This window comes from Saccopteryx leptura, chromosome 3 (genome assembly GCF_036850995.1).
Source record: "Saccopteryx leptura isolate mSacLep1 chromosome 3, mSacLep1_pri_phased_curated, whole genome shotgun sequence".
Lineage (NCBI taxonomy): Eukaryota > Metazoa > Chordata > Mammalia > Chiroptera > Emballonuridae > Saccopteryx > Saccopteryx leptura.
The window spans coordinates 275034795-275301718 of NC_089505.1; the positions used below are offsets into that span (position 1 = coordinate 275034795).

The 266924-nt window shown below is 40.5% G+C and overlaps 1 protein-coding gene and 1 long non-coding RNA gene across 6 annotated transcripts; both read right to left on the reverse strand.

Annotated features, from left to right (window-relative positions):
- Positions 1-222: 222 nt before the first annotated feature.
- Positions 223-154994, reverse strand: EML4 (EMAP like 4). Of its 5 annotated transcripts, none has more exons than XM_066378395.1 (24): positions 154706-154994; positions 100993-101175; positions 77417-77546; positions 73550-73723; positions 71462-71590; positions 70746-70771; positions 70506-70538; positions 57831-57954; positions 56491-56640; positions 53199-53268; positions 51980-52090; positions 46840-46935; positions 42072-42206; positions 41826-41961; positions 30461-30612; positions 28911-29036; positions 28693-28824; positions 27931-27998; positions 16904-16992; positions 15455-15552; positions 7108-7195; positions 6491-6589; positions 2948-3078; positions 223-2284 (listed from the first exon to the last, which is right to left on the reverse strand). In XM_066378395.1, exons 1-24 carry the CDS (start codon positions 154728-154730, stop codon positions 1811-1813), a joined length of 2979 nt encoding a protein of 992 aa, XP_066234492.1. In that variant the 5' UTR covers positions 154731-154994; the 3' UTR covers positions 223-1810. The 5 variants fall into 5 exon arrangements, with proteins under 5 accessions (XP_066234492.1, XP_066234490.1, XP_066234494.1 ...); XM_066378393.1 differs by lacking the exon at positions 154706-154994 and adding an exon at positions 110083-110203; XM_066378397.1 differs by lacking the exons at positions 73550-73723; positions 154706-154994 and adding an exon at positions 110083-110203.
- Positions 154995-201131: 46137 nt separating this feature from the next.
- LOC136400959 (uncharacterized) lies at positions 201132-228830 on the reverse strand. The gene is made up of 4 exons (XR_010750435.1): positions 228763-228830; positions 228180-228279; positions 212066-212196; positions 201132-201839 (listed from the first exon to the last, which is right to left on the reverse strand). It is a non-coding gene; the product is annotated as an uncharacterized lncRNA (long non-coding RNA).
- Positions 228831-266924: the final 38094 nt, after the last annotated feature.

The window sequence follows — 266924 nt, forward strand, 5'->3', positions numbered from 1 at the left end:
ATGCTCTCTGATAATTATGTATTAAAAAAAAGATGGGTTGCTTGGAATCCATATCTCTTCTTTTGAAGAGAGCTACTTTGAGGTGTTGTTTTTTTTTTGAACAGTTGTAAACAAAAGGAAAGAGATATACATGGACATACATCTATACACTTAGAGATACACACTGAGTATTTTCAATGTGGCATATATCTGCTTATATAGAGATACATACAAACAGAGTAAGTGTCCACACTCACCCCTTCACACACACCCACACCCTTACATACAGCATGTGAATAAAAAATGTCGTGAGTGTCCTTGGGAGTTCACTGGAGTTTGTATGTTACCAAATGATGATGAAATACCTGATTTTTATTACTCCTGAGAAGATACTAGAAGGGAATGACAGTTCTGATGCACTTTGGAATGGCACAGTCACGTAAACACTTGCATACTTAAGACTTCTGAACTCATCCAAAGTTTCTAAACATGATCTAACCAAAAAAAAAAAAAAAAACCAAAAACAAAACAATGCAGCAAGTTAAAAAATAAATCAAAACAAAGTTTTTTATAATCCAAGTATAAACATAGGAAATGCATATGTCAGTATTTTTAAAGTAGGAAACATGTACTTAAGAAAAACAGTCATCTGACAAAACAAAAAAACAAAACAAAAAACCCCACAAATATCCAATGCATAATAATACATGCATTGCCCAAGAGTACAGGATAACCACATTAGAATTACAAGGCTTATAACAACTCCACCAGAGAAAAATGACCATACGTAGCAAGTCTGTTAAGTACGTAATTTATATAAAAAAATTTTACCATGACTGTTAACACTTCTGTAAAAAAGAATTAGCATTTTGCTGAGTATCTTATCCCTCAATATAATTAATCTGTATAAAAATTACAACTAAGCCAATGAACCTCAAGCACCAATTCAATCACCTAAACTTACTGTATTTATATTTCTTCTATTACCGAGGGAAAAATTATGTTGAAGGCTAAACTAAAATTAGCCTAGCAATTATTACAGCTTAGTTTTAAAGGCGTGCGGTTTTTTTTTTTCCTTCCATTCTCTTGAATGCCAAACATTTAAAAATGTTCAAGCCAGTAAAGGAATCCTTGGAGGAATCCATTTTCTTCTGAGTATCAATGGTTTAATATACATGAAAAGCTCTGGAACAAACCACTGCTTTCTTAGTTCTAAGATAAAATAGATTTGCACACAAGAAATTAAGAAACTGTCTCCTCATTACGACTCAGAAAATGCAGCACCTATATAGTAGACTAACAAGCACACTTCGACACCTGCCGGTTGGGTAGGGAAATAGGCTATTCCGGAGGCAACGCCACTGCCTGTGGCAATACTGGAGTATTTCTTAACTAAAAATTTCCACTAGACACTTGGGGTAGGAGGATATCTCAGTAAGAGAGCTTTTTTTTTCTTGATTTCTTTTTCTACATCAGGAAATAGTAGCAGTCTGAGCCAGTAGATGAATAACAGTGTTTGATGCCTCTGGTACAAGGGGTTTGTTTTAAATCAACACAACTGCCGTTTCTGCTTCCAGTATTTACATCATACCACTTACACAGTAATTTCTGAGACACGTTTAATGTTTCCGTCTCTCCTACTATTAAGTTTGGTTAATCTCCAGCACACACCAAACTGAACCGTCAGGTTGGCTGCATTTGATTGAAGATAAGACTATTGAGGAAAACAGATCATGTGGAACCCCAAATCTTGGTCCACAATGACTTTCCATCACTTCCCAGCTTGTTATCTGAACTCGAGCTCAAGATCACAGGCACTCAAGCCCTGGTGTTAGGACAGAGGTGGCGCATCTTGCTGGTCCTCAGTAGAAGGGGCTCCACTCTGCTCCTTACTCATCTCATTGGACGGCTCTCCACAGACAGGCTCGCTGAGGTCTTCACTACCCCCTTCGCTCTGTTCCTCGCTGTGGTCTTCGCTGGGCTCCACAGTCTGTTCCAGGCTGTTTTCCAGAAGTGTGGGAGAATTGCTTATTCTACTTTCGTCTTCAGCGGTCTCATTTACGGACTGGGAAGGAGGTGGTGTGGGAGTATTAGATGGCATGACGCTTTCAATGGAAGAGGTGGGGGCTTTGGTTAGAGTAGTATCCACTACAATCTCGTTTTGAGGCAAAGACAACTTTTCCACAAGTTTCCACTGAATGATGCTCATGTCTTTTCCACCAGTTGAAATCAGGTGACTGTCATTATGAGTAAAACTGACATTGGTGACATGGCTGCTGTGGGCACTATACTTGTGACTGGGAGCCTATATGAAATAAATCAGACAGGAAAATTAAACTCATTCTTCACATGCCTGTTTACAGCAATGGAGGTAGTTAAATAAGGGGTATCAGCTTGTGAAACATAATTCAAATCAAAGCCGTAAGTCATCAAATCTGAAGAATAAGACTAGCAGTAATTTCCTTTTAATACCTATTTATATGGGAGGAACAAAACAATAATTAGACATCTATACTTCAGACTGTGTATTTAAAAAAATAAAAGTCCATTTCTTCTGGATATGAGGCAGATATACTTAGTAATTATTCTATTGGGATGGCCAGGGAAGAATTTACTAGGTTGGCAGGATTACAGGTAAAAGACAGGAAACTTTGAGTTTTATAATGCTGGTCATATGTATAACAAAATATTTCAATGTTTTTAGGAGAAACTTAAAACTGCCAAAAAGTAAATAAATGGACAATAAAACATCATCAGCTGCCTTCTGTAACTACCTCCTCCTGCTTGACCTTCCCAGGGAAGAAGACAAACAGTGCCTCCTTGGGTGCTTACAGACTGCTCTGCCCTCCCCTGTGCATCACAGTGCCATGGGTAATCAGTCACCCTGCAAATACTTGCATGCCACTGACACAAAATTAGCCCCAAACAAAAGGCCCCACAATGCTAATTTCTATTAAATTGATTTTACCTTCGCTTTGGAGCAGGGATACTGAAACAGATGGACTTTGCAAAAGTCATCAGCAACAGCTATCACCTTCCTATTGTGGGATCGCACCAAGGCATTGATATCTGTTCCATCAGATCCTTCTGGCCAGACACCTTCGATATGGGGACACAGGGTGTAGAATTAGCTTGAAAAATGTAACTGCAATGCTACATAGGTTTATTTAGTTTTAGAATCTTACTTGATTTCATTTGTGTTCATTTTCCCTTACAAATTTCTTAGTGGCTCAACATTTCATTCAAGTGAAGTTTTATCCAAAGTCTAACTAATAATAATATTATATATCAAAACAGCCTCAAGATAGAAATTTTTTTTTTTACTTTACAAGACAGAGAGAGTCAGAGAGAGGGATAGACAGGGACAGATAGGAACAGAGAGAGATGAGAAGCATCAATCATTAGTTTTTTGTTGTGCATTGCAACACCTTAGTTGTTCATTGATTACTTTCTCATATGTGCCTTGACCGTGGGGCTACAGCAGACTGAGTAACCCCTTGCTTGAGCCAGCGACCTTGGGTCCAAGCTGGTGAGCTTTTGCTCAAACCAGATGAGCCCTCGCTCCAGCTGGTGACCTCGGGTTCTCGAACCTGGGTCTTCTGCATCGCAATCCGACGCTCTATCCACTGCGCCACCGTCCAGTCAGGCAAGATAGAAAATTTAATGAACCCGAAGTACTCACTAGTAACCAGCAGGTGGTGCTAAAATAATTTTAGTTTTAAGCTTAACTCAGCTGAGCAATAAATAAGCTCTTCCTTTTGAAAGTTTCTAGTTAGAGGGGAAGTTCTCAGTTACTTGTACTGCAAGGTCTAGAAACAGAGCCAGAGCACCAGTTCTTCAACATGGACTCTACATAAGCCGTGTTAAGATTCACACACCCCTTCACCGCTCCCTTTCAGGCAGGCACTTCAAAGAAAACCTCTGAGAGAATCTAGTCTCCCTGCTATCCCATGGAAATTTCTTGTAACTATATCCAAAGATAAAACATAGCAAATTTAATTATTCTGATTATGAGGCACTGGTGGTTATGTTCAAAACAGCACAAAATTCTCTTAGACTAGATTAAAACTATGGAATATATAAGGGTTGAGATGCTGGCCTCCTGTGGTTCAGTGCTACTCTAGAGAACACTATAGAGTAAATATGCTAAAACAAATTGGGGCCCTGGCTGGTTGGTTCAACGGTAGAGCGTTGGCTTGGTGTGTGGAAGTCCCAGGTTCGATTCCCAATCAAGGCACACAGGAGAAGCAACCATCTGCTTCTCCAACCCTTCCTCCTTCTCTTTCTTTCTCTCTCTCTTCTCCCTCCTGCAGCCATGGCTCAAATGGTTCGAGCAAAGTAGACCTTGGGTGCTGGGGATGGCTCCACAGCCTTGCTTAGCTCAGTGGCCAAGGAATGGAACAGCAGCCCAGATGGGTGAGCATTACTGCAGTAGAGGGCTTGCCGGGCGGATCCTGGTCAGGGCGCATGCACAAGTCTGTCTGTTTGCCTCCCTGCCTCTCACTTAGTAAGGAAAAAAAAAAAACCTGAAACATTTCTGAACTGACATCTAATAATAAGTATTGTATATAGCTTCATTAAAATAAGTAGGTTGCCTGACCTGTGGTGGCGCAGTGGATAAAGCGTTGACCTGGAAATGCTGAGGTCGCCGGTTCAAAACCCTGGGCTTGCCTGGTCAAGGCACATATGGGAGTTGATGCTTCCAGCTCCTCCCCCCCCGTCTCTCCTCTCTCTCTCTCTCTCTCTCTCTCTCTGTCTCTCCCTCTCCTCTCTAAAATGAATAAAAAAAATTAAAAAAAAAAAAATAAAATAAAATAAGTAGGTAAGTTATCAGCTGCTTTATTTACACCGGAATAATGAAATTGTTTATGGACTAGTCAGGGTTATTTTGTTTTTAATTTCCTAGCCTAGTAGGCTTCTCCATCTCTACAGCAGCTGCTCTTAGAACAAGCACCTACAATGGATTACTTTTCTAATGTACACAGCAGAAAGAAATGCCCAGGTCTATACTTAGGCTGGAGGTTAGAGCCCAGCTTTCAGAAGACAGAGATAAACTGTTCAAGGAAAAGTACTAATATTTAGGGTATTGCTTTAGATATTGGTACTACATCCTTTTCATTATTCTATTTACTGAGTATAACATCTCTATTTAATTCTTTGCAAACAAGGGGGGTTTTTTTGTTTTGTTTTTAGGCAAGACAGAGACGAGAAACATCAACTCACAGTTGTATCACTTCAGTTGTTTATCAATTTCTTCTCCTATGTGCCTTGACCAGGGCACTCCAGCTGAGCCAGTGACCCTTTGCTCAAGCCAGCGACCTTGGGCTCAAGTTGGTGAGCCTGTGCTCAAGCTAGCAACCTTTGGGTTTTGAACCTGTGATCTCAGCATCCCAGGTTGACCAGGGTGCCACCACTGGTCAGATGGCATTATTATTTTAACTTTTCCATTTACCCTTTTTCAGAAGGATATCTACAGATTGGGAAAGGTTTAGGAAACTATCAGAGGATAGATTTCTAGAAATGTCCAAAATATCAGATTAGGAATGATCCCCAAATTTTATCTTTAAATAATGTCTATAAGTGCCTTTACATTTCAGCAAATGGTGCTGGAATTGGACAGTTGCATGTACAAGATTAACCGTAACTACTTCTGACAAGAATGTGGACAAACAGAACCCGCCTACACTGCTGTTGGGAATGTAAATGGTGCAGCCCCTTTGGGAAAGTCTGGTGGTTCCTCAAAAGGTTCAACACAGTTATCATGTGGCCCTGCGGTTCCACCTCCGGGTATATAGGCCAGAGAAATGAAAACATGCTTACACAAAAACTTACACATGCTTGTTCGGAGCAGCATTATTTATAATATGTAGCTGAGAAGTGGAAACAACTCAAGTGTCCATCAACTGATGAATGGGAAAACAAAATGTGGTGTTATCCATACAGTGGATATTATTCAGCCATAAAATGAAGTGCTGACCCATGCTACAACATGGACCTTTAAACCATGTGGTCAATGAAAGAAGCCTGTCGGAATGGATCACATTTTAATTTCATCTAAATGAACTATCAAACAGTCCAATCATTAGTCACTGCTGGAGGATTTCTATTTGGGGGATGAAAATGTTCTAAAATTAGAGATGATGGAAGCATAACTGTGAATATACTAAAACCGCTGAATTGTGCTCTTTAGGTGAATTATACGGTATATGAACAATATCTCAATAAAGCTGTTTTTAATACCTACAAATTTAAAAGTTTTAATTTTCACTTGGAGAGAAAAAATGGAAAGGCAATCTGTGCTATCATGTAAATTTCTTGTCTTTCATATTTATTGGGGACCAAAAATCAGGATTCTGCATAGTATTTATTGGTTTAATGTCCCTGAATTTGGCATTTACAGTGATAACACTAAAGTACACAAGGAGTGTATTTCATTTAGAAATTTAGGCAAGTAATTATTATACATAAAACCCCACAAACAGCATTCTCCCATCAGGTGTCACATCCTTACCAAAGACTTGAAAGCCTAGTACACAGGTGTATGTCGTCCAATTGATGTCCTTACACTCTGATCGATTCCTGATTAGTTTGCAGCCACTTGGAATGTCCCCTTTAAATTTAGAAACAGGAAGTACAATCATAGTGCTTGTGAATAAATGTATTTGAAAGTGCATCTTGATTCAAACTAGCCACGTTTACTTGTATTTATAATCCATACACTGAAAAACATTAAGACACATTTAAAAAGGAAAAGAAAGTGTTTACTTTGACAGGGTTTGTAAAATTACAAACTGTTTCCCACTGAAGTTGTTCTTTTTTCTTTAAAAAGCATAAATGCTCATTTACTACACTTATTCCTGCCTCCAAGAAAAGTTGTTAAATATAAAATCATTCAGAGCAGCATCAATCTCCCTGAGTTAATTTCTTATGACTACATGTCTACTCATTTAAATTAACTCATTACTTTCTTGGAGAAGTGAAGCACATTTGAGATTCTCATTCCTGAGACAACCCCGAGTAACTTGGCTTAGAGTCCAACATGCATGCTCCGTGTAATTCTGATTTCACACCACCTGCTCTAGGGCCCCAGCAGACACACCTCAGAGATGTGTGAGCATTCATACTTACAGTACAGTATTTCATAGTCTCCCGAGTTAGACATTATGTACTTGTTGTCTGGGGACCAGTCAAGATGTGTGATATAGCTGGAATGTCCCTAGGAAACAATAAATAGACCCAACTATTAGAAAACATTTAGTTTTGAATAATAGTTTAATAGCCAATACTATATTCTGAGTAGCCATTTATGTGGAATTCCTAATGTCTAGAGAGCAGTATCACATCCTGTAGAACTGAACAGGGCTCCTAGCAGGTCTTATGTTCTTTTCTGTTCTAACTTGCTGGGAGCCAAAGATGCAGGTATGCGAAGGTGCCAGCAATACATGAAGAGTTCAAGCAGCACTTTGGTGCTCAAGAAGTCTCACCATAGTGAAAACGTAAGTACTTGGAACTTGAGTGTACAGTTGTCCTCTCCACTTAAGATACCACAACAAGTACCTTCTATCTATCATCTATCTATCTTATCTATCTATCTATCTAATCTATCTAATCTATCTATCTATGTATATTAGAGACTTCCAAGAAAGACAGTCACTGCAACTGTACCATACCTCAGGCCGTATCTCAAATCACTGGTGTCCCTGTTAAAGTGACTTTGTTTTTGAGAATGAAGTATTGGTTCTGGGTTGTTCAGAGTACAGTTTTCCTAGGACACTTCTTGAGTATCCAATGTACACCCCAGAGGCTGAGAAATATGGCATGCATACAACGGGCAGTGGAGGTCTCCTAGGAAGACTCCTATCCCCAAAGAATATTCTAGGAGAAGAGTCACTCAACACTGGACTCCTTTAGAACAGCTGGATCCAATAGAATCACCTGACTCCTTAAAATGTTCTTTAAACAGGAAGACAGTGATCTTTCTCTGCTGTGGTTTTACTAACACTGGGGGAATTTAAAAACTCCTAAATGCTATATTTTGCTGGCTTCACGTGTAAGCAGTAAATGATTTCCAATGAACTTTCAGATAAATCATACAGGTCTTACTGGTTTTCCAAAGCCAATGGAGACTCAAACGCACTTTTTTTAATCTCCACTGTGGTAAAACATTTAATTTCTAATGTACTTTTTAAATTACTAGCTTTCTATGCATGTGGTTTTGTTTATTTATTTTTAAGACTTTATTTATTGATTTTAGAGAAAGGAGAGAGAGAGAGAGAGAGAAAGGAGGGAAGCATCAGCTCATAGTAGTTGCTTCTTGTATGTGCCTAGACTGGGCAAGCCGAGGGATTTGAACCGGGACCTCAGCATTCCAGGTCGAGGCTTTATCCACTTCACTACCACAGGTCAGGTATGGTTTTATTTTATTTTATTTTTTTTTATTTATTTATTTTTTCTTCATTTTTCTCAAGCTGGAAACGGGGAGAGACAGTCAGACAGACTCCCGCATGCGCCCGACCGGGATCCACCCGGCACGCCCACAAGGGGCGACGCTCTGCCCACCAGGGGGCGATGCTCTGCCCATCCTGGGCGTCGCCATATTGCGACCAGAGCCACTCTAGCGCCTGAGGCAGAGGCCACAGAGCCATCCCCAGCGCCCGGGCCATCTTTGCTCCAATGGAGCCTTGGAGCCTTGGCTGCGGGAGGGGAAGAGAGAGACAGAGAGGAAAGCGCGGCGGAGGGGTGGAGAAGCAAATGGGCGCTTCTCCTGTGTGCCCTGGCCGGGAATCGAACCCGGGTCCTCCGCACGCTAGGCCGACGCTCTACCGCTGAGCCAACCGGCCAGGGCCAGGTTTTATTTTTTAAGTTAGTAAATTCAAAATACCTTAGCTGTAGTTTTTAATGATATATATGAAGTATTTTAATTATTCTACCACCCCTTCAGCAGTCTGACAACATGGCCTAAACCTCTCTGGAGCTATGATCTCCCCACAGTGCTGCAAGGCAAATAGCATATTTATTCATTTAAGTGAATTTGAAAACTGGCCAGACTGGGCGGTGGCGCAGTGGATAGAGCATCAGACTGGGATACAGAAAACCCAGGTTCGAGACCCCGAGGTCGCCAGCTTAAGCAAGAGCTCATCTGGTTTGAGAAAACTGAAGCTTCCTGAAGTCACTGGAGATTAGGTGGTACACTGGGAAGGGAATCACTTGCCAGGCACACAAGACCTACCAACTTAGTAAGAAATCAGTTTTCAAAGCCACAAAGACCTATGTGGTTACTGGATATTTTCTGAATGTGGTGGAAGGATGGGGTTCATGCAAATCCTTCTCATAGTTCACAGGAATCTGATGCCTGACTCTGGCATCTGTAGACACCATTCTTCTAAGATAAGAAATATTCTGCTACATGAGGGAACGATTTAACCATATTAGTTATAGTGAAGTACATTCGTCCAAGAAGCAGTCATCCCAATGATGAAGAGCCTTTAATAGCATTACTTAGACAATCAAAAGCATTGGTATGCCTACATAATATTCACTTAACTCACATCTGTGTTGGACACAGAACATATTTAGAGGGAAAATCCATATAAAGTAGTCTCAAAATAGGAAAAGTAGCAAAGACCTTGGGGAGGTTTGATTCATACTGGAAAATGAAGTTTTTCCCCCTGGTATGGATTCCAAGAGCTAAGCAAAGAAAAGATTAAATGCAACTGCTAGGGGTCTATAATGCTACCTTTCTAGACACCACCTCAGTGTCCTTGTCCCACCCAACTCCTATGCCAGGGAAGGTACACGCAGCACTTGAGGGAAGTAGCTTCAAACATCACCCTAAGGCCAGAGACGCAGTTGGGAGCAAACCATAGTATATATACCACCTTAACAGAAACAGGAGCAGATTCTAGCTGGCACCTGCATTACTGCCATTAAGTAGCTCAATGGTGTAACTACAAGTCACAAGTGATGAAGCCCAAAAATACTACTATGGAAAAACTGGGAATATTTTAGCTATTTCTGTTAACTATAGGAGGATCACCTACGTCCGTGGATGCATCCCTGGCTGTCTATTAAGAATACCTGGAGAGTTTTTAAAATTTTAAAAGTGTCAAGGCCCAGAGTAGGTATCCGGGTGTCCTCTCACCATCTACAACAGCGCTGTCCAAGGGACCTGTCTGCAGAGATGAAAATGCTGTGTGTCTGTGTGGTCAAATGCAGTAGCAACTAGCCATTTGTAAATTCTGAGTGCTCAAAATATGGCTAGTACTCCAGGGAAGTGGACTATATTTAACTTCATAAACAAAGTTGTTACCCTGTTTCCTCGAAAATAAGACCTAGTGCAATTTTTTTCAAGCTTAGAACTATAAGGCCTCCCCTGAAAATATGACCTCGCGCATCTTTAGGGGCAAAAATTAATACATATAAGAAAGATACTGTCTTATTTTCGGGGAAACACAGTAGTAGCTGTGATGCTACATAACGCAGTTTATTCTTTCTCTACTGATTTAATAAGCAGAGATCTGTTTCTGGATTCTCCTCCCTGTTCCATTAGTCTATTTGCCTATTCCCAGTCAATTGATAGTTTTGTGGTATGTGGAAAATTCAGGTGAACTTCAGAACCTTTTTATTAAGCTTATAAATATCATGTTAAAAATCTAAGAGTGAGTGCATCAAATTTAGAGAATAATTTGCAGAGAACAAATATTTTTATCGTCTTTTCATCTATGAACATGTTATGTCTATTTTTTTAGGTCTTCATTTGTTTTTCAGCCATGTTTCAGTTAGCTTCCTGTGCTCTTCTTGCTATGTTTATTTGCAAAGCATCTACGGTTTTTGTTGTTCTTGCGAATAGGATTTTTTCCCAACTACAGTTTTGATGTGCTTTTGCCTCCTGGAGAGAAAGCTGATCTTTATAGAATGTAGATGGCGAGCTGTCTATTCAGTCCACATTCTGCCCTTTCAGTAAGTGCCCAACTAAGACACTATTTCCCGGACTCTTCTGCAAGGAGGAGTGGCAGAAGCCACAGTGGGGCTTCCAAGCAAACTTGCAGAGTTGACTTGGTAGGAGGGCCCTTTTCCCCATGCTGTTCCTCTCTTCCTGAAACTGGGATGTGATGACTGGAGTTCCAGCAGTATCTTATTGAGGATGATGAAGAAGAAAGAAAGAAGGATCCTGGGTCCCTGACAGTGTCTTTTAAATGCGAACATATCCCTCGTTTGTTTAAGTCACCAGGCACTGCAATATAGTTCCTGTTACAGTAACACTGAATCCTACTGCTGTGTTGAAATACTGCACCAGTTTTATGGATTATTTCTTGGGAGATTTCTAGGTAGATAGTTCAGTCTTTTAACCTTCTTCTCTTTTTTATATCTATTTTCAATTACCAAAATCCTGGAGAAAAGAACAATTAATTTTACCAGCACTTCTTGCCTCTCCTAACAGACTTCTTCTGTAATGCTTCTGTGGTAGTAATTACTGCCACTTTGATATACTCTATCTCCTAGGCTAAGATCTTTGAGTAGCAGTGTTAGAAAGAACACAGGAATTTGAGTCAAACAGAAAGCCATTAATTTGCACAATAAAATAATCAGGACACAGGCATGACTCCATCCACCTCTCTTCCCCTCAATTCCTCTACTGCACACAGAATAGAACCTGTAGGTCAATCAGACAAATTCTTTCAAGGAAAATACACAATTGTCCATAATTAGAAAATAATGTTGAACTTTCATAGACTTATGTTAAATTCATAGAAACACCCCTAGATCCAACCCAGGGTTCATCTAGTTATTGAGAATAATGCTACTACTAATAACCTAACATTTCTGAGTATCATCTGTCTAGTAGAGCATTAGGTTTAAGTACTTTGCATATACTATCAACTCTAAATCTCATAGTAACCTTATTTGAGGATGATACTTAGTATGTAAAAGGGTTTAGGAAGCAGAAAGAGGTAAAGTAACTTTAGAAGTCACATAAAGAACTAGTTGAGGCCCTGGATAGGTGGCTCAGTGGACAGGGTGTTGTCCCAGTGTGCCAAGGTCTCAGGTTTGATTCCCGGTCAGGGCACATACCAGAGGCGATCAGTGAGTGCACAACTAAATGGAACAATGAGTTGACGCTTCTCTGTCTGTCTCTCTTGCTCGCTCCCCCCCCTTCTCCCACCCCCAAATCAATGGGAAAAAAAAATTGGTGGAGCCAGATTTCAAACCCAGGTCCGATGGTTCTGGACCAAAGTAAACACAGCAGTTAAATCCCAAACCCACTTTTCCTTATTGCTGTTAACACTGAAGATGAGCAGAAAGCAATTTAGAAGTAGCATTTTAAGAAAAGGAATTTATAAATAATTGACCTTTTCAGTACATTTTTTTAAACAGTACAGGAAAGGCTGAGGTAAGGAAACATTGTACGGAAAGCAACAAAACTAGAATTTCACAACACTTAAAACGCACAAGACTAGGGGATCTTTGAGAAAATCAACCAGCAGTTTTTGAATTCATTTTGGCTATAAAATCCTTCTGTCATATTAACTCTTACTTGAGAAGCCGCTTATGTAAAGCGAATAAACTCAGATCCATGCCAGCCCTACCCCACGCCAGCCCCAACCCCAAATCCTAGGGCTTTGCAGGAGACAAATTAAAAAGAACTTCTGAACCCAGAGCCTTAAAAGGTTTTCTATAGCAGCAGTTACAAAATCAAATGGCTCACAGTAAATATAAACAATTGTGATGGTTCAATATTAAACCCATGAGTCCTATAAATTTAGTCAAACCCCCTTTAAAAAAAATATTTACTAAACACTAAGAAGATGTAAGTTCTCTTAGGAAGTAAAAGAAATAAAAAGAGCCCTTCTAAATTACACGGTCTCATATGAGGAACAAAAGGCCACAGCCAAGGCCGAGGAGGTTTGGAGCGTGCACCGGGGAGGCAGCGTGCAGACTGTGCTCCCAGGGCCCAGGCGGGAAGTGGAGGGCAGACAGGCCACGGGGGAGGAAGTGAAAGGCTCTCAGGGATGGACAGGACACAGGCATGACTCCATCCACCTCTCTTCCCCTCAATTCCTCAGCCGGCCCTGAGAGGTCAGGCTCATAAAGAGCAAATTGTTTCTTGGAAGATCACTGAGGTTCCGTCAAAGAGGAGGCCAGGCCCAGTCATGTACAGTAAATACCGAGTTGTTTGCTTGTAAGGTATCACTTGGCACATGACAGCAAGTCTGAGAGCAGCCTCAGCAGAAAATATGCTCGTTCACTCTTCTTAATCTAGACCCTTGAGGTAGGCATGTGTGAGCACTAGTCTGTAAGAAGCAAATACTGGGCCGGGCTCTACAGTCTCATTCTTACTGCTTTCTCAGATAATGAGATTTACACCTTTTGTGGCATCTGTGATTGTCATATTGCAATTTAATAGGCAATGTCTTAATGGCTATAATCCAGTGATATAATGGGTAGTTAGACTAAAACACAGGCAGACATACCAAGCTAGTTGATGTTCATGACAGAGAAGAAAGGCTGTTGTTGGTACACTGGGCTATTTGCAAACAAGAGGCAAATGAAGCATGTTCCTCGCCCTTCTGCACTAATTTCAAAATCATGACACTCCCCTAAAACTGGATGTCTTTGTTTTGTACTGCACCTATTTTTGCTTTGTTCCTAACAAGACAAAGACTCTCTTAGAACTAAATGCAAGGGTTTCAAAATGGTAGAGAGAAAAGGGAAGTGGCAGGATATATGAAAAGAGTTTAAACCAAAACTGCTCTCTTGCTACACTCTTCTACATATACTGAGGTTTTCCAGAGTTTCAAGGACTGAATAGACACATCAAATTTTAACTCAGTCTTGACCACTTTTAGAGACTACTCAATCATATACTTAGACTGCAAGGTAACTGTATTGAGACTGGCTTGCTCAGAACACAAATAAAAAGGATGGTGATAAATGAACTCTTGCTACAGTTGGCTTACTTTTCTTATTCATCAAATGAGGAAGTTGCAAGATAATGCTCTCTTCTACCCTTTATATGCTTAAAAAATTTATGATTCTAAATGAGAAATAACATTTTTTTTTTCTGAAGTTGGAAACGGGGAGGCAGACAGACTCTTGCATGCGCCCGACCAGGATCCACCCGGCATGCCCACCAGGGGGCGATGCTCTGCCCATCTGGGGCTTCGCTCTGTTGCATCCAGAGCCATTCTAGCACCTGAGGCAGAGGCCACAGAGCCATCCTCAGCACCCGGGCAAACTTTGCTCCAATGGAGCCTTGGCTGAGGGAGGGGAAGAGAGAGACAGAGAGGAAGGAGAAGGGGAGGGGTGGAGAAGCAGATGGGCCTCTCCTGTGTGCCCTGGCCAGGAATTGATCCCGGGACTCCTGCACGCCAGGACGACATTCTACCACTGAGCCAACCGGCCAGGGCCTGAGAAATAACATTTCTAAAAAACACCTAGGCCCTGGCTTGGTAGCTCAGTTGGTTAGATCATGGTCCCAAAACACTAAGGTTGCGAGTTCAAACCCTGGGCAGGGCATGTACAAGAATCAACCAGTGAATGCATGAATAAGTTGAACAACAAATCGATGTTTCTCTCCCAAATCAATAAATAAAAATAAACACTTGGAAGAGGGACTATACAATAAATCTCCAAATTTAGAGTTTATGCTAAGTTTTTCAAAACACTTAAAAATTTTAAATAGGGAAGGCCAAACTTCAGGAGAATTATGAAAGACATCTGGGCCAGCAGTAAATGGAAACAAGTTTCAGTGAATGGGACAGCAAGTTTTGTGTGTTTACAGAAACTACAATTGAAACGTTCTCCCCAAACCTCTGAGAGTTTAATTTTCGAATTAGCATGCAATAAAGCAGAAAAAGGCAAAGAAGTAAGAGTCATAATAGCTCCAAGGCTGGCAAGGACAGATTACAAACTGACCACATGTATGCATCTAGGTATTCACTCTTCAAAAGATACTGTGGGCCCTGGCCGGTTGGCTTAGTGGCAGAGCGTCAGCCCAGCAGGCAGATGTCTCAGGTTCAATTCCTGGTCAGAGCACATATTAGAAGTGACCATCTACTTCTCCCCCTCTCTCTCTTCTCCTCCCACAGCCAGTGGCTTGATTCCTTCATGCGGCAGCCTCAGACACTGAGGCTTGGTTGGTCCAGGCATGTCAGACTCAGGCACTAAAAATAACTCAATTGGTTGATTTGAACATCAGCCTCAGACGGGGTTGCTGGGTGGATCCTGGTTGGGGATCATGTGGGAGTCTATCTCCCCTGCTCTCACTTAAAAAACTAACAAACAACAAACAAAAAAAACTCAAAAGGAGAAAGCTTTTTAGAGTATACAGGGAAGTACAATATTCTGTCAGGTAATCTAAAGCAGCTAAGGACAGAAAACAACAGATACATCAATGTAAACATTTAACTCTCTTTTTAACAAGTAAAAATTTCTAACAGTTTTACAACTTAATTTATTTTATTTCACTACTTACAGTGCACTTTCCGTATCTGCTATATTTCCTTCCATTTTCTGAGACTACGTAGAGGTAAATAAAGTTGTCATGAGATCCCACAGCCAGGAAGGTGCCATCTAGAATGAAGGAGGGAAGAGTGTTGACTAGAGAAATACATTGACAGATTTACTGTTGCTTTATTGGACCTATACCAAATGATATTTTACAAACGTTAAATCTCATCAACTTGACTGTTATTTGGCATTTGATGAGTGAATCCTTCCATCACTAAGCATATTTGGAAAACAAATGGTCATCTAGCCCAGTACTCAGTCCCTTCTTGGAGACACTCCTTGGCTTTGGACTCGACACCCTCCACCCTCATTCTAGCCTCATCTCTTTCTAGTTAGCTATAATCCAGCCCCAGGGAAGTTAACCTGTGGGTCTAAGTCGCAGTGTTCATAGGCAAGCTGAGTGTACAATTGCTCATTTCAGCTGAGAACTTATGACAGGGGTCGGTTCTCTTGGGAAGGGACCATGTTCTCTTCGCTGTGGTCTCCTTCCTCTATTGTACTTACCACATAGCAGATGGTCAATAAAGTCCAACTGATCCTTGAATTTTAATTGCTACATTTGCAATAGTTATTTGTTACTACACTATTGAAAAAAGCCAATCCAAACAAAAACTTTTCTGTTTCAACTCCCACCAGGCTTACAGATTGAAGCAAATACTTTTTCAACTCAGAAAACAGTATTCAGTGCATCCTTTGAAACAATTCAGAAGCAATCAAAAGGATCCTTTGGACTCCACAGTGATCCAGCAACTACTGGAATATATTTTTGAATATAAAGCAAATGTAATTCTAACTCCAAGGACAAATGACAATAATCAAAACCATAATAATAAGGGGAAAAGGAAATTGGAATACTGTGGACACAACATTCCACAGTACAATTATTCAAACAAGGCTAAACAAATTTATCAAATTCCTCTGAGTTGCTGAGTATTTTATCTAATTAACAAAACTATCATTACTATGTAACCAGTAACAATGCAACTAAATTTTAAAGAACTTGAAGGGCCTGTAAAATTCATTATTCTTAATATTACTGTAATTTCTTTACTATCATATACCAAAAAAGGTTGCTAAATAGATGTAACTTTCAGCCTAGTACCTATTCAAAATTCTAAGTATGTGTAGTTCCCCCCAAAAAAGGGAGTCGACTGCACTGTTTTCTCTCCTTTCACTTGCAAATAGTTTTAATAATTTGTTATAAATTTATGTTTTCTTGATGATTTAGAATGTTGTTTGACTTTAGCAGATCTTCTCCAGTTTCCTGCAGCAGAATTGAATTTGATGTTGGGAAAATTTGATTCAATACTTAACAACTCTAGAGAGCAGAGAAAAAATAGCTTTACTGGAGGTGAAAACAGGCAGTGACAGAAAAGCTGAGAAAGCCAGCGGGGGTGGGGGTAAATCTGCCTACCTACTGAGTAGCGCATCACAGAGAGCTGCTCATTCCCGTCTGTGTGGATAGAAACTAGATCTCTGGTTTCTGCATCCAGAACAAACCACCTGTTAAGAAGTAAATACCAAAATATTTTCAGATATTTATAGCATTCACAGAAAAATAATCATTGCTGACGTTTTCTCCCTTTTTTAACTTTTAAAAATTAAGAAATTTTAATAATGCCCTTAAGTATAAGTTTCCCTCTTCTAATGAAGGATGAATTCACCTTGTAAAATGTTGCTAAATACAATATAAATATACTTATATGGGCCTAGGCATGCTCTTCATTTCTATTTAGGTATTCACTGAATGCCAAGTGTTTCTTTGCTAGGCATTGTCTAAATAGAATAAGATGACAGGATCAGTGTTCCTGAAGAGGATACTAGATGATATGGAGTTAGGGGAAAAGGAAATGAGCCAATTAAAATAAAACAATTAAGTGTCGATCTTAGTGATGGGGACTATGTACAGGATGGGGAAGAAGTAGGTTTATAGTTGTTTGTGTGGAAAACAATGCAATAATAAGTAAATAACAGAACCAATTCTGTGCTTTGTGTAATCATAACTGTTACTGTGTTTTAGGAAAATGAATGGTAGCAGACATAGAAAACCTTTAGGGAGGACAGGGTGCAGGATGTGGGCTGAGCTGAACCTGCAGGGAAAGAAGTACAGCAGTTCAGGCAGGAGTGAAAGCAGCAGAGCTATGGAGGGGAGGGAGCAGGCACAGTGGGAGGGTGGGAGGGAAAAGCAGAGGGCCATTCATTTGGTGTGATTTCAAAGGAACCAGCAGGGGGCACTCTGCCTCTCCTATACCTCCAACATCTGCACTTGGAAACTAAATCAGACAGTTTTTCATTTGATTTTTATTGGGAGAGTCAAAATGTAAAAGCCTCTTGAAAGGCAAAACAATGGCTTAAATCCAACCACATAGTAACTCTTATCTGACCTTTTTCTAAGAGCACTTGAAGGAAGAAATGGTGTTTCTGAAGAAAACAATGAGATATGGGGTGTAAAGAAAAGACTGGAAATAAGGATGGACAACTAAAGACTGGATAAATAAGAGGAGGCAGGTTACAGACAGTATGCACAGATGATTGGAGGAGTTTAGAGTAGAGCTCTGCCTGGCTCAGGCTAGGCACTAAAAAATATTTGTAAAATGAATAAATGAAGTGATAGAAAATATTCTTGCACATGACAAAACCCCAGTTTTAGCAAGAGTTACCAAGTAGTATTGTAGTGTGCAGAAGAAATGGTTGGGCTGGAGAATATGGGACACTAGAAGAATAAAATCACTATCTTAATCTCATGTAATGGATGGGACAAAAGCAGAAAGTTCTATTTTTATTATTCAAATGAGGAAAATTCCACCATTAAAATTAGCCAGTAACAGAAATCATGACAGTTCCTTTTAATTTTGAAGCTAATTATATAATACCTACAAAAGCCCATTTCTCTTACAGATTAAAAGAAATACTATTTATGAGAAGTGCTTTAAAAATGCCTCTGCTGCAATGTTTATCGATCATTTCCATTTTAAAATATATGTAAGAAACATATTTTACTGCAACTGGGCAGTACCCACATATTATAGCTTTCTTCTGAGAATGTATTTCATTAATCAGCTTTTACAGCTACCACTGCCATGCTCAGCTAAGCAAAGAAATGCCAAAGCTGATGCCACATGAACTGCCCTTTCAAAGTCAGGGCACAGAACACTCCAACTCGGGTGAAACAGATGCACCCACAGAACAATGAGATACAGCACCACTCTCTAGGTACCAGGTTTTAAGTTTTTAACAAATTTGAAAGCTTTATCATATCTTCTTAGGCATTTAAAAATTTTCAATTTTTATTTTGGAGAAGCCCCAAATTATACTGTCTGCAAACAACTTTATTCTTTTGAAAATTCTTAAAAACAAGAAACAATCCAGAATGTCTTGGTAGAAAGCTAAAACTGAGTTATCTACCAGTTAGAGATGGAAGCTACTAAAACCAACCAAACAAACCCTGCCTACTTTTTCTATTTCTTTAATTACATATCAGAGATTAATTCTTCTACTTTTGATAATAATTTTTAGTAATAATCTAACAACTTCATTATTCAAAGTGAACTTCCATATGGACCCCTAAAAATAATTTTAAGCCTCCCACTCTTTTCATGAATTATGTTCTACCTTCAGATAAGCTTTTTGGGCTCAGGACCTCTGTCCCAAATAAAGGTATGAAGAGGGCAAATCCTTAAGCAAAGGGAATTTTCTTTTATTATTATTTTGAGAGGCAGGAAGGGGGGGAGAGGAGAGAGATGAGAAGCATTAATTTGTAGTTGTGGCACTTTAGTTGTTCACTGATTGCTTCTCATATGTGTCTTGACCTTTGGGCTCAAGGCAGAGACCCTGGGACTTCGAATGTGGGTCTTCAGCAGCCCAGGTCAACAATCTATCCACTGTGCTACCACCCGTCAGGCTATGTTTATACCTTTTTAAAGATACTATATTGGTTTCTTTAGTGGAAAAAAGAATCATAAAGATTTTAGAGCTGGAAAGTATCATACTTTAAAGTCCTTAAATGAATAGATATGATGTTTTCGAGTTAAAAAATATTCATCTTAAGATAGTGTCCTCTTGTTGGCAGATTTGCAATTCCTCCCCTCCCCCCGACTCTCCTTCTTTATGAGCTTATACTTACAAGAATAGGAATGTGCCTTTTATAATTACAAAAATGAAAAGTCAAAAATGGGAAGAAAAGCCCATTTCAACTTTATATTTACAAATAAGAACACTGATCCTATGCTGTCAAAACACCTGACCAGTCATTAACCAGTTAGTGGCTGAGTGGGAAAAGAGCTCTGGCCTTGTGCTTTTCACTGTATCAATCCAGGGAAGGCTGTGATCTCAATCAAAGTGCTCTCTGTCTTTGAGATACATAACATTTAGGGATTCAGAGAAAAGAGGAAAGGAGGCAAAATAGGAGTTTATAATCTAACTGGGGAGATAATAAAATAGTACACAGTTCAAAGTAATATGAATCATAAAAGTGATAAGTATCACGAAATTTCCAGGGGGGAATAATCACTGAGGAGGTGGGTGATCTTGGATTTCATCACAAATGTGGCAAGGACAGGTGGGACGACTGTAGGTGGAGAGGACTAGATAAGTAAGTATCAAAGGGCTGGAGTGGATAAAGACGACAGCAACTTGACTATTCTGCTAGAGTGCTGAAGGCAAGATTTAGAAACTCTTCACTAGGCTTTCCAGGCCAGACTATCGAGTGTGGATTCTAGTGTTTAGGTATCAAGAAGCCTTTAGAAACGTTCTCGTCCTGAATTCAGTGTCCGGAATTTGCTCAGTCTATTCCTCCTGCTTGATAGGAGCTCCTCACTCTTCACTGCCTCTTCAAGATCCAAGAACTCCTTCAAGGCAGAACCAATCCCACCTCCTCTGTGAAGTGTTCTCTGACAACTCAGGCTCGCAGTAATTTCTCTGTTGATCTCCAAGCATTTGTACCTGTTTACTCAAGTAATACTAAACTTCTAATATAAGTTCTTTTACCTTTGAATGTAGATATATAATCTACTTGAAGTAGGGAATCATGTCTCATAGTTCTCTGTGCCACTCACGGCACCTAGATCAGTGCTTTACAAGTTGCAGGAGCTCAATAAGCATATGAAGAGTGACTTAGAACTGGAGTTGTAACAACACAGCAAAATTCAGGGAGATTCATGCTGACAGGGTTCAAAGACACTGTGTACCCTGGGAAATGAGCTCAGGAATAGCCATGGGTCAAGTTAAGTAACATCAAATTACAGAGGAAAAAAGCTATTCTTTTCTAATTAAAAGTCTTCTCTTAATTATGTCAAAGAAGAAAGGCTCGGCTAGTGCTAATATGACACTGACATCTTCCTTTTGAGCAGAAGGAACATTTCTTATGCTCAGAGCCTTTCTAGTCAACAGTATCTGGCTAGAATTTGCTAACAGTACCTTAGCTGCATTTCTGGCTTGCCAAAGTCAATCATCATCAAAATTGGTAATTTCAGTTAGATTGTTTAAGTCTCTATGGTCTAGGGTCCTGTAACTACACACCAAAAACTAATGTTCTTTTTTTTTTTTGTATTTTTCTGAAGCTGGAAACGGGGAGAGACAGTCAGACAGACACCCGCATGCGCCGACCGGGATCCACCCGGCACGCCCACTAGGGGCGAAGCTCTGCCCACCAGGGGGCGATGCTCTGCCCCTCCGGGGCATCGCTCTGTCGTGACCAGAGCCACTCTAGCGCCTGGGGCAGAGGCCAAGGAACCATCCACAGCGCCCGGGCCATCTCTGCTCCAATGGAGCCTCGGCTGCGGGAGGGGAAGAGAGAGACAGAGAGGAAGGAGAGGGGAAGGGGTGGAGAAGCAGACGGGCGCTTCTCCTGTGTGCCCTGGCCGGGAATCGAACCCGGGACCCCTGCACGCCAGGCCGACGCTCTACCACTGAGCCAACTGGCCAGGGCCCCAAAACTAATATTCTTTACCTACCCGTTTACCAGGCTCGTTTCCTCAGCTTGCTTCTTTATCAAAGCTGTCTGTCCCTGGAGACCAAAAACTTTGGAGTCTTCCCTGAAGTCACCCTCTCAGCCTGCCCCCTTCCATCCTTCCACGTTACATACAGTATGTTCTACATACCGACTCCATTCCGCGGATTCCTTTCTTTGAAACCATTTCCAACTTTAACCTTTGCTTTTCATTCTCCCTACCTTCAAGTTTACTGATTTCTCTAATCTAGGTGTCTCACCTCCATTTACCAGCCCATAAAATAACTGATAAAAAATCCTTCCTTGAATACTGTCAGTTTAGAAAAAGAACTAGGTCCAACCAAGACCATAGCAAGGTTCTGTATAAACAGCTTGCACAATTCTGTCTGAGTTGACACAGGCCTGACATCCTGATGGGATGGTGACCGTGTCTGTGGCTTCGCTGAGGTCTGGAGTTGGTAGCAAAATGAACTGCCTTTTGAGAAACTGGTTTCAAAAAACAGGAAGGGGAAGGATGATTAATTAGGGTCTTAGAAAAATCAAGCACAATGTATTTTTACCAATAATTCAGAGATTACAAACTTTTAAATTAATAATGGTTTGGGATTAATATGAAGTATAAGTTTTATGAAGAATTTTAAATCCCATCAAGAAACCCAAATTAAAAAAACTGAAAGAATGTTATATTTGAAAATTATGTGTAGTTTATTAATTAAATGGTGTATAGTCATTTGTTCAATAAATCTAATTAATATTCAGGTAACTAATGATCAATAATTACTAATATATACTAATTTTTATTCATTTGTATGCTTTACATCACTATTTAAGTTTAGGAGATATCAGCCTTATTAAAGTCCTTAGTTCGACTCCCGGCCAGGGCACACAGGAGAAGCGCCCATCTGCTTCTCCACCCCTCCCCCTCTCCTTCCTCTCTGTCTCTCTCTTCCCCTCCTGCAGCCAAGGCTCCATTGGAGCAGCATTTGCCCGGGCGCTGAGGATGGCTCTATGGCCTCTGCCTCAGGCACTAGAACGGCTCTGATTGTGGCAGAGTGACGCCCCAAGATGGGCAGAGCATCGCCCCCTGGTGGGCGTGCCAGGTGGATCCCGGTCAGGCGCATGCGGGAGTCTGTCTGCCTCCCCGTTTCCAATTTCAGAGAAATACAAAAAAAAAAAAAAAAAAAATTAAAGTCCTTAGTGCCGTATTACCTGGATACCAAAACCAGACAGACATAAAAGATAACTACAGACCAATGTCTCTATGAACATAGATGCAAAAATCTTGACCAAAACACTAAAAACTGAATACAGCAACATATAAAAAAATTATATACCATGACCAACTGTGATTTTTCTTGGGAATATAAGGTTGATTTCATATCTAAAAATCAGTTAATGCAATATTCTATATTAATAAAGGACAAAAAACATGCTATCTCAATAGACCAGAAAAAGCATTTGACAATTTATGATTAAAATTCTCAACAAACTAAGAATGGAAAGAAAATTCTCCAACATAATGAAGGGCATCCACGGGAAACCCACCACTGACATTATATTTAATAGTAAAAGACTGAATGCTTTCCCTCGTAAGACAGAACAGGAGAAGGACCAGTCTATTTGCCATTTCTATTTGATATTGTACTAGAGGACCTAGTTAGAAAAATTAGGCAAGAAAAAAAAGCATTCAGATTGGAAAGGAAGAAAACTATGTTTATTTGCAGATAACATGATCTGCAGATTACATGTAGAAAATCCCAAGGAATCCACTAAAGCAGGGGTCGCGACCCACAGGTTGAGAACCGCTGCACTAAAGAAACTACTAGAACTAAGACACGAATTCAGCCAAGTTGTAGGACAAGATTAATATACAAAAAGCAGTTGTATTTACATATCAACAATCAAAGCAAAAAATTAATTTCACTTTAAATAGCAAGAAGAGAATAAAATACTTAGGTAAAAATTTAGTAAATGTGCAAATTTTTATTACCCTAAAAGCTAAAAATATTTTTGAAAGAAACTGAAGATCTAAATAGATGGAAAAACATCTTCTGTTCATAAACTGGAAAACAATGCTAAGATGGTGCCATTCCTCCCAAATTTGATTTAGAGAACAAAACAATCACTATCAAAATGTTAGCTGACTCCTTTGTAGACATTGACAAGCTGATCTTAAAATTCCTGTGGAAATCCAAAACAACCTTAAAACAAACAAACAAATGGAGGACTCACATTTCCCGATTTCAAAACTTAATACAAAACTGCAACGATCAAGACTGTGGTAATGGCATAAGGATGAACATTTAGATCATGGACTAAAATTGAGTGTCCAGACAGAAACCCATATGTTTATGTTCAATTAATTTTTGACAAGGATGTTAGTAGTCATTCAATGGGGGGAAGAATAGTCCTTTTAACAAATATGCCGTAACAACTGGATATCCATATACAAAGGAGAAAGTTTTGGATATCTACCTCACACCATATACAAAGATTAACTCAAGATGAATCAGAGGCCTAAAAATATGAGCAACACTACAACATTTTTGAAAGAAATCAGATGAGTAAATCCTTATGACCAAAAGACAAGAGAAAGAACAGATATATTGACTAATAAAAATTTAAAACTTAGGCCAATAAGTACATGAAAAAGATATTCAACATCATTAGCCATCAGAGAAATGCAAATGAATACAATAAAAAAGTTCTTCACATCAAGTAGGATGGTTACAGTCAAAATACACACAAGAACAAGTGCTGGTAAGGATGTGGAGAAGTTGGAACCCTCATATGTTGCTGGTGGGAATGTAAAATGGTTTAGCTCTTGTGGAAAAACAGTTCAGTAGTTCCTCAAAATGTTAAACATACAGTTATCACATGATCCAACCACTCTACTCCTTGGTATGTACCCCAAAAAAGTTAAAAACACGTATCTACACAGAAACTTGAATTTTCACAGCGGCATTACTCATAGCAGTTAAAAAGTGTAAATAACTCAAATGTCCATCAACTGATGAAGCAGGTATATACACACAACAGGATATTATTTGGCTACAGAAAGAAATGAAATACTTATATATGCTGTACAACATGGACGGACCTTGAAAGCATTATATTACGTGAAAGAAGCTAGTCACAAAAGACCACGGTGTTAAATGATTCTATTTATATGAAATTTTCAGAATAGGCAAACCTATAGAAACAGAAAGTAGATCAGCTGCCTGGGCTAGGAGAAGTGGGTGGGGCTAATGAGGAGTGACTGCTAGTGGGTACCAGGTTTCTTTTGGGTTAATAAAAATGTTCTGAAATTAGCTAGTGAAGATAGATGGTTACACAACCCTGTGAACTAAACTCTCTTGAACTGTGTACTATAATGGGTGAATTTATGGTGTATGAGTTAAACTTCAATAAATCTGCTAAAAGGAATCCTTACTATGTAAGGACTATGCATTTAATTTTTTTAATCTTAACAGTTGTATTAGTACATTCTTTTAACATTGTAATTTTATTTACCACTTTGTTGTTTTATTCACTCATGTGCTTACTTCTTGATTATAAGAAGCAAAAGAGTTCTAGCCATAGACATGAGACCCTTTAAACATTTTGCCAGTCACCTTTTCTGGATCATGCACAATTAGACAAGTGATGCTTCATACTTAAAGAAAAAATTTTTTCTTTACCCTAAATGTGACTTTTTTCAGACTTAGGGTTAGCGATAATAATCTGAAACGCTAAACTGAGGAATTTTCAGTTCTGGATAGGTTAGCCAGGTATTCACAGACCCATGTAAAAAATAAAAATAAATGAGAAACTTTTCCAAGAATGAACAGAATCTAACCAAATATAAAACCAAAGATAGAAGCTATGTATAGAATGAACTCTAATATCTACCTCTCACCTTGATTCTAAGTAATCCCATCTCCAGCCAGAAAGGACTGACTGCCAGTACTTTTAATTTAGTTGTCACGTTACTCTCATAAGGTGCCTTCTACTCACAACTCCTGGTTTAATGTTGGTTTAAGTAACTTAAATTGAGTGACTTTTCATTTTAAGCTTGTTAATGAATTCACAGCTACATATACGTTAGAAAGTAATTTCAGTGAGTTTAAATCAGATCAGATTTTCCTTAAAAAATGGGGACTCTGTATGTACTGTATATACAAACACACCCCTCCATCCACCTATTCAAGTGGTGGTGTGTCTTAATGACTCAAATCCCCTTAGCCCTTACACTCATTCAGTATTTAACTCATATAACATAGTAAATGCTTTTAAAATATGTCACCCAAGCTCTGGCCGGGTGGCTCAGTGGTAGAGCATCGATTGGCATGTGGAAGTCCTGGGTTTGATTCCCAGTCAGGGCACATGGGAGAAATGACCGTCTGCTTCTCCCCACCCTTCTCCTCCCGCAGCCTTAGCTCCACTGATTCAAGCACACTGGCCCCGGGTGCTGAGGATGGCTCCTTTGAGCCTCTGCCTCAGGCTGAAAATAGCTCGGTTGAGATGGTGGGAGTGTTGCCAGGTGGATCCCAGTAGGGCCATATGCGGGAATCTGTCTCTCTATCTCCCTTCCTTTCACTTGGAAAAGAAGAAAAAGAAAAAAAAATATGTCAGCTAGTAATTTAACCTTCAAAGATAAACACTCCTTACAATATTTCTAATGCTATAAATACCGTAAGCACATCTCAAAGAGTAATGGTGAAGCAGTGAAAAGAGGCAAACTTTGGAACCATAAAAAGCCTGAGTTTAAATCCAAGCTCAATTATAAGTGAATGGAACTCTATGGGTCTTCGTTTCCTGTCTGTGAAATGGAGAAATAAATATTCCTCTGTACTCTTGTGAAGATTTAAAGTAATATATAAAAGGAATCTAGTACAAGGTCAGTTATCAGACATTGGATAAATGGTAACTCTTATAATTTCATGGAGTTTAGCATTTGTGGTATCTGTTCAGCTACTCAAAAAATAGATCTGGACCCTGGCCAGTTGGCTCTGTGGATAGACTGTTGGCCCAGCATGCAGACATCCTGGATTCGGTCCTGGGTTCAATCCCCGGTGAGGGCACACAATAAGAAGCAACCATCTGCTTCTCTTCACCTCTCTCTCTCCTTTCTCTCTCTTCTCCTATCACAGCCAGTGGCTAAATTGGTTTGAGCATCAGCCCTGGGCACTGAGAATAGCTTGGCTGATTCGAGCATTGGCCCCAGATAGCGGTTGCTGGGCAGATCCCAGTCAGGGTGCACATGGGAGTCTGTCTATCTCCCCTCCTCTCACTTAAAAAAAGAAAAGAAAAAGATCTGAAGTGAACTCTTTCCTGGGTTTTCTGAAAACTAGTTCAATTACTATAGCTAAGGTTGTTGCTCATATGCTCAAGACTAACATTTTGGGTATGATGAAAAATAATTTCCTACAAAGCAAACGTGCCATACACTTGTCTATTTAGTCAAAGTCTAAGTACTAATTGAGTTGAGTACTGACATGTAATTTGGAGACATCTGAGATAGAAAAGCCATCTATCTATACTTGTAGATATTAGCAACTACTCCCCAAGCAGCCTAATTCTAAAATGTAATTATTTCAGAACTAAATTAGCATCTCTAGTTACATATCCACATTTCAAAGTTATCTTTATAATCTGTTTTTCCAAGATTCTGAAAGACTTTGTAGCACCATATCTGAGAAGGAATTTTAATGCTTTGACTTTTGGAAAGTTATTTTGTATCCAAAGACCAAAGGGAAATACTTGCTGCAAAAAGCTCTAAATGACTAAGTTTAGTTAGAATTAAATGAGCTGGCTGACTTGAAACATTTGTGGTATAAATATTTGTATTTGTGTTCACACTAGTTTCACCTCATTAGGAATCTGCATTTCACATTTTCTACCTGTTTAACTTTTGAAAATTGATTTCATGTTTTTCCTCTGCCTCTTTAAAAAAGAAATTAAGAATTATTTGCAATGAGGGCTACTTATTAGTAGAGGCAATAAAAAGGACTAAAAAATATACGGATCATAAATATATGTTAAACAACTTTGAAAAGATACTATACAAGGTCTGCAAAGACAAGTAATAACAATTGGAGGAAATACATCTTCATTATCTGTGTAGCATTAAAAAGATGGGATGACAAAGATTATAGCACAACTTCAATGTTCAACTCCCCCCCCCCCATGGCTATTAACATTTTCTAATTAGTTACAATATTTATTTTTTAATTCTGCCACTTTGCCTAACACACACTCTAATGTGGGCTGCACAAGGACAATGACTTTCGTTTTGCACTCTGATGAAGCCTAAACATCCATAGCAGTGCCTAACAGAGAGTGGTGCTCGATAATTACTGATGACAAGGAGTATTTGTAACAGAAAAGAGTAACAAACATATTAGTGTGCCACTTAAAAGATTAATTCTCCAGATCAGATTGACATTCCTGAACAATGGTAAACATCCCACCACTTCAGATTACTCAGCTCATATTTCCCTTAAAGACCCTACCTGCCTGAGTGCGTTCCTATGGCCACCACTGTGCCACTTGGATGAAAATCTGCACAGTGTCCTGGTTCCTAGAAGAGAGACAGACAGCTGTTGGGGAGTACATAAGAAAGTCTCCCTAGATCTATGGGAACAGTGGCAAAAACATATTTGAAAACAACCTATTTCATATAAACATGAACTTCAAATGAATTTCCTTGTAGCCACATGGATATGAGAGGAAAAAGAATTTCAGAGCAGGAAGGGATATATGCTGGCAGAGTGGTGAGGGGGAAAGACAACCAGCTGTGGCTAGGCAGTGGAATAATAATGACAACAAACATTTGTACAATTCTTAGAGTCTGCAAAGAACATGTATACACCTTTTGGGCTAGAAAAGGTGGTATCTTGGTGGGACAGGGAGAAAATACAGTAAGAGACCAACTCAAAAAAAGAAAAAAAAAAGAAGACAAGAGTCTGTTAGTGAGCAGCACTTACTGAATCCAAATGCAATACCACCAGAGGCCCAAACATTTCTGTAACAATGCTCCATAAATGTTAAATTTTTATTTAATTTTTTACTACTGAAACTGATGGGAAAATTAAGCTTTTACACTGCTAATTTGCTTCTCCAGAGTTCATGTTATACTTTGTGACTGAACACTCTTCTCTTTACTAAACACTTGTTTTAACCAATTACCAGTCTTTCCCCCTTTGCTGCTCCCAAATGCTTGCTAATCTGGGGAGTTTCTGTGGGGAGATTATAATCACATTTGCTTTACTCACATCAACGAGCCTGATCCATTCCAGCCTGTGTTCCGCTGAATTCCACATGCACACCTGTCTGTCCTGAGCACAAGTCAAGAGCAAATCTTTAAAGGGATGTGTGGCAAGGCCCCAAAGCTCATCTGTATGACCCTGAAAATGAAATATATATATTGTTATAATAAACAAAGGGAATCATCATTAAAAGTATTCAGTTAATGGTTAAAATGATAGTTTACCTGGACTTCTATTTGGAAGCCATCATTAAATGTTCCCCGTAAAATAAAGTTCCGTGATGTGCCTACTAAAAATTGATCTGCCTTTCCTTCTGCTACAGCTCTGATTGTTCCATACTGATCAGGAACCTTAAAAAAAAAAAAGTCACCAAAATATATAAAACATGCATTAATTACTACCTGAAGACTGCATTTAAGCAATTATAAGATAGTAAGTAACAGAATTCCAAATCTGAAAGTAATATGGTAATCTTATGCTAATAATAATTTATTTGTTCAATTATATTTTATTACACAGAAGTAATTATATATCATTATTAACATTCTTTGCTTCAGTTCATTTTTTAATTTATATTTTATATGATTTTAAGAGTTAAGGGTTAAGAAGAGAGGAAAAAAGGAATTAAGTTCTATTGGATTATATGAAGAATGAGGTCTGATTTTGCTACTTACTAGTTATGTTATTTTAGGTAAGTCATTTAGCTTAAGACAAATTTCTTTATATGTAATATAGAGTTAATAATAATACAGACCCTTACCTACTCTTGATTGTTTTAAGGATAAAAATATAAATACAGTGCATGTGAAATTTCTCTGTAAACTAAAAAGTAATATATTGTAAAGTGTTATAACTTGTAAATAAGACTCTTGAGAGATCAATGTCATTTAATCCACTACATGGTAAACTTTCAGTGAATGTTACATTAATATAATAAGCCCAAAGAAGGACTCTTTCTGAAATAATACAATTCTTTCTTCTTTATGAAGCAGGATTCAAAGTTTACTCCTAAAAGCACAAAGAACTGAATTCTAAAAGTAACCCAAATTTATATTAGAAATGGCAAAGGGAGGATGAACGAGAGAGTATATAGATTTTGATTACAGAAAGTATGAATCTGTGAAGAAAATAGCATGAACTTAAGGCTGAGATAAAGCAATTCTTTCTTATCTCTCTTCTTGAAAATAAAACTCAACCACAGTACTATCAGGATCTTCTTTTTTAGCATTTTTGTCTGGAAAGAATGTTCTGTGTAGAAAACACTGAGTATAAGTTCAAAATTTAAGTCAAAATAGAGAGGCAATGTTAAACTCTGAGATTTGTTCCTGCATTGATAATTACGAGCTAAAATATAATTCTTAACTGTTTTACTTCCTGAGATCTCAACTCAATAGCATACTTTCACTTAGCACATAACACCTGCCAGGTTTTATGGATACACTTGAGTCCACGCACTGAAGACATATGCATAGATAATTAGCTATTATCAAGTTTTAAAATTAAACTGGTCATTTTGTATACCCTAGTTATATCTGGGTCACTAAAATAAAAAAATCTCAGAAATAAACAAGTTTATTATTTTACCCAATCTTTCTTTTTCTTCTTTCAAATTATTCTAATGATTGGTCCCTTTCTTTTCTTTTCCTATTGCAGGAATGAACTGACAAGGATGTGAACCAATTTCCCAGAAAAAATGTAAGTTATCTTAATGTGGAACAGAAGGCACTGGTTTAGAAAATTTAATATTTCATAATTTTTATGTTCCCAACCTTACCTCAATTTCTCTTTCAGGATTCAGATCATGATCCCACAGAATTATTTTTCTGTCTTTTCCACCTCCAGTTAGTAACATCCCATTTCTCATCTGACAAAGTGTGAACACACTGCCATCATGAGCTTTGATTTGTTTGCTGATCTGATAAACACCTAATATGATGAGGAAAACATAACACTAATGATGACATTTTCCATCAAACTTTAGTGGCTTCCTGGAAGAAAACTTTAGCAGAACTAAGAATGCTCCTTGACTTAAGATGGGATTATGTCCCAATTAAACCCATCGTAAACTGAAAATGCATTTAATACACCTAATCTACTAACCATCATTAGCTTAGCCTAGCCGGTTTCTACTGAAAAGTGTATCGTTTTGACCACTGTAAAGGTGAAAAACTGTCAAGTCAAAGCAAAGTAAGTTGGGGACCATTTATATAGAGTGAATAATCAATGACTCAACAATAAAAAATTTATTTTCAGCCACATGTGCAAGGCTAGTAGTGAAGCTTAATACAATCTTTTTTCATTTATATCAATATGCAGTTACTCTGAAAATATTTTTTTTATTTATTTTTTTCCTTCTTAAGTGAGAGGAGGAGAGATAGACAGACTCCTACATGCGCCCAGACCAGGATCTACTTAGCAACCCCCATCCTGAGCCGATGCTCTGTTCCATCTGGGGCCATGCTTGCAATGGAGCTATTTTTTGCACCTGAGGTGGAGGCTCCATGGAGCCATCCTCAGTGCCCGGAGCTGATGTGGCCAAACCAATTGAGCTATGGCTGTGGAAGGGGATGAGAGAGAGAGAGAGAGAGAGAGAGAGAGAGAGAGAGAGAGAGAAGGGAGGGGGTGAAGAAGCAGATGGTCACTTTTCCTGTGTGCCCTGACCTGGAATCCAACCTGGGACTTCCACATGCCAGGTCGATGCTCTACCACTGAGCCAACCAGCCAAGGCTGAAAATATTTCAAAATACATTCTTACAAAAGGATAAAGTGGTGATACTTCTATAGACAACAAAGGATACTCAGAACTTGACAAGCTCTTATACATAATCATCTTATATGGGAGTTGGAGAACTTTAACTTTTCTAATTTTAGAGCTAAGGACAGAGGTATGGAAGTAGCTTAACCTATAGCTGGTGACGAATGTGAATAGGGCTCAGATCTCTTCATTCAATGTTCCCTTTACATTTGCAAAAAAGCTTTCATTTCCTGCTGAGGTAACAGTCATAATATTTAATATTTAGCAACCACTGTTGACCTTTCTGCTCTGCCAAGGACTCTCCCTTTACTTGCAGAGATATGAGAGGGTGGGAAAGGCACTGGGACAGAAGTGGCACTGGAGGCATGGAGCAGCTTTTGACCAACAAAAGTATTTTAAAAACTGTACCAAAATGCTAGTTGAATGACAGGTCAACTTTCTTATATGCTAATAGCAATTTACAAGTACCCAGACAGGAACAAGGCAGGTACATTAAAAATATTTTAAGTCAAGTCCATGTGGAGATTAACACACATGCATACACATAATAGATAGCAAATATAATCAGATCCTCTTTCTTAAAGGCGAGGATAAGATTTTAGTACTCAAACCTTTGCCTTTGGTATTTATCATGCAGTACTCAGTACAATGTTTTACCTTAATTATATCTAAATAAATCTGGGGAAACATGCATTTTTTAAAATTGTTCATCAACTAATGAATGGCTATATAAAATGTGGCAGATCCATACCATGGAATATTATTCAACCATTAGAAGGAATGAAGTACTGATACATGCTATAAGATAGGCGAACCTTGAAAACAAGATTCAAGTGAAAGAAGCCAGTCGTCTTTTGTATGATTCCACAGATATGAAATGTCTTGTAAATCCAGAGAGCAAAAGTGGACAAATGGTTGTTAGGCTGAGGGGAGGGAGGAATGGGAAGTGACTGCTCATGGGTACAGTGTTTCTTTCTGGGGTGATAAAATGTTCTGAAGTGAAATAGTGATGCTGGTTGCACAACTCCATGAATATATTAAAAACTGCTGAACTGTATATTTTACAGGGGGAAATTTTATGGTATATAAATTATATCTCAATAAACCAGTTATTGAGATTGTTCATTTTACTTATCTTTTATTTGCGCTGACATTATGTTTTAAAAATTAACTAAAATTTATAGGGCTTTGGTATCCTAAAAAAATGCTACAGCTGACTCCACAATTACTCAGTGTGAGGGTGCTGGTTGTACAAATACTTAATAGATGGGTATGTCTGGTAGAGAAAGGAAAGGGCCTGACTGATTTGGAGTAAAGCTTGCCCTATTTAGCAGAATGAAAAAAGAACTACAACAAACTTGCTATTAAAGGTCAACTGCTTCAGTTCACATCACCGTTCATCACTTAAAAAATTACTTGAAACACTGAACAATATAATTGTGTCTAATAGGCTAGCCAGCCAATTACCTATAATGTGACCAAGAGAGAAAGGACATCTGAGACATGTGAATTTTCTGAGAGTATTGCTGGCTTTGAGTATATAAAAGGGGAATGGGTTATTTTCTCATGCATGGTTAAATTAATGAGTAGTTTTAAAGTATCATGAAAGAAACCACAAAAAGCAGAGGTGTGGAGGTTATAGATCTCCATCAGAATGTAGGAAAATGAAATGAAGTTTTTCTATTTTTAATTCCATTTTTCATACTTTTAAATATGACAAAAACCTTGTTAAATAAACACTTAAGATATTCCTAGAATGAAATGTTACAAAATAAAAAATAACACAGAAGAACAAATACTTCATCAAACCTGTGTGTCTGACATTCTAATTCAAGCCAAATGATGTTCGAAATACTGGTCAAGAACAACATTTACCCTTGACTTTAAACACCTATTGCACCTACAGGTATAATCACTGCTTCTCATCTCTCTCCCTTCCCATCTGTCTGTTCCTATCAGTCCCTCTCTCTGTCTCTTTCTTGCTAAAATAAAACAACTTTGAACTATGTTGTGATGTGGGTTTACACATTTATTTCACAGCATGCACGAAATCCTTCCCAGCCACACCTCCAGAACTTAAAACCCCTAATATAAAAGAAGAAACAAAATTCTTGGCAAGTTTGTCTATAATAGGGTCAGTCATGTAGCAGAGCCATTTCATGTGCCTGGCAGTTTATAAGATTAGATTTCTCATTTCCTGTGTTTGTATATGCAGATTTTTATTTTTATTCTAGTGTCATCCCCCCCAAATACATCCTCCCCTCCCCCGTGTTCCCCAGTACATCCCCCCTGCGGTGCCCCTTCCCTCCAGGATTTGCTTTTCTGCTCTCATCCCATCCTATTAGCCTATCATCCCCTTTCCCTCTGTCTGCTTTCCTTCTGGATCCTTTGATCCTGCCTGGGTCTCTATTCTGCTCCTCAGTTCATATTGTTCTTTGGATTCCGCAGATGAGGGAGGTCATATGATATTTTTCTTTCTCTGCCTGGCTTATTTCACTTAAGATAATAGTTTTTAGGTCCATCCATGTTGTAGCAAAAAATAATATTTTCTTCTTTTTTATGGCCCCATAGTATTCCATTGTGTATATGTACCACTGCTTTTTAATCCGTTCGTCCACTGACGGGCTCTTGGGCTGTTTCCAGATCTTGGCTATTGTAAACAATGCTGCATTAAACATGGGGGTGCATTTCTCCTTTTGATTCATTGATGTGGTGTTCTTGGGATATATTCCCAAAAGTGAGATGGCTGGGTCAAAGGCAGTTCGATTTTTAATTTTTTGAGGAATCTCCATACTGTTTTCCACAGTGGCTACACCAGTCTGCATTCCCACCAGCAGTGCAGGAGGGTTCCCTTTTCTCCACATCCTCGCCAGCACTTATTCTGTGTTGTTTTGTTGATGAGCGCCATTCTGACCGGTGTGAGGTGGTATCTCATTGTGGTTTTAACTTGCATTTCTCTAATGATTAGTGATGTTGAGCATTTTTTCATATGCCTATTGGCCATCTGTATGTCCTCTTTGGAGAAGTGTCTATTCATTTCTTTTGCCCATTTTTTGACTGGATTGTTTATCTTCCTGGTGTTGAGTTTTACAGGTTCTTTATAAATTTTGGTTATTAACCCCTTATCAGATGTATTGTCGAATATGCTCTCCCACTGTGTGGTTTGCCTTTTTATTTTGTTCATATTGTCTTTAGCTGTGCAAAGCTTTTTACTTTGATATAGTCCCATTTATATCAAAGTTTATCCTGTCCTTTATTTCCCTTGCACGTGGAGATATGTCAGCAAATATATTGCTGCAAGTGATGTTGGAGAGCTTACTGCCTATGTTTTCCTCTAAGATGCTTATGGTTTCACAACTTACATTTAAGTCTTTATCCATTTTGATTTTATTTTTGTGAATAGTGTAAGTTGGTGGTCTAGTTTCATTTTTTTGCAGGTAGCTATCCAATTTTCGCAACACCATTTGTTAAAGAGACTGTCTTTACTCCATTGTATGCTATTACCACCCTTGTCAAATATTAACTGTCCATATAGGTACGGGTTTATTTCTGGGTTCTTTGTTCTGTTCCCTTGATCTATATGCCTGTTCTTATGCCAGTACTAAGCTGTTTTGAGTACAATGGCCTTGTAGTATAACTTGACACCTGGAAGTATGATACCACCCACTTTATTCTTCTTTTTCAAGATTGTTGAGGCTACTTGTGTTCTTTTTTTGGTTCCATATGAATTTTTGGAATATTTGTTTTATATCTTTGAAGCATGTCCTTGGTACTTTAATAGAAATTGCATTGAATTTATAAATTGCTTTGGGTAATATGGACATTTTAATGGTGTTTATTCTTCCTAGCCATGAACACGGTATTCCACTTGTTTCTATTTTCCTTGATTTCTTTTATTAATGTTTTATAATTTTCCAAGTACAAGTCTTTAACCTCCTTGGTTAAATTTACTCCTAGGTATTTTTTGTTGTTGTTACAATACTGAAGTGGATTGTTTCCTTAATTTCTCTTTCAGACAGATCATTGTTAATGTATAAAAATGCCTCTGGCCTGACCTGTAGTGGCGCAGTGGATAAAGCGTCGACCTGGAAATGCTGAGGTTGCTGGTTCGAAACCCTGGGCTTGCCTGGTCAAGGCACATATGGGAGTTGATGCTTCCAGCTCCTCCCCCCTGTCTCTCTCTCTCTCCTCTCTAAAATGAATAAATAAAATAAAAATTTAAAAAAAAAATGCCTCTGATCTCTGAGTATTAATTTTATATCCTGATACCTTGCTGAATTCCTTTACGAGGTCCAGTAGATTTTTGACTGCGACTTTAGAGTTTTCTATGTACAGTATCATATCATCAGCAAATAATAATAGTTTTACTTCTTCTTTTCCAATTTGGATGCCTTTTATTTCTTCTTCTTGTCTGACTGCTGTGGCTAGGGCTTCCAGGAATATGTTGAATAAGAGTGGTGAAAGGGGCCACCCCTGCCTTGTTCCTGATCTTAAGGGGGTTGCTTTTTTTTTTTTTCCTTTCTTTTTATTTATTCATTCATTCATTCATTCATTCATTCATTCATTCATTTTAGAGATGAGAGAGAGAGACAGAGAGAGAGAGAGAGGGAGGAGAGAGAGAGAGAGAGAGAGAGAGAGAGAGAGAGAAGGGGGGGAGGAGCTGGAAGCATCAACTCCCATATGTGCCTTGACCAGACAAGCCCAGGGTTTTGAACCGGCGACCTCAGCATTTCCAGGTCAACGCTTTATCCACTGTGCCACCACAGGTCAGGCTTAAGGGGATTGCTTTTAACTTTTGCCCATTGAGTATGATGTTGGCTGTGGGTTTGTCATAGATAGCCTTTCTCATGTTGAGGTGTTTCCTGTATTCCCACTCTGCTGAGAGTTATGTCATAAATGGGTGCTGAATTTTATCAAATGCTTTTTCTGTATCTATTCAAATTATCATGTGGTTTTTCTCCTTCCTAATGTGATGAATCACATTGATTTGCAAATATTGTACAAATTCCACTTGATCATGATGCATGATTTTTTTCATGTATTGCTAGAGCCGGTTTGCTAATGTTTTGTTGAGAATTTTAGTGTCTAAATTCATCAGGGATATTGGCCTATAGTTTTCTTTCTTTGTGTTATCTTTGCCTGGCTTTGGAATCAGAATTATGCTCGCCTCATAAAAGGAGCTTGGAAGTTTTCCTTCCTCTTGAATTTTTTGAAATAGCTTGAGATGGACAGGAGTTAGTTCTTCTTTGAATGTTTGGTAGAATTCGCCTGTCAAGCCATCTGGCCCAGGGCTTTTGGTTGTTGGGAGTTTTTTGATAACTGTTTCAATATCATTTGTTGTAATCAATCTATTTAGGTTTTCTGATTCTTCCAGATTAATTTTTGGAAGATTATATGTTTCAAGAAATTTGTCCATTTCACCTAGGTTGTCTAATATTTTGGCATACAGTTCTTCATAGTATTTTCTTACACTCCTTTGTATTTCTGCTGTGTCCATTGTTACTTCTCCACCCTCGTTTCTAATTTTATTTATTTGAGTCCTTTCTCTTTTTTTCTTGGTGAGTCTGGCTAAGGGTTCATCAATCTTGTTTACTTTTTCAAAGAACCAGCTCTTGGTTTCATTGATCCTCTGTATTATTTTTTTAGTCTCTATGTCATTTATTTCCACTCTGATCTTTACTAGTTCCTTCCTTCTACTGCCTCTAGGCTCTACTTGCTGTTCTTTTTCTAGTTCTTTTAGTTGCAGGATTAAGTTGCTTGAGTTTTTTCTAGCTTCTTAAGGTATGCCTGTAATACTACAAACTTCCCTCTCAGGACTGCTTTTGCTGTGCCCCACAGATTTTGAGTTGTTGTGTGCTCATTTTCATTTGTTTCAAGGAAATTTTTTATTTCTTCCTTCATCTCATTGTTGACCCATTTGTTGTTTAATAACATGCTGTTTAGTTTCCAAGTGTTTGAGTGTGTTTCAGTTTTCCTATTGTAGTTGATTTCTAGCTTCATGCCATTGTGCTCAGTGAAGATACTTGATATGGTTTCAATCGTCTTAAATTTGTTGAGACTCGTTTTATGCCCTAATATGTGGTCTATCTTAGAGAATGTACCATGCACACTTAAGAATGTACATTCTGCTGCTTTAGGGTGAAAGGTTCTGAAGATATCTACTAAATCCAGTTGATCTAGTGTGTCCCTTAATTCTGCTGCTTCTTTGTTAATTTTCTTTCTTGAGGATCTATCCACTGATGTTAGTGGGGTATTGAAGTCCCCTACTATTATAGTATTGCTGTTTATCTCTCCCTTTATGTCCATGAAAATATGCTTTATATATTTAGGTGCTCCTATGCATAGATGTTCATAATGGTTATCTATTCCTGTTGGATTTCTCCCTTTACCATTATGTAGTGACCTTCTTTTTTTTGACAGCCACAGAGAGAGTCAGAGAGAAGGATAGATAGGGACAGACAGGAAGGGAGATGAGAATCATCAATTTTTCGTAAGGCACTTTAGTTGTTTATTGATCGCTTTCTCATATATGCCTTGACTGTGGGGCTATAGCAGACCAAGTAACCTCTTGCTCAAGCCAGTGACCTTGGGTTCAAGCTGGTGAGCTTTGCTCAAACCAGATGAGGCCGTGCTCAAGCTGGCGACCTCAGGGTCTCGAATCTGGGTCCTCCGCATCCCAGTCCGATGCTCAATCCATTGTGCCACCACCTGGTCAGGCTACAGCAGGCCCCTTAATATTTCCTATAGCATTGGTTTGGTTGTGATGAATTCCTTGAGGTGTTTTTTTTTTGTCTGGGAAGCTCTTTTTTATTTCTCCTTCAATTCTAAACGATAGTCTTGCTGGATAAAGAAGTCTTGGTTATAGGTTCTTGTTCTGCATTACTTTGAATATTTCTTGCCAATCCCTTCTGGCCTCAAGTGTTTCTGTTGAGAAGTCGGATGTCATCCTTATGGGTGTTCCTTTGTAGGTGATTGACTATTTTCTCTTACAGCTTTTAATATTCTTTCTTTATCTCTTAGCTTTGGTATTTTGATTATGATATATTTTGGTGTGGGTCTCTTTGGGTGGGTTTTTTTTGTTTGTTTTTGTTTTTTTGTTTTTTACAGAGACAGAGAGAGTCAGAGAGAAGGATAGATAGGGACAGATAGACAGGAACAGAGAGAGATGAGAAGCATCAATCACCAGCCCTTCATTACAACCAACACCTTAGTTGTTCATTGACTGCTCTCCCACATGTGCCCTGACCGTGGGGCCACGGCAGACCAAGCAACCCCCCGCTTGAGCCAGGGACCCTGGGTCCAAGCTGGCGAGCCTTGCTCAAACCAGATGAGCCCGCTCTCAAGCTGGCGACCTCGGGGTCTCAAACCTGGGTCCTCCACATCCCAGTCCGACGCTCTATCCACTGCGCCATCGCCTGGTCAGGTTTCTTTGGGTTCTTTTTTAATGGGGGGGTTCTCTCTGCTTCTTGAGCTTGTGTGACTCTTTCCTGCATCAATTTAGGGAAATTTTCATCTATAATTTCTTCAAAGAGCTTCTCTAGTCCTTGTTCTTTTTCTTCTCCTTCAGGAACCCCTATTATGCAAATATTGTTTCTCTTCATGTTGTCACAGAGCTCTCTTAGGGTTTCCTCAGACTTTTTGATCCTTTTTTCTTTTTGCTTTTCTGCTTCACTTATCTTGTCCTCTAAGACGTTGATTCAATCTTCTGCTTCATCCAGCCTGCTTTTAATTCCTTCTAGTGTAGTCTTCATTTCTGATATTGTTTGTCATTTCTGTCTGGTTCTTTTTTATGATTTCCGTGTCCTTTTTGTTGCTTACAATTTCTTTATTGAGGTGTTCATTAAGTCCATCCAGTGTAGCTTTGAGATCCTTAAGCATCCTAACAAGTATTATTTTATACTCTGCATCTGGTAATTTGATTACTTCTGATTCCATCCAGGACTTTTTCTGAGGACTTACCTTGTTGAAGCATATGCTTCTCTGCCTACCCATTATTCTCTGTATGACTTATAGGCTTCTTCCAGTTGTGATCTCCTTACCTAGTAGAGCTGCTTTGAAGTCTCTGTATATGCAGATTTTCTTTGCATAAATTTTCCAGACAAAAAGTAAAATAAAAACAACGTCTAAGAGAAAACTTGGTAAATACTGTTATATCATTTTTTTCTTGAGAATTTTCAACCCATTGCCATTCTAAACCAAATTTTGAACCTAAACCAAAAGAAAGAGGCTAAGAATGCATAGCCAATGATTGAAATCAGGATCAATGTAATAAAACTTATTACTTTTTAAAACTTCTGAACACATCTAATTAAATTCAACTACAAAACTTAGAAATTCAGGTGAATGGCTACGGAAAACACTAATGTTTGATCTCCTAATACAGCATAAAATCTTCACAATCATAACACCTCTATAATGCTATATTCAAATTACACATTTCAGTGAAAGAAGTGCCTTACTCAGTACCATCAACTGCTATACTGACACCCAAAGGTAAGATTAAAGTCATTTCCTTAATAAAATGTTAAACAAATAATTTTTAATAGTACCAAAGCCAGACATTGTGTTAGTCCTGGGAGCCTGTTAGCAAAGTCAGACATGTAAACTGGGCCTTTCCTTCTGAGCAGGGGAACAAGGATTCCCTTATTCATAAGTCACATGTGGTGATTTCCATGGTTTGATGCAGAGACTCCTGAGACACAAAGCTAAGAATACCCCCTTTATTTGCTGAGACATGAGACACTGGGGAAAACATTGGGACAGAAGTAGGTACTTGGAGCAGTGGCTTTTAACAGACCAGAGAAGCATTTTAATATTTTAAAAACTGGTCTTCCTGGTCATACCAGGTTGTGGCACTGTGGATAGTGTCAGCCTGGGACACAGAGGACCCAGGTTCAAAACCTTAAGGTCGCCGGCCTAAGCACAGGCTCATCTGACTTGAGCGTGGGCTCACCAGCTTGAGTGCAGGATGAGGTTGCTGGCTTAAGCATGAGATCATAGACACGACCCCATGGTCACTGGCTTGAAGTCTAAGGTTGCTAGCTTGAGCAAGGGGTCACTGGCTCAGCTGGAGCCCCCAGCCAAGGCACATATGAGAAAGCAATCAATGAACAACTAAGGTGCTGCATCTCTCCCTTCCTCTTTGTCCCTATCTGTCCCTCTCTGTCTCTCTCGCTAAAATAATAATTATAATAAAAACTGGTCTTCCTGAACCAATGTGATGGCTGAATGACAGCCCAGCTTTCTTATATGCTTATGAGTGTCCAGGGAGGGACAAGGTAGGTACAGAAAAAATATATTAAGCAAAGCCCATGTAGATATTAAACACACACACACAATTAGATCTTTCCTAAGGGTGAGGATAACATTTTAATAATCAAACCTCTCTCTTCCCTCCCCACCATCTTAACTTTTCAAAAAAACTACCTCACATCTGTAATCCTTGCAGACTCTTTTATGACCATCTAACTGGGATAAAGGATTCTAGGCCACAGTTCTGTTCTCTTCAATGGTGAGCTCAACCAGTCTTCAGGATTCTTGGGGATAATTCACAAAAATCTGTATCTTTAATCCCCACATGAATTTCAAAGGCTTAGTAGATATTAAAGTATTGAGAGGAATTATAAAATATTACTTTTTAAAATTATATTTCAAGTTGTCTATTACTCATTTCTGTTACTGCTTTTAATGACAGATTCACTGACATCCATCTTTCTCCTTTTGCTTGCACTGCTTCTCTACCCAGGGACCAAAGTTCCTATCTTTCACAGTCTTGTACATTCACCATGACTGAGCCGTAAATACCACTTGTGCTGTGAAGGCTTCACAGAACTCAGATCAGGATGATTTCTCTCTTAATCTTTATACTTTTAAAATTAACATCTATCTATATCATCTTTTTAATTATTTTGTATTAATCTCATAGAAGGAAAGGGTCAGTAGAATCAAATGTAGGCTATATATGCTTAATAAATAAGTAAATATTATAATTTTAAAAATCACGATCAAGCCTGACCTGTGGTGGCACAGTGGGATAAAGCGTTGACCTGGAAGTGCTGAGGTCGCCGGTTCGAAACCCTGGGCTTGCCTGGTCAAGGCACATATGGGAGTTGATGCTTCCTCCCCCCCTTCTCTCTCTCTGTCTCTCCTCTCTCTCTCTCTCTCTCTGTCTCTCCCTCTCCTCTCTAAAATGAATAAATAAATAAAAAAATTAAAAAAAAAATCACGATCATTATCATGAAGAACCTTAAAAACATCAGGTATGTTAGTGGCTCTCATGTTGTTTCAGAAGCGCTCTCTCTCTCCTGGTCTGGGTACCAAATGAAACTGCAACACTATTATGTGTAAATTAAAAAGGAATGACGTTAATGTGAGAATACTGTACCTTTAGGTCCTTTCCCAGGTGTAGGTTCTATAGTAGTTTTGCTCCATATAAGTATAATTCCACCTGAGTCCCCAGTAAGAACATCTCCATTCCCTAAAAATGCTAAACATTGCACAAATTTTGGTTTTTCATATTTCTACAAAGAAAAAAATAAAAAATTTCAGCTTCCCTTTGGTATGATGATTATGCACATTCAAAAATTTAAAGATTAAAATTTATAATGAATTATAACATTCTGATCCTTACCCCAAAAATTCCCTGTTTTCTTGTTAGTGAATTGCCACTCCAGGTCCAGAAAAAAATATGAGATTTACCACATGTTATTATGGTATTTGCATCTGTTGGATGGAACTCCACAGCCAAAACAACTTCATTTGTTGTCTGTAGAAAGAAACTTGCAGATGAATGTGTGTTCTTATCTCCATCAAGTATCAATTATAGCTACTGATAATCAAACACAGAAAAAATATTTACAATATGCCTTTTCTTCCAAGGTCTATTTTCCTGAACATTTTTCTTCTTTTGTGTGTGTGTATGTGTGTGTGTGTGTGTGTGTGTGTGAGAGAGAGAGAGAGAGAGAGAGAGAGAGAGAGAGAGAGAAGAGAAAGAGATGAGAAGAATAAACTTGTAGTTGCAGCATTGAGTTGTTCATTGATTGCTTTTCTCATGTGCTTTAACGGGATGGGGGTGGGGGGCTCCAGCTGAGCCAGTGACCCCCTGCTCAGGCTGGTGAGCCTACACTCAAGCCAGTGACCCCGGGTTTTGAACCTGGGACTGGTCAGGCCTGAACATTTTTAACAATAAATTTTTATAATAATGATTTACGTTTGATGTCCTTACATTATTACCTCATCTTTTATACTATTTATATATATTAACTCTTCACTAGGAAGACATTTATACGAATTAGTTTGTTTAAGTTCTTGAACATTTAGGGAAAAGGACAATAAAGCTATCAAATCCAAGCACAATGTCTTAAAGACACTGCCCATTTGATTAAAAATGTCCTTTTTTCCCCCTATTGTTAGTGACCACTCATTCATTTAAGAAAATATTACTGATTTAGAGATTCATCCTTAGCCTATAGACTTAAAAAGCATATAGAATAGTCACTACCGATTCATATAGAAATGAAAAAGAGTTTTTATGCCATTTCCTCAAAAAAACTTAGAAAAGGTATGAATGAAGTTTAAAAGAACTGGAGTAAAAAAGGAAGAATAGGGAAGGCAAGAAAGTCCAAAGGAATAAAAATGACAAGTAGTTTTTCCACTGCAATTACTGATCTGAGGATTTTTTATTTTATTTTTTATTTTTTTGGTATTTTTCTGAAGCTGGAAACGGGGAGAGACAGTCAGACAGACTCCCACATATGCCCGACCGGGATCCACCTGGCACGCCCACCAGGGGCGACGCTCTGCCCACCCGAGGGCGACGCTCTGCCGCGGTGACCAGAGCCACTCTAGCACCTGGGGCAGAGGCCAAGGAGCTATCCCCAGTGCCCCAGCCATCCCTGCTCCAATGGAGCCTCGGCTGCGGAAGGGGAAGAGAGAGACAGAGAGGAAGGGGGGGGGGTGGAGAAGCAAACGGGCACCTCTCCCATGTGCCCTGGCCGGGAATCGAACCTGGGTCCCCTGCACGCCAGGCCGACGCTCCACCGCTGAGCCAACCGGCCAGGGCCTGATCTGAGGATGTTTTGAAAACACTGCGTTTCAGCATGTTCAGTATATCATAATTGAATTCTCACTAAATTGATGTTTTATGGTAAAGGCACCTACTCAAACTTAACAGTGAGGTGAAATCTATAAGCCTGTGAAGTTTACTGGTAGCTGGGGTTCACCTGCAGGGTGATCATTAATGTTCCTTTTTTTAAACTTAGCCAAAAACTTCATATGTATGGAAGCTTTTGGAAACCAACATGGTAAACATGGTAATCTTATACATAACGTGAGTAAAATTTAATACCTTTTATATTCTTATACTAATAAAATGACACTTGAAAGGACTGATCTAATTAAAAATTTTTCCCCATGGCTCCAATATTTCCACAAATTTTACATTTCTACTACAATTGGTCTCTACAGCCTTGTATAGGCACAAAAATAAAACCCAAACACTGTACTCTGAACATTTTCTCTCTGTGTTGGGTTATAAAAGAAAGGAAAAGAACTGTACCTTCTGTTGTTATATAGCTTTCCACAATGTTTGATATAACATTATGTATACCTAGCAAGTCAAAGTAACTTTTACAGATAATGTTAATTAGCGATGCAAAAATTAGTCACCCGTCGTCCAGTTTTTGCCTTTCAAAAACTGACTGAACAGTGCTAAGTTTTCACTTAGATAATATCAAAACTACCTGACAGTTGAATCTTGTGCCAAACTGATTTAATCAAGGGTTATAAAATTAAATATAAATATTCCCAGTATATAAACGTCTAGTGCTAGTGAAAAGATATTCAAGATATAAATTAAAGTGATCCTAGTTATGAGTGTAGCCTTATAGAATATTTTAACTTCTTTATTGATGTCCACTATAAAGTTCACAAATCCTAAGTATATAGCTTGATAAATTTTTACAACTTGAACACATCTCTGTACAGCATCTAGAGCGAAAAACAGAACACTATTAACATCCCAGAAACGGCTCAGATCCCTTTTCTAGTCATTATCCTCTCCCCACGCTCAAATAACCACAATCCTGATTTGTAGCACCATAGATTAGCTTTGTATGTTTTATTTAAATGGAATTACACAGAATGTATTTCTTCGGTTCTGGCTTATTTTATCAATATTACATTTGTGAGATCCATTGCATGTTGGTGCATATATTGCAGTATATTTGCTCTAGTTGTTATATAGTATTCCTTTTTAGGCCAAGACCACATTATTGATTTATCTACCCACCTATCGATGGGTATTTGAATAATTTCCTTTGGGGGGGCTACTATTATTTGTGATTACTTGTCTTTTGGTCAACACATGTATATACTTCTGTTGGGTTTATACCCAGAAGTAGAACAGGATGGGTCAGAGGTTATGTATACGCATATGTTCAATTTTAGAGGGTAATGCCAAATGGTTTTCCAAAATGGCTGTACCAATTTATATGTTCAGCAGCAGCTTGTTACTTTACGCCCTCACCAACCTTCATGTGCTGTCTACTCTTACCCATTCATGGTTCCACATATATTCAGCTCATCAATATTTATAAAAGTCACACTCAGATTTTGACTATGCTGAACATATAGGTCAATATGCAGAAAAGTAACAACATCTTTTTATCAGTGTCTTGTTTTTATTGTATATTCCTTCTTTCACTTAGGTCTTCTTTAACTTCTGTCAATAAGGTTTTGAAGCTGAATTTTAAACTTACATAAATTAACAAGTTCTGTATCAACTCCCCAAATCCTTGGGACTTCAGCAAGGAATAGAGCTCAACTACAGTAAAGCAGAATAAGGTCAATACATACAGAGAAGCTAAGAGGAGAGACAGAGAATTAGTGATCCAGCTCCTGGATCAATTCATTCCTATTGCAAAATCCCCCTATGACCTTCACTGGAGGTTTTTTTTCCTCCTTAAATAGAACCAAAAAGTTCTTTTTAAGATAGCTTTACGTGTTTTGCAGTCACTTGCACTGGGAAGAGTTCTAACACAGACATTTGGGATAGAGTTTAGAGAACCTGCTGACTATGAGAAGCAAGGAACAAGGAGTCATATCTATCTTGGGCAGCTAAGTGGAATGTGTTAATCACTGGGAGGTGAAGCTGGTTGGGAGCTAAGAAAGATGATTAGAACACACTTGGCTCTGTTGGCTTTGGCTTTGACTTGTGGGATAGGATGTTCAAATAAAGATGCCTGGCAGACAACAAGAAATGTAGGTTTAAATCTATGAGAGGAATCTGGGCTGCAGATAAACGATGTGGAATGCACAGATGGTAACTAATTAAGTCTATAACTGAGTATACCAACATTTAAGGTTCTGGAAAGGAGATCAGGAATGGGCCCGTCAGAGGAAAACCACAAGACGTCATCTGTTAACCTTTACTACAAAGGATCAAACTTCATATTGCACTTTGGTATAATTTCCCTATTTTTCAATGTTAAATTACTCTGAATGATGGCTAAAAGAATAATATGTATCTTCATTTACATTTCTTTAAAGTTTAAGGTTTCCTGAAATCTCAAATTCCTTTCAAGTACAATCAAATCTATTCTATTTCTTTCAGAAGATTAACTTACACTATTTGAAAAACATAACCTCTTTTAGACCAACAAACTGAAAGCCTGAAGCTTATACAGAACAAAACTGCTGAGACAGAGAGAGTGTGCGTGCAATTGAAGAGGAATGTGATGTTATTTAAGAGTACAGCAAATATGTCATAGGCTTTTTTTAGTCATCCTGTCACTTTGAATCCCTTTGAAAGCCTGTCAGAGGGAGGCCATTTCTGACCCATGTGAACCCAGTTGCAATGCTAACTTTACATTCCTCTTTCACAAGTTATAGCCTGATCCACACAAAGGATCAACACTATTCATAGCAACTATAAAATATGCTGTAGAATTTTATGTAATAATCCAACAAACATAGTTAAGATGAAAAAGCTTACCAATACATGTTTTTCAGTTATGTCAGTCATACTCTCATGATTGAATTTTTCCTTCAGATTTTTAAAGCTTTAAAGAGTGAATAAAGTGACAAATTTTGTTTAAAAAGTGTCAGTAGCCAAGTAGAGTATTAAGTCTTAATTTTGAAATTAGACATCCATCTATTCTGGCTTTTGAGTAGTGCAATGTGTCTGGAATACCACTGTTATTGGTTAAAGATGCTTGACTATTTTATCTTAAGAATGCCAGAAATGGTGTTCTTACAACCATAACATGATGACAAGTCAACAAAGAAGAATGTAGCCAGCTGGTATGCTCCTGCAAAGTAAGGCTATACAATATACTTCCAAGGATCTGCAAAACAAATAATGAATTTTAAAAGATAATTCGAAAAACTTTTTGTCTTACCTTTATTTCTGCTCCTTTTGACTTTCTCTGCCAGTCCCACACAGTGAGCATGTGCTCATTGGAGTCATCAATAACACACAAATGAACGCCTGAATCCTAGAGAAAAGTCAATGAAAGGCATTTTAAAATTTTCTGATAAGGCTGAGTTTCTAAGAACAAATACTATATTATTAAAACTGCCAGCATTAAGATAATCCAAAATCCTTTAAATTTATGAATCCTTGAAATATTATGAATATACTACTTACTAAGGCTATATTTTCTTCAAAAATATATATAATAAAGGTTCTTTAAAAAAATATTTTCTATTTTTAATTTTTTCCCTAAATTGATTTCTACTTGCCATCTAGCCACTTGTATTATTCAGAGTTGGCAAATAATTCATTTTTTGGATGCTCTACCCCCTTCTACACTTTATACTTCCCTCCAGCCTTCTTGTATTTAAAGTATAATAAAAATCAGAGCAGAAATAAATGAAATAGAGAACAGAAAAACTATAGAAAAAATCAATAAAACAAGGAGCTGGTTCTTTGAAAAGGTCAACAAAATTGACAAACCCTTGGCAAGACTCACCAAGGAAAAAAGGCACAGGACTCAAATAAATAAAATCCAAAATGAAAGAGGAGAGATCACCACAGACATCATAGATATACAAAGAATTATTGTAGAATACTATGAAAAATTATATGCCACCAAATACAACAATCTAGAAGAAATGGATAAATTCCTAGAACAATACAACCTTCCTAGACTGAGTCATGAAGAAGCAGAAAGCCTAAACAGACCAATCAGCAGGGAGGAAATAGAAAAAACTATTAAAAACCTCCCCAAAAATAAAAGTCCAGGCCCAGATGGTTATACTAGTGAATTCTATCAAACATTCAAAGAAGACTTGGTTCCTATTCTACTCAAAGTCTTCCAAAAAATTGAAGAAGAAGCAATACTTCCGAACACATTTTATGAGGCCAACATAACCCTCATACCAAAACCTGGCAAGGATGGCACAAAGAAAGAAAACTACAGACCAATATCTCTAATGAATACAGATGCTAAAATTCTAAACAAAATACTGGCAAACCGAATACAACAACATATTAAAAAAATAATACATCATGATCAAGTGGGATTCATCCCAGAATCTCAAGGATGGTTCAACATACGCAAAACGGTTAACGTAATACACCATATCAACAAAACAAAGAACAAAAACCACATGATCTTATCAATAGATGCAGAAAAGGCTTTTGATAAAATACAACACAATTTTATGTTTAAGACTCTCAACAAAATGGGTATAGAAGGAAAATATCTCAACATGATAAAGGCCATATATGATAAACCATCAGCTAACATCATATTAAATGGCACTAAACTGAAGGCTTTCCCCCTTAAATCAGGAACAAGACAGGGTTGTCCACTCTCTCCACTCTTATTTAACGTGGTGCTAGAAGTTCTGGCCAGAGCAATCAGACAAGACAAAGAAATAAAAGGCATCCATATTGGAAAAGAAGAAGTAAAGGTATCACTTTTTGCTGATGATATGATCCTATACATCGAAAACCCGAAGGACTCCACAAAAAGATTATTAGAAACAATAAACCAATACAGTAAGGTCGCAGGATACAAAATTAACATACAGAAGTCCATAGCCTTTCTCTATGCCAACAATGAAATATTAGAAAACGAACTCAAAAAAATAATCCCCTTCACGATTGCAACAAAAAAAATAAAATACCTAGGAATAAACATAACAAAGAATGTAAAGGACCTATATAATGAAAATTACAAAGCATTGTTAAGGGAAATCGAAAAAGATACAATGAGATGGAAAAATATTCCTTGCTCTTGGATAGGAAGAATAAATATAATCAAAATGGCCATATTACCCAAAGCAATATACAAATTTAATGCAATTCCCATCAAAATTCCTATGAGATTTTTTAAAGAAATGGAACAAAAAATCATCAGATTTATATGGAACTATAAAAAACCCCGAATAGCCAAAACAATCCTAAGGAAAAAGAATGAAGCTGGGGGCATTACAATACCTGACTTTAAACTATATTATAGGGCCACAATAATCAAAACAGCATGGTATTGGCAGAAAAATAGACACTCAGACCAATGGAACAGAATAGAAAGCCCAGAAATAAAACCACATATATATGGTCAAATAATCTTTGATAAAGGGGCCAACAACACACAATGGAGAAAAGAAAGCCTCTTCAACAAATGGTGTTGGGAAAACTGGAAAGCCACATGCAAAAGAATGAAACTCGACTACAGCCTGTCCCCGTGTACTAAAATTAATTCAAAATGGATCAAAGACCTAAATATAAGACCTGAAACAATAAAGTACATAGAAGAAGACATAGGTACTAAACTCATGGACCTAGGTTTTAAAGAACATTTTATGAACTTGACTCCAATGGCAAGAGAAGTGAAGGCAAAGATAAATGAATGGGACTACATCAGAATAAAAAGTTTTTGCTCAGCAAGAGAAACTGATATAAAAATAAACAGACAGCCAACTAAATGGGAAATGATATTTTCAAACAACAGCTCAGATAAGGGCCTAATTTCCAAAATTTACAAAGAACTCATAAAACTCAACAACAAACAAACAAACAATCCAATAAAAAAATGGGAAGAAGACATGAATAGACACTTCTCCCAGGAAGAGATACAAATGGCCAACAGATATATGAAAAAATGCTCAGCTTCATTAGTTATTAGGGAAATGCAAATCAAAACTACAATGAGATACCACCTCACACCTGTTAGATTAGCTATGATCAACAAGACGGGTAATAGCAAATGTTGGAGAGGCTGTGGAGAAAAAGGAACCCTCATTCACTGTTGGTGGGACTGTAAGGTAGTACAACCATTATGGAGGAAAGTATGGTGGTTCCTCAAAAAACTGCAAATAGAACTACCTTATGACCCAGCAATCCCTCTACTGGGTATATACCCCCAAAACTCAGAAACATTGATACGTGAAGACACATGTAGCCCCATGTTCATTGCAGCACTGTTCACAGTGGCCAAGACATGGAAACAACCAAAAAGCCCTTCAATAGAAGACTGGATAAAGAAGATGTGGCACATATACACTATGGAATACTACTCAGCCATAAGAAACGATGACATCAGATCATTTACAGCAAAATGGTGGGATCTTGATAACATTATAAGGAGTGAAATAAGTAAATCAGAAAAAAACAAGAACTACATGATTCCATACATTGGTGGAACATAAAAATGAGACTAAGAGACATGGACAAGAGTGTGGTGGTTACCAGGGGTGGGGGGAGGGAGGACAGGGGGAGAGTTAGGGGGAGGGGGAGGGGCACAGAGAACTAGATAGAGGGTGGCGAAGGACAATCTGACTTTGGGCGAGGGGTATGCAACATAATTTAATGACAAAATAACCTAGACATGTTTTCTTTGAATATATGTACCCTGATTTATTAATGTCATCCCATTACCATTAATAAAAATTTATTTAAAAAAAAAAAAAAAAAAAAAAAAAGTATATATATCCCCTTGAGGTGGGCATGTAATGTATATGACCTCATAACTTTGTTCCTGTTTTGATAGTTTGATGGAACAAGCTAAAATTAATGACTATTTTAAAGTTTGCCAATTTTAGCTTTTCATGATCTACATGATTTGTATTACTATGAATAAACAAAATAAATAAAATCATAACTAAAATCTTTTCAATTTATTTTTCCAAAACAATTTTCTTTCACATAATTTAAGTCTCCTAGTTTAAGAAAAAGAACTATGGATAATATTAAAAAACTTTTTCCTACTAGTATTTGCAGCACATGTCTTAGATGTCAATGGAACAAAGAAACACTGCAGTGAAATGGGAGTAGAGGAAGGGCGAGCTCTCTTCCCTTTATCTTTCTTTTAGCCCATACTGGAATGATTACCTAATCTAGAAAAAGTCAGAGTAGGAGCCAGTCCAAGACAGGCTTAACATTATACTGTAACAGAGGTAATCAACAAGTTTCTGCTACAGAGATTTTAGGGGAAAAAAGAGGTAGTAAAAGTATTTCCTTTCTGTCTTTTTATCTCCTTTTTTAAAATGCCTTTCTCCCAATTCCTGACTCATTTGACCCTTGACATTCAGAGTCTTCAAGCTAGCCAATCCACCCAAATTTATCTTTCTGTTATAAACACGTCCTTTGCTTCTCCATGTTCCACAAAACTCCCGTAATCCAGACTAATAGCTGTTGACAGCTAGGAATTGAAGACATGATATAAATACACAAATTTATTCTAAAGTATGAAGGGGACCAATACAATCTGGAGGAATATTTATATCTGAAACGTAGGTCTCTTACATAGTCTATAATAATTACATATAATTCAAGGGTGAATAGAACATTTAAATGAGTAATATCCTATTTTATTTTCCTCTCAGAGTAAAGCCTCAAGGATTAGGTAAGACTGTAAAGCAATGAATTTTAAACTCAGGGCACAGAGGAGAAGCGCCCATCTGCTTCTCCACCCCTCCCCCTCTCCTTCCTCTCTGTCTCTCTCTTCTCCTCCCGCAGCCAAGGCTCCACTGGATCAAAGTTTGCCCAGGCGCTGAGGATGGCTCTGTGGCCTCTGCCTCAGGTGCTAGAATGGCTCTGATTGTGGCAGAGTAACGCCCCAAGATGGGCAGAGCATCGCCCCCTGCTGGGCATGCCGGGTGGATCCCGGTCGGTCACATGCGGGAGTCTGTCTGACTGCCTCCTCGTTTCCAGCTTCGGAAAAATGCAAAAAAAAAAAGAAAAAGAAAAAGAAAAGACAATTATTTGTTCATAAAAGGCCAAGCTTCATGTCTGTGAATTCTCTAAATAAAATAGAGCTCCATTGTTCATTATGCTTGTTTTAATTTTACACTATGCATGTATTCCCCTAACCATTTCCTGAACTACACCAGACTTCTCTTTCAGGACAGAACAAAATTAATTATAATTAAGTATAATATCCTGGATTCATCTAAACCAAAGTACTTAGGTTAAAATGCTGGCCACAGTTAACATCTCATGTTTCAATTCAATCATCACTCTATATGGACACACACACAAAACTGGCTTCTTTGTGCTGCTTGCTTACTCCTTTAAAAATTGTTACTTACTGCTTTTGAAAAATCCAGGCATCCTACTCCACGCTCAAAAGTCCCAAGTCCAATAATCTGCAGTGTGGATAGACTAACTGAGTCCCACACTCTGACATGGGGTTGCAGAGGCTGCAGAAACAAGGGGAAAAACACAAGATAGCAAGACTAATTGGTACATGGTAGATGCAGGTAATTACCACTACATCATAGAACTGTTTGCTGTCTTTAAAAAATTAATAGGGTTGAATAAATATCTAATAAAATATAGCTACTACATTTAGACATGCCCCCAAAGAATCTTGAGCAGGTATTTTTTTCTCATACCATGAAAATAAGGGCATAACAACAGTGATAAAAGCAGCAGCAGCAGATGATTTATTTCCCAAGTGCCAGGTACTGTGGTTCTAAGTTTATCAGAGGTATTAATTCACTTAATCTTCACATTTCTATGAGCAGGTGAGAAACTATTAACAGATAAGGAAACTGAGATACAGAGATTTAAATAACTTGCCCAAAGTTATACAGCTATTAAAAGGTGGAGTGAGGACTCAACCTAGGAAAATTTACTCTGGATACCATTCTTTTAGCATTACCTTTATTCCTGGAAAAATAACACTTTTTAAAATCAGTGTTCAATAAATTACTAAGCAAACAGTTCTTAAAACAGAATCTGGAATCTGGAACCTGCAGGGGTCTTATAAGTCATCAAGTATAACCCATCTAATTCCTTTTCATTAAAGAAACTGAAGCCAGAGAATGCCACAAGTCAGTCAGATACCACTAACCAGTCACCATTAATATTCAGTTAATTACAAATTAGAGATCTGCTATTAAGCCTATTTTTGTAATACTGACTATAGTAACTGAAAAATTTCAGTGTTATCAGTGCTACTCATGTAGAACCAAAGGGTGCATCCATTTAGGGAAATTGAAGTACCTCTGGCAAACATCAATAATTTATTCAATGTTAAAAAATAAATAACAATCTTACCAGTCCTCTCACTTTTACAAGTGACTTTTAGGGAGAAGACTTTTTTTTTAGAAAAAAATATTTAAGTAGTATGATTCTTTTCTGTTTTTTGGAATGTTCTTACAAGCTAGTATTTTTTCCCTACTTATACTAGCTATCTTAGTAGTTAAATTTTAGAAGAATAAAATGAGATATAACAAAAATGACCATCGATCCCATTCTAACAGCAATGTCACTAGGTACAGAAGGAATAAAACTGCCACTTACCCTTCCATCTTTATCCACTCCAGCTATCTGTCCAGTTGCAATCCTAATTTTGTCAGGATGTATAGCAAGGCTAAAAAGCAGCATTAACAATAATTTTAAATACAGGGAACAAGTGAAACAGCAGAAATAAACCATAGTATCAACATTTTTCAAATACTTTTTCTCATCATTAAAAAAATCTCACCGTGACCTATTTGTTTTCTTTCTTTAGCAAATTAGATAAACATCAAGTGTCAAAGGATTTTTTCTAAGTTTTTAGCTGTACTTTTTTTGTTAAACTTAACAAATTAATAAAACACTAATTTGAAGAAAATATTTATTCACAACCATGGCATAATAAATTTAACTGTTTTTTTTTCTTCTTCTTCTTCTACCTCCCCCCACCCTCGTCCCTGCTGGTAATCACCATGCTGTTGTGTCTATGATTTTTTTTTTTGCTTACTTCCTTCACCTAAACTGTTTGCATTTGTTCAAGTTACTTTCTAGTCCTGCACCTATGTTAATATACTCACATGGTTTTATTACAGGAAGATGCATAATACATTGTGATTTTAATCTATTAAAACAAGCACGTTTTCACTTTGCTCCATAATCCTTATACATATTATTAATTTGACAACTCTCCATTTCTACTTTTTTATAAAGGAACACAACGGTGAACATATTCACACGTAGTGCCTCCAACCTTTTAATTTAGCTCTTAGGCTAAACTCTTATAGGTCAAACTTGGGACAAGGATCTTTTAAGTACAAGTTGAAAACTGTGCAGCATATATACCTACATTTTTCATGATGAACATATGAGTATCAAGCAAAAATTCCATATCTAGAATCTTCCTACATCTTGCAACTAAGGGGCAAACACAACCTGACTTTTTTGTTCTTGGTATGTAGTACTCACTGCTTTCCAAAAGAAAAGTATCAATTTAAACTATCACAAGAAATAAAAATGTTTTAAAAGTTTCACTATAATTTCCCCAAATTAAGAATTGTATCTTTAAACATGCCTTGATAATACAATTGGTATAAATAATATAGTTTTAATTTCTTTGATTACTAAGGAGGCTAGAGTTTATTAATGTTTATTTAACTATTACTATTTCTTCTGAAATAGTTCATGTCCTTTATTGAGGTCAACTATATACATTAAAAGTAACTAAAAATATAACATATTCACATTTTGCCATATCTTTTAAAACACATTTTACAAAGTAAAATTTCTGGAGTTCTGGTCAAGATGGTAGAATAGGTAAACACTGTGCTCACCTCCTCCCACGACTGCATCAAAATTACAACTAAATTACAGAACAATCACCCTGAGAACTACCTTAAGACTGGCTGAATGGAACTCCTATAACTAAAATACAAAAAAGAAGCCACATTGAGACTGCTTACAGACAACTGTATTTTCTAGTCAGACATACATATACAAAGGTAAAATTTCTGGATTAGGTAACACATCTGCATGGCTCAAATATCAAAAGCTATAAAAAGACACACTGAGAAAAATCTCTTTTCAACCCTGCCCCATCTTCTAAGCTCTCATCTATAGCTCTACTATCTCTACTGCCTGAAACCCTAACCAGGTAATCGCTATAATCAGTTTCTTTGCATTAATAATTCTGGAAAATGTTTACATTTCTGGAAGCCAAGATAAATACTTCTTTTTTTATACCTGGTTAAACACTGTGCATATTTTCCTGCTCTGTAAGCTTTATACTTTGTTGTATATATACTTTTCAAAAAAATTAGGGAATATTTCAAAATAAATATGAAGCGATAAAATATCCTGTTAGGGATCTTTCCATATTAATACACAAAGAGCTTCCTCATTCTTTTGTTATAGCTGCATGGAAACCTATAGGTACTTGACAGCTTCATTAGTCTCCAACTACATGTCATTTAGGCTGTTTCTAATCTTTGTTATCACAAACAAATTGTAATAAATAATTCTGTACATGTTATTCTTCTAGTATAATAGGCAATATTTTAATCAACTATAAACATTTAACAATATTTATATAATATTCTAATAGGAATATATTATTTTTTCTGATAAAGATACAGTTGCAAGAATAATACATAAAGAAGCTTTTAAATGTTGGAAAATAATGAACTTTAGCAATAAATTTATTAAACTTAAAATGTAGCAATTGAGTAATTTTAAAACATGCCTAAACATTTAAAAGTTCTCAGATTTTTACAGTGTGACACCCTATGGGAGACTTATGATCTTTATTCAGTTATGATTTCTTTCTCCAAAAGGAAAATCCTCAAGTCCAAAAATTATCTGCATAGACTAAATCCTCAATAAATATTTAGTAACCAATAATCATTCTCAGGTATCAGTAAAAGTCTATCATGTCCCACAAATATCTGATATGATAGGCCAAAAGAAAAGGACCATAAAAAATCTGAGAGCGGAAGAGGTCCCAATCAAGATTTAAAGGTGATGTGTTTTATGGCTGCCAATATCACAGCTACCATTTTGGAAGCTTGTAAGTCCTTTTGTCCTTTTTAAAATATATTCTAGGCCCTGGCTGGTTGGCTCAGTAGTACAGCATCAGCCCAGGTCAGGGCTCCCTCTCCCTCTTCTCTCTTTCCCTCCTGCACTCATGGCTTGATTGTGTTGGAGCACATTGGCCCCAGGTGCTGAGCATGGCTCTGTGGACCCTCTGCCTTAGGCACTAAAATAGCTCAGTTGTAAGCATGGCTCAATATAGGCAGAGCATCAGCCCCAGATGGGGGTGGGGGTCCATCCCAGTAGAGGAACACGCGGAGGTTTCTCTATCTCCCCATATCTCACTTGGAAAAGAAGAAAAATAATTTAAAAACTAAATAAAATATATTCTATAGAATGCCTATAATATCCTGAAATTCTGAGCTCTTGATTAGAAATCATGTCTAATTTAAAAAAAAAACCCACAAAAGCAAAAAACACAGCCTGACCAGGCGGTGGCGCAGTAGATAGAGCCTCGTACTGGGACACAGAGAACTCAGGTTCGAAACCCTGAGGTCGCCGGCTTGAGCGTGGGCTTATCAGGCTTAAGCATAGGGTCTCTGGCTTGAGCAAGGGGTCACTTGCTCTGCTGTAGCCTACCCCCATCCCCCCCCGTCAAGGCACATATGAGAAAGCAATCAATGGACAACTAAGAAGCTGCAATAAAGAATCGATGCTTCTCATCTCTTTCCCTTCCTGTCTGTCCCTGTCTATCCCTCTCTCTCTTTGCAAACTAAATAAATAAAAATGAGAACATGAAATTAAAATGTGAACAATGTTAAATGATACCAACCATTTCACACAGTCTGTATGACCCAGGTAGTGTCGTTGAGTTCTCTCCTCATAATTAAATAGTACTACTACTGATGCTATGAAATAAACTATTTCCCCAGTAGGAAGAAGGTAAACATTAGCTCGACAGTCTTTTCCTCGATAACCATATCTTTGAAAGAAAGAGTCAAGGTTTTTAACAAACATAATTCTCAAGGTATTAAATAACTTTTTTCAAGGATATTTAAGGGAATGAGACTGGCATATTGCAAAGAGGACTATACTGGAACTCAAAAACTCATGTCTGCTAATGTCCCTGAATCTTAGTTCCTGCATTCACCAGAGAAATATATTTTGAGCTCCATATGTAAGGCACAGAGCTTTACAAACCAATTTGGGGCCTACGGCACTGGAGTTTACGTTCTGGCAAAGATGACAAAAATAAATTCCAATTATACTAGAAATTGTGGAAAGAAAAATAACGGGATGCTAGAACAATCATAAAAGGAGAACCTAATTTAAATGGAGAGAAGAAGAGGGATCAAAAGAAGGGCTAGCTGAGAAAGTGACATTTATGCCTGACCTAAATGATAAATCAGAGATAGCTAGGCACAGTTTGGCAAGCAGTGTCTGTTAAAAGTTAAAGGGAATTACATGATTGGTGACATTTCCCAAGCTAATTTCTGCCAAAAGGAGAGAATGGTTCAAGGGGTGGGGGAAGAAGACATAGGAGAATGGAGGCAAAAAGCAGAGGTCAAATCATTAGCTCCCTTCTGCTTCAATGTGACTTTCTTAGAGGCTAAGAGAGGGAGAATTAAGAGAGCACCATTTTATACGGTAATTTCTTTAAAAAGTCTGGCTGAGAGCAGAAGTTAATTCTGGAATTAAACAATCTTGTTACTTTGAACTCTTAATAATTCACATTATTTCACAGGTTACAAAATACTAGCTGACATTTTCTTATTTAATTCTCATAATAGGCCTATGAGGTAGGGGTCATTAACCTCTTTTTATAAGTGAAGAAAGTAAGGTTCACTGGGGGTAAGTGGCAGAGCCAAGACTCAAATACTAGTCTTCCAAATCCAGTTCTCCAAGCCTTTTCTACCACATCACAAACACCTGCCATCATGCTCACACAATACTGCTTGCCCCATTCAAAGACATTAATTTTGGTGATTTTAAACTGCTAACAGCAAAACATGTGAAAGAACCAGAGATGACATCTCTTTACTTTCTCAAGTATGTAGCTGTTATGCTTATTATTACATTTAACTTTCTGGCATAAAAACTGTTTTGGTAGATGTTAGGCAAACTGATTTTTCTTAAACGAATCAAATTGGCTGTCATGGTAGAAAAGGATACACCCACTCCAGTTTGAGCTTCTCAGGAGGCAGTTCTGTTCTGATGTCATCATAGTTGTCAACATCAGAAGGAATAAACATTGTAATTGGCCGACCTCTCATAAACATTTTAACATAGTCTCCTTCTGTTGAAACACAAGACAAAAATTAAATCAGATGTCTTTTCTGAATAATTACAGAATAGTGGATTATTAATTTGATACAACAAAAATAATAACAATAGCTACTACTTCAGAGTTCTAGTCTCATTATATATCTTTTTTTTTTGTATAAGATCTATTCTAAATCATTGTAGTTATAAACTATTGGTCATTTCCTTAAATGAGAGTAACTATTTCCATAACTAAAATATATCTGGATAAATTGACATGCTTCAATGAGGCCAGGATGGCTGAGGTAGAAAAATACAGAGGAAAATAATTTTGTCATGGAAGTTTCTCTAACAGTTGCAAAGAATAAAGAAATTATCAGGGTAGACAACAACCATGTCTATCTTACACTAGTCGATCAACCTACTAATGCTTAATAACTTATGAAAACATGGCCTCAAAACATACCACAAGGAGAGAAGTCAAAATCCTCCTAAATCAGGACTAAGAGCTCTCCTACACGGAGCTGTGAGCAGAGCTGGGAGTGCAAGAGTACCATTGTCTCTCACTTTACAGCCGTGCCTACAATCAGCCTTGGGTCTAAGCAATTAAATTCAGTTATAATAAATTTTAACATTTTAAAGATAGTGCTAGGAAACACTTTCTAATTAGCAGCATCGATTCTAAAACATCTTTTATTTATGTAAAACAGTTGTTTATAAGATCTGCAATAGTCTAAAACTAAAAATGTCAAAAAGACAACTCTAGAGTCAAATCATTATTTATTATACACCTTTTACAAATAGACACAATATTTCACTTAATAAACAGGTGAGATTGTTTCTTATGCCTTAAGAAAAAAAAAAAAGAAACCAAATAAATCAACCCTCACTGGCCCCAGCATTCCCATCTACATACAGATAGGTTTAATAAATGTTGACAGTGGTTGTGAAATGGTTACAAAAGAACCTAAAAGAGAAGTAGAAAATAAGGGACTGAATACAAAGCACAGGGAGTGCCTAGCATTTGCCAGCTTGTCTGGTGTATTATGAAAACAGCATTAGAAACAGACTGAAAATGTGGTCATCAACAGGAGCCCAATACAACTGGAGAACCTCTAATAATGACCTAAGCTGCTAAGGAGAGCACATCACAATTCAATAGTTTATGTAATGCGAACCATAGAAGGAGGAAAGATAAATTACTTTGCTAAATGTCTAAGTATTTTAAGTCAGATTTAAAAACTGCTTGTTATGGGTGAGAAGTTCAAGTTATTTTTATTATTATTACTCACAGTGTGCTCAGCCTCTAAGATCTAAGAACAGGCTAACACCTCCCACGCCATGATTTTAACACTACATGATGTATATCTTTACTACCTCCAAATCTAAGAGTGGGCTCTGCTTCCTGATGATTTTTAGCATAGCTGAACTTTGATAACGAAATGATTACCAGTTGCAACTATTTCCCTTCAGCAATAATGTTTATCTATATCTCTTTGTCCTTTTTAAATTTTTTTTTGCAGTTTATTTTCTTATCAATGTGAATTTATTATATAATTTTCACTCTGTTTTTAGAACATAAATTCTTAAAAGCACATATCCTGTCTTTTGGAATTTCTCCCAGAATCTTTGATCACAGGTGTATACCATAAATGCTTTCTGAATGAAAAAATAAAACATTTACTAGATGCTTCTATTACCACTTAAAAGTTGTATGTCCAACAAAGGGAATCGGATAAGGACAGTTTCAAAGAAAACAAACAAACAAAAATGCTCTCCTTTGCTAACAGAGGAAACTATTGTACTGATTTCTTAACTGTTAAGCAGAACAAGCAACTAAGTAAAAGCAAAGGAAATACCTATGTAATGCTTGTCAACTTTTCTAATACAATATAAAAATGGCAATGCATGTTAGGATAAAATGCTTTCCCTGCCTGTAAACTGGCAGTGTGTATGCTGAAAGTCAGGCATGTAACCTAAGCACTGCAAACAATTTCTGGAACTGAGAGGGAGGCAATACACGATAGTGGAAAGAACATGCATGAACTTTGGAAAAACACTAATCGAGACCCTACTAGCTGTGTGACTTTGGCATCAATTTCCTATCACATAAAATACTACTACCTGTATTATAATTGATTAAGTAAGACATCACCCTAAATTATGAGACCCTTGATGAATATTTATTCCCTAGAAATAGCTTATACTACAACATTTTAACACACCATAAGATCCCTTCATAAGTTTTAAAGTTGAGTGTCCTCAGAATAATAAGTACAGGCAAATAAGCTGGAATTCTGCTGACTCTATTATGTACACTTTAAAAAGTCACAAATTCAATACACACAGGTCCAGGCAGGAAATGAAAACTGAGAGCAGCGGGAGAATAAAGGATGATTAAGGGGGCAGTTAGGGGACTGGCATACCCCATGTGCCACCTCAGAGAGGCGGCGACTAGTCAACTCCATGGATGATGTGGGCCCAGTGTTGCTAGATCTTCTGACTTTTCAAGAGAGGTAGAAAATCTGTAATTTATTGTGAAATCTCCCAATTTAAAATGTTTACTCCTTTGCCAAAAAAGGAGAAAATACCATGTGAAAACACACCTTTGACCTGCATATAGCACACAGGTCACTAGTCTTCAACCTCTTTTCTTTTTTTTTAAGAAGATACCCTTGGCCCTGGCCAGTTGGCTCAGTGGTAGCACCTAAGCCTGGTGTGTGGATGACCTGGTTTGATTCCCAGTCAGGGCACACAGGAGAAGCGACCATCTGCTTCTCTACCCCTCTTCTCTTTTCCTCTCCTCCCCTCCTGCAGCCATGGCTTGATTGGAATGAGTTGGCCCTGGGTGCTAAGGATGGCTCCATGGCCTCCACCTCAGGTGCCAAAAAATGGCTCCAGTTTCAACAGAGCAAGAGCCCCAGATGGGCAGAACATCGCCCCCTGTGGGCTTGCTGGGTCAATCCAGGTCAGGGTGCATGCGGGAATCTGTCTGTGCCTCCCTTCCTCTCACTAAACTTAAAAAAAAAAAAAAAAAAAAAAAAAGACAGCCTTTACCTTGGGAATTAGATAAAATATATAAATGAAGAAGAGCCTCTTTCATCATCAATCATGAAGAGTCAAATTCTCACTGCAGACTTTATCCTGAGGCTGACAGGCTTCTTGATCTTATAGTCAAAGGACTTTATAGTCAGTTTGCTTATTTTACCCAATGCTTCTTTCTGCATGTCCTCACTACCATGAAAGTCAAGGGGATGGAATGGGCCATGAGACTGGTCAAAGAAGAGTGTGAAATCTGTAACATTTTCTGGTGGCCCAGAAAAAGAATGTAAGAAAAATTATTAAACTATTTCATGATAACTCTTAAACAGTATAGGGATATCAGTATTCAATAATAAAGCTGCTGCTTACTGAAATATAATTAACTTCAACATTTTATCTCCTACCCTGGCACCATGAAAATTCCTGGGACTGAGAGGGAAGTGATACAGTATAGTGGAGAGAACAGAAGCTCAGGGATAAAGACTGCCCTTCGTTTACATTTCAGCTTTACCACTTACTAGCTTATTCTCCAATAATATATTTTTAATTGAATATGATCAATGATAGCTTAATTATAAAGGAAGAGCTTCTGTGGGATATTGTTATTAAAAATACCACAAACACCATTCATTCATTTCTCTAGACACATATAATGTAGGAACTGAAAGAAATCTTAGAGCTCACTAAGTCCAATTTCCCACTTTTACAAAGAAGGGAAAACCAAGGTTCCTAAATGTCAAATGAGTTTCTAGACTGTATTCCAAAAATTTGTCTATTATTTAGAACTTGAGAAACAAATATTTTATTCTAAAACTATATTCCATATCCATACTGTTCAAAATGACAACCACTGGTTTTTGTTTTTTTATTTTATTTCTTTTCCTTTTTGTATTTTTTTGAAGCTGGAAACGGGGAGGCAGTCAGACAGACTCCCGCATGCGCCCGACTGGGATCCACCCGGCATGCCCATCAGGGGGCGATGCTCTGCCCATCCGGGGTGTTGTTCTGCTGCAACCAGAGCCATTCTAGCACCTGAGGCAGAGGCCACAGAGCCATCCTCAGCGCTATGGGCCAATTTTGCTCCAATGGAGCCTTGGCTGCAGGAGGGGAAGAGAGAAACAGAGAGGAAGGAGAGGGGGAGGGGTGGAGAAGCAGATGGGTGCTTTTCTTGTGTGCCCTGGCTGGGAATCGAACCTGGAACTCCCGCATGCCAGGCCGATGCTCTACCACTGAGCCAACCAGCCAGGGCCAGCCACTGGTTTTTGAACACTTAGAATGTAGCTAGACTAAATTGAGATCTGCTGTAAGAGTAAAATACATATCAGATTAGGAAGACTTAGTATGAAAGAAAGTAAAACCTCTCTATTCAGTAAATTTTTAAAATTAACAATGATATTCTTGATGAATGACAGACTAAATTAAATATATTAAACTTAACCTTACCTGTGTTCTTTTTACTTTTTAAAAGGTAGCTACCAGAACATTTTAAATTAGACGTTTGTTATACATTATATTTCTATTAGACAATACTGTTTAGACAAGTGATGAGGTCCTTCGGCTAGTCCACAGAAGTTCAATTATCTGACAATACAGCTTACTTATAACTCAAATAATACTAGCTTGAGCTCTATTCCAACAGTAGGAAAGGAAGAGTAAGGTCATGTTTCTGTTCTATTATCTTTGAGAAGAGTGAATGCTAGCCAAAATTTTGAAATAGCTGATGCTATCCTTTATAACCTTCTCACACACCTCCTAGCACTCTGTCTTCATTCTCCTCAGGCTTTGCTAACTTTCTACATTAGCATCTCCCATAGGCTGTCCTGTCCCCCAAAGTGTCAGTGTTCAAACTGCAAAATGATCTTCATATTCCCTAATCCAAACTTTGTGGGAGACTTATCTCAGGTGTTCTGGGAAAAGTATTGCCAAAATGATTCATACTGATATGCTTATCAAAATTTGTTAATCTTTCACAGATTATAAGAAAATGAAAGGAAAAGTTCAGGCAGAGTGGAAAAGAAAGTTACTGCTGGGCAACTGTGCTACAGGAACAGTTGCTTCACTTCCTTTTTTCACACCTTGCCCTATTTCTGGACTTAGAAACAAACAAAAACACAGCCTTTCAAAGGCAACAGCAGAGCTTCATGGGTTTGAATTATGATTCTACTTATTTGTGTAATGGGTACTGCCACCCACAGAAAACCTCCTAAATTTTGAGAATGCTTACAAATTTAAAGCATCTTTCTCCTCAAGTTTTTCACTTTCAGAATACATAAGTTTTTTTGCCATCTTTAGAACTAAAGAGCCCACCAAAACTGGAATGGAATACTACTCAGCCATAAGAAAGTTATTAAAGAGAACCTTAGTGTTGTCTAGTATAAGCCAAACTATATATATATGTGAGGAAACTGAGGTCCAAGGTCTCAGAGTCTCAGGAAAAAATTATCAGATGAACAAAGTTTCAATTTTTTTCATAATTTCTTTCGGCAAATGGAGTTTGAGCTTCTCCCCAACTTACACTCAAAATTTTAATCTTATAGGGTTCTGATTCTTTTTTTTAAAATTTTTTTAATTTTTATTTATTCATTTTAGAGGAGAGAGAGAGAGAGAGAGAGAGGGAGAGAGAAAGGGGAGAGGAGCAGGAAGCATCAACCCCCAAATGTGCCTTGACCAGGCAGGCCCAGGGTTTTGAACCGGCGATCTCAGCATTCCAGGTCGACGCTTTATCCACTGCGCCACCACAGGTCAGGCGATGGGTTCTGATTCTTTAAACTTCTATGGAACAGGTCACTTCATCCCTAATTAGGTCTCCTTCTTACGTGCTTTTTTTTTTTTTTTTCTTTTTCCCCTGAAGCTGGAAACGGGGAGAGACAGTCAGACTCCCGCATGCACTGGACCGGGATCCACCCGGCACGCCCACCAGGGGGCGACGCTCTGCCCCTCAGGAGCCTCGCTCTGTTGAGACCAGAGCCACTCTAGCACCTGGAGCAGAGGCCAAGGAGCCATCCCCAGCGCCCGGGCCATCTTTGCTCCAATGGAGCCTCGCTGCGGGAGGGGAAGAGAGAGACAGAGAGGAAGGAGAGGGGGAGGGGTGGAGAAGCAAATGGGCGCTTCTCCTGTGTGCCCTGGCCGGGAATCGAACCCAGGACTTCTGCACGCCAGGCCGACACCTTACGTGCTTTTAACTATACCACTTTGCTTCCCTTTCCTAAGTGAGGCGCCTAATGAAGCTTCTGTTCCTTAGAATCCATCTGTATTGGTTAACAAATAACAAAATCCTACGCACACACTGTCAATTCTTCCTTGCTGCTCCTTAACACAGCAAAAAATCTTGTCTTGGGGATCATGTACTTCCAGATTTTTCTGCTCATGAAATTCTTTTCTCCAGACAGCCACATATTTTCCACTCACTTTCTTCAGGTAGCTCAAATATCACTTCATCAGAAATGTCTTCCCTAACCACTCTCTATAAAACAGCAGTTCTCTACTCTTCTTAGTCTTTCCCAATATGTATTACCTCCTGACATATTATCATCTGCTTCTTATATGCAGAATATAAATACCACAAAGTTCAGACATTGTACCTGCTGAATCCCCAAGTGTCTAGGACAGGTCCTGACAAAATAAGCACTCAATAAGTATTTTTTAAATGAATGAATTTCTAAAATGTGCGTCTGATAAAGAATACAGAAACATGTTAGAACTGGAATAGCTTTTAAAATGACAAAGTTACTTAGAGTTTTCTTTCTCCAATTCTGTTAATGATTTTGTATTTTACATTTTTAGATTTGAACAACTGTTTGGCTACAACAGAAGGATTAAGACAGTTTGTATTTCAAAATAACTTGTGAAGTACTTTTCATCTGAAGCCATTTTTTAGACAGGTAGCTAATAAGAAATAGTCAATTATACCTCAATTTTCTAAGATAGAACAATAATTATTCTTCCTTTGAATACACCAGTAGCTAGAATATTACCACACTGATCTGATAGTTAAGCAAGAATGAACTAATCTTAAAGCAGTGAAACCAACTATAAGGAAGTAAGAGTGTTATTTGGTGACTGATGAGTTCTCTTGTCCTCAATTAAGCAGATTTCTCTCCAGTAGGTTCTGAGTCATTAAGGTTCTCAACATGATCAGACAATTAATTTTTTAAACAGCCCAAGTTTAAGATGCTACAAGGGAAAAATGACTAAAGATTATTCAAGCCTAAAAAAAGCATAACATGCAATAACTTGAGAGCAATCAAGTTCTGCTCTAAAATGAGGACTTGTGACACTTATTTTCCATATTTTAAAAATGTAAGATTCTTGATAACTATTATAAGGATGAGCTTATAGGCTGTACTCATTTTGCTTATTACAAACTTTGTCAGACTATTATCTATAAGGTCTACCGGAAAGTCCTGTCCATTTCTGGAATAAAACAAAATACAAATTTTTCTTACCGTCAATAAACTTTATTAAATAATATAATTGCCATTATTATTAATGATTTCTTGCCAGCGTGAAGGCAATTTGTATATCCCATTTTTGAAAAATGTTTTATCTTTTGATGCGAAAAATTGAACCAGTGCTTGTTTGATATCTTCTTCATTTTTGAATTTTTTGCCCTTCAAAAAATTTTGTAAGGACAAAAACAAGTGATAGTCGGAGGGTGCTAAGTCCAGGGAATATGGTGGATGTGACAGACATGCTTCTGTAGCATTTCTTCCTTGTTGAAATTCGTAAAAATTACAGTGGCGTAAATGAACTTTATCAGTAGCCATGGGTACACTATCACTTCACACATAAGACTAACGTGAATCAACTTTGTTTTAGTTAATTTGCTACGTCAGTATGTATACATTAAGTGATAAAAATAGAGAGGCACACATGCGCCAAATAAACATGTGCTTATGTGTCGAAACTTGTTGTGATAGAAACGGACAGGACTTTCCGGTAGACCTTATATTTTCCCCAATAGATACTTTTATGAAAGTGCTTATAAAAGTGTAGTCCCCCCCCCCCCAGTTAGCTCAAAAAACTTTCTAATCAATAACTCATCAAATGAATAGTATGTACTAGAACCTAACTGCTACATCTAACAATAAATATTCCTATAGAAAAACTTATTCACAGTTTAACTTGACATGCTAAGTCTTTCCTCTTATGATAGGAGCAGAATGCACCAGAAACAGGGAGAAGACTAATGAAAATGGTTTAGGCTTCTGGGATTTGAATGTTGATAAAAATCTAAGTCTGGCTTGACCAGGTGGTGGCATAGTGGATAGAGCATCAGACTGGGATGTGGAGGACCCAGGTTCGAGACCCCGAGGTCGCCAGCTTGAGCGTGGGCTCATCTGGTTTGAGCAAAGCTCACCAGCTTGGACCCAAGGTTGCTGGCTTGAGCAAGGGGTCACTCGGTTTGCTGAAGGCCCATGGTCAAGGCACATATGAGAAAGCAATCAATGAACAACTAAGTGCTGCAACAAAAAAACTAATAATTGATGCTTCTCATCTCACTCCATTCTGGTCTGTCTGTCCCTATCTATCCCTCTCTCTGACTCTCTCTCTGTCCCTGTTAAAAAAAAAAAAAAAAAAAAAAATCTAAGTCTGTAAAAGCCTCTTTTTAGTGGTATAGCCTGTCCTTCCACTCACACCTAGCCTTAGAGACTGCTCTGTGCATATTCTATTCCACCTCCTACTGCTTTCGTCCATATTTGCTTCCTATTGCCCTAGTGCTGATCATAACACGCAGTTTACAGCTCTTCTCCTACTCTGCTGTGGCTGAAGGACACCGGCCTTTGAGGTCAAGTCTTCCCTGCTACCCTTCACCTAAATGTACCAAATGTATATAAGCTTCTTCCTAAATCAAAGCAGATGGCTTAGAGCAAGTCACACTTATCATTGTCAAAAAAGAGCTAAAGAAATCAATAAATCATATTTTTAAAAGATTGTCTAAAAATGACAATATTTTGGATTAATACCTAAAGTATAAGTAAATGTGTTATAAAATATACTATGCAAAATGAATAACAAACTTTAAAAACATATCTGCAATTTTGGCAAATAAAGGTCATTTATTTAATGGTCATCCTTTCATCTTACTCTACACATTTGAGTGCAAGGATTTATAGCCAGACTCACATATATTAACTAAAATTAACTTTGTACTACATGCCAGGTACTATGTTTAAACACTGTATTATGTTTAATTCTCATAATAATCCTTTGAGGGTTTATTCTTGTCTCAGTTATAGATGAAAGAGAAAACTTAAGAAGATGAAGTAACCTCAAAGTCACAGCTAAGTAATGGTGCATCCAGTTACTGGACTCCAAAATATGTGTTTTAACATCTACACCAGGAGTCCCCAAACTTTTTACACAGGGGGGCCAGTTCACTGTCCCTCAGACCACTGGAGGGCCGGACTATAAAAAAAACTATGAACAAATCCCTATGCACACTGCACATATCTTATTTTAAAGTAAAAAAACAAAACGGGAACAAATACAATATTTAAAATAAAGAACAAGTAAATTTAAATCAACAAACTGACCAGTATTTCAATGGGAACTATGCTCCTCACACTGACCACCAGTGAAAGAGGTGCCCCTTCCAGAAGTGCGGCGGGGGCCGGATAAATGGCCTCAGGGGGCCACATGCGGCCCGCGGGCCATAGTTTGGGGACCCCTGATCTACACTACACTGCTCGATACACAGTAGAATAAGGCTTATAGACATCTCAAGTGTAACTGTCCAAAACCAAGCTCTTACTCTTTTCCATACTTTTACTCCTCCTTAAATGTTCCTTACCTTAGTCGATACCTCTTACCTAGTTGCTCAAGCTAGCTTTCATAGCTTCCTCTTTGTTCCTTATCTCTTCTACTACATTCTATTCCTAAATCACCTAGAATCCATCCACTTCTTTCTATAGACTCTGCCTCAATTTCAGTCAGGTCTGAATTATCTAACAGGCTGAAGCACAAGTATTCTCCCTGAAGGTACACTCTAGTGATAAGATTATACTGCAGATAGAATACAATTCATTAAAGTGGCAAAGAGTCTTGAATTCAAAAAATAAATCTAAATGCAAGCAACAATTAACATTATTAAATTCCAACCTCTAGGACAATCTTTTTGAGTTAAAATTCTTGTAACAGCCTCACCAGGTGGTGGCGCAGTGGAAAGAGCATTTGCCTAGGACACTGAGGACTCAGGTTCAAAACCCAGAGATTGCTGGCTTAAGTGTGGGCTCACCAGCTTAAGCGCATGGTCATCAGCTTGAGCATGGGTCACAGACCTGACCTCAGCGGGCTTGAGCCCAAGGTTGCTGGGTTGAGCACAAGGTTGCTGGCTTGAGCAAGGGTTCACTGGTTCAGCTGACACCCTCCCCTCCTCAGGCAAGGCACATATGCAAAGCAATCAATGAACAACTAAGATGCTGCAACTGAGTTGATGCTTCTTTGATCTGTCTGGCCCTCTCCCTCTCAAAAAAAATTTTTTTAATGACAGAATTCAAATTATTAATCTATATCCTTTTTCAACTTTCCATTCCATCCTTCTTTCCAGACGCTGGTATTAAAATCCTGCTTAGTGATGGTTCTGTAGCAAAACTCTTCCCTTTAAATACATTTATTTACCTACATACCTCAATAGTATTGAAAACTGTCACCAATTCAAACCACTCACTTATTATATACTAATCTTAAGTTTCTTTTTCCTTCCAATGAACATACCTCAACATAAGAAAGAGGCAGGTAGCTCCTTCTCATTTACCCTATATGGATTTTATAAAACAAGCTCTTTAGCAAAACATGTAATAATAACAGCACCTTTTTATAGTTACAGTGTCTTCTATTTTTTTTTTCTTTTTTTAATTTTTTTATTTATTTACTCATTTTTAGAGAGGAGAGGAGAGAGAGTAAGGGGAAGGAGCAGGAAGCATCAACTCCCATATGTGCCTTGACCAGGCAAGCCCGGGGTTATGAACCAGCGACCTCAGTGTTCCAGGTCGATGCTTTATCCACTGCACCACCACAGGTCAGGCAATGTGTCTTCTATTTTTAAAGTACTTTAATATAATTTCATCCTTCAGCAGCCATGTAACATAAGCTTTCTAATTATTATTCTCAGCTTAGAAAACTCTAAGGAATATTGTCATTTTGTCTAACCCACAGGGCCATTATCCAGAAGAGCCAGGACCAAACTCCATTCAACTGCCCTTTCAACTCTATATCTCAGTTTTAATAAATATTTTGATACATAGCAATAAGAATGGTTTTGTAAATAAAATTTCATTTTTTTCCTTAAACTATTTCAACTATTACTCAGTTTATTTTTAATTATAAAAGAGGGAGAAAGGAAGACCTATCAAAAGGAGAAGAATGCCAGCTAAAGTCAACTCCATTTAAAATTTCTATGTAAAAACAATCCAAAGGATACAAATAAGTATCTTTTCTTATTGAATTCAAAGAAAGTAAAAAATTCATAGGAATCAAGTTAAATCTCTAACAAAAATTTTAACCATATCGTATCTGGTTAATATAATAGCCAGAAAATAAAGATAATTACAACACGGAGAAATGAACTGTAGAAAGCATGCACAAAAGGACATGCTTTCATTTAGAGAGCATGCTTCAATTAAATTTGCAGGCAATCTAAGGAGAACTGATGTAAAACTGATGTACTAAACTTATCTACTTTGCAATTAAATACACATTAACAGAAAAATCTCTTTCTTTGGTCAGAACAAGCCAACAGCAGCAAGTAGCCAAAAATTAAAATTAATATTAAGAAATTTAAGAGGAAATGGATTTGCTAGACTCATATTTTCAGTCTGAGTTTCAAGAAATGAGTTATTACTTGCAATGAAGTTGGCAAGACAGAAAACTGAGTTAAAATGTATCAATCTTTTAAATGGCTTTTCTAAGTACAACTTCCACTGGTTTGTTTGGGTTTTTTTGTATTTTTCTGAAGCTAGAAACCGGGAGAGACAGTCAGACAGACTCCTGCATGCGCCCGACCAGGATACACCCGGCACGCCCACCAGGGGGCGACGCTCTGCCGCGACCAGAGCCACTCTAGCGCCTGGGGCAGAGGCCAAGGAGCCATCCCCAGCGCCCGGGCCATCTTTACTCCAATGGAGCCTCAGCTTCGGGAGGGGAAGAGAGAGACAGAGAGGAAGGAGAGGGGGAGGGGTGGAGAAGCAAATGGGCGCTTCTCCTGTGTGCCCTGGCCGGGAATCAAACCCGGGACTTCTACACGCCAGGCCGACGCTCTACCACTGAGCAAACCGGCCAGGGCCTCCATTGTTTTTTAAAAGAGGAAAACTCCCTTTAGTATTTTAATATACCTCTTTGTAATGATGTATTTTTCTACTACTGACCTGGAATCTTCAAAGCTCACAGAAATAAGATGAATTTTGAGAAAAGTAGTTGGATTAGCTAGTTTAAATTACCACATTTCCTTTGTTAAGAGGAATGTCAGGCAGTATAAATAACAAAAGCCAAATAAGAGACCCAGGGAGAAATGAGAAGGCAGCCGACTGTGTAGCTTATTCTTACCTTGGCTGTTTTTTTCACGGGTTGACATTTTTGCTGGTTGAGACAAAAATGACATATCTTACAATAGTAATTGGGCATTTTCTTAAATGACTATAATGACATACTTCTCTTTAATTACTATGAACTAATAAAGTACACTGAATGAAAATAGTCAATCTACTTATCAATTAGCAAAAATTTAACTGATATAGAAAAGCAACACAAAACAGAACTATTTTTTAAAAAGGATTTTTAATTTACCTTGGTTGATGATGACATCTTTATGCCTACAAAAGAAATTCAAAGACATTTATAATTTTATTTGGTTGACCATTATTAGAACCACCTGAAGAAATTGTATAAGCCTCAATCCTTAGGCTATAACCCATTTAAATCTCTAGAAATGAAATTCAGGTATCAGTGTTTTAAAACATTTCTCCCTGATCTCAACTACTGTTTTATAAAACAATGAATATTTCATAAGATCACCTAAACAGTGAAAACATAGAAGCAACTTATAAAAAAACACTCAAATCTTATGGGATCATGAAGATTTACTATTTGAGTTAAGGGGCATTATCAGGAAGTGGTAGCCCTTTTTTTAGAACACTTAAAAGAAAAAATACACTTATAAGAATAAAGATAAATTATAATACAGGTTTTTATTTTTTAATTGAACTTATTGGGATGACAGTGGCTAATAAAATTATATAGGTTTCAGGTGTATAATTACATCATCTGTATAGTGTACTGTGTGCTCACCTCCAGTCAAGTCTCCTTCCATCACCATTTATCCCCTTTACCCTCTTCCACCTCCCCCACCCCTTTCTCTCTGGTAGTCACCATGTTATTGTCTGTGTCTATTACATAGCTTTTTAAAAAAATGTAATTCAAACCAGGCACTTAACTATACATGCAAACGTGACAGTCACGTAATTATCAATTTTCACATATAACTGAGGAAGAATAATACTTACTTGTCTGTATTTTTTATAACTTTTGATATTAATTTTGATGTTGAAACTGCTTTTAATAATTTATTACGACTATCATCTGAATTTTCCCATGAATTATGTGACTTTTCAGCTGTTGGTGGTCGTTTTATGCTGGAAGAAACATATTAATTTTTTAGAGAAAAATTCTATAACAATGACATGTAATTGACAGTGTATACAGAACATACAAGCAGCAGTTAACATTTCCTTAAAGCTAATCCAGAAAAGGGAAGGAAGGATTAGTTGAAAGGTTTTGCCTGGATGAGTAAAGGAGTTAAGCAAGGCAATTACCAAGTCTGTTTTACAGTTTTCACTATTATTCAGAAGAGTCATTAGAACAAATATTACTTTTTAAAATTCTGTATTTTGTTATTAAAAGAAAAAACCTACTTCCTTAAGCCTCCAAGTAGCACTATTTCTCATAATTTGTGAAACTGTGTGAAATGATGAAAAAACTTACTTTTTCATAAGTCATTATAAAGTCGCTATTTTCACTTTTATGTCCTCATTATTATATATGGTACAAATGACAATTTTTAAATAAACTGTAGACTAAAAGTAAAACTCTTGTTTATATTTTTCAGAGAAAATTTTACCCATAACCAGAAAGAAACACAATTTAACACAAGAATGTTGTATTATCAACACTGATTCCATATATTCATAACTGAAATTTTTTAAATTTGTAAGTAAGTTTTGGGTTGCATTGCTAACTATCCTATAACTCATCCAGCCTTCAAGATATCTTGTAATAGTATGTCCAAAGAGCAATTTAGAATGGCAAGCACATTTCCAAGACACCTTAATAAGCTGAAAAAAAGATCTGGGACAAAGAAGATACCAAGTCAAATCAGAACCTTTAAGAGATTGATTATAAAAATAAGCCACCTTGAACCATACACACTTCAAAGGTGCATAACATTAATAAGCTACATCCAAGAAAAAGTCCACGAGGCCAGGAGAAGAATTTGCGTGAGACACACAGACAAAGCATTTTCAAAATGTTAAACATGCATCAATAAAATGAAGGATTTTTTTGTTTTCCCAAATTTCCATTAGTGATCTGAGGCAAAATATTAAACTGATCAAATATAAATGTATTATAATCTTTTAGGAATGGTGTCATCTATTTTACTAAAATCCTAGTCATTTCTGGGAATGGTTTAATATTTTCCTAAGATTTCCAAGAACAGGGGTGGGCAAAAGTAGGTTTATAGTTGTGAGTACATGAAACACAGTTTATTCTTTTATAATTTATTAATTATTGTACTATTTTCCATAAAACACCTGTAAATCTACTTTTGCCAACCCTGTATAACTATACCTAATCATACAGCTGAAATCAGCATTTCTAAAGCAGGCAAATTTCATTAAGTTGGTCTAAATTTTTTATTATAAAGCAGCTGTAGCACCAAACTTCCAGCATGCAAGTTTAAATCCCCAATTTGGGCTTACAGGCATTGTTAGAATATTTTTCCCTTCTCCCCCTCTCAAAACTTTAAAATATTAATTATTACAGACACAGAGAGAAGCTCTCAAGCAAGCCTTTAGCACAGAAAAGACCAAGTGAAACAGATTCATTTCTCTGCTCAAGCAAGAACTTATCCTCCTAAATCCCCAAACTAAAACTGAGATGCAGTCACAATGTAGAGCCATTTGTTGAGGGGTCCTTGAAAGTTGACGGTTGTAATGATGCCAAATATGGAGAGGATAATTACATATTACAATTTTCTATTGGTGGCTATAAATTTATGCTGTTGCATACAATTCAAAAATATTCTATTATTTTATTAGAAAAATATTGGTTTGGTTTTCAAGTATGTTATTTTTGCCTTTTTTCATCAAACTGTTTATAACTTAGTTTTTCACCAAGTTTCAACTGAGAAATTTTGACCTTAAATCTTCATTTCCCAATGTGCTAAAGTATAAATTATGGCAACAAAGGAAGAAAAATAAAAGCTACCAGGCTCTCTCTTGAATCCAGAGAGCCGAGCCAACTTTTTTTCATGTCATAGAATTTAGGTATCATTACAACCATTCCCTAGCTCTGAACTCAGGGACAGTTAAAACCTTTTGGTGGGAGTAGAATTCTTGCTTTCTTGAGTTTGTCTGTGTATTTGGAGAGGCTGTGAAGAGGGCTGGGGAGAAGGTGATGCTCGAATTTGTGGACTTTGATCATTAGAATGAGATTCCTCTTTTTTTTCTCTCTGTCCTTGTGGTTTTTCTTTCTTTTTTTCTGTACCACTGTAAAATAAAGTATGACATGGAACAACACAAATTTAAACAAAAAAGATATATCAAATGATGGGAAAAGTGATTATGTAAGTTAATCCTAAATCACACAGCTAATACAACTTGCACTGCTTTCATTCAATAATGAAGATGTTTCTTTGAAAATTCTGAAAGTTATTAAATCTTCGGTGAAGAATTTAAGAATAATAAGGTAATATATATCTATGATGACTGCCCCTTTGGACCAAAATAACCTCTAAGGCACTGACCATCTTGGCAGATTTGGGGGAACAATAGAAGATCTGACTTCAACTTGCCCAAATGAGAGCACTACTTATACTTTCCATTACCTTTGTAACACGCAGTGATGCCCAAAGCACACTGAACGATCATGTTTAGTAGGTTATTCTAATTCCCATTTCTTCTGCGTACTTCTGCTCCGGCCAGTTGAGTTTTAAACTTACCAAGAGTCCACTGTGTCTTTTCCAATGAATCTTTATACATGGATTGTACTTATTTTAATTGTAATTAAATACAAAGAAAATTGACAAAATATACATAGAAAAGAGAAATGTAATTTTTGTGAACATAGTTAAATGCTCTGGAAAGACTCCATAAAAATGAGTTATCTTTATTGATGTCACCCCATTAAAAATAAAATTTAAAAAAAAAAAAAAAAGAGTTACTTAAAAAAAAAAATCCTGCTGTTATATTTTGTGCAGCTGAGACAATTTATAAAATATTGAGAAAAAAAAACATAAGAGAGCCCTGGCCGGTTGGCTCAGCGGTAGAGCGTCGGCCTGGCGTGCGGGGGACCCGGGTTCGATTCCCAGCCAGGGCACATAGGAGAAGCGCCCATTTGCTTCTCCACCCCCCACCCCACCCCTCCTTCCTCTCTGTCTCTCTCTTCCCCTCCCGCAGCCAAGGCTCCATTGGAGCAAAGATGGCCCGGGCACTGGGGATGGCTCCTTGGCCTCTGCCCCAGGCGCTAGAGTGGCTCTGGTTGTGGCAGAGCATCGCCCCCTGGTGGGCGTGCCAGGTGGATCCTGGTCGGGCGCATGCAGGAGTCTGTCTGTCTCTCCCCATTTCCAGCTTCAGAAAAATACAAAAAAAAAACAAAAAACATAAGAGAAAGATTTGGTTCTAATTCATATTGTTTTGCAAGAGTTTTAAATTTCTTACTCTGTTCAAAAAATAAAACTAAAAATTATAAAAAATTTATTGGTGTAATTTATGTAAGATCACCAGCAAGGAATCTAATCAGAGACACATACTTAGAAAGAAGGAGTAGGAGGCTCATCCAAATTGACAAATAAATATATGTGCATATATTTTATGTTAAAATATTTATTTATAAATTCTTGTGATACCACACTTTGACTCTTGATTAATTAAGCACCTGCTATTCCCAATCACACAGGATAAGAATATTTATATTGTATAAACACTTTTGACAATACTACAAAGCAGAAAAAATCAAGATTTTAATTACAGAGTTGAAAAGGTAGAAAACTACCAACTGTCTACACTTCTTAATCAAAGGAGATTTTGCAATTTGACTACAGGTGCATAATATACAAGAAAATATGTTTAACATTTTAAACAAGTATACAATTTACCACATTAAAATAATTTAAAATGTTAAAATATTTTGACAATGACATTTTTTTCAATAAGGCTTTTTAAAAAAATGTTTATTTTTATTGATTTGAGAGAGAAAGGAAGGGAGAGGGACAGAGAGAGAGACAGGAACATCCATTTATTCCTGTATGCGCCCTGACCAGGGATCGAACCAGCTACCTCTGTGCTTCAGGATGGGGCTCTAACCAATCAAGCTATCTGGCCAGGGTGACAGTGACATTTCTTCATCTGATTCACTTCTGGAGACTGGCTCTTGACTATCTACTTCATGTTTAGTTTTTATATATTTTTTTAATTTAATTTTTTTTACTTCATGTTTAGTTTTTTTATAGTATGTTCTGAGATATACAATTCTCTATCTCAAATGTATACTTGAATTAGAAATTGCTTCTTTCTTGTTGTTCTTCAAACTATCCTGAATGCCAGTACAATTTAAAAGAGATTTTCCTCCTGGTTATTGAAAAGCAAAATACTACAGAACCCCTGCATCCTAAGTAACAAACTGAGTTGGTCTTAGACTACTGAGTCATTATCATACATAATACTGATCACTGCACAGAACTATATCTACGTAAGAAAATGGGCAAAAAAAAAAAAAAGAAAGAAAGAAAATGGGCAGTATCTAAACTATTACTAGATATAAGATAGTTGATTAAAAATTACATTAAAAATTTTCCAATGTTTGTTTTCTTATTTGTCCATTTCTTTTCTGAAAGTGGAACACAGATAATAAACTTTGCCATGCACTGGAGGAGATAGTCTCAAGTCTGTAACAATAATGACTTCAAAGACTGAATTCTAAAAGGGGCTTTAAAAAGGCCTAAATATCTTGTCATTTCTTCACCATGCCTGGTTAACATCCATAAATCCAAACTAATGAATAATTTAGTCACTGGCATTAGTTTATTGAGGCAACCATTTTCTATAAGTACATTTTAAATGTTACTCTAGTACTTGAGGTCCTCAATCATTCTTTGAACAAAATAGCCCAAAATTATGTAGTGGATCTCTTGTGGTCTCTCGAAGCTTTATATGAAATAATTTGCTAGGAATTACACAAAAGCAATTTTGCTGAAACAACAGGTTAAATGAATTAACTGATGAAAAGAACATACAGAATGTGAATCTGTAATCCACTGAAACTGTTACATTGCGGTATTTCCGCTGCCTTCCACACACACACACACACACACACACACACACACACACACACACACACATGCCACAGTACTGTATTTTGAACTAAGCCTTAATTTTATAGTCATAATTAAAAAATAAAAGTTATACTAGGGTTTAACTTCCCACTAATGTAGATATATATATCAAACTATTACTCCTTTAAAATAGTTATATCAGAGAATGACAAATACTGTATGATTTCACTTCTTTGTAGAATCTAAAATGCAAAACAGAACAGACTCAAAGAATGATCTGACGGTTGCTGGAAGGGAAGGAGGTGGACAGGTTGGGTGAAAAGCTAAAGATGAATAAGAGATAAAAACTTCCAGTTATAAAATACATCAGACACAGGGATATAATATACAGCATTAGGAATATAGTCATTAACATCTTGATAACTCTGTATGGTCACAGATGTTAATCTTGGTCAATACATCCTGGGGTACCTAAATATTGAATCATTATGTTATACACCTAAAACTAATATATTGTATGTCTACTATACTACTTATAGACAAACAAACAAACAAATAAATAAAAATAAGCGTGCTGTATCAAAGGTATCACATGCCATGGAAAATTCACTTTTGTAATTACATTAAACATAGTGATGCTTACCTCATTAACAACAGATGCTTGTTTAAAAGAAACAAAGCCAAACCAGGAAATTAAACTGCTTTCTTGTTTTATAACAAGCAAAAGTTGCCTCATACAACTTGATGAATGTAAACCGAGTACTGGCTGATATCTCTATATTCAAGGACACTCGTTTGAATTCTGTAAGCTCTACCTCATATTTTGTTTCGGAGACCGAATTATCACATCTAACAGTTGTACAAAGTTACCTTCACATCTCCCTCCCACCCCCCACTTACAAAGAGATACCTTTTAGCAGCAGATGAAAGAGTTTCTTTCCTGGCAATAGAGACAGAGCTGGTATGACTTGGTTTTCTATTTGCACCACTCCCATTGGTTATACAGGACATGGAAATAGCTTCTCGAATGCCTGGCTGACCTGAAGGTGGTTAAGAAAAAATTGACATCAAACTTCAAAATATTTCTCAAAGATCTGAGTTATAAAAAATTAAATCATTAGTGTTTGCAACTAGAAAGCAATTGCTCCTTCAGGTATATAGCATACAATAGTATTGTCTTGAGTTAATTTCATCAGAACATACATAAAGAAGTCATGCTAAGTTGCTAAACTATAGCTAGATCATTCTCTAAGGTTTGCTTCCCACACACAGCAGCTTTAAAGTACTGCTATAAAGCTTTAAAGCTTTGATTTTAAGTTGTGCTTCAAATTAAACCACAAATCCCCAAATGTCACAGATTTTCAGAAATAGCTCAGGTTATGCTAAAATTACATTAGAAATCATAAATGTTAAATCTTAGCATGCCATTTCATATTAATAAGTCATAAGTATACAAAGTAACCTCTGCTTTTAAATTTTATACAGTAGAAGGACTGGAATAAATAAGTTATGGGTATGTTGGTGTGGTCAGAAAAAGTCACAAGATAAAACAGCCACACATACTCAAGGGGTAAACTTTATTTGGGATAAAGATCTGGGAATAGAGCAGTTTTGAATTTTTGGACCTAGTTTTCTCACAAGAAAAGCTAACTTTTAAATTTGGCCAATCTCATGTTTGTTTCTCTTCATAAAAGCACAGAGTAGAAAATCTTTATGTATAGAACCTAAAATTTTTGGCACCCTAGAGCAGGGGTCTCAAACTCAACTCGGCATGTGGGCCGCAGAGCAAGATCACAGCCGTTCGGCGGGCCGCACTAGGTCTACAAAAGGCAACTGTTACGCAACACTTTTCTCACAGCAGTTGAAAACAAAAAAAAATCAGTACAACAAGCACAATCGTACATGCAGTTTACTCAGTGTCACAAAACGACCAGAAACTGTAGTTCGCATCACAACTGCTGTTAACTAAGCTAATATCTAGCTAGGATGCTAGAGAAATGAAAAATACAAGTAGGCCCCTAGGCTTACTTAATTTTATCCAAAATATTTTGAACTTCGTGGATTAGTCTGCGGGCCGCACAAAATTGTTCGGCGGGCCGCGAGTTTGAGACCCCTGCCCTAGAGTGTTCCTTACATGATAGTACAATACTGTGTTTTTGATATAAAGAAGCAGGTACAGGACACCTGCACCATAATCATCTAAAGCAGAGGTCTCAAACTCGTGGCCCGCCGAACAATTTTTTGCGGCCCGCAGACTAATCCATGAACTACAGTTTCTGGTCGTTTTGTGACACTGAAAAGTGTTGCGTAACAGTTGTCTTTTGTAGACCTAGTGCGGCCAGCCTAACGGCTGTGATCTTGCTCTGCGGCCCACATGCTGAGTTGAGTTTGAGACCCCTGATCTAAAGTGTTTCCTTAATATGGAGATTCCTAGACCCTACCTCAGACCAAATAACTCAGAAGAGAGGAAGTGGGAGACCTACTGTATTTATTTTTTTGAAACTTCCTAGGAAATTTTTCACATATTATAAGGTACAACCCCCCCGCCAAAAAAAACCCCCAAAACCCAAATCATGCTAATATCACTGGTCATCAGATCTAGTGATAGTCTGACAAACAGATTACTTCTTATATCACAGCTTTAAAAATATTGTGGTAAAATATTCATAATGTAAAATTTACCATTTTAACCATTTATAAAGGTCCAATTCAGTAGCACTCAGTATATCCACAATGTTATACAATCATCACCATCTTTCAGTTCCATCACCCAAACAGAAACCCAGTACTCATTAAGAAGTCACTACTCTCCATTCTCTCCTTCCTCCCTCCAGCCCTTGTCAACCATTAACCTGCATTATTTTTACAGATTTGCCTATTCCAAATATTTCATATACATGGAATCACACAGATGTACTCTTGTTTTGGCTTCTTTCACCTAACACAATATTTTCAAGATTTATCATGTGACAGTATGTATGAGTACTTTATTCCTTTTTCTGGTGAATAATATTCCATTGTATAAATAAAATATATCACATTTTGTTCATTCATCTATCATGGACATCTGCTCGTTTCTACCTTTCAGCTATTTTGACTAGTGCTACCAAAAATATCTGCATACAAGTTTTCATTTAAACATCTCTCTTCAATTCTTTTAGGTATATAACTAGAAAAATTGCTAAGTCACATGGTAATTTTATATTTAACTTATTAAGGAACCAAAAATCACAGGTGTACCATTTTACAATCCTACCAGCAACGTATGAGGCTTCCAATCTTACCATATCCTTGACAACACTTGCTATTTTCAGTTTTTACACTTTTTATAGCCTTCTCAGTGAGGATTAAGTGCTATCTTGCTGTGGTTTTGATTAGCATTTCCCTAATGAGAATCTTTTACTGGGCTTGTCAGCCATTTGTATATACTATTTGGAGAAATATCTATTGAAGTCCTTTGCCCATTTTTCAACAGAACTATCTGATGTAAATTGTCTTCTTTTATCTTAGTTGTTGTAGCTAAAGGTTTATCTATTTCTTTTTAATTCTGGTTTCATAAACTATTATTTTTCTATATTCTGCTTCATTTATCTGAAATCTTTATTATTCCTTTCCCTCTGCTAATCTTACATTTAGTTTTTCAGTTTTTGTTTTCCTATTTCCTTAAGATTAAAACTAGGTTACTAATTTGAGATCTTCTTGAACACAGGCATTTACAACTAAAATTTACAACTATTTTTCCTATATGAACTGGTCTTTGAAATATCCTTTTTTTTGTTACACACACACAGACCATTAAACACTACATAAAAACCTTAGATAGTCGGCAATCCACTTCCTCTGCTCTTTCAGTGTTTCAAACTCATCTTAAAAGAGATCAAACACACTCATCAGAATGGCTATTATTTAAAAACAACAAAAAATTTAAAAAATCACACACATAAAATATAAGAAGTGTTAGCAAGGATGTATAAAATTGGAATTCTTGTGTAGTTCTGATAGGAATTAAAAATGGTGCAAGTGCTATGAAAAACAGTATTGGCTGTTTCTCAAAAAATTAAACATGGAGTTACCATATGATCTAGCAATTCCACTTCTGAATGTATTCCACTCTTGCCTGACCAGGCGGTGGCGCAGTGGGTAGAGCATTAGACTGGGAAACAGAGGACCCAGATTTAAAGGAATTGAAAGTGGAAGTCAAACAGACATTTGTACACCTATGATCACAAGAGCATTATTCACAATAGCCAAAAGATAGAAACAACCAAAATATCCACTGAATGGATTAACCAAATATGGTGTGTGTGTGTGTGTGTGTGTGTATACACACACAGTACATTATTCTACCTAAAAAAATGAAGTTATGAAACATACTATTACATGAATAAACCTTGAAGCCATTATTCTAAGTGACATAAGCCAGACATAAAAGAGCAAATATTGTATGCTTTCAATTATACTGGGTAACTAGAGTAGTCAAATTCACACACACACACACACACACACACAAGAAAATAGAATAGTGGTGCTAGGAACTGAGGGGGAAAGGCTGGAGAAAATGTGGAGCTATTATTTAATGTATATAGTTTCTTTTCTCTTCAGTGAGAGGAGGGGAGGCAGAGACTGAATCTCGCATGGGCCCCAGCCCAGATCCACCTGGCAAGCCCCCTACCAGTTGATGGGCCGTTGCTCGGCAGTTGAGCTATTTTATCGCCTGAGGCGGAGGCCATGGAGCCATGGGGGGGAGGGGGTTTGAGAGAGGGAGGCGTGGAGAAGCAGATGGGGGCTTTTCCTGTTTGCCCTGACTGGGAATCAAACCTAGGACATTCGCCAACTGGCTAGGGCCCAGAGTTTCAATTTGGGAAGATGAAAGAGTTCTGAAGATGGATGGTGGTGATGGTTGCACAACAATATGAATGTTTTTAATGTCACTGAACTGAACACATAAAAATAGTTTAAGTGGTAAATATTGTGTTATTTACATTTTACAATAAAAAAAAACAACACATCACCAATGTTCCTAAATCCTAGTTTACTATTCAATTCTTCAAATGCTTTCAAGGAATCTACAGAACTATTGTTCATCCCCATATGATTAGATAGCAGTGCATGTCTTATATTTTTTTGATCCACCTCAGTAGGCTCTCTTGCCTGACCAGGAGGTGGCACAGTGGGTAGAGCATTAGACTGGGATACAGAGGACCTAGGTTTAAAACCCTGAGGTCGCTGGCTTGAGCATGGGTTTATCCGGCTTGAGCGCAGGCTTATCCGGCTTGAGCACAGGCTCACCAGCTTGAGCGGAGGTGGAGGTGGGGTGGGGTGCTGGATCGAGCCCAAAGATCACTGGCTTGAAGCCCAAGGTCGCTGGCTTGAGCAAGGGGCCCCTTACTTTGCTGTACCCCCCCACACACACACACACATCAAAGCACATGAGAAAGCAATCAACGAACAACTAAGGAGCCGCAATGAAGAACTGATGCTTCTTATCTTTCTCCCTTCCTATCTGTCTGTCCCTCTGTCACAAGAACAAAAGCCTCAGTAGGCTCTCTATTTACACCCTATTTACTCTGAAAAGACATCTTTTGATGTCCATTTCAAATCCTATTTAAATGGCTTCCAACTATTGAGCCAGTTATTACGTTTATTCCATATTATAGTAACAATAAAAAACAAGTGTTCATGCAATTACTTGAATATTTTATTACCTTTATTATGTAAAATAAAAAATAGAAAAATGAAAGTATTATTGTGAATGAAAAGGTAGGTCTCAAAAACATAAAATATGATTGAAAATTTTCTAGTACTACCTGTTGAAAATAACACATCTTCAGCCTAAACTGAACTCTCATTGGATTTGTTGATTGTATAGGCACTAATAAAAGAAAAAAAAAAACACCAGCAAGCCCCTGACTGGTTTGCTCCAGTGATAGAGCGTCAGTCCAGTGTGTGGATGTCCCAGGTTCGATTTCCAGCCAGGGCACACAGAAGCGCCCAGCTGCTTCTCCACCCTTCCCCCTTCCTTTCTCTCTGTCTCTCTATTCCCCTCCTGCAGCCAAGGCTCCATTGGAGCAAAGTTGGCCCAGGCGCTGAGGATGGCTCTGTGGCCTCTGTCTCAAGCACTAGAATGGCTCCGGATGCAATGGAGCAACACCCCAGATGGGCAGAGCATCTTCACCTAATGGGTATGCTGGGTGGATCCCGGTCGGGAGCATGCAGGAGTCTGTCTCTCTGCCTCCCCACTTCTCACTTCAGGGAAAAAGAAAGAAAAAATAGCAAAATTTTATAGACACACCAAAGACTGAAGTACAAAAAAGAACTTTATTACACTTTTTAATTTCTTGATCAGAATCTCCCCCTCACACATATATATGATGTAAGCCTTTCAATGATTAATTATATATGAATATTCTATAAATATTTCTAAAAATTGGAACATGACAGTGAGATAGGACATGGACCAATGATTACTTCTGAATTTCCTTGTTGTTGTTTTTTAAACGTTTACTTAACTGATTTTAGGGAGAGAATAAGGTAGAAAGAAAGAGAGACAGGAACACCGATCTGTTCCTGTATGTGTCCTGACCAGGGATTGAACCCGAAACCTCTGAGGTTTGGGATGATGCTCTAAAACCAACCAAACTTCTGGCCATGGCTCTGAATTTCTTATGTTATGTCCAATCCTCTCTTATAAACCAATACATAACTTAAGTTACTTCATGTCTATACACATAAAACTAGCAACTGTCTCCAACAGGAAAACATATTATCAAAGTATAAATGGGATAATCTCTTCAGTTTCTAAATATGCTGATTAGGGTCACAATTTGCATGAAGAATATTAACTAATTTGAAATTCAAATTTAACTAATTTGAATTTAATTAATAACCTATAGATCCTTCTATTTGCTAAACACCAACAAATTACAGGCAATGTTCAAAACATATACATAATTTTGTATAATGTACAATTCATAAATACATAATTTGTGTTTCACATGTAATAGATTTCAGTTTGAATTTTCTGCATTCTCTTTAATATCATTTTAAAAATATCATTCTTTTACCAATGCCTCAAACAACGCTTCAACTTCAACTTGGTATTTCTGAAATTACCAGCCTAAATTGACATTTCATGTTAATAACTGATATGATTGTTGTGATTTCTTACTCAGCAACTATACTATGGTGAAATTTAATTACTGAATATGAAATGTACTCTTCTGAATATTAATATATTTATAAGGCTAAATCACCCTATAACCCTTAACTGAACATGACTTAAAATACTACTATTCACACAAAATCAAAAACTGACCAACTATACTAACCTGCACAGTGGATAGAGCATCGATCTAGAATTCTGAGGACCCAGATTTGAAACCCCGAGGTCACCAGCTTGAGTCAGGATCACCAACCTGATCCCAAGGTCCGTGCCTTGAGCCCAAAGGTCGCTGGCTTGAAGCCCTAGGTCACTGGCTCAGCTTAAGCACCCCCCCACCCTGTCCCAAGGTCAAGGCAAGTATGAAACGCAATCAATAAACTACTCAAGCCTGACCTGTGGTGGCACAGTGGATAAAGTGTCGACCTGGAAACACTGAGGTCACCAGTTCGAAACCCTGGGCTTGCCTGGTCAAGGCACATATGAGAGTTGATGCTTCTTCCTCCTCCTTTCTATCTGTCTGTCTGTCTCTCTCTAAAATGAATAAAAAAATAAACTACTCAAGTGACAAAACTACTACTTGATGCTTCTCATCTCTTTCCTTGCTTTCTCTCTCTCTCTTCCTCTCTTAAAAATAAAACAAACATATAAAACTGACTAAACTTTGCATTAGTCTTCTGATCCTGTTCAAATTACCCCATCCTATAAGAACTGCTATTAAACTTATAATGAAAAAAAAAACAAAAGAGCTTATTCTGCCACTCTCAGAAGCAAATCCTTGGTTTTGACTTTTGAAAAGGTAAATATGCACCATTAGAGTGAAAGTCCCTGTGCACCCTTCTCTGAACACACATTCCCACTTTCCCTCTCCTAGAGGTCATCATTTAGTTTAGGGGCTTCTGGGATACAATAATAAAACCACCAAACACAGGAGAATAACTTTCTGAAAACTACTTAGCTACAGCAAGCAGTTACAGCCATCGAAGAGGAAAAATCTCAAGAATGGTTAGAAGCTAGGAAAGAAAGCAGAGTTGTTGAAACAAGATTTCTTCAGAGGCAGGTAGAAGAAGGTGGGCCTCAGTAGTCTTAAGGTATAAAAATGGGTTAGGACGAGAGAAGCACTGCATCACTCTACAAGGTAAACAGCATTTAATTACCCTGTCATTCAAGTTATAAACCAATTATTTCTGATTTTCTCCCTTATGCCCCCAAATTCAGAGGTTCTCCATTGTCTGTGTTTTCAGAGTTGGTCATCTTTCTGTTCTGCACTACCGTGGCTCACCTTCATCCATAACCTTTGCCTTGCTCTTCCTACCCATCTATCAAATTTATCTTTTATAAAAAAACTTTACTTACTGATTTGAGAGAGGAAGGGGAGAAAGAGAGAAAGAAACACCGATTTGTTGTTTCACTTATTTATGCATTCACTGGTTCTTTTATGTGCACTGACTGGGAATTGAACCTGTAACCTTAGCACATAGAGATGATGCTTTAATCAACTGAACTACCTGACCAGGGCAATTTATCTTTCTGAGACATAGATCTGATCATGTGTAACTCTTAAGTTAAGACTTCAATGAAAGTAAGAAAAAAAGAAACATTATTATGGTAAAACTGAGTCACTTTTTCTTCTTAAAACTCCTTCAATGTTAAAGTATCTGAATTAATATTAAAAATCTATTTTAAAAATTATATCAAACACTCTTGATAATTCCTGTGGAACTTGACTCACTCAATGCTCATTGTCTGATCCTGACTCACCTTTACACCTTTGCTGTATCTCCGTTTATCTTCTTTGATGAAGACAAGTCTTGCCTTCTTACTGCCAAGACAAACCCTAACTGTCTGATTATACCACCGTATTTTTATTCATTTACCTGTTGATTCTTGGGTTGTTTCCAGTTTTTTACTATTATAAATAAAACTACAATAAACGAAGTGTGTAAGTCTCTGTGTGGACATACGCTTCCATTCCGTGAAGGTAAATAACCTGGGTTGTATAGTAGGTGAATGTTTAACTTTAAAAACTGCCAAGTTGTTTTCCAAAGTGGCTGTACCATTTTATATTGCCACCTGCACTGTATGAGTTTCTAGTTGCTCTACATCCTTGAAAATACATCGATTAACAGATCTTTCTATTTTTAGCTATCCCGGCTAGCAAACAGTGATGATTCACTGTATATTTAGCCTGATTTCCTTAATGTCTAAAGGTGCTAAATATTTTTTCATGGGCCTGACATTTCTGTATCTTTTTTGGTGATGTATCTGTTCAAATCTTTTACCTACTTCTTAAATGAACTGTCTTCTTAATTAATGAGTTGTAAAAGTTTTTCGTATGTTCTATATAAGAGTTTTCTGGTCCTGGATGCTTGGCTCAGTTGTAGAGTGTTGGCCCCAGGTGTGGAAGTCCTGTGTTCGATTTCCAGTCAGGGCACACAGGAGAAGCTACCACCTGCTTCTCCACCCCTCCCCCTCTCCTTCCTCCCCCCCCCCCCCCCAGCAGCTATAGCTGAGCAAGTTGGCCCCAGGCACTGAGGATGGCTCCACAGCCTTGCCTCAGGAGCTGAAAGAGCTCGGTTGCCGATCAACCAAGCATTGGCCCCCAAGCAACCAATCACTGGCCCCAGATGGGCAGAGCACATGGCCTCAGATGGGGCTTATGGAGGGTGTTCCTGGTCAGGGTGCATGTGGAAGTCTGTCCCTCTGCCTCCCTGCCTTCATGCCTCTCACTTAATTTTTTTTTAAAAACACGTTTTCTGACAAATGTATGTTTTGCAAATATTTTCTCCTGTTCTGCAGCTTGCCTGATTATTTTCAAAAGTTTTAGAACAAGATTTTAAAAATCTGATAAAGTTCAATTAATTGATTATTTTCTTACTTGTGTCCTATTTAAGCTGTCTTTGCCAAACCCAAGGTCTCTAAGACTTTTCTCCTACATTTTTGTAAACAAGTTTTATAGTTTTAGCCCTTACATTGAGGTCTTTGACCCAGTTTAACTTAATTGTTGTATATACAGCATGAGATAAAGAGTCAAGGCATATTTGTTTTTAAGCATATGACCAAAATCTTGAATTCAGTTTTTCCTCCCCAATCTTTCTTATACCAACACTTCTGCATTTGCTCTTCTACTTAGAAAGTTCTTTACCTGGAAGGTTTATCCCCATTTAAAAAACTTCAACTCAATACCAGTTACTTATCTAAAGGGTCTCTCCTAGTTTACTCACTCATTATCCCCTTTACTTCCTTCACGGTCCTTATTACCATTTATAATTATTCTTAACATTATCTGGAAACCTTATTTCTTTTGTGATTCTTGTATCTATTTCTCCATGTTTAGTCCTGTACTTGGCACATACAAAGCTCTTAATATCCAAACTAAATGAGTGCATCCTCAGCACAACTGCCTCAAATTTCTTTTCTGGATTATGTTCAGCAGCTTATTATCCTGCTCTTAAGGTATTCTCTACACTATGCCAGAATGATGTTTCTAAAACATTCTGTAATGTCTTTATATTTAATGTATCATCCATTGTAATATACACCATTATCTTGAACCAGTAGAAAGAAGTATTGCCTATGAGAACTGTAAAACACAATTGTGCCTGACTGGTAGTGGCATAGCGGATAGAACATTGACCTGGAATGCTGAGGTCCTCTGTCCAAAACCCCTAGAGGTTGCTGTCTTGAGCACTGGATCATCAATATGACCCCACGGTTGCTGGCTTGGCTGCAGCAACCCGCAGTCAAGACACATATGAGGAGCGACTACAAGTTGATGCTTCTCATTTCCCTCTTTAAAAAAATTAAAAATGACGCAATCAGTTGTAAGATGCATTACAATTTCAGAGATGTTAAAGTGCAAGAAATATTGGCCTCTTAGAATTAATGGATTACTGTAAATCTACCTGTCACTCCCGAGCTTAAAATCCTTTAATGGCTCTCCAGTGCCCTCAGGATAAAAACTAAATTTCTTTGCAAGGCATAAGAAAACCTTTCACTATGGGCTCTGTCTGCCAGTCTAGGCTCATTTCTTGACACTCCCAACCTTACACCTCATGCTTCAGTTTATTCTGAATTCCTAAACTAAGCACTTTAACTCTTCTGTGGCTTTGCACCTGGATAGTCTTTCTCTCTGGCATACGCTAGTCATCCCTGCATGCCTAAATTAACATGTATTCATCATCCATCTACCCATCAAATATTTACTCAGGGCCTATTATGATCTTAGCCCTATGTTTACAAAAAAAGTGCCTGGCATCAAGGAGTTGAAAATATTACAAAAGAATCACACTAGCAATAGAAACAGTAAGTACAGTAACGATATCATGGAAATACAAAGAAAAGACATACGATTCCATAAGGAAAGACATACAATTCTGTAAGGATGATTAGGGACACAGAACTCAAGAATGGCTTTGTGGAAGAAATGCAGAACAAAGTCTTAAAGGATAAAAGTTAGCCAGGTAAAATGGAGGTAATAAGATACTAAGTTCTTATTCCAGTAGGTATAAAGTAACAGAAAGAATGTAAGACTGAAGTGGGGTGTGTATATGTGTGTAGCATGAGCAGGGGTGGGGGCAGACACAAAGCTCTTTATGTAGTGAGAATGCAGAATAACAGCGGGCAGAGTACAAATGGGAGAGGTGAGTCCAGATGGGAGGGATAAACTGAAGTTAGATGATGGAGACCTTAACTACAGATATAGATTACTAAAGGGTTTTAACCTGTAAAAAGGTCAACTTACTTTTAGAGAAAATGCTCTAGAGCAGGGGTCGGGAACCTTTTTGGCTGAGAGAGCCCTGAACGCCACATATTTTTAAATGGAACTCCGTGAGAGTCATACAATGACCCGTGTACGTTATGCATTATCCAATAAAAATTTGGTGTTGTCCCGGAGGACAGCTGTGATTGGCTCCAGCCACCCGCAACCATGAACATGAGCGGTAGGAAATGAATGGATTGTAATACATGAGAATGTTTTATATTTTTAACGTTATTATTTGTTTTATTAAAGATTTGTCTGCGAGCCAGATGCAGCCATCAAAAGAGCCGCATCTAGCTCGTGAGCCATAGGTTCCCGACCCCTGCTCTAGTCTAGAGGCTACAGGAAGAGCAGATTTCAGGGCAATGGTCTAAGTATGAGATAATGAGGACCAAGAACTAAGTAGTATGAATGGAAAAAAGGAAGTAGCTTTAAGAAATGTTTAGGGATTAAATGATAAAGTCAGGTTGGGGACATTTTACATTTATGAATTCTGAGGGACATAGAAGCAGAACATTCTAGTAAGTACATAGATAATTCTGAAGTGTTGAATACAGATAACTGTATATTGGCACCAATAAGTAGCTATTAAGACCATGAAAATAGATAAATGCTGATGTCACCTCCTGCAAGAAACCTTTAATGGCAGTCTGAATTAGGTATTTATCCTAGGTGCTCCAGAGCACCCTATATTTACCTTTTTAATAAGAATTATCATATAATGAATTTATTGATTTATCTGTTTTCTAACTTTACCTGAAGTCCTTTGGGGGCAAATACAGTGTCTTTTATTTCTTTAATCTCTAGCACCTAACTAAAGCAGTGCCCTAGTACATTGAAAAGATGGAAGAAACAGCCAACTGGCCACACAGTAAATGGTGTGGGTAATGTTAATTACCAAGCCCCTGCTATATGCTAGACATTGTCCTAAGTACTTTATAACTGTTATATCCCTAAACCTTCACCATAATCCTAAAGGGATTTACTATTATCATCCCAATTTTGCTGATAAACAAATCGAAGCCTAGAAAGATTATTAATGTGCTCAAAGTTATAGGGTAGTAGGCAGTGAAATAAAGATTTGAGTCCAGGCAGAAGAAATGGTAAATAAATGAGAAGAATAATTTTGCCTAAGAGAGAGTGACATTTTGAGCCGTGCCAGGATAACAGCAATTTTTCAGAGGGAATAGCGAAACAAATATCTAAGCAGATAATAGTAATAAAATCATCAAGGCCCCCAGATATTTATATAAATAGCAAGAAAAGACAAGAAAATTTTCACAGCTACTTTCACTCCTACAGCTTAATTTGACATAACTCTCAGCATTGGGATTCCTTAGTATTTGAATGAAAGAGTGATTGATCTCCTAAGGTACAAAGAATTAAGTAAGAGGCAGAAAACAAAAAGAAACTGAGTAAGCCCTGACCAATCAGCTCAGGTGGTTAGAGCATCATCCCAATACATCTAAGTTGCAGGCTTGATCCCCAGTCAGGGCACATAACAAGAATTAACCAATGAATGCATAAATAAGTGGAACAGTAAGTCAATGTTTCTCTTTCTCAAATCAATAAAAATAAAGAAAAATAATCAGAATGAATGCTTGTTTTTCAACTGAGAAGTCTAAAGGGTATTTTGAAATTTAGACTATTAGAAACTTAACTGGAAGAAAGGACCATAAAAATGATTATTGCAGTTAAACACACATATGCACGCACTGACGCGCACGTCATGTGTATATATATGTACCCTTCTCCTCCAGTGTTTGGGCATTATAAAAGTTGAACCAAAGCCCTCTAAAAGATTAACCTACAAGACTAGAAGCAACAGTAACCTCTAGTACACCCAAAGATACAGTAGTAATTCTATTTCTGAGCAGCAACCCAACTGAAACAAAAATTTAGGCTAAAAATCTATAAACCAGGAAGGTACCAATTTAGTTTTAATCACAGTGAAAACCACCATAATCCCAGGGTTAAAAGCCAATGATAATTTTTATATTTTATCCTACTTTATCATGACACGAATGGTTTATATTCTCTAATGACCTTTCTGATGTTAGCCTGATAGTTTGTAAATACTAACGAATTTCATCATACTCACACAGTAAAGTTATCACTGAGTTGCATACTCAGTCTCAAAATCTAAAAGTTCTTGTTATTCTCATCCATAACATCCTCTTATTCTTGCACCTATCCCAATCTCTTCCTCTAAAACAGTAATTTTTTAAGTCACAACTTCCTGTTTCAATAACTTTCTGCTTCCACATTCAACTTAACAAGTATTTATTGAATCATTCCAAGGCTAGCTATATTACTAATAAATCATCCCTGCCTTCAATAGTTTGTAATCTAGCAGGAACAAATATAATGTACCAAAGAGACATACAACAAAATTTAAAACAATTCCAATAAGAGACCCCACCCCTCAAAAAAAACATTTTCAAGGAAGTAATTTTAGGCCTCAAAGGATGGGGAATTTTTGATTAGGAGAAAGGTAAAGGTGATCCATGGAGAAAGAACTCTAGCTGATACTCAAAATCTTTGATTTATTGCAGATTTCCCTATCAATGCTCTGTAGCTCCAACAGCAGACATCTTCCAATCTCCACATTGTCAAAGCTCCCTGCTAACTTTTATTTCAATCTCTTCATTTCTGAGAATACTGAGAACTACATTATATTCCATCAAATTCTATCTTTTCCATTTGGAATTCTGTCTGTACATTTCTCCTTTACTCTTGTCTCCCAGGAAGGTGTACTTTAGTCCTGTTCATTTCTGGCCACAAAGTTTTTAAAAGTACTTTTCGAATAGAAATGACCAAGGAAGGGTTTGACTCTCATAAAAAAAATGGAATTCTGTAAATGGTAATTGCTCCCTGGTCTTGGATAATATCCGCCCATATACTTCTACACACAAAGAGCAGCTTAGAAGTCTTTGATCTGTTGTCAAAATAGTAAGACACTCACCCATCCTCTACCACAATTATGAGTAATTTTAGCCCAAGGGCCTCAACAAGGAAATTCACACCTTCCAACCTGATTAATGTATTTACTTATCAACAACATTTACTGGAAAACCCATGACAATCCCTGTCTTCTCCCAAATGTTACTTGGAGTAAGAGCCAAATGATACAGATCTGTGCTGATAGACACCATCTCAGATTCTACATAATTAGGAATTCTTCTTTTGGAGAACTAACATCCTCTAGGGTCCAATTTTGCTCCCAGGTTCGCTCATTTTTCAAGTGGCAGTTACAATGTTTGTTACTTTTGGTTTACCAGCAGTTTCTTGGTTTAAAATTACTATTCTCACCTTCAGATAAATCTGATTCGTTTGTTTTTATACCACTGTGTACTAACAGCTCATCTTCACATAATGCCACTGGGCTATATGCACAAATTATTACATTCATTTGGTCACCTCAAAAGTTCTTAATAGGTTTCTCCGACACCAGCGGTGACATAATTTGTCTTCCTAGTAGTTAAAACTTATAAAGCAGCGGTTCTCAACCTGTGGGCCGCGACCCCAGCGAGGGTCGAATGACCAAAACACAGGGGTCGCCTAAAGCCATCGGAAAATACATATTTTATTTAAAAATGTATTGTATACATATTTTATTTAAAAACGTATTGTATACATATTTTATTTAAAAATGTATTGTACACATATTTTATTTAAAAATGTATTGTATACATATTTTATTTAAAAATGTATAATAAATATGTATTTTCCGATGGCTTTAGGCGACCCCTGTGTTTTGGTCGTTCAACCCTCGCCGGGGTCGCGACCCACAGGTTGAGAACAGCTGTGCTAAAGTGTTCCCTGGGCCTTCTATTTTACTGCAAAGTACATGTAGTAAACTTTTTCTTCTTTGGGCAGGGACTCAATTACAACTGGTGCATATATTCTGAACATGTGCTGTCAAAAGGAAAGAATTCTCCGACAGAAGAGAAGGTATGTGAGAAATTGAAATGACTAGCACCTTAAAAACTATTGAGAAAGCTTTCTACCTCAGTTAAGTTTCTGGCATAAATACTAAAGAAAAAAACGAAGCTTAGCATTTATACGCCCCCCTCATCTACAGTTTTGCTTCCTAGGTTTTCAGTAACCTGTGGACAAACATGGTCCAAAACTATTAAATGGAAAATTCCAAAAATAAACAATTTGTAAGTTTTAAATTGCACACCATTCTGAGCATCTCACTTCATTTCATTACGCAGGCACCATATCATCACGTATCACCACAAGAAGGGTAAGTACAGTACAGTAAGACATTTGGGGAGAGGGAAAAAAGCCCATATTCACATAACTTTTATTACAACATACCATTATAATTGTCTTATTTTATTAGTTATTGGTGTTAATTGTGGACAAGGCCCCCACTGGGGGTGAGGACGACAGAGACACAGAGACCCGACTCTGGGGACCAGGTTCAGTGATGCAGATCCGCTTTATTCAGGAAGCAAGCTAGCTTATATATACACAGGTTCAGCCAACAGTGTGTTCCTCACAGCCAATGGCTCACAAGATCAGGAAGCTGCCTGGTTGGCGCTGAGTCACTTCCTTATAGTGGGCAAGCTCCTTCCTGGGTGTGCTTAGGAGGGTTTCAGGTGCTAGTGTTCTCACAGCATTGTATCAGCCACAGCTGCTAGAGATGTGCTCTGCGCTCTACCCACATTTCCCCCTTCTCTTTAATTAGGACCAACTGGATTTGATGAATGACAGCTTGCTACTGTTGTCTCTATGGGCAGGACAATGCCAGGGTGGGGAAAGCAGCCCAGACGTGGGGGTCCGCCCGCGTCTGGGAGTTAGCAGTTATTAACAGAGACCAGGGCCCAGGGGCCCGTCAGGGGCCACTCTCTGGTCCTGCTCCACCAAAGCTCTCATATCCCCCCAGGTAATGGGGTGCACACACTGGCCACGAGGTCTTCTGGAGACTCGCCATTTCCTGGGTTGGGGGGCTCATCGGAGGGGTCATCTTGGCACACCGGGATGTTTCATCCTGGGATCCAAATTGGCTGAGGACTGTTTTCTGGAAAGACACAATTATAACCTCTCCCTTGCATTAGAAGAGGGTGTGGTCCCCACCACTGAGCTGTGGCTGGGTCCCTCCAGTGTACCAATAGCAATGGGGTCGGTTGCTATGAAGGCCTCCCCAATGCTTGCAAGTGGGAGCCACGCCACCAGAATTAAAAGTTAAATAAGTGAAAGTGAACACAGCACTGAGGAGCACTTCTCCGGGTGAGGCCCGGGGCATTGGTTTCGTTTCTGCGCACTCAGCCGCGAGTGTGTTAAACTCAGAGGCTAAGCCACTTTCCTCCTCAGTGGAGGGGGGCAAATAGGGAGGTGGGGCTCCTCAGGGCCTTGGCGGGAATGGCTAGTAGGGTAGGAGTGAGACCGAGGGGGAAGGTTTGCCCTTCATGTACTTCCACTGAACGGACACTCTAGAGAGCTTGGGCCCAAGTATCGGGGTCCCAAAGAGGCGCGTCCCGAAGCCAAGTGTTGAAACCTGAGAGGATTTCCTAGTAGGTACAAAGATCCTTTTCACAAACTTTAACTTGCCTACTCTGCAATAGGGCGTGCAGGGCTTGAGCCTGCGGGGCTCGAGAGTAAAGGTTTCCTGTTGCAGAGGGTCACTCACCCGTCCTTTGAGTGCTGGCTGGGTCCCTGTTCGAGGCGCCAGTATGTGGACAAGGCCCACCAGGGGTGAGGACGACAGAGATGCAGAGACCTGAGTCCAGGGACCAGGTTCAGTGATAAAGATCCGCTTTATTCAGGAAGCAAGCTATCTTAATATACAGAGGTTCAGCCTACTGGGTGTTACAGAGTGTTCCTCACAGCCAATGGCTAAAAAGATCAGGGAGCTGGCTGGTTGGCGCTGAGTCACTTCCTTACAGTGGGTGAGCTCCCTCCTGGGTGTGCCTAGGAGGGTTTCAGGTGCTGGAGTGTTCTCACAGCATTGCATCAGCCACAGCTGCTAGGAATGCGCTCTGTACTCTACCCACAGTTAATTACTTACTGTGCCTAATGTAAAAATTAAACTTTATCACAGGTAGGCATGTATGTATAGGAATAAACAATATATACATATTGATTATTCCATCTGCAGTTTTAGGCATCCACTGGGGTTCTTGAAACATATTCCCCATGTATTAGGGAGGACTACTATATTGCTGGCACACTAGAGAGGATAAACTAAAAGAAAAAAACTAAAAATATTGAAATGACTAGTTAGGTATGTTTCTACTGTGATATTTACTGAATGGTAATACTACTATGAAGTGATGTACACTGCTCACAAAAATTAGGAGATATTTTATCGCTTCATATTCCTTTAGAAATATACCGTAATTTTTGTGAGCAGTATAGTTGAACGTCATTAAGCCTAAGCAAACACATTACTATCATTCAGTTTTAGCAATACCTGAAGCCTAGTCATTGTCCTCAATATCACCACCATTAGCAAAAAAACTACATAATAGTTGTCTTCATCAATAAGGAAGTTGACCTATACTTTTAATCAGATTTTGATAAAAGGTTTCCACCCTACTTTTCCATGGGGGTTGAATCTTCTAAAAAAACGTCCTCTAGAAAACATCATTCTCTGAAGAAGATGCTAACAATTATTGTCCTATCAGCAATTTATGTGAAAATGAAAACTATAACCTCTAACTTCGTAAGGACCTAAAAAAATTAAATGTCACATATAAGAAAAAAAATCTCCACATTATCAGAAACGACTTTCCTTATTAATTGAAGGGAAAATATACAAAATCCCTACAAAATAATTTCATTTTTTTTAAAAAGAATTTTATGAAAAATTCATTTATTAAAAATATTTGCTTAAAATGTTTATTCCAAGTATTCATACCATTAATATCTTAATCCTATTTAATGTCAACATTGACAGGTGATCTTTATTAGGTTCTATACAAATGCTAATAATGAAGACTCAATACTTTCTACAGCATACTATATATAAAGCTGTTTAGAACTGCCAATAATAAAGGTAATAAAACTTTAAACATGTACCTCTCTTGCTGTTTTAATATCAATATTGTAAAACATAAATGGTCAGGCAGACAAATTTCCCACTAAAGGAAAATAGAATAATTCTTAACAATAAATTATGCTCATCTCTAAAATACCATTTTCAAAAATTATTTTATAATAAGCCCCCCTCCCAATCAATCCATTTTATAGATAGCAATTCAAAGCCTGTGTCTAAGGTAACAGAGTAACTAAGAATAATCACTAGTGGACCCCATTTCAAAATATATTCAAGGTAGCACATTTTAAGAATAGAAATCAAAGTAAATTTATAAAGTAGAATCATGGACAGGAACTTAGTATCTAAATAATAAAATTATTAATAAGAAGTCCATACTATGTGGAAAAAAGTTCCAATGTAGAGGCTGCAAGTGGCTCTGCAGCTCCAGAACTTGGCAAGTCGCCACTAAAGAGCCTTTAACAAAAGTGATCCAAAACTCACTTTAGAGACAAAGGAATTACAAATAAGGATGACTAGAAAATGTTCAGAAAGGACAACTTACAAAAAGTTTGTTCCTGGGAAATAGGAACTACAGCTATTTAATTGCATTTACATTTTATGACACTGAAATAAGCAAGTGCTAAGTAACCGATGTATCATACAAACTATTATCCATCTATCAAAAATTTTTTAAAAGCAACCTTTAAATGTCCTTATAAATATCCCTTTACTTAAGTATTTTGATTAATAAAAAACCAAAGACATTTTAAATTTCTCAACACAAGATTACGATGTACTATTGTTTCAGAATAAAAATATTTAATGATTTTGATTCTATAAACTATTTATGTATGTACATATGTATATATGTATATGCATGTATTTATTAAGTGAGAGGAGGGGAGATAGACTCCTGCATGCGCCCTAACTGGGATCTACCCAGCAACCCCCATTTTGGGCTGATTTGCTTGAATAAACTGAACTATTTTTAGCACCTGAGGCTGATGCATTGGGACCAACCAAGCTATCCTCAGTGCCAGGGCCAATGCTCAAACCAATTGAGCCACTGGCTGCCAGAGAGGGGAAGAAGGCGAGAAGGGGAAGAGGGAAGGAGAAAGAAGCAGATGATTGCTTCTCTTGTGTGCCCTGACCAGGAATCAAACCTGGAACATCCATATGCCAGGCCAATGCTCTATTCACTGAGCCAATCGGCCAGAGCCACTAGACTCATATAAACTATTTAAAACCAGTTTTATAAAAAATATGATAAACAATAACCAAACATCATATAATTTTCTCTCACAATGTTTAAAATACTTCTAAAGAGTCAGAAGCTGAGGATACATATACCAATTATAGATGGGAAACTTGTTCTTTATGCCAAATTTATCTTTCCTGTAAAGTCCCATACATTAACTGATCTGCTCCTCATTCTATTCTAACTCCAGAATCCTCTTATAAAAATCAATTTATAACCAAATAAAATTTTATCTGGTGTAATCTTGGCAATACTCAAAGCTGGTTCTCAAAAAAAATTTTAAATCACAATGTAACATTAGCTTAAGTGGTTTCTACCAAGTCTTTTGCCAAACTCTCAAGTCCCTTATCCTTTTGTCATTTATCTTACTAACCGCTAACTGAAAAGATGAATTCTGCCATCTTTAAGTCCCCACACCAAGGCCCAGTGTGCTCGATGGTGAGAGGGATAAGATTGGGAATCACAAAACCAGGCAGAATGAGTGCCCATTCCCCAAAGTTTCCCACCTCAATGCTCTCAAAGTCATTCAGCATTTCTTCCATATGTCTATGGCCTTCCACTTCTACTGTAAGCATTCTACACATTAACTTCCTTCTTTTTTTTAACCACCCAGGAACTGTCTTCCTTTCTTTTTTTTTTTTTTTTTTGGTATTTTTCTGAAGCTGGAAATGGGGAGAGACAGTCAGACAGACTCCCACATGCACCCGACCGGGATCCACCCGGCACACCCACCAGGGGGCGATGCTCTGCCCACCAGGGGGTGATGCTCTGCCCCTCCGGGGCATCGCTCTGCCACAACCAGAGCCACTCTAGCGCCTGGGGCAAAGGCCAAGGAGCCATCCCCAGCGCCCGGGCCATCTTTTGCTCCAATGGAGCCTTGGAGCCTTGGCTGCGGGAGGGGAAGAGAGAGACAGAGAGGAAGGAGGGGGTGCGGGGTGGAGAAGCAAATGGGCGCTTCTCCTATGTGCCCTGGCTGGGAATCGAACCCGGGTCCCCCGCACGCCAGGCCGACGCTCTACCGCTGAGCCAACCGGCCAGAGCCTGTCTTCCTTTCTTAAAGGACATCACTATCCCCTGAAGAGAAAGTGATAAGTAGTGGAAGTTCCAGCCCTGACAACTGTGATATACAGCCAAATTCACTTAGTTTTATCTTTTCCATGCTATCTCGTGTAAAGAGGAGACTAACAGTTTCTTACTTGCTCTAAGATCCCTTCTCAAATTCTCAGGAAGCCTGCCTCATTAATTACTATTACTCCACCAATTTTACCTTCCTCTCTGCTGAGTTTTTGTCCTTAATATATCTTTATGCTCAAGTCATAACAACTTAAGAAACAAATTAGCCTGACCAGGCGGTGGCGCAGTGGACAGAGCGTTGGATTGGGACACAGAGGACCCAGGTTTGAAACCCCAAGGTCCACGCAGGCTCAACCAGCTTAAGCCCAGGGTCATTCTCACGTGTCTGTGAGAATGGAATCACAGACATGACCCCATGGTTGCTGGCTTGAGCCCAAAGGTCTGGCTTAAAGCCCAAGGTAGCTGGCTTGAGCAAGGGGTCACTCACTCTGCTGTAGCCCCCCACACCCCACGTCAAGGCACATATGAGATAGCAATCAATGAACTAAGGTGCCATAACAAAGAATTGATGCTTCTCATCTCTCTCCCTTCCTGTCTGTCCCTCTTTCTGACTCTCTGTCAAAAACAAACAAACAAATTAAACTTGGCCTTTAATTTAGCATCTTCTAGATACAATCAACTTCCCCTTTCAGGCAAAATTTTTAAGAGTGGTTATAGCTGCTGCTCTCAATTTCATTGTTCTCAAAATAGTTGTTTGATTTGCAATTCTATCACTCCAGTTAAATTGCTTTTGAAGTTTCTAATCTCAAAAATGTGAAATCCAATGATCACCTCTCAGTCTTTGTTTTCTCTGACCTCTCTGTTGCAGGTAGCAATGTGAATCACTCTGTTTGCTATGCTGAAATATTGGAGCTCCCAGCATAACAATCCTGAGCATTGTTCTCATTCTTCTCATTCTACATCCTCTTTCCAACTCCTCAACTATCATCCATAAGATGAACATTTCCAAAATTTTATTCTAACTAAGACTAACATGAGCACTAGACCTATAATTCAGCTACCTATAGGCACCTATACCATATATACCTCGAACTCAACATTCAGAAACTGAATTCATAATCTTTCTAACAAATTTGCTCCTCATATCCTGGTTAATTCCTGGCTATCATCTATCAAGCCTAGAATCTCAGAGGTATGCAAGACTGTTCCCTTAGGTTAGTAATTTGCACGGACATATTACAGTACAGAGGTAAGCCAATGAATATCCTCACACTTTTCTTACTGATGTCCCCCTACTCTACCTAGAAATCAGTAAGATATATGAAATGATACATTCAATTGTTTGACTAATGTGAAAGGATATTAAATTCTTCCTGGATGATTAGAGAAAGGGGAAAGCCTTTCACATCTGCTTCAAAATCAGAGTAGCAGGGTCTTCACAACTTTCTCTCAACCTATAGAAAACTCCATGCCTGGAAGTTAAAATTCCCTTCTATTGAGAAGTTAGCAATAAGTTTCAGAGCTCAAGTTCTTCAGGATTCTGCTAACTAATGACCACAGGTTTAAAATAAAGCTATTTATAATCATTTTAATCATGTCTGTAGTGATTTTAAGAGCACTGATTCAAAAATATGAGTGCTTGCCCGCTATGTTCAAGATACAATGTTAATTACTACGTAAAACACAAAAAGATAATTCAGTTCTGACCTCAGTGAATTTCTTATTTAGTTGGAAGATACTAAATTCATACAAATACTATGATATTTAAAAAAGACTGTAAATATAATTGGTGGTATTACACAATTCCCAATTTAAAATAACAAATAATAAACTTCCAGAACTTCTTGGGAATAAAGAAAAAGAAACTAGAAAAAAAACTAATCACAAGTTGATACTAAAAAGAAACTATAGTTTTATACTGCCAGTTTTAATGCCACTGATAAAATATACAAGTTTTATATATTACTCTGTGATAAGGTACCAAGGAATTGCAAAAATTGTTAACAGTATTTTAAAAGGAAGACTCAGGCCCCCTTAGCCCTCCTTTCTGAGGAAGAAAAAACCAAGAAGAAGATAGAGCTTATCTGAAAACTTCCTCTTGCCCTTCCTTAAGAGCCTTTAGGAGACAATGTTTACATATCTTAATTAAAAATTACTCTTCCTCCCCTCCTGGAGTCATGAGAGTGACAAGTATACATCTAGAGCAGTGGTAGTCAACCTGGTCCCTACCGCCCACTAGTGGGCGTTCCAGCTTTCATGGTGGGCGGTAGTGGAGCAACCAAAGTATAAATAAAAAGATAAGATTTAACTATAATAAGTTGTTTTATAAAGATTTATTCTGCCAAACTTAGTAAAAATCTGACATAAAGTACTTGGTAAGTAATTATTATTATATGCTTTAACTTGCTGTAACTCTGCTTTAAAAATTTTATAAAGTAAAGTTACTTCCCTACTTTATAAATCACCATTACTGTGGAACCGGTGGGCGGTTAGAAAATTTTACTACTAACAGAGATACAAAAGTGGGCGGTAGGTATAAAAAGGCTGACTACCCCTGTTTAGACAAAGGGATCACAAGCCCACTCCCCTTGCTTGAAACACCTGTATTCTGTAACATTTTATATGCTTTCTAATAATCATTCTTCTGAAATTCCTTAAATGTATAAAACTTGTAAACTAAGCAAGTGGGGACTAGTTTATTACGTATCCTAATAAGCTATCCCCAACACTCTTAACAAAAGTAATTTAATTAGCTTCTCTCCTTATCCTAAACATTTCATTTCCCACTACTGTGGTGACAGGGATAGGCTGTAAACCCTAGAAGATTTGGGAATGTCATTGATATGTAAAACAACATTTAAGCTATTGTGTTAATATGTAAAACATTTATCACTACTGTGTTATCTTGTGGTCTTGATGTGTAGGAATGTTTTTCCTTTTACTAGATCCTATAAATAAATGTTGTAAGCTTATCAGTAAATGACTTTTGTACTGTGCTCCCCCCTCCTTTTCCATCCCAACCAGTATGTGATCATGTCTATATAACCAGCCTCAGAGCTAGATTCTGGGCTGCACAATTTAGGTTAGCTATACCCCGTGTATGTCGCCAACTTATGATTAAAGCTCCCTCTAAAATTTCTTCTGTAACTTGCCTTGGTGTCTCTATGTAACCCGCAGATTACACTACTTATAACAACTGCAAAGAAAATGTCACAAAAAGCAAGACACTATCACACAATTACCTTTACTTGGGACTGATTTTTTCACGGAGGCTACATGATCTTCAGAGCTTGCAAGACGCCTCAAAACGTCAGCCAAAGCTGCCTTTAGCACAGTGATTTCATCTTCTTGTTGTTGTACTCGTAACTCAAGAGCTGAGAGGCGATCTTGAACATCAGAAGTACTTGCAGCAGATATACTATCATCTATAAAATAAATAAAATATGAGATATTTTTAAAGTAAACTGCTTAAGAAAGAATCTAATGACAAGAACTATACCAAATACAGATTAAGTCTTAAAAGATGAGAATTGGAAAAAAAAAAGCCTTTGTAGACTAACTTCTACAAAAATTTTTTTTAGCTATTTGAACTAATTTAAGATAGTAAAAGTTAATGCATCTGATGTAATTATAAAAATTCCCCCAAGATCAAATTTTATACCATTATTATACCATTTTTTCCCATCAAAATGTCCCCCTGAATGTATCACTTTGTAAGCTTTTGGAAACTTGCAAGAGAGCAAAGTATTGAAAGCATCCTTTTTAATTACCACATTATTACACTTCTCTATGAAAAATTTTAAAAACCAGGAAAATCGCTTCAGTTTTGCTTTCCATGTCAGATCATGAACCACTCACCTTCAACATCAATGACCAGAAAGCACTCTTTACTATTACATTCCCAAAATCCCACAAAAGACTGCTATGTAAGAAGCAAAAGACTCTGTTGTTCCTTCTTTCCCCCTAATGTTTCAACCTTTTGAAAAAAAGGAACAGCCTCCATAAAGCACATAGCTAATATCTGCCTTAAGTATGTAACAAGAACAAAAAGACTATTTAAATTAAATTTAGCTATAACAATCAGCATCCATATGTACAGAAAGAATTGCTACTGGCTATTTCACTATAAGCAGACAAATTCAGGAGGGAACTTAGATCTCACATTAAGAACGACTTGAATCAGAGTGCTATAAACTGGGTGAAACATTCACACAAAGCAGAGTGTGCCATTTTTCTCATACCAAAATATTGTAACCTACATCTTATAAAAGAATTTAATTCAAAATTTGAGTTAAAATATACACTCTCAGCATTTAAAAAGCAAAGCTATTACCATTATTATAAAGGAGTAAACAATATTCATATTTAAAATCGTATATATCTACTGACCTCTCAGGCATACATTATGTACTTATACTCTCTTCTGTCTTTAGAGGTATTTCAATGACATTCTCTGAGGTGTACCAGTATAGAAGAAAAAATTGGCTTTAATTTTCAACTTAAAGACTTTAAAATTTGGTTCCATATAAATTGGCTGTACAGTATCAAGCAAATTATTTTATCTCTTTGAACCTCAATTTCTTCATCTTTAAATAGTATTACTATGAGGTTGACATTCAATAAACGTTTAACATACAACAGCAAAGTACAGAAGGTATAATCTGAGGACTTGGGTATGTTTTATACACAAAAGGCAGATTTATTAAAATCTGGGAGATGCCCAAGAAAAGGTCTAGTAAGAGCAATTCAGTCTCTCACTTCAGAAATTTTTAAATTTGAGGTCCTTTTCATTTCCACGGTGGTCTAGAAGTCTAGCTGATCCATAATATTCTCTGTATGTTATATTATGGTCACTGGTTTTTTGTTACTGTTTTGGTCTTTCCCATTTTCCTTCCTCTGCTAGGAAGAGCCAGAGCTCTTCTTTTTTGTGGAACTACACCATTTTTTAAGATCCTATTAGGGCTATCAATCTAAGATGCCTCATTCTTCCCTCTACCATCTTGCACTATGAACAGATTGAACCATATGAAATGGCCTTTTCAATTGGTAAAATGACTATTAGTAATTTCATATGGTTTAAACTAATACTACTAAAGGGGTGATTGAGAGATAAAGACTAGACCAAATAAGTTCTCTCAAATTTCTCAGAAAAAGAGGTATAGCCCACCCTTCTTGGTTTGTCACACGTGGGGCTGTGAGACATGAAGAATCCTGACTACCAGTTCTAGTCTCTGAAGCCCCAAACCTTTAAATCTGAGCGCTGCTCTAATATACCTTCTAGCTAATTATGTAACCTAATAAATTCCCTTTTTGCAAGCCATCATTTGTCAGCCAACGGTCTTATGTCAGTCACTCATAAGAACATGCTTTTTAAATTGTTCTCAAATTATAATGAATTATATATTTAAATCACAGATAAAATAGTTATAATTTTAATAAACAAATAATCTTAACTATCTGGGGAAGGCTGAGCCTGGTGGAAAGATTATAGTCTCTAATGCCAAGGTTATAGTACCGGCTTTTAGTTGTGACGTGGTAATTAGCTTTCACTCTAAATAGCTTGGCCAAGATTACCAAACTAGTCTTGATATCTGAAACTCAAAACAAACGACTCACAATTTAAGTGCCCTTTACTCTATTTCACACTGCATTCTAACAATTATTACAGGACTAAAATATGTTTTTCACAAAGCGACTAAAGGGGGTTAAACTAGTAAGTGATCTAACCAGGTACTATTTATTTTGAAAGGTAATTTTGGCTGCTGTGTGAGAATGAAATGAAACAGGAAGAGTAAAGCTAGGAGACCAGGCAGGATGCTATTGCAGTAACCCCATGCAAAAGGTGATGATGACCTAGGCCAGTGGTCAGCAAACTCATTAGTCAACAGAGCCAAATATCAACAGTATAACAATTGAAATTTCTTTTGAGAGCTAAAAAAAATTTTTTTTAACCTAAACTATACAGGTAGGTACATTCCCTATTGAAGTAGCACCCACACATGGTATTTTGTGGGAGAACCACACTCAAAGGGGCCAAAGAGATACATGTGGCTCGCGAGCTGCAATTTGCTGACCAGAGGCCTAGGCTAAAGTTCAAGTGTCCAGGGGCCTCAATTTGTCCAGGAAAAATAGGTCTGCTGTTTCAGTATAAATATTATCATAATGCTCATTCTTTCACTCTCAAGTTTCTCAGTTTGGATAGTCAATTACAGGGTCACAATGCAGATGCAAAGGAGTATAGTATGTAGCCGATTTCCACAGTTCCTTATAGCTCTAAAATTCTATAACCCTTTCCTGTTTAAATCTCGGTCTTCACTGTTCGGGGGCAAGAAACTCTTTGAGAATCCAATAAAGCTGTGGTAGATACTGCAGGAGCTCTGATGTTACATTGCTCAAGAAATCTGTTCGCTACTTAGCAGCTCTGTGACTAGTTTCAAGTGTAATTTATTTTTTAATTGATTTTTAGAAGGAAGGAGGGAGGGGGTGAAAGTGAAAAGAGAAAGACAAGAAGCATCAACCTGTAGGTGCTTCACTTCAGTTGTTCATTGATTGCTTTTCAGCTGGAGTCCCCCCCCCCCCCAACAAGACATGTATGAGAAAGCAATCAATGAACAACTCAAATGCCACTACTATAAACTGGTGCTTCTCAATGCTTTCCTTTCCTGTCTCTCTCTCTCAAAGAAAAAAAATTATCACTCTTGCCCTATCCAGTATGAAAACTTCATTTTTATTTTCTGTCTCTAAGTCTCTAACGTATCCCACTCGTCATTCCCAATACTTTTTGGGAATACATCTGTTCAATAAAGAGAGTATGTTCTGGGAACTCCATACTCCTTTTTCTTAACCCAAGTTTATGAGTTCCTTTTCCTCATACCATGGCAGTTTCTTATTTCTTTGCTCCCTCTAGAAATAGTTTCCAGCATTGAGGGTTAAAGTATAAACTATAAGTGAATTCTCAAGGATTCTTAAATTCAAGTGAATTTTCAAGGATTCTTAAATTCACGGCGGTGGGGGAAGGGTGAGGTAGGGGGTGGGGGGTCAGAAAAGAGGTCCATAAAACTTTAGTCATCAGTCTATTCTATTTATTGACATAAATAAGTTTCTTTTACTAGCAGTCTAAATTTGTATGTAACTAGTAAACTTTAATATTCAATATTATAGTATTAAAACTACCAACAACAGCTATCCATTATGCTTTTTTACTAAAATTCATCATAGCTTGTTTGTCTTCTAACTTGTCAAAAAGTGTGTCATTTTGCAGAGATAAACGTATTAATTCTAAATATCCAAAAGCTGGCAACCCAGAATATCAGAATGAGATATGCCTATAACATTCTAGCAATTATGAATGTCAATGATTTTACGTAAATTGTTTTAAAATGTAATACTTTCTTGTCTTCCAAACAAGGGCATGAGATTATAATGCAGTCATTTCTAGATAACTCAGTTTTTACTGAGAATATTAATTACTTTGTTCTGCAAGCAGTGTTAAAATAATGCCCTAGAGGCATTATTTTATTACTATATTTCTAATTAAATAATTGAAAGTGCTGTATTTTCAAATTTCTTATCTTTTCTGATGCCTTTCCATCCAGCTTCTCTCTGTGCAATCAGGATTAACTACGCTGGTCTATAGCAACAATCCTTTCCAATCTGCCTACACTATAGGATTAAAGATAACCAAGCTTTTTGAATTGTTTATAAGAAAATAACCTCCAAAATTAAGACCTTTACTATTTAAAAATTATATTTTGCATGTATATTATAAACACATATATCATATATGTAATTTATACAATCTAGATAAAGGGGGGTGGGTGATGAACAAAGCCCGGACCTAATATTTATGTCATCAGAGTCCTAGAGGAAGAGAAGAAAAAGCTTCTGCTAAAAAAAAACAAAACAGGCCCTGGCCGATTGGCTCAGTGGTAGAGCGTCGGCCTGGCGTGCAGAAGTCCCGGGTTCGATTCCCGGCCAGGGCACACAGGAGAAGCGCCCATCTGCTTCTCCACCCCTCCCCCTCTCCTTCCTCTCTGTCTCTCTCTTCCCCTCCCGCAGCCGAGGCTCTATTGGAGCAGAGATGGCCCGGGCGCTGAGGATGGCTCCTTGGCCTCTGCCCCAGGCGCTAGAGTGGCTCTGGTCCCGACAGAGCAGAGCGAAGCCCTGGAAGGGCAGAGCATCGCCCCCTGGTGGGCAGAGCGTCGCCCCCTGGTGGGCGTGCTGGGTGGATCCCGGTTGGGCGCATGCGGGAGTCTGTCTGACTGTCTCTCCCCATTTCCAGCTTCAGAAAAATACAAAAACAAAAACAAAAAACGCACATATATGAAGAAATAATGGCTGAACTTCTCAAGTTAAATTAAAATTTACAAATTCATTAAAATTAAGTATATATTTAAGTCCCTATCTCCATACCCATAAAAATCAAATCCAAGTATATAAAAGAATTAAAGATAAAATTATACAACCTTTAGAAATATACTTTTCACAAAAATTAGGGGATATTTTATAGCTTCATGTTCGTTTTGAAATATCTCCTAATTTTTGTGAACAGTATAATAGAGAATGTTCACATCCTGCAAGTAGAGAGAAGGTTCCTATAAATAAGATACAGAAGAATTCAGAGTATATGCTCACTAAAACATACAATAAAGAGAAAAAAACTTCATAAACTGTGAAAAGATAGTTGTAACAGTTATAAGTGGAAAAGGATTAGTATCTTGAATACAGAATTCCTACAAAACAATAAAAAAGACAATTCTAATAGGAAAATTGGCAAAAACCTTAACTAACAGCTCATGAAAGACAAAATACCGTATTTTTTACTCCATAAAAATGCACCTGATCATAAGACACACCTAGGGTTTTGAGGAGAAAAATAAGAAAAATATATTCTGAACCAAATGGTGTGTTAAGATATTTAATAAAATACCATATTTTTCGCTCCATAAGACACACGGGGGGGGGGGGGGGGAGTGCGTCTTATGGAGCGAAAAATACGGTAAATGGCCAGTAAACATATAAAATGAGGCAAGTACCTCATTAATAATCTTGGAATATTATTAAAGCCATATGAAATACCATTTATGCTCACTAAACTGATAAAAAATATAAAGTCTGACAATATCAAGTGTTACCAGGGATAGACGTGAAGTTACTCTCATACATTACTGATAGGAAGTAAACTGTTTCAATGACTTTAGGAGGGCACTTTGGCACTATCTGATAAAGCTGAAGATGCACACATTCTATGACCTATGACCTAGCAATTCTACTCTTAGGTGTATATAACCTGACCTACAGCAGTGTAGGTGAACTTCTGTAATAGACTAGTGAATATTTTAGGTTTTGCAGACCATACAGTCTTTGTAGCAACTACAGTACGTAGATGCCTTTGTAACACAAAAACAGCTATAGATAAACATGTAAATTATTAGGTTGTGACTATTTTCCAATAAAACTTTATTTACAAAACAGGTAGCCTGCCAGGCAGTTTCCCAATCTGTGCTCTTGTCACACCTACATTAAAAAACATGTTCAAGAATGTTCACAACAGCATAGTTCAGAACAGTAAGTAACAAAGTAGAAACAACCTAAATGTCTACCAACTTATAAGATGTGCAAATAAATATATAAACATTCAACAGAATATTACAGTGATAAAAACAAATTATGGTTACATGAAACATCTGGAATATTAGTGTAAAAAGGTCAGATGACCTTTATATAAAGTTCAAAAATACAGAAGTAAATAACTGTTTACAGAATAACACTATAAAGCAAGGAGGTAATATACACAAAATTTAATAAGTTACTGTATTTTTCGCTCCATAAGACGCACTTACCCCCCCAAAAAAGTGGAGAGGAAATGACCATGCGTTCTTATGGAGCAAAAAAAATGGTATTTTATTAAATATTTTAACACACCATTTGGTTCAGAGTATTTTTTTTCTTATTTTTCTCCTTAAAACCCTAGGTGTCTTATGGTCAGGTGTGTCTTATGGAGCAAAAAATACGGTACTTCTGATATTACACAGTAGGGGGCAGAATATGGAGACATCCACAGATTACAGAACATATATGTCATAAAAATTAAAACATATACTGTATTATACCTTGGAGGGGGCAGAAAAGTTGAGTGATTTTTCTCTTTTGAAAGAGGCTGGGGGATAAGGATGACTAAACTACATAAATTATTTGCTCACTCTATTTTTTTGGAGGAATGAAACCATTTTTGCAAAGTAAATTCCAAAACAGATGAAAATAAAGTTGCACTTCCAAAAAAATCCTCAGTTTTGTGTCATAAAAACAACTAAACCAGATGGATTTTATGACAGATTTCAGGACTAACAATATAACCTTAAAATTAGTTGTTACCTATAAACCTTTGGGGGGGGGGGGGGAGACAGTGTCCATTTCATAAAAGTAAATGCTACAAAATACCAACCAAAAAACATTAGTTTGAATAAAAAAAGGTTTCTGATCTCCCCTTCCTAAAGCACTTACGTTAAGACACTAGGCAGACCTTATTGTGTAGAATAGTCATGGCTAAGGATTAGAAGATTAGAGGAGTTGATATGGGTGCAGAACCATGAGAAAACAGTAACAATACCAGGCATTGTTTAAAGAAAAAAAAAAGAAAGCACTGTCTAAAGACCATTAATAGGCAACTGATTAAATAAATGGTTGTCCTATGGTATATTATTGTAGGTCTTTAAAAGAATGGTGTATATTTATAATTATAAATAGGTATGGGAAGAGTGACAACATACAATGGAAAAGAAAAACCTTGCAGGGCAACATTTAATTCTGTATCTGTGTAGAACTGTATAGCCATGGACAGGCGTACATGCATATACAGATATAAAGAACATACAGGCATGTGTCTGGAAAGTGAGATTTCAGAGAACTTTTTGCTTTCTTGTACTTCTGGATGAACTTTCTACAAAATAAAATTCTTTGTAAACAAAATTTAAATTATTTTCTCAGTAAAAAATAGCTGAGCTAACTTAACCTCCAATGTGAACCTATTTATTAATGCAACCTAACTTTCAATACATTTGGTTTATTTGTAGATTTTTATACATAGTGAATAAAAACATTTCTGTAAAAATATAAGTATGATGTTCAAACAGCATAGTCTTAGTTAATAAGACAAAAATCAATACAATGCATCCAAAGAAAGACCCAATCTTTAAATATTATTCCTTCAAAACACAAAACAAAATTAGGATTGATTTGTCACATTGTAAACTAAAAATCAATTAAACTGTAAAAATCATTTGGCAACATAAATGATTTTTTGGTTTTGTTCTACAATGGAATTTGCTATCTTTAAATATTGTCATATAAGGACAAATATTCAACACTATATCAAGAAGCCAAGCACTATGTATTCTAAAGCTAAAATTTATTTTTAGAAAAAAATCATGAAAATATATTCATAAAAACAGCAGCTCATATGAAGATATATTTATATTTATGCAGGAATTAATATTTCTTAATCAAATTATTTTCACAAAGAAGTTTTAATAAGGCATTTTAACTATTAAAGCTATTTTATTTCTTTAGTAAATGACAATATTAATTACCTCCAGTGAGCAACATGATTATATGAAAATAGACAAATTTCTGGTTTAAATGAAGTAACATGAATAATGTTTTTGACTTATTTTCTATTTTTAAAACTAACTTTGTATTTTCCTTGTATGATATTTACTAAAAATTTACCTACTTGCATAATTAAAAGATAAACTGTTAAGTAAAAAAAATTAAAACACATTTTGTACAGTACTCTGAGCATGACGGCAGATTCCAGAAAAGAACTTCACCTCCTTCTATCCCCAGAATTTGTTTACAATTGAAATTTTTTTTCAAAATCTTAATATAACATGGAATTAAAAACATATTCAGATAATTGATTACTTTAGATGAAGTTTTTCATTAGACTTCATAGAAGCAAATGTCCAGTTCAACTATACAATTGCTGATTTCCTATTTAAGAAACACTTTTTGATTACTTCCCATTAAAAGCTGCAGTTTTAATTTTTTCCCTCAAGAATAATAATACAATGACTATCTTTTGGGGGGAGGCAGGAAAAGAACAATTTGAGCAAAGCCCACTCTGTCCTCACAAAAGGAATATATTTGTTTATACCAAGTTTACAGTCTTAAATAATTTATTTATGCCATTATTAACACATATTTCTAAAAGTAGGAGGAATTAAAAAATGAAGAAGGGATCTAGATTTATTCCAAACTCCTCAGACTTCTTTTGTCACATGCAGTAAAGTCTGTGAGACAGGTCTGAATTCCCAGGAAAGGAGATACATTACCAGTGCAGAAGTTCACAATCGCAGAGGAACCATACACTGAAGCGAGACCAGGCAAGCTGTCTTCCATTCTTGCCACCTACGTTACAAGCAATATAAACTAGTCCAGTCTACGTTTCCTGCTGCTTTCCCAGATATTTCGAGAGCAAATCCCAGCTTTCTAAATCTCATGACATACTTTACATTCTAAGGAAATCCTCCAGTCCAGATGGCCTACCATGAAGCACTTCTAGTTGGCACAAATAAAAACTTAAGATAGCTCTTCTCTTGGACCTTTTGCTCTCTGAACGAAAGAAAGGTTTTCTACTTATTTATAAAGAGACACAAAGAAACTGAAGGAGAGAGAGCAGACAGAGCACGCAGGCAAAAGTGGGTAGGATACAGACAAAACACTGGGGCTGCTTTGGGGAGTGGTTAAGCTGCAGGCGTAGGCAGAAACACATGAATTAATGTACCACATGAAAATTCACTGCAATAATTTGGTTGTCTTCAGGCACTACTTTTTCTGATCTCTTACTTGGTTAAGAGTAAGGTAGAATTATTTCAAATACAAAAATGGTTTTTGCCTTCTGAAACAAACACAAAACATACTAAATAGTTTCTATAAATAACAGAATTATAGCCCCCAAAGTGAGTAATTTCTCTACTAGGAAATAAACAATGCGTGTGCAAAGTGGCAAGTCACATTTCCTTTTTCCTTTTTATTTTTGTTTAAAATAAAATGAAATCCACATGAACTGAAAATAGAATTACCACTTTTCATTGATTTTTTTTAAAAACCTAAATGTTAAGACTAATATGGCTGATTTATTGTCACCATTTTACTAAAGATAAAGAGTAAAATTAACAATGAGAACATTTTCCTTAATTCATTAACTTTCCAAATTATTTAAAAAAATACACATGCACTAGTAAGTAACTTTTAATAATTTACATCTGGTCAAATATTCCAATTTTAAATTACTCATGCTTATAATGTAAATGTGTAAAGTAATGCAAATTATAAATATCTTTAGTCTGTCTTACAAAACCATGTGAAACCAGGTAAAAGTTAATGAACATGTATTTCTTCTTTTGAAAACTACTTGTAAAGCTACTCCTAAGGCTAATCAAAGTACACATTCAAGGATAAGTGCCAAAAAAAAATAAACTATTGACAGTTTATCTTTTGAATTGGTTGCTTTTAAGCTTTATATTTAAAATTAAGAAAAACAAATTTAAACCAACCCAAATTAAAACAGAAACAACACAACAGCTATACAGTGTGTCCGTAAAGTCACGGTGCACTTTTGACCGGTCACAGGAAAACAACAAAAGACGAGAGAAATGTGAAATCTGTACCAAATAAAAGGAAAACTCTCCCAGTTTCATACCTATTCAGTGCAGTTCGATGTGGGCTCACGCACAGAATTTTTAGGGCTCCTTAGGTAGCTATCCTTTATAGCCTCTACAGACTCGTCACTGACTGATGGCCTACCAGATTTCTCCACCAAACTGCCGGTTTCCTTCAACTGCTTATCCCACCAAGTAATGTTATTCCTATGTGGTGGCGCTTCGTTATAAACACGCCGATATTCACGTTGCACTTTGGTCATGGATTTGAACTTAGTGAGCCACAGAACACATTGAACTTTCCTCTGTACTGTCCACATTTCGATTGGCATGGCCGTGGGCTGCTCCGCTGTATACATGGTGCTACGTCATCATCTGCGCATGCGCACATGCTGCCACATCATCCTACAGAAACTGGGAGGGTTTTCCTTTTATTTGGTGCAGATTTCACATTTCTATCGTCTTTTGTTGCTTTCCTGTGACCAGTCAAAAGTGCACCATGACTTTACGGACACACTGTATACACCAAAAAAAATACTGTGAAATAGATGAAACCTTAATCAACATTAAGAGTTGCGTTATAAAGATTGAGATAAGAATAAACTAATAGTAAAGCTAATGAAGACTAAGGAATGAAGCAAAAATGATCCAGATTAATATGAACAAAAGTCCTTTATAACAAAAGAGTGTTTCCTCAAGTGATGATTTGGGAAAATGCTTCTCTTTCAGCTAATACCCGGTACAGATTCATCAAAGTCTAGGAGCCATTTGAAAAACTAACAGAAATGAGCTGGGGAATGCATAATGTGTTTGAAACAAAGGACATTCAGATGATACTACAGAGGTAAAATAAAAGCAGACAGAATGTAATACAAAAGAAATGTGGAATGCCAGGCACAGACCAGTAAGAATTTCATATTGTAGGTATATATCCAAGAGAAATGGAAACATAAGTCCATATAAAAACTTGCACTTGTATGTTCACAGCAGCATTATTCAGAAGAGTCAAAGCATGGAATTTGGTTCCTACCCTCAAGGAGCTTTCAAAGATGCAAAATCCTCAAAAGAAAAAGTATTAACAAAACAAGTGCAATAATATATTAAAAAGACAATAAATCACAACCAAGCTGAATTATAATCAATCAATGCAATTTATCACATTAATAAGATAAAATCATGTTCATTTCAACAATTAAAACAAAAACATTAAATACATATTATGAAGAGACAGGAACATTTTTTTAATGTTTATTTTATTGATTTTTAGAAAGAGGAAGAGATAGGAACATCAATCTGTTCCTATATATACTCTGACAGGGGATCGAATCAGCAACCTCTGTGCTTCCGGACAATGCTCTGACCCAGTGGTCCCCAACCTTTTTTGGGCATGGACCGGTTTAATGTCAGAAAATATTTTCATGGACCAGCCTTTAGGGTAGGACGGATAAATGTATCACGTGACCGAGACAAGCGTCAAGAATGAGTCGTAGACAGATGTAACAGAGGGAATCTGGTCATTTTTTAAAAAATAAAACATCGTTCAGACTTAAACATAAATAAAACGGAAATAATGTAAATTATTTATTCTTTCTCTGCGGTACTGGTTCACGGCCTGGGGGTTGGGGACCACTGCTCTAACCAACTGTGCTATCCAGCCAGGGCTAGACAGGAATATTCTTAATCTGATTTTAAAAACAAACAAACAACAAAAAAAAACCTTATAGCAGATCATATTCTCTACATTTCTCTCTCTAGATGACACACACACACATAAATATACATGGATAAGTAAGTATGTATGTATGTATGTATGTCATCCCAAATGCTCTTCTTATGTCTGATAAGACTCTCTTTTCACCGAAGAGCAGGGTCTATGTTTCCACCACTTGTATCTGGATGGGAGCTTTTAAGTACTCTAGTCAAAGTGCAGTAAAAGTGATGTATGTATAACTTTTGAGACTAGGCTGTAAAAGTATACAGCTTCTATCTGATGTTCTCTACTCGGGAATGAGGCATCCTCCCAAGAGCCAGCATCAACAACCAGACCTACGAGTAAATAAGCCTTCATGTGATTCCTCTCTCTGCCTTTGCATCTTGCAGCCAAGACCTCAGACAACAACAGCAGACAACTGTTGCACTATGTGCCCTATCTATATTCCTAATCCACAGAATTCATGGTAATAAATGGATGCTTTATGCCAGTGGTACTGGTCCGTGGGCCATTTGGTACTGGTCCGCAGAGAAAGAATAAATAACTTACATTATTTCCGTTTTATTTATATTTAAGTCTGAACGAAGTTTTATTTTTAAAAAATGACCAGATTCCCTCTGTTACATCCATCTAAGACTCACTCTTAACGCTTGTCTCGGTCACGTGATACATTTATCTGTCTCACACTAAAGGCCGGCCCGTGAAAATATTTTCTGATATTAAACTGGCCCGTGGCCCAAAAAAGGTTGGGGACCACTGCTTTACGCCACTAAATTCTTAACTGGTATGTAGCCATAATAAATGGAACAGGCATATACCAAAAAACAAACAAACAAAAAATCACATCATATTTAATGATGAAATACTGAAAGCTTTCTGTTGGGCAAATAAGGTTGTAAAATCTGTATTTTTTTAGTGTGCTCACTTTTATTGTTAAAAATGGCGCTGGGCAGCACCAGGTATGTGACCTGTGAAATTGCAGATTACCTTCCTGCTTGGTAAAGACCATTGTTATGCTAATGTTTGCTGCAGGAGAGGTTTCAAGCCAGAAAAGTTTTAAAAGGAAGGAGAAGTAAAAAGAGAGAGAAGCCAGCTTTGCAGAGAAAGAAGCCATGTTGGCAGAGTGAGTGCAGATGGGGAACCAGAGGTGAGGGGCTTTGGAACTGGTGAGGCCTTTGATTCTAGGAGAAACCAGAGAAGATTCTCTTGGTTGTAGAACTGGAGAATGCGTCAGTGGCTTTGGGAACCCTAAATGAAGAGGGAAGTGTTTTCCCTGTGTGTTTGCTTGTCAGCCGAAACAGAACTTGAATAAAGGAATGGCCCACCATTTTTTGGCTCCACTGTTTCTTCACTGTCTGCACAAATCCAGTGGAAATCTGCATGTGAATGGCCACAATGGCAGCGACTACTGGCCTGTATAAACTTTCCTTTTGAGATAAGAAAAAAAAAAACTCTCATCACTTCTATTCTGTGCTGCAATCCTTCTCAGTTCAGTAAGACAAGGGAATTAAAAGATCAGAAAAGAATTATAACTATCATTCACAGACAATAAAAAATAATAGGAAGCTTGTTAAAATTATCAGAATTAACAGCATGTTAAGCAAGGTAGATGAACATAGGTCAATACACAAAATCAACTGTATTACTGTACCTTAGCAAAGAAAAGAAAAAGAAAATTTTTAAAGATACCATTCATATTAACAACTAATATCTAGCAATAAAAATAATGTTAAAGATCTCTGTACATAAAACTAGTAAATTTTGTTAAGAGAAATGAAAGACCTAAATAATTGTGGAAATACACTATGTGGGTTGAAGACTCAATGAAAATATGCCACTTTTACCCAAACATCTCAAAATTTAATGCAATATGAAAAACCCCCAACAATTTATGGGTGTGCATGCATGTGTGTGCCTGTGCATATGCATGGAATTTGATAAGCTTATTCGATGTAAAGCAGCGGTTTTCAACCTGTGGTCGCGACCCAGGAGGGGGTCGCGACCCACAGGTTGAGAACCACTGCTCTACTGGATATCAAGAGTTATAATGAAAACTATAGTAATTAAGACAAAGACAGACAAATGGACTTGTTGGTCAAATAAGTTTGTAAATTGATATACAGTGTGTCCGTAAAGTCATGGTGCACTTTTTTTTTTTTTGTATTTTTCCGAAGTTGGAAATGGGGAGGCAGACAGACTCCCGCATGCGCCCAACTAGGATCCACCTGGCATACCCACCAGGGGGTGATGCTCTACCTACCTGGGGCGTTGCTCTGTTGCAACCAGAGCCATTCTAGCACCTGAGGCAGAGGCCATAGAGCCATACTCAGCGCCCGGGCCAACTTTGCTCCAATGGAGCCCTGGCTGCAGGAGGGGAAGAGAGAGACAGAGAGGAAGGAGAGGGGGAGGGGTAGAGAAGCAGATGGGCGCTTCTCCTGTGTGCCCTGGCCGGGAATCGAACCCGGGACTCCTGCACGCCAGGCCAACGCTCTACCACTGAGCCAACCGGCCAGGGATGGTGCACTTTTGACCAGTCACAGGAAAGCAACAAAAGATGATAGAAATGTGAAATCTGCACCAAATAAAAGGAAAACCCTCCCAGTTTCTGTAGCATGGTGTGGCAGCATGTACGCATGCACAGATGACGACATAACACCGTGTATACAGCGGAGCAGCCCACTGCCGTGCCAGTCGAGATGTGGACGGTACAGAGGAAAGTTCAGTGTGTTCTGTGGCTCGCTAAATTCGAATCCGTGACCAAAGTGCAAGGTGAATATCGGCGTGTTTATAACGAAGCACCACCACATAGAAATAACATTACTTGGTGGGATAAGCAGTTGAAGGAAACCGGCAGTTTGGTGGAGAAATCCCGTTCTGGTAGGCCATCAGTCAGTGACAAGTCTGTAGAGGCTATAAAGGATAGCTACCTAAGGAGCCCTAAAAATTCTGTGTGTGAGCCCACATCGAACTGCACTGAATAGGTATGAAACTGGGAGAGTTTTCCTTTTATTTGGTGCAGATTTCACATTTCTATCATCTTTTGTTGTTTTCCTGTGACCGGTCAAAAGTGCACCTTTGCACGCTTATTATAGGTTGCATTGTGTGTGGGGGACAGGCCTTAAAGCAGGCCGGGTCATTATAGCCTGAGGCTTAGTTTTAAGACTAAGCCTTTCCCACCCTTTTTGATGTAGGGTGGTGCACTCTCACAAGGAATCCCATTATGCCTCAGATAAGTGACTTTGTATCAGAGACTTCCTTGTTCGTATACTGGAGCAAAGGTTTTGATTTCTATACTATAAAGTGAGGTAGACCAGGAGGTGGCTCTCTCTTGGTTCCTGAGATTAGCATTAGAGAGGAGAGCAGAGAAACAGCCAAAATGGTGGAGTGCTGAGAGAGAAGTCAGTTTATGCAGAGAGAAGGAGATGGGAAACAGAGGTGAATAAGGCTGGTGAGCTAGAAACCGTTGATTCTAGGAAACTCGGATAAGTCAGGCTTTGGGAGTCCTGAATGGAAAGGGAAGTGTCTTCCCACTGTGTGTATTTCTTGCCCGCTGGGTGCAAGCTAGAATTAAAGCTGATGGCTGTAAAGCCAGAAGCCATGGCCAGGGCCACCATCACAGCCGCCCGGCCCATGCAGGTTCGCATTGGATTCGGACAGTCGGTAAAGAAACAATGGAGCCAAAAACTGGTGGGCCATAGTCTTTAATCCTAGCTTGCACCCGGCGGGCAAGTAAAAACACACACTGGGCTCCAAAACCCACTCACATTCAGTGCTCACAAAGCCACTGACTTATCCAAGTTTCCTAGAATCAAAGGTTTCTAGCTCACCAGCCTTATTCTCCTCAGTTCCCCATCTCCTTCCTTATCCCAGATAGAAACTCTGCACAAACTGGCATCTCACTCAGCACTCCACAATCTTGGCTGCTTGTCCTGGCCACATGGCCTCTTTCCGCTGCTCTCTGCTCTGCTCCCTCTGCTCTCTCATGCTAATCATCCCAGGAACCAAGAGAGCAGGCTCTCGTTCTGCCCCCATTTTATAGTGTAGATTCAAAACCTTCAATCCAATATACAAAATAGGGAAGTTAGTCAGGGGTCTCAAACTCAACTCAGCATGTGTGCCGCAGAGCAAGATCACAGCCATTCGGCAGGCCGCACTAGGTCTACAAAAGGCAACTGTTACGCAACACTTTTCAGTGTCACAAAACGACCAGAAACTGTAGTTCGTGGATTAGTCTGCGGGCCGCAAAAAATTATTCGGTGGGCTGCATGTGGCCCGCGGGCCGCTAGTTTGAGACCTCTGCTCTAATACAAAGTCACTTCTCTAAGGCATGATTGGATTGTACCGCCCCACATCAAAAAGGGTGGGAAAGGCTTAATCCCAAAACCAAGCCCCAGGCTACAAGGATTCTGCCTGCCTTTAGCCCACCCCCAACACACATTAATATCACCTGGGCAACGGCCTCCTCATGGGCAGCGTCATATTTAACAAAGTGAGCATAATATACTCTATCTGCCCAACAATGGCCCACCAGTTTTTGGCTCCGTTGTTTCATTACCGTCTTTCTGAATCTAATGCGAACCTGCATGTGAATGGCCACGATGGCGGCTCCTGGCTTTACAGGACTCATGGAACTGAAAAGAGAAGCCAAAAATAAAGTCATATAATGACAAAAGGTGGCAGTTAACAGAGATTTGAGGAAATAAGAGTCAGACTAATATATAAAAATGGGTCAAATAGATCTCCATATAGAGAAAGAAAAGAAACTTGACCCTTAACTCACATACAAAAATGAATTTCAGGTGGATTGCAGATCAAAGTTTGAAAGACAGACAATGTAAAGACCAGTGGCCACCACCATTGTAGCCATTCAGGCTCGCATTGGATTTGGACAGATGGTAAAGAAATAGTAGAGCCAAAAAATGGTTGGCCATTCCTTTATTAAAGTCTCGTACTGGCAGACAAGCAAACACACAGGAAAGACCACTTTCCCCTCATTCAGGGCTCACAAAGTCCTGACACATTCTCCGGTTCCTCCTGGAATCAAAGGCCCTCACAAGCTGCAGTAGGGCTCCAGAAGCACCCTCAGCACTCTGCATCTGCACTCTTCTCTGCAAACAAGCCTTCTTTCTGCCTCTTCTCCTTCTCTATGGAACAGGCTAGAGGCAATCAAAATCCCTCCCCAGAAAATATTAGCAAAACAATGGCCCCTCCCAAGCAGGAAAGCAACCAGCAATCTGCAATCAACTGCCCGGCTCTTTGGCAAGCACACACATGGCTGCCCAGGGCCATTTTGTAACAATAAAAGTGAGCAAACTCAAAAAATACAAATTTTACAAACTCATTTTGTGAGGTCGGTTGGCAATGGGGAAGGTCCTGTGAGGAACCAGGCCCAGCAACTTTGACTGGGACCGCCCACACCCATGTGTGCCAAAAGAAACTTCCTAGGAGCCCTTTGAAAAAGAGCAACTGTCTGCCAGCCAATGAAATTTCACCAGGGTCATATCAACCCAACCACCCTACTGAGGCTATACATTATCCCCAAACAAGGGAGGCGCACGACTTCTCTGCTCCCCCTCTTGTGGTCCAGAGAACATAGCCCGGGAAGCGCTCTACTAAATAAAGCTTTTGCTGTTCCACACTTCGCGGCTACGCCCTTCCTTCTTCCTCAGTGGGGAAAATACCTTACACATTTGCCCTACAGACAATATAGTTTTTAAAAGATAGTTTAAAAAAGACACAGAAATTACTACTGAAAAAAGAAAAGGTTGAAAACAAAAGCAAAAATAGGGGAAAGTAGCTGGAACACATAACTGACAAAGGCTCTTACCCTGAATATATATATATATACAAAGAACACTTACATATCAATGAGAAAGACAGGCTGATAGAAAAATATACTTAAATAAGAACTTTACAAAAGAGAACATACAACTGGCCAATAAATATACAAAAAGGTGCTCACCCTTATTAGTAATCAAGAAAATACAATTTGGAACTGCAATAAAAAATCACTACACACTTGTCAGATAGCTTAAGTTGAAAAGACTAACAATATCTAATGTGGAACAACAGGAACTCTTGAAACTACTGGAAGAGCTACATAATGGTACAGCCACTATATAAAACTATATTGCATTATCTTTTAAAGTGGAATAAACACTTTGCTTATAACCTAGCAATTCTAGTCCTATGATTATACTTAACAGAAATGTGTACACATGTGTAACAAGAGATATGTACAAGAATCAGAGCACTATCCGTAATAATCAAACACAGGAAACAAACCAAATAGGAACAAATATATTGTGGCATATTCATATAACCAAATATTCAGCAATGATACTGCATAACTACTGCCACATACAAAAGCATTGATGAATCTCACAAACATAGTATTGAGCAAAAGAAGACATAAAAGAACATATGCCTTATGATGTTACTTACATAGAATATAAAAACAAACTATACCATATTATCAGAAAGGAAGACAGAAGTATTCTGGAGATGTGAGAAGGAATAGTACTTGGGAGAAGCATAAGGAGTGGGTATTCTGAGGTGCTGAGGATGTTTGCTTTCTTGACCTGGATTATGATGTTATATGCAATAAAACAATTTTTAAATGCTGTGCTTATACCCCCAATATACGTATATATATTTTTTGTATATTTTTATATGTACTATTGTGCCAATGTTATGAACATTATAAAATATATGTAAAGTTAGACATTTAAAAGGTATGAAATAAAGATAAAATAAATGAAATCTTAGATGTCTTGCTAATAGCGATAGTTTCATACTTTCATTTGTGTATGCATGCGTGCGCACACGCGCACGCTGGAAAACAGCATCCTTATATCTTCCAAGTGAAACAAATATTTTAATTCTGCAGCTATAATTTTTTATTACTTTTCTCACTCCCATATATTGCCTTATTTTCTTAATGGAACTTAATCCCTCAAAAAGTTTATAGTATTTAAATGTTGTGCCTATCGGAGTGATAAATACACTGCTCACAAAAATTAGGGGATCAAGAAACGTGCAGCTACTCCAGTACTTTCAGCCTTTTGTATTGTGCATTTTCACCAATGAAATAAAAGTTGGTTTTGCATCCCTAAATCGAACAACTTTCTTTGACTTGTTCGCTTTCTGATGTTCTTGTTTAATAAAAAAAAAAAAAAAAAAATGCTTTTTTTTATCGTTTCATATCCATTTTGAAATATCCCCTAAGTTTTGTGAGCTGTATATTAAGACACAGAAAATAAACTACTTTTTGGTTTTTCAATGATTAGTTAATATTTTAAGTGTACATATTTAGGGTAAGGATCATTCATGTTTCAAACAAGTCTTCTCAATTTTGACATTGGGAAGATGAATTCATATTAGACCAGGTTAATTCACTAATTTTAAACCTGTGATGTGGCTGACAAAGAGCTTGAATTATGAACAAAAGATCAGTTGTGCCATTTTCTTACTGTTTTCCTGTGCCTGATTTATTACATTACTTTAAATCTATGGTTTCTTTCAAGAAATCTTTTGAAATGAGAGATCCAAGCAGTAAGCTTCAAGTGTAGAATGGGATGCCCTAAAGCTCACTTGTAGAGGCAGATGTAATCTTCTGGGGATTACCCTGGATCTGACTCAGATCCACAATTTAATCTCAGGATCAAGCTAACATTCCAAGAATTTGCCAAAAGTGAGATGATCACAGCCCAGATCAAATTCTCCATGTCTTCCCCAAAGCAAATCTGCATATTCAAAAGCCAGATTAAATCTAGACCATTTCTCTAGTGAGGCATTTGCTGTTTATTTGTTGACAGGTCTTATACTTGGGCATATGTTCTAAAGCAGTGGTCCCCAACCCCCGGGCTACGGACCAGTACCGGTTCGTGCGCCATTTGGTACCGGTCCGCAGAGAAAGAATAAATAACTTACATTATTTCCGTTTTATATTTAAGTCTGAACAATGTTTTATTTTTTAAAAATGACCAGATTCCCTCTGTTACATCCGTCTAAGACTCACTCCTGATGCTTGTCTCGGTCACGTGATACATTTATACGTCCCACCCTAAAGGCCGGTCCGTGAAAATATTTTCTGACATTAAACTGGTCCGTGGCCCAAAAAAGGTTGGGGACCACTGTCTAAAGACAGTCTCAGCAATCGAGCAATGTACAATAGTTCAAGTTACCTAACTGCTCATTAACACAATGAATATATTTATATATACACACACAAAGATGACTAAACATAGTCCAGAAGCGTATTTTAAGAATCCTCAGGGCCTGACCTGTGGTGGCGCAGTGGATAAAGCGTCGACCTGGAAATGCTGAGGTCACCGGTTCAAAACCCTGGGCTTGCCTGGTCAAGGCACATATGGGAGTTGATGCTTCCAGCTCCTCTCCCCTGTCTCCCTGTCTCTCTCTCTTCTCTCTCTCTCTGTCTCTGTCTCTCTCTCTCTCTCCTTCTCTCTCCTCTCTAAAATGAATAAATAAAAAATAAAAAAAAAAAGAATCCTCAGGGAGTATCTTTTTTTATGGGCAGAAAGCTCTGTTTAGGTCAATCTGTATTATGTAAATAACTTAATTCAAACACAGCAAACCCTAAAAGATAAATGTTAGGTTTCAAGTACAGTATCTAAAGTTACTATATGAAAACTAGTAACCATGTTTCCACAGAGGGCCAAACAAGGTGAAATACGTAGAAACTCAATATATAACATGAAGAATGTTAGATAAGAGTTTATTTCCAGTAAAAGTTAACTCTAGATAGAATGAACTATGACATCAAGAACAGATTTCTCTGAAAAAACAAGAGATTTCACTGCCTTTATGGGTTAAGATTCATCCTGGATCACTGTAGGTAGACTCAAATTATCGTCTACAAGACTCAGTATCCCTACAATTACAGAATTCAATTTGTTAGTATATCCCTGTCTAATTAGCTAACTTTGCTCAAAGTATACTGCTCACAAAAATTAAGGGATATTTCAAAATGAATATTAAGCAATAAAAAAGCATTTTTTAATTAAACAAGAACATCAGAAAAGCAAAGAAGTCAAAGAAAATTGTTCTATTATGCAAATGAGATGCAAAACCAACTTTTATGTCATTGATGAAAATGCACTATAAAAAAGGCTAAAAGTACTGGAGTATCTGCACGTTTTTCCTGATCCCCTCATTTTTGTGAGCAGTATAGGGGAAAATTTGAAATTATAGTTATTTGAGTGTATAGTAGCAAATGATAGTGAACTGGTTACTGCTTCTTAGAGTTCACAGGAATTCCAAAACAAATATGAAATAAAATTCATTAAAATTTAATATACATATGAACCAAAAGTTTCTAATATGCTTAAACTTGCAAGTAAACTTTAAATACGAAATTTATTCAGCCCATCTCTGTTAACTGCCAGAATTATGATAAAAATGAAAATCTACCTGACAAATGTTTCATCAAAATTGAAAATGTATCTTTTTTCTAACTTCCTTATTTGCTCCTAATGCAGTTTCAAAATCAACCAGGACTGAAGTGGATCTTTCTTCCTTCCAACTTCTTTGTTTCTCTGCTATCACATCAGTTTCAACTCTTAAGGTTGTTTGAGTCAGGGATGAGATAAACTTTGTATATAACCAGTTTCAGAAAATAAGCAATAACATGTCACTGGGGTCAACAGCTTTTCTCAATTGGAAAGCAATTTAACTGTCCAAAACTGGCATGGTTAAAAACGGCTGTCCAGCCATTCAATGAAATATTAAACTCATTACCTTACTAGGCTATATATACTATAGTAATCTAAAAAGTTCACATATTTTTAAATGATATGCACATAAACAACAGCTATAAAAATACATGAAATGGAAAAAGAACAGGGAACATATGAGAGTAGTTGTGATTATTTTGGGATTTATAAATAATTGTTTTTATAATTTTAAAAAATCGACTTCTTTTCCTCCAAAAATCTTTTTCCTTTTTTTTTTTTTTGCAACAGAGACAGAGAGGGAGAGAGAGAGAGACAAGAAGGGAGAGAGATGAGAAGCATCTAGTCTTTGTTGCAGCACCTTAGCTGTTCATTCATTGCTTTCTCATATGTGCCTTGATTGGGGGACTACAGCAGAGCAAGTGTCCCCTTGCTCAAGCCAGGGACCTTGGGCTTCAAGCCAGCGACCCCTAGGCTCAAGCCAGTAAGCCGGTGATTTCGGGGTTTCGAACGTGGGTTCTCTGCATCCTAGTCCGAAGCTCTATCCCTGCGCCACCACCTGGGCAGGCTCCTCCAAAAATCTTAGTGAAACTATCAGGAGTAAAGTTTGTGAAAAACTGGACCAAAGTTGGGCTAACTATGTAATGAATAAGACAGTTCCCAACAGATAAGTTTTCAGAGAAGATATAGCAATAGAGATTTCTCTGTTTTCTGACTACCCTCCAAAGTAAAAGGATCAAAAAGTAAGTTAACTCTATAAGTACCCACAATTTACTTTTAAATTCATCAGAAAATAAGGCAATTGATAGACAGACATACGATAATCCAAATATAACAAAATGCTAATTATAGAACTAAGTGGTAGATACATAGGTGTTCATTGTAAATCTTTCATCTTTTCTGTATATTAAATACTTTTCTTAATAAAACAGAAAAACTCTATCTGAGGTAGACACACTTCTAGGAGATACTATAAATAAATTGCAGAATACTCTGGAAGCTTTTATAGGAAAATAAAAACATTCAGGTAGTTGAATTTTACAAAAAATCAGTGTGTGTTATATGATCTGAATAACATTCTGTTAAAAAATACGCAGAATGGCCTAACCTGTGGTGGCACAGTGGATAAAGCGTCGACCTGGAAATGCTGAGGTCGCCAGTTCAAAACCCTGGGCTTGCCTGGTCAAGGCACATATGGGAGTTGATGCTTCCAGCTCCTCCCCACCTTCTCTCTCTGTCTCTCTCTCCTCTCTCTCTCCCTCTCTGTCTCTCTCTCTCTCTTTCTCTCTCCTCTCTAAAGTGAATAAATAAAATTAGAAAAAAACAAAACGCAGAACACTGAGGTTGCTGATTCAAAAAATACGCAGTTATAGATTCTCAGATCCCATAGCATAGTTTCCAAAGATAAACCTGCGCCTCCCCAACAAAAATAAACCTTACCTTGCAGTATTCATGCCCTTGTGTAGTCCTCTCCTTTGAATCTGGGCTGGGCCTGTGACTTGCTTTTGACTAACAGAAGTTGCATAACTTTCAGGACTAGGTATTAATAAGTCTTGTAGATTGTAAGACTCTGGTTTCTTTCTCGAGGAGTACTAAGCTGCCTCTTAAGAAGTCTAACGACTGAATCATCATGCTAGAAGCTACATATACACGCTCAGTTTGACAGTCCCAGCTTAAGCCTAGCCTGCCAGCCATTCAGATATGTAACAGGTAAATGAAACTAACCTTGCAGTCAAATAACACTGAGTGATGTTAACAGAGAAAGAAATGCCTAGTTACACTCTGTCCAAATTTATGACCCACAATAATTTGAGATATAACATGAATGCTGTTTTAAGCCACTAAATTCTTAGTAATATTTTTTAAACCAAAATAAACAGGGCCCCTTAAACAATAAATATTTAGTCCAAATCCTCCACTTTTATCAACTGATCTATTCTCAATGAACTGAAAAATAAAAAAGCCTGTAAATTCTAGGCTAAGCAGGTGAGAATAAAAAGTAAAGGAAAAAGCTACATAGGAACATTTCGGCCTACCCTATTCAAATATTCAAACTTTACTATATATATTGAAAGCTCAGCTAAGCAACAAATAACAGACCATTTCTTTAAAAATTTTTCCAGTTTGGGTGATAGTGACAGCAGAGTAAATGTATTAGATATAATTTTTGCTATTTAAGTTCATACTGAATCCTTTGTCTGACACTGTATCAGTGGTCTGTGACACCCACCCAAGTAGCTAGCTGCCTTAATAAAGCATTAATAGATGCCTGACCAGGCGGTGGCGCAGTGGATAGAGCGTTGGATTGGGAGACAGAGGACCCAGGTTCAAAGCCCTGAGGTCGCCAGCTTGAGTGCGGGCTCATATGGTTTGAGCAAGGGGTCACTCGGTCTGCTGAAGGCCCATGGTCAAGGCACATATGAGAAAGCAATCAATGAACAACTAAGGTGCTGCAACAGAGAATTGATGCTTCTTGTCTCTCTCCCTTACTGTCTCTCTCTCTCTTGCGCGCGTGCACACAAAAAGTTAAGAAAAAGGAGAAATAATACATTAAAAAAATCCCCACAGCATAAACATGGAATTCATGAAGTTTTCACTTTTCTCCCAAGTTCTAAGATATATCAAAACAAATACAAGATACAGTCTCTATTCTCAAGGAATTTTACATCTAGCTGAAGTGATAAAAGCAAATATTTTTATAAGAAATATCACAAAGCAGTACAAGAGTAACTACCAAAGAAGTGACAGATGAAAGTTGAGGAGAAAAAGATGGATAAGAGTAGTCCTATTGAGAAAAGAGGTTCGATTCAGATCCTAAAGTCTAAGAAAACCTGGTTAGGCAGAAAAAAAGAACATTCCAAAGTGGGAAAATATTTGTGGATAAATGAGTGAATTATAAAGACTGACTACAGTCTGTTACCACTGGAGAATAAAAAGCAAGGCTGGAAAGGAAGGCTGGGCCTAATTAAGAAGGGCTCTAAATCCTACCCCCCAAAAAATTGGATTTCATACTACAGGCAACAGCCAACCACTAAGTGATTCTGACATACTATTACAAATACAAATAATTTCTCCATTTGTCTAGAATCTGACTGATTCACTCAATTTGACAATTCCTAAAAGGAAAGAACCTTTCCTTTTGTGACAAATGATCTTTTGATTTCTCCATCTGAGTGCTTGCTGATTCAGGTCACACCACAGAGAATTTAACATCAAACATTTATAGCCATGATGGTGAACCTTTTTATAAAAACCGCACACTTTTGCAGTGCTGGTCAACTTGGTCCCTCCCGCACACTAGTGGGCATTCCAGCTTGAAAGGTTCCCTACCCCTGCTCTATACAATGTTCAAGTGAACTGTTATATTAACTTTAGTTAGTTATGTCAAGACATTTGGTTTGCTTAATAATGATAAACCAAATTTACTCAAGTTCAGAAAAACTATACTTATCTGACATAGATTCAAAAGGATTTTATTCAGATCCTATGATAAATAAAAACAGGCTCAGATGGAAAAATAAACTATGTCTATTAGATTATGAAGGAAAAAACCTTACCTTTTAATGATATTTATGGAGATTTATAACTTGTATTTTAAGGCTTTAAAGGTTTAATAGTCTGTAAGTTCAACTTCATAAACCAAGTTAAAAATTGACATATACTAAGCCTAGCCTGTATGACCTTGGGCAAGTTACTTGAACCCAAACCTTAATTTCTCACCTGTAAAATGGAGATAATAATAACTTTTTTATAAACTTATTGTGAGGACTGACTCAATACATGTTAAGTACTTGAAACAGAACCTGATATACAGTGGTACTCAATAAATGTTAATTATTATTACATATTCATTTAATAATAAATAGCTAGATTTTGAGGGAATGCTTTCCCAGTTATAATTTCTAGCTAGTGTGCAGCCGAGAAAAACATTCTAAAAATTAACACTTCGCAGAATCTTCAAAAATTCAACTCCATCGATGGAAATTAGAATAGAGGTATCCCCCAAATAAAAGAAATTTATATGGACTTCAAACTTTAAACTAAGTCATAAATCTAAAGATTGTCATTTTGTAAACGTGGAAACTTTGGGAAGCACTATACCACCGCCATGCTGCTGTTGTAGTCAACAACCAGAAGATTCAATTTGTTTCACTGATCTGGGTAAACCCAGGAGAAAAGAGCAGGCGATCCAAGGAAAATAGGGGAGGTGGCAATGGCCTAAAATAAACTATGTTCGTGGATGGGCCTGCATTTCCTGCCTTTTTCTCCTATACTCCCCTGCAAAGCACTGGAAATTTCAGTCCTTTGCTTTATGTGCTATTTTCTCCCACCAAAGATTCAAACAAAAATATGCCAATATTATCATATGAGTTGTCTGCAAAAACTCTTGAAATGCCAAAAAAGAGATTTAAAACATTCCTTTAGGTATGAATGTAGGCTTGTTATGATATTAAGAGACAAAGTACTGAACTTGAGGATTATTGTTTCTACAGAGAAAATCTGAGTTTGAACTGGTGCCACAATTTCTGAAACTCTTTTCATTTATTTTTGATCCCAATGGCCAGAAATAATTCAATATATTTTTATTGAGTGAATTAAATTTGTATGCCAACCACAACTTAACATTTATCTATATAAGCATTTACAATGAATTCACAAAAGATTATTGTCTGTAGTCATACGTATAGCAAAGGCCCTAAGTAATTATCATTGAAATTCTTCCTTACTCATGTCTACACAGTACTGATATTTCTATTCTAAATCTTGGCAACCTTATTTACCCAGCCATTGTTCATCTCATTAGGGAAGAATACTGTATCAAAACTGTTTTTTGCGACTGGCACTAATGATGTTCCATGTAATACTCATCACCACCTTACAGCAAATGGTCTCTTCCCTCCATGCTTCCACAGTAATACATAGATCACTTTTGTTCTGCAAGGTATTCACCATCTGACTAGTAAATGACAGACCCTGAATTTCTTCTTTTTTTTTTTCCAGACCCTGAATTTCTAACAGCTAGGTCCTTCTCTTTCCTATCCACTTCTCTCTAATTAGTTCGTCTCCTTTCCAATGTTTTTCACTATGCCCTTTGCAATGCTTCTTCTTTTATAAATAAATTTCCCCAGATACTTTACAGCAGTGGTCCCCAACCCCTGGGCCGCGGACCGGTACCGGTCCGTGGGCCATTTGGTACTGGTCCGCAGAGAAAGAATAAATAACTTACATTATTTCCGTTTTATTTATATTTAAGTCTGAATGATGTTTTATTTTTTAAAAATGACCAGATTCCCTCTGTTACATTCGTCTAAGACTTGTAAGTTCGACAATTATAGTATTTAAAAATACCACAGTTTTTACGCCGGTCAGATAATTTTATTTTGTGCATTTATTCGTCCCACCCTAAAGGCCGGTCCGTGAAAATATATTCTGACATTAAACCGGTCCATGGCCCAAAAAAGGTTGGGGACCACTGCTTTACAATACCTCACTCTGCTTTTCTCTGTATCTCTCATACAACAGAATAGGAGATATGAGCATTTTGTATGTGTGTGTAACAGAGACAGAGAGAGAAAGAGAGTGAGAAGGACAGATAGGGATTTTGTGTGTGTGTAACAGAGACAGAGAGAGAAAGAGAATGAGAAAGACAGATAGGGACAGACAAGAAAGGAGAGAGGTGAGAAGCATCAATTCTTCTTTGCGGCACCTTCGTTGTTCATTGATTGCTTTTTCATATGTGCCTTGACGGGGTGGGGGTGGCTACAGAAGAGCGAGTGACCCCTTGCTCAAGCCATCAACCTTGGGCTCAAGCCAGCAACCCCGCCACTCAAGCTGGTGAGCCCACGCTCAAGCCAGCAACCTTGGGGTTTCGAAACAGGGTCCTGTGTCCCAGTCCAATGCTCTATCCACTGCGCCACCGCCTGGTCAGGCTCAGCATTTTATCTTCCCTATGATGGCACACATATAATTACTCCAAGTCTCCTGTTACCTTTCCTCCTTACCTGTCAGTAGACTTGACCTACCCATAATAATTATTATCAATCAACTTCCCAGTCACTCTCAAATTGCATAAAAGCCTGTCTTACTATCTCTTTTGTCTTTTCATTCATCATCCGCCTGGGTAACTTCCAGATCCATATGAACATCCTAATGTTAAGGAGTAAAGAGACAGCCAAGGACAATGGTGTTTACCTCTAATATTCAAATGACTCATCTCTATGACCACTCTAGATCTTACCACCCAGAATACTCATCTAAATATTATAATTCACCACTTTGGCCTATAACCACCAGTTCTTATCCTTTCACATTTTTCATACTTTTCCCCCATCACACTTTACTCTTTAATCTCACGGAAACTTCTAATAGTAAGCTACTCCATTTTCTCTCTACCTATCAGCCTTGACTTCAACCCTTTCCCTATCTAGCATAAACCCCCAAGATATATCCTTTCATCCTCTATCACTACAATACCTTCAACTATTTTGTTCCTGGTTCTTCTCATACCATTCTTCTTTCTCAACTCTCATCTCTCTAATCTCAGAGTGCTGCAAAGAGAGCAAGGGACCACCACAGAGGCAACTAACAAATCCATGGCCATCAAACTCTTGTGAATCTCTATTATTTTTTCAAGTAAACTCAAATCTTCACAACTCTCTTCCAAGCTTTCAACTCTACAATCTCTATCTAATGCTCTCAGAATGTGTCCAACTGTTTAAAAAGAAAATAGCAAACTTCAGATAGAAACACCTGTCCTCAAATTAGCATCCTTACCTACTTTTCTCCAAACTCAGTGAAACAGCTGTGTCTGTGGTTAAATACTAACCCTTCCCCCAGTGCACCGTAGACCTTACATCCACAACACATGGCCCCCCTCACATTTTACCCTCAGCATGTATATTCACATTCTATCAACTCAAAAGAATTCACGCTCAATTTTAAGTCAGACTCCATCTCTTGCTTCCACAAGGAATTTTCATTTTCCATTTACCACCTAGCCTGTAGCAAACTGGTCTCTGTAGTTCCACTACAGTCACTAATAACCTAATTATATCCACACAACAGCCTTATGAACTAGATACCTGTATTATCCTCAATTTAAAATGAGGCACAGAAATTTTGAATAACTTGCTTAAGGACGTAAACCAGTAATTGTGGAGCCAGGATTTATATCCAGGCACTGGGACTCTCTCTCAAGCCCAGATTCTCAACCCCTATCTATTATAAGTATATACTTTCAAATTACAAGCACATATATTATTTCTCTACTTCTATTCTTATAAATCCTGGCTAAAGAAGAGGAGGGCGGGAGGCACCTCTTAAATTATTTCCATAACTGTAATCTTTGTTGGTAGCTAAAGATACACTTAATGACTTAACTGATAATTACTCACTATTTTCATATATGTTCACTGGTTTCTTCTGATGTGATAATAAATTATTACTTTCATATTTTTGTTAAGATAAAATACTCACTACTATATATTTCTTACTTAAAATTACTCATTTATTGAGAAGATTTACAATTTATGGTGTGTTCACACTAATTTTCTTTCTTTTTTCCTAAAGACTATTGTTTTTTATTTACTGGTTGGAATTTTCACTTTAAAAAAAATTACATTATGGCCCTGGCTAGTTGGCTCAGCGGTAGAGCGTCGGCCCAGCGTGTGGAAGTCCCAGGTTTGATTCCTGGCCAGGGCACACAGGAGAAGTGCCCATCTGCTTCTCCACCCCTCCCCCTCTCCTTTCTCTTTATCTTTCTTTCTCTTCCCTTCCCGCAGCCAAGGCTCCACTGGAGCAAAAGTTGACCCAGGCGCTGAGGACGGCTGCAAGACCCTAGATGGGCAGAGCATCACTCCCTGGTGGGCATGCTGGGTGAATCCTGGTCAGGCGCATGCAGGAGTCTGACTGCCTCCTGCTTCTAACTTCAGAAAAATACCAAAATAAATAAATAAAGATTACATTATTTTTATTGGTTACATAGATGTCCCAACTATATCTTTGCAAGCAGAATTTTTCTATTACCTACTGGCAATAGATGACTTACAATTTTATTGCCTATGTTTATCTATTTTGGGTTTTCTTCACATCAATAATTCTGTATTAGTAAGTTAAAAAGACAATTTACTTTCTTTTTTTTTTTTTTCCATTTTTCTGAAGCTGGAAATGGGGAGGCAGTCAGACAGACTCCCGCATGCGCCCGACTGGGATCCACCCGGCATGCCCACCAGGGGGAGATGTTCTGCTCCTCTGGGGCGTTGCTCTGTTGCATCCAGAGCCATTCTAGCACCTGAGGCAGAGGCCACAGAGCCATCCCCAGCGCCCGGGCCATCTTTGCTCCAATGGAGCCTCGGCTGCGGGAGGGGAAGAGAGAGACAGAGAGGAAGGAGAGGGGGAGGGGTGGAGAAGCAGATGGATGCCTCTTCTGTGTGCCCTGGCCGGGAATCAAACCCAGGACCCCTGCATGCCAGGCCGATGCTCTACCGCTGAGCCAACTGGCCAGGGCCCAATTTACTTTCTTAAGCCAACATTTACTTAAGATTCTTCTAGCATAGCTGCTTTTCATTTTTGCACAGTTCCTGTACATATTTAATCTACAGCCTACAGAAACACTATATATAAATAATATTTATTTTTTCAAAGTTGGGAAGCACTCTTATACTAATCTCATGTTATAAAGATAATGAATGGGAATCCCTTCACTTTCCCACAGAGGACATGGGGCAGGCAAAGATGGTTAATATCAGGTATTAGAGAAAGCTTCCAGTCTCTCTCTACTCCACAAAGTTGTGCTTCGTCCTGGGAAGGAGGAAGAGAACTATTAGTTTGATGGGTTAGAGTCCAAAGCTTTTCTGAGACTTCATTTTTAACAAACAGAAATGAGGTTTGTTAGAACTGCATAGAAAACAGGGCCATCTTCCCCTTTCTTACTCTAAGTCTTGCTCAGGCTCTCCCTTGAGCTGATAATTAGGTGTGTAAAGCAGGCCTCTAATCTTCCAGCTAGCTGTCCATTAAGTGCATTCAGAGAGGAATAGCAGAATGAACTCTCCTCATAGAGGAGGAATTGTTAAGGATAGCAATCAACTCCCAACTTGTCCATGAATCCATATTGTAGCCTCAAATTCAAGGATGATCAGAGCCTAAATTTTAGAAGATGGGAGTATTTTGTCTTATACTGTGTCCATCTGTTAGAGCCAGGAAAGAGGCGGGACCTCTAACTTCAACTTTTAGTGTAAACTAGAATGGTCATCATAACAATGATACATTAAAATAAGGACATATTAAGTGTTATTCCTTTACATGTCCTTTTAAATTGTGACCTTGCAAGATAAATATTTTTATCCAAATTCACTAATGAAAAAACTAAGGCTCAGAGAAGTAATTTGCCCACATTTCCAAAGCTAATAAATTTTATACACAAAATTCAATCTAGCCTGACCAGGTGGTAACACAGTGGATAGAGGGTCAACCTGGAACACTGAAGATCCAGGTTCAAAACCCCAAGGTCACTGGCTGTGTACGGGCTCACCAACTTAAGCGCAGGGTCGCTGGCTTGAGCACAGGATCATAGACATGACGCTGTGGTCGCTGGCTTGAGCCCAAGGTCGCAGGCTTGAGCAAGGGGTCACTGGCTCGGCTGGAGACCTCTAGTCAAGGCACATATGAGAAAGCAATCACTGAACAACTAAGGTGCCGCAACTATGAGTGATGCTTCTCATTTCTCTCCTTTCCTGTTTATCGCTTAAAAAAAAAACAAAGGCCTGACCTGTGGTGGCGCAGTGGATAAAGCGTTGACCTGGAAATGCTGAGGTCGCCGGTTAGAAACCCTGGGCTTGCCTGGTCAAGGCACATATGGGAGTTGATGCTTTCAGCTCCTCCCTCCCCTTCTCTGTCTCTGTCTCTCCCTCTCCTCTCCAAAATGAATTTAAAAATAAATAAATAAATAAATAAATAAATAAATAAATAAATAAATAAAAACATGATTCAATCTCAAATCTCTAGAATTCCAAAATTCTCAACTTAATGAAAATGAAATATTTCGTCTAAATGAAGTCAAAGTATGATATAATCAATATTTAAAAAATCATCCAAGATATATTTGTCTACCATATAAAAGGGGTAACTGATGCCATAATATTTGGTTAATGAAACACTAGGATCTATAAAGAATTCAGTTACTGAAAAAAAATTAACTTTAATAACAGTTGGTGCAATAAAGATTGGAGGAAAAAAATCTCCAATGACCTGATGCTCCATTTGTCCAGACTTCCTGTAGTCAAATACACAGTATTGCAATAAAGCTCCTTGAAAAATGAGTCATCTTGAACCAAATATAATCAATAAAATAATGATTAACCAAAGGCTGGCACAAATACTACCAGAATAATAGAATTCAAATTCAGCCTCTTAAAAGATAACTTGTGTTTAATATCTTAGAATGTAGTCAATGACTGGGTCTATGTAATGTCTGTATATTAACACAAGCACATGTTGACCTACATTTAGAATTTTGCTGTTTTATATTTTTATAATTATCATCATTTACCAACAAAGTCTAACAACAAATGAACTTCATAGTGTCATACCTACATTTCCTACTCTACATATAATTATTAATTTGGGAAAAGCATTTTCTAATGTTTACTAAAATGCACATATTTCTGCTTATTTTAGTAAGGTGTAAAAACTGACCATGCCACATTAGAAATTATATTACAATGAATACTATATCCTTTGAAAATATAATAAGGTACTGTCTCACATAAAATTAAATTAGTGAATTATCATGTAGAACACATGCTCTAATGTTTCATCTGATAGCACAACAGTCATCCTATACCCCTTTACTTCAGAAAAACAATACAAATCAACCAAATGACTAATGCAGGTTAGGAATACATTCTGTAGCCACAAAACAAGCCCAAGTTAACTGGATCCTAAACCTCTAAATCTGATCTCATAAGCACAGTTTTGATAACTAATGAGCTAGCTAAGTGTGTAACTACTTGGAGAGCGAATTATTTTATTTTTTATTATTATTATTATTTTTTGTATTTTTCTGAAGTTGGAAACGGGAAGGCAGTCAGACAGACTCCCGCATGCGCCCGACCGGGATCCACCCGGCATGCCCACCAGGGGGCGATGCTCTGCCCATCTGGGGCATCGCTCTCTTGCAACCAGAGCCATTCCAGCACCAGAGGCAGAGGCCACAGAGCCATCCTCAGCGCCCGGGCCAACCTTGCTCCAATGGAGCCTTGGCTGCAGGAGGGGAAGAGAGAGAGAAAGAGATGAAGGAGAGGGGGAGGGGTGGAGAAGCAGATAGGCGCTTCTCCTGTGTGCCCTGGCCGGGAATCGAACCTGAGACTCCTGCACGCCAGGCCAACACTCTACCACTGAGCCAACCGGCCAGGGCCGAAAGCGAATTATTTTATAATGTAATAATTGAAATGTAATTGAGAAGCAAAGTCTTTAACAACCGGTGCAATTTGTTATTGTTCATAAGTGAAAAACATAAACGTTAAACCTTATCTCAAACCAAATATGAAAATTAATTCGAAGTAGATCACAGACCTACAAGTAAAAGCACTAGCCATAAGGAACAAACAATAAATTAGGCTTTAACAAAAAAATTTAAATTCCTACTAATCAAAAAACACTATTTAGAAAATAATTAGGCAAGCAAAACATGGAGGTAAAACTAATGACATATATAGCTGACAAAGGATTTGTATTCATAGTACATAAGTTCAATAAATCAACAATAAAAATATGAATATTTAATAGTGTGATGTACTAAAGTATACTAGATTTTTTAAGTGAGAGGAGGGGAGATAGAGAGATAGACTCCCGCATGTGCCCTAACCTAGATCCACCTAGCAATCCCTGTCTGGGGCCCATGCTAGAACCAGAAGAGCCACTGGCTGTGGGAGGGAAAGAGAGAGAGGAAAGGGAGAGGAATAGGGAGAGTAGCAGATGGTCACTTCTCCTGTGTAACCTGACTGGGTATCGAACCCAGGATGACCACATGCCGAGCCAGTGTGCTATCCTCTGAGCCACTGGCCTGGGCCGTACACTAGATTTTTAAAGGCATGACACTTGGGCTTTAGTTTTTGCTTCATCACAGTAATTGTATGATCTCAAACTCAGCCCTTTTAAATCTTATAGCTTCCTTCTTTATTTATTTTAACAGAGACAAAGAGAGTCAGAGAGAGGGATAGATCGGGACAGATAGGAACGAAGAGAGATGAGAAGCATCAATCATCAGTTTTTCGTGGCGACACCTTAGTTGTTCATTGATTGCTTTCTCATATGTGCCTTGACAGTGGGCCTTCAGTAGATCGAGGAACCCCTTGCTCAAGCCAGCAACCTTGGGTCCAAGCTGGTGAGCTTTTGCTCAAACCAGATGAGCCTGCACTCAAGCTGGTGACCTCGAGGTCTCGAACCTGGGTCCTTCCGCATCCCAGTCAGACACTCTATCCACTGCGCCACCGCCTGGTCAGGCAACTTCCTCATTTATGAAATACTGAAAATTATACCTGCTCTAAATCATAAAATTGTTAAAGGTTAATCTTTTCAAATATGGTGCTGGGAAAAAAAAGTATCAATGTACAAATAAATGAACTTTGATTCTTACCTCATACCATGCATAAAAATTAACTCTAAAGGATTCATAGCTCTAAAAAAAACGGAGCTAACCCTATAAACTTCTAAAATAATAGAAAAGAAACTCTGCCCCTGGCATAAAACTACTAAAAACTTTCTCAGAATGTTCTGAGAAACAGGAATGAGAGGAGACCCTTTCAACCACACCTAAATTCATGCTAATGAGGTGACTTTTCAGAGGATGGAAATTGGTTACCAGAAGGACCAATCATATTAGAGGGCTGGGACTTTCAGCCCCACCCCTCAGGGGAACTGTAAATGGACTCAGTAACCACGGGCCAATTTTAACCTGTTATTCCTATGTAACAGAACCTCTGCAAGAAGCCTAAATGATGGGTTCAGAAAGCTACCAGGTTAGCAAGTACATCAAGGTGCTGGGGGAGTGACATACCCAGAAAGGGCCTGTAAGCCCCATATCCCTTCCCATGTACCTTGTCCAATGCATCTCTTCCATTAGGGTATTTCTTTGTAACAAACTAGTAAAAAAGTAAAAGTAAGGTGTTTTTCCTGAGTTCGGTCAGTCATTTTAGCAAATTACCAAACCCAATGAGGGGGCTGTGGAAAACCCGCATTTATAAATGGGCAGTCAGAAGTACCTGAGGCCTGGACTTGAAACTGGCATCTGAAATGGAGGGCAGTCTTGTGGGACTGAACCCTTAACCTGTAAGATCTGCATCAACTCCACATAATGTCAGAATTGCCTGGTATAGAAAACCACACATTTGGAGTCAAAAGTAGCAGAAAAGAACAGTTTTCTTTTAGAATCTGTGAGTTTGAGTTAGGCAAAAAATTCTTAAATAGGCTACAAAAAGTATATACTATAAAAAAAAAAAAACTTCATCAAAATAAATTGATAAATCAAATTTCATCAAAATAAAACACTTTCACACTTCAAAAGTTATTGTGGGCCCTGGTCGGTTGGCTCAGTGGTAGAGTGTTAGCCAGCAGGTGGATGTCCCACGTTCGATTCCTGGTCAGGGCACACAGGAGAGGCGCCCATCTGCTTCTATACTCCTCCCCCTCTCGCTTTTCTCTCTATCTTGCTCTCCCCCAATTCTGCAGCCATGGCTCGACTAGAGCAAGTTGGCCCCAAGTGCTGAGATGGCTCATGGCCTCTGCCTGAGGCGATAAGAAGAGCTCAGTTAAGGAGCTGAGAATCCTGCAGATGAGCAGAGCATTGCCCCCTAGTGGGCTTGCCAGGTGGATCCTGGTTGGGGCACATGCAGGACTCTGTCGCTCTTCCTTCCCTCCTCTCACGGAATAAAAAAAACCCCAGACATTATGGAAAAAAACTTTTGGAAAACACATAACTGACAAGAGACTTGTATTGAGAGTATATAAAGAACTCTCAAAACTTAAGACAAAAAACACAATTAAAGAAAAATCAGCCTGACCAGGCAGTGGCACAGTGGACAGAGCGTCGGACTGGGATGCAGAAGACCCAGGTTCAAGACCCCAAGGTCGCCAGCTTGAGCGCAGGCTCATCTGGTTTGAGCAAAAGCTCACCAGCTTGGACCCAAGGTCACTGGCTCGAGCAAGGGGTTCCTCGGTCTGCTGCACAGTCAAGGCACATATGAGAAAGCAATCAATGAACGACTAAGGTGTCACAACGAAAAACTGATGATTGATGCTTCTCATCTCTCTCCGTTCCTGTCTGTCCCTCTCTCTGACTCTCTGTCTCTGTAAAAAAAGAAAAGAAGAAGAAAAGAAAAGTCAGCCTCTGGCCGATTGGCTCAACTGTAGAGTGTCAGCCCAGTGTGTGGAAGTCCTGAGTTCGATTCCTGACCAGGGCACACAGGAGAAGTGCCCATCTGCTTCTCCACCCTTCCCCCTCTCCTTTCTCTCTATCTCTCTCTTCCCCTCCCGCAGCCAAGGCTCCACTGGAGCAAAGTTGGCCTGGGCACTGAGGATGGCTCCATGTCCTCCGCCTCAGGCGCTAGAATGGCTCCAATTGCAGTGGAGCAATGCCCGCTGGTGGGTATGCTGGGTGGATCCTGGTCTGGCGTATGCGGGAGTCTGTTGTTTGCCCCCACCCCCAGGCATCTCACTTCGGAAAAATACAAAAAAAATAATAATAATCAGCACCACATAGGCAAATCCATAGAGTCGGAAAGTACGTTAGTTATTGTGGGGAGACATGTATATGAATGTTCACAGCATCTTTATTCAGAATAGCCAAATGTCCATGATCTGGTAGATAAAGTAATAAAATGTTACTCAGCAATGAAAAAGAACAAACTACTGAAACACAGTAACATGAAGGAATCTCAAAAGCATTACTATGTGAAAATCACAAAACACTGCTGATTGTAAGATTTCAGCTATACAAAATTCTAAAAAAGACAAAACGTAGTAATAGAAAGCATATCAGTAGTTGCTAGTAACTAGGGGTAAAGAGAGGGGACTGACTGCAAAAAGGTACAAGGGAACTTTTTGGGTTATTAATGGGAAAGTATTCTATATCTGGATTGTGGTAGTGACACACAACTATATGAATTTTTTTCAAGACCCCATTATACACTTAAATTTTGCATATTTTATCATAGGAAAAGCCTAGCTCAATAAAGCTGATTTTAAAAATTTGAAATCTTCAAAGGGGGTGTTGTGAGGGGCACACTGTTGGGGGTTGAGGGTGTTACACTGAGTGGGACATTTGAATCCATGTTAACACAATAAATTTAAAAATTTAATTAAAAAAATTTGAAGTCTTAAAACTAGTCTGTAGTTCTAGTCTTTTTCAATAAAATCAAGATATGATAACCCTAGCCAGTGATGCAGTAAGATAGAGTGTGGTTGCAGCCAGCGCTGGCTAGACCCAGCAGACACCAGTTCAAGCCCTGGTGAGAGCACATATGAGAAGCGATCAATGGGTAAACAAGTAGTTGAACAAGTTGATGTACGTCTTGCTCTCCCTCTCCCAACTTCTCTCTCAAAAAAGAGAGATGATAATGAGATATCCTGTGATGTGTTAAGACAAATGACTATAAGAATTTGCTATCAAGAATGCATTTCATCCCTGGCCAGACAGCTCAGTTAGTTAAGAGCACCATCCCTATATCCAAAGATTGCTAGCTCAATCCCCAGTCAGGGCACATATACAAACAGATCTCTCTCTCTCTCTCTCTCCCCTTCCCTCCACCCTATCTAAAAACAATAAAGCTTTAAAAATTTTAAAAAAAATTTTTTTAAAGAAGATATTTTACTTTGGAGGGTAGCACAATAGCTAGAGTGTCCACCTGGAGTGCCAAAGTCAACAGTTCAATCCCAGGGTCACGGCTTGATCCCAAGGTCACCAGTTTGAACCCTGGTCAGGGCATGTATGAGAAGCAGTCAATGGGTGCACAACTAAGTGGAACAACAAATTGAAGCCCCTTTCTCACTCTCTTTCCCCCTTCCCCCTTCTCTCTCAAAAAAGAAAAAAAGAATGCATTTCATTTGATAACAAAAATGCTAGACAAATTCCCAAAGGAATAGAGTATGCTAAGTTTTAAATAAGTCCAATAATACAAAACAGTAGATTGGCTCATCCAGAGATACACAAAACATCAGTGATGAGAGGTAATAACAGAATGTGTCTTTACCTTATCTGTTGGTTTTTAAATTCTCTTATTTCCCCTAGGGTATATGGCAATTCTATCAATATATTATACACATACACACACACACACACACACACACACACGTAACACACAATATAATAAATAATGATATAAAAAGAAACAAGATAGTAAGAAATGAGGCAAGAAAAAAGGTTCTGAGAGGATCCAGGTAAGATTCCAAAATTAAGAAAAGCAGTAAGGGGTAGGCTAGAAAAGCTCAGTTGGAGCCAGTTGGTGGGGAAGCTTGGATACCAAGCTAAGAGTTTATTTTATAGACAATGGAAATGACAAATGGTTTGTAAGATGGGGACCGAAAATAAAAATATATTCAAAAATAATCCAGTGGCTACATGCATCTTAAATTAGACTACACAAAAATCAAATGCTAAGACATTAATTTCTAAACACTAGAACAATTGCCTAAAGTAGTCAACTACTGAAACAACTTCTATGTTTTTGCTGTGACATAGTCATACTCCCATCAGTCTTATCCAAAAAACATGAACATCATCTTATAGGTGCTACTACTTAACTGTTCAGAGCACAGCAAATAGCCTGAACTGCTTTAAGTACCAAAGTAGGTGTTAAGGTCCGGAAAGAAAGAGGGCCAGAAAGTGAAAGAGGTGACCTCACCCTGGTCACACAATCCACTGTTTGCCTCTACCATCACCACCACCCACAAACAGCTGTTTGGAGATCTCCACAGCATCCTGGGAACTCTCCTTAGTAAGTAAATAGGGGTCCTGAATCCAGGTTGACAAGTAGTAATTAACCTCAAAATTTTAAGATTTTATAGAAATACAATCAATTTCTTCCACAACAAAAAAATATTAAAACTAAAAAAATATATATATCCAAACATATAAAAAATACTAAATGAAACAAAGACAAATTAAGACTCTGAGAATGAACACCTAAAAAAATATATAGAGTCTGAAACCTTATCATAAGATCAGATACAGTGATTAAGATGTATGATAACAAAGTAGCCTTAGCACAATTGTCAACATTTTGCCTACCTGTTTTTGCATCCCCAAAATTACTTTTCTCTAAGCTTATCTGGATACAACCAAGCCCCACACAAGTTATATCATCACCCATGCTATAAAAAAAATATGTTATGACAATGCAGATTATCAATTTTATACAACATTCCTTGATGTCCTAAGAGCGAATAATTTAATGAAAATTTTTCATTATCTATCTCCTCTCACTATATTAGAAGCTTCAGTAGAGCACAGATTTTTGGGTTTTTTTGTTTGCTGATACAGTCCCCCGTATGAAAAAAAAACCACCCTGATATGTATTGATAGCAGTTGCTGAATAAATATTTGTTGATTAGATTTTCATTCTGGGATATATGGTTAATTTCAGTCATCAAAAAGCTATCACAGATATTATCATCCCCATGTGAAGGGTTGTAATAACAGGTTCAGTCTTATTCAATCTACTCAACGGCTACCTTTGATGGTATTTTTAAAGCTGAATTAAGATGTTTTGGTCCTTTATAACGTTATTATTGTTCATTTATGTAAAGTGTCTCTGACATAGTTTCTAAAATTGTAGCTGAATAATTGTTAGGGGCCTTTGTCTTGCTATTCATTTTTAAAAAGTTATCCATTTGAACCAAATTTCTAGAAATGTCCATGAATTACAGCATCAATTAATATTTCCCAAAGCAAATATACTGTAGATCGCAGACTAAACAATCACAGGACTCATACTCCATGAAGGACATACAAAAAGCAAACATCTTAGAAAACTAACACTAAACAGGTATCACTGAGTTCACTGCTTTAAATTAGGATGACATATGAAAATGACCTCTCCATAAGTTGAAAAAATAGAACCAAAGTGAGCTCTATAGGCAGTTTGCCATTTCTCAGGTACAAGGGAGTAGAGAAAAAAGTAGATGTCATTCCTTTAAACTGCTTCCAAGAGCTGAGGTCCCCAAAGTGAGCTGATCTCTCTTTTCCTACTTACACCATAACCAAAGACATGCATTTGAAAAAAAATGTAAATATGCATTAAATTTTATAAATAAATTTAAAAAAACATACATAAAAGGCTAAATGGTGGAGGTTTAAGGTAGCCCTCCATGTTTCCAAAGTTTCTATACATCACCATCACAATTCTTATTACTCTGTATTTTTAAAAGCCTACATTATAAGCTCCATAAGAGTTTTGTTTATAGCTGGAAGACTACTGAGCACATACCAAGCATTCAATAAATATTTCCTGAATAAATATTGCCTGAATCCCACACAGAATTATAAGCTTCATGAGAGCAGGGATTTTGAGTGTCTCATTCACAAATTTATCACTGCAATTAGTATACAGAGTGTGATCCAAAGAAGCCAATCAAAACCCAGTTACTTATTAAGAATTGATGACAAAGAAACAAAAAGTGACCTATATGAGACTCACACCCATAACCTTAGCCCCATTAAAGTAGGCACTAATAAACCAAGAAGTTTTAGGGCGCATATAATCATTAAATCTTATACACAAAAAAAATTGCAAGAAAAGGCAAATATTGATAACTTTCCCATCAGCTCTCTTTATTCTAAATTGTTTCTTAATACCTTATCTCAAATAATGCACAATACCAGATCTTAAAATATCAAGAAATTGTGCCCAAAACATCCACATTAAACCATAATTGGAGAGAATTAAAATGAGTGCCAAAAGGTACTCAAAGCAGTCAAAGAAAAATCAAAGGCGATGTTCCAACTAAACTGAAAACAGGATATCCTCCAAAGTTTAAAAAAAACAAAAACCTTCTACTCACTCATCAACAGAAGTCAGTTATGACACTTTTCTGGAACAAATGGCTCAAGAAAAATGCAAACAAATTTTGTCATTTGCTCTGACGTTGTCAGTTAAAGACCAGGATACTAATATTACTTAAAGATCAACATAAGACAGTCACTTCAAGACCAGTATGCAAGAGTAAAAATATGGTTTAAAGAAAAATATCAGCTATCAACCCTAATAGTTCTTCTTTTAAAACAGGAAGGCATCAATTTTGGAAAGTCAGAAAAAGTACATTCTCAGAAAAAAAATTCTTTAAGGAAAAAAAGTGCATTCTTATTATGGAATACAGCAGATATAATACAGCATAATTTGACTCTATAATATACTAACACTCACTGATACAACAAGAGAAACAAAAGAAAGACAACCTTAACAAAAGAAAATACAGGGAGCATAGATGGTCTATAATTTAAAACATATACATATCATGAAATTTGCAAACTAAAAGCTCATGCATTTATTTTAAGGGCCTCATTCAGAAATCTATTCTCTTACTCTGAGGAACATCTGGTATCCTGTTATTCACAGTATGATCAACATTAGCAATATTTATTAGTTATGATCCTGCCCCTGTAGGTGTGAAACCATACAATTTAAATATATACAGGCCTTGAACTCTGGGTTCTTCCTTTTTGAGGTTCAAAACAATCCTTATATAAGTCAAACCAGCTTCTTATCTGGTTTCCCAGCCCTCAACAGATTTAAAATTGGAAATTAAAAAAAAGAGACTAGAAACAATAACTAATCCAGTAACAATGAGCACCTCTACAGTCTAGAATAACATCTTGTGCCAAAAGGAACCACAACTTCTTAGAGAAAAAGTTAATTGTAGAATTAAACCAGAATGCGTAAAAGAAAAGTTTGAACATCTTGTCATATCAGAAAGCAAGGAAGCCAGCAAAAACCACTAGGATCAGGATTCAGGAATCAATTTGAATATGCTCCCACAAGCCAAAGATGGAAAAATCTGAGCATTAAAAAGTAAGAGTAATGGTAGCAGAAAGAAATACACCAAATATATATATTTTTAAATCCATTAAGATTCCATTTATAGGGTATATAGAAGACAAGGAAAGATGTTAAACAACATCAAAGGATATAATCAGTGCTTGTATTAAACTGTATAGACAAAAGGTCTGGTTTCTCTAACAAATTGCAAAGGAAAAAAGAAAAAGGAAATGAATAAGATTAGAAATCTTTTTTTTTCTTGTGACAGAGAAAGAGATGAGAAGCATCAATTCTTTGTTGTGGCACCTTAGTTGTTCACTGATTGCTTTCTCCTATGTGCCTTGACCACGGGGCTACAGCAGACCGAGTAACCCCTTGCTCAAGCCAGGGACCTTGGACTCAGGCTGGCAAGCCTTGATCAAGCCAGATGAGCCTGCTGGCAACCTCGGGGTTTCAAACCTGGGTCGTCGCGTCACAGTCCGATGCTCTATCCACTGCACCACCGTCTGGTCAGGCCAAGATTAAAAGTCTTAAGAGGCACAGCAACCATATGCAATGTATAAATCTTATTTAAATTCTGACTTAAACCACTGTAAAGTGACACTTATGAGAAAATCAGGAATATGTGACATTAAGAAATTACTGTCAAACTTTAGGTCTAATATGAAAAAAGGGTCCCATTTTTCAAGAGATATAGGCTCAAAAATTATGAGATTCAAAATAAATAAATAAAATGATAGGAAAGGGTAAAGCACACTGACACTAGATGACAAACAACAGCAAGGAAGACAGGTGTAACTGTCTAGAGTCATTTAGCGTGTGGAACAAACAGCCCTACACAAACAGCTCTTGAAGGCACCACGTCTAATGCTCCTAATAACCACCACCAGTCATCAAGAATAAGTTAAATTATGTTCAATACACACAGTTTAAGAAGACCAGATGTCCAAATAATAATGTATTAAAGATTACATCTGCTGGGAAAGGAAGATGGTCAAAATACAGTGTGTCCATAAAGTCATGGTGCACTTTTGACCGGTCACAGGAAAGCAACAAAAGATGATAGAAATGTGAAATCTGCACCAAATAAAAGGAAAACCCAGTTTCTGTAGGATGATGTGGCAGCATGTGCGCATGCGCAGATGATGTCGTAACACCATGTATACAGCGCAGCAGCCCACGGCCATGCAAGTCGAGATGTGGACGGTACAGAGGAAAGTTGAGTGTGTTCTGTGGCTCGTTAAATTTGAATCCGTGACCAAAGTGCACCGTGAATATCGGCGCATTTATAACGAAGCGCCACCACATAGGAATAACATTACTTGGAGGGATAAGCAGTTGAAGGAAACCAGCAGTTTGGTGGAGAAACCCCGTTCTGGTAGGTCATCAATCAGTGACCAGTCTGTAGAGGCTATATGAGATAGCTACCTAAGGAGCCCTAAAAAAATCTGTGCGTGAGCCCACATCAAACTGCACTAAATAGGTATGAAACTGGGAGAGTTTCTTTTATTTGGTGCAGATTTCACATTTCTGTCATCTTTTGTTCCTTTCCTGTGACCAGTCAAAAGTGCACCATTGGCCAGACCTGTGGTGGCGCAGTGGATAAAGCGTCAACCTGGAAACGCTGAGGTTGCCGGTTCAAAACCCTGGGCTTACCTGGTCAAGGCACATATGGGAGTTGATGCTTCTTGCTCCTCCCCCTTCTCTCTCTCTCTCTCCCCTCTCTATAATGAATAAATAAAATCTAAAAAAAAAAAGTGCACCATGACTTTATGGACACATTGTATTTTAAGTGGAAGAAAACATGGTTGATATTGCTGCTGAAATATATTTTCTTTTAACCAACTCCCTCAGACACACACCACCTAACAGTACCTTGCTCTTTAAGATAACTGCTGATTATTTAAATATAGAAACAGTATAGTAAGAAATATACTGAATGATTTCTCACTGACAGCAAATACCTTCAAACTAATTTACATTAATGATCTAGTCCATGTGTTTAACACAATGTTTAACTGTAAGATAAAATATTATGGAGTTACAAAATTACAAAAGAACCATAAAAAAATGTTCACTATCTTAAAATGACTTAATTCAAAACATGAACCCTACTTAAAATTATATAAACTTGTATGCATGTGATTACGGACTGATGTGTGCACCTGAATCATCTCCTTATGCCAAAAGGCAAGGAGGTCATCAAAAAATTATAGGACCATGTCAAAGCAATGCAGAAGCCAGCATGAATGGGCACCCAATAGCCAAAACAAAAACACTCTGAGCTTCAAAATAAACAGTAATGGTTTATTATCTATTGGAAAAAAATAGAATACCTGAGTCCATACAGATATAAATAAACCAATAAACTGAAGGTCTAACAAGAAACAGAATTAAAAAAATTTTTTTAAGTAATTTTACAGTGGAGAAGCCTGGCAGACGCAACCTTAATATCATACAATGATCAAAACAGACATCACTAGTAATGGGACAAATCAAAATTGTGTGCATCTGACAGGATACAATGAGACAAAATACAACTTTACTTTTCTGTGGCATCAGTGCCAAAGATATATAACTTGTATTAATAAGGAGGAAACATCAAATTTAGGGACATTCTACAAAACAACTTGCCCTGTAATCTTGCAAAACGTCAAGGTCAAGAAACCCAAGGAAAGACTAAGGAACTGTTTCAGATTGAAGCAGACTAATGAGACAGGACAGCTAAATCCAACACTTGATTACAACTGAACCCTTTCACTATAAAAGAACTATTAACACAATTAGCAAAATGCGCATGGGTCTGAGCATTAGATAGTAATGCATCAATATCAATTTCCTGATTTTCTTGGTTATTTAGTATGGTTATGTAGAATTTCTTTGTTTATAGGATATACACACTAAAATGTTAGCAAGAGACGGCATCAGTTCAGCAATTTAATTGCTGAAATTGAAATTATTAAGAGTTATTAAGAGCATAAAGAGAACAGACACCTCCACCACCTCTTGGGCTAGGTAGAGGCTGCAAACATATGCCTATAGAAGCCAGATAATAAGATAAATACCTGAAACAAACTATGCGTAAGGGAGGGACTGAGGTTGCTCACCTAACACACTGCTTAGTATATATATATGTCATCTATGGAATGCAACGCAAAGAGGCAAGATCATTCCATTTTTGAAGAGAAACCAAAGATCCAGATTTTTATGTGAAATTTCCCAATCCTTAAAACACTCAAAAGAGCCAAACAAAACATGTCTGCCGGCTAAATTTGAACTACAGCTGCCTCTGGCCCAGAGGCATGTTTCCCAAACTGAGGCCTAGGGATAAAAGAAAACCACATGATATACATGGAACATATTCTTGGGAGCCACAGTTTATCTCAAGAGTTTGCCTGGAATTTTCTGAGACAAGACATATTTCTATTTCCATATTTTAAAAATGCTGTTATGGAATAGTATGTAAAGTTAATGTGATTTTTAAAAAACTTTTCAGTTGAAAGTAATTTCAAGCCTACAGGAAAGCTGTCGGAACAAGAATAGTACAAAGAACATCATAGTTTTTACCAAATTCACCAATTATTACCATTTTACTCATTTGCTTTATTTGCACTCCAGCATCCTCCCATCCTTCTTCTCTCCCTCCCTCTATATAATGGCCATGTATACAGACATGCATTTATATGTACATAATTAAACACATTTATATATTATATAATTTTCTGAACAATTTAAGAGTAACTTACATGTATCATGGCCCTTTTCCCCTAAAAATTTCAGTGTGTACTGCCAAAGAATTAACATATTCTCAAAATAAATAAATTAAAATATTAAATGAAGGATAGTTATCAACTTCAGTAAATTTAGTATTAATCCAATGCTGTTAGCTAATCTACTATCCACTTTCTCATTTTGCTCAATGATCCAATATCATCCTTATAGCATTATCCCCGGCTAATACAAGATCCAGTCTAGGATCAGGTATTTCAAGTAGTTATCATATTTCTTTAGTCTTCTTTAATCTGGAACATTTCCACTGCCCTTCTTTGTCTTTATAACATTAATATCTTTTTTAAAAGTATAATCTCCCCACCCTTTTAAAAAATAGATGTTCCCCATTTGGAATTCAATGTTTCCTAATGATTAGATTCAGATTATGCATTCCTGGCTGGAGAACTATCTAAGTGATGTGTTCTCAGGGCATCACATTCAGAGGCACACAATGTCCACTGGTGCTATTTATTTTGATCATGCACTCAAGGTGTTATCTGATTTCACTACTGTGTAGTGTTACTATTTTTCCCCCTTGCAACTAATAAGCAATATATAAGGAGATACTTAAGACCATACAAACATCCTGATCCTCATCAAAACATGCCCTAGATTTAGCATCTATCAATGATTCCTGTCTGAACCAATCCTTATTATAATAGCTGTGAAATGATCATATGAATTTTTAAGTTAAATAAACTCCAACTTCTGGCTATATTCCCAGATCCCTTAGGTGTAAGCTCCCAATCTCCTCCACTTGAGGAGCACCATACTGCAATGGAATGCACACAAGACTAGAATAATCAGGCACAGCTTCAAAAAAAAAGAAGAGAGAGAGAGAGAGAGTACTTGAGCCATGCCTTAAAGACTAGATACATTTCAAATAGCTCAAGAGTAGAGAACCAGTCAAGAAAAAGACAACTTCATCGGTAAAGCGAAAAACACAATATGGTGCATTATTTTGCAAAAAAAAAATCCTTTTGCAAAGTAAACAACACACCCTAGCATATCCGTTGTATAAGACCATATTTCAGCATATGAGTTGGCCTCAATTAAACTTATTCTAGAACTACAGATGTATTTTGGCTGCTATTTTTATTAACTATATTTTAATCATTATATTCAGATTCTAAAAACTTCAAAGACAGAGAACACATTCATTATAACTACCTCTGATTATTCCTTTTTCACGTATATGTCAGCCTCTCATCTAGTCTAAGATATGATTAGCCACTAAAAGTGTATCTTTCATCTGATTGTGACCCACAGTAAGAAATAAATTTCACATTGTAATTCTAAAACAAAAATATAAAACTGAAAAGTTTCTTGAAGAATATCATGTGAAGTACAGGTTTTTTATATTCTTTCTCTTATCCTTTCCTCTTCCTCATTCTTTTTAGTTTTGGTCTTGACCCCAAATAAATCGATTCCTAAATCCATAATAATAGGTCATACACTTGAAAAACACTACCCTAGAACCTGGCACAGAGCTCTTTATCAGATTGCCAGCAAAATCTGGCAAGTTTTCACTCATTTTAGATGAAATGAGAAAAATAGAAGAGCATATGAGTTACTTAATTTTTTAAAGGACTCTATTCTGAGATTGTGTATGATAATTAAGTTAAATAAACTCCAAGTTTTTGAAGTCTTCAAAGTTATTTCTCTTACGAAACAATGGTGAAGTGAAGGTTTAAGTTGCCAATGATATACTGGTCCCCTAATATCTTCCTCAAATTTTACTGGATCATGAAATCTGCACTGCTCTGCTGTGAGATTTCAAAGACACATGAGAGTGTCAGCCTTCAACAGGTTTATAATTTGGCAGAAGATATGAGACCCAGAATAATTTTAAGACTTGTAATTATTATTTATACCTCATAAGAAGAGATGCTCAGTGATAAGTGCCCTAAAAGTGCTCCTATGTTAAAAGTTCAAGGGTAAATTCTTTAGGCTGGAAATGAAAGGAACAAATAAGGAAGGGTGTTTAGAAAGGAATTATTTGAGTTGGGCCTTAAAGGGTACTGGCAATAACCACAGGGATGGGAAATTACCAAACAAATTTAGGAAAACAAGAAATACGTCATTTTGGCCAGAACATACTAAGACAGCAGAAACAGATAATAGAGGACCTTAAGAACAAGGCTCAAGTGTTTCATATTAGTCGTTAAGGCAATAAAGCAATCTGAGAGAATGAATAGCATAATCAAAGCACTGCTTTAAGAAGATTAATCTACAGCACCCCCCTTCTCCTTGCATTGAACAGGTGTAGGTTCTTGAGGCTATCAATAATCAAATATGGAACAGTAAGTATGTGAACTGTGGTGGTGAAAAGGCAAGTAAGAGATGAGAAAAGGTGACAAGAATTGACAAGTCTTAGAAGAGATTTTAATGTGATAGGTAAAAAATGGCAAGGAATCAAACATGATTCTGAGAATTCAAGGCTGGGTAATAGAGACAGTGGAAAATAAGAAAAAGAAACAGAAGAGTAGTCAGATTCAGGTATGTTAGATTTGATGTAACAGTTGGTTAAGAAAAGTCAGTAATGGGGTAGGGAAAAGAATATTGGACATCAGAAAAATCTAAGTTCAAGTGTAAAATTAAAAAATGGTTAGGATCCAATGAAAAACCAGAGTGCAAACTTCTATCTACAGTATGATTTTAGCTATGTAAAAAACTAGGCATAGAAAAAGACTAAAAACAAGTATATCAACTTGTTAACATCAGATGCATTACAGATGAGCTGGAAATAAGAAAAATTTTTTTCTTCTTTTGTACTGTTTTCGTTATTTAAAATAACCTAAATATAAACATAAAAGTTAGTCTCCCCCGCCCCCCAAAAAAAGAAGAAAAAAATCTGGATTAAAATAGTCTTTTAAAAACTAGCAAACTCTCTGAACCTCAGCTTCCTCCTCTATATAAGGGGAATTTCTTCTCTCCCCAGGTTAGTGTACAGATTAAATTAGATAAAGCTGTAAACTACACATGAATAAACAAAGTTAAGGCATAATAGTCTGAGACAGCTAAAACTATAGAACAAAAGAGCACACACAGATTTAGAAATATACTCTAGTTTGGGAATCTTCCAAATGGAGGCAATAACTGATGAAGTAGTTGATTTCCTTACCTTTTTAATGTCTTAGAATCCATCTACTTTAAAATGAAAATGTTCTCAAATTTCTTATGAACAAACACTGAAGTCTTACATATTACAGAAATGGACTGATATACATAAAATTAATGTAGTACTTTTCCCATGTTATTCAAACTTAAACAGATGCAGAAAAAGACCTAGTAATATTATTCCCTAATAGTTGAACTGCTAAATAAATTACTTCATTGTTTTAAAAAGCCAGGATCTATAGAGATAAATTTAGCCATTTCCAAATGCTCTCTTAGAAGTTACATGCTTGGTACACTGCACAGCATTCTAAATCAGGGGTCCCCAAACTACGGCCCGCGGGCCGCATGCAGCCCCCTGAGGCCATTTATCCGCCCCGCCGCACTTCCAGAAGGAGCACTTCTTTCATTGGTGGTCAGTGAGAGGAGCATAGTTCCCATTGAAATACCGGTCAGTTTGTTGATTTAAATTTACTTGTTCTTTATTTTAAATATTGTATTTGTTCCCGTTTTGTTTTTTTACTTTAAAATAAGATATGTGCAGTGTGCATAGGGATTTGTTCATAGTTGTTTTTTTTTTTTTCATTTTTCTGAAGCTGGAAACAGGGAGAGACAGTCAGACAGACTCCCACATGCGCCCGACCGGGATCCACCCGGCACGCCCACCAGGGGCTACGCTCTGCCCACCAGGGGGCGATGCTCTGCCCATCCTGGGTGTCGCCATGTTGCGACCAGAGCCACTCTAGCGCCTGGGGCAGAGGCCACAGAGCCATCCCCAGCGCCCGGGCCATCTTTGCTCCAATGGAGCCTTGGCTGTGGGAGGGGACGAGAGAGACAGAGAGGAAAGCGCGGCGGAGGGGTGGAAAAGCAAATGGGCGCTTCTCCTGTGTGCCCTGGCCGGGAATCGAACCCGGGTCCTCCGCACGCTAGGCCGACGCTCTACCGCTGAGCCAACCAGCCAGGGCCATAGTTTTTTTTATAGTCCGGCCCTCCAACAGTCTGAGGGACAGTGAACTGGCCCCCTGTGTAAAAAGTTTGGGGACCCCTGTTCTAAATGGTGCTTCCCTGACTCTACTCCTGTTTCTGGTACTTTATGCTTAAATATCTCAAGATATCTATTTAAAACCAGATAGTAAGCTCCTAAAAGGCAAGCCTGTCTGATATATTGGCCTTTCCCATAAGAACCAAACACAGTACTGGTCATAAAATAGGTGTTAATCCATGTACATGTACTCTAGCTAATGCATGCTATAGATGCTGTAGTGACCACATAAGAGTTACTACTTACGGCATGTTATATAACTTAAGCCTATCTTCAGCCCCTCAAGAGACAATTAATAAGAAATTAAAAGAAATATTCCCCAAATAATGTTAAATTAGATTAATATGTAAAAATTACAAACTGCATTATTCCTTTAAGAAAGCAAGAGTATATGAAATAAGAATCATAGTTCTAATACTATGATTCAATTTCATATATTGAAGAATAGTGTTTATTCATAAACCCTGTATCCAGAATGTTACATTTCTTATAGATACTAACCCTACAATTTTATTCATTACAATTTTTCATTAAAAAGAAGTTCTTAAGTTCGGTTTTGGATTTTTTTTTAATCTTCAGAGCAGAAACCGTTAAAACTGACATATTGAAGTTAACTATATGTTCGCTTTCAAGTGTAAACACTTATTAACCCCTATTAAATTCCAAGGTAAAACACCTAAAATTACAGTCTTTATTAAGGAAAAAAAAAAGGACATTAGAAAGACCAAGGATGAAATGCACCTAAGCCCTGCCTTATAAAAATCAATAAAAAAGCTATGTTAAGTTTTGTACTTTTGCACATACACCTGAGATTTAACATATACTGTATACTGCAGACACATTTTGTACATGTGTATACATATATAGTGATTTAAAAGCACAACATCAAGATGGATTGTTTACGGTACCCCCCCCAACTAAGTCTTAAAAAATCTTTTTCCAAAGCACTCCTATTTTTAATTACCATAATTCATGAACTAAAGGATACTAACCTAAAGGAAACTCCAGAGTACAAGCACCTGCCAACCAAGTTGACTAAAATTCATCAGCTGCAGAGATTAAAAGCATCCTTTAGTTGTTTTTATGTAAAACAAAAGTTATACAACCAGTATATAATTTCAATGTGGCACGTGTTAACACCGTCAGTCACTTAACATTCCTCTCAATGATTTCAAAAAACACTAAACACATTTTTAATTGCCATTAGACATTTTATAAAATGCACTTATGAGAGTGCTTTCCTTATTTAAACAATCAAGGGTACAGTTTAAATTTTAAGTTTTTCACTTACAAAGTGATTCACTAAAGATTCCCTTAAATAATCATTTTGTTCATAAAGCATTCAACTTCTCTGCTTATAAAAATATAGTTTTCTCACATATTTTAAGAACCCACCTAGTATAAGAAAGGAGATACGCACATACGCTCCCTTGAGAATAAACTCTTTCAATACTTGTGACCCCAGAACTTCACGTTCTGAATTCTTGTTTAGTTAAATAAAAGTTTTTAAACATCTACGGCAACACAAGTGCTTGCCTTTACATTCATGGCTCTCCTGATGATAAAATAAAGATCTATGTAACTTTCAGCTCTAGACTAATGAACTGCAGGGAACAGAAACAAGCAATATGGCAAGAGCTGAGGACAGCTCTGCTTTAAGGCTACCAGTAAAATATACCAGCACTGCCCCTCCCCCTCTCGGACCCTTTAAGGTTTCAATTAAGATGGGGCCTAGTTTTACTCTTACAAGGGGGACAGAAAGAGAAAGCACAGTGCTCCTCCTGAGAAGTATCTTCATCAGGAGCAGCTCCAGAAATACCGCCAGGAACCATTTCCTCCCCTCTCTGCTGACACAGGTTCCTCACTTTTGAGACCAGCTGATCACCTCTGGTCCTGATCAACACCATGTCTAAAGAAGGAAAACTTTCACCAATGTACCATCCAAAGGATAGCATCAAATGAGTAAGAAAAAATATCCAATACTGGGGTCAGCTCTAAAGCACTTTATGAAACGCAGGAGCCCAAACTGAAATTCATCTTCATTTTTGTCTTTCACATAGGTCGACTCATGAATTGGTAAAAAGGGACAAAGTTATTTAACAAGGCATATCCACAAGTTCAAAATAAACCTTAGTGCCCCAACTTGTGAGAAAGACTCCCCCAAAACACTTACAGAAGAGGAAGCTTTGACAAGCCTTCCAGAAGTCCATAGAACCAACAGGAGAGAAGCAGAACAGCTCACTCTACTGTGAGCAGTGATTCCACCATACCTATAGGCTGAAGAGCCAACAGAGCGGGGACGACAGCTCAGCCCTCCCCAACCAAACATGCCTCAAGACAGTTTTTGTTCTAGTATATGATCACCCATTTGTGACCATATAAGACAAGTCTTTCAGTCCAATATAACTGGCAAATAAATTCAGGCAGGAGGCAAAGAAAAAGAAAAGGCAATGAAAAGTTGATGTCTCTTTAAAAGAAGCCCAAGAATAAAACAACTTCACTATGTAAGGAATTATAAAACATCAAAGGTTAGATAATGGACAACAGGTGCCTTTGGGGAGGAAAGAGGAACACTCAGTTGCCTATTTTAGGATTTCACTCTCAAAGCACTCTAATGTGTGCAGTTATTTTCTTCCCAAAGAAAGGGCAAATATCATGGTTTTTACTATTTAATACTTATAATGGGTCCGTTACTCTTGGACTTACTCTTCTACTTTAGAGTTAAAAATCCACCTAATCCCAGTATGTCTGAATAAAGTGTGGCCTATGGCCAGATCATGGACTGATCTGTGAACATGAAACAACTAGGGATTTATCAAGAAATGCAAAGAAAGACCTTTGAATACAAGCTACCTCCAAATATAATACTAAAAATACAAATCCAGCAACAGGTATCACATAACTGCAGTATCAGCCAAAGCAGAAACGGTTTCTCTCACGATCATAACAACTGAGCTCAATTTTTACAGTAACCAGATTGCAGTGGCCTCAAAGAATAGTAATTCCAGACGCAGGTTATAGGGCCCTGAATACCAGCCTCGAGTTCTGATTCCCTTAGCCAGTTACAAAATTTACTACCTTTATTTGGGTGAAAGGGGACACAAAGGATACTTGAGCCTGCTTAATAACCTCTTCCCTTTCTCCATTCCACAAAGACAACATATTCCAAAAATGGAGAATCCTTTCTTTCCCTGACAGAGGCCCCCTTTCCTATGCATTCATTGGGCAGGATTATTTCTCCCCAGCATGCTTGCAGAGCCAGAAAATACTTCTGCTTTCATTCTTCTTAAAGAGGGTCCCCGAACACAGATGCACCTCTTCCTTGTCTGTATTAGGCAAGTGATGCTTCAGTGTTTCTCGTTCTCTCCACCACTGTAAAGTGTTCGGAGAAGTGAAGTTGTCAATTTCTGAGAGATGCAAGAAGTCTCCAACTTTAGAGTCAAGACTTGGGGGGATCCCCTTCTGAGAAGAAATGGGGGGTCCCCTATACTAAAAAGCAGCCTCTGCGTGGGAAAGGAGTGTCCCCACTCTGAGAGTTCGGTGTGTGAAAAAAGGAAGGAATGTTGTACCCTGAGAAGGAGCAGGGGTGTCCCAACCTTGAAGGTGGGTCCGAGGGGGAGCCGTGAGTTTATGTGGAGGGGTGTACCAGCTCCTGGGGCCTAAGAGAAGGGGTTCCCACTTCGGGGAAAGGAGGGCCAGGCACTGAAGGGGGCGCTGAGAGGAAAGCAGGGGCTTACAGAGGATGGCTGGGCAAGGGGGGAGGGGTTCGGAATCCACCGGAGGCTGTAGAGGGGCGGCAGCCTCGAGGGGAACATGTGCAGTGGAACTACGGCCATCCCGGGGGGCAGGGTGGAGAGCAGGGCCTGGGCTGCGTGTAGAAGGAACAATGTTACCACCCTGAGCAGGACAGGGAGGATTTCCCAGCCGTACTCACCGAGGCTGCCGGCGAAACCGTCCATCTTGCAGGGAAAGCGCCGGGCTCGGGGCTCAGCAGGGCGGGCACTTCATTCAGCGGACCGACAGAGTGGCCGACGCTGAGCCTGACCCGCTCCTTCTTTTAAGTCGCCTGCCTCGGCTCCCAGCCCCTGCGCCCGTCGTCTGCCTGTCCGTCGGTCCGTCCGTCCGCCTCGGGGTAGTCAGCTGCGGCCGCCAGGGCCACTTCCCCGTCAGATTGAGAGCCGCGCCGCTTCGCCGTCTGCCCAGCCTCCCTCCCAGGCAGCAGCCGCGAGCGCCGCGCCGCGCCCCGCCCCCGCGCCCGCGCGCAGCGATAGCTCCGCCCCCGCGCACGCCGTCACGTTTCCGACTCCGCCTCCCACGTGACGACACGAAGGCGGGGTCTTGGCGGCCTTTCCTTCTCACCTTGCCTGGGCCTGGGATTCCTCCCTCTTTGCGCGGGACTGGTGGCTGCGCTTGCGCAGTGGGCCTGCGAAGGACCTGGGACCTGTGTCTGGTTTCAAATGGCCGAGGATAAGGAGGGGCTTGCAGCGTGGAATCCTCAGGAGCATGGAAGGATCCTTTCTCTACGGAGTCCCTGGAAGCTCAAGTCTGGATCGGGCCCTATGAGGAGGTGGTCACCCTGTTTATATTAGTAGGACACTAAAGAGGCAACGAAGTGCAGGAAAAGATCCCTTCTTCCCCGGAGTCACCTTCTGCCCCAGTAGGGTGAAGAACAGATCGGGGCATGTCTTCTTGACTAGCTCGAAGCTACTACTGCTACAGACCAAGACAACCAAAAACAAGGAATGTTAGGACAGGACCCAAAAGTTCAACTTGCCTCCCGGATAAGTTGGACACTGAGCCTTAGAAAAGATATGATCTACCCAAGGTCATGGAGCCTGGTAGAAGCCGAGCAAGAACCCAGGCTTCTTAACTTACTCTGGTGTTCTTTCCACCGGGAATGTAAAGCGACCCCTTCTAGAGTAGATCATAGGATTGCCTAGTAGGGAACTACAACAAAGTAAGCCTGAGTTCTAGGTCCAACTCCGTGTTACTCAATAGGTGAATGTCAAGTCACTAAACTTATTTGGGCCTCACTTTATTCATTTTCAAATGAATAAAGTGGACTGGACTTAAAATCAAAATATATAAGTATACACAGCCTTTATCTTCCTCTACCCTCTCCCACCCACCCCTATTCTCCATCCTTCTAAAGACCTTTTTGTAGTTTTCAAAGTCCCTCTTGGGACTTGATTGTGTGGATCAGAGTAATAAAGAGGAGGTCTTAAGGTGCTCAGGAACTAAACTGATCTGTAGAGAAATAAAGAACTGAGTCAGAAAGGGGAGAACAAGTCATCCTAGAAAGAGTTACAGGGGAAGAACAAAATGAAGAAGAAAGATAAGAAATATAAGGTAACAGGTGTCATGATGAGAGGATCTGAGAAGAATTAGATGTTTGAAAGAATTGTTAAACATTATGTTGCAGTAGGCCTGACCTGGGGTGGTGCAGTGGATAAAGCATCGACCTGAAACACTGAGGTCACCAGTTCGAAATCCTGCACTTGTCTGGTCAAGGCACATATGGGAGTTGATGCTTCCTGCTCCTCCCACCTCTCTCTTTCTCTCTCTCCTCTCTCCTCTCTAAAATGAATAAATAAAAAATTTTAAAACCCCAAAAAACATTATGTTGCAGTATATTTTTCCCCTTTGGTGCCTCTTTAAAAACCTCCCCTAAAAATCCCAATTACATCTCATTTATTTTTTGGATATCAAACTTGTGTGTCTTCTGAATACCATATTACATGGAGACTGGCCATAAGGCAGCCAAGATAAATTCAGGTTACAAACTAAATGGTGTCTAAAGTTTCCTCCTTCAAAATTAAATTATTTACCCAAAGTTTCCCCTGCTTTGGACATTTTCATTCCTGTAAATTTCTGTTAAGTCTAACCACTTAATGTTTAAGAAGGCTTTGATTCTGAAAACTGCTCTTCTGTGTCTACATACAACACTCTCTATCTCAGGTCAATTAAAAGAATAGGAACTTGCATTGATATATGGATATATATGTAGTATTTTTTTTTTTTTTTGACAGACAGAGAGATAGAGTCAGAGAGAGGGACAGACAGGAAGGGAGCAAGATGAGAAGCATCAATTCTTCGTTGCAGCTCCTTAGTTGTTCTTTGATCACTTTTTCATATTTGCCTTGACCAGGGGCTACATCAGAGTGAATGACCCCTTGCTCAGGCCAGCGACCTTGGGCTCAAGCCAGCAACCTTAGGCTTCAAGCCAGTAACCTTTGGGCTCAAGCCAGTGACCATGGGGTCATGTCTATTATCCCACGCTCAAGCCAGCGACCCCGCACTCAAGCTTGTGAGCCCATGCTCAAGCCAGCGACCTCAGGGTTTTGTGGGTCCTCTGTGGGTCTTCTGTGTCCCAGTCCGATGCTCTACCCACTGTGCCACCTCCTGGTCAGACTGTAGTATTTTTAATTCAGAGAAAAATCCACATTTTGTGAAGTACAAAGCTTTTACTGTTTTGGGGGCCCTTTTGAGAAATATGAATACAAAAATTACAAATATAAATTAAGTCAAATGGAGCATTTATTTAGACTGAGAAGTCACAACAAATTACATGTGTTAAAAAGCCTGTAAAGCCTGAACAGGTGGTGGTGCAGTGGATAGAGCGTCAGACTGGGATGCGGAAGACCCAGGTTCGAGACCCCGAGGTCGCCAGCTTGAGCGTGGGCTCATCTGGTTTGAGCAAAAATTCACCAGCTTGGACCCAAGGTCGCTGGCTCCAGCAAGGGGTTACTCGGTCTGCTGAAGGCCCACAGTCAAGGCACATATGAGAAAGCAATCAATGAACAACTAAGGTGTCGCAATGCGCAACGAAAAAACTAATGATTGATGCTTCTCATCTCTCCGTTCCTGTTTGTCTGTCCCTGTCTATCCCTCACTCTGACTCTCTCTCTGTCTCTGTAAATAAAATAAAATAAATAAAATAAAAAATAAAAAGCCTGTAAATACCACAATCATTACAAAATCAAAAAAGATAACATTTAATTAACTGCCAAACATACCTCCAACACTTTTGCCCTAAATTTCTTGGCTGCATTCTCTTTGATTATCTCTTAATATGATGGGTTGTTTTGGGTTTTTTTTTTGCTTAATAGATATCCTTTGCTGGGATCCTGCTATATGAATAGGTTTGTTCCCAGGTGCTTTATATGCCTATCCCTATTTCAGTGTCACAGCAAGCTTATGAAATCAGTATTATGACAGTAATTTTTAAAATAACTTTTTAAAAGGACAAAAAGTGCCTGACCTGTGGTGGCACAGTGGATCAAGCGTCGCTCTGGAATGCTGAGGTTCCCAGTTCAAAACCCTGGGCTTGCCCAGTCAAGGCACATGTGAGAGTTGATGCTTCCTGCTCCTCCCCCTTCTCTCTCTCTCTATCTACCTCTTTCTCTGTCTCTAAAATGAATAAATTAAAAAAAAATAATAAAGTGCTTGGCTTTAGAAAAAAAAATGATGTAGCCATAAAAGGACAAAAATTAATTTAGTTTTTAGTTTCTAGCATAGTTGATCAACTTGTATTTATTATTTTTTTTGGTATGTATTATTTTTTTTAATATTTTATTTATTCATTTTAGAGAGGAGAGATGGAAAGAGAGAGAGAGAGAGAGAGAGAGAGAGAGAGAGAGAGGGAAGGGTGGGGGAGGAGCAGGAAGTATCAACTCCCATATGTGCCTTGACCAGGCAAGCCCAGGGTTTCAAACCAACGACCTCAGCATTCTAGGTTGATGCTTTATCCACCGCACCATTGCAGGCCAGGCTGTATTTATTATTGATAGCTGTAATGCATAAAAAAAATCACACAGATAATATAGGCTATTTGTAATATTGCTGCAGGAATTCTGATTAATTCTATCTCATGTGATTTCCATTTTTAAAATAGAAAAGAAATAAAATGAATGGTGAATTTTAAATTATACACATTGCATAATTAAGTATGTTCCTAACAGGCAAGAATTGCCACTGTGGTTTGACATCAATGAGAACCAAAATTTCCGCTTACAGTTACATATATGACGATTAGAAGAATTTTCCCTAGACTAGCTTCTTTTTTTTTTTTCTTTTTTTTTTCTTTTTTTGTGTGACAGAGACAGAGAGGGAGACAGAGAGAGGGACAGACAGACAGGAAGGGAGAGAGCTGAGAAGCATCAATTCTTCGTTGTGGTTCCTTAGTTGTTCATTGATTGCTTTTTCATATATGCCTTGACTGGGGAGCTACAGCAAAGCAAATGATATCTTGCTCAAGCCAGCAACCTTGGGCTCAAGCCAGCGACATTGGGCTTCAAGCCAGTGACCTTTGGGCTCGAGCCAGCAACCATTGGGTCATGTCTATGAGCCCATGCTCAAACCAGAGACCGCACGCTCAAGCTGGATGAACCCATGCTCAAGCCAGCAACCTTGGGGTTTCGAACCTGGGTCCTCCGTGTCCCAGTCCAATGCTCTATCCAGTGCACCACCACCTTATCAAGCTCAACTAACTTCTGGCTCATGTTTCAAACCTCAGTACACACACACTTCCAGTGCCAGCCATATGTTCACATCACATTATAACCTCTAGCCCTGTACCTTCATGACAGGATGTCAGGGATCATCAGAGTGTTCCTGAAATCTATTGCTAAATGAAGACAGCTGGCAATAACTTAAGGGTCAGTGAGATTGTAGTGGAAAGACACACTTGCCTAGAGCATTGAAAGAGACCGATGGAGCTTGTTTCATTAACGTCATGATAAATCTGCCTCTTTTAGTTACTTTTATTTTTACTAAAGTAATCTGTGCTCATGTTTACTGGTGAAGCCAACCAAAAGTTTATTTTTTAAAAAAGGCAAGGACAGAAAATATGAAATAAATCCTCAGTCAAAAAAAGAACAAATAGGAGGGAAAAAATATAGCAGTCATGTGTCCATAATAATTCCAGAATCTTGCTGGGATAGGTGGTATGAAGGGTAAGGAAAGTTTTTCACAGTGTTGGCCCGTTGGTTCAGTGGTAGAGCATCATCAGTGTGTTGATGTCCTGGGTTTGATTCCCCAGGACACAAACGAGAAGCGACCATATCCCTCTCCATCTCTCCTCCTCCTCCCCCCCTTTTTTTCTTCTCTCTCTCTCTTCCCCTCCCACAGTCATGGCTCAATTTGTCAGAGCACATTGGCAGGGGCACTGAGGACAGCTCTGCGGAGCCTCCTCCTCAGACGCTAAAAATAGCTCAGTTGCAAGCATAGCCCCAGACAAGGGTTGCTGGGTGTATCCCAATTGGGGTGTATGCATGAGTCTGTCTCCCTTATCTCCCCTCCCCTCACTTGGAAAAGAAGAAAAAAAAAAGTTTTTCACTTAGAGCTTACTCTTCGTTCCAAGGAGTCCCTTGTCCATTGTACTCCATAACCCCTTACTTGGCTATTTTACAAAAGTGTGTTGGGGAATATACCTTCCCTATGCAGAGGCGGATTTAATGGTGGGCACACCAGGCATGCGCCCTGGGCCCCGACTTCTGAAGGGCTCCGCAAAACCCCAACTTTACACTTTTTTCTAATGTAAGGGGCCTATTATTTTCTTCTGTGTCTGGGGCGTCAACCAACCTTAATCCACCTCTGTCCCTATGGACTGCTCAGCTCACTTGGACTGCTCAGCTCACTTCCTACAGGTGCAAATATGAATCCAAAGGACACTTTCAAACACAAATAATCAAAGTATTTGTTTAAGAATTTGATTCCTTAAAACCCTTAGTAGGCCTCTGATTTGTTTGCTTCTAGTCAGCAACATGTTCTGATAACCACACCCAAAGTTCTTTCCTACACATAATTCTCAATCATGATTTACATCTTTGCTTTCTTTCCCCAGTTTCCTTCTTTCTGTCTTTCTCTCTCACAATCTAATAGGGGCTATTGTCAGGCCATGACTAGGATGAGAAGACCTTACTCTTAATGAGATCTTTGCTGTGAGTCTGAATCTAAATGGACCTTAAAGTTTTTAATATTCTGTTTTCTATCTGAGAAGCAAATTAGTCACCTTTCTAATTTTTTAGGCCCAAATTCCTGGAATTTTAAAAATTCTCTCTCTCTCTCTCTCTCTCTCTCTTTAAATTAAGTGAGAGGCAGGGAGGCAGAGAGATAGACTTCCACATGCAAGACTAGATCCCACATGCAGACTGGGATCCACCTGGCAAGCCCCCTACAAGGTGATGCTCTGCCCATCTGGGGCCACTGTTCCATTGCTTGGGAAACCAAGCTATTTTGGCACCTGAGGCAAGGCCATAGAGCCATCCTCAGTGCTCCAGGCCAACTTGCTTGAACCATTCGAGTCATGGCTGTGGGAGGGGAAGAGAGAGAGAGAGAGAGAAAAAGAGAGAGAGAGAGAAAGGTAGGGGGATGAGTGGAGAAGTAGATGGTCACTTCTCCTGTGTACCTTGATCGAAATCCAACCCAGGATTTCCACAGGCCAAGCCCATGCTCTACCACTGAGCCAATTGTCCAGGGCCTGTAAAGTTCTTTTTTATTTCTGCTTGCAAATCAGTTCAGTCTTGCTTGAGCTTTTCTCTTACTAGTAATGCTTTACTAACGTTAGCAAATAGTAGCCAAAACATACTATTATTCTCTTTCCCAAAACTTCCTCTAGAGCAATAGGCTTACTAGGCAAGTAGTGTGCTACCTTCTAGGTCAGCGGTTCTCAACCTGTGGGTTGCGACCCCAGTAGGGGTCGAACGACCAAAACACAGGGGTCGCCTAAAGCCATCGGAAAATACATATTTATTATATAATACATTTTTAAATAAAAAAATGTATTTCTGATGGCTTTAGGCGACCCCTGTGTTTAGGTCGTTCGACCCCCGCAGGGGGTTGCGATCCACAGGTTGAGAACCGCTGGTATCACAAGCAACAGTTAAACCAGATCTTTGTCATAACATAATAGGGCTCTCAAGTAATCCATCCTCCAATCTGTTCCCATGCCATTCCTGACCCAATGAAGAATTCAAGATTATGTTTTAGTTTTTTTTCCATATAACAGCATTCAACTTCAAAGTTTCATTTTCTGAATTAATCCAGATAGGTTGACTACTATTGAAAACAATTCCAAATTTTTCATTGGTTTAATATAATAAAAAATTTTCACTTTTTTTTTTTTTTTTTTTCATTTTTCTGAAGCTGGAAACAGGGAGAGACAGTCAGACAGACTCCCGCATGCGCCCGACCGGGATCCACCCGGCACGCCCACCAGGGGCGACGCTCTGCCCACCAGGGGGCGATGCTCTGCCCATCCTGGGCGTCGCCATGTTGCGACCAGAGCCACTCTAGCGCTTGGGGCAGAGGCCACAGAGCCATAGCCCAGCGCCCGGGCCATCTTTGCTCCAATGGAGCCTTGGCTGCGGGAGGGGAAGAGAGAGACAGAGAGGAAAGTGTGGCGGAGGGGTGGAGAAGCAAATGGGCGCTTCTCCTGTGTGCCCTGGCTGGGAATCGAACCCAGGTCCTCCGCACGCTAGGCCGACGCTCTACCGCTGAGCCAACCGGCCAGGGCAAAATTTTCACTCTTATCAGTATCTAAAGCAGATCATCAGGGCATTCAGCTCCATGAAGTCATTCAAGGATCCAGGCTTTCTTTATCTTAACTTCTACTCTTTTCAGCCAGTGAGTAGTGGTGGTGGTTGAAGAACATGGAGGATCAATCAGAAGCTTTTATGTTCTAGGCACAGAAGTGTGTACCTCTCTTTTATCCATAGTCCATGGACCAGAACTTAGTTGTATGACCACATTTAATGACAGATGAGACTAGGAAATATTGTCTAACTCTGTAACTAGACAGAAAGATACATTATTCTTTCCTCCTGTCAATAAAGAGATACATTATTTCAACAACTAGTGCCCAATTTTGGTAACAATGAGCCAAGTAGTAGTCTCCCCATACTGTTTTTTATAGCATTTATATGAGTTACACATTTTCATTTGCTTAAATGATTGCTTAATGTGTCTGACCAGTTATATCAGGGGTCCCCAAACTTTTTACACAGGGGGTCAGTTCACTGTCCCTCAGACCGTTGGAGGGCCAGACTATAAAAAAAACTATGAACAAATCCCTATGCACACTGCACATATCTTATTTTAAAGTAAAAAAACAAAATGGGAACAAATATAATATTTTAAAAAAAGAGCAAGTAAATTTAAATCAACAAACTGACCAGTATTTCAATGGGAACTATGGGCCTGATTTTGGCTAATGAGATGATGGTCAATGTCCAGTTCCATATTTGTCACTGCTAGCTGTAACAAGTGATATGACGTGCTTCCAGAGCCATGATGCGTGCGTCCTGCATCACTGGAAGTAGTACTGTACGTGAGCGACGCCGCGCTTTGCAGCGCCACCACATGTAGTACTCCAGGAGCACAGGATGCATCCGCCACTGACCACCAATGAAAGAGGTGCCCCTTCCAGAAGTGCGGTGGGGGCCAGATAAATGGCCTCAGGGGGCCGCATGTGTCCCGCGGGCCGTAGTTTGGGGACCCCTGGGTTATATTGTAAACTACAAAGAGAATTTTTAGACTATAGGAGAGGTAATAAGTACGTGCCAGTAGTTAAGAGTGCAGACTCTGGGTCCAGACTGCCTAGAGTCAAATCCCAACTCACCACTTACTGGTTATGTAACATAAGACAAATTACCTAGTCACTCTGTACTTCATTTTTTCCATCTGTAAAATAGGGATGATACTATGTCTAGTTTCTAGAGTTACTGATGTGATGCAATGAGATAATGCATGTAAACCCCTAGAACAAGGCTTATTATATTGTAAGAACAGTATCAGTTGTTGTTATTATAAGTGGTCTTGCATTGTGTCTGTTTTTGCTCACCTTTATATACTTTTTGGCTACTACAGATAAACATTAAATAAACTTTTACTGAATATTTAACAAACATAGGACTCTGAAAACTAGTCAATAAAGAGATACATTATTTCTTTGTGTGTGTGTGTGTGTGTGTGTGTGTGTGTGTGTGTGTGTGTGACAGAGAGAGGGACAGATGGGACAGACAGACAGGAAGGGAGAGAGATGAGAAGCATCAATTCTTTGTTGCGACTCCTTAGTTGTTCATTGATTGTTTTCTCATATGTGCCTGGGGGGGGGGGGGTGCTACAGCAGAGCAAGTGACCCATTGTTCGAGCCAGTGCCCTTGGGCTCAAGTTGGTGAGCCTTGTTCAAACCAGGTGAGCCTGCACTCAAGCTGGAGACCTTGGTGTCTTGAACCTGGGTCCTTTGCATCCCAGTCCGATGCTCTATCCACTGCGCCTGGTCAGGCAGGAGATACATTATTTCAATGACTAGTGCCCAATTGTTTTAAAGCAGCTAGTATTAATTGTTCTGCTTTATATATATAAAATTAGACCTTATAAACTATTTAATAATACCATAATAAAATGAAAGATTGAATATAAATCCCTCAGAATGAAAATATAATTGTACATGATCATCAAACAAATATATGAAAATCCAAATATACTAGTCAGTTACAAATTACTGAGTAGTTGTTTAGATTCTTCACTCTCACAGAGAGTGAACTCCCCTTGCACTTCACTTTGAGTCCTTTAAATGCAGTTTAATTCAGGTAAATGTATAACATGTACCATTTTCCCAGGAATCCAATTATTGCAAAAGGCTAAATATAGCTATATCAAATAATAAAAATTTAAAATGTTCTTTTCATACACAGAATCTTGACTCTGTGCAATTACCTTCCCCTTTATGTCAAAATGAGTTTATTGTGGGACGAGTTTCAGAATACTTGTGAGGATACAAACACCTATTGGCAAAGCTGTGACTTAAGATTTGGAGAAACATAAGATTCCTATACTAATTTCTTTTGTTTGCTCTCATTAGCTAGATGACCTTGAAAGGTAGTTATAAAGTTTTTTTGGCTTCTTGCCTTTCCCTCAGACATTTTTAAAGTGTTGTCAAAAATAATTAAGTTGGGCTTGATTTTAAACATGCTGGGCTTTCCACTCTTTTGATTTCATTGCCTCAATGTTATTTAAACAACTAAACCTTATCGTCATGGAATTGTATAGACTCTACAAACTTATAGTCTACATAAGCTTACGTAAGATAGAGGGTTAAAAACCCTGAAATGTTTTCCTTTGGTCTTTACAGTAAAAAAATTGCATAAGCAGTGTATGAAAAACTTCCAAAATCTATAAGAAGCTAAATAGCAATGTTGTTCTAGCTCCTCCTAACCATGAGAATTCCTAGGGATAAGTTTTAAATTATTGCAAGAGAAACAAAAAGGAATGTGAGGATATACTCCAAAGTGTTAAAAAAAAAAGAAAAAAGTAGGCCCTGGCCGTTTGGCTCAGTGGTAGAGTGTCGGCCTGGCGTGCAGGAGTCCCGGGTTTGATTCACGGCCAAGGCACACAGGAGAAGTGCCCATCTGCTTCTCCACCCTTCCCCCTCTCCTTCCTCTCTGTCTCTCTCTTCCCCTCCAGCAGCCAAGGTTCCAATAGAGCAAAGTTGGCCTGGGCACTGACGATGGCTCCATGACCTCTGCCTCAGGCGCTAGAATGGCTCCGGTTGCAACAGAGCGACGCCCCGGAGGGGCAGAGCATCGCCCCCTGGTGGGCATGCCGGGTGGATCCCAGTCGGGCGCATGCGGGAGTCTGTCTGACTGCCGCCCAGTTTCCAACTTCAGGAAAAAAAAAAAAAGTAGTAGTTTCTTTGAGGAATGAAATTGAGTGGGAGAAGGAAAAGGTAGAGAGAGATACAGGGGTTTTCACTTTTACATTATTTTAATTATATCATAAGCATGTGTTAATTTTTAAATACCATTAAAAATGCAAAAACAAAAAATATGTTGCAGTGTGTATTAATTTACATACTCAGCAACAAACTGTATCTGTAGAGACTGATTTAAAATATCATGCTTACTGAATAACTGTTTTTACCAATCTTGGCATAATTGTTTTCGCCTATGACTTCCCAGACTTACTGACCTCAGAAAAGAATTAAGCAATTAGCAGTGCTGTATGTTAATTATTGGCAAGAGCTTATGAGACTGAAATCTGTTCTCTGGGAATCACCAAACATGCTCCATTTAGGGGGATTTGCTGCGTGAATGCATGAATGAATGAGTGAATATGGACTCAGGTTAATTTTGGTAGCTCTGATGGTGCATTCATGACTAGTAAAGAGAAGAGACTCAGCCTGGGCTGTGGAGCAGTGTTTTCCCAGTGCTGAACCAGAATTTATGCCATGATGTGGAGCTTAAGCTTATTAAGATTGGTTTGTAGAACCAATAAAGTTTTTATGTGATAGACCTTCACCACATTTACTGGATGTAGGGCAAGCCTTAAACATAATAACTGATCATTTTTACCTATCAACCATAACTATATATTTATATATACTTTCCCCCTATAAGGTATTAATCACAGCTTCTCACAAAATTGAAATTCTACTGGGAAATACTTTTAAATAGCAATGTTCTCATGGAAAGCAGCCAATCAGGGAAATTCAACTCTAAAAATTAATAACATCAAAGTTCTCTATTTGCAAATAAAATATTTCCAAAAGGTCATTTGTAGGTCAGCTGCTTGAAATTAGGAACAAGGTTAACAATGGTGGATGGACTGCCATTTAACCTCCAAAGCATGTAGCATGCTGATTCCAACCTGCCTGTGTTAAAACCACAATTAAAACAACCTTACTTAAGGTTTTGAATGGGACAAGTCTATCGTTGAAAATTGTCCATTACAAGCATCTGTGAGTTGATTTTGTAACCTAAATGCAATTTATAACATCATTCCAACTTTTAAAGAGCTGGCTTAAGAATGGCCTAGGAGGTAGATTTCATTATCTCCACTTTTTTTCAGACCAGGAAAATGAGCCTCAAGAGTATATACAACTATATTCTTCAGTGGGGAAAATCAAGGTTTGAAACCGTATCAGTCTGCATCTGAAGGTCAAGCTCTTTGCACTGCACTAGTTTGCCTCTTAGTATCATTAGAATTCTTTTGTGGGGATCCTTGAATGCCAGTCTTTGATATCTACAACAATGTAGCTTTAGCAACAAGTGATATGATCAAAGTGCTGCTACAGAAAAATTATCCTGCCTGTGGATAAATTGGAGGAGACAATGAAAGTAGGAAATGCAATTAAGAGGCTATTGCAATGGGGGGGGGGTAGTTGCAGAAAGGTCTAAGAAGAAAAGAGTTGAAGGAAAACAACAAATAAACAACAAACAAAACCCTTGCAAACCTGGATGACTGAATGCCTCAGAAGCTAAGGGAGAGGAAGGAGTATGAGAGGTTATCCAGGAGCAACTCCTAGTGATGAAGAGAATAATAGCAGCATTAAATGAAATGAAAACTGAAAGAAATGGAGTGATAAAGAAAAGAAAATATGGTGGTTGTCATTTATCTGTTGGCCTGTCAGGCCCCCTTTCCTTTTGTGGGAAGCTGAAGGGAATCAGAGATCATCTTTGGTAGTTGGGGCTCAGGCACATGATCTTGACCAACCGGAAGCCCCAGCCCAGGTGTTTTAATCTAGGAGGAATAACACAAACACTAGAAGGTAGTTGAAAAATTGGAGACAAGCAGTAATTATGTGTGGGGATAGAAAGGGAGACAACCAGCTCCAGAGTAGCATACTCAAAAGACTCCTCCTATGTGGTGAACTTGGCAGTTTCTCTCTGTGCCCTAGATTGCCTGGTTTCCTGCCCATTTTCCATGTTTGGTCCTCTGGGTTCACTGTCAACCCAGTGAACCACCTGATATCCTCCCAGTGAATTCATTTTCTGTTGGAGTTAGCCAGAGTGGGTTTCTGTTGTTTGCAGTTGAGAATCCTGTGTGGTACCAACACTGCCTTTAGTTTTAAACACATTGTACTGGTATCATGACCAGATGCACAGATTGAAGCCTCCAGCATACAATTTTTTTTCCCAGCATACAATTTGAAATGTGATTTTAGAGTTTAGGAAAGGGTTGGATCTGGGAATATTAATTTAGGATAATTCTAAGTAGAGCCAAAGATTTAACCAATGAGAAATCATCAAGTAAAAAGATTTGAGAAAGAGAAAATGGAAATGAACAGAGTGTAGAGCTTGAGGGAATGCCCCACTTTAGGCAACAAAAGAATGAGTTGGGGAAGAAGCAGTAACAGTTGTAGGAGGCAAATCATGCTAGTGGCACATCACAGAACCCAAAGGAGCCAAGACTTTAAAAAAAAATATGGAAATCAGATGCTATTAAATGATACGAAGCCCAGGGAAGATGAGAAAGGAGAATGGGCACTCAGTACAGTGATTAGAAGTCCACTGATCTTGCCTGACTGGTGGTGGCACAGTAAATAGAGTGTTGACCCAGAATGCTGAGGTCACTGGTTTGAAACTCCTAGGCCTCTGGTTTGACTGAGGGTTGCTGGCTTGAGAGCAGGGCAGTCAACACAATCCCAAAGTTGCTGCTTAAGTGCAAACATCATTGGATTGAAGCCCAAGGTCTTTAGCCTAAAGACCACCAACTTTATAAAGCTGTTTTATAATGAAGGTGGGAAAAGAAATCAGGTTGCGGGGGGGAGGGGGTAAAGATCAAGAAGGTGGTCTGAAAGCAGAAAGAGAAAATATAGGCTACAGTTTAAAGAAGTTTGGCAGGCCTGACCAGACAGTGGTGCAGTGGATAGAGTGTCAGGCTGGGACGTGGAGGACCCAGGTTGCTGGCTTGAGCACATGGTCACTGGCTTGAGTGTGAGATCATAGACATGACCCCATGGTTGCTGGCTTGAGCCCAAGGTTGCTGGCTTGAGCAAGGGGTCACTCACTCTGCAGTATTCTCCCAGTCAAGGCACATATGAGAAGGCAATCAATGAATAACAAGGTGCCACAAAAAGAATTGAGGCTTCTCATCTCTCTCCCTTCCTGCCTGTCTGTCCCTATCTGTCCCTCTCTCTGTCTCTGTCACAAAAATAAAATAAAATAAATAAATAAATAAATAAAGAAGTTTGGCAGGATTTTGTTTTGTCTTCTTCACTGCTGCATTCTTAGCTTCTAGAAAAGTACCTGACATATGGCAAGTTTTCAACAAATATTTGTTAAGTGAATAGACAACAAAGAGCAGAAGCAGAAAATTAACTTGAGCTAAAGTACAGTAAAGGGGCAATTTTTAAAAATTAGGATATACTTGGCCCTGGCCAGGTAGCTCAGTTGGTTAGAGTATTGTCTGGATACAGCAAGGCTGCAGTTTTGATCCCTCTCAGGGCACAAACAAGAATCAACCAGTGAATGCATAAATAAGTGAAATAACAAATCAACGTTTCTCTCCCTCTCCATTCTTCACTCTCTAAAATCAATTAATACATCAAATTTTTAAATAAATAAATAAATAATAAAATTGGCAATGCCTGAATATGCTTGCAAGCCAGGGTTACCACTTTCTCCCACTTCCTCATTGGGTTGGAAAACCTGATTTCCTACATTTTCCAGTAGTTACCTGCTGGATACTTCTTTCCCACTACTTCCCACTACTACCCTCCTTAGTTTGTTTGTACTATGAGCTAATATAATTAGCATTCCTTAGATAATTTCTCATGCTTATCTATTTCTTATTTTCAGAATATTCTATTTCTTTTACTATATTATGTTCCACACAGAGGTAAGTCATATATTCTTTATCTATATTTATTTTGTCTCATATCACAGTAGAACTTCAATAGCTATTGTGGATGACCTGATAGAACAAAATCTGATTAACTAGGAACTGAATTTCAAATGTACCATCACATGATACCTCAATTGCACATTAAAAAAAAATGTGTATCATTTCTCACTATGGTCCTTTAAAATGCCAAATTTTAAATCCAATAACCAAATGAGGAGATGCAGTACAAAACATTATAGGCTGCCCTGGCCAGTTGGCTCAGTGGTATAGCGTTGCACAGTGTGTGGATGTCTCGGGTTTGATTCCTGGTCAGGGTACACAGGAGAAGCGCCCATCTGTTTCTCTACCCCTCCCCCTCTTACTTCTCTCTCTCTCTCTCTCTCTCACTCTTCCCATCCTGCTGTCATGGCTTGATTGGAGCAAGTTGGCAGCAGCCATGCTGAGGATGACTCCATGGCCCTGCCTCAGGCGCTAAGGAAAACTTGGTTGCTGAGCAACTTAGCAATGCCCCAGATGGGCAAAGCATTGCTCCCTAGTGGGCTTGCTGGGTGGATCCTGGTCAGGGCACATGCAGGAGTCTCTCTCTGCTTCCCTTCTCTCTCTAAATTAAAAATATATATATTATAAGTGTATCTTATAAAAGCATACAATTTGGGCCTTGTCCAGGTGGCTCAGTGGATAAAACATCAACCTGGAGCATCAGAGGTTGCAGGTTTGACCCCCAGTCAGGGCACATATGAGAAGCAATCAATGAGTACACAACTGAATAGAACAACTAAGTGAAACAATGAGTTGATGCTTCTCTTTCCCTTTCTCTCTCTCTCTCTCTCTCTCTCTCTCTCATCAATGGAAAACATTTTAAAAACATACAATTTAGATGGCCTATGATTTAAATAATAATGAACACAAAATGTAAGGTTTATTCTTTTTATTTTTTATTTTTCTCCTCCAAAGGTTAGAAGTCTCTGATTAAAGAGCAGGCATTTAAAAAAGAAATTGTAACTAAAAATTTAAGTCATAAGTGGTTCTCAAGAGCAATACACTTGGACTATAATAATAAGATTAAAGACCTGGAGGTTTCCCATCCCTAGTTGCTGGCTCTTCATGGTTGTAATCAAAGCAAATAATTTCCAAAAGATTTTAAGAAGTGGTTTCCTTTCTGCCTGCAAACTTTAAGAAGGCAGTCTTTGAGTGCTTATCATAGGTTCATCAGAGAATTAAGCTATATGGTTGTTACTATATTAATTTGTCTTTAGGTAGTCTGAAATTATTTTTGGAAAAAGACAGGAAGAAATATAAAATAAATAATTTACTTTTGATTATGTCATTCCCTTCAGGTTTTTTTCTTAATAATTTTATGTACATGTATATGTAAACAGATTGCATTTATGTGTGCATATGTGTGTGTGTCTTCAGATAGGTTATCAAGAAATTTTAGTATCATTTCTCACACTCCTCCTCATCTAAAACTTGGCTTTTCCCACATGGCATGCTTGATCAAGGTGTCAATATTCTGTAGTAGCACAGTATTTCCGGTTGCATAGGCCAATGATGTTCATCATCAAAGTTCTGCTGGTCATAATAGGTGTTTTTCATTCTTGGGTACCTGGGGACTTGCACTCAATTGAATGGTCATTTCCAGATAAGGCCTCCCCAGCCACTTCAGTTTAAATTGTGATGGTGAAAGTTTTGGGAGGATCTTGAATCTGTTCATCTGTGAACTAAAATGGCATGAGATTACCTTATACCTGAAACCTTTATTTCAAAATGGCATCATTTTGCACTAGGCTGTGTGGTGAGACGTGATCTAGATACAGACAGTCTGTGGTGTGAGATGGGCCATTCTCATCCACAAGCAAGAAGTCATTCCTATGGAAGAGCACTAAGGGCTTCCCGGAGCCAAAGGTGTGGAAAAGGCATCTTGTCATTCATACGGAGCCACTGCCATTCTTAGTCACCCCATATTCTGCACAAAACCAGACTCACCAAGTTGGCCCCACTGCAGGTCAAGAAATGTAGGCACAACAAAAGACATGAACAGGCATTTCAAAAAGGAAGAAGTACAAATTACCAATAATTATGTATAATAACAAAAATATTATATTTAAAAGGCAGTAGAGATTAAAATACCACTTGCCAGAAATCAAGCTGGAAAATTTTTATATTTTCAAAGTACTATTTCCTGTAGAGAAGAAGGCAAGTAAACAGGTAATCTTATATAAGGCTAATAGGTGTATAAAGTGGTCAACACTTCTGAAGGGCATGTTAATACTACTTATCAAAAGCCCTAAAATGTGACTACCTTTAACTCAGCAACTTCACTTTGAGGAATTAGCCCAAAATGTACAAAGATATATTACCAAAAAGTCTTCTCACAACCTTATTTTTAATGGAGTAAAATCAGATACCACTTACAACAAGAAAAAAGGAAATTATAAAATAATACTGTATGAGCTCAGGATTATAAAAGAGGTGGTTGTATATAGATCTATGGATAAAGAAATGAGAAAAGATCTACCAAAATATTAATAGTGGTAATCTCTGAGTTCTGGAATTCTAGGTGATTATTATTTTATTCTTTGTGTTTTTCTGTCTCTACAATGCGCATGCATTATTTTGACTGTCAGTTATATTCTTGTTAAACACAAATAAAAGGAAATGTACAGCATTAGTTCAGTTCTTTCTTGATTTAAGTATGATTCAGGAGATGCATCTGAACGTATTGCTTGGTTCATATCTGCTCATTGGAGGCTTTAAATTTATTTATTTATTTATTTATTTATTTATTTATTTATTTATTTAATTTTAGAGAGAGAGGAAAGGAAGGGGAGGGAGAGAGAAACATCAATTTGTTGTTCCACCCATCCATGCATTCAATGATTGATTCTTGGATGTGTCCCAATTGGGAATAAAATCCACAACCTTGGCATATCTAGCTTCATTGGTTAGAGTGTTGTCTACCTGGCCAGGGTCTGGAGGATTTGTAAGGTCAAGTGTTTAAAGTGCAGAACAGTGCTTGAGTGTACTTGTAGAGAACGACTTCCCATCAATTAATACAATTGGAGAACTTTAACAGCTTGTATGGATGCCTTACTTCACCCACAGTTCTCCATTTGGGAGCAGGGCCAGCAAAAGGATAGATACTCCCCAGTGGACTGCACCCTACACATTCTTGCCCACCTGTGGTGCTGGGGACTCTGAGCTGCTCATGGTTATCTTTGAACTGAGGGGCTAACTAATGGGAGAGCCAGGACAGCCGGTATAAGCACATCACTTATAATGTTCCTCTTATGGCTATGAGTTTGAATTCACCCTGAAACTCTTCGTGATCTGGCAGACATTAGATAAGTCAGTGCGGTCCTGTATATGGTCTCCATGCCCCCATCACATTTTCCTGTTAATATTCCCCATAATGATTTTTAAAGTCATGGTCACTGTAAGTGTGTAACCTAGTAGGCATTTACCTAAAGCTTACCGTAGGAGTATATTTGAGTCAGAGACAGAGCCTTCCCTCACTCATGCCACCAGAAGATGGATCATTTCACCTTGCCTTCAGTGTAGAAAAGGGAGAATTAAGAATAAGCTCCCTTTAAGGGAAGCTGAAGAATTCTCTCTGTAAGGAAAATTGATGTTTCCTCACAGCCAAACCTGCAAGGAAAGACTTTTGAGAAAGTAAAGAAAGGCAATTCTTTTGACATGGAAATTGAGACATATTTTCTTGGTGAAATCCCTTGGTAACAAGCAAATGACTTCCTGTGTCTGTCATCTTCAGCTACTTTAAATGAGCACAGCTCATCCCCTAAATAAGCAAGTTATCCCACGAAGTTGGGGTGAAATGGACTCCCTACAATTCTGGAGGGATAGGGATTGCAGTGGTTATGGATGTTTTCTGGGTATGACCTTTCCAGAGGGCAGCTTGTCAATATATATAGAAAAACCTAAAACCATTCATACTATTTGCCATGGAAAACATTCTTCTGAGAAGTTACTTTGAGAAATAATTTTTTAATATGTGAAGACTAGGTAAGAATGCTCACTGCGGCCCTGGCTGGTTGGCTCAGTGGTAGAGCGTCGGCCTGGCGTGCAGAAGTCCTGGGTTCGATTCCCGGCCAGGGCACACAGGAGAAGCGCCCATCTGCTTCTCCACCCCTCCCCCTCTCCTTCCTCTCTGTCTCTCTCTCCCCCTCCCGCAGCCGAGGCTCCACTGGAGCAAAGATGACCTGGGCGCTGGGGATGGCTCCTCAGCCTCTGCCCCAGGCGCTAGAGTGGCTCTGGTTGCAACAGAGTGACACCCCGGAGGGGCAGAGCATCGCCCCCTGGTGGGCAGAGCGTCGCCCCCTGGTGGGCGTGCCGGGTGGATCCCGGTCGGGTGCATGCGGGAGTCTGACTGTCTCTCCCCGTTTCCGGCTTCAGAAAAATACAGAAAAAAGAAAAAGAAAAAAAAGAATGCTCACTGCAGTGTTATTTACAAAAGTGAAAAACTGAAAGTCCAGTAATTGGAATTAGTTAAATAAATCATAGCATAGTCATACCATAGGTTAGTAAGAGGCCATTATTTATTATATACTTGTTATATGCTTGAATAATATGTAAGGATGCTGAGAAAAGTTCATGATATAAAGTTAAGTGAAAAAATATAACATAAACTCAATGGTGATGTGTGTTCTATATACACATGCACATACACAACACTCATTCATGTATATATGTGTGTATTTAGAAAGTTTGCATCATGCTATTTTGCTTTTATGAAAGACCTACTATAGTACCTGCTTTTGATGACCCAGAGAAATCCAAAGAGGATTTTCACTTTTGTAGAAATGGGTGAAAAGCACAAATAGCTTTCAGCATTTGTTTTGCAACAGCTATCATAGGGCAGTGCCCACCCAGAGCAGTCTGAGCGGCCCTGTCAGCTCCTTCCCTGGGAGCTACACTCAGCATCAAATGCCACAGCTTTGAACTGGGTCTGTGAGCATCTGTGTTTTATCTCAATTGATTTTGTGCATCTGTTAGCAAGATGTGTCCTAAGGTATCAGAGAAGTCCAAGAGAGCTCATAAAAGTGTTTACAGTTGCTTAAAACTGGACATTATTATTAAGTATATTTGGTATGACTTGGTAGGTTGTTTTTTGGGGGTCTGGGAATATTCATAATTTTCCCCATATAAATTAATGGTAATTGTTTCTTCACTTTATGCCATTTTGGCTTACAGAAGTTTTCATAGGAACATTCTATTTTTAGATAGCAGGGGAGAGCTGTATACACACACAACCACAAACATAAGCACACACAGGCGCACACACACATATATATATACTCACTCTTCTGGGTGTGTGTATGTCTGATACATACATGGTATACCAGATGGATTACCTTCCTATTCTCCATCTGGTATAACCACAAGAAGTTCAATCAGAGCTCCAGGTATTTCTGAACACCTCTAGCAATGTTTACATACTCAGCAATCTATACTGGTTTCCAGTGGTCACTCAGCAGGCCTGCTCCAGGACTCTCCCAATCACCTCTGATCAGCTCATAATGGCTTTTCCAGCTGACTATCACTGCCTAATATCTATCTTATATTAAATGCCTAATATCTATCTTATATTAAAACCTTCTATTTCCCAACAAGTAGCAATTTTAATAGTTTATGAAGTCTTAAGGATTACATAAGAAAATTACAGTGCAGAAAAAGAAAACTTACAAGTGGATATTGAGGCCCTGGCCAATGGCTTAGAGGATAGAGTGTTAAACTGGCTATGAACGTCCTGGGTTCGATTCCTAGTCAGGGCACACAAAAGAAGCAACCATCTGCTTCTTTCACTCTCCGTCTTCCCCTTCTCTCCCTCTTGGCCTCTCTCAGCCAGTGGCTCTGTTAGAGTGTCAGCCCTGGGTGCTGAGGATAGATCCATTTGTCAGAGCGTCAGTCCAGGCTCCGTTGATTCAAACATTGGGGTTGCCAGGTGGATTCTGGAAGGGGCGTACATGAGAGTCCGCCTCACTATCCCTCACCTTAAAAAAAGTGGATGTTGATATCCCTGCCCCTAAAATTCCCCTAACCTTCTTTCTAGGAGCTCCTGTCTGGCAGCCCCTCTTTTTAGCTCTCAGCCAGTCATTGGGGTTCTGGAGCCTGGCCCACCCTCCTGGATGGGAGCCTCCTCTCCTAATCTTGGTCCAGTTGTGGGCCCCAACTTCTTATTTCTGATCTTCAACAGAGGAAGCAAGGTGTTGCAATTATCTGGACAAATGTATACCTGCCCCAACAAAAATGGCAATTTGTGTTACTAAACAGAATCCTCAGCATCTCCATCTAAAACAGTATTTGGATCCCTCCACCAGTGCAGGATGTGCCCTGAGAATAACCGGGTGCCTCTTCTTTGGGGTCCTAAAGAACATAAAAATGGTTGCTTAAAGATAAAGTCCACCTTCCATTCTTAGAACATTCAAGAAAAATTTTTAAAAAATTTGGAATGCAGTTTCAGATACACAATAGCAACAAATAGTAAATAAGTTCTAACTGTGTGCCAGGCTGTATACTATATATAACCTCAATAATTTTCATGAGACTCCTCTAAAGTAAGTGCTATCATTAATACCTCCTTATGCATGGGGAAATTAAGGCAGGAAGCACTTAAATAATTTGCCTAAAGGCACAGAACAAGAAAGTGGTGAAACAAGGCTATAGCCAGCTAGTATCATTCTAGAGATTTAACTACTACTCTTAGTTACTGCATGATACTGCCTCTCGGGATGGGAGGAAGGAAAGAAATGGAAAGTAAAGGAAGAAAGGAAGTAATGCAAAATGATGACTTGATTTTTTTGAAGAGGGTATTTTTCAAGTTGCCTAAAGGGGACTTTACCTTTGGAATTAAGAACTAGATATCTTTTTTTTTTTTTTTGTATTTTTCCGAAGCTGGAAACTGGGAGGCAGTCAGACAGACTCCTGCATGCGCCTGACTGGGATCCACCCGGCATGCCCACCAGGGGGCGATGCTCTGCCCCTCTGGGGCGTCGCTCTGCCGCAATCAGAGCCATTCTAGTACCTGAGGCAGAAGCCACAGAGCCATCCTCAGCACCCGGACCAACTTTGCTCCAATGGAACCTTGGCTGCAGGAGGGGAAGAGAGACAGAGAGGAAGGAGAGGGGGAGGGGTGAGAAGCAGATGGGCACTTCTCCTGTGTGCCCTGGCCGGAAATCGAACCCGGGACTCCTGCATGCCAGGCCAACGCTCTACCACTGAGCCAACCAGCCAGGGCTTAGAACTAGAATATCTTTATCAACATAATCTGTATTCATATCCACATCTATATCTGCAGTTATGAGCTGTATAATGATATTTTATTTAATGACAGACACATATATGATGAAAGTCCCATAAGATTATAATTGAGCTGGCCCTGGCCGGTTGGCTCAGTGGTAGGGCGTAGGCCTGGCGTGTGGAAGTCCCAAATTTGATTTTTGGTCAGGGCACACAGGAGAAGCAACCATCTGCCCCAGATGGGCAGAGCATCACCCCTAGTGGGCTTGCCAGGTGGATCCCAGTCGGGATGCATGCGGGAGCCCGTCTCTCTGCCTCCCTGCCTCTCACTTAATTAAAAAAAAAAAAGATTATAATGGAGTTGAAAAATTCCTATTGCCCAGTGACACTGTAGCTGTTGTAACTTTGCAGCATAACACATTATCATGTGTTTGTGATAGTGTTGGTATAAACCAACTATGCTCCATTTACATATACTGTATAGAAGTATAGCACATACGATTATGTATAATACATAATACTTGATAATGATAATAAATGACTATGTACTGGATTATGTATTTGCTTTTTTGTTATTTTAGAGTGTATTCTTTCTACCTATAAAAAATTTGCTGTAAAACAGTGTGCCATGTTATGCTGGTAGCAGCCTCATACACCTCATGTTTACCACATCTATTGATTGTATCACTTTCTTTTGTACTTGATTTAATCCCATGTTGTTTTGTAAAGTAACATGCCACACAGGCTTGTAGCCTTGGAGCAACAGGCTACATATAGCCTAGGTGTGTGGTAGGCTAGACCATCTAGGTTTATGTGTGCCCTATGATGTTCGCACAATGAGGAAATTACCTAAAGACCCATTTCTAAGACCATATCCCCATCGTTAAATGGCACATAACTATATTCAGAATGTGACTGTATATCTATGAATGAGTTGGGGAGAGAAACAAAAAGCTGCTCCAGATATCATACATTCATCTCCCTAATTCACTCAGATCCTTCCTACTTAACCACCATAGTAGACATCTTTTCTCTAAAAAATGCTGCTAGCTTCCATGAGTAGGTGCCCAGGGGACTATATTTATGCTCTGTGGCCTCAGGCACTGGCTTTAGTTGATGGAAGTAGGAGACGACCTGACTCACTTTGGGCCAATACAATTTTGTTACCTGAAGATTTCCACTGGAATCAAGAGCCAGCCAATAATCTAGGTTAGTCTAGAAGACATAATATAGTCAGAGTAGTTTAACTTCAATAACAGCCAATCCCCAAATTTCAGAAGTTTATTTCTCAGTCATATCACAGTGCAGTGTAGGTCAGTGGAAATGGGGAAATGCTATATACCACAGATTTTATCAAGTATCCAGGCTCCTTTGATCTAGTGGCTCAACTATTCTCTAAGCAGGCGTCCCCAAACTACGGCCCGCGGGCCGCAATGCGGCCCCCTGAGGCCATTTATCCAGCCCCCACTGCACTTCTGGAAGGGGCACCTCTTTCATTGGTGGTCAGTGAGAGGACCACTGTATTTGGCAGCCCTCCAATGGTCTGAGGGACAGTGAACTGGCCCCCTGTGTAAAAAGTTTGGAGACCCCTGCAAAGTTTTAGTCAATGGAATGTGGAGAGGATGAATGGGTACAGGGTAGGTTTTTTCATGGATAGGCCTAGAAATAGTATGCATCACTTCTGTCCACATTTCATAACACATGACACAATCCTAGGGAACTGCAAAGGATACTAGGAAATGTAATCTAGTTGAATGCCCAGAAAGAAGAAAAAATGGGTAGATGGCCATCTATTTAGTCTTTGCCACAACATATATTTCTGCATTGTGGGGTTCATAGTCTGATTACTATGTGCATGAAAAAGCTAAGAAAGCTGGTTTGTAGAGATAAGAATGAAGCAGATGTCCACAGGGAAGTCTAGATGAAAGCTAGAGAAACGGGGTAGGGGAGAGAAGAGAATGTTCTGGTTTCTTCCTGGTTTTCCACTTTGTGACACTGCTTTTTTAAATTTGTTTTTGCTTTGTTCTGTTTTTGTATACATAAATTTTGTATTAACAACTTTGTTGAGATATAATTCAGATGTCATAGAATTCAACCTTTTAAAGTATACACTATTTTAGTATATTCAGTGGCTTTTATTATACTCAGAGTAGTGCAACTATCATTATTATCTAACTCCAAAACACTTTAATCTCTGCCAGAAGAAATTCCAGGCCCATTAGCAGTCACTCTGTTCCTCAGTCTGCCAAGTCTCTATCAACCACTAATCTACTTTCTGTGTCTATGGATTTGGCTATTTCAGACAATTTATATAAATGGCATCAGACAATATATGACCTTTTGTATCTAGATTCTTTCACTTATTCAAGATTTATCAATTTGTAGTATGTATCAGAACATCATTTCTTTTTTAATGACAAATAATATTCTATTGTATTGATATACTAATTTGTTTATCCATTCATCAGTTGATGGATATCTGAGCTGTTTTCACTCTAGCTATTATGAGTAATGCCACTATGAACACTGGTGTACAAGTATTTGTGTGCACAGATGTTTTTCATAGGAATGGAATTGCTGGGTCATATGGTAACAACTCTATGATTAACATTTTGAGGCACTAGTACTAGTTTTTTTGTTTGTTTGTTTTTTTGTGGCAGAGGCAGAGAGAGTCAGAGAGAGGGACAGATAGGGATAGACAGACAGGAGGGGAGAGATGAGAAACATCAATTCTTCGTCGTTAGTTGTTCATTGATTGATTTCTCATATGTGCCTTGACCAGGGGGCTACAGCAGACCGAGTGACCCCTTGCTCAAGCCAGCGACCTTGGGCTCAAGCTGGTGAGCCTTGCTCAAACCAGATGAGCCCGTGCTCAAGTTGGTGACCTCGGGGTCTCGAACCTGGGTCTTCCACATCCCAGTCCGATGCTCTATCCACTGCGCCACCGCCTGGTCAGGCGCACTGGCACTAGTTTTTAAGAATCCTGGCTGTCCTTGAGCTACTTTAGTGTCCTTCACATAAATACATAAATTTCTTTCTTTTTTCTTTTTTAATCAACTTGAGTTAGTTTTGATAAAATTATATATTTGCAATCTCAAGAGGCTTAATAAAGTCACCTACTCCTGTTGCTTCTGGTTTAGACTTTCTTGATTCTAAGCCCCCTTTATTTTGGCTCTATTTTTGCCTGCCTGTTTGATAATGCTTTAGCTTTGCTTTTTTTGGCTACAAGTATCAGGCACTCATTGCAGTTAGCTCAAGTATAAGAACTTTAAGAAAAACACATGATAAGATAATGGAAGCTTTCAAAAACTCAAGAACAGGAACTATAAGGGGTTGGCTTCAGAGATAGGAGTGCTAAAAGCTGCTCTTTAGTTTGAGGTGGCTGTACAGACCTCACCAATAAAAATTCATAGGTGTTCGTGGTATTTCATCATTATAAATACAGCTCAGCCAGACCCCCTTCTGTTCTGATGCTGACTGGTAACTTCTCTCTGTTTTTTTTTTGTTTTTTGGGGGTTTTTTTTTTTGTATCTTTCTGAAGCAGGAAATGGGGAGAGACAGTCAAACAGACTCCCGCATGCGCCCAACCGGGATCCACCCGGCACGCCCACCAGGGGCGACGCTCTGCCCACCAGGGGGCGATGCTCTGCCCCTCCGGGGCGTCGCTCTATTGCGACCAGAGCCACTCCAGCGCCTGGGGCAGAGGCCAAGGAGCCATCCCCAGTGCCCGGGCCATCTTTGCTCCAATGGAGCCTTAGCTGCGGGAGGGGAAGAGAGAGACAGAGAGGAAGGAGGGGGGTGGAGAAGCAAATGGGCACTTCTCCTATGTGCCCTGGCCGGGAATCGAACCCGGGTCCCCCGGAGGCCAGGCCAACGCTCTACCGCTGAGCCAACCGGCCAGGGCCTCTCTCTTTGTTTTTATGCCACCTTCCTGAGAGAGAGACTCTGTTAGGCCCAGTATATTTTTTTCAAACCTGGCTACAGGTCATGGGGATCTAGTCAGACTATAGATTGACTGCCCTTGAATCAGGTGCCCACCTCTGGTTCAATCAGCCATGAGAAGATGAGAGATTAAGGAGCTGAATCACGGCTCTGGCAGGTTGGCTCAGTGGTAGAGCGTCAGTCTGGCATGTGGTAGAGCGTCAGCCCGGCATGTGGTAGAGCGTCAGCCCGGTTCGATTCCCAGCCAGGGCACATAGGAGAAGCACCCATCTGCTCCTCTACCCTTCCCCCTCTCCTTTCTCTCTGTCTCTCTCTTCCCTCCCACAGCCAAGGCTCCATTGGAGCAAAGTTGGCCTGGATGCTGAGAATGGCTCCATGGCCTTTGCCTCTAGAATGGCTCTGGTTGCAACAAAGCAAGGGCTCCAGATGGGCAGAGCATCGCCCTCTAGTGGGCTTGCTGGGTAGACCCTGGTCGGGCGCATGCAGGAGTCGTTCTTTCTGCCTCCTTGCTTCTCACTTAAGAAAAATACTAAAAAAAAAAAAAAAAAAGGAACTGGATCATGTGGCATAAAATGTGGCTGCTGCTAGACTGACTTCAGCAGAGACTGGGGCTTAGAGCAGTTTCCACTAGATGCTACTGGTGCAGAAGGCACGGTGATTGATCTTTTTGTGTATGTGATAGATATTTTTAATGAAAAATAGATCACCTCTTTTTCAACCAATGTCTGATTTTGGTCTTAGCAGTTCTGCCAGGATGTACTAATTTCCTATATTCAATCTCCAGCTTTATGTATTGTAATTAAGGGTAAGACAAGCCCATGGTTCCATCCCAACCCAGTCAATTCCTTGCTCAACTATGTCCCTGTGAGAGACATGTGACAAAGACATGGTGTAAAGAGTAAAGGAGTGGCAAGGAGCTCCTAAGAAGACCCTATTTCCTCTTCCTGTCAGAGCCACCCCCCAACCCCCATTCTCTCCCTACCTTCCACCCTATTTCCTAAAACTTAAAGGGCTAGAGACACAGCAAAAGCTCAAACAGTATAGCAAGTTGTGCACAGTCGCCAGCTCTACTTTCAACATGTCACAGCTGGAACAGGAAAGGAAGGAAGCTCCTTGAATCCAAACTGAAGCTTTGAGATGGGTAGAAAACTGACCTTAGGTACTTTTTTCCTGTATGGACAGAACTAGAGCTAGAAATTTATTTAGAAAAGAAAAAATGCAGGTTTTAGTATGTTAAAATGAGCAGTGACTTTAAAAATGAAAATTCAAACTCTTACTAACAAAGCAAAACATTAAAAAAAACAGCCCATTCAGTTTTATGAAGTCTTTCATTTGAAAAGATATTCTGACTTCTAAAGAGGGTAGGCTCACAGTCTGCCCTAATTTCATTTCTTGTTGTTGCTTTAAAAAAAAATGCTTCCCTGTGGCTAATGTCAAGTGTGGATTTGCCAGATTGTCTGGACACACTCCAAAAGAAATATCTCACTAAAATCTTTAAAGAAAAAGGCATTTAGTATACACATACCTAAAAGCTAAAGTAGCTAGGGTAGGGATGGCGCCGTAAAGGACAGAGGAGCCAGCATTTTATATTTAACTAGCAAACTATTGACCAGATTTTCTGAACCTTAGTATTTTAGGAATTTGAGTTGGCCAAGTCAGTTGTGAAAGACTCATACAAAGCAGGAATCAGAAAGAGAAAAGATTATTGGATATGCACTGTTCCATAACCATGAACAACACAAACATTGTTGTCTATTGTAGGGCTGCCTGCTGATCTGCGCTGTGAGTTTGCTCTGCGGCCGGCTGGCCTGGTGCAGAGAGGCAGAGTTGAGAACCCGGACCAGGGGCCTTTGAAGGCAAGTGCTGGCATCATCATTTGAAGGATTTTCCCAGCGCTGGCTGGCTAGTGTAAGGAACAGCCCTGAGAAACACTGGCTCCTGGTAGTTGAAGGAGTCAGGTTGATTTAGCAAACCACATTGCCTTTTTAGATTACTTGTATATTCCTAAGCATAGTCCAAAGAAACTTAATTCCCACTCACAACATGGGTATAAAAGGTGAAAAGATGCCTGACCTATGGTGGCGCAGTGGATAAAGCGTCGACCTGGAATGCTGAGGTCGCTGGTTCAAAACCCTGGGCTTGCCTGCTCAAGGCACGTATGAGAAGCAACTACTGCAAGTTGATGCTTCCCACTCCTCCCACCTTCTCTCTCTCCTCTTTTTGAAATCAATAAGTAAAAAATTAAAAAAGAAGTAGAAAGGTGAAAAGATGAGGCTTAGGGTCTTATTGAAGTGATGCCACAGATTTCAGAACAAAGAACAGAGGTGCAGAGTGTGGACAGAGAGGTTAAGAGCATGGACCTGGGTGTCAGGCTTGGGTTGGACTACCAGCCCTCCTTTTTCCTGGACCTGCAATCTTTGGTAAATTAATTTCTCTGTGCCTCAGTTTTCTAATCTGTAATATGGGGATTAAGTAGTCCCCACTTCAATAGTGTCACATGGATATTAAATGAGTTAACATTTTCAAGGTCATTAGGACATTGTGTGACTGGTAGTAAACAACATATGTGTTTTTTGTCAAATAAATACAGTAGAATATACTGTATTTGTATATATATGCTGGCAAACCTTGTGTGGATAGACTCCAGAACTCTATTCTCAGATGAGAAAGGGCCGGATGCTAGGAACAACCCACACTGGGGCATATCTACAGAAACTACAGTGTGATTGTTTTCTGAAACACCATACCAGCCACTTTTAAAAGGAGGCATATCTATACAGACTGCTGTGCAATACTCCCTACAATGCATTAGTAAGGGCGAGAGAAAGTCTCAGTACAATGTATGTAGAAATAATTATGAGAATTAGCACTTACTGAGTATTTTCTATGCATCAGGCATAGTTTTAAGAGCTTCACAAAGATGGTACTATTTTTTTCCCCATTGTGGAAAACAGAGTCTCAGAGAGGTTAGGTCATTTGTCTAAGGTCATACAGCCAGGAGTTGAATTCAATGCCCATTTAGTAATCACTATGTTAAACTTTTCTCCCAACGGTATAATCCCAGTTGTGTACAAATAAAACTTCATACATATAATGATTAATATATATAAAATAAGGTCTGGAAGCATAGACACTAACTATTAACCCCTATGGGCAGCAGTGGGATTGAATGGGGTCAGGTGGAGGCAGATGTTTAGGGGGGGAGGCTTTCATTTTTTATTAAGTATACTTGTATTTTATTTGAATTATTTAGTGTAATATAAGTTGAGGCCAAGATGGGATTTGAAACCATAGAATCTGGCTACAAATTTTGTGCTCTTATTCACTGTAGTATATATGTATACATGTGTGAGCTAAGTCCTAAAGCTATAATTCTCACACATTTTCAAATGCTAAACCAGGCTACCATCCACTCTATGCCATAGAGAACGCCTATTAGTTGGGTGGTCAGAAGCACAGGCTCTGGAATCACACAATCATAGACTTGAATTCCATCTCTGCTAGTTACTAGCTTTGTGACCTTTACTAGTTACTTAACAAGTTTGATCTCAGCATTTTCAACTGTAAAATTAAGATAATAATAGTCACTATCTCATAAGGTTGTTACAAGGATTAAAAAACCTTAGTATATGTCAAGTGCTAAGCACAGAATCTGGCATACAGCAAGAAATAAATAAATAAATAAATAAATAATAAAGAATAAATAGCCATTATAATTATTAGTTTATTGTCTAGGTACCTCTATCTCCACTCCTATTAAGGTTGGGGGTTGGCTTTTCTGCCCACCTTTATTTGGGTCACATAACTTGATTCAGCACTTATATTGTAAGGTATTTCCCATTGATGTGCTTGCAAAAGGTACACCCAGATATATGTATAAAGATGTTCATTGAGGTATTGTTTAAGCAATAAACTAGAACCACCTAAACTTCTATCATTAGAAAACTGATTAAATAAATGTTGTTATTCCAAGTAAGAAACAATAGTTGGGGACCCTGCATAGGCCCAATGAACAGCAGCCTCCTTCCCTGTTCAGATTCTGAACAAATTGAGAAATAAAAGAAAGAAGTGGCAGAGGAAGGCCTAAGAACCCTGATAAAAGGCAAAGTTGCATGCAGCACCGTATGCTAGCTCATATTAAGTGAGAGACAGACAGGTTTCTTATTACTGAAACCCAGAATTGAGCACTCACTGAGTTCTGCTAAGTCCTGGGAGAACAGATGGCATACTCCTTATGGGCAACTCAATCCTAAGGAAAAAGGGCAGAGTTGACTTCTCATGTCTAGGTCATTCTTCCAAACTTGTTGGTCAGCTAAGTCACTCTGGACTCAGGGAGTAGAGCAAGTAAAGAGACAGAAAGGGGCCAAGAATTACATTGATTGAGTGCCTTTCATTTGGAAGGCACATTCTCTTCTAACAAAGAAGGCAGCTATTAAAAATAGGGAGTATATCTGCAGAGCACATGTGGAAAGATCTCTAAGATAGCATTTTAAGTGAAAAAAGCAAATGCAAAATAAAAGTATAGTAAGATCTCTTTTATGTAAAATTTTGTTAAAGGATCTACATAAGTATGTACTAACAAGTATACATTAAGTATAGTAATAGTGGTTACATTTTGGAGAGATTCAGGGGCAGAAGACAAAACTTTCATTTTCCCTTTTGTTCCTTTTTAATTTTCTTCCAGTGTATATACTACTTTTATTCTAAAAAATACTCTTAGGAGTTATCTGTGGGATTAATAACCATTATTGTTTGCATCTTTATGCTTCCGTATAAAAATAAGTTGTAATACATGTTATTTAAAAAAATAAAAACAAGCCTGCATTGAAAAAAAAGTGCTTTCTAGACTCAGGAGTCCTAATGAGCTATAATCATAGAGACGCCAGACTAGTTAAAATTGGAAGAAAGAGCTATAATCACAGGAAAAGAACACTGTCTACAACTTGAAGTATCCCAGAAAAAGCAGCTGTAATGACAGCAGGGCTGACTTTAGAAAAACAGAGACAAGACTGGCCATGGCTGTGGCCAGGCCTGCAGTGGCTGAGTGGGCGACAACATGAAATGATTATCAGAAAAACAAAAACCCAAGGGCCCCAAGAATGACAGCTGATGGAAGGATCTGAAGTGTGAAATAAACAAGAGGGAATTGAGAAGGAAATGCTGAAGTGACTATGACTCACAGTCGGATGGTCCTCAAGACCTGAGTGTCCTAGGAGAAACCAGGTCACAGTTGTGTAACCGGGGCACTGTGCTGGAGGAACACGATGGACCGCTGTCTTCCCATAGCCCCAGGTGATCAAAATGAGGTCAGTGTGACAGACCCTGCGAGGAGGCAAGATAGGAGCTGGAAGCAAGTATTTCATCTGCTCCTTCCGCCCGCCAAAGCTCTGGCAGAGAGGAGCGTCATTCCAGGGACGCGTGCATGTGGCCTAATGACTTGTCACACTCCTCTGTCACTAGACCAGATCCTGTAAGGGAATTGCAAAGAATTGATTTTTTTTCACGGGAACAAAATACAGTAATTCATATTGCAATCCTGCCCAAATCACTGAGCAAATACTCCAAGACCCAAATTTCTTAAAACAGCTTTGATTTACCACATACTACACGTTCCAACGAGAGTTTGAAGTGCGTGGAGCTGCCCACGTGAAGCCATTTCTCAGTGTCCTCTGGCAGCTAAGTGCTCAAGAATTAAGGTATTTGTTCAACTTTCCTCGGTTCTCACAAATCGAAAGCAGCCATTACATAACGAAGCATGTAGAAAGCTCCTAGGGTTAAAAAGTCCCTGATGTTTTTCCCGCCTTCAGTCATTTTCTTTGTTTAAAGTTCTTCAGAAACAGTGAACGTTGGTGAAGAAATATCGTCTCCGGCAGGGAAATGCGTGTGAGAGTTAGTCAGCAGCTAGACTCACTCATACGTCCATGAGGTTGTAACTTAATCTTGACAACATAGTCTTTCCTGGAAGAGATTTGAGCAGAGATTTATCATTTTATAATTTGTGGTTTAAATTTGAGCCATAAACCAAGCAGCTGTATTGGTCTGAGGAGCTTTTGAATCTTTTTTAAAACCCCAGGAGGCAGGAAGACAGCTTCAAACTTGGGGTTAAACTGAAAGACAGCACAAAAGACCAGGTTTCTGTAGGCACTCTCTCTTTCCCGAGGAAATGTATGGAATGCACGCCTTTGTTTGTTTTAGACTTGGGGGGAAGAAAAGCAGACTGATGGCGGGTTTTCATGTGTTCCAGGGTCCCCTGGGAAATGAGAAGCTGGAAGCTGAGAGGGGGGAAATGGGTGGAGAAAAGGGAAGCCAGGGGGAAGGGAGGAGTGCCGGAGATAACTCTGCTGACTTCACAGTTTTCCACAGGGGCCTGCCCTGCATACCTCTGTTGACATCAAAGCTCCAGGCATTTGCTCAGTCAGTCCTGCAGGCCACCGGTGGGAGAAGGAATTAGCTGTTAGCCCTAGGACCCAACTTCTGCAATTAATTTTACCTTAAAAAAACAACAACAACCCAAAAAACAGATTTTCAGCTCTGTGTGGCAGCTCTGAGCCACTTCTTGTGCCTGTGTTCAAACACCCACCAGGCAGCTTTTGCAGCGATGTCTCCAGAAACTTGGGCAGCTCCCCAAGGTGTCTCACTGGTTCTGCAGCAGTGTTGGCGCTCTGTGGGCCGATGGGCGTGGCTTTCGCAATCATGTTGGGGCACCTGGGTTTGGGAAGACATGCCTCCTCTCTTCGGAGCAATTCAGGGCATCAGATTTTTGCTGGCAGCTGGGCTCCCACATCTATTGCCACTCTCTTTCCTCCCTGCTGGCATTTACTGGTTTTCTTTCCCATCTCTTTTCTCTGGAGTCTCTTGTCTCTCTCCAAGAAAGGAAGTAATGGATTAAGATGACCTTCTGTCTGCTGTCACTTATGACCTTCAATCTGCTCATCATTCTAAACCCAGGACCAAAAGAGTTGAAGCACCCTTCACGGAGCAAAAATAGTTGCCATATAGTCCACAATTTAAAACCAAGTTGCATAGGACAGGTTTAAAACATATATACATGTGGTATGAAATTTCACAATTCTCTCTTCTACTAGCTCCAGATTGTACTGGAGGGATTTGCTTTCACTATCTTCTACTGTGCTATGTGAATTTTTTTTTTTTTCCTGAAGCTGGAAAAGGGGAGAGACAGTCAGACAGACTCCCACATGCGCCCGACCGGGATCCACCCGGCACGCCCACCAGGGGCGAAGCTCTGCCCACCAGGGGGCGATGCTCTGCCCCTCCGGGGCGTCACTCTGCCGCGACCAGAGCCACTCTAGCGCCTGGGGCAGAGGCCAAGGAGCCATCCCCAGCGCCCGGGCCATCTTTGCCGCCCGGGCCATCTTTGCTCCAATGGAGCCTTGGCTGTGGGAGGGGAAGAGAGAGACAGAGAGGAAGGAGGGGGTGGGGGTGGAGAAGCAAATGGGCGCCTCTCCTATGTGCCCTGGCCGGGAATTGAACCTGGGTCCCCCGCATGCCGCCGACGCTCTACCGCTGAGCCAACCGGCCAGGGCTCTACGTGAATTTAAAGATAAGCCTAGGCTAGATGTCAGTGCCTTGGAAATCCAGTCCCAGCACCAAACCAAAGCACTATGAGCAGTTTAGAAGGTTCTGTAACTGGTTACAGATCGTAGTTACAAGTCAAAGGATGCCAGCATTCTCCCCCTTCGAAGTTCATCACGACTAGCCCGGCCTAGTGGCTTGATAAAGTTCTTAGAGGAGTTTGGCCCGGGTTTTTCTGTAACACTGCCACACTGCAGGCTGCCTGTTCTTGGACGGAAGGGTACATTGAAGAAGAACCCATGTCCTTAAGGGACATTCTTGTCCTTAAGGGAAATCACCGAAATAGTGCATTTTAGATAGGAAATTGGTGAGCGAGAAAGCCCAAACCCTTTGTTTTAAAACCAGGGATTTTAAAATTGGGAAGTGAAAACTTAGGCAAGTTAGTTAAAAGACTGGCCTAAGGTAAGGTTTCCCCAAACAAGAATGGGAACCATAGTCTGTTCGTAGCATATGCTACCTTGTGACCCCAAATCTAAACACAAGTGTTGTTCAAAACCAACCTCACAGCAACAGATGCTCCAAAGTTCTTTTGTGGGTAAGGTAGCTGATGGAGAAGCCTGCCTTGGTTTCCCAGATTCAAACTAACCTCGCCCACCCTCACACCTCAGTCTGGGGTTTCAACCAAGTACTGCCAATGCACTTGAAACTGATTCAAAATGCTTTCTGGAGAGCCATCTCCGTTCAGCTTGCAGGCACTCTTGGGGCCCCCTTCCAAGAAGAAATGGACCGGCATTCCGTCTGGGCTGGACTCAAGTTAGGCTCTGCCTGCCTGGGAGTGTGTCGTCTCTGTCTTTGATAGTCTGATGGCTAAAGCTCCGGGCTTTTGCTCTTCAGTCAACACCACCAAATATCTGCAGTGTTGGCTCAGCTCACAGGCCTTAATCATCAGCTCCCACATCGTTGAGACAATTCTTTTTTTAAAAGAGACACTAAGGATATATTAAGCCTCTCTTCCCTGAATTCTCTTTCTCAAACTTTCATCATCATTCCTTTCCTGGTGTTTACTGAGTATCCAGTATGACGTAGTACTGGGGAAAATAAGGCAGACTTGGTCCACGCCCTCCTGGGATTTTTAAGTGCTGGGGCTAATCATCTTGTAATCAGGTTAGAGATTAAAAAATAAAAGATGATGGACAGCCCACAGCTTTCTGTCTCTTTAATCCTGCATCCACCCCACCTAACAAAGTGAGGGATCTAATATTCAAGTTCTTCAGCGTTCTCTTGGCTCACTTCCCAGCTGTGGTCAAATTCTCTGCATGCTCATTCCTCCTTTTCTGGATTACTTGTGGAACTGCCAGGAAGCCAGAGGCATAAAGAATGCAGGCAGTGGAGGGGGGAAAAGAAAAGCATCTGCAAGCGATTGACTGAAACCAGTTGTAGCTGGACAAAGTCAGGGTTCTCATTTGCAAGCAACAGAAACCAACTCTGCCTGATTTAAGCAGAAAAGCAATTTACTGAAAGGCTATCGAGTAACTCACAGAATCACTGACAAGGCCGGGGAAACAGGCTCAGAAAACACAAGAACCAGAAACTCAGGTTCACATCCAAGGCCACAGTCACAATCAATCACAGCACAGAAAGGGGAGGAGGAGGAACCCAGCGCAGCCACTGCCCGTGCTGCACCACAACGTGCAGTGCCTCTCTCAGCCCTGGACAATGGGTACCGCCATGAGCGTCACTGCTCTGGGAGCCTGGATATCTTTGTGGTCCTGCAGTCTCCCTCTGAATAGGATTGCCCATTGTCCCTATTTCTTTGTGCTAGTGACTTTAGATTCCATGTGGGGCAGGTGTACCAGATTAGCCAAGTCTTGGTTTTGTGTTGATGTTCTAGCTGCAAAGGAGACTAGAGAAGAGAGCATCTGGCCATTGGGGCTTTTTCTTAGGGCACTAAGATTCTAAACACAGGAAGGGAGTTCAGATGCTGGGGAGCCCCAAATGACCCTGATTAAATCCCTTTCCTATAATCCCATATGGAGAAGAGGCCCTAGGTCAACATTGCTGGCCTGAGAGAGAATGGAAAATGAGTCAGTATACACATTCCAGCACTAAGGCCAGTATCCTTTGACCTGAGAAGGAAGGCCCCTAGGTAACCAAGGCCAGCACAGCTCAGGGAAGGAGGGCACATCTTCTTCTTGGAGTTGCTCCTCCTACAGCCTCAATGAGGAGAGGAGAGGAGAGGAGGGGAGGGGAGGGGAGGGGAGGGGAGGGGAGGGGAGGGGAGGGGAGGGGAGGGGAGGGGAGGGGAGGGGAGGGGAGAGGAGAGGAGGGGCAGAGAGGAGAAGAGAGGAGAGGAGAGGAGGTGAGGGGACTCCCTGGAAGTGAGAAGAGTAGTCACTCCTGCTGAGGCAGCCTCCCCACCACCACCTGGATTGGCTCTGCCTACTCCAGCCATCCTTTTGCACTAGCTGAAAGGAGATTGAAGCTGCAAACGTCTTAAAGCAAAGGACAAAGCCTGTGTCAAAGATTTTTACCTTTGTCCTTGATCTCTCATCCCAGACCTGCTGCTTAGACTTTTGATAGCTATGGACCCTGACACAGAGTGATTCATCTTGGTTTTGTCATTGCTAGCAGTCAAGCAGGAGGGCTGGCATCCGAGATGGGGGCAGGGAGAGGGAAAGTGTGTTCATCAGCACCCCCTCAGGGCCCCAGCCACAGTTTCCTCTCCCAGATGTTGTCCAGCCCAGTGGGTAAGGATGGGGGTGTAGGTCGGGGACTGCGGTTTATTATTTGTTTTAGTCTTCCACGCATTTAGGGAGTTGGCTTAAACACACACACACACAAATAAAAAAAAAAAAAAAGGAAACTCTTTTTGAGACATTAATTATTTGTTCACTGTCTTTAGAAGAGAGGCGAGCAAACACCCAAGTGTGGCACCCATTCAAGGACGGTACACAGGGTGAGGCAGTCCCTCCAGCCCCCCTCAGAATCCTACCCCTGGGGGAGCCCTTGGTGACACACTGTTTCCTTGATCCTGTTCCTGGGGATGTGGCTGGGAAGTGAAGTGCCTTTTGGGCAGGGTGGGTAATTCCAACTGTCAGTTTCTAGCTTGGGGCGAGGAAGGCAAGATGGAGAGTGAAATGCACTTATTCCCAGACATCTTTCTTCTGCCCCTCCGCACGGACCTGCCTGATGCAGCATCCCCCCTTTCCCTTGGGGCTGTCAGAGGCTCCTCGGGGAGCCACACGGGAAGCCTTTATAAAAACTCTGCATAGTTAAAAACTCCTCAGTGCCCCTTTGTTAATCAGATCACTAGAAACCAATACATTCAGAACATATTAGCTAGTGCCTTATAAAAATGCCTTTGCAGAGCCAAGTTTCAATGCTATAGTTACAACTTTCTTACAGGGCAGACGTAAGAAATAGAAAAAAAAAAACCCCTCATATTTTTTATACCTTCTGAAGACTCAGTTGAAGATGTTATTCATTATGTTTCTCAGAGTTCTGTCTTTGAGGATCTATGTGATAAATTTCAATTAGAGTTTACCAGGAGGGGCCCTGACCGGGTAGCTCAGCAGATAAAGCAGCATCCCGGTGCCCTGAGACTGCAGGTTCGTCTGTTCAATCCCCAGTCAGGGCACGTAGGAGAAGCAATCAATGAGTACACAACTAAATGAAATAGCTAAGTTGGAACAATGAGTTGATGCTTCTCTCATTCTCTCATCCTTCCGCCCCACTCCCCCCCCCCCAAAAAAAAAAAAATCAAGGGAATAAAAAGAAAAGAATTTACCATGAGGAAAAAGATTGTCTTATCGTGAGCTGATATTGCTTCCCTTTTTTTCAGACAATAAAAGTGATGTAACTTTATGTTTGCCTTTTTACTTTGACTGTCAGGGAGCCCAGACTTAAGTTTAATATCTATTTACAAAATTATCTTATCTCCGGTTCCTGGTCCTTCCATTACTCCATGTAGTTATTCACCTCCCCTTTCATCTTTACTTTAACTGCCTCACTTATTTGTACGTTTAATTTCAGCTACACCAGAGTTTTTAAAGAAGCAGATAAAGTATAATAAACAGCAAAACCAACCAACAAATCAGCAACATGACTAAGGTCATCAAGAACTTGATCTCACTTCCCTGAAGTTCCCAGGTTAGCTGGAGAGACTCACTCGCAGGCTGGCACACATGCAACAATTAGAAGAATACATTCAACTTTTAAATGAAAAGAATAATGGTTTTATGGATTGAGGAGACAGATCAGTGAAGACTGGAGCAGTCAAGGAAAGCTTCCTGAAGGAGGCAATACTTTTTTGGTAACTTTTGAAGGCTTGAAGTTACTGTCAGGGATTCATTTCATTGGACCACCCGTATGGTTTTATTTGGCTCTAGGAGGCATTGGGGGAAAGTACCTGGGACTTTGTCTGGTTAGACATTTCCTGAGGGTAGGTTCTGAACTTCTCTGAGTAGCCAGGGCATTGCTTTCTAGGGAGCAACTATGTGAAAGTGATAGGGTCAGTCCTCAGTTCAGTAAAATGGTGAAGTAGGTGGGGCTGGCCTGGGTGCTACTGGCATTTTAGATGAGACAGTTCTTCCTCGGAACTCTTCCATGTACTGCAGTAGTTCTGCATCCTAGTTCACACCCACTAAATGCCAGTAGCAATCTTAGTCATTGGGACAGCCCCAAATGCCTACACATTTTCTGTGACACCCCCTGGAGGGCAGTAACCACTCAGGAGAGAGCTACCACTCCCTTAATACCTGAGATGCTACTCTCTAGCCTGCCATCCACAACTGGGATTTCCAGATTTAACAAAGAAAATATAAAACACCCAGTTAAATTTGAATTCCAAATGACAATGAATAATTTTTAGTATAAGTATGTCCCAGATATTGCATTCTTTATTCTTTATCAGAAATTCAAATTTAATCAGTGGTCTTTATTTTATCTGAAAAAAAAATCTCAGAGTTCATCACTACTGCACACAGACCTGCCTCCCCGAAGTTCCCATGGGCTGGTCATTGTTCTGCGTGCTGAGCTAGCCCTACTTTTTCCCTGTGAGACCCATCTAGTTTGTGAGACTCAGCTGCAGTTCCTCACGTTCATTCTCTGGCTAAATCTCAGTGGTATGGTAAACACTTTGAATCAGATGAACGCATTCTTCTTAACAAGTAGGCTAGTTATCTCATCCAGATAACATCTTACATTAACCCGATTAAAGTACACACACCAGTTTCCAGAAGGCCTCACACTGAATGGTGGTTGGGAGGACAGCCGGGAAATAGGAAACATTTTGAGGGTTAACAGCTGATGCCACGGGACCCTTACATTTTAATGATGCCCAGCTTTGCCTGAACAACGGGAGCTTTGATGTCTGGACCTCCCCTCAGAGACCCTGAGCGAATTATCCTGGGGTGGAGCCTGGGTATGGGGAGCTTTAGAATGTGTTGTCCTCCCTCCCCCAGCCCTCCACTGTCATTCGAATGTGCAGCCAAGTTTGAGAATCACTCCTTTACTTACTGAGAAAAGTGAGAGAAAGGAGAGAGCAAGACAGGAGAGGAGAGGGAAAGAGAGAGAATGAGACTTGGTTTCAGGTACTCCGCTTGGCATTGGTCATTGAGGGGATTTGGAAGAACCCTGAGCCAAGCACATTCCACTCAAGCAGGGAAAAAAAGTTCAAGAAAGTAATATACTCTGAATGTGTTCCATTTCAAGCAAAACAGATGTGAAAAAGAACTTCTGAATAACCCAGAGAGTGTTTCACTTTGTGCCAGACACTGGCCTTTATGCCCCAGCTTAAAAAAAAACAACAGTCCCCTAGAGAGAATCCCATTTTTCTTTACTACACAGTGATTCTAACCAATGCCAGCATCAGGTTCAGAACCCAGGCTGCTCGCACGCGTGGCCTTGCTGGTGTTGGCTGAGGAGCAAGCTTCTGATGTCACCATGGGTACCTCTGCGAAAGAGCCTCCCCTCTCTGCTCCGTGTGGGCTATGAGCCCAGGGTGTCAGTCCCTATGCCATCAGGACATGCCAGCCTTCCCTCTGACAAGTAGGTCAGCATAGACATTGCTCCAGCCTCACGGAGAGGTGCTTGCCGCTGGCAGGAAGCTGCTTCTGCAGAATTAAAAACCATCAGAGTTGATCAAAGGAAGTGCAGGGTAGGCTGGCAGGCGGGCCAGATCCTAATCTCTGCTTGCTGGCCTCACACATCACTGCACATGAGTCACCCCGCTGAGCTCAGCGGACATGCTGTTTGGATTAGGCTTTTACAGGCAAGGTTTGCCAAGCTGCCCTTTGCCGGCTCACTGCAGAGCGGCTTAGAGGCGTGGGAGGAAAGTGGGGATGTGGGTTAGATGTGGTTGCCCAGGTGCCATGCAAGAGGCAGTTGGCTCCTCAGGTGCCCAGGACTGTGGCAACAGGGAGTGGTCGTGAGTCCCACTGTCCCTAACCTATTTTCTCAGCAGGGCTCCATGAACCCTATTGGGAGCCACAGAGCCCACACCGGGCCCACACAGCCTCCCCCTCTTGCCAGCTCTCCAATTAAGATGTGCTATTACAGGACACACATCTTGCCTTCACTCAACCATTTGCCTCTCAACGAGCAGGAATTCCTTTTCGCAAAAGCAGGCAACACTTCACCACTCAGGCATCTTGCTCAAAAGCAGTGGAGTCCAGCAAAAAAGGGAGGGGAGTCAGAATAGAAAAATTTCTAAATTAAGAGCCAACCCATAAAAGCAGGGCTTCCCCTAGTGCCTGGCTGGTGTGACATCACCAGGAATTACTCAATGAAAATGGTGTCAGAGCAGCAGCTCAATTATATGTGGAAATTTTCCTCAAGAAACAAAACTGCAGGAAATAAGCTGGGATAGCAAAATCTGGCCTTGCACTTAGGTCTTTTGGGGGTTGATTCCAGAGGGGTTGATTTCCCTGGACACAGGGCAGGGTAGGATTCTCTTCCAAGCAGCACCTAGCAGGGTCTTGGTACTCAGGAGTGGTAGGAGATATAACCCAGTGGTTGTGTGTGTGTGTATTTGCTTCCTTCTGTAGAAGCAATGGTAGGAACAAGATCAAAATCCTTTGTTTCAAATCCTGCCAAGTTCTGTTTCTGTGCATGGTAACTTGGGAAGAAGCAGCCCCCATTCTTTTGAAAGCCAAAGATTCTTGGCTTGTCGTCTCTACTGGGATTCTCTTTAAAGTATTTTAGACTCTCATTTATTAAAGACATTTCAATGGAGGTGGCAGCCCTCAACACTTTCAAAACAAATGTTGCCACCAGCCCCTACACTCTTGACTCTAAACCACGAATTTCTAAACTTACTCATTGCTCAATTAACTATAATTTAAAAGTAATTATTGTTCCTGGCTTCAGGTTTCTTCTCATCTATCTCTAATTTTCTTTCTTTCTTTTTTTAGATTTTATTTACTGATTTTAGAGAGAGGAGAGAGAGAGAGAGGAAGGGAAGGTAGGAGTGGGAAGCATCAACTCGTAGTAGTTGCTTCTTATATGTGCCTTGACTGCGCAAGCCCAGGGTTTCGAATTGGTGACTTCAGCGTTCCAGGTCAACACTTTATCCACTGTGCCACCACAGGTCAGACCTATCTCTAATTTTCAGGGTGGTCAAATTTGTTCATAAAACCTGTCTTTTCCTTCTTTCCCTCTTTTATTATATTCACTTAAAAATTAAAATAGAGCTGAAGGTACCAGCATGGATAGCTTTCCAGTTGCTAAACACAGCTCAACAGTATAGCAGAGTGGTTAGGGTCTGACCAGCAGGCTAACATGTTTGAGCTTTGCTTCTGCCACCAACTCAAGGTGTGACCTTAGAGCAATTTTCCTAACCCTCCCCCCCAGCCCTCAATTTTATCATCCGGAAAATATGGGTAAAAATAGTCCTAACCTCCTTGGTGAGGACTAAATGAGCTAATACAAGAAAAACATTTAATAAAATCCCTGGCACCCAGCAAACACATAATCAATGCATTAATAATTACATTTTTTTTTCTTTTTTCTTTCTTTTCTGTATTTTTCTGAAGCTGGAAACGGGGAGAGACAGTCAGACAGACTCCCGCATGCGCCCGACCGGGATCCACCCGGCACGCCCACCAGGGGCAACGCTCTGCCCACCAGGAGGCGATGCTCTGCCCCTCCGGGGCTTCGCTCTGTTGCGACCAGAGCCACTCCAGCGCCTGGGGCAGAGGCCAAGGAGCCATATCCAGCGACCAGGCCATCTTTGCTCCAATGGAGCCTCGCGGCAGGAGGGGAAGAGAGAGACAGAGAGGAAGGAGAGGGGGAGGGGTGGAGAAGCAGATGGGCACTTCTCCTGTGTGCCCTGGCCGGGAATCAAACCCGGGACTTCTGCACGCCAGGCCGACGCTCTACCACTGAGCAAACCGGCCAGGGCCGATAATTACATTTTAATAATTGCTCTGCAACCAGCATTGTAGTATAGCTAATGGTGGTAAGCTTAGAACTAATAATCATTCCTTTTGATATTCCCCAGTGCCCAAGATGCTAACGTTTGCTTTAATCAAAAGTATTTGCTTGATGGTGCCTGCGTATTTTTTTTTGTTAGGAAAAGGCCATAAGAGATAGGGAGAGGATCATTTATAAGTGATTAAAAGAAGGTATTTTCCCTTGAGGGTTCCTTTCTATAACTAGAAGAAGAAAATTCCCATAAGTCTTGAGGGCCTGCTATGGATAGGTGGACAGTGGGAACAGGTTCACTTCCTAGCGGAGTCTGTTAGTAGAGGAAGCCCTGGGTAGGAATTTGATGTGTCTGAATAAAACAGAAAGGTATCTCTACTAATCTACCAGTTCTCTGGGTAGCAGGGGATGATGGTAATGTGCAGAGGGCATTCTACTTGTAAAGACACAGTGATGGGCAGCAGTTCTTGTGTACAGGTGGGCCCTGAGCACAATTCACAAGTGGGGTCTAAAAAAACCCGGGGAATTGGAGCTGCTCTGCATAACAAAAGTAAAGGTCTGTCCTTCCTTATTTGGGCAGAGTATGTTGCTTTTAGGAAGATTCTCCCCTCCCTTCTTTAATATGGATTTAGACTGAGGCTGATGGTTTGCCTTTGGGGTGTATGCATGTATGCAGGTGATCTGAGAATTACTCACAGATCAAAAGACCATAGGAAGCATGAGGAGGTGTGTGTGGACTTCGTGTTAGCAGAGTGACCCCGAGGAGAACAAGAACTGGAGAAACGAAGCCTGCGTGAACTATCCTGGGAGTCATGTATAATAATTATATGGCATGATTCCTTATTGAGTAACTCATACACTGAAAACTGTATTGTTGTGGATTATTCCTATTTTATAGGCTGTCCTATTGAGGGTAGAGAGTAAGGATTGAGTGGGAATATGAAATACAAACATTGTGATAGCTTGTATTATTTCTCTTTTGCATTCACTGCTCTATTTTCTGCTCCTAGAACAGTGCCTGGGACACGGGAGGTACTCAGTAAACATTTGTTGAATGAATGAATTTTGTTAGGGAGGAGAGAAAGCGGTTTCACAGAGGAAAAGAAGAAAAAGAGGGTGGGCCTTGGGGCTGGTCGGCAAAGCTGGAAAATTGAGTATAAAATTATTATTATTTTTTAATTTATTTATTCATTTTAGAGGAGGGAGAGAAAGAGAGAGAGAGAGAGAGAGAAGGGGGGAGGAGCAGGAAGCTTCAACTCCCATATGTGCCTTGACCGGGCAAGCCCAGGGTTTTGAACCGGCAACCTCAGCATTCCAGGTCGACGATTTATCCACTGCGCCACCACAGGTCAGGCGGAAAATTGAGAATAACCACAAACAGACCCTGCTAAAAGTTCTTCCTTCTTCTCATGGGCTCTGGGAACAATCATGGTGGGTTTTTTTTGTTTGTTTTTTGTTTTTTGTATTTTTCTGAAGCTGGAAACGGGGAGAGACAGTCAGACAGACTCCCACATGTGCCCGACCGGGATCCACCCGGCACGCCCACCAGGGGGCCACGCTCTGCCCACCAGGGGGCAATTCTCTGCCCCTCCTGGGCGTCGCTCTGTTGAGACCAGAGCCACTCTAGCGCCTGGGGCAGAGGCCAAGGAGCCATCCCCAGCACCCGGGCCATCTTTGCTCCAATGGAGCCTTGGCTGCGGGAGGGGAAGAGAGAGACAGAGAGGAAGGAGAGGGGGAGGGGTGGAGAAGCAGATGGGCGCTTCTCCTGTGTGCCCTGGCCGGGAATCGAACCCGGGACTTCTGCACGCCAGGCCGACGCTCTACCACTGAGCCAACTGGCCAGGGCCTCATGATTATTACTTTGTGTGTGTGTGTGTGTGTTTTTTTTTTACAGAGACAGAGAAAGAGTCAGAGAGAAGGATAGACAGGGACAGACAGACAGGAATGGAGAGAGATGAAAAGCATCAATCATTAGTTTTTCGTTGCATGTTGCAACACCTTAGTTGTTCATTGATTACCTTCTCATTTATAAATTTTTATTTATTTATTTATTTTAGAGAGGAGAGAGAGAGTGAGAGAGAGAGAGAGAAAGGGGGAGAAGCAAGAAGCATCAACTCCCATATGTGCCTTGACCAGGCAAGCCCAGGGTTTTGAACTGGTGACCTCAGCATTCCAGGTCAATGCTTTGTCCACTGCACCACCACAGGTCAGGCTGACTACCTTCTCATGTGTGCCTTGACCACGGGCCTTCAGCAGACCGAGTAACAAGCGACCTTGGGTCCAAGCTGGTGAGCTTTGCTCAAACCAGATGAGCCTGCGCTCAAGCTGGCGGCCTTGGGGTCTCGAACCTGGGTCCTCCGCATCCCAGTCCGACGCTCTATCTATTGCACCACCGCCTGGTCAGGCAACAACAATCATGTTTAATACCCAGCTTTTTTCTTGCCTTCTTCTGATCACCAAACTTTCAATGGCATGGCTTACACATATATGATAGAGGTGCAGAAATCAGGGGCAAGACAAAAAAGCAAACATGACTTCCCTGCATCATCCCTTGTACTGGTTTCCTACTGGTGGTGTAAGAAATGATTACAAACTGAATGACTTAAAGTTACCACAAATTTGTTGTTTCACTGGTCTGGATGTTAGAAGACCTAAAATCAAGGTCAGCAGGGCTGTATCCCCTCTGGAGGCTCTAGGTGAGAATCTGTTTTCCTGCCCTTTTTCAGCTTCTAAAGCCGACCTGCATTCCTTGACCCCTCCTGGATCCCTCTGACCTCTGTTGCTATCACCACATCTTCTCTGATTTTATTCTCCTGCCTCCCTTTTTTCCTTATAAGGAAACTTGTGATTACATCGTGCTCACCCAGATAAGCCAGGATAATCTCTCCATCTCACAGTTCTTAACTTAATCATATCTGCAGAGTCCTGGATGGGGACATTCTTGATGGCCATTATTCTGCCTACTGCACCCATGAAGCCACATCAGTGTCAGGTCAAGGGAAGATGGCAGCCCCAGAGCGAGCACAGGGCAAGACCCACCCTACAGGAGCAGCGGCTTCAGCTGAGTGTGGAGTTTAGGAGCAGGTAAAAGCAGAGAAACAGGTTACAGCCTGGACTGGCTTTGGAGATAAAAGACCAACGTCCTCTCTGCAAATATACTGGAGGAAAATGGATCTTGGTGACAGAGGTGGAAATATAGATTCTGCTATTATGGACACAGGGGCTTTGCAGAGAGCAGACACTCAGGTTACAGCTCTTTTCCAGTTGGGGGGTAGAGAATTTGAGACAATCTGTATGGTGCAGGGCCTGGTGTATGGCAGGTGTGCAATTCAATAAGAGCCATCTATTATTAATACCAGAAAGAGAGGGGCTAGGGGCCTTCCAGAGCCCCAGCTGTCTGTGGAGGCAGGTCATACACAGCCCAACATCCCTGAGCTCGGGGAAACAGGAAGATCTGTCAGAAGGGAATAAGGTATGAGGCAGGTGTGCAGAGGTAGAGTTTCAAATGCTCTTTATCTTAACTTCTTCCCACACAAGCTAGGAGGAAGCATCTGGCCAGTTCTTTAATGAAACTTGGAACTCACTGCTTCAGTCAAGAAGGAAATATTTTTGTGGTTTTTCTGTGGGGGAAGAAAGTAATAAATCTTTCTGTTGTTGAAGGCACACCTTTCAGTGGCGTAGCTTGGAGAGGGACATATTATTCTTAAAGTGTATGTGCTTGAAAGTTGAGCGTCAGGTTATTGGGATGCTTCACACAGACCCGGACGGGCAAGAGCAAAGTATGAGCTAATGGTTGCAATCTCCATAGTAGCCACTGAGGGTACAGATTTAGGAAACAGACATTCTCATTAGAGCTGCTGGTTTGGGGGCTGGGTAGTGACTCTGCAACAGTCACGTGTCTCTCCCCACGCTTTCCTGTGGAGCCCCTATTTGTCTGTCATCAGTGCCCACTCTGATCAGGCACATGTGCTAGGAGAAGACAAGAGATCTGTTCTTTAGGAAATAATTAATTCTGTACAAATGTGTTGAAATGTTGCTGTATGCCTGACACTGTTCTAGGTTCAGGGGATACCATAGTGACCAAAACAGACAACAAAAGATAAACATGTGTCAGGTTGTGATAGGGCAGTGGTAGTCAACCTGGTCCCTACCGCCCACTAGTGGGCATTCCAGCTTTCATGGCGGGCAGTGGTGGAGCAACCAAAGTATAAATAAAAGATAGATTTAACTATAGTAAGTTGTTTTATAAAGATTTATTCTGCCAAACTTAGCAAAAATCCGACATAAAGTACTTGGTAAGTAATTATGATTATATGCTTTAACTTGCTGTAACTCTGCTTTATAAATTTTATAAAGTTACTTCCCTACTTTATAAATCACCATTACGGTGGAATTGGTGGGTGGTTAGAAAATTTTATTACTAACAGAGATACAAAAGTGGGCAGTAGGTATAAAAAGGTTGACTACCCCTGTTAGGTGTACAGACACACGAGAGAGAATTTTTTTTTTTAATTTTTTATTTTTTTACAGAGACAGAGAGTGAGTCAGAGAGAGGGATAGACAGGGACAGACAGATATGAACAGAGAGAGATGAGAAGCATCAATCATTAGTTTTTCATTGCGCATTGCAACACCTTAGTTGTTCATTGATTGCTTTCTCATATGTGCCTTGACTGCGGGCCTTCAGCAGACTGAGTAACCCCTTGCTGGAGCCAGCGACCTTGGGTTCAAGCTGGTGAGCTTTTGCTCAAACCAGATGAGCCTGCGCTCTAGCTGGTGACCACGGGGTCTCGAACCTGAGTCCTCTGCATCCCAGTCCGACGCTCTATCCATTGTGCCACCACCTGGTCAGGCCACACGAGACAGAATTAAGGGCTTGAGAGTGGTAGTAGGTGTGTGCTATCAGATGTAGGTGGTTGGGGAAGGCCTCCCTGATAATGGAGTACTTGTGCAGAGACCTGAAAGAAGTGAAGATGCCAAACGGGCAAGTCATACAGACATCTGAGGGGTGGTCCAGGTGGAGGGAACATCTATCATTGAGCATACTGAATCAGATCATATTTTCAGTTGACACCGTGTACAGTGCTGTGCCAGGATCACAAAATCTGTCCCTCTTCTTATGCACAGTCCTTACGCACAACTGCAGCTCCTGGCAGCTTCTTTGTATAGCATGTCCCAATCTCCAGCCACAGCTGACTGGACCTGAGGAGGGTATCCTATCCAAACTGGGCCAGTCAGAGTCCAAGACAGATGCAGTTGTAGCAATCTTTTAAAGTGATGAGAACCTGCAGGAGGGCAATAACAAGGGAAAATCAGCAGTACATTGTGACTGTCTATGTGGACTGATCTTACATACAGGAAACTGGAATTAGAAGCCCAAAGCCTGTGTGGGATCTTTGTGATTGACAGTGGGTTTACCAGTCTGTCCTTTAGGTAAAGACTTATCCCAAGGCTCTGCTTATATAGTCCCCACCTTTACTCGGGTAAGTCAACCCAATGTAATTACTCTGCCTAAATCTCCTGAGTGTAGATACAGTATTTAGATGAGGCGCAGGTATTACAAAGAACAGTATACAGCAAACAGAAATACTTCTACTGAGGTTGCTTTAGCTTGAAGCTACATTTCCTTTGTGCTCCCTATGCATATATACTAGATGAATAGAATTATGTTAGAATTTCAAAACTTTTTTGCTGAATGGTGTCTTAAGGAAGGTACGACCTTTTCAAGAAGTGGGTGTTTCTATCTTGACAATGTAACTTCAAGCGGTAGGCATAAGGTAGTTTAAAAAAAAAGAGGCAGTTTTCAGATGAGGAAGCAATACCCTTTAAAAACGTTTTTTTTTAAGTTTATTGATTTCAGAGAGACAGAGAGGAGAGAGAGGGAGAAGGAGAGGTGGAGGGAAAGCATTCATTTGTTGTTCCACTTAGTCATGCACTCATTGGTTGCTGCCCTGACCAGTGATCGAACCCAAAATCTTATTGTTTTGGGACAACCCTCTAACCAACTGAGCTAACCGGCTAGGGCAGCAATACCCTTTTAATACTTTGAATATCCAGGAGGATGGAGTCAGTCAGGCTCTGACATGCCTCTCGTTCCAAGCCCTGCCAACTCCACGACCACAGCCTTTCCACAGCTCATGTTGACTTGGTTGAGCTGTTTTCTTCATGAGCAAATAGTAATGTTCTTAAAGCCAGGGCATTCTCCTGGGGCTTATAAATTTCCAAGATGTTTCTCTTCAGGAGCTGAGATTTCATGAAATAAACTGTAAAGCATCTTCCTGTATGTAATACCTTGTACAAAATATTAAATGCTAAATAAATACCAGTAGTTAATAAATACTAGGGCCAATAAAGGTTACGTCAAAAAAGAAAGTCCTTTTTAGTTAGAGATGCATGCTGAAGTAGCTTTGACTGAAATAACAGTGTTTGGGACTTGCTTTTAAAAATTCTACTAGAAAAAAAGTGTGTGTATTTGTGGGAGGATGAGAGAAGGGTGGGGAATGGTGGATGAAACAAGATTGGCCCACGTGGAGATTGTTCAGGCTGGGCACTGGGGACACGGGGGTTTATTATTTCATCCTTTCTCATTTTGTGTGTTTGAAATTTTTCATGATAAAAATTTAAAAGACAGAGCGAAAGAAATAAAAAATGTCAGTGTCTGATCCACTCTTTCCCCTCGACTCTGTTGTTACATAATTATCAGCAGGGATCCTAATATGGGAAATTTGATTATGGGAGTTTTCACAGTATGACTTCCACAAAGAGAAAAGTTTGATGGATTATTTCTGGAGAGTGGAGTAGTCAGGGTTTCCAAGAAAAGTGATGTTGAAATGAATAATGCAGATTCTTTGCTCACTGATGCAGATGGGTGGGCTCTTGTCAAAAGTCCTGGTAAACCCTTGGGCTGGTGTCACCCATGCAGCTTGGCATTTACTTGTGCAGCGTAGGAAAGACCCACATGCTCCTGCAGTTTGGCTCAGTCCCTTGAGGACCACAGTGATGGGATTTACTTGTATACATCACACCCAGAGCTAGAGCTGGGACCATGCTGCAGTTTCAGGTCAGTCCTGGATTCTGGCTTTCTGGTCATGACATTCGCAGATGCCTTGGTGTCTTCCAGGGGTGGATACCACTAAGAGAGATGTGTGCAGTAGAAGCAGGCAGCTGCAGCCAGTCTTCAGCATTGTTGCAGGCATTCCCACTAAGCCCAGAAAGGAGGACTGGAATGCAACATGGGAAGTTCTCTCTTCTCAGCCTGTCACTGGGCCTGTAGGGTGGGGTGGAAACTGGCCTTTGGGTGACCACACCCAGCTCTCTATCCACTCTGGCCAGAGACTTTACATCCTCAACAGCTGCTGTCTGTGTTTGGCTTTCAACTCAGCTGCCTTGACCCAGCTCCCAGATACTAGTCTGTAGGCGACAACTGACACTGGCGTGCCGATCATATCTGACCTGCATCCCCTCCCTGCCACCCTTCTGCCACGTACACTTCATGCCGTCATTTCATTTCTAAGACAAGATTTATCTCGGGAAATGCATCACTGATTTGCCTCATGGTTTTGTTCTAGAGTTGTTAAAGATTTATTCCAAAAGCTCATCACTTACAATGTGAGAGGAAGTGGTTTATTTATTTAGTGGGGTTCAGGGGACTAAATAGGTGATGGCGATACATTCATCTTGCATTGCTTGGACCACTCTATGACATGGGACTGGATAGTGAGCGATGCTTTAGAAAGTATCTTGGCCCCTTCTGTGTCATAATTAATTTTAAAAATCAAGATATGACAGGGGCTGTGAACTTTGTGGTGCTGCCTTTTTAAGGGTTCATCATCCCTTAAAGTCATTCAAACCCTTCAAAATTGTAATAGTATCCCTAGAAATTTCTACCAAGAAAGTAATTCAAAAGCAGAAGTAGATAACTCTTTATATGTACTTAGATGTTTATGGGAGAGTCACTTATAACAGTGAAAACTAGAAACAACTTGCTGTACAGCAGCAGGGACACAGTTAAACAAAATATGATATATATATATATATTTTTTTTTTTTTTTGTATTTTTCTGAAGTTGGAAACGGGGAGGCAGTCAGACTCCTGCATGCGCCCGACCAGGATCCACCCGGCACGCCCACCAGGGGGCGATGCTCTGCCCATCTGGGGCGTAGCTCTGCCACAATCAGAGCCATTCTAGCGCCTGAGGCAGAGGCCACAGAGCCATCCCCAGCGCCTGGGCAAACTTTGCTCCAATGGAGCCTTGGCTGCCGGAAGGGAAGAGAGAGACAGAGAGGAAGGAGAGGGGGAGGGGTGGAGAAGCAGATGGGCGCTTCTCCTGTGTGCCCTGGCCGGGAATCGAACCCAGGACTCCTGCACGCCAGGCCGACGCTCTACCACTGAGCTAACCGGCCAGGGCCAAAATAAGATATTTACAAAGAAAACTACACAGCCACAAAAAATGTTATTTAGGAAGACTATGCAAGATCAATGTAAGTGTTATTAGGTGATGTTAAACAAGAACACAAAAATTATATGGACTTTATAATTATGTTAAATATTTCTATAGCTGACTGAAGACTGGAAGGAAATTTGGGGAAAGAGAGTAGTTGTGTTAAGTGGTAAAAAAAAAAATGAGTGATGGTTTTCTTTTTAAAATCCCTTAGTCTTATTGTAGACTTGTCTTAGTAGTAAATAATTCCTTTTTTAAAAAGAGAGTGCCCAAGCTCCCTAACTTATGGTTATTTTTTCACTTTGGACCATAAGTGAGAAAACATTCAAAACATCAGTAACTATCATGTCTTGAAATCAGAATGTGAGGTTAATAATGAAAGGAGTTGGCCCTGGCCGGTTGGCTCAGTGGTAGAGCGTCAGCCTGGCGTGCAGGAGTCCCGGGTTCAATTCCCGGCCAGGGCACACAGGAGAGGCGCCCATCTGCCTCTCCACCCCTCCCCCTCTCCTTCCTCTCTGTCTCTCTAGCAGCCGAGGCTCCATTGGAGCAAAAGATGGCCCGGGCGCTGGGGATGGTTCCATGGCCTCTGCCCCAGGCGCTGGAGTGGCTCTGGTCGCAACAGAGCGATGCCCTGGATGGGCAGAGCATCGCCCCCTGGTGGGCGTGCCGGGTGGATCCCGGTCGGGCGCATGCGGGAGTCTGTCTGACTGCCTCCCCGTTTCCAGCTTCGGAAAAATACAAAAAAAAAATAAATAATAATAATAAAAATAATAATAATGAAAAGAGTCAGGTGAGGGGATCTAAAGATAAGAGAGAGAAAATAAATCCAAAAGGCAGTTTGGGGGAAAGGACTCGCATAGTTGAATATTTATAAAAAGGAATAAATGTCTATATTGAGGCTGATGATACCTGAGAACAAAATAAAATAAAATATAGATGAGAGAGGAAAGAGACAGGCAGAGAGGCAGTTCTTTAGTCTTTCTGTTCATTTCTTTGGAATGTACATTGTCTTCAAAACATGAATGGTCCTTGTTTTTTTGTGGGGTTTTTTTTTTTGTATATTTCTGAAGCTGGAAACGGGGATAGACAGTCAGACAGACTCCCGCATGCGCCCGACCGGGATCCACCCGGCACGCCCACCAGGGGCGACACTCTGCCCACCAGGGGGCGATGCTCTGCCGTGACCAGAGCCATTCTAGTGCCTGGGGCAGAGGCCAAGGAGCCATCCCCAGCGCCTGGGCCATCTTTGCTCCAATGGAGCCTTGGCTGCGGGAGGGGAAGAGAGAGACAGAGAGGAAGGAGGGGGTGGTGGTGGAGAAGCAAATGGGCACTTCTCCTGTGTGCCCTGGCCGGAATCGAACCTGGGTCCCCCGCACGCCAGGCCGACGCTCTACCGCTGAGCCAACCGGCCAGGGCCGGGTTTTTTTTTTTTTTAACTGACCTTTTCCCTGGAGGCAGCTGAGCTGTTCACCAGGAAGAATAATTAAAATAATTCCTGATTTTTAAATATTAATCCCTGGTCAACTTAATTAACTATAATGTACCACTTCTTGCAAACAAACAAACCAGCCTTTACACATAGAAGATGCATCCTCCCCAAGACGCTCTTCCCTCAAAATCTTGCCCCAAACTTGTTTGGGTAGCTCAGGGCAAAATCTGATCCCTGGCTGCCAATGTCTTGTATTAATGGAGAGAAGCATGCTGGCAATCTGCACCCTGAGAAGGTTTCTGGAGTGGAGCTGATGTGTCAGGGTTAATCACAGCCTGATTTAAACCTTAGGTTGTGGGTAGACCATGAAAAAAGGCTGATTGATGAAAAAAGCAGATGAGCCCATATACTTATATCTTTCAAGAAGAAAAAAACAACTTTGGAATTATCTCCAGGGTATAGACACTGAAGTAGTTCCAGTGAAAATTATAAGGTTTTGGTTAGGCTCCTGCCCACAACCCAAAACCGTGTATGAGGAGAATAAGAGAAGATCTACAGATAAACTTCAAGTTAATAAACATACCTCATAGAACAAAATATTTAAAAAGCTTTAAACTTTGAGTTTGAAACCTGGGTTTAAATCACAGTTAGGTTCTCTGATCAACTATATGATCTTAGATTGGCATTAAAGATTCAATTTCATTTTCTGTAAAATGGAAATGGATAATGCCTACCTCAAAACCAGGTATGAAGATTAAATAAGATAATGCATTTGAGACTGTTGAATCCATTATGTGGACTGCATAAGGTAGTGGTTCTAAACTTGACTGCACATCGGAATCACTCAGGGAGTTAACAAAAACACTGATGCCTGAGTCACACACCCAGAGATTCAAAAGTAATTGATATCATGTGTGGCCTTGGCAGTGGATATTTAGAAGTGTAAAAAGAAACAAACCCACAATTATAGTTGGAGATTTCAATACTCTTCTCTTATTAATTGGTAGAACAAGTAGATAAAAAATTAGTAAGGCTATAGAAGACTTGAGCAATTTGACTTAATTAACATTTTAATAACATTACATTTAACAATGTCAGAGTACACTTTCTTTTCAAGTGAGGACAAAAAAAAATCTCCAAGATAGATTATACTCTAGGCTATAAAATATTTTAAAATATTCAAAGCAGACAAAATATATTCTTTGACCACAGTGGAATTCAGCTAGATATTAATAACAGTAAGATATCTGGGATATATCCAGTTATTTGGCAAAAAATGTACATACTTCTAAATAACCCACAGGTCAAAGAAGAAATCAAAAGGAAAACTAGGGTATATTTTTAACCACATATGTATTTACATGGAAATTTATAGCACTAAACACTTAGAAGAAAAGTCTAAAATCAATTATCTTAGATTCTAAGATAACAACTAGAAAAGAGTGAATTAAACCTAAACTAAGCAGAGGAATATAAATAATAAAGATTAGAGATGAAAACAGTGAAACAGAAAACAGAAAAACAAAAGAGAAAAATCAAGGAAACCAAAAGGAGATTCTTTGAGAAGATCAATAAAATTGATAGACCTCTAGTCAGACTGATTAGGAAAAAAAGAGAGAAGACAAAAATTAGCAATATTAGGAAAGAGAGAGGTGATAGCAATAGAAATTCTATAGATATTAAAAGCATTATTAGGTAATATTAAGATCAACTTTATGTCAATAGAATTGACCAACTTAGAGGAAATGGAAAAATTATTTGAAAGACACAAATCATCAAAGCTTATTCAAGAAAAAATAACTAACCTGGATAGCTCTACAAATATTAAATAAATTGAATCTAGTGGTTAAAAATCTTTCCACAAGAAAACTTCAGTCCCAGATAGTGAATCCTATTATATATTTAAGTAAGAAATAATAACAATTCCACACAAACACTTCATATAAATTGAAGATCAGGGAATGTATCCCAACTCATTCTATGAGACCAGCATAACTTTGATACCAAAACCGGACAAAAACATTACAAGAAACTATAGACCAATAGCCCTCATGAGTATAGTTGCAAAAATTCTTATGCAAATTTTAGCAAATAGAGCCTAATAACATATAAAAGATAATAAATAATAACAAACTGAAGTATACCTCAGGAATGCACAGATGGTTTGATATTTGAAAATCAATCAATGTATCATAATTCACCATACTAAAAGACTTAGAAGAAAAACCATAAGACAATAGAACCAAAAAAGAGATTCAACAGAATCCAAGATCCAGCTCTGAATTAAAAAAAAAAAAAAGCATCTTTCAGTAAAGTATGGAATTTCTCAACTTGAAGAAGGGCCTCTATGAAAAACCTAAAGTTAACATCATATTGCTTTCCAGGAACAAATCAAGGTTGTCTACTGTCACTATTTCTATTCAACATTGAACTGCTTCTAGCTAGTGCAGTAAGGCAAGAAAAAAAAAAAAAACTATAAAAGAATCCAGAATGGACAAGAAGAAGTAAAATTGTATTATCAGACAGCATAATCATCTATGTATAAAATTCTCTGGGCCCTGGCTGGTTGGCTCAGTGGTAGAGCGTCGGCCTGGCGTGCGGAAGTCCCGGGTTCGATTCCCGGCCAGGGCACACAGGAGAAGCGCCCATCTGCTTCTCCACTCCTCCCCCTCTCCTTCCTCTCTGTCTCTCTCTTCCCCTCCTGCAGCCGAGGCTCCAATGGAGCAAAGATGGCCCGGGCTGGGGATGGCTCCTTGGCCTCTGCCCCAGGCGCTAGAGTGGCTCTGGTTGCAACAAGCGACGCCCCAGAGGGGCAGAGCATCGCTCCCTGGTGGGCAGAGCGTCGCCTCCTGGTGGGCGTGCCGGGTGGATCCCGGTCGGGCGCATGGAATCTGTCTGACTGTCTCTCCCTGTTTCCAGCTTCAGGAAAAAAAAAAAAAAAAAAAAAAAAAAATTCTCTGGAATCTAGGTACAGAAATAATAAATGAGTTTAGTGAGGCTATAGGATACAAGATAAATATTAAGAATCAACTGTATTTCTAGTAGTTTCAACAGCTAGAAATTGAAATTATATAAGTATTACCATTTAAAAGAACATAAAAATATCAAATATTTAAAGACAAACCTCACCAAAGAAGTGTTAAGCTATATACTGCCAATATATTGCTGAGAGAAATAAAAGAAAATTTAAATACATGGAGAGATACACTGTGTTCATGGAACAGAAGATTCAATATTTTTTAAGATGTCCATTCTCTCTATATAAACCTATATTCAAGCAATCCCAATCAAATCTCACAAGGCTTTTTTTAACTAAAAAATTGACAAACATTCTAAAATTCAAGCTTATTCTAAAGTTCTTATTTTTCTTTCTTTTTAAAGATTTTATTTATTTATTTTAGAGGATAGATAGAGAGAGAAAAGCAGGGGGAGGAGCAGGAAGCATCAACTCATAGTAGTTGCTTCTTGTATATGCCTTGACCCAGCAAGCCCAGGGTTTTGAACTGGCGACCACAGCATTACAGGTCGATGCATATCCACTGCGTCACCACAGGTCAGTTCTTATTTTCTTTTTTCTTTTTTTTTTTTTTTTTTTTTTTGTATTTTTCCGAAGCTGGAAACGGGGAGAGACAGTCAGACAGACTCCCGCATGCGCCCGACCGGGATCCACCCGGCACGCCCACCAGGGGCGATGCTCTGCCCACCAGGGGGCGATGCTCTGCCCCTCCGGGGCGTCGCTCTGCCACGACCAGAGCCACTCTAGCGCCTGGGGCAGAGGCCAAGGAGCCATCCCCAGCGCCCGGGCCATCTCTGCTCCAATGGAGCCTTGGCTGCGGGAGGGGAAGAGAGAGACAGAGAGGAAGGAGAGGGGGAGGGGTGGAGAAGCAGATGGGCGCTTCTCCTGTGTGCCCTGGCCGGGAATCGAACCCGGGACTTCCGCACGCCAAGCCGACACTTGACCACTGAGCCAACCGGCCAGGGCCAGTTCTTATTTTCTTATACAAAAAATAAAGTTGGGTTTCAAGACTAATAATAATACAGCTACAGTAACCAAGACAATGTTATGTTAATATAAAGATAGCCAACTAGAAATGTAACAGAATAGAAAAGTTAAAACAGACTCACAAATATATGGTCAATTGACTTTCAAAAAACTCCTAAGGCCAGTATTTTCAATAAATGGTGCTGGAACTACTGGATATCCATATACAAAAAGTAAACATCATCCCAAACCTTGTATCATTTATAAAAATTAACTCAAAATGGGTCATAGTCCTAAATACAAAACCTAAAACTATAAAACTTCTAGAAGGACATATAAGAAAAAAAATCTCTGTGACTTTGGAATAGGTAAAGATTTCCCAGCTGTATCACCAAAAGCAGAATCCATAAAATAAAATTAATATATTTTCATTAAAAATTTATTTTGATGACTTCATCAAAATTAATAACCTTTGCTCTCTTTGAAAGACATTGTTAAAGGAATAAAAAGATTATGAGAAAATATTTGCCAATCATGTATCTGACAAAGGACTTATATCTAGAAAATATAATGAACTCTTAAACCTCAACAATCAAGAAAATGAAACAAAAGCCAATTTTAAAAACAAACAAAAGATTTGAAAGACTCTTCAACAGAGAAGATGTCAAGATGGCAAATATGCACATGAAAAGATTGTCAACATCTATTAGAATAGCTAAAATGGGCCCTGGCCGGTTGGCTCAGTGGTAGAGTGTCGGCCTGGCATGCGGAAGTCCCGGGTTCGATTCCCGGCCAGGGCACACAGGAGAAGCGCTCACCTGCTTCTCCACCCCTCCCCCTATCCTTCCTCTCTGTCTCTCTCTTCCCCTCCCGCAGCCAAGGCTCCATTGGAGCAAAGATGGCCCGGGCGCTAGGGATGGCTCCATGGCCTCTGCCTCAGGCACTAGAGTTGCTCTGGTCTCAACAGAGTGACGCCCCGGATGGACAGAGTATTGCCCCCTGGTGGGCATGCTGGGTGGATCCCGGTTGGGTGCATGCAGGAGTCTGTCTGACTGCCTCCCGGTTCCAGCTTCAGAAAAATACCAAAAAAAAAAAAAAGAATAGCTAAAATGAAAAATCTGACAATAACAACTGCTGGAGAGGATGTGGAGCAACTGGAACTCAGACATTTCTGGTGGGCAAGCAAAATAGTACAACCACTTTGGGAAACAATTTGTAAGTTTCTTTTAAAGTTAGATATACTTTTTTTATTTTTATTTATTTAATTTTATTTTTCTTAAGTGAGAAACGGGGAGGCAGAGAGACAGACTCTCACATGCACCCCAACCAGGGTACGCCTGGCAAGCCCCCTATACCCATCTGGGGCTGTTGCTCCATTGCTTGGCAACTGAGCTATTTTAGTGCCTAAACCGAGGCCATGAAGCTATCCTCAGTGCCCAGGGTCTACTTGCTCCAACTGAGCCATGGCTGTGGGAGAAGAAGAGGAAGATAGAAAGAGAGAGAAAAAAAGGGTAGGGGTAGAGAAGCAGATGGTTGCTTCTCCTATGTGTCCTGACCGGGAATCGAACCTGGAACATCCACACACCTGGCTGATGCTCTACCGCTGAGCCAACCAGCCAAGGCTAGATGTACTCTTATCATACCCCTTCTAAGTACTTACCTATACAAATGAAAACTTGAATGCTCATACTTGTACAGGAATGTATATAGCAGTATTATTCATAATTGTCCAAAACTGGAAACAACTCTAATATCTTTCATTGATGAATGGTTAGACAAACTGTGGCACATCTGTATAATAGAATATTGTTTAGCAACAAAAAGGACAAATTATCAATACATGCAACAACATGGATGAATCTCAGAATAATTATGGTGAACAAAAGAAGTCAAATCAAACCCTGCCCCTCCACTACAAAACATTAGTATGGTTCCACTTATCTAAAATTCTAGAAAATGGATAGGGGCAGAAGGCATATACATAGTTGCAGGGTGAGGAGAGGGATTATAGAGGAGCAGGAGGAAATTTTGGGTGTGATTAGCTTGATTGTGGGGATATTTTCACAGGTATGCAACATATATCAAAACTCATCCAATATCACACTTTAAATATGTGCAGCTCATTGTATGTCAATTATAACTCAAGAATGTTGTTTTCAAAAAATATATTATTCATCTGGCCTGATCAGGCGGTGACATAGTGGATAGAGCATCAACCTGGGACACTGAGGACTCAGGTTTGAAACTCCGAGGTTGCTGGCTTGAGTGCGGGCTCACCAGCTTGAGTGTGGGATTGCTGGCTTGAGCATGGGATCATAGACATGAGCCCAAGGTCACTGGTTTGAGCAAGGGGTCACTAGCTCAGCTGGAGCCCCCTGGTCAAGGCATATAGGAGAAAGCAATCAATGAACAACTAAAGTGCCACAACTACAAGTTGATGCTTCTAATTTCTCTTCCTTCTTGTCTCTCTGTCCCTTTCTCTCTTGCTAAAAAAATATATATATATTCTTATATTTATATATAATAAATATATATGTATAGAAAAATATATAATAACTATATAATACAGTCATGTGATTCTAATGTGCAGCTAAGTTTGAAGACCACTGGAGCACAAATAGAACTACCCTAAGTCCTTCAGTGTTTGTTGTAGAGGATGGGCTGCTATTTATCCATAGAGCATTTTTTATTGTCCAGATTCCAAATATGTTACAAATCTGAAACCTATAAGACGATCAGAGAATGAACAAACAAATCTCCAGATAAATTCACTTCAGTAGTTCCAGGGTCTTTATTTTAAGCTGCGGGGAAGTACTAGATAAAATATTACTAATCTGAAATGAAATACAGCAAGAGACTCAAGCCTTTAAGCTTCCAGGGCTGTAAATCACTCACAGAGCAGAGATGATTTTTGGAACTGGTAATTGGGTGAAATTGCTCCTCCCATCCCTTCTGTACTGAGCTTCTGTACTACCCTTACTTTATGTGAGTTTGTTATTTGAACCCATTCCATTTTCTGCTTCTTTCCTTTGACCTTATCTACAGGGCTTCAATACTTGAACTTACTTAAGAAGTTGCTAACTTTGTTGTGCTATGTAAGACTTCCTTAAATTAGTATATTTCCCCTTTCTTCTCAATGACTCAAATAGGACCTGAAATTGGCTGTATGAGACCTATCTATTCATTGTGCACAGTTTGGCTCAGAGGCAAAGGAATGACCAACAGCATCACATTTTAACCCTCAATGTGCATATGAATTACTTGGGGATCCTGTCAAAATTCAGATTCAGAGTCAGGAAGAGCGGGATGGACCCAGATTCTGCATTTCTGACCAGTTTCTCCCTGGTAATGCTGATACTGCTAGTTGCGTTGCAAGACAAATGACCTTTCAAAGTCCTTTCATCCCTGGGACACTATGAAGCAATAATGACCCTAGTAGGGAAGAGGTCATTCAAGTCCAAAGGAGGAACACTCTTAGAACTGTCTTTGATGACACACTCCAAGTTATGAAACAAACCACTGCATTACAGAAATATTTATACATCTGGTAAGGGTAAGACTTCATTTGTTCTAATAATTTGCAATAGAATGGGGTATGTGTTTGTGTGTGTGTGTGTGTGTGTGTGTGTGTGTGTGTGTGTATTATGGTTTTTGTAGGTTATACTAGTTAACCCAACCTCAGCCACTTTATCACTGTTGCACCAACCATCTCTCTTGTGTGTGTTCACTTTTTTGTTGCTGTTGTTACAAAAGATGTATAATAGAAAGGTATGAAACTCTAATGCAGGGGTCCCCAAACTTTTTACACAGGGGGCCAGTTCACTGTCCCTCAGACCATTGGAGGGCCGGACTAAAAAAAAAACAACTATGAACAAATCACTATGCACACTGCACATATCTTATTTTAAAGTAAAAAAACAAAATGGGAACAAATACAATATTTAAAATAAAGAACAAGTAAATTTAAATCAACAAACTGACCAGTATTTCAATGGGAACTATGCTCCTCTCACTGACCACCAATGAAAGAGGTGCCCTTTCTGAAGTGTGGCGGGGGCCGGATAAATGGCCTCAGGGGGCCGCATGTGGCCCACGGGGCCGTAGTTTGGGGACCCCTGCTCTAATGTTTAGTGTACTACATACTTGATAGTTTCAGTTCCTATGACGAAGAGGCTGGTTTCTCTCTTAGATAGTGGGAGGATTATTTTGCATGTCCTGAATTTTCCTCTTTCTAAGGTAAAGATAGTCCTAGTAACAGCCACAGTTGCTTCTAATGATTTGGAGTTATAGTAAAATTCAATGGAAAGACTTGTGGGACAATACTGAGGCATGGTCATGAATCTTCCTAGGAAAGCTGGCTGCAGCCCTTGGGTGGGTCTTTCTCACCCATTACTTATTTTCATTCCCCTCTGCTTTGTACATCAAACTAAATGATTTTTTTCCCCAAAGCAAATTTTTGATTTTTGGAAAGGAACGGAGTAGTTTAGTTTTGTCTAAAACTGACACATTTAAACAAACACGTTTCAAATATATGTGAGCTTGCAAATTAAACAAAGTGTCCTTGATGTGCTTAAAACCAGGCTAGCCTATATTTTCATCAAAATTCTTATTATGGGTAATTTTCCATCTCAGTTTACCTTGCTATTTAAATTAATTCATCATGATTTATAATGAAAATAACTGAGAAAAAGACAGCCATAAAAGCTAAGAGTAAATCCATATTCATAGCTCTGTATTCCATGGTCAGGATTCCTTATTAAGTGATTACAAGAGCAATTTTCTGTCTTTCAAGTCCATTTCTGCAGAAGAATTTGAATCACCGCTGGAATGAATGTGGTAACGAGAGTAGTTCTGTCAACAATATGTGACACGAGGGAGGGCAGCATAGAAGCTGGGCTGTCTGGACGATGGTTTTGGATGAGGTTTGGGATTTTTGTTGTTGCCAGAAAACTCAAAGTTCAAAGAGAGTAAAAAAGCATATTGATTAGCTCTGGACTGGTCAAAAACTAGATTTATAACTGAGTTTTACTAATGTTTTACACATGGTCTCCTTTGTGTTAAAAAAAAAAAGTTGTACCCCAGGTTAGTTAAAGATGAGGGCCAGCTGAAAGCAATTCTTCTTCTTGTCTTCTCTCCTCCAAATCATGACCGTTTAATAGGTAGTTAGGTATTAAATCTCCAAGAACAGAAGAGAGTATGACTGGCGTAAATGAGCTGTGATCTCCAAAGTCCCTGTTGGCGGCCTAAGATCTTCTGGGCTTAGTTTTTTCCCCAACCCCCTATTCCAGAGGCCACATTCATGGGGATATCTGGAGGAGCAAGCTGACAATTTCCCCATCTGCCGATTCATCTCCTTTTTTTTTTTTTTTTTTTTTTTTTTGCCCAGTTTATCAAAGATATTTGGATCTCCTGATGTAAATTTCAGTCCCATGAGTTAATTTTCATTAAAAAAAAACTGTGTTGCTGATATTACTGAGTGTGTTGTGCAAAACACTTTACACGTATTGTTTAACCCTCATACTGCCCATCATATAGGTGAGAAACCTTCCACATGGGCAGGCTGCACAACTTGCATAAGTCCTCCAGGCCACGATCTGAAATACAGACAGTTGAACCCCAGCCACATGTTTTTGATCACTGTTTATCCTATTTCCCTCATCTGTAGATCATTCTTCCAGGATTTGGGAACTACAGGAGTTTGAGTGAGGGACAAGAATGGGGACGCTCTATTGAAGTTGCTATAAAACTTCATTGTCACTCATTTATTCAACAGTAGTCTGCTCCTGCTTAACTCTGCCAGAGGCATACTTTCAATGAAAGGTCATAGTATCACTCTATAGCAGAAACCTTACTGGTGAGTGGCCCCCACACCAATTCAAAGGGAAAGTCTTCTAGAGCAGCCATGTCTGTATTTTAAAACCTGCCCCTCTAGTCAGAGTGGAATGAATTCCAAGCTGGGTCAGCAAGATTCTTTCTACTGGAAATCTAAACTTGGGAAGGGGAGATGGAGAGTTAGTTTCTGATATGGCTGGAACTGTAACATGCAAACTTGGTGTAACATGCAAACTCATGAACTGTAGGGAAGCCATTTTCTTCCACAAACGAGAGCAGGGAGAGTGGGTGGGTGGGAGGGGAGAAGAGAAGAGAAAAGGGAGATGGAGGAATAGAGAGGAGAGGTGAAGAGAGGAATGAGGTATTACACTATATAAAATATAAGAAGCAGACACACAGAGAAGCTGAGACCAGATAGACAGGAGCCTTTTTGCCAGCTTTCGAGTACATAGAACCAGTTCTTCATGAAGCATCCCTATTTCCTTAAAAATGCTCTCCCTTTGCTTAAGCTTGCCCAAGTTGATTTCTGTCCCTTGCAATCAAAATCCTGATTAAAGCACATTCAAACTCCTACAAGACCCAGGAACTCGGATACTTCTGTATCTTCCCAGAGTCCAACAAAGACTGCTTTCAGTCAGTGATTTTGCTCCTCTGCTCCGATGTACTCCAGCACTCTCCACTTATCTGCCATGGCGGGGTTCTTCTGGGTATAGCACTTTAAAGGGGATCCCTATCTGCTTGTAAGGGAAAGAGTTCAGCATGTCTTGATCCAGTCATTGAATTATATTGCCTGAACCCAGGCTCTTTTTCTCTACTGTTCACTTATTTTCTACCACGGGATCGATCTTCCAAAAGTTTGTTTTTCCCCATGTGTTGTTTTCCAGCTCAAGACTCTTCAGTGGCTCACTAGCTCCGGATTTGTGTCTCCTGGAACACCCAGTGGGGATGTTCGATGATAAAAAGAGTTCTGTGGTCAAGGACTCTTGAGGAATCCTCATTCCTGTTCTCAACTTTGCCACATACAGAAGCTATATTAAAGGCTTGAGATGAGAAGTTCTGCTTATAAATCATTCCCACCACCACCAAAAAGTAACACGACAAAAAAACTCCCATCTTGAATTTGTTTGATTTGATGTTTCTTTTCTTGGTGTAACACCTCCAGTACCAGGGGAAGTATTTACAGAATTTGATATCTATAGCTAAAAAATTTATCAAACATCTTCTTGGCTCTCTGCCCATGTGCCCCATATAGGAGTTATCTGATTGGATTGACCATTTCTTCCTCAGCTGCAGACAGATGAGCCTCCTTCTTTTTTTTTTTTTTTTTTTTGTATTTTTCTGAAGCTGGAAACGGGGAGAGACAGACAGACTCCCGCATGCGCCCGACCGGGATCCACCCGGCACGTCCACCAGGGGGCGAGGCTCTGCCCACCAGGGGCGACGCTCTGCCCACCAGGGGGCGATGCTCTGCCCCTCTGGGGCGTCGCTCTGCCGCGACCAGAGCCACTCTAGCGCCTGGGGCAGAGGCCAAGGAGCCATCCCCAGCGCCTGGGCCATCTTTGCTCCAATGGAGCCTTGGCTGCAGGAGGGGAAGAGAGAGACAGAGAGGAAGGAGGGGGGGTGGAGAAGCAAATGGGCGCTTCTCCTATGTGCCCTGGCCGGGAATCGAACCCGGGTCCCCCGCACGCCAGGCCGACGCTCTACCGCTGAGCCAACCGGCCAGGGCCGAGCCTCCTTCTTGCTTGCTAGGCTTTCTTGCCTCATTGCCTTTGCTCGTGTCTTCCACATGGCATCCTCCTTGCTCACTCTGCCTCCAAGATCCATCTCCTCGAGGGAGTCTTCTCAGACCACTCAGTTCTACCTTGTGCTTATACTTTCCTCACTTCCTGAAGCCTTTGCGATTTGAACCAGCGTTAGCAGTTAGCAGACATAGTCTGCTTCTACCTAACTCTTTCATGGTTAGGTTTGTAATTCTTCTTTATTTATTTTTATTTTAGAGAGGAGAGAGAGAGAGAGAGAGAGAGAGAGAGAGAGGAGGAGCAGGAAGCATCAACTCCCATATGTCCCTTGACCAGGTAAGCCTGGGGGGTTTTGAATCAGCAACTGCAGCTTTCCAGGTGGACGCTTTATCCACTGCGCCACCACAGGTCAGGCCATAGTTATGTTTGTCAACCCCAAAAGACTGCCAGTTTCTGAAAGGTAGAAACCATATCATTTCTTCTATAATATCTACCTCAGGAGTAGCACAAACAATATTTTTAAGAATAATGAATTGGCCTAACCTGTGGTGGCACAGTGGGTAAAGCATTCAACCTGGAGTGCTGAGGTCACCGGTTCGAAACTCTGGGCTTGCCTGGTCAAGGCACATATGGAAGCAACTAAGAGTCGATGCTTCCTGCTTCTCCCACCCCATCCCCTTTTTCTCCCTTTTTCTCTCTCCTCTCTGTAAAAATTAAGAGCCTGACGTGTGGTAGTGCAGTGGATAAAGTGTCGACATGGAATGCTTGAGGTTGCCAGTTCCAAACCCGCCTGGTCAAGGCACATATGAGAAGCAACTACAGCTAGTTGATGCTCCCCACCTTCTCTCTTTCTCTCTCCTTTCTCTAAAATCAATAAAAATAAAATATCTAAAAATCAAATAAAATCTTCAAAAAAAATAATGCATTAAATAAAATGAATTTGGCCAACTCCCTAACTTAGAATGAAAAATGTTTTCTCTCCATTTGCTCAAGAATAGTCTGGCACTGGCATTTAGAGGTGAGGATGCTCAAGGCCTAAAGTCAGGCTTTCTCTGAAGAACACAAGGAAAGCTAGTGCTTGTGAAAAGTTCCTTCTGCCATGGGGGGGGCGGTTCTTTGGGTATAAAACTTTAAAGGGATCCATCCTTATTCACTTATTAGGGATAGTGGTCAGCATGTCTGAAAATGGGTTGTACAGATAACCTTGCCACAGTTAAAACTCCAAGCTCAGAAAGAGCCTACATGCTCATCCACATAAGATTGGTTAAATCTATGATAGTATCTTCACAGCCAAAAATTATAAATAGCTTTAACAAGTCATACTGTAAAATAATATTTAATGACTTAGGAAATATTTGTGATATATTAAGTGAAAAAAATTTGAAAAGTATGTTTAAACTTCATTTAAAAATATTTATTGGCCCTGGCCGGTTGGCTCAGCGGTAGAGCGTCGGCCTGGCGTGCAGGGGACCCGGGTTCGATTCCCGGCCAGGGCACATAGGAGAAGCGCCCATTTGCTTCTCCACCCCCCCTCCTTCCTCTGTGTCTCTCTCTTCCCCTCCCGCAGCCAAGGCTCCATTGGAGCAAAGATGGCCCGGGCGCTGGGGATGGCTCCTTGGCCTCTGCCCCAGGCGCTAGAGTGGCTCTGGTCGCGACAGAGCGACGCCCCGGAGGGGCAGAGCATCACCCCCTGGTGGGCAGAGCATCGCCCCTGGTGGGCGTGCCGGGTGGATCCCGGTCGGGCACATGCGGGAGTCTGTCTGACTGTCTCTCCCCGTTTCCAGCTTCCGGAAAAAAAAAAAAAAATTTATTAATTGAGCCTGACCAGGCGGTGGTGCAGTGGATAGAGTGTCAGATTGGGATGTGGAGGACCCAGGTTTGGGACCCCAAGGTTGCCAGCTTGAGCATGGGCTCATCTGGTTTGAGCAAAGCTCACCAACTTGAGCCCAAGGTCGAGCAAGGGGTCACTCGATCTTGCCCCTGGTCAAGGCACATATGAGAAATCAATCAATGAACAACTAAGGAGCCGCAATGAAGAATTGATGTTTCTCATCTCTCTCCCTTCCTGTCTGTCTGTCCCTATCTGTCCCTCTCTCTGACTTTGTCTCTGCCACAAAAAAATTAAAAAAATAAAAATTATTAACTGAAACAACATTGGAAAACTAAACTAACATGTTAACACTGATTATCTCTGGGTAGTGGTGTCACAAATAGTTTTTTTTCAATTCCTTTTTGTATTTTTCTGTGTTTTCTACACTGAACAAATATCAATGATTGTAATCATTAAAAAATCCAAAATATCCATGTTTTATCTCTTCCCTTAGTTCCTACATTCACAGTAAATGCTTCAAGCCAAGTCCAGAGGTCCAGAAAATCCTATTTTGACTTTGTGCCTTAACCTTTTGTCAGCTGTGGCCAGCTTTCTTTTTTTTTTAACATAGGAATGTCCCAGAATCCACTGGTAACCAGGGCACTGTCTGGTATGGGCATCTGAACTGAGGGTATAGAACAGATGGAAATAACCCCTGCCCCCTCCTTCCCCAGACGTGTTCTGGTTCCTCTCACTCTGGCCTCCCTACCTCGCACCTCGCTCTCTTTTCCTCTAGAGGCTAAAAAGAGACCTGGAAGAAAGGTGTAGGGTTACATGATAGCTCCGCTGGTGTGTGTACAGCTTTACCTGACCACTGCCTGGGGGAGGTCCCAGTGTAGCTGGTCTGCTACAATCAGAATCATGACCAGGAGAAGCTAGGGTTCTGAAGAAGTCCAAGCAGGCCAGGAATCCTATTGAGAATGGAGAAAAGGTCCAGGAAGAGAGGAGAGGCATCAAGAGTCTGAGTGTGTGTGTGTGTGTGTGTGTGTGTGTGTGTGTGTGTGTGAGAGAGAGAGAGAGAGAGAGAGAGAGAGAGAGAGAGAAACAGAGAGAGAGGGATGGAGGTGCAGAGGGTGGGGTTTGGGCCCGCGCTGAGTTTGGGGAGAGCTGAGAGGAATAAAATGCGGGGCAGTTGTGAGTGGACGAATGAGATGTTAGACTGGGTCTTAAGGACCTACTTTCTCCCTTTGACTTTTTTTCATGAAGCTGGGTAAATATTTTAACTGATTTAAATTATACGGAGTGTTGTCTCTTCTACTGTGTTTTATGCTTACTCTGAACCACATAGGGCATCCCTGTTCCTGTCAAACATGAATATTTTCCTTATGAATCAATTTACCCATTACATAGAGAAAAGGGCACAGGCTCACACTATTTCAATGTCAGTTGGCTTCCCTCTCAGCACCAGATAACTTCCATCAATATATTCCTCCAACATAAATTCCTTGGGATGCAAGGTACAGCTGAGCATGCCCTGTTTTGGGGAGGGCATGGCAAGATGGCTTGAGTGTCTCCTGTGAACTGGGGTCTTGTCATCATGTCTGGGCAAGAGGGATCTTCTGGAGCTTCTGCTCAGAAGTGAAACTAAGTGATGCCTGGGTTTACATAGGCCTGTTGTGAGTGAAACCTTAGACTGTGAAGGCTTCTGGGATTCTTTTTCTCCTCAGGACAGGTAAAGCCTCCTGCCCCGACTCTGGCTTAATGCCCTTGGGGCAGCCACCAGCTGACACTCCAGGGCAGGGGTCCCCAAACTTTTTACACGACCGTTCACTGTCCCTCAGACCGTTGGAGGGCCGGACTATAAAAAAACTATGAACAAATCCCTACGCACACTGCACATTATCTTATTTTAAAGTAAAAAAAACAAAACGGAAGTAGTACTGTATGTGATCGACGCCGTGCTTTGTGGTGCCACCACATACAGTACTGTGCTCCTCTCACTGACCACCAATAAAAGAGGTGCCCCTTCCGGAAGTGTGGCGGGGGCGGATAAATGGCCTCAGGGGGCCGTATGCGGCCCGCGGGCCGTAGTTTGGGGGGCCCTGCTCCAGGGCATCTAACTTAAATGTCTGAAAGGTCTTGGGAGCCTCATCTAACTTGACTTATCTTGGGTGCATAGGTTCCTTGCATAACACTGGTATCTTTGGAGAAAGAATATTTTGGCAGTCTGCCTCGAGGCTGCAATCCCTGTGGGAAAGGAAGGCATGGCCTCTAGAAGGTCTGTTACAGTGACCATGGTGGGGGCCCAGCAAGGACAATTGTTAACCCATCTGTGTCCAGTGACTGCAGAATTCTGATGAAATGGGCCCGGGTACTGCCCTAAAGATCTGGTAAAAACAGGTTTTTCTACTGAGAGAGATGAAGAATTGTTGAAGTTAACCTAAAAGAAATGGGGAGGGAGGCTACTGAAGGGTTTTGATTAGAGGACTCATGATAAGGTATATTTGTAAAAGACCACCCTGGCTGCTCTGCAAAGACAAGAGTACAGGCAGGAGGCTACAGCAGTGATCCAGGTGAAAGTAATGATGACTTTGACTAGGATGGCAGCAATAAAGGAGGTGAGAAGTGGTTGCATTGTGAATGTATAAAATACTTTGAAGACAGAGTTAATTCCTGCTTGATCTGATCTGCATGTGAGAGGAAAACAGGAGTCAAGGATGAGTCAGTTTCTGGCTGAGCAACTAGAAGAACAGAGTTGCCATTAACTGGGATAGGAAAGGCTCTATGTAGATCAAGTTTGAGGGAGCATATCAAGTGTTCAGTTTTAAACCTCTTGAGTTTTGAGTTGAATATATGAGTCTAGAGTTCAGGGTCTGGGCTGATGAAGTCTGGGTTAGAGATATAAATGTGGGTCATAAGTGGTTCTGATGATATTTAAAATCATGTATTTGTATGAGATCATCATAAGAAAGACTAGAGGACTGGGGTCTTAGCACTGTGAACCTCAACATTTAGAGGTCAGGGAAAAAAAAAGAGGAATCAGAAAAAGATACCAAGACAGTGGGAGTAGTGAGGTAGGAGGAAAACTAAGGGAGTGAGATGTCTGGAAGCCCAGTGACAAGTGTTTCGAGGAGGAGGATGTGGTCAATTACATCAGATACTATTAATCCACAAGATGAGTACTGAGAATTGACCATTTGATTTAGCAACACATAAGTCATGGTAACTTTGATAAGAACAGTTACTGCAAAGTGATAGGCATATAAGCCTGAGTTGGGGCTGGTTTAAGAGAGAACTGGAGAAGAACTGGACAGAGCAAGCATAGATGATTCCTCTGAGAAGTTTGCTCTAAAGGGAAACAAACAAATGGGACAAAGGCTGCCAAGGGAAGTGCAGTCATTAAAAGGCTTTGTTGGCCCTGGCTGGTTGGCTCAGCGGTAGAGCGTCGGCCTGGCGTGCAGGAGTCCTGGGTCCGATTCCCGGCCAGGGCACACAGGAGAGGCGCCCATTTGCCTCTCCACGCCTCCCCCTCTCCTTCCTCTCTGTTTCTCTCTTCCCCTCCCGCAGCAAGGCTCCATTGGAGCAAAGATGGCCCGGGCGCTGGGGATGGCTCTGTGGCCCCTGCCCCAGGCGCTAGAATGGCTCTGGATGCAACAGAGCGACGCCCCAGAGGGGCAGAGCATCGCCCACTGGTGGGCATGCCGGGTGGATCCCGGTCGGGCGCATGCGGGAGTCTGTCTGTCTCCCCATTTCCAGCTTCGGAAAAATGAAAAAAAAAAAAAAAAAAAGGCTTTGTTGTTTTTTTAAATTGTGAGAAGAGAATGTTTGTGTGCTGATGGAAATGCTCCAGCAATTGTGACAATTCTGAATTTGCCATGTTACCACTGGCTTTAAAAGAGGTCAGACAGATTTTCCCATCTCTGATTACTGAACTGGGCTTTTCTCTAAAAGCCCTAAAAGTACTTCAGCACATCCACCTCCCTTCCCACCCCAAAGTACATATCCTGGGTTCTGTTGACACATGGGCTACTCTTTTTGTCACATGGGCTACTGCCAAGAAAAAAAAAAAAAATCTGAGTTCAAATATTCACAGAGCTGAAATCCTCCCAGATGTGCATTTAGAGAAGGTTGAGGCAGCCCTGAGGTCTATCAGAGTGTCCGTCTAAGTCCATCTCATCCATTACATATCTCCATACAAAACCTCTTCCAAATCTCTGCCCACACAATAAACTGCTTTGGCAGGAAAAGCATCCAAATTCAGGGAAGACGGTTTTCCCTCATGTAATCCACATTTCAGAAAACACAGCTGCTCACCATCTTGGTGAATGAGTTTGTGCTTCAGTTCCTGGCTGCCTAGACCCCAGTTAATCGCTTGGTCCTCATCTTCATTCAGTTCCTCTTCTGGGCTTAGCTTTGTCCTGGTCCAAAGCCAGACCCATTCCTTTGGGCTCACTCATAGCCTGAGTCGGCAGCTCTCTAATCACCTCCAGGGTTTGCTTCTGGACACTATCCAAGGCACTTCCAGCAGGTTTGGGGAAGGGAGCCCAGGATGCTAATAAAAGCTTGGTGTCTGCTAAGTTAAATAAAAGGATGAGCTCCTGGGAAACAGGTGATGTTTTTGTTGTACATTCATGACAGCTGTTTGAACACCAATTTCTCACCTTGTGGTCTTCTAGGACCCTAGAAATATTCTCCTCCCTGCTCTGGTTTGGCCTGACACCTTATCTGGGAGAGATCTACTTCTCTCCGACCCTCACCTAACTTACCTCAATTAATCTCCTTTAACCAGCTTTCAGAAAAAAATATCCATACTGGAATGTGACTAATTAAGACAGGGGTCCCCAAACTTTTTACACAGGGGGCCAGTTCACTGTCCCTCAGACTGTTGGAGGGCCGGACTATAAAAAAAAACTATGAACAAATCCCTATGCACATTGCACATATCTTATTTTAAAGTAAAAAAACAAAACGGGAACAAATACAATATTTAAAATAAAAGAACAAGTAAATTTCAATCAACAAACTGACCAATATTTCAATGGGAACTATGCTCCTCTCACTGACCACCAATGAAAGAGGTGCCCCTTCCGGAAGTGCAGCGGAGGCCGGATAAATGGCCTCAGGGGGCCGCATGTGGCCCGCGGGCTGTAGTTTGGGGACCCCTGAATTAAGACAATAGTTACCTCTTCAGTGAGTGTCTGCATTTTAGTGAGGGAGATGGGGGTAAGCAAATTCAAATGCCTGTGGGCCAAGCAGTAGGGTGGGAGTAAAAGACAGGCTGAGATGGCTGGAACTGTGGTGACTGCAAAGTACCAGTCAGAGTGGCCAGATCTTCAGATCTTGGGGGTGAAGCTAGAAAATCCAGATATTTCCCTGTAATCTTCCAAAGTTAAATGGTTAGTAACTGACTCAACTTTAAAACATACGCTAGGGCCCTGGCCGGGTAGCTCAGTTGTTAGAGCATCGTCCCGATACGCCAAGGTTGTGGGTTTGATCCTCTGTCAGGGCACATACAGGAATCAACCAATGAGTGCATGAGTGGGTGGACCAACAAATTGATGCTCCTCTTTCTTGCTCTCTAAAAATCAATAAATAAAAAATTTAAAACATGCTAGGGAAGTCAGACAAAATATATCTTTGGGTCACCTTGGCCCATGGCCCAAGGCAAGATCCAGTGACCTGTGTAAATTTAAGCACAGATCTGGTTCTGTGTTAAGCACAATTGTACTTTTATGGTTGATTTTTATTAAAAAAAAAAAAGCCACTTGGGACTCCTTGTGGTTCTGAAATCACACAGGAAGAGCTGGTCCAGGGCTGACTCTAACCTTGGTGACTTGTATCCCGTCCATTTGGAATCCGGCTCCTATGGGGTCTTGGGATAGGTTGTGTGGGCCCCGCAGGAAAGCCATCAAGTTCAAGGGGGCAGCAATCACTCAGATCTGCTTGAAGCCGGTGAGTTGTATGAAGGTCTTCCTCACTGGGAAAGGCAGCTGAAGACTGTACGGGAGTCATTTCCAACTCTGGTCAGACCAGAGTTGATTATCCCACAACAGAGGTTCAACACCTGACGACTAGAGTCAGATCCTTGGGTTCAAACCTCTCCTCTACTAGCTGGATGTCATTGGACTTGTTAATTAGCCTCTCTGCCCTCAGTTTCTGCATAAGTAAAATGGGAAACTAATAGTACATTCTAAGTATGATTCAGTGAGAAAGAGGTTGCAAAGTACTTCCTTAGCATAGTGACTGAAGAGAAAGTCCCCACTTAGGAAGACAGATGTGACTTCATTTTTTTTTTTAAGATTTTATTTATTGAATTTTTAGAGGGAGGTGAGAGAGAGAGAGAAGAGGGTAGGAGCAGGAAGCATCAACTCGTAGTAATTGCTTCTTGTATGTGCCTTGACTGGGCAAGCATGGAGTTTTGAACCTGTGATCTTAGCATTCCAGGTTGAAGCCCTATCCACTGCGCCACCACAGGTCAGGCTGACTTCATTTTTAGAAGGATTACCCACTACATTTTAAAACAGGGACTTAGTTATTTATTTTGTTTTAATGTTCATTTTATTGAGTTTTAGAGAGAGAGAGAAAGGGAGAGAGAGAGAGAGAAACAGGAAAGTCGATCTATTCCTGTATGTGGCCCGACCAGGGTTTGAACCAACAATCTCTATGCTTCAGGATGATGATGCTCTATCCAACTGAGCTATCTGGCCAGAGCAGGGATATTTATTTATTTAGTTAAAGCTTATTTTTACAGATGTATTTGAAAACTGATGACTCATATCTGTTTCACTCATCATCTGCCAACCTGCTCTTTCTACCCTCTCTCTCAGCCATCAGATCTCTCACTTTCCTAGGGGACAATTTTTGTATCCTTAGCTGCAGGTGGTGGAGCTTCATTAACCTTTTTTCCCTAGAGGAGTCTCTTGCTGCCCACAGGCTCAGAAAGTCCCACTGAGCTCCTGGGAACCAGCCTGCTGGGAAAGCTGCTTTTCAGTGGGCTTTATGCCCTCTTTGCCTATATACTCCCAGCTTCTTCCTTTTCTTTCTTTTAGATCTACTCTGCTTCCAGCTGATTTTTCCCCCTAAACAAAAAATGCTACAAGAAAACCTAGAATCAAATTTTATTTATTTATATATTTTTAAGTGATTTTAGAGAGAGAGGAAGGGAGAGGCAGGGACATCTATCAGTTCGTGTTATGTGCCCTGACCAGAAATCCAACCGGCAACCTCTGTGCTTGAGGACGATGCTCTATCCACCCAAGCTATCCGGCCAGGGCTAGAATCAAATTTTAAACTGTAAATCTGATTTTGGTTGTTGCCTTCCAACCAAAGGCAGCTTCCCTCATCCATCTCCAAAGAGAAGTCAGCCTTTCTTGAAAACTGGCGCAGCATAGGGTCCCTAGGAGAAGCCATCTAAAAATAGGTAACCAGGAAAGGGAAGGAGCGGTCTCCTATTGGGAGGGAGGTACATCATGAGTAGAGAGAAAACCCTCAGGTTGGGCAGTCACGGGTATCTCCGGTGAGGAAGGGGAAGCCAGGCTTCTGTTATAGATGAAGACCGCCCTTCCCACAGCAGGAAGACCTGCCTGCAGGCCGTGATGGCTGGAAGTACTGGGCTCTGAAGGGGGTGGGTGGGGAGGAGCTACCTCCCGGCTGGACTGGGATATTTATAGCACCTGTGTTTCTAGACCTGTCTCCACCTGGATTTATGCGGCCTGTGGCTGTTGCGGGCATGGGGAATGAGGGGGGCACATCTTGCTGCAAGAGCTGATTCTTGGCGTTGGCGCCCCGCTGGAATGGATGTTACAAAATCAAAACAAGGGACCACGTTGGGGGAACACCGAAGCCAGCGGCTCTTTCGTGCTGCCTCTGCAAGGAGGTGGTGGTTAGGCCTCGTGAAACACGGGGCTTTCCAACCCCACCTAATGTGACATTTACGGCAGCCGTGGGCGTGGGTGAGGCAGGTGTGGGTAGGGGGGAGGGGAGCGGGTTCCACCCTCCCAGTCGCCCCAGGCTCTGGCTCTCTGTTTCCTCGCTGCTCGTCCAATGGGTTAAAGACTGAAAGAATGTTTTCTCTCCTGGGGGATCTGCACTTTGAAAGAGGAGCCAGAGAGCACGTGGTGGCCCATCCTCTGTTCAGCCCAGCCTATGTCCACGTTTGCTTACCCGTCACCCTGGTCCGTAACCTAACTTGCCCTAACCACCCCGTGTTTGGTGGCTCTCAGACTGCAATGACATAAAAAATTTAATAACTGTCCTTTGGGCTTTTCAAGAACCCCGAGGGCAATGCTTGATCCTAAAGAAGCCTCTCCCGTCGGACCTTCAGGCATTTTTTAGACAGCGAGAGAGCAGGCTTGAGCAGGCCCTGGCGGGAGGCAGCCGCCGACTGTGCCTACCTGTAAAGCCGGCCCGGACTGCTCCACCCGTAAATCACACTGAAGAGGAGGCCGTGGCAGGGTGGGAGGGAAGGTCTAGGAGAACAAAGGACAGCGATATCTAGAGAAAAGAACGCATCGTTGGCTTTTGTCCAGCACGTTCCTTTTCTCATTTAACCCAGGGCAGAACAAGGGGAAGCACTATTGTTAGAGTTACTATTTCACAAAAAGAGAAACTGAGATTTAGGACGACTAAGGGGCTTGCCCCAAGATGACGTAGTAAGAGCCAACTTCAGTTTCAAACTCGGATTCTGGGGACTTCCAGGGGGCTACGCGTCGCCGGGGTGGGGGGCGCGGAGGGGACAGAGAAGGCGGGAGGGCGGGCGCGCGGAGCGGGGAGCGGAGGAGCCGAGTCCGGGGCGCCAGGCAGGCCCGGGGCTGCTGGAAAGGCCGGTTTGGCCGCCCGGGAAGACGGGCGGCGGGCCGGGAATCCCGAGCAGGACTGCAAGGCCGGGGCAGCTGCCAGACCCGGCTGGGGACTAGCCTGCGCCGCCGGCCCCCACCTGGGGCCGCGCTGCGGTCGGGCAGCGAGCAGGCTACATACCGCGCAGCGCAGAGGAAATGGCTGGAATTCCTCCCGCGGCGCCTCGCTCGGGCGGGGCGGGGCGGGGAGGGCGCCCGAGGGACCGTGCGCAGGCGCTGCGGGGCGCTGGGAGGCTGCCGCAGCTCTCAGCCCCGCGCACCGCACCGGCAGGGGACCCCTTTCCAGGCAGCGCACACGCAACCGCTGCCAACATCCAAGACCCCCGCAGACTCCTCCGCCCAGGCCAGCCTCCTGGCCCCTTAACCTGGCTCTGGCTCACGTCGTTTCGGTCCACCACCTGCGGAGCGATCGCGCATTCTTACTGCTTAGGCATCAGGCCTTCAGCCTCGGGGATGGTGCGGAACATCCATAGCGCCCGTGGGCCCCAGCGTAGGAGGCCACGGAGGCTCGTGAGGCCTCTGCTAGTCCCAGCCGACGCCTTTGGAAAGCCCTGGACACTGATGTCTCCAATTTTTTTAGGCCTGGCCTTCGTGGCTTGCTGTGCTGGCCTGTCTTTATACAGGCATTGAGAGCAAGGGAGGGACTTTGCTTGTAGGGAGAGGCTGACCCCTCACACTGGTCCATCTAGCTGGCACCTCTTCGGGTAGGTGGTACTGTATGTATGAGGATCTGGGAGTGGGATGCAGGGTGGTAGAGACAGAGCCGCTTAGATGAGGGCCTGAGCAGTGACCTTGGCCTGAGTAATAAGGCCATTTCCCACTGTTCCAGGGTGTGGAGGCATGAGGAGGGGATAGAAAACCTCCTTGGGGTCAGCATTGCTTAGGAAAACCTCCTCTCACTAACTCTGGACAGGACCAAAACATAATCAGGTTGAGGGTGGGGAAGGTGGATAGAGGACCCTAGGCTGGGGCCCATGTAACCTCTGCTAGGAGGGTGGCTGGTGGGGCTAGAACAGGAGCTGGTTGACTCAGGATCTCTCTTCTTCAGTCTCCACTTCATGGGATGGTTGGCACAATCAGGAATAACAGCGGAGGGGCCTTTACCTCTGTCCCCTACTCCAAAACTCTTACTGCTGAGAACTTTTGTACTTATACTCTCTGGCCTTTGCTTTTCATCACCCTGGAAAGTCCTCCTTTCCCTTCTCTGGCTGGCGTGTCCCACTTGCAGCTCAGATATCTTCCATTTTCTGTGAATTCTTCCTTGACCACTATCCTCATTGTCTTCATTGTCTTCTACACCCTCCAATTGCTTCTACAGCATACATTATTTCACTTTTCACACTGGATCATGAATATTTGCTTATAAATTTATCACCCCAATTAGACAATAACTTTGTAGGATCAGTGATGGAATCTTATCTCGACTACTGACTAGTATGGTGCTTGCTTTAGAGTAAAGACCCTAAATGTTATTGAATGAATGAATGAAAGAAGAAGGAGTTGGATGGGCATAGTAAAAACAGAAGTAGAGACCAAAAGAAAAGCAGGCCAAATATGGATCCTTCTAGAAAGCTCTAATCTTTGCTCTCTACATATACACTCTGCTGCCCTGCCCTCTCTCACCCAGTTCAGAGGGTTGGGCACCATTACTTCCCCAAAATCACTCTGACCTTCTTATCTTGATACTAACCTTAACCCAAAGCCCATTCTCACTCTCTTATCCTGGCTTTAGTCTCTGAGATTGGCTTAGTTGAGATGTACCTGTCTCCCTACTCAACCCTCCCCAACCTCTACCTCCAGCTCCAATACTTCCCATGTTGGCCCTCCTCCTTTCTCCACCCAGGGCATAGGAGGATTTGATTCCACATGAAATGGTGCTACCCACCCATCCCAGATAGGACTGGGGCACAGAAGATAGTGCATTGGCCCAACACTGGAGGCAAGCATGGTAGTTAGTGGCTATTTGCCACTACCCGGTGGGATATCTTCAAGCTTGGAAGCAGGACAGGGAAAAAGCTTCCCAAACGGATCCACACTGCCTCCCAGTCCAAGTTACTAGCTTAAATTTCCACCCTCTCCAGGGGCTTCCGAGTAGCCAGACTAGGCTGAGAGAGGGACTCTCCTGCAAGGCCCTGGGAGCAGATAGGAGACCAGAGGCAGGCCTGTCCTAATGCTCTTGCCCCTCCTCAGACAGGCCGGGTGGGTGGGTGGGTGGTGTTAGAACTGGGAAGGGACAGGGAAAGAGGTATCAATTTCAAGGCTGACCTTAAATACTCACGCATGAGGAGCAGGCTTGGGAGACGTTGGCAGAGCCTCGTATAGACACAGACAGCTCAGAGTGACAGTCTTGGTTCTGGGAATTTTGGAAGTCAAAACCCCTACATTTTTTCATAATAAAAAGGAACTGATTTTGGCCTTGTTGCTCCAGAAACAGGAACTGACCAAGATAGTGACATCTGATCATCACTTCCTCATCTCAGTGTTCAGAAGGGGGTGGGTTCCCTCAGCCCTTATATTTTTCTCTCCACTGTTCTGTGGGCAGCAGCCCCAGGGTTTTGTAGAATAGTAGGGGAGAGAAGGGAAGGGAAGGGAGAAAGGCAGAGCAGAGGGGAGGGAGGGAAGAAGAAAAATTTTTAAAGAAGTGGGTCCTTGAGGATTGAGGAGGCAAGGAGTCTGATAGGGATGGGGTCAGGGCCAGAAGGCACCTAACAGGTGCTCAGTGTGTTTTCATCTCATGGAAAGAATATTCATATTGTGTGTCTCTTAGAGCTCATGCCTCCTTGGACCTGTGTCTTATAGCAAACACCCCCTCTGCATTTACTGAGCACCTACTACATGTCAAATAAGTTGCTAGGTACCAGGTGAGTAAGAGACAAAATTTTCCCTTGCAGAGCTTAGAGTTGAATAGAAGGAATGGGCATTCAAAAAATAAAGCATTAATGTAGTGAAGCTGACAATTCAGTTGCTAGAGAGGAGAGAGAGGCTATATCAGGTTAGAGTGGAGTACAAAGGCCTTAGGAAGAAGGTGCCATTTGAATTGGACCTTGAAAGGCAGGTGGATGTTTGCCAGGTGGAGATGGGGAAGGAGGACCTTCCAAGGCAATGGAACTACATCAACAGAGGTGCAGAGTAGGAAACGTACAGGCACATCTAGGGCACTGAGTGTGGGGTGCAAGTGGGTACAAGGGAGTAATGGGAGAAATGGCTGGAGCAGGAGGTGAGGTCCAGTTTGTAGAGGGCCTGAGTGCTAGACAGGTACGTTGGCTTGCTTGGGAGTCACGAGGAGGCCTTGACTAGCAATGGCATGACAAACCCTGCACTACATGCTGTTGGTAGCCCAGAGAAAGGACTGAGGCAAGGGGAGGACTGAGGAGGAAAAGGGAAGCAGCCAGAGTGGTTTACATAACAGGCCCCTCCTGTGTGCAGCCTACTTGAAATTGGGCCCTTTGTTGGTCAAAGTTTTTTCTGTAAAACGCTGAGCCTCGGCCCGCTACGGGAGCAAAGTGAGGACGGAAGGTGGTATCTGTGCTCTGCTGTAAAATAGCCAGAGTGGCAGTCACTGGTGGCAGAGGCCTTCCTCTTTCTGGATAGGCTAATGAGGGGTGCCTGTGATTGTGGGGGGAGAGATCACAGGTTTGGGCTCTGAAAAGGGTGAAACCAGGCCCTAGCCCGGAAGGGGGACAGAGAAAGACAGTCTTCTAAGGCAGCCGGGGTGGGGAGGGGTTGGGGAAGAGGTATGAGAGGCCAGAGGGGCACTAGGCAGAGGTCTCTGGGTCAAAAGGTCCCTGAGTAGACCCAACTGGACCCTCCTCTGGCTCTGTGTGTATTTCTCATGTGGGACAGGAAAAGACTTTCTCAGCAATAGGCAGAGGGAGAATTGTATGGGTTGTAACTTTTTAAAACAAACAAACTTTATTTAGCTTTCTAGATTGTAAGCTTCCAGAGAGCAGAAGTGGTATTTTGCACAGGTCCTAATACTTATTAGGTGGAAGGAAAGGGTCAGGGTCAGATGTTACATTATAAGAAGGGGATATCTTAGGGATGACAGCAGTGGCTGAGTTTACTGTTTTATCACACATACCCCTGCAAACCTCTCTGTGACTGTTATCAGTGTAACTGGAATTCCATTTTCTGTGGGGTCTTTGTTGGGTGGTCACCTTCTCTGTAATTCTTACTCCCCCATCTCCACTTCTCCTATGGGGCCTGTTAGCATTTCATCAATTCATTGTATATGCATATATTGAATATTTCCATTTGCCAGGTTCTATGCTAGCTAGGCATGGGAGTACAATTATGAGTAATGCTATTGAGGGAAATAAATAAACAATTCCAGAGCCCTCAGAAGGGCATCTTTCCAAGGCCTGATAGGGTCTGAGATCCTACTTGGACTGAAGAAGCAAAATTGTCTTGCTAGTTATGATTTTGTGGCGCCACCTGCTGTCAACATATAGGTACATAGACAGAGTATTCAATATATACTAATATATATATAAATGTACACACAAAGAAATTGACTATTAAAACAGACACAGCTGTGAACACACAATGAAACATACACTTGTTCACAAAATAAGCATACACATATAGAAATACAGACACACAATCACATGTAGAAATTCAGGACCTAGCACAGTATACTTCACCCTTGGTAGGTGTCCAATCAGTAATTGGTAGTCTACAAAATAAAATGCAAATTATTTAGGTCAGCTTTGTTTCAGAATTATTTTTCATCAACCTTTAAAGCCAATTAGCTAACAGTTCTCTATTGTCACTTTTCCTCTGCCTATGTTCCTTTTCCCATACTATTAATTCTTCAAGTGCCACCTTCTCTCTTATTTCTCCCACTAAGGTAATAAAGTCTTCTGAACTTTTATAACTTAATGCTACTTATCATTTTACTTACTTGCATTTTAGCTATTTGAGGACAGCTATTGGCGTTGCATAATGGAAAGCTCTCCATTTCTAGTCTGTAAGCTCCTCAAGAATAGGTTTTGTGGCCCTGGCTCAGTGGTAGAGCGTTGGCCTGGCGTGTAGAAGTCCTGGGTTCGATTCCCGGCCAGGGCACACAGGAGAAGCGCCCATCTGCTTCTCCACCCCTCCCCCTCTCCTTCCTCTCTGTCTCTCTCTTCCCCTCCCGCAGCCGAGGCTCCACTGGAGCAAAGATGGCCCGGGCACTGGGGATGGCTCCTTGGCCTTTGCCCCAGGCGCTAGAGTGGCTCTGGTCACAACAGAGCGACGCCCCGGAGGGGCAGAGCATCGCCCCCTGGTGGGCAGAGCGTCGCCCCTTGGTGGGTGTGCCGGGTGGATCCCGGTCGGGCGCATGCGGGAGTCTGTCTGACTGTCTCTCCCCGGTTCCGGCTTCAGAAAAATACAGAAAAAAAAAAGAAAAAAGAATAAGTTTTGTGCTTGATTCATGTTCATGTTCCCCCATAGTGCTTGGCACATTGCTTTGAACAAAGTTGGGGCTCAGTATTTGCTGAATGAATGGATAAATGACACAGTCATGGACACAGAGAAAAACAAAGATAATATACAGAAATTTGCATCTATTTACATAAACTCTGTGAAAAAAATGATGCACATTTATGTGAAAGCACAGAAACACATATCTACGCCAATAGCTGTGAGTAGACATGCCCTTTAATTAAGCCCTTTATGATTTCTGCTGTCTTCACTGTAATCCATATCTTCAAAACACTGACTGACAGCAATGGACTCTTAACTCATCTCCCTTTCTAGTTCTTTTCCATTGCACCCAGGCTACACTTTGCCCAAACACCTCTTTGATGATATTCCCTAGCGTAAGAACTCCAGCAGTTCTTGCATGTCTTGTATGATAATATCTGTTGCGCATTGCAACACCTTAGTTGTTCATTGATTGCTTTCTCATATGTGCCTTGACCATGGGCTTTCAGCAGACCAAGTGGCCCCTTGCTTAAGCCAGCGACCTTGGGTCCAAGCTGGTGAGCTTTGCTCAAACCAAATGAGCCCGCGCTCAAGCTGGCGACCTCGGGGTCTCGAACCTGGGTCCTCAGCATCTCAGTCTGACGCTCTATCCTCTGTGCCACTGCCTGGTCAGGCTTGTATGATAATATCTGGAAAAAGCTAACCTCTTTTATTTCCTACTCTCCCTTTAGGGAAGGGAGTCATGGTTATGACCAGTAAAAATAAGTGCAAGTGGTATTTGACATTTCCTGTTAAAAGAGACATCTGTAGCCCTGGCCTGCTCAGCTGGTTAGAATGTTGTCCCAATATGCCAAGGCTGAGGGTTTGATCCCTGGCCAGAGCACATACAAGAATTAATGCATAAATAAGTGGAACAACAAATTGATGTTTCTTTTTCTCTCTTCCTTCCTCTCTCTCTCAAACCAATGAGAGAGAGTGTGTGTGCTGGCTAGGCCACTCATTCTTCTTCCTTATTGCCTCAAATGTGGTTACAAAGGAGTACCAGCAGCCATTTTGCAACTATGAGGGAAAAACCAAGCTGTTGCTCCTGACCTCACTGAACAGCTGAACAAATGCTTCTGCTTCTCTATTTCTTGTTTATATGAGAAAAGTAAACTTTTGTTTGTTCAAGTCTCAAGTCATGGTTTTTTGTTATATTTATCTGGATGTAATCCAAAGTCATGATTTTTAAATATTCTCCTCCAATACCCACAGGATAAAGTTTAATTTCCTTAATCTGATATTTTATTTTTAATCTGAAGGATGTGAAAAAAAAAAACAGACATAGGATGAGCAAGGGAAAGAGCTTTCCAGGCAGAAGGAGCAGCATCAAAGGGCCTGGGGCAGAGCACTCCTGATCTGGCCTCATTCTACTCACCCATCGTCGGTCCTCAGTATTCCCAATATTCTGTGACTGCACTCTAATCCAAGCCTCCATTATCTCTTACATAGACAATTTCAATAACGTCCCAATTTTTCTCCTTGATCCCTCAACTGACCTTCTCTAGTCCATTCTTCTCATAGCTGCCAAAGAGAGTCTTTAAAAAATAAATCAAAACAAATGTCTTTTCTATGCTTAAATCCCTTCAATGACTTTTTATTACATGTTGATTCAAAACCAAACTCCTCAAGATTCGAAGTGCAAACTTCTGCGAAGATCTCCAGGTTTGCCTGATCAGGGGGTGCCGCAGTGGATAGAGTGTCGGGCTGGGTTGTGGAGGACCCAGGTTTGAGACTCTGAGGACACAGGCTTGAGCATGGGCTCATCTGGCTTGAGCATAGTCTCATCGGCTTGAGCACAGGGTTGCTGGCTTGAGTGTGGGATCATAGACATAACCCCATGGTTGCTGGCTTGAGCCCAAGGTCACTGGCTTGAGCAAGGGGTCACTTGCTCTGTTGTAGCCCTCCCGGTTGAGGCACATATGAGAAAGTAATCAACAACTAAGGAGACTAAGGAGCCGCAACAAAGAATTGATGCTCATTATCTTTCTCCCTTCCTGCCTGTCTGTCTCTCTCTCTGTCTCTCTCTCTCTGTCTCTCTGTCTCTCTCTCTCTGTCTCTCTCTGTCTCTCTGTCTCTCTGTCTCTCTCTCTCTGTCTCTCTCTGTCTCTCTGTCTCTCTGTCTCTCTGTCTCTCTCTCTCTCTCTCTCTCACACACACACACACACACACACACACACACACACACACACATCTCCAGATTCAAGACCAATGGTCCTCAACCCCAGTCTTACATTAGAATGACCTGGAATATTTTAAAAATGATCAGTGTTTGAGCTCCACTCTTAAGCGTGCTGATTTAACTGGTCTGGGATGGGGATTGGGGCACTGATTTTTAATAAGTTATTGGAGTAGATGTAAAAGTATAGCCAGGGTTGAGAACCTCTAATTTTGACCTTGCCTATTTTTCCATCCTCACCAACCACCACCATGACTGTGCTCACTGTGCTTTAACTGTGTTGTCTTCTTTTCATTCTCCCAGTGGGTCAAGCTCTTTTCTGCCTCCGAAGCTTTGTAGATGCTATTTCTTCTGCCTGGAAGGATCTTTCCCTTGCTCTTCCTATTTCTTATTTATTTATTTATTTATTTTTTAGAGAGGAGAGAGAGACTGAGAGGGAGAGAGAGGAGAGAGAGACAGTGAGAGAGAAGGGGGGAGGAGCTGGAAGCATCAACTCCCATATGTGCCTTGACCAGGCAAGCCCAGGGTTTCGAACCGGCGACCTCAGCATTTCCAGGTCAATGCTTTATCCACTGCGCCACCACAGGTCAGGCCCCTATTTCTTTTTTCTCATCCTTTAGGCTCAGTCTATATGTCTGCTGTTCAGAGAGGCCTTCCCTCACCACTTAATCTAAAATCGTCCCCCTTGTCATTTTCTTGTAATTTCCTCATTTCTTTCTAAATACTTGTTGCTATTTAAAAATCGCGTTTGTCTTTTAAAATATCTGTCTCTCACTAAACTATAGATTGCAGAAGAGTAGATTATGTCTTTTCTGGTGTGTGGTCCAGTTCTTATATTTGGAACCTAGCATAGGGCTTAGTACAAAATAGGTGTGTCAAGAACTGTGAAGGAGCCTGAGACTTTACCTTACTTAACCAGTTAACAAGTTATCTTGATACTGTTTCATGGATGCTGGAAGAAAACATAAGTCTTGTAGGTCACAGGCAAAGGAATTTATTACTCTTAGTGATAGCAATGATCAGAGTCTCAGCATCTGCCCCAGTTCCTCAGGTCCCAGTTCTTATGGGGCAATGTGAAGAGGTCCAGGTGACACATCACATGCAGTGGGTTATATTACAGAACAGGAGCCCTGAGCTCAAGGAGCCAGAATGATTTACAATGGGGAGTAAGCCAACTTGACCTTTGCCCTGCAGGGAGACCTTATCTTTAATAACACTGGACAGTACAAAAACCTGCCCTTTGCTCTAGAGAGAGAAAGACGCTATCTCTGTCTGTCAAGGCTGTTCACTATACCAACATTCCTGAAAAGATAGTCAGAAACAAAGACAGTGCCTTGGCTTGCAAGACCTGCAGAAATGGGAGAGACAGAGGGAGAACTTATCGATGACCCAAGCTTTCTGCCTGGAAGCACTTTATAGACCAATCACAGGGAAGGGGCAACCCAGACAGAGCATGGAGATCTCATTTAATTGAAATGTCAGAGATTAGGGGTCAGAAAGGCTCAGGTAGCTAGAATTTGTGTGACACAGTACTGGAGAGGAAAACGCTATGCAGAGAAAGACCTCTAGCAATTTGCTTGGGTTCCCTTGAATTTTTTCTGAATACTAAGCTCTTCATGTATGGGGTAAAACTACACTAATACAAGCAAGGGGAAACTACTAGGAAAACAGCTACCAGGAAGCTATATGCTGAGCAATTTCAAGAGCTCACATTAGGTTGGGAGATGTTCGTGTTCCAGCAAGCCAGACTGGAGAGTGGAGAGACAGTATTAAGTATCTGGGGCATTGAGTAAATATCCTAGCAGTAAGGTAACACCAGCCCTAAGGTCAATGTATTCTGGACAAGGGTTTTTCAACCTTGACACAGTTGATACTTTTGGGGAAGAACAATTATTTTTTTTGGGGGGGGGCTTTCCTGTGCAATATGGGATATTGAGTAGCATTCTTGGTCTCTAATCATTAGATGCAAGTAGCACCCTCCTGGTTGTGGCAACCAGAAATATTTGCAGTGGCCGAATATCTGGGAGGTGGGGTGAGGGGAAATTTTACCCAACCTGCCCCACCCTAACAAAACACAAAAACAAGCAATGAAAACATTTAGCTTATCTGTAAGTAACTCAGCTATCTGATTCTCCCCTCATCTCAACACTCTCCAGAGAAAGACAACAAAATTCAGACATTCAACAATGTAACAGTCACCCAGCAGCATCCAATCAAAAACTACTAGGCATGTTAAGAAGAAGGAAAACCTGAATCATAAGCAGAGGAGAATCAATTTTACAAACCAGATCCATAAATGGCAGAGATTATTGAGTTAACATACAAAGACTTTTAAAAAGCTATTATGAAGATATTCAGGGATTTAAAGGAAAATATGAATGTAATGAAAAGAGAAATATAAAATATACAAAAAACTGAAGTGTTATATTGTTCTAGAACTGAAAAATACAATATTCAGAGAAAAATCCACCAAACGAACTCAACAGCACATCGATTAGACACTGCAGAAAAAAATATCTATGAATGTGAAAACATAGTAACTATTTAAACTGCAGCCCCTAGAAACTCAGTGACCTGTGGGATAATATCAGCAGTCTAATAAACATGTAGAGTTTCAGAAAGAAATAAAAGTGAATGTGGCAGAAATATATTGGAAAATAATGTCTGAAAAATTTAGATTTGATGGAATCTATAAACTCAAATATCTCAACAAACTCCAAGTTATAGAATATCAAATTTATAACAATCTAATAATGAAGAGAAAAATTATAAAAGCAACCAGAAGAAAAAGACACATTATATACAGAAAACAAAGAATGAACACTGACTTCTCAGAAACTAGGAAAGCCAGAAGACAAGAGAATGATATCTTTAAAGTTCTATAAGAAAAAAAAGATGTCAACCTAGAATTCTATATCCAGCAATAAAATATCTTTAAAATGAGACAGGCAGTCCTTGGGATTACAAATGAGATAAGTTCTATAGCAGTGGTTCTCAACCTTTCTAATGCCGTGACCCCGCAATACAGTTCCTCATGTTGTGGTGACCCCAAACCAAAAAATAATTTTGGTGGCTACTTCATAACTGTAATTTTGCTACAGTTATGATTCGGAATGTAAATACCTGATATGCAGTTGTATTTTCCAATGGCTTTAGGCGACCCCACTGGGGTCGCGACCCACAGGTTGAGAACCACTGTTCTATAGGTTTGGAAATGTTTAAGTATTTATATGGACAGAAAGGTAAAAATAAGTGCTATGTAAGACAAACATCTGTTCCAACTTATATACAAGTTCAACAAACCTACAGAACCTATCTTGTTCATAACCCGGGGACTACTTATAAAGTCATTTTCAAAAAAACAAAAGCTGAGAGAACTCAACACTGGCGAAACGCGCTATATGAAATGTTAAAGAAAATTCTTCAAATAGAAGAAGAATGATACCAGATGAAACAAATGGATGAATTACCAAAGCTGACAAAAAATAAAAAACCTAAATAGCTCTATATCTGGTGAACAATTTGCATTTATAATTTAGAACCTTCTCATAAAGAAAACCCTACACACCAGGCTTCTCTAATGAACAATCAAATAAAAAAATAATACCAGTGTGTCATAAACTTTTTCAGAAAATAGAGGCAGAAACACCAACTCATTTTATAAGCTTAAAGGAAGCAGTGGGCAAATATTTTAGAGTTTTAGGCTGCTGCTGTTCCTCTTCTTCCTTCTCTTCCTACTCTTCCTCCTCTTTCTTTTCCTCCTCCATCTTTTCTCCTTCTTTATAATCCTTTACAATTGTAAAAGCCATTTTTTAGTTTACAGGCCAGATAGAAATTGGCCAAGGGCCAGATTTGTTCTGTGGGCCATAAGTTGCCACCCCCTGGACTAAAGTATTAGTAAGCTATACCGATTTTACTAAGGATTTTTGTGAGGCGGTAGAGAAGAGGCTTATATCTCATAACAAATAGCAACAACATAGTAAATACTTCCATCAGGCATTTACTTTTCAAATATTTTAGGATTTTTCAGGTTGGTCTTTATTACTTCTAGTTTAACCTCATTTTGGTCAGCGAACACACTTTGTATAATTTTGAGTCTTTTAAATTTGTTGAGATTTGTTTTATGTCCCCCAAATTGTCTGTCTTTTGATGTTTCATATGCACTTGAAAAGATTGTGAATTCTGCGATCTTTGGGTAGAGTGTCCTATAAATTAAATTAGGTCAAGTTATGTTATATTTAAATCTTTTATATCCTTACTGGTTTTTTACTTATTTTGAAACTTAATTATACCCTTCAATTGTTATTGTGGATTTATCTATTTCTCCCTTCAGTTCTATCAGTTTTTGCCTTGTATATTTGTAAGTTCTCATTTATTTGTTAGGTGCTTTAAAATTTAGGATTATTATGTCTTCTTGGTGAATTACCCTCTTTTATCATTAAGGAGCATCTTTCTTTGACCTTGGTAATATTTATTGTATTGAGGTCTACTTTGTCTGATTTTAATGTAGCTACTACATTTTTATTAGTGTTTGTATGGTATATCTTTTGCTATCCTTTTTCTTTTAACCTATGCATATCTTTATATTTAAAGTGTGGTTCTTGTAGACATATAGTTATATCTCAGTATTTTATCTAATGACAATCTCTGTCTTTTAATCTGATTATTAGATTATTCATATGGGTCAAAACCTAACATCTTTCTGGTTATTTTCTACTTGTTTTATCTTTTTGTTGTTGTTCAATTTTTCCCTTTATTCTATCTGTTTTTGGATTCAGAGTTTGTTATCATTTGTTTTGGTCTCCATTATTGTGTTATTTTTATACCCTAAGAATTTTCATATTTCCCTCAGGTTTAAATTATATATATAATATATTTAATTAATCACAGTTTTAGGTTGCCCTAGGATTTAAAATATACATATTCAATTAATCATGGCCTTGGTCCAAGTAATATCATCCTTTTTCATTATAGTGTAAGAACCTTCAACAATATTACCCCAATTCTTTCCTTTCAACTTTTAGACTATTCTCATCCACTTCACTTTTCTGCTATAAACACGCAATACTTTCATACTATTTGTGGCTTAGGCAGTCGTCTTATACAATAGTTAGAAATAAGAAAAAAATCATTTGTATTTACTTTGATTATAACATTTTCTTTATTCTTTTGGGTAGATACCAAATTCTGTTTGGTATCATATTTGTTTTCCCAGGAGAACTTGCTTTAGCATTTCTTGTAACAAAAATCGACTGATATTTTATTCTCCCAGCTTTTGTTTATCTAAACATTTTTTTAAATTTCTCCTTCATTTTTGAAAAATATTTCACTGTATATAGAATTCTGGGATGACAGGTATTTTTCTTTTTTTTTCAGTATTTAAAATACGTCACTCCTGCACACCTTGCGTGGTCTCTGATGGAATGAGTGCTGCCATTCTTATCTTTGTTTTCCGTTTATAAAGCTGCCTCCTGCTTGGGTCCACCCTGCAGCCTTGGCCTCCCCTCCACTGTCCTGAGCTAACTGAACTCCAGCCCCAAATATACATATTTCATCAGTTAAACAAAAGCCCATCTCCTTAGAGCCTAGTTGGACCTCCATCCTGGGCACTTGAGCATCCATTGTTGCCTTTAGTGGTTTGACTTTAGCCATGTCCTGTCTACACCTCTACCCAAGTAGCTTATAGAGCAGGGGTCCCCAAACTTTTTACACAGGGGGCCAAGTTCACTGTCCCTCAGACTGTTGGAGGGCCAGACTATAAAAAAAACTATGAACAAATCCCTATGCACACTGCACATATCTTATTTTAAAATAAAAAAACAAGACAGGAACAAATACAATATTTAAAATAAAGAACATGTAAATTTAAATAAACAAACTGACCAGCATTTCAATGGGAACTATGGGCCTGCTTTTGGCTAATGAGATGGTCAATGCCTGGTTCCATATTTGTCACTGCTAGCCGTAACAAGTGATATGATGTGCTTCAGGAGCCGTGATGCATGCGTCCCGTGTCACCGGAAGTAGTACTGTATGTAAGCGCCGCCGCACTTTGCGGCGCCGCTGCCACCACATACAGTACTCCAGGAGCACAGGATGTAGATATTGAACACCAATGAAAGAGTGCCCCTTCCGGAAGTGTGGTGGGGGCCGGATAAATGGCCTCAGGGGGTCGCATGCGGCCCACGGGCCGTAGTTTGGAGACCCCTGTTATAGAGTGTTCCTTCTGACCACAGCCAGTACTCTCCCTGAGAGGCATTCTGAGGAATGTAATTTTCGACATTCTGTTACACACACACATGCTAATGCCTATGCCCTGGGCCTGAGGTGACCCTGGTGATGGGATCTGAAGGGTCATTGCCCATTGTGCTCTATCTAGTCAGGACTGTTTGATGGGGCTCTAACCTTCCTTTTTAGTTCTTAAAGTGCTTTCCTGTCATGGCGTCTAGTTTTGTCACCTTAAACACAGGGCATTCACTTTTATGTTTTTAGTTGTTTTTTGTACTTCTTCTTTTTTTTGTTGTTGTTGTTTATTTATTTATTTATTCACTTTAGAGAGGAGAGAGAGAGAGAGAGAAGGGGGGAGGAGCAGGAAGCATCAACTCCCACATGTGCCTTGACCGGGCAAGTGCAGGGTCTCGAACCGGCGACCTCAGCATTTCCAGGTCAATGCTTTATCCACTGCGCCACCACAGGTCAGTTTAGTTGTTTTTTGTCGCAGTGACAATGAACTACCTGGAGAACAGATGGAATGCTCTGAGAGGCCAAGGGGAGACAACAGCCCTGGTCACCAGACCAAAGGGCTGAAGTCCCATCCCCAACCTTACTTAGATATTTATTAGCCAGTACAAATAACTTAAGGAAGCAGACAGCAGAAGTTCTCAGCCAGTAAAGTAAAGAACAAGGAACATGCTGGCTCCTAATCTCTGTTCTGAGAGCTTAAACATTTCTTGTTGCTGAATCTTGTTCTGCTGTTTTGCTGTTTCCAATAAAGGGTCAGAGAGGCCCCTGGACTCTCATCCGCTCAGGGCTTTCACTCTAGGGCATCTTACTGTCTCTCATTGTTTTCCTAACTCTGCATGTCTTCAAAGCATATTCCTGCATATCCTCCTTTTCTTTGTGTAAGGCCAGAAGCCACAGCCAGGGCCACTATCACAGCGGCCTGGCCCATGCAGGTTCCCATTGGATTCAGACAGTCAGTAAAGAAACAACGGATCCAAAAGCTGATGGGCCATAGTCTTTAATTCTAGCTTGCACTCGGCGAGCAAGTAAAAATACACACTGGGCTCCAAAACCCATTCACATTCAGTGCTCACAAAGCCACTGACTTATCCGAGTTTCCTAGAATCAAAGGTTTCTAGCTCACCAGCCTTATTCTCCTCAGTTCCCCATCTCCTTCCTTATCCCAGATACAAACTGCACAAACTGGCATCTCACTCAGCACTCCGCCATCTTGGCTGCTTTTCCTGGCCTCCTCCACGTGGCCTCCTCCCGCTGCTGGCTCTACTCTCTCCTCTGCTGAAAATCTCAGGAACCAAGAGCGCAAGCTCTCGCTCCATCCCCATTTTATAATGTAGAAATCCAAACCCTTAATCCAATATACGAAATAGGGAAGTCTCTAATACAAAGTCACTTTCTGAGGCATGATTGGATTGTACCACCCCACAGCAAAAAGGGTAGGAAAGGCTTAATCCCAAAACCAAGCCCCAGGCTACAAGGATTCTGCCTGCCTTTAGCCCAGCCCAACACACATTAATATCACCTGGGCGACAGCCTCCTCATGTTATCTTTAACAAAGTGAGCATAATACATTTTATCCGCCCAACACTTTGTTTTAGTAAAGATTAACAGAGAAGAAGATGGTTAGGTTGTTGGAGTGGAAGGTGAAGGGCAAGAATAGAGGGAAACAGGTGTTTAGGGGTCACAGGCATGTCTGTATTTTGCAAAACTTTTTCAGCATGCCTGGTTAGATGTTTTAAAGTGTCCCAGGTGATGTCAGTCACTCCCTGAGTGCTTGGGAGTGAGATATGTGTCCTCTTTTTTGGGTTCGTTCCAAGAGGTGGATTCGTTATTAGCTTCTGGATCTCTGGAACCAGGTTGCTTTCTAAGGGCTGGTGCCATCTCATGATAAGGCTTCACGTTTCTCTCTGGTAGCTAAAGAGGACTTGTTGATGACAAAATTGGAACATGTTCTCACCCCCAGGTTAGTCATTTGATTGGATTCTGCCATTTTGGACCAGCATATCCCAGTACAACATGAGAGGCTTAGGCTGTTGCTCGGCTCGTATAAAATGCCTCTTGGCTGCAGTAAGTCCAGATGAGGAAATGTTTAAAAAATTAAGAGTAAAAAGAACTTTTAGGTGGCACAGTGGATAAAGTGTCGACCTGGGAATGCTGAGGTCGCAGGTTTGAAACTCTGGGCTTGCCTGGTCAAGGCACAAATTGATGCTTCCTGCTCCTCCCCCCTTATCTCTCTCTCTCTCTCTAAAAAAAATAATAAATAAAACCTAAAAAAAAATTAAGAGAAAAAGGAGCCTTATACAATTGTTCTTGTGGGGTGAGTCTCTCCTCCTGACTTCCCCTTTTTTGTTTGTGTATTGGGGCTTAAGAAGGCTATTGGCCCTTTCTGCAATACTTGTAAGTTTGGGTGAATTTCTCAAGCTCCTGAGGCCCCTAAGAATGTTCTAATTTTCCTTGTAGTTTCCTTTCAGGACAACCCTTTTTCTAAAGTCCTTCTTCTCCTTTTCTCACCTTTGTCTACTTTCTCAGTTCCTTCTCTCTCTCTTTTTCTTTATGCACAAACCTACAACCTGCACAAACCTTCTGCAAGTTACACAAACCTTCTGTAACTTTCATAAACTTATCTATTCAGAAATAACTAACTTTCAGAATTTATTTACTTTCTTCCTTTTCCTTTCAAAAGTACTTCCATACCTTATACCTTTTACCATTAAAACCATACAATTTCTTTGTAATTAGTCAGAATTCTCAACTTCTAAAAACCTTAATTTTCAGTGACAACTAAGTCATTAATAAGCAATTTTAATTATTTTTATTTATTTATTCATTTTAGAGGAGAGAGAGAGAGAGAAAGAGAAGGGGGGAGGGGCGGGAAGCTTCAACTCCCATATGTGCCTTGACCGGGCAAGCCCAAGGTTTTGAACTGGCAACCTCAGCATTCCAGGTCGACGCTTTATCTACTGCACCACCACAGGTCAGGCTAATAAGCAATTTTAGATTGCTACTTTTATGAACATATTTCATGACCTTTAGAAATAGGTTCTTGCCTGACCAGGTGGTCATCTGGTTTGAGCAAAGCTCACCAGCTTGGACCCAAGGTGGCTTGAGCAAGGGATTACTTGGTCTGCTGTAGCCCCATGGTCAAGGCACATATGAGAAAGCAATCAATGAACAACTAAGGTGTCGCAATGAAAAACTGATGACTGATGCTTCTCATCTCTCTCCATTCCTCTCTGTCTGTCCCTATCTATCCCTCTTTCTGACTCTCGCTCTGTCTTTGGAAAAAAAAGAAAAGAAATAGGTTCTTTCATTGGCAAACTCATATTTTTAAAAGACATAACATAGATAACAGGAATCTTTTGTAAACCTAGGCAATACAAACATATTTTTTGTTAAGAATTTCAAAAGACATTAATTAAATTTAAACTGGTAGTTATATCAAATGCTTTTCTAGACCACCTGGTTAAAAAAATTTGAAATAACTTTATATTTTACAGTATTATTAATAATTGCAGAGAAGACAAGACTTTTTTTTGTCCTTAGCAGCCTTCCAAGATGACTGAAAAGAAGGGGGGATGGGCTACTGAGCTGCTTGGATTTTAAAAGTGTCCTCTTTTTTTCCCCTTTACATGTCCCAGTCTGATGCTCTATTCACTGTGCCACTGCCTGGTCAGGCAATTTCTGTTGCTGAGTGTTATCCTGCTGTTTTGCTGTTTCCAGTACAGGCCAGAGAGGCCCCTGGACTCTCGTCTGCTCATGGCTTTTGCCCTAGGTTGCCTTGCTGTCTCTAATGGTTTTACTAACTCTGTATGTCTTCATAGCATATTCCTACAGTTTTTTGTTTTTTTTTTTTTATTTTTCTGAAGCTGGAAACGGGGAGAGACAGTCAGACAGACTCCCGCATGCGCCCGATTGGGATCCACCCAGCACGCCCACCAGGGGCGACGCTCTGCCCACCAGGGGGCGATGCTCTGCCCCTCCGGGGCGTCGCTCTGTTGCAACCAGAGCCACTCTAGCACCTGGGGCAGAGGCCAAGGAGCCATCCCCAGCGCCCGGGCCATCTTTGCTCCAATGGAGCCTTGGCTGCGGGAGGGGAAGAGAGAGTCAGAGAGGAAGGAGGGGGTGGGGGTGGAGAAGCAAATGGGCGCTTCTCCTCTGTGCCCTGGCCGGGAATCAAACCCGGGTCCCCCGCACGCCAGGCTGACGCTCTACCGCTGAGCCAACCGGCCAGGGCCATCCTACAGTTTTTATAGAGAAGGGCTGTGAGGATGTGTGTATTTCAACCTGGCAGAGTTATTCTATTAATCCACCCATTTTCTTTTTTAATCAGATTTATCTTATTTTATTTATTTGTGTTAATAACTTAAGGTCCTTTCCACTTATCTAACCTACATATTTACAATAAGTGTCCCCTGCAGAGGCTGACTCTACACACACCTGTGACAAGAACTGTGGGACACATGGATGAAATACTGTGGGCCTCTTGAGAGAAATATTTAGGACCAAATTGAATGAAGGAAGTGAGGAGCAAGGCTACAGGGAATCTCTCTTGGTCCTGACTGCTCCTGGTGGGTGGGTGGGGGAGATGTACCCCGAGCCTGGGAAGGATTGAAGTTCAGGCACTGATTCAGTGTCCCTTCTCCAGGATGCTCTCTGGTGTTATCAGTGGGTTGCAGTCTATTTCCTTCAACTACACCTTGGGGGAACAGTTTAAAATATAATGAAAAGAAGGAGCTGTGATGAAATGGAAGAAATCAGGCCACTTTCTGGAAGATTAATGCAAAAGGTCCTATGTGCTGGGGGATAGTTTTCCCCACCTTGGCGAGAACTGGGGCATTAGAAGCAGTGCTGACTTAGGCCACCTGGGAGCCAGCAGAGTGGTATTGTTAGTGAGAAGGAAATCTTTCATTACTGGTGAGCTGCCTGCGATGCTGCTTGTCCACTGAAGAGCATGATTCTGATGGAAGACAGTCAGAGAGGCTCCTGTGTCCTTAGGGGAGTGTCTCTGGCCACGATAGCTTCGGAATGCCTATGTCAAATGGGTTTGGGCCTGAGTGAGTAGGGAGTGGCAAAGGGACGTGCATCTGTATTTGTTCAGCAAATGCACTGTTTTTACTCAGTTGGCATGCTTTTAGGAGATGGGTTTGGGGGTACTGGTGCTGTCCCTCACCCAATTGCAATAATGAAAAAAAAACCCCAACTCATTAAATGGGATTATAAAAAGGCAAGTACAAAACAGTATTATTAACTCAATGGATGGGGCAGCTGTGTTCCTGAGAGCCAATTCATTTAATGTGCAAGTGTCTTGTTAATATCCCATATGCACATTGCTCTGTGAGGTGGCCAGGAGGGTGGTGTTACCACAGTTCATAGCTGAGGACGAGGAGTTCCATGGTGCACACTGTGTAATTAAAGGATGCTCCACTAGAAGGTACGCTCCCTAGGATAAGGGGTTTTGCATGTTTGCTCCATGGCCAATTCTCTAGTGTCTTGAACAGTATTTAGCACAGTGTGTGCAACAAATATTTGCTGAATGAGTGATGCTGTAGTGACTCACACTGTCAGGCAACCAAGCCCTTTCTGTTGTAGGTAAAGCTTCATTTTCTCTGTTTCATAAGCTTGGCCTGAATGTTGGACTTTTAAAAAGTCTGGGCCCAGTTGTGGCGTGGCCCAGGGATGTCCGGTATCAAGGGAAGGACAGAGGAGAGGAAGAGGTAAGTGTTGAGGAGGCACTCATATGTCAACGAGAGGACATAGAAATAAGTCCTATATCCGCAAACAGCCTCACCACTGTCCAGAGTGGGTCAATCCAGTTTCACACACAAAAAATGGCAGCACCTTTGTGCACACGATAGTGAATGAGTCCTGATTAAAACTTCCTCCCTCCATTCTACTTCTGTACAAGCATTGGTCAAAATCTTAAGTGACATCCCAATGATAAATTTTCATAGGGAAGCCATTGAATCAAAGCTTCATTTGTACCACCCCCCTTCCTCAGGCTAGTTGCTTCCCAGAATGAAAGGTTAAGTTCAAAGTTAGGGGGAAGTGGGGTTGAGCCCAGCCAGAGTCAGGCAGGGCTGAGTGGCCGTGATGCACAGAGACCTGAAAATTGACGGAGTAATCGGCAGATTGACCCGGGGCAGTGCAGCACAGGGCCCACGTGGGCTCCATTTTCTAGCCTTTTCTTGCTCTACTCCTGAGGCAGTGGGAAAAGCTGGACAGAGTGGGGTGGCTTTCTGTGTGGCTGGGTCTGGGCTTCCAGCTGAGGGGTAGCTGCTGGCCGCTGCTCTATTAGGCAGGGAAAGCAGAACTGGAGCATGAGGCAAGCCTCCTCTCAGTGTATTCTCCCTTTGGCCACCAGATGGCAACACCTCCCTTCAAACAGAATCAAAGTCACCCCACTCTTGATGACACAGAATTGTTACTTATTCTGAGGCCATCCAGTTGCCCTGCAGGAGTTAGTGAGGGGCTTGACCACCCTGAGTGTCATGCAGCTGTGTGTTCACTCAGTATTGATTGAGAGTTTACTGAGTGCCCAGCTCTGGGCTACTTGCTGGGGTGGAGGAGAGGGCGGAGTTATAACAGTGAACAAGAGTCAGGATCCTACAAGGCTATTTCTCCTATGACTCTCACAGCCTAGTAAGGAAGACAAGAATTAGGCAAATAATTATAAAACAATGAGCTCAATTCAATTGTGGTGTTATAAATGAGAAACATAAAGTGCTATTAAGAAGAATTTGATCTCATTCGGGCTGTCAGGAAAGGCTGCTTTGTTAATAAACCTTTCCATATTCTAACAGCCCCCACTCCTTCCCATGGCCCGTTACACCTCCCATCACACACCTCATTATATTCCCATTGTGCAGCTCACAGACCCCCTCACACATCCATTATATGCTCATCATACAGTAACCCTATCACAGATGCCACCGCAGACTTAATTACAGCCCTATTTCACCCCTTACACCTTGCCTCATATAACCATTAACAGATCCCTTTATAATTCTTTCCCAGTCTCCTACACAATAGCAGTAAATCCCAGCACTCACCCATTTGGAATACCCTATCACAAACTCCCAAAGAACCCCGGTTGCGTTTATCTCTGCATTTCAGAGCCTCCCACAGAACCCAGCAAGTAATACATTTTTGAAAATATTTGGCAAACCAACCACCAGACCACTCAATACCCTATGTCACATACTCTATCATGGGCCTGTCACGGCTTCTATCATGGAGCCAGGGTTATAGCTCCCAGACTGGAAAGGCTCAGGCCTCTGCTACCTCTTTTCTCTTTTTCTTTCTTTCTTTTTTTAAACCGTAGGGCTAAGAAGGAAGCTGCTATCCTCTGGATGCTCCCCTTCCCCCATCAAGCCCCATCAGACCAGACAGGCTCCCTCACTTCCTCTACAAGCTAGTTACTGCTTGGGCATACGTCCCAGGCCTGCGATCTGACTTGGTCTATGGCACCCACACCCACTGGTGGTCACCCTTTTACCTCCTGTTCAGAGCGCACCAGGCTTCTGATTACGGGTCTGCCAGCAGAGGCCCTCGGAAAGCCCTAGGCTTCCCTTCTCTCCTCCAAAGGGCCAGAGATCGCAGGAGGGACCTCAGGGATTCATTGAAATCAGCACCTTCCTCTTTCCCCTCTTCTTTCCCTGCCCTCTCTTTATGTCATCTTCTGGGAATGCAAACCCACTTCGCGGGCAAGAGCTGAAGAAAACATCAAGACCAAGCCTAACTCCGCAGGTAACAAGTGCGGAAGCCGAGGCCCAGAGAGCAGTCAGGACAGAGCCGGATCTCCCACGCTCCTCGCACTGTCCTTGCAGAGACCACCCCTTAAGCAGCCTTTTGTGCACATTAGCCAAGAAATGCTACTTCCATTAGGAAGGCACATCCAATGCAAACCACTCCAGAGATTGCATTTCAAAGATTGATAGACATGGCTTTTGCATTATCTGCTGTTTCAGATTAGCTATGCTGTGGCTTCATTCTTTAGGGCTGATATTGGGGGTGGGAAGGATAGAGAGTGGGGGTGGGGAGGCGATTCCAAGCCCCTCTTGCAGGCCCCAGGCTCCAGCTTGAGAGACTAGGCCCAAGTAGGACAGGGTGATCCATCCTATATTTTCAGTCCGTCAGGAGATTTCATTGTTTAAACAAACATTTCAGCGAAGCCATCCAGCTGGGCAGTGATTTATGGCTCTGGCTGCAGTTTTTCCCCAACAAAGATAAACAATCCTACAACTGTTGCGACTAGGGCTGGGACTCCTGGTTCTAATAACTCGGAGCTGGCTGGACCACGCCAACCATCGCCTGGTCTGGGGTTTGGTTAGGATCTGTTCACACAGGTCCTGCGGCTGAGCCACAAACCTTGGGGGACCGTGTTGTGTTTGGAAGCTAGAACCATTGCCTCCAGGGCAGGGGAGAGTGGCAGGCAGGAGAGAAATAGCCCAGCGCTGGGGCTTCAGGCCCACCTCCTTCCTCCAGGGAGGCAATAGTGTTCTCCATTCTGTGTGGTGGATATTTGGTGGTTTTGGTGAATAGCATCTGTTCTTCCTTCTTTTGGTAACTGGACATCAGTTTCTTTACATGGAATGTTGCATTCATATGCTTGTAGAATCCAGTCAATTGGCTCTCAGAGTGGATGATATGCTCAGGGCTGACTAATCAGAGTAACACATTCCCATAGTCCTAGTGATTGGCTCAGAGAGGGGCATCTAACCCATTAAGAGAGAAAGAAAAGCAATGAGATCTTTGCTGGGCCTGCTAGGAAGTAGACAGTTGTTTTTTCCCTCTGAACTTGAATTTGGAAGGAAATGGAAGTACAATTGACCACTCTAGCTATTGCCGCCATCTTGCCTTCACAGGGGACAGTCTGTCTGACTATGGAGCCAATTCACAGGAAGTGAGGCTGAGGACCAGAGAGAGAAACTGGCTCCTGGTGGCATCATAGCTCCTGAATTTACCCAACCAGTCCTCTTTTCGTTTAAGGGTTGGGTATTCCACTTGAAACTGGGAGAAGGTTAACCAATACCCACCATCTGACACAGTGGGGGAGACGACTGGGGAAGCAGGTCCTGCTCCAGCTCAGCTGTCTGCATCTGATGGTTTAGCCAGAGAATAGTAACTTTAGTAACTTTCTCACAGTCCCTGCTCCCTGTCAATCTGATTACTCATGTCTATAGTTTATTTCAACCAAAAGGTTAAGGAGCTGTGGCAGATGCAGAGATGAAAAGAACAGAGCTTATATATTTTTTCCCCCTGAGATTTCTTGGTTTATTTAAGGCAACTTGAGGTGCATGTTTCAGGAAAAGAACAAACAAGATGTTTTGAGAGTTCAAGGGAAGAAAAGCTCACATCTGATTGTTGGGGACCAGTGGAGATTTCATGGAGAGAGGGTGTTTGGGATGAGTCTGGAAAAACAAGGAGAATTTGGGCAGACAGAGATGGGCACAAGGTTTCACAGGTAGATGACATAGTGTGATTAAAGTCAGGAGGAAGGAAGAGAATATTTGGCAAGTCGAGTTGGACTAGAAGACAGGATACATTAGAGGAGTCACTGGCCAAGTAGGTTGGAGTCATCTAGGCAGATGCCTCTAAAAAGAAGAAGCTTGTTCTTTGTTCCATCGGAGACGGGAAGTTATTGGACACTCTTGAGCAGGGAAGTGCCCTGACTGGAGTTACTCCTGAAAGACTTTAGATGAATGCAAAAAAAAGACTGAATGTGGAAAAGCCATTGAGGAGGTATTAGGAGATAACCTTGACTTAGTCACAAGATAGGGAGAGAGGGAGGGCAGGAAAGGCAGAGAGTGAAAACAGGAAGTAGCTCTAGTTTAGATTCATTTATATTTTAAGAAGTGTGATATTTCTGGAGCCTCGCTTGGAGTTCAAAAGTCATAAAAGACAAAGTTGGCATATTTAACTGTATAAAAATTAGAAATGTCTACATAGCAAAAATGCCATCTTAAAGTAAAAAAACAAGGACAAACTAGGGAAAATATTTGCTACATAAATGACAGAGGGTTGATTTCCTAAATATATATAAAGAGCTTCTATATTTCAGAAAAAAATGGAAAAATGGGAAAAGATGTGAATAGACAGTTCACAGGAAAAAAATACAATGGTTGTTAACCATGAAAATATAATAATGATAACACATATAGAGCTTTACCTTTATCCATTTAATTTTCACAATAACCGTGTGAAGAATGTTATAATTATGAGTGATGCCCATTTTACTAATAGAAACCAAATATATGGGTTAAGTAAATTACCCAAAGTTGACCAACTAACATAGTAAATTGTTGGGTTACAATTTGAACCGAGGCAATCAGGGACCAGAGTCTGTTCTCTCAAGGATTATGCTGTACCTCCTGCTCAATGTCACCTATTCTAAAAAAAAATCTTTTCAAATTAAAATGACACCAAACCATTATTCTTTAGATATCATATTGGTAAAGATAAAAAAAAACTTGGTGGGAAATTGGGCAAAACTGGGAGGAAACCAATGGCCTTGCACGTTGTTGACAGAAATGTAAAGAACAACCATTCTGGAGGCAACTTGGCAATTGCTATAAAAAATTTAAACACACATTTACTTTGACCCAGCAATTCCATTTCTAGCATTTTGTCTAGCAGATACACAAAGGGAAACACACAGAGATATTTATTGCCACATATTCATAAAAGGAAAAGGCTGGAAATGAGCTAAATGTCCACCAATAGGGGACATTTGGTGTATGGAGTATGGCACATCCACAAAGCTGATAGAACGAGTAAGGCCAATCTACATGTACATTATGGACCAATCTGTAAGATATGCTGTTAAATGAAAAAGGCAAGGAGGGAACATTGTGTACAGTGTGCTACCACTCCACAGCACGTCTCCATATACGCTGGCCAGGGAACAGCGTCTGTCTCTGGGAAGGTGCTGAGCTAGGAGTGAGAGGGTGCAAGTTTTTTCACTGTCTGTGCTTTGGTATCACTGAAAACCACTTTAAACATGATCAGGGATTAATGTTTCAAAAATGAAAATTTACAATAAAATAAAATATAGTATTACTTGGAACAACAACCACAAAGAAAGGTGTGATTTCCATTATTCACTCAAGGTCACCATTTGTCCCAGTGGGGAGGAGAAGTGGCTGTGTGCACACAGGCTGAAGGGCAGGGAGCCAGGGTTTGTGTGTTTTGTGAGCTTTACCAGGTAGAGGTGTCTTGCAAGGTGGTCATTATTTTAAAATAGGAAACACACAAACTCAATTCTTTCTTTCTTTCTCCCTTCCCCCTTCCCCTCCCTTCCCTTCCCCTTCCCTCCCCTCTTCTCCTCCCCTCCCCTCCCCTCCCCTCCCCTCCCCTCCCCTCCTCTCCCCTCCCCTCCCTTCTCTTTCCTTCCTTCCTTCCTTCCTTCCTTCCTTCCTTCCTTCCTTCCTTCCTTCCTTCCTTCCTTCCTTCCTTCTTTCCTCCCTTCCTCCCTTCCTCCCTTCCTTTTTTTCTTTCTTATGTTTCATGTATCAGAATTTATCTCCCTCTGCCACTTCCACCCCCCAAAAGCCCACTAAAGTTCTTTTGAAAAATTCCCATCTGTTTTAGGTAAACTCAGAAGAGAAGAATTTTGCCTAGGCTTAGGCTGAGTGGTATAGCCAGAGTGGGAGTTAGAGAGACTCGGGGGCCAGGAGTCAGCAAGCCCACCTAAGAGGCTCTTTGCTCACCACTGGAGTGGTCCTGCATAAGTCCTATTCTTGGTGCCCTTCACAAAGGTGCTTTCTCTTGAAGGGGGCCAGTTTGATTGAGGCTAGGCGGCTTGTGGAGAGTCTAAATGAGGTTGAAGAAATTGGAATGGGGCAAGAGACACAGATGAGAGGACTTGCGAGTGGGATGTGGGGACTTTGGAGATATCTGAGAGAGAGGGAGAAGAAAAAGAAACTGAAAGGAAGCCAGAGTAGCTGAAACCTGGAAAGTAAAGATGGTATAGAAACAAGGCTCAGAGGGTATGTTTTATAAACAACACTGCAAAGAACATCTTAGTGGATTTCTTGGTGCACTTGTCCATTCCTTTTTTTAGAATAAAAATTTAGAAGTTCAGTAGCTAGGTCAAAGGTTATGCACATGAATAATTTTGATACCCATCACCAAATGACAACCCAAGAAAATTTTATAAGGCTTCCCCTTCTCTCTCACACTGCCAGTTGTTTCAGAGATATTGAGGCAGAGAGATGAGACGTTCTCAATCTTTTCAATGAGATCAGAGGCAAGACCCTGGCCAGAATCCAGAATGAGGGACTTAGGGGTAAGACCAGGGCTCTGTCTGGGACAGCAGAATCAAAGTGAGAAGGCTCGAGCAGCTGCTTGAGAAAACATGAAGCAGTGTGTAGGAACAGGTGAAACCTGGTGATGACTTTCCAAATTGTGCTTTCATAGTTGCTTGTTCTTTAGGACAACCTCCTTTACTCTGGAGCGGCTTTAATGAGGAATTCAGTTTTCATTTTAAAAAGAGAACTGGGTAGACAATTCAATTTAAGTAGAGAAACATTAATTTAGTGCCTATTATGTGTCAATTAGATGGCATGCAAAAATGAGTAAGACTTGGGCCCTGATCCCAAGATGCTCCAGTCCAGTAATCGATGTAGACCTGTTAGTTAATGATTACAACACAGTGTAATAGTAGAATGATAAGAAGGAGAAGAGGTTGCAGATGGAGCACTGAGGAAAGATGAACTGCTCTATGATGCTGAGCAGGGCTGGAAGGAAAGGCTTGGCAGGGAGACTAAGTCTGAGTCCAGGTTTTAAGAATGAGTGGAAGGAATTTGCAGGCCTGCTGTATCCCCCCAAAAGTGAAGGCACAGAAAAGCCTGCCACCTTACAAATAATCAATTTGTGTTTCATCCTTTTCCAGCTCACGGATGGTAGGGGATGTTTTAGGCTGCCTCCCAGTAGGTATGTGTGGGGTGGTAATAATAGTGGGGATTGAGGCCCTGGCCGGTTGGCTCAGCGGTAGAGCGTCGGCCTGGCGTGCGGGGGACCCAGGTTCGATTCCCGGCCAGGGCACATAGGAGAAGCGCCCATTTGCTTCTCCACCCCCTCCTTCCTCTCTGTCTCTCTCTTCCCCTCCCGCAGCCAAGGCTCCATTGGAGCAAAAGATGGCCCGGGCGCTGGGGATGGCTCCTTGGCCTCTGCCCCAGGTGCTAGAGTGGCTCTGGTCTCGGCAGAGCAACGCCCAGGAGGGGCAGAGCATCGCCCCCTGGTGGGCAGAGCATCGCCCCCTGGTGGGCAGAGCGTCGCCCCCTGGTGGGCAGAGCGTCGCCCCTGGTGGGCGTGCCGGGTGGATCCCGGTCGGGCGCATGCGGGAGTCTGTCTGAGTGTCTCTCCCTGTTTCCAGCTTCAGAAAAATACAAAAAAAAAAATAAAAAAAAATAAAAAAATAAAAAAAATAAAATAAAATAAAAAATAGTGGGGATTGAGGACCCAATTTCTTTTTTCCTGAGGATCCAGGTGTCCTGGGACATTGTGGGGCTGGGTGGAGGTGACTTGGATGGGGAGACTGCAAGTATGGCTTCCATTCTGGTTGGCTGCTATGAAAAGAAGAAGCCCATCAGGAAAGACAGCCACAGGGTCCCCAGGTGCTGGTGGCGGCCACTGCCCAGGGTTCTGAGTGCCAGCGGTAGCCCTCAGAGAGGTTCTTTGCTGGCATGCTCTTTTCGCATCTCGTGCACCCTTTACATCAGGGGCCCACCAGCCTCTCTGTCCACACCATCTTCCCTTCCTCCATCCTCCCCACACTATTTCAGAGGACGCTTCCTGTTTATTTTTGGGAAGAAAAGAGGATAGGTGGAGAGAGGCCCTGCTCTCACTTAAGCTGTTTCTCTTAAATATCTTACTCTTGCCCAGACATCAAAGCTTGTGTTTTCCTTGTTCTCCCTAACACATCCTCCCCTGGGGCTGAAAACATAGAACAGCCCTTTTTTGCTTGAATAGGAGTTGGGGGTGGGGTGGATGGGTGGGAGGACAGAAGGAGCTCTTGGGAAGAAAAAAGTTGCTCATTATCTCAAAAATGTTTCCTGCTGCCAAATTCTTGTTGGCCTTGAGACCACCACTCACCTGGTAGGTGAACACGCTACTTGCAAATAATGTAGTACATGATAACTACTTGGAGACCTATCCTGCAGCCAAGATCTCTCAAGTGGCGATGTTCACAAAATGAAAATAAGGTTCGAGCTGGGCAGGCTAACAATGTCCTGGGTCACCACTGCATGCTTTTGTTTTTCTAAGGGACAGTGGGGGCAGTTGGTAGGAGACTTGGGCTTAGGACCCCCTGTGATTACACATCTCAGCCTTAATGTCTTAGATCTCTGGTCATTTGATTTTGCCTACACTATTTTTCACCCACTGCAGGGAGTGGTGAATTTTGGGGAAGCTGGTGTTATGAGGAGTGAGTGGGGCCATGTGGGCAGGAGCATCATAGGGAGGGAGTGTCATGTTATCCTGCAATCTCAGAGCTGTCTTTGTCAGCTGACATGGAGGGAACCCTGGCCCCTCCACCTTTGGTCAACCTCAGGCAGCATGCTGATGTGAGATCCTCTTCTTGCAGCTGCCCAGGTCAGGGTTCTCAGAGAGAGGATAGTGTGACCGGTGACTAGGAGAGGAACTCACAGGGCACAGAGAACTTCTGGGAGGCAAGGGTGGGGTGGGGTGAGGAGAGAGAAAATAGAGGACTCACAAAGGTGCTGAGCAGAGAGGAGGGCTGATGAAAGTAAAAAAGCTGATAATCTTCTACCTTCAGAACTTTTCATCTGAAGCGTGATATTTCATCAGATGTTTAAAGACCCTGCAGAAACAAACGAACAAACACAAGAGCAGAAGACGGAATCTGGAGGCAGGTGCAGCATCTGTATTATTAGAGTAAAGACAGATATTGGAACTGGCTGTGAGATTGGTTTTGGAAATCCTGTTATGTTGCTATGGGTAAATTGGCCCCAGGGAAATATCACTTTTCATTTCCTGAGATAGGAAGGGTAGGGATGGGGCGGGAGGAAGTGGTCATGAATCTCTGGAGACAGCAGTATCCGCATCCTCACCAGCCAGGGTGATGTCAGGTTGAAGCCAGATGGCAAATAGTTTATCGCAAAAGGCATCCATCAGTGGGAGGGCACGTCCTGAATCGGGGGGTCTGCATGGCTGGGGCTAGCACACCAGTGGTCAGGAAGGGCAGTCAGCCCCTAGTGGGTTCCTACTATGTGCTCAGCCAATACCGTCATGACATACACACCCAGCCGTTCACATTGTCACTCCTTGGAGCATGTCCCAGTTATCTATTGTTTTATGACAAACCACTACAAAATTTAGTGGTTTGAAACAATTTATGGTTATTTTTCATAGTTCTGTGGTTGCCTAGGCTTGGCTAGGTGGTTCTTGCTTTGGTTTTATTATAGTTGCAGTCAGATGTTGTTGGAGCTGCAGTCACATGAAGGCTTACTAGGGCTGGTGATCAAGGTGGCTCACTCACATGACTGTCCGCTCCCCGAGGAGCTCAGCTGGGTCACTGACTCACTTGTGGTTTCTCCAGGTGGCTCGGGTTTCTCACAGCGTGCTGGCTGCATTCTGAGAGAGAGTGTGCCAAGAACAAGCATCCACAAGGCCCAGGCAGAGCCTGCAAGGTTTCTTATGGCCTAGTCTTGGAGCTACAAGAATGTAATTTCCATTGTGTTCTATTGGTCAAGTCCAGACTCAGTGGAGGGGAATTACATTCCACCTCTTGATGTGGTAGTGGTTTGCAGCACAAGGAGGCAAGGAATTGATGGTGGCATCTTTGGAGGCAAACTACCATTTGTACCACACCGGGCCAGGGCTGGCTCCATGTGTGTGTGAATAGTGCAGCCCCACAGGGTCCCACGCTTAGAAGAGTTCTGTGCTTGGTGTAATGCTCTGTTGACTTCATCTTGAAATTTTAAATAATTTTTTTTCCTTTTTTTTTTTTTTTGTATTTTTCCGAAGCTGGAAACGGGGAGGCAGTCAGACAGACTCCCACATGTGCCCGACCGGGATCCACCCGGCATGTCCACCAGGGGGGTGATGTTCCGCCCATCTGGGGCGTTGCTCTGTTGCGACCAGAACCATTCTAGCGCCTGAGGCAGAGGCCACAGAGCCATCCTCAGCGCCCGGGCCAACTTTGCTCCAATGGAGCCTTGGCTGCGGGAGGGGAAGAGAGAGACAGAGAGGAAGGAGAGGGGGAAGGGTGGAGAAGCAGATGGGTGCTTCTCCTGTGTGCCCTGGCTGGGAATCAAACCCGGGACTCCTGCACGCCAGGCTGATGCTCTACCACTGAGCCAACCGGCCAGGGCCTCTCTGATCTTTTCTAAGGAGCATGCTGAGTGCACTGGTGTTCTGGACAGTGCCCCCTACTAGTTAGTCCCCAGACAGATACCTCGCCATTCCCAGAAGCACAGGACATACCTTTTCCAAATAGCTTCAACCCCCTAGTGTTTGGACCCAGCCCAGCCCCTAACTAGGGCATAAGGCTGGAAAACCCCTGAGGGAGGGCACCACCTCTTTACAATGTCTGGTTTTCTGCTGTGACAAATATGCAAAATTACCTTCTGATTGTATAGTTGTTTTTGTTTGTTTGTTTGTTTGTTTTATGTGTGTGTGTGTGTGTGTGTGTGTGTGTGACAGAGATAGAGAGAGAGACAGAGAGAGGGACAGATAGGACAGACAGACAGGAGAGGAGAGAGATGAGAAACATCAGTTTTTCATTGCAGCTCTTTAGTTGTTCATTGATTGCTTTCTCATATGTGCCTTGACCGTGGGGCGGGGGTGGGGGGGCTCCAGCAGAGCTAGTGACCCGTTGCTCAAGCCAGCAACCTTGGGCTTCAAGCCAGCAACCTTTGGGTTCAAGTCAGTGATAATGGGATCATGTCTGTGATCTCATGCTTAAGCCAGCGACCCCATGCTCAAGCTGGTGAGCCCATTCTCAAGCTGGATGAGCCCGTTCTCAAGCTGGTGACCTCAGAGTTTCAAACCTGGGTCCTCTGTGTCCCAGTCCGACACTCTATCCATTGTGCCACCGACTGGTCAGGCTGATTGTGCACAGTTAATAGAGCATCTGAGGTAGAGGTATACTGAGGATGCTGCTCGCTGGGGGGCTGGTTCTAGTATTTCTCTAAAACAGAGACAGCTTGCAAGTAGCCCATCCAAGCCCCAGTGGGTCATCATTCTTGGCTGGTCCTGGTCAGTTGCCTGTTTGCTTTCAGATTGGTTTCTTGACCTTTAAGGGCTGCTCTACACAACTACATTTCATAGTCTCTTTGCCCTTTGGCTTCCAGGCAAGGTCAATCAGGGAGAGGGGTTGTTGGCAGAAGATTAGGAGGCAGTAGGAGGGGGAAGTTCGGGGTTACTTTCTGCTTCCTGTGGTGTCTTTGGCAGAATTTGGATCTCTTCTCTGTAGGAAAATGGCTGAGAGATTAAACTGCAGCCTTGAGACAAGTCTTTGGTGTGGACTTCGTAACGCCAAGTCCTGCAGGGGCAGAGCACTGCACGGGCAAGCACTACTGTGATTGTTTATAGGAAGCAGCTGATCCCTATAGTCATTTTCCTATATACCTGGGACATCGGTTGGTCATCTTTCTCTGCACCTGAATCCATTGTAGACTAATTTGAACCAGGCTCTACTATTTTGTTTTATGAGCAAAGAGACCAGTAAGTACGATGAGGCTGCAGAGATCTAGGCTCTCAGTCCTGGAGGATGGGAGTCCCCTGTACCCATCTTTTCTGTGTCTTGTGTCTTGTGTGTTTTTTCTTAAGACCTGCAGCACCTTCCTTTCATGCATGCCCACTGCTGAGCTGGTCGCGGCACTTCATGGCTCACATCAGATGACCCCTCTTGTTGTGGTTTTAATTCCCACTGAGGAGCCCTGGCTTTGGACTTGGGTAACTTTTTCTTTCTTTTCTCTCTCTAGCCCTGGGTCAGAAGTGGCTCCTTGCTGTTGCTCCTCTGTACATTGGTTTATCATCCTGTAGGTGGCTTCTTAGCTCTTTTATCACCTAGCTAACTAACCTCTTCTGTTAAATTTCCTCTGACTGATATCATAGGTTATCTGCCTTTTATGTGCCCAGGAAGTCGTGGCAGCAAGGAAAGGTCCTGTGACCCTGGTTCCAGACAGATTCTATGGAGCTCATGTCCAGGTGGACCTGTATGTTATGCACACCAGCAACCTTGTTCTAGAGCTGAGAGCAAACTGAGAAGGCAGCCTGGCCTGCTGTCACCAAGTCCAGGGCATTTGCTTCGCAGACCACCTTACTAGGGAGAAAGAGGCTCAGCCCGGGCCGCTAAAGGGACAGTGTGGCTAATGTGCCCAGAAGCTGAGGGGTACTTTCTGTTCTTTTGAGATCCCTGAGTAGTGCCCACTCTCACTGCTTATGCCTTATGTTTTGGAGGTTAGTGATGAAGAATATATTTGTGGGTTGAGAAACAGTATAAATACATGTGTTTATATGAGGCTCAGGGGCCAATTAATGTAGATGCACAAGTGTGGAGGCTTAATGGTCTACATGATGGATATGGGTTAGGTTTCCATGTCTGTGAGTAGATGGAACTTGAACCTTGATCTCAAGATCACTTGGTCACTAAGACAAAGTGTTTGGGGTCATTGGCAAGACATTGGTCCAGAACAGTTTATGGAGGAGTTGTTAGGTGAGCCTAAGAAAGAGACACATGGGAGCTGAACCCGAGTGAGAGGATAGGGGGACCCTCACCCTTCTTTTTCAGCTGGGATCCAGCTCTCTCCAGCTGTGTCTGCCGCTACAGGTCGCCTCTCCCACTGGGGCACAGAGCAGAAGCTAGAGACCTGTCACTCGCCAGATGACCACCAGGGGAACCAGTATGAGCCTGATAGACTGGGCTTTTCATTAAAACAAAAGTTGATCCTATCACTTTTGGTGCTTCCTTACCAACAAGTAGGATCTAGAGGAGAAAAAACAGGCCAAAGGGCAAGAATCAGGAAAACTGAAGAGAATGTATGTCTGTGTCTCTTAGTGTGTGATTGAAAGAAAGAGACAGAGAGAGAGAGGAGGGGAGTTGCCCCATAGTGACCTCCAGCTTCCCTCTCCTGTGCCCTGGTCGTGGGGACAGCACAGTCCTAGGCCTGCCTCGATTGCCTTGCCACTCAGCTTGGACTTAGCCCAGGGGCAGCAGGCTGGACCACGTCAGGACCTGCCCCACTGTCAGCCCCTCCTGCGGGCTGGAGGTTGTGTTCTGGCAATGCCTCTTCTCCCTGCGTCCCGGGCCTGCAGCCTTTCTTGTCTTGATAGCCTGTCTGTCCTTCCAGGCCTGGGGCCCTGCTTTGCTCTCTGTGGCCCCTCCCCACCGGATCTAGCCTTGGCAGGATGCTGGCAGACTTTCCTGATGCTTCCTGCCTTCTTGTATCTAGAATACCACCCTGGGATGGCCCGTTGCTGTGGCCCACCTGCTGGTGGGGACACCCTGTCACCAGATGCAGGAAGACCTGCCATTCCTGTGCCCACAGTGCTGTTAACTGTTGCTGTGCTGCCACCTGTTGTCTGGCTCCCCATCCTTGCACACTGCATTCTGCCTGTCACCCTGGACGGCTGCCCAGCAGCTGCAGCTGAGCCCGTCCTGCCAGCACCTTCTGCAGCCCGATGGGTGGTCCTCTTTGGTCCCAGACCCCCCAGCCTGCCTCATCCGCTGCACATACTGAGCCACATCTAGCTGAATACTGAGCTGGGGCAGCCTGGATAGGACCCTGACATACTGACCCCCAGAAAGTGGCCATCTTCCCTCAGGACCTGTTGGAGAGAGTCAGGTCTTAAACCCAATAACAAAAGGCAATAATGATAATAATCCTTAATGTTCACTGAGGATTTATGATGTGACAGGCTCCATGATTTGCCAACATTTCTCTATGTGTACCTCACAATAACCCTATAAGGGAAGTACTGTTACATCCCCTTTTCATAGATGATAAACCCAAGATGAAATGATATAAATAAATCTGCATAAGGTCCTATAAGGCATAATTTATGGAGCTGGGATTCAGAATCAGGTGCTTGACTTTAGAGCTCATATTCATAACCACTAGACCAAAGTGCCTTCTTGGTGAACTATGACATCTGTCCAAAGACCCCAGAAATATTCTCTATTGTCTCCAACTACGTCTTCCTGCTCTGAGATCAACTGACCTATAGGCATAGGGTTGAGGTTAAAGCCACAGTCTCAGTCAAGGCTGTGGACACTTCCTGCTTCTTTTCAAGAAGAATGATAGAATAACCTCACTCTTGGTCATCTTCAGGAGTGGGCCATCAGAGTCACACATGCCCCAGTCCTCCCCAAGCCCTCTTTCCTTGTGCCCCCTTCTTTGGGCTCCATAAAGCTTTCAGGGCAGTCACCTGGGAGTAGTGTTATTAAACAGAGCTGAAAAAGAGAATAGGTGTGTGTGAATAAATTGTTCATTGATGAATCTACCTTTTTAGAAGGGTCAGAGGCTCCATGAGGACAAGGAGAAGAGAAGGCATGTCCAGGGGCACAGGAGTCTTTGAGAGAAAAGATTGGGGGGCCTCCTGGTGAAGATGACTATGGCTTTAGTCTTGCCCCAGAGTAGCTTTGGGGAGAGGAGAAGGAAGGGTGAGCACCAGATAGGGAGTGCTTCAATTTCTACTTGAATAATTATATACTGTGGAGGGGTTCAGGGGATGGAGATGGTGAAGGAGGAGGATTTTAGGGGGCTGGATATAGGCATGAATTGGGTAAGTTCACAGTTTCATATTAAAACATCACTTTGTGATTCCACCTCCCACTTATTCTTAGAAAAACAAGTTTTTTGAGAAAGATATCAAGGCAGTCTCCCCTTCTCCTACCAGCAGTCAATCATTGCTGAGTTTGGGATAAATAGCTCAAAAATGAGATGGTTATAGTTCCTAGGAATTTTCAGAGTAATCTAGCATGTGGGTTGTAGCCAATACTATTTGTATGGTGTCACTCAATAAGTCCTCAATAAAAATGTGTGGCTCTACCCCGGACCTCTCCTCTGTCTGGCTCCTCCAGCATGTCTGGGCTGGGAGCTGCTGCTCCCTCCTCCCTCCTCCCAGGACCATTTCTGTTTGCGAGCACAGGCTGGTTATCAGCTTCTGCTTTTTGGTTCTGCTCTCTGGGCATCAACAAGAAAAAAGAAAAAGAGAAGATATTTTTAGCATCTAGGTTATTAGACCCCAAGAGGACAGAAGGGAGGAGGAGGGTGGACCTGACATGTTGATGGACAAAGTAATAGACTGTTCCTCCTTGTCTAGCAGCAGAGATCATGGTGGCACAAGGTGAGATGGGATTAGGAACTTTCCTTCAAAGGGTGTAGATTGTAGGTGATAGCCTATCATGTCTTTGGAAGACTTTGGAACCTGGTAGGAAGCATCTGTATTTGTGCTGGCCTCTGTCATTAGGCTCATCTCCCCTTAGGATCAATCACAAGACCCCACAAATTCTACTGGACAGCGCAAGCTGTGATGGGATCAGGCAACAGGATTGTAGCTACAAAGTGACTCAAGCTTTGTGGGGTTCCAAGGTTAGTCTTTAAGGTCCTACCATGGCCCTACTGCCAAAAGTGTTATTTTCAGATAAATTCCTCAAAAGGGAATTCTGCCTTTTGGTCTTGTCAAAGCAGGAACTGTTTGAAAGGGGTCGTGGGCAGAGGGGAACTTTGGTGAGTAGTCCCACTCTGAGAGTGCCACGAGGGCTAGCGGAGCCCAGGCTTGACCTCGGTTCCACACGTGCGCCCCACATGGCGGGCCATGTGTGCTGCTGCCTGGGCTCTGGAGCCTGCAGGGCCCTCCATACTTGGAATAGTCTGGATCTGCTGACTTGGCAAAATGGGGTGGGAGCTGGTCCACATCTGGAGGGGAGAGGGAAGGAGCCCCCAGTGACTGGGCTGTAGAAGGCCTTGCCAGCTCTGTCTGCAGCCCTGTGCCCCCCTTTCTCCTCACAACCACAAAAGCAGTGTAACTCTCCTCACATTAAAAGTAAACATCTGGCAGCATCTGCAGTGCCCAAAATAAACCAAGAACTAATAGGAGGCACTTGTACCCACAATAGGTCCTGGGTGAGAAAGGAAGGGGTGGTCTGCTCTGCAGAAGCTAAAACTTGCTACTTGGGGAGCCTCAACTCATTTGTTTATTAATAGGTGGTTAATTAATTGATCAATGCACAAGCTCCTAGAAGATCCTGCTGGCACAGTTTGCATGGCCCTGGAGCAGCAGGGCCATCACACTGACTTTGTGGGGCCAGATGGTTTGTGGTATAGTGGGGATGGGGAATGATGGTCAGTCCTGGCGTGGCAGCTGCATCTTGCAACAAGTCCAGGGTCAAATATCCAAGGGCCCGAGAAGGGTGAGAAAATCTAAGTGGCAAAGCCAGTGTGGTCACTTCAGGGAAAAGGCTCATTTTCCAGAAATGGAGATTGCCTGGGCTCCTTCTTGAGACATCAGAAGCAGACGACGGCGTGGAAGCAGATAGGATCCCTCAGGGGTTGGTTGTGATACCAAAGGGGCTTCCAGGGATGAGAGGGAGAGGAAGATGGAGAGAGTGTGGAGATGGAGCAGGAGAGGTGGCTACATCATAAGGTCAGGCCTCCGAAGGTGGTAAGCGGTGCCAGGGCAGCAGTGTAGGAAGAGACAGTGATGAACGTATTGACCGCTCAAGTCTGGTTAACAGCAAGCTGGAGACAGAGCCTGGCCCAGCTGGCATCATCGGACAACTGTGAAGAGGCTCACGGATGAAACTGAGCAGATTTGAACAGCATCCGATCCATAGCTCACAGACATTAAATGTAAGCGACAAGCGAACAAACCAATTAATAGTAAAAATGTTGCCAGGTTTCATGTTCTGGCATGAGAGATGCCTCCAACTAGGGACAGATTTGCAAGCCTTCATAATTCTGAGAACTAATATCCTTCGTCACCTTCATCAAACAGCCAGAAGTGGTGCCAGGCTCCCTGAGGAAGAGTGAATAGGGGAACATGGGGAAGGTTGGGTTGCCTGAGTGCTTAAAAGCCCAGCAGTTGGCTGCGATGTCAGAAATGGGATTTGGGCTACAGTGGTCACACAATGGCTGCCAGCTGGCTGACCTGACTCCATCCAGCTTAAGACGCGTTCTGTTTGGCCCACAAATGTCTTAATTTTGAATTTAAATTAGTGGCAAAACTACACAAATTAGGAGAATCACAAAAAAACTCTTGATTTCCTTGAAATACCTGTGCACTCAGGACCGAGTTCTCCAGATGATGGCAGGCATCCCCACCACCTTCCCTGCGGGCTCCTACACTCATGTGTGATTCTGACTCCTGTATTAAATCATCAGACACTTTTTATGGATCACGGGGTTAGTGGGGCTGATTTTCCGAAAGTCCACTTTAAATAAAGATTATATTTAAAAAAAAAAAAAAAAAAAGGTAGAAACCCTGGCCAGTTAGCTTAGTTGGTGGAGCATCATCCTGAAATACCAAGGTTGCAGGTTCGATCCCTGGTCAGGACACATATAGGGAATGGCCAATGAATGCACAACTAGTAGAACAATAAGTGAATGCTGCTATCTCTCTCTCTCCCTCCTTCCTCTCTCTGTCTCTCTAACATCAATCAATTAATAAAAAAATAAATAGGAGAGTTTTGGGTCTTACTTTAGGTTTAAAAAAGATTGAGTTGCTTGTTTAATCTATTGAAACTGTTATGGAATTAAAATAATTTTAAAAATGAAAATTAAGCAACATCATAAAAAAAATTTAAAAAATACTAGTTTGTCACCCTTGCCAAATTATGTCTTGTGCGTTCCTTCCTTTCAGTCTTTTTTTCACATTCATTTTTACTTAATTGCATCCTGCATTGGGTTTGCATCCTGCATTTTTTATTTAACATTCTAATTTATGTATTTTGTCATATTGCTATATAATCCTTCGTTTTTGTAATCCTAGATAATGTTGCAAGGAACATTTGTGTGCATTGAATCTTTCTATATTTTGAATTGTTTGGTCATAATATATTTTCAGAAGTAGCACAAAAGGTTTATATAATGACTCGTGCATTAAAGAGTTAATCTGTAAATTCCTAACCCCAAAGTAGCCTGTATAAATCTCTTCACCTCAGCACACTGTTGGAGAGGCTATAGGAAAGAAAAGGTCATTCTAGCATATGTGATAGGATTGTGGGTAATTAAAAAAAAAAATTTTTTTTCAGCATGTGAAGTCCATTCCAGGAATAGCATTATCTTGAGACCCAAGTCAAATAGTACTAAATGTGCTAAGCAGAGGCCTATGTTTAAAGAAGAAACTCATTTGCTCTTACTAACTGCAAAATGCTGCATAGCTCAACGATGGAGTCAGAAAACTCCACATAGCATCAAAGTCTGGTTCAGAGAGATATAGGAGGCCAAGAT

Bases quoted from the DNA above. Each gene is read 5' to 3' on its own strand.
- EML4 (XM_066378393.1), bottom strand. From the start codon at position 110,149: ATGGAAGACAGCTTGCCTGGTCTCGCTTCAGTGTATGGTTCCTCTGCG. The intron at 101,176-110,082 runs GTAATGTATCTC...TTTATTTTATAG, and splicing joins GATTGTGAACTTCTGCACTG to ATGATAGTATATCTGCTGCA. The intron at 7,196-15,454 runs GTAAGTAGTGAA...ATTGTTTCCTAG, and splicing joins GCAGATACGGAAAGTGCACT to GGACATTCCAGCTATATCAC.